Source organism: Microcaecilia unicolor, chromosome 3, assembly GCF_901765095.1.
Source record: "Microcaecilia unicolor chromosome 3, aMicUni1.1, whole genome shotgun sequence".
In the NCBI taxonomy this organism is placed as follows: Eukaryota; Metazoa; Chordata; class Amphibia; order Gymnophiona; family Siphonopidae; genus Microcaecilia; species Microcaecilia unicolor.
This window is the reverse complement of record NC_044033.1, coordinates 390,406,773-390,657,377: the sequence shown is the minus strand read 5'-3', so window position 1 is coordinate 390,657,377 and position 250,605 is coordinate 390,406,773. Positions and strand designations below refer to the sequence as shown.

The window sequence follows — 250,605 nt, the reverse complement described above, 5'->3', positions numbered from 1 at the left end:
TAGACCGGGTGGCAAAGCATCCCGGCGGGGTAATCCTGGTGGGTCCGGATTGGCCCAGACGTCCCTGGTATGCGGACTTGATCAGGCTCTCAGTCGACGATCCTCTGCGGCTGTCAGTGGAGCAGGGCCTGTTACATCAGGGTCCCGTGGTGATGGAGGATCCCTCTCCCTTTGGTCTTACGGCCTGGCTATTGAGCGGCAGCGTCTGAGGAAGAAGGGCTTCTCAGACAAGGTCATCGCCACTATGCTGAGAGCGAGGAAGCGCTCTACTTCTACTGCTTACGCCAGGGTTTGGCGTATCTTTGCAGCATGGTGTGAAGCAGGCTCACTTTCTCCCTTCACTGCTCCAATTTCTTCAGTGTTGGCGTTCCTGCAAGAAGGTCTGGAGAAAGGCCTGTCGCTCAGTTCCCTTAAAGTCCAGGTAGCGGCTCTGGCTTGCTTCAGGGGCCGCCTGAAGGGTGCTTCCCTGGCTTTGCAGCCAGATGTGGTGCGCTTTCTCAAGGGAGTTAATCACCTGCGCCCTCCTCTGCACTCAGTGGTGCCTGCGTGGAATCTCAACCTGGTGCTAAGAGCATTGCAGAAGCCGCCTTTTGAACCCTTGTCGAGGGCATCTCTGAAAGACCTGACGTTGAAAGCAGTCTTTTTGGTGGCTATCACTTCAGCCAGAAGAGTTTCCGAGCTCCAGGCGCTCTCATGTCGAGAGCCTTTTCTGCAGTTCACTGAGGCAGGAGTGACTATTTGCACAGTGCCTTCCTTCCTGCCCAAGATTGTTTCTCGCTTCCATGTGAATCAGCAGCTCTGTCTCCCTTCCTTTCGTAGGGAGGACTACCCAGAGGAGTACTCCGCTCTTGAATATCTGGATGTGAGACGAGTCATCATCAGATACTTGGAAGTGACCAATGATTTCCGGAAATCGGATCATCTGTTTGTCCTGTTTGCAGGTCCTCGTAAGGGTCTGCAGGCTGCTAAGCCTACAGTGGCAAGATGGGTCAAGGAAGCCATTGCAGCGGCTTATGTGGCCGCGGGGAAGGTGCCGCCTATCCAGCTGAAGGCTCACTCCACGAGAGCTCAGGCGGCCTCGATGGCAGAGGCCGGATCCGTCTCCTTGGAAGAGATATGCAAGGCGGCAACGGGGGCTTCGGCTCATACATTCTCCAAGCATTACCGTTTGACTGTGGCTGCACGGGCGGAGGCCCGGTTTGGAGCTTCAGTGTTGAGGTCAGGGATTTCTATGTCCCGCCCTGGGTGAGTACTGCTTCGGTACATCCCACCAGTCTATGGATTGATCAGCTTGATGATATGGAAGGTAAAATTATGTATAATCATACCTGATAATTTTCTTTCCATTAATCATAGCTGATCAATCCATAGCCCCTCCCAGATATCTGTACTGTTTATATTCTGGTTGAATTTTAGGTTCAAGTTTAGCCTTCAGTTACTTCAGGAGGACTTCGTGTTCAAGTTCTTCTTTCACTTGGATTCTTCAAGAGTTGAGACGAGTTTGTGTTACAGTGAGCTGCTGCATTCCTCTCCCCTCCGTTTTACGGGGCTGGATTGAGACATAAATTCTGCCGGCACTCCCTCCCGCTTCGTGCGGCTGTAGGGCAGCTTTGTACCCCTCCCGCTTCGGCGGTGTTAGGGTCAGTCAGCTCCTCCCGCGGTTGCGGTTGCAGGATAAGCCAGATCCCCCCGCATCGGCGGGTGTGGTGTCCCTCCCCCGCTCCGCGGGGATGAGCTGGACGGATTCCCCTCCCCCACTTGTGTGGGGATGAGCTGGGTTAATTCCCCTCCCCCGTTTCGGCGGTGGTGAGCTGGGCAGAGTGTCCCTTCGTGGGTGTAATTCTCTAAGTGCTGAGTCCTGCGGATGGAGCTTTGATATCGACATACTGGGGAGTTTCCGGCAGCACATGACCACATATAGGGAGGCAAAAGTTTGCTCTCTATCTCCACCTGCTGGTAGATGGACACAACCCACCAGTCTATGGATTGATCAGCTATGATTAATGGAAAGAAAATTATCAGGTATGATTATACATAATTTTACCTTTGCCTTGACATTTATACAGAATAAAGGTTATTATAGTCAATGTATTTAATACAGGCAATCCAAAAACGCACAAGGGGCTCTCAGGTACAAGTGTACTTTATTTGTGACCCGACGTGGGCCGGCGCCTGCCTCAGGGGTTAGTTTGACAAATCAACAGTCAGTTCTAAAATATAATTTAAAAAATACACGTTACGTGTACAAGACAAATAATAAAATCCAATAATGTAAAAACTGTACTGTGACCAGAAACCCAATTGAACAAAATCAAATGAAAAGCTTAAAGTGCACCAAGAAGCACCCTGAACAAAAATGAAATAAAAGCACCATAGTGCAAAGTGACATTCAGAGGCCCTTTTACAAAAGTGCAGGAGGGCTAACGCGTGGGTAGTGTGCGCTCAATCAGCACTACTGCCGGGGTAGCATATGTGCGCCTGGCGGTAATTCCCATTTTGGCTTGCGCCAAATCTTGTGGTAAAAAATAATTTTTTCATTTTCTACTACGTGGGGTGTTGTTCCCGGCGGTAACTGGCAAAGCACCCACGTTGGCACATGCTGCATGGTTACCGCGTGAGCCCTTGCTGCTAGGTCAGTGGGTGGCGGTAAGGGCTCAGGCTGTAAATAGGTGCGCTAGTTTTAATATTAGCGCAGGCTCATTTCCTGGCCCATTAAAAAAATAGCCTTTTTCCCAGCTGCGGTAAAAAAAAATGGCCCAGCGCACGCCTAAAAGATGCACCCACACTACTGCAGGCCACTTTTTACCGCAGCTTTGTAAAAGGACCCCTCAATATTTAAAAAAAAAAAAAAAAGGTAAAATTATGTATCATACCTGATAATTTTCTTTCCATTAATCATAGCTGATCAATCCATAGACTGGTGGGTTGTGTCCATCTACCAGCAGGTGGAGATAGAGAGCAAACTTTTGCCTCCCTATATGTGGTCATGTGCTGCCGGAAACTCCTCAGTATGTCGATATCAAAGCTCCATCCGCAGGACTCAGCACTTAGAGAATTACACCCACGAAGGGACACTCTGCCCAGCTCACCACCGCCGAAACGGGGGAGGGGAATTAACCCAGCTCATCCCCACACAAGTGGGGGAGGGGAATCCGTCCAGCTCATCCCCGCGGAGCGGGGGAGGGACACCACACCCGCCGATGCGGGGGGATCTGGCTTATCCTGCAACCGCAACCGCGGGAGGAGCTGACTGACCCTAACACCGCCGAAGCGGGAGGGGTACAAAGCTGCCCTACAGCCGCACGAAGCGGGAGGGAGTGCCGGCAGAATTTAAATCTCAATCCAGCCCCGTAAAACGGAGGGGAGAGGAATGCAGCAGCTCACTGTAACACAAACTCGTCTCAACTCTTCAAGAATCCAAGTGAAAGAAGAACTTGAACACGAAGTCCTCCTGAAGTAACTGAAGGCTAAACTTGAACCTAAAATTCAACCAGAATATAAACAGTACAGATATCTGGGAGGGGCTATGGATTGATCAGCTATGATTAATGGAAAGAAAATGATCAGGTATGATACATAATTTTACCTTCCATATTATCAAGCTGATCAATCCATAGACTGGTGGGATGTACCGAAGCAGTACTCACCCAGGGCGGGACATAGAAATCCCTGACCTCAACACTGAAGCTCCAAACCGGGCCTCCGCCCGAGCAGCCACAGTCAAGCGGTAATGCCTGGCAAAGGTATGGGCCGAAGCCCAAGTTGCAGCCTTGCAAATCTCTTCCAAGGAGACGGACCCTAAGCCGCTGCAATGGCTTCCTTGCCCATCTTGCCACTGTAGGCTTAGAAGCCTGCAGACCCTTACGAGGACCTGTAAACAGGACAAACAGATGATCCGATTTCCGGAAATCATTGGTCACTTCCAAGTATCTGATGATGACTCGTCTCACATCCAGAAATTGAGAGCAGAGTATTCCTCTGGGTAGACCTCCCTACGAAAGGAAGGGAGACAGAGCTGCTGAATCACATGGAAGCGAAAAACAATCTTGGGCAGGAAGGAAGGCACTGTGCGAATAGTCACTCCTGCCTCAGTGAACTGCAGAAAAAGCTCTCGACATGAGAGTGCCTGGAGCTCGGAAACTCTTCTGGCTGAGGTGATAGCCACCAAAAAGACTGCTTTCAACGTCAGGTCTTTTCAGAGATGCCCTCGACAAGGGTTCAAAAGGCGGCTTCTGCAATGCTCTTAGCACCAGGTTGAGATTCCACGCAGGCACCACTGAGTGCAGAGGAGGGCGCAGGTGATTAACTCCCTTGAGAAAGCGCACCACATCTGGCTGCGAAGCCAGGGAAGCACCCTTCAGGCGGCCCCTGAAGCAAGCCAGAGCCGCTACCTGAACTTTCAGGGAACTGAGCGACAGGCCTTTGTCCAGACCTTCTTGCAGGAACGCCAACACTGAAGAAATTGGAGCAGTGAAGGGAGAAAGTGAGCCTGCTTCACACCACGCTGCAAAGATACGCCAAACCCTGGCGTAAGCAGTAGAAGTAGAGCGCTTCCTCGCTCTCAGCATAGTGGCGATGACCTTGTCTGAGAAGCCCTTCTTTCTCAGACGCTGCCGCTCAATAGCCAGGCCGTAAGACCAAAGGGGGAGGGATCCTCCATCACCACGGGACCCTGATGTAACAGGCCCTGCTCCACTGGCAGCCGCAGAGGATCGCCGACTGAGAGCCTGATCAAGTCCGCATACCAGGGACGTCTGGGCCAATCCGGACCCACCAGGATTACCCTGCCGGGATGCTTTGCCACCCGGTCTAGCACCCTGCCCAACATGGGCCAGGGCGGGAACACATAGAGAAGCTCTTGTGTCGGCCACTGTTGGAGAAGAGCATCTACTCCCAGAGATCGAGGGTCCCGTCCTCTGCTGAAAAAGCGCGGCACTTGGCAATTGGCCGATGACGCCATCAGATCTAGGCTCGGCTGGCCCCAGCGCTTCGTGATGTCCAAGAACGCCTGAGCAGATAGCTGCCACTCTCCGGGATCCAAGGTATGGCGACTGAGAAAGTCCGCCTTGACATTCATGACTCCGGCAATGTGGGCCGCTGAAAGCTGCTCCAGGTTCGCTTCCGCCCACTGGCATAGATTCATAGCCTCCTTGGCTAGAGGGGCGCTCTTGGTACCTCCCTGGCGGTTGACATAGGCCACAGCCGTGGCATTGTCCGACAGGCTTCAACACCAGTACCGGGATGAACTCCAACAACACCAACCGAATGGCTCTGAGTTCCAGGAGGTTGATAGACCACTTGCCTCTGCAGAAGACCAGAGCCCCTGCGCTGTCCTTCCCAAGCAGTGGGCTCCCCAGCCCATCAAAGAGGCGTCTGTCGTGACGACAATCCACTCCGGGGTTACCAGAGGCATTCCTGCAGACTTGTCTGTCTGCGTCCACCAGCTCAGCGCCTTGCGCACTGCTGGGTCCAAGGGAAGGCGCACAGCATAATCCTCCGACATCGGAGTCCAGCGCAGCAGCAGAGATTGTTGTAGTGGTCTCATATGAGCCCTGGCCCAGGGCACTACTTCCATCGTGGCCGTCATAGAGCCCAACAGCTGCACGTAGTCCCAAGCCCGAATAGGAGAGGCTACTAGGAACTAGTCCACCTGAGCCTGAAGCTTGACAATCCGATTGTCTGGCAGGAACACTCTGCCCACTTGGGTGTCGAATCGAACTCCCAGATACTCCAGGGACTGAGTCGGGCGCAGCTGGCTTTACTCCCAGTTGATGATCCACCCCAGGAAGCTCAAAAGAGCAACCACCCGGTTCACAGCTTTGCCGCACTCTGCATAAGAGGGGGCTTGGATCAACCAGTCGTCCAGATAAGGATGGACTTGAACTCCTTCCTTCCTCAGGAAGGCCGCGATGACCACCATTACTTTGGAGAAGGTCCGCGGAGCAGTAGCCAACCCGAACGGGAGGGCTCTGAACTGGAAGTGTCGGCCCAGTACTGCAAAACGCAGAAAGCGTTGATGAGGAGGCCAGATGGGAATATGCAAGTACGCTTCCTTGATGTCCAAGGATGCCAGGAACTCTCCTGCCTTCACTGCCGCTATAACAGAGCGGAGGGTCTCCATGCGAAAGTGCCGAACTTTCAAGGCCCAATTGACCCCTTTGAGGTCGAGGATAGGCCGTACAGAACCTCCTTTCTTTGGTATCACAAAGAAAAAGGAGTAACGTCCCTTGCCAAGCTGATTTTCTGGCACCGGAACGACCGCCCCCAGGCGGATCAGATTGTCCAAGGTCTGCTGCCCTGCCACAGCTTGACCGGAGACTTGCAGGGAGAGAGTACAAACCCGTCTTTTAAGGGTCGGCAGAACTCTAGCTTGTAGCCGTCTCTGATGACTTCCAGCACCCAAGCGTCTGAAGTTATTGTGGTCCACTCGCCCAGAAACGAGGACAGCCGTCCTCCAATCTGCACTGAGGCGTGGACCAAGGCCCCGTCATTGGGTACGAGACCCTGGGGGAGAACCGGAGGGAGCACCTCCGGGACGGCGGTCTCTGCGAAAGGAATGCTGCTTGGGGGAGAAGTTCCTCTTAAAGGAAGAGGGGGCAGAGGAGCCCGACCTGCCCGGGCGGTACCGACGGGCTTCCTGAAACCGTCCTCTGGAGGTACCAGGGCGAGTACTAGCCCGAGCCCTGACCTCTGGTAACTTCTTGCCCTTAGACGTGCCGAGATCGGTCACGATTTTGTCCAGCTCGACCCCAAAGAGCAGCTTGCCTTTAAAAGGCAATCTAGCCAGGCGGGATTTAGAGGCGTGGTCAGCAGACCAATGCTTCAGCCAAAGCCACCGCCGCGCAGAGATTGTCTGAGCCATGCCTTTAGCTGAGGCTCTCAAGACATCATACAGCAAGTCTGCCAAATAGGCTAAGCCCGATTCCAGGGCCGGCCAATCAGCCCTCAAGGAATGATCCAAGGGGGAAGCCCGCTGCACTATAGTCAGGCACGCCCTGGCCACATAGGAGCCGCAAACTGAGGCCTGCAAACTTAAAGCAGCCGCCTCAAAGGACGACCTTAAGGCCGCATCCAATCTTCTGTCTTGGGCGTCCTTTAGGGCCGTGCCACCTTCCACCGGCAACGCCGTTTTCTTAGTCACCGCAGTGATTAAAGAATCCACGGTAGGCCACAGAAAGGCCTCACGTTCACTTACAGGCAAAGGATAGAGGCGGGACATAGCCCTAGCCACTTTAAGGCTCGCTTCCGGGACATCCCATTGAGCCGAAATTAAGGTGTGCATGGCATCATGCACGTGGAAGGTTCTAGGCGGGCGTTTCGTCCCCAGCATAATGGCAGAGCCAACAGGGGCTGAGGGAGAGACGTCCTCCGGAGAGGAAATCTTCAAAATGCCCATGGCCTGCACAAACAGGTTGGGCAAATCCTCTGAGCTAAAAAGTCGCGCTGCAGAGGGGTCATCCGCTCCATCCGAGCGGGGATCCGTCTCCTCCAGGGAATCCGCAAAGGACCGTTGGGAGAACTCAGATACGCTGCCCTCATCTACATCGGAGGAGACGAAGTCCTCCAAGGCCTGGGAATCAACCCGAGGGCGTTTACCTCCGGGGGCCTCAACCTCTTTACCTGACGAGGGAGCAGGGGCAGCGTTCTGCACAAGGAAGGCCTGATGCAGCAGCAAAATAAACTCGGGGGAGAAACCCCCCAGACTGTGCACTTCCGCAGCCTGGGCAACAGCCCTAGACGCACCCTCAACCGGCGCTCGCAAGAGCGGGGGAGAGACATGCTGCGCATCCAAGATGGCGTCCGGCGCGACACTCCGCGAAGGAGCCGCGCGGGAACAACGGCGCTTAATTTTAGCCTCCTTTGTGCCGTCGCCCAAATTAAGGGCGTTCATGGCATTGTCTCCTACCTCAAGGGCGGCCCAAGAAGAAGCTGTCCGAGCCGCGTGGCCGGCCAAGATGGCGGAGGCGAGGAGCGGGGGATGGGCGTTTATGGCGGGAAAAACCGCCACACCGGAGGAAGGACCGGGACACTCATCGGTCACAAAACTGTCACCCAACAAGGGCGAATCAGACTTTAAGACCCCCGCATCCCCTCTAGAAGCGCCCAAGCGATCCGGGGAGCGACTCTTTACGCCCTCGCCCTCCGACGCCATATGCCACGTGGAGATAAATCGGGGAACCCCCTGCCCGCTATAAAAAGGTAAAAATTACCTGCTTTCCGCTCCGAGCTGTAACGACCTGGTGTCCCAGTGAGTAGCTGCAATGAACGTTTAAATAAACGTCGAAATAAACGCCTTTAAGGACGTTCAAAATTTTTTTTTTTTTTAACGGAGCCAGCGGGAGGGGGGAGAAAAGGAGGGACCTGGTACCACCAGGTTTGCACTTGCTCAAAAGAGCCCTCAACCCCAGGCACTCAACAAAACCTAAAAATTAGGCTTGGAGGCCTAGCCAGAGCTGCTGCTGTGTGTGACCACCACCTGCTGAGATAGAGAACATACTGAGGAGTTTCCGGCAGCACATGACCACATATAGGGAGGCAAAAGTTTGCTCTCTATCTCCACCTGCTGGTAGATGGACACAACCCACCAGTCTATGGATTGATCAGCTTGATGATATGGAAGTAAGCATTTCAGATGGACATGTGTAAAGGTCCACTAGCATACAATATAGTGAACAAATGTTGTGAAGTGTATAATGAATGTATAGTAAATAAAATTAAGTAACAAAAATATGAAGGTCCATTAGCATTTAATATGGTGAAGAAAGTGATAAATATATGGTGAATAAAATTGAATAAGAAACTAAAGAACAACCTTGCTCTAATAGATAGAGAATTGTCTATGCTGTATGTTAAGGAATATATCTTTATTAATTTAAATAAAAGGCCTCATCAGCCAAGGGTACCAACTCAGTGGACACACCTATAGAGGCTTCAATCACGGTCCAGCCACCTCCTCCGGAAAACCCACAGAGTGGAATAACCAAACCAGTCTGTAGTAAAAAAAACAGAGTAGGGCTAGAAATTTACTTAACTACAGGCATAGACGATGTCAAATAAACCTAAGTAGTAGTAATGCCAAATATCGGAAGAATGAAAAAATAGCATTCAAAAAGGGAAAAAAAAACAAAATGTGAAATACCATATGGCAAAAAAGTACCTCTAAACCCGGAAGGATCCACATCCGAGAGGTGCCTCCGTCAAATCTTTGGCAAAATGGTATAACATGTATAAAGTCTTTTCAAATCCCTTGAGAATAAATCTTTGTCACTCTCTCGACAGTTATAGAATTCTCACTGTTTCGTTACTTCTTCAGGAGAGGATATGGATAAAAGTCGAACATCTTCCACATTGTTTTCCGGAGGAGGTGGCTGGCCCGTGATTGAAGTCTCTATAGGTGTGTCCACTGAGTTGGTACCCTTGGCTGATGAGGCCTTTTATTTAAATTAATAAAGATATAATCCTTAACATACAGCATAGACAACTCTCTACCTATTAGAGCAAGTTGTTCTTTAGTTTCTTATTTATTATTGCTCTAAGCAGGTATGTTAATTTTTTGTGAATAAAATTAAATGACACAATATATAACACTGCATCCACATATGTGAAAACATAAGAAAGTGAAAAAAATGACAAACTTAGGGCTTACCGACAGATCAACATTAATCACATGAGCTGTTGCTCAAAATGTAATGATCAAAATACTGACAATCCGCTCTTTCAAGAGAATAAATAAGTAAACAGTCCATGATTCTTACTATTTGAATGGGAATAGTGCAGCTGTACACACTATATCATCATTAAGTCATAAAAATGTCTCATTGGGGAAAAACGTAAACAAAGTAGGAAAAAGGCTTTCTTTTCAACAAACGTATTGAGCGGTGGATAAACTATATAGAGCACCGTGCAAAACACCGCGCTATGTATACTAGCACTTCAGGTGAAACCTTAACTGTGTGGTGGGAAAAATGCTGCCGACTAGGAAACATTAGTACATAAACATTGCCAAGATAAAACTGTCCCCTCTCACCATAACTTATTGTGGAATTGTACGGGCCGATGGACGGCCATTGCAACTCAGCGTTTTTTGACCCATTGCGGATACTTTAGAGACTGTACAGCCAGAACGCTGACAACACTCTTCTTTGTTGTTAAACATCACCACCATAACATCTGAGATCTACTTGACCCCTGAGGCAGGCCTTTGTGCTGAAACATGGCCGTGTCAGGTCATCTTTCAGCTGTTTCCAATAAAGACTACTTCACATCCTCCTTGGTTCTACCTCACTTTTTTGTCACTCCATTTGGAGTGGTGCTAGCATTGCGTAGAAAACCCCACAAAAAAACCCACAATCCAGAATACATAGGAGAAACAACTGATAGCCTTACCCAAGAATGGAGAATCACAGATTTAATGTGGTACAAACTATCATAGAAATGCACCAAAAAAAACGACGCGCTCATGCGCACTGTGCCTTTTGAAGCTGTGACTGAAAATGAGGTGTGAATGATAATGTGAACTAACTACACTTCGTGGACAGGAGCAGCATATGCCAGTGTTGTGAGCAGACATTAAACCATCACAGAGGTTTTAAGATAATTAGCTTTTAGCGTTTATTATTTTTCAGTTCTAAAAAAAAAAAAAAAAAGCATTAATCTGTGGAGTTTAAAAGATAATTAAGTCCTAAAAATAGCATTAACCTGTGTGGTGCACTGCAAAACCTATAATCATTTGTTAAAAACGACAGGTGTGTTAAATGTGAATGAATAATGAAAACAAACTAGAGCATAATGCTAGAAAGAGTAATATATCCTTGAGTATACTAAATATACTTGATTGTTATTGAAATAAAATGTGATGGGTAAGAATAAATGCTTTAAACCATTAAACATTTGCACATACCCAAAGTATTAACAAATGTAACCTAAATCTTGAAACACATATATTGTATGTTATAGATTATAAAACTTGCATGCTCATTACAAAATACTGGTTAATATATGTAAAAACAGAAATAGTATAGCATATAAAAGGTCAAGTACAGTATACATGAAATACAGTGAAACTGAATAATAATAAAGCATACTCCATGGAGGACCTAGTAAAAAGAGAACATGTCTATGGATCATCAGATGATTAAAAACTATCACTGTTCAAAAACATTAAATGCAAATAGGTAATAAATCATAATAAAAAGGCATATGTGTGAACTAATATGTATATTCATGTTGTTAGAACTTAAGGGGTCCTTTTACTAAGCTGCGGGATAAAGGGCCCTGCACTAACGGTGGAGGCCGTTTTTACCACAGCAGATAAAAAAAAGCCCCCAGCACACATGGTCATGCGGTGAAAGAACTGTTACAGCATGGCCATGCAGCAGGGAGCCCTTACCTGGCGATAAGGGCTCCTGCACTAATCCAGCTGTAACCGCGCGCTGCCCAATTACCGCCACGCAAGTCATTTCTGGGGGTTTCCAGAAATGGCGTGCGCTCGGGGCAGGACTACAGCCGGTGGCTGCATTGGGCTGACGGTAGTCCTGGAAGAGTGAGTGGTAAGCCTGCGTTGTGCTTACCGCCACTCTGTAAAAGGGCCCCTATGTGTTTCATAAAATATCTCAAGCTACATGTAATAGTAACATCAATTCTTATACCATAGAAGGAGGCTGTTAAAATTTGATGTGCAAAATGCAGTCAGAGAATTGTAAACACAATAAATAGGCATAGTGACAAACAGAAACCTCATACGAATACTGAATAGTCAATTTCTACATTCAAACCAATGTCTTCAAAAATGTTACGTTGTTCTTGTCGTAGCAGATGTCGGTCTATATCCCCTCCATGCCATGGTATATTGATGACCTTCACAATATGAAGAATCTCATAAAAAGTATGTGAGAATTCCAGACAGTGTTCAACAATAGGCGCAGTGATGTTCTTTCTGTGCACAATTATGGAAATGGGACTTGATATACCACCTTTCTTTGGTATTTTGCAACTACATTCAAAGTGGTCTACATATATACAGGTACTTATTTTGTACCTGGGGAAATGGAGGGTTAAGTGACTTGCCCACAGTCACAAGGAGCTGCAGTGGGAATTGATCCCAGTTCCCCAGGCTCAAAGTCCGCTGCACTAACCACTAGGCTACTCCTCCACTCACATAGCTTTGTTTTCACTTTTCTAATGGTTTTTCCCTCATAAATGAAGGAGCGGGAACAGTTGATCACATTGTAGGCAGAGCTGTGTTTCAAGTGGTAAGTTTGTCCTTGCATGAACGTGTGAAAGTGTCCAGAGTCAAGGACAGGGTACAGACTGAGCAGGTTCCACAAGGGTGGTGACCAGAAAAGTTAACTGGCAAAGCTGATGGTTCTATTATTTCTTTAATATTTCTTCCCCGTGTATAAGCTACTGTCAGTTTTTTGTGTTTAAAACAAGAATGTCCTAGGAAATGAATATAAAATAAAACAAAGATTATTATAATACCTGTATCACTCCATGGTGCAAACTAACCTTGAATATTGTGTGCAATTCTAGCTGCAACATCTCAAAAAATGGTATAATGGAATTAGAAAAAGTACAAAGTAGGGCAATAAAAGTAAGGAAATGTAACTCCACTCATAAGAGGAAAGGTTAAAGAGGTTAAGACTCTCTAGCTTGGAGAAGAGACAGTAGGGGTGAGCTGACCATTGCGACACTAGACTGGCACTCTCTCCTAGCTTCCATCTAGTTTAATCATTTCTTATAGATGGTTAAGGGCCCATGACCCTTAGTGCCTGGGGGATCAGATCACTGTCAGTCTGCCCCTGAATGGAGGTCTATACAATCCTGAGTGGAGTGCAATGGGTAAACGCAAGTCAATTGTTTACTCTTACAGAAAGTACAAAGACTAGGGGAAACACACCATGAAGCTGCATAGCAATACTTTTAAAACAAATAGGAGAAAATACCCTAACCACTAGGCCACTCCTCCACTCCACTGCCTTTCTATTTCCTCCTTTCTTCTTCATTTCTTGCCCTACATCCAATAGGTAAAAGCTGGGTCCTCCGCAGACTTGACTGGAGGAGGTATAGAGTGGATCCAGCTTTTGCCTATTTTCTTCAGCCATGTGCAGTTTTTCTCCTCTTTTCCCTTTCCCTCATCTCCGTCAGTATGCATCTCCTTCTCTCCCCTCCACCCATATGCATCTCCTTCCTCTCTCTTCCCTCTCCTCCATCCATGTCCAGCATTTCTCCTGTCTCTCCTCCCCTCCATCCATGTTCATCTCACATCCTCTCTTCCCTCCCCTCCATCCATATCCAGTATTCCCTCTCCTCCATCCGTGTCCAGAATTTCTCCTCTCCCCTCCATCCATGTGCATCTCCTTCCTGTCTTTCCCTCCCCTCCATCCATGTCCAGCAATTCTCCTCTCTCCCCTGCCCTCCCCTCCATTCATGTCAAGCAATTCTCCTCTGTCCTCCCCTCCCATCCATGTCCAGCGCTTCTTCTTTGCCCCATCCTCCCCTCTAATCCACATCCAGTGATTCTCCTCTGTCCCCTGCCCTCCCATCCCATCCATGTCCAGCAATTCTCCTCTGCCCTCCCCTCCATGTCCAGTGACTCGCCCGTCCCAGCCCCCAACTTAACTTACCCCCTTTTCAGCCCCCGAGTTTCACCTGTGCCCTCAGTATTCCACAGCCCTTCTTTCCTTCCAGCCGCCCTGCATTTAAAAAGTTGCAGCAGCGAAAAAGCAGGCTCGCCTCTAGCCTTTAAGCCTTCCCTTCTCTCTCAGCGTGCACTGTGCTGCCTTCATGGAAACAGGAAATTGCATCAGAGAAAGGCGGCACAGTGCTCGCTGAGAGAGAAGGAAAGGCTAGAGGCGAGCCTGCTTTTTCGTTCCCACTGCCACCGCTACGACATTTTAAACGCAGGGTGGCTGAAATGAAAGCTGATGATCAAATGGCAGGGAGCGAAAGGAAGCGCTGCAGGGCCCCTGGAGGCGCAAGGCCCTGTGCAACTGCTCCTGTCACCCCTGCCTAAGACCAGCCCTGAACATTTAAATTTACAAGTTCAGGTATATAATCAGAAGCCCTAGTTATAAATTGACTCCAGATAAGAGATTCTAATGCATTTTAAAATGTAATGCAAATATATGTCTTTACTAACTACATATTGCTCTTGCTTGTAGATTTAATATGCATTTGAAATGTTCTGAGTGGATATACAACCATTTTATTGTACAACTCCTAAAGTACGTTTTATTTAGCTTTTCACACATCACAATTCATGTCTTGACAAAACTATGAACAAGTCCATCACATCATCTTAATGTCATTTTATTTTATGTAGCAGCATGAGGAATTCAGCAGTAAGAAGTGTTCCCCTGAATCCTCAAACGTTCCAATCAAAATCTACCAATAAAATAAAACTCTCTGACTGACCTCACATGTAGGCAGACAGACTGGGTGTCCCTTAGGTAATGTTTTTAATTACCTCTTCTTATAGACCTCTTTCTGACTCTGTCATACGGGGGACTAAAGGTACTTATTTCATATAACAGATTCTGTATAGTTTCTCTGACCTCCATTGTCACCCACTCACAAGGTCTATTCTGGGGTGGCATTAGGAGCCGTAATTGAAAACTAATTCCCATAATTACTGCTTTCTGTTTGTTTTCTGGATCTAGATATACTCTGGGCCATTTATGTTCCCACATAAATCTTATTAAACATCTGTCTAAGTTTCTGCAAAGACTGAGTGTCACTTGTATATGATCTACCTTGTAGGCTAAATGTAAGGTAAAGAGAAGATAGAATCAATAAAAATAAAGACAGAGATAGGTTTAGATAGATAGATACATTTTATTTCTTACCCAAACACAGGTCTTCAAGTTGATACAAATACAGACATCAGATTCTGGTTTCAGCCGCACAGGGCTTCGCCGTCTGACAGAAGCTTCGGAGAAGACTCTCAAACTAAGCCAAAATCTCCCCTCTTTTATACTCTATCTTCTCCATAGAAGTGAATGGTGAGATACCTAGCTCCTAATATTTCGCAATTTCTGAGAGCATACTTTCCCATGCGGTCTGCTGTCTGATGTGCCCACCTCCTTCCGTTCTCAGCTACTGCTAATTATCAACATGTTTTGGGAAGCGTTGAGATAACAGTTTCACATCTTCCGGCTGCAATACTTTTCACACCATCTTATGAACTCTGTATGACCTCTGTTGTATTACAATTGGTTAAGTTTCCTAAAAACCGTGTCTTTTTCACCCCATATCGTTCCAGACATGTATGATATTTGGTAGCAGGATTTGGAATCCTGAATGCAGGAGGGACCCTCATCCGAGGGGGTAAGTAGGGGTGGTGCTCGTCAAGATGTTGACAAGACTGATTTATGTCCTCTTTAACCTGCAATAACTGCAACATACACCAAAATCCATCTGGATCATTTTGGAGATCTAAGGGGAAAGGAACAACTGTTGGTTCTGCTCTTGCATGGGAACAAAAATAACAATTAGAGATATTCAGACTCTTTGTTGTATAATGTGCCCAATCGAGCCATAGGTTTGTCTCTCCAAATCCTGTTTCTAGCGCCACCAAATCTTTAGAATCATTAATTGGTACAATCTGGTAGGGAAATTTTATTTCTGGGATCGTTGTTGGCATTAAGGGATTAGTTTCATTCTTTTCTGGTACAGCGGGGGGTGGAACAATCTTGAATTTTCCAATGGGGTCTCTACCTGTGGCATCAATTCCTATGGAATAAGTTCTGTATGTAACATCGGTTACTCCTCTGAAAGTGATAGCCACTTGATTACATTTGGTCATTTGGCAGGGGCCAGTGACTCGCAATTTCATTAAGGAAATGCTCCTTTTTAGACCTGGAATCTCACTACCTGAGTAGGGAACCCATGAACCTGTATACCACCATACTTGTGCCCAACTTCCACAATTGGGGAAGGGACACAGGTATACTTCAAAAGCTGACAAATATTGCTGCACAGGATGTTCCCCACACATTGTGTAAGCACACACATCAAGGGTGATAGTGGTTGTGTCCTTGGTAGTGGGTAATGTTATTTCATAAGTGGTTGTAATTGTTCTAGAAAATTTGCTAGGTACTGTGTTCCATGTATCATGGGTGTGGTGAGCACACACAACAGAAGGGCTAAGCACTTCATGTAGGTAGGTTTCATAATGAGGCACTGTATCACAATTGTACGAAAGGTAAGTAACGGCTACTGATTAAGGAGAGCGACAAATGTATCCCAAGGGTTTTAGCAACAGGTATTTAGGTATGGGGGGTAAATTCTAATAGCCCCTATTTCAGTGGGATCTGGGATTTGGAAAATACCATATACTTCCAAAGGTCTCGATCCAACCTCTCTGATAAACAGGAAGGGAATCCAGTCAGTGCCCAGTACAGCGTATGTAATTACCCAAAAATCTACAGTCTGCCACTCTCCAAAAAGAGCTAGAAGATGCAGGAAACTTCTAGAACAAAAGGATCAGTAGTAGGCTCTGGGGGCAGCAGAAATTCTCTTTTGACTATAAAACAAAGACCTCTCCTTGTAACAGTGTCTTGGGTTTGAATCTCCCGCCTTCGACTATTCCCAAACAAGGGAGAACCTCCAAAGCTGCCTGAGAAATGTAAGACTCAATTATTATTCTTTGTCACCATGACTGATACAAATAAAGGTATTAAAGTGATAGGGAAGTGCAAGAAGTAGAACCTTGAAAGTTGCTGACCTGTGCCTTGGCTGGGGGTTTGGGGGCCCTCTGCCACCCTGCAAATCACAAGAAAGGAGAAGGTGAGTCTGAATTGCTTTGTAGTCTACATCAAGGCACCTGAACCACAAACTTGGGGGTCCTTTTACTAAGGTACGCCAAAAAGTGTCCTGTGCTGATGTAGACACGTCTATTGGATGCGTGCAGGTTCGTTTTTCAGTCCACCTGTAAAAGCCTCTTTTTTTGGGGGGCCGAAAATGGATGTGTGGCAAAATGAAAATTGGCACATGTCCCTTTTGGGCCTGAGACCTTACCGCCACCTACTGACTTAGCATAAGGTCTCACGCGGTAATCGTTAGCACACGTACAATGCCGATTACCGCCCGGTTAGCGTCACATGCTGGAACATTTCTGGCGCACCTACTGGATGCACGTACAATGTGAAATTACCACCTGGGCTTCATGGTAGCTGGGCGGTAGTTCCAAATTTGCGCACATAGGCGCCTACGCGGCTTAGTAAAAGGGCCCCTTGGTGATTTACATGTAAAACATCTTAAGACTGAACTACTACAGTGATTATCACCTCTGCAGAACAGCCTGTAGGTTACAGCTCATCCAGAAGAATCCTAATCAGAGTCATCATTTGGAGCCCAGTTTCCCTGGAGCTTTTTTTTTTGTTGTTGTTGTTCCATCCAGAATGCCAGCTAACTAGCTGATAACAGCAAAATCTTAAGGATTCTGTAGACCTCAATCATATCCCCCCTTAACCGTCTCTTTTCTAAGCTAAAGAGCCCTAACCTCTTTAGCCTTTCCTTGTATGGGAGCAGTTCCATCCCCTTTATCATTTTGGTCTTCTTCGAACCTTTTCTAATTCCACTATATCTTTTCATCTCAGAGGCAAGTTTTTCTTCATATTCTCTTCTAGCCTTCTTTATTAATGCTTTGCATCTTGCTTGACACTGCTTATGTTGCTTCTTATTTTTTGAAGGATGTTCTTTTGGCTCTAATAGTCTTTCACCTCACCTTTTAATCACGCTGGCTTTCATTTGCTCTTTTTTCCACCTTTGTTAATACATGGACTACATCTAATCTAGGCTTCCATGATGGTATTAAGAATCTCCCTGCCTGATTTAAAGTCCTAACCTTTGCAGCCAATACTTTCAGCTTCTTTTTAACCATTTTCCTCATTTTGTCATTGTCACCGACCTGGTAGCACATGCCAAATCAGCCCTACCGCTTGGGTAGTACAGGCATCCGGCAGTAGTTCCAAAGTTAGCGCTCACTGTTTCCTGTGGTAGAAAATAATTTTCTATTTTCTACTGTGCGGAGTGTTCCCGGTTGTAATCAGCAGCGCGGCCATAATGCTTCTTGCTGCCTGATTATTGCATGAGTAGCACGTGAGCCCTTACTGCCAAGTAAATAGGTGGCCAAGTACTAATTTAAATATTAGCACACGGCCATTTACTGCCCCATTTAAAAAGTATTTTTACCCGCCAAGCTAAAAAATGGACCAGCGCGTGCTAATTTCACACGTCCAAACTAGCACAGGCCACTTTTTTACTGAGGCAGCCTGGGCAGAGAAATCATATTAATTTGTTAATTCTGTTTAAGTTTGGGTCAGTCCTGTAAAGTGGTAGAATGCCATCTGGTTTTAATTACTCAAATGTCTAGCTTTTGCTAGACTAGAAGTTAGAAAGGTCAGTGAGAAATGAAACTTTGTCCCTTTTTGAGTGATGGATTGTTAATGCTAGTTCAAAGGTATTATTTACCACATCTGGATGCCATTCTAGCAAGGCATACTGGACAATCTCGAGGGGATCAGCAAGCAGGCAGTTTTTAAAAGATTAGGCTGAATGCTGTTTAGAGAGAGAAGGAAATAGGTGATAATTTAGATTTTGTCTTATAAGGAATTCTGATTTTTGCTTATTTTAAAATATGTTTTATTCTGTTTAATTAATAAGTTTTATTTCTCTATGTAAAATATCTTTTCAATTCAGTGTCTGACTTTCAAGTGAGATTTGTCTGCAGTTTAAGAGGTCATCATCTGGTTTGAATTATCCACAGTCCTAGCTAGGTGAAAGAGGTCAGGAAAAGTCAACTCTTCTCCTTGATGGATTATAGCTAAGTGTAGGACTGGTCTCCTGAAAGTAATAACAAACCATGTCTGTGTGCCATTAAGTAAGATTGGCCCCTTAATGAATGCCAGAGTCCAGTTAGCAGTTAGTATGAAGTTAGCTGGGAATCTGAGAATTTAATAATAATAAAATGCAGGAGATAGGTGCCACATTGTCTAGTTTGAGAGGCCCCAGGTCATAGGTCAGTTTAGGAAATATCTCAAACCTATGTAACTGATATTTTTGAGTAAATGTGTAGAGATAATTAGTTCAAGACAGGGTAATCAATCTATTCTTTACCATCTGGTGAGAAAGGGGGGCTAGAGGGGTTTAGGACCCTATATAAAGGAGAACAGAAGCAGCTTATGTTAGAAGAGACAGGATCCAGACACAGAGACAGAGACACAAGACACAGAGAGCTGAAGAGAAGGAGAGGTCTATCGCTGATGTCTTACTTTGTTTGCTGGCAAATAAAGAAGATTCCTCTCTCATTCTGGTGTGTGGTGTTTGACTCCTGAAGTACCACAGATTCTGCTAACAATAGTGGTAATTCCTGCATCATTACCACAGCTTAGTAAAAAGACCCTTTAGTGACTTCACACAAGATAGCTCAAATTTGATCATGTTATGATCAATGTTTCCCAGCGGATCCAACACCATTTCCTCTCATACTATGCTCGATTATATCCAAAATATCTCCCACTCCTAAATCAGCAACGAATGTAATATTATATACTTGAATCATGGTCTTTCTTTGGTATTTCTGGGACATAGACCATAGACGTCTGCCCGGCTCTGTCCTTATGTTTCAACTACTGGAGTTGCCATCAAAACCCATTCAAGCCTCTCCAAATCCATCTTGTCATTTGCAGGACAAAGACCATAAAAGCCTGCCCAGCACTGTCCTCGTGTTCCAAATTACTGGAATTTCCATCTAAGTTCTCTCCCGTCTATCCTAAACTGCGGGACTCAGACCATACAAGCTAACAGCATCAGCCTTAGTTGATGCAGCCAGAGTCACCATCTAAGCACCATTTGGACATGCAAACACATATGCAACCCTTTAAGTTTTGTTTTTTATATCATTCATTTTCTAATTAGAGATTCCCTGCGTTCATCGCATGCCTTTTTGAATTCCGCCACAGTATTTTTTTCCCACCATCTCCCTTAGGAGGTCATTCCAGGCATCCACCACCCTCTCCATGAAAAATAATTTTCTGACATTACTCCTAAGTCTACCACCCCACACCTCAATTAATTTCCTCTAGTTTTACCAATTTCCCTTCTCTGGAAAATATTAATACCTTTCTAGTATTTAAATGTCTGTATCATATATTCCCTGTCCGTACTCTCCTCTTGGGTGTACATATTCTGGTCTCCCAGTCTCTTCTCATATGTCCTTTGGCACAAGCCCCATATCATTCTTGTCGCCTTCCTCTGGACCACTTCAAGCTTTCTTACATCTTTAGCAACATATGGCCTCCAAAACTGAACACAGTACTCCAGGTGGGGCCGCACCAAAACTTGTACAGGGGCATCAACACCTCTCTCTATACAGCCTAGCATCCTTCTGGGTACCGCCACCGCCTTGTCTCAATGTTTCATTGCCTTCAGATTCTCAGATACTGCCATAACAAATGTTGCCCAATTTGCCAGCTTTCCTAATTTCTGGAAACATATTTTCATCTGTTCATTCTGTCCTGGAGGCCCTATGAAGAAGAGTAAACGTCTCAAGGCAAGGTGCTAGGGGCAATTGTTTTCTTTTCCAGTTCACATGCTGCATAAAGAATGATTTAGAGGGGCATAATCGAATGGTGTCGGCCATCTCCGCAAATGGGCGGAGCCAACCTTATTTTCGAAAAAGATGGCCAGCCATCTTTTTTTTCCAACAATACGGTTGGGGCCGCCCAAATCTTGACAAAAATGTTGAGATCGCTGGGTTTAAGATAGCCGGCATCGTTTTTCATCGATAATGGATACCGAGGCCGGCCATCTCAAAACCGGCCAAATCCAAGACATTTGGTCGTGGGAGGAGCCAGCATTTGTAGTGCACTGGTCCCACTAACTGAATGTAAAAAGCCCTTCCCTTACCAATCTGGAAAGGAATGGGCATGCATGAAGGAAATTGCATGCAAATGAGCTGCTCACTATTAGCTCATTTGCACACGATTTCCTTCCTAAGGAGGGGAAGTGATAGCAATTGAGGACGTCCAAAATGTTTCTGTAAGAAGGACAAGTAGCAGCAGTGGGATCTGAACCAGCCACCTCTAGATTGCAAGACCAGTACTGTAACCACTAGGCCACTCTGCCATTCCTCCACGCTACTATACTCCATTGAAATTTGGCCATCCCTCTCATTGGCCAAATTTCAACAGAGTGGCCTAGTGGTTAGAGCACTGGTCTTGCAAGCTAGAGGTGGCCAGTTCAAATCCCACTGCTGCTACTTGTGATCCAAAATCCAAATAAATAAAAAGGGTGTCAGAGGCATAGCTGTCCTCACAGAAACATTTTGGACGTCCTCAACTGCTGTCACAGAGAAGGACGTCTTCCACTGCCATCGCAGGGTCGGAGGCATAGCAAAGGATATATTCTTAAAAAAAAAAAAGAGAAAAGTTTTTGAAGTTGTTTTTTTCGGGGTGAGAGGTGGTTAGTAACCACTGGAGAAGTCAGGAGTGGTCATCTGGTCAGTTCGGGCACCTGTTTGATGCTTGGTCATGAAAAAAAATGGACCAAGTCGGCCAAATGCTCGACAGGGCCGCCCTTCATTTTTCCATTATCGGCTGAGGGCGGCTATCTCTTAACCACGCCCCGTCCCGCCTTCAGTACCCTGCCGACACGCCTCCTTGAACTTTTGCCGTCCCCACGACGGAAAGCAGTTGAAGCCGGCCAAAATCAGCTTTCGATTATGCCGATTTGGCCGGCCATCTCCCAATTTGGGTCAGAAGATGGCCGCCCTTCTCTTTCGAAAATAAGCAGGATAGTTAGCTAAGAAGACATCAATAATTCTCTTTCTCTTATCAATGGTTGAAAAAACATTAAGACATGTTTTTTTGTCCTCAAAACCATCTGCTTTTTAGCTAATGGTCAAAGTCTCTTTTCTTTCGTTATTTTGCTGACCTATTGAATTCCTTGACTAGAACTGAATGTTAGCTGACCCTCTGATGTAAGCTTTTTTTTAATGTCTCTATAATCTTTGTACATTCTTTTAGTCAGACAAGAAGCGTATGAGAGGAAAACTGACATAATTGTTGGTGGTCGGTCTCATGAACTTTCTTCTTGCTAGCAATTTATTTCTCTAAAGAAATTTAAATGACCAATCTGCTTTGAAAGGTTAATGAAGCAGCCTGATTCTACAGTGCCAAATGAGTGCATGCTAGCTACACGCTAAAAACTTTTATGTCTATTTTTTTTTAGAGGGGGGGGGGGGGGTCTGTGTGAGGGCATAGTGTGAGCGTTCCTGCACTAATCAGTTCGTACAGCTATATCACCACATACTGATTAGCACAGGAACAGCCCATGAGACCTTACCATCTACAAAATAGGTGGTAGTGCATGGCTATTAATGTAAGAAATAGAAAAAGGCCATTTTATAGCTGCAAAGAAATGGCCTTAGCGTGTGGGAAAAACCCATGCCAGTTTTTACCACAGCTTACCTTTCACTGCATGGGTCGCATATATCTTTGCTATAGTCCTATTTGTTACATATTCAATACCTTGTCAATCTGACTATAAATTATTTTAAAACATACTTTACTAATACTAATTATGGTTTAGAGCAACATCCTTGAAATCTGAGTTTTAAAAGTCTGAACTGCTTATTCACCCTCTCAGATGTTTATCTACTCCCTGCGTCCCAAAATCAATAAATTTGGTTGTAAGCCTAGTTCCCTAGGCAGCTGCCTAAGCAAAGACTGACACTGAGATTACTCTTAATTCACAGGTGCATAATGTAATTTAGAAACTGTAAGAACTGGCTGGAAATGGATAGATTGCTGTCCCAAGGCTGAAAAACCATATCAAGGGCTTAGCCGGAAAGTCACATCCTTTGAAGTCATTGGGATGATATCAATGACCTGGTCTTGGTTTGATGGAAGCTGTCACACCTCATATGGTTGCTGGGAGGGTGAGCAGCCCTCATTTCTGAGGTGCTTTGAAGTATCAATTCTCTCAATGCTACGCTTTGAGGGAGATCAGTGCCAGTGCTTCTTGGCCTTTTAGTCTTGAGATCATCAGACTTGACTTGTTGATGAATAGACCAGTGGCTGTTGGGGAGGGGGTTAAGTTCTGTTTGTTTTGTGTATTATGCTTTATCACGTTTAATTTAGTTTATTAAAATTTGATATACCACTTAGCTGGTAAGATCTCATGGCGCACAAACGAAAGACTACATAATTAAATAGGAAGGATGAGAAATTAATTATAACACACCTCTACATCCATACAAAAAGAAAGAAAAAAACTTCAGTCAAACAGTGATTTGTACTCTGACTTGGATAAAGGTGGGTTATAAATAAACTACAAAGCCTGATGCTTGGTTTTGGAATCCTTTGGTATCACAACAAGGACAATGACAAATACTTCCTCAGCCTCAGGATGGGAGCGGTGATGCCCAATCTTGGTGGTCGCTATCGACACTGAGGAAGATGGAAGTTCTCTTGCTGCCAATGCATTCCCAGTGTCTGATGCAGCGCCTGGAGCCACAGAGACAGATGCCTCTAATGCTAAAGTTTATGGACTGGACTTTTCCGAACCATATATCCATTTGTGCTGCTTTTCATGACATCTCTTCTTGACATCTGTGAACAGAGTTTACAAGAAAAGGGATTATAGTTGGGCCCCAGGCATTGCAGGTGTCAATAATGGGTGTATGTAAGGGACATGGTTCTGCTGCACCAGGTGCATTTAAAATCAGGATATGGTAAGAAACCTAGTCAAGGTGAAATCAAAGAGCTCAATGGGGGGAAAGTCCCGGCTGGGAGCTAGAAGTCTATGGGGACCTAGCGGGCTGCAGAAAAACAAAGAATACTTCGAAATGCCGAAAAACATGACTACGAAAGAGGGAACTCTGGTCCCTTATGAACACCGCAACCACAATGACAGACATAAGATGCAAGCTATATGGGAGGAAGCCTGCTTGTGGAAAAGACAAGGCAAGACCGCTCTAGTTTCATTTGGTAATGGCAGGTGGGAAAGAGGTCTGCAAAATAATGAGTGGGGTAGAGCGGACAGATGTGAAGCGTTTGTTTACACTTTCTAACAATAATAGAACCAGGGGACACAAGATGAAATTAGAATGTGGTAGGTTTAAAACAAATTGGAGAAAGTTTTTCTTTACTCAGCGCGTGGTTAGACTCTGGAACTCACTGTCAGAGAAGGTAGTGACGGCAGCTGGCCTTGCTGAGTTTAAAGGGGGTCTGGACAGATTCCTGAAGGAAAAGTCCATTGATCGCTATTAAATTTTGGGGTTTTGCCAGGTTCTTGGGGCCTGGATTGGCTGCTGTCAGAGACAGAGTGCTGGGGCTTGATAGACCTTTGGTCTTTTCCCAGCATGGCAGTGCTTATGTACTTATGTGTGGTGAGTTACTCTCAAGGGCTTATAGATTGCAAACTGGGGAGCAATTCCCATGCTGTGCTCCATTGGTAATGCCACCCATCAGTCAGAATATCACATCCTGTTTGTCCTCCTAGAATGTAGGAACTTAGGAGTCAGTTCTGAATAACTCATGTACTTTTCAAAATAAAACTGCCTGCACAAGCTCTCTCTGAAAATTGCTTTGAGTACATAAGAACGTAAGAGTAGCCATACTTGGTTAGCCCAATGGTCCATCTAGCCCAGTATCCTGCTTCCAACATTAGCCAATCCAGATCACAAGTACCTGGCAGAAACTCAGTAGCAACATCCCATGCTACCAATCCCAGGACAAGCAGTGGCTTTCCCCATGTATATCTCAACAGCAGTTAGTGTATCTGGGTTTAAAAAAGGTTAGGACAAGTTCCTGAAGGAAAGTCCATAGTCTGTTGTTACCACATCCTCTGGCAATGAGTTCCAGATCTTAACTATTCTTTGAGTGAAAAAATATTTCCTCCTATTTGTTTTAAACATATTTCCATATAATTGCATTGAGTGTCCCCTGGTCTTTGTACTTTTTGAAAAAGAGTAAAAACTCGATTCACTTTTACACACCACTCAGGATTTTGTAGACCTCCATCATATCACCATCTTTTCCAAGCTGAACAGCCCTAACCTCTTTAGCCTTTTCTCATATGAAAGGCGTTCCATCCCCTTTAAGTGGGTGCAGAATTCCCAAGTCCATTTGCATCTTATTTTTCTATGAGCGGAAAAACAGGTACAAAACACTACACATACAGTACTTTTAGGTTTAATCTATTTCAAAAATACCAAACAGTAACATGCACATACAGAAAACAAATCAGAGTCCTCCCAATATGACCAGCATATCACCGCAAAGCTGTCAAAAAATATACAAACATATTTTTCAACCCCTACATACAGTACTTTTAAAAATTCAATCTAGGTGTATTTTCCTCTACAACAGAGGATTTCAACCCAGTCGCCAGGGCACACCCTGCCAGTCAGGGTTTTCAGGATATCCCCTTTCAATAAAAATAGGAACATCCTGAAAACCCCAGCTGGTTGGGTGTGTGCCCTGAGGGCTAGTTTGAAAACCTCTGCCCTACAATCTAAGTATACTCCCAGAAATGTTTCCTCTCAATGCTGCTTAAAGTACGAGAACATGGATGTTTTTTAGGACTGACGGAGATGATTTTCAGCTAGGCCAATTTACATTGGGAAATCACGGTAGCAGGCAACTAGCTTTGAAAATGCCCCCCCCCCCTTATAAATACTACTACCTGACAATGTTAAACCTAAACTTGCCTTCCGAGATCAAACCTTGTGACCGTTAATTGTTCATTTACTAATCATGTAAACATTTCTTACTCCATTTCTCTTTTGTACTATCTTCCTGAGGTAAATTACAACAATATTGTACATATTCTAGCACAGAACAAGAAAAGCCCTATAATCCATTCCATCAATAAAGCACCAGAGTGGGGGGAAAATGAAACATTTAAACTGCTGCCAAATGTCAAGATTGTTATTCATTTAAAAAGCACTAGAGCATAGAGTCTCATTTTACAGAGGTTGCAAGTTTGACAGATTTCTATTAGATCTCTCACAGATTTGAGTTTCTCTTATCAGAGACAATCTGTTGCAAAGTAACACATTCAGATGCACTTTACATGCGTATCTAGTGTGTTCTATATATCACTTTGAGATAATGGCATTGCTGCATACTTATTAGTAAATATTTAGGAATCATCAAAAGTGCCAATTTCCAAGGAAATCTGACTTTTGAAATGATGTATTCAATGGAAAGTAGCTATGACCTTCATTCACCACTGAAGATGGGGCCAAACTCTGGCCTTTCACAAGTACAGTGCACTCCATTTAAGTGCACATCGGATAAGCGTATGCTCTGTTTAACTGCATGCCGTACTTCGGTCCCATTTTTGGCGCCATCAATTTCTATGGGGACAAACTTCGGTTTAGCACACCACTGATAAGCATGGTTTAAGACCGCTCCTCTGCAGGAAAGGCTCCGCATAAGCGCACGCACAAAATATGGAAGTCGATTGGCGCGTGACAAAGGGGCGGTAAATTTGAAATCTCATTAGTTAACTGCCACAGGCAGAAGAAGCGAAAGAATGTTGTTAGAGTGTACACTGGAGTCGTCGTCGTGCAACTGTAAGACTAACACTGGCTGAACGAATAGAAGTTCTTAAAAAATTAGAAAACAAAGTCAAGCATCTATTGCTAAAGAATATGGCGTCAATCCCAATGAAATTTCACATATCTTGAAGCAGAAAGACCAGCTTCTGGAAGACTGGCAAAATACAAATCCACACCGGAAATGAAAACGGGCGGCAAAAACTGAGGGAAAGGGAAGGGGAAATGGGACTTGATATACCGCCTTTCTGAGGTTTTTGCAACTACATTCAAAGTGGTTTACATATATTCAGGTACTTATTTTGTACCAGGGGCAATGGAGGGTTAAGTGACTTGCCCAGAGTCACAAGGAGCTGCAGTGGGATTTGAACTCAGTTCCCCAGGATCAAAATCCACTGCACTAACCACTAGGCTACTTCTCCAGGAGGAGGTAGCAAATGCTCTTCTTCAGTGGTTTTCTCAAGTCAGGAGCAGACAGTTTCCTGTCAGTGGTCTACTGCTTATGGAGAAAGCTAATCAGCTAACTGCTAGCTGAAAGTCTTGAGCTAACTAAATTCAAAGCCACTATTGGATGGTTGGAAAGATGGAAGGAGAGGAACAACATAAAATTCAAGAATCAGCATGATCCTCATTTTGTACAGGCAGGATGGTGTTCTGACCTGACTAAGCTGTAAAACAGAGCAAGTTCTAATAATGACAAGTCATCGCCCCTGACGACGCTTAGAGCGAGACACAGTTGTGTTGGGCTTGATCATAGAAATCGCAGAGTGAAGCATATAAACAGAGGAAGTTACCTTGGATTCATCCTCGGCTTTTGATTTCCAAGTAATACATAAAGATCCATTGCTGTTTATTCTGTTATATGCACATACAAGCGGTGTTGATGCTGCTTACTGTTGCATAATTTACAGAAATTGCAGTTCTCCATACATTTTTTTGTGACCCCTGAGGAAGGCACACTGCCGAAACACTACCTCTTGAACAAGGCATACCACAATGAACAATAATTGTAAATGTAACACATCTCCACTTTACCTATATTCGGAACTGTTTTCTTCCTATATCTGTTTGCTTAATTTTATTATGTCATCAATGTTATCTATGTAACACCAATTGTTATCCTCTAGCCTGGAATGGCGAATGCCATAAAGGTACATTGTAAGCCACATTGAGCCTGCAAAAAGGTGGGAAAATGTGGGATACAAATGCAACAAATAAATAAAATAAATAAAACATGGCCCATGTTGGGTCCAAATTGTTTAGGCTACTTTTATTGGAGAATAAACTTTTTAATTGTTAAGATATTGAACTTCTGGTAGCTCTTGGAACTGTTTTCTTCCACTCTGTGCCTTTTTGTTTTATTGCTGTGGAAGTATTCTACCCCCCTTTTTGTTTGATTTGTGATTCCTGCGGGATTCGACTTGTCACTTTTCAGTTCATTCCTTTTCTAGATGCCAGTACAACCCTCCAATCATAAATGCAGATTTGAAATACATATTGCAGTTCTGATCAACACTTCAAACTGATTAACAAACATATTTAAGATTTGGAATATAGACATTTGTTTTATGCCACTCTTCCATCAATATAAACACTCAGGGAGCCTTTTGCTAAGGCACGTAGGTGACTATGCATGTCCAACGCGTGTCAAATTGGAGCTACCGCATGTCCTGGGCGGTAATTCCATTTTTGAAGCGTGTCCACAAGGTAGAAAATATTTTCTAATTTCTACCGCATGACGCTTACCCGGCAGTAATCGTCAGTTTACGCAGGCTGACGCTTACTGCCTGGTTAGCGCATGAGACCTTACTGCCAAGTCAACGGGTGGCGATAAGGTCTCAGACCGAAAATGGACGCACGTGGGTTTTAATGTTGCCGCACGTCCATTTTTGGCCACAAGAAAAAAGGGCCCTTTTTCCAGGAGCGCTGAAAAATGGACCTGTGCACGTCCAAAACATGTGCATACATCAGAGCAGGCCATTTTTCAGTGTGACCCCTGTATGCATATGCAGGGGACCCCCTTCCTTTTTTTTTTTAAGAGTTTGTTTTGGGACAGCTGCAAGTAAAAGCATAGAGGGGTCTTGCATACTGGAAAAAAGCAGCTAATGTTTAATTCATTTTTCTGTCTTAATAATTAATCTTACACTAAGGTGTTCTATTTTTAGCTATTTTATTAGACAGTAGACAATATTTAAAATGAAAAAAAATTTTAAACCATTTAAAATCAGCAGTATGCACCATCTTTATTAAAATCTAAAGTAATATCTTAAATACCAAATTTCCCACACAAATGAAAACACGGAGTTTCTTCTTACCCCATTAAACAGTAATGCTGGATTAAATCACAGGCAAACATCTCCAGTTCCAATGTAGAAAAAAAAAGCATGTTTTCTTTTATGAGGCAGCTACTCTAGTACCCAATTTTTCAATAAATGGGAATGCAAGCCTGTCTTATGCACCGAGCTCTGTTCAATTCTGCATATACACAGGAAGATGAGCCAAATTCAAGGTATATTGACTGTGAAGCATGCTGTATAAGACCCTACAATACTCAGCAGACTAAAATCTTAAATATGTGGGTATAATGCATACAGCAAAATATGATTTTACATAAAGAAAATATACAGTATTCAACAATCTGCACAGTAATCTGGTACACAGGACCCCTGAAATAATCACACATGTAAATATATATAGTACCATTAAACACATATGGGGGCTCATTTTCATTGCACTTAGACTTACAAAGTTCCATAGGTTGCTATGTAACTTTGTAAGTCTAAGTGCTTTGAAAATATGCCCTGTAGCTTTTAGGTAGAGGAAGGGTGTTCTATTTTTACAGATAACCTCTATCACTACTTTCATGTAGTATTCAAGTTTTTGCGTTTCACCATTATAGCTGCACTGGGAAGCGAGAGGCATGTAACTCTGATCACTTATGAATAAAATCAGGTAATGTTACCATAGGCTACAGAGTTTTAAAAAAATAGTGGTCTTATAGTATATTATTAAATGAAGGCAAATGTGCATAAAACTCACATTAAAATACACCAACTACATTTGTATCTTACTGTCCCATTATAACTGCAAGGCACAAATATATTTGCATTGAGTTTTTATTTCTGATCCAAGCACTTTCTCTCCGGCCAAGATATCCATCCAAAGATCTTGGATAAGCAGTTCAGCACAGCCTGCCTTGATTTCTGCAACCGTGGAACACACATTACCTGTTGAGGAAGCAAACCCAGATAGAAATATAAATTGTAGAACTCTCGATTCCAAAAGTAGCCAGGAATACCATCTTGGCCAAAGAGGAAGATCTACTGGAAAAAAAATACTCCTTTACTAAGAGATATGGAATTTTGACACTTGGGATATATCAAGCTATACCTTTTCTATCAGCCACATACTGCTTAAAGATGTAACTACTACAGATAATTCTACATGCTAGAGAGTAGCAAAGGTACAAAGAGTGAACTGGAAAGAGGAATAACGGATAGGAGAGGTTATCTTCCCACCTAACTGCAGGATGATCCAAATGCAAAATTTTCCAAATATACTTTTGGCAAATTTAGGGTCAAACAGATAGTGTAGTCTTTTTAAATGACTCATGAAAGCTGTTGCAGTAATTGTGGAGTAACAGCCTGGAAACAAGAAGTATCTTGCTCCAACAAACATTGAGAGGTGAGTGACTTGAGTGGGTGGAAGGAAAAATTGTGTCTTACCTGATCATTTTCTTTCCTTTAGTCCTATCAGACCGGTCCAGGCTAATGGGTTAGGTCCATCTACCAGCGGAAGGAGACAGAAAAATAGTTCCAATTAACCCCTTAAAGGTATTGTGCAATCTGGCATGCTCAGTATTTAAACTAGTCAAACAATGGTGCTCCTGACCAAGAAGCCCATCAAATAAGGAGGCATATGCTATACTAACATACAGACATTTCAGTGACATAGGAGACATGTCAGATGAAGTCCAGACCATTTGAAAAGAAAACAGACAAAATCCAACATGAAATAACACGCTAATAGGGTAGGCTTCTGGACTGGTCTGGTGGGACTAAAGGAAAGAACAAAAATCAGGTAAGACTATTTTTACTTCCATGTTGCCACACCAGATCAGGCCAGACTAATGGGATGCAGCAAAACAGTACCCAAAAGGGAGGGCTTGCAAAGAGTAAACAATTGAAATGCACTGAAGATCACGCGCAGAAGTCACTCGCTAAGCTGAAAGATGTTCCATTGTGCGAGAATAATCAAGTGTATGAAACTGCTGAAAAAAAGGAAAGGCAAAGGCCAGAAGAATATTAAGGGGTCCTTTTACTAAGGTGTGTTGAAAAATGGCCTGTGCTGGTGTAGACACGCGCAGGTCCATTTTTCAGCACACCTGCAAAAAAGGCCTTTTTGTTTTTAACGAAAATGGACATGCAGCAAAATAAAAATTGGCAAGCATCCATTTTGGGCCTGAAACCTTACCACCACCCATTGACTTAGCAGTAAGATCTCATGCGTTAACAGGGCAGTAATGGTCTACGCGTGTAGAATAAATTATAACAATTACTGCCCATTTTCCGCCATGCGCTGGAAAATAAACATCTATTTTAAGTTGCCAGGCGGTAATTCCAAATTGACATGCGTTGGGCGTGCATAGGCACCTACGCAGCTTAGTAAAAGGGCCCCTAACAGACCTAAGACAATTCCTTTCCCTGTGGCATCATACTCAGAAGTGGTCTAGGAGAAGCACACGACTCCGAAGTGAGTAAGGAAATCCAGGTCGCACACAACCACAGCAAGGAAAAAGAATGAGGAGATTGAGCTCCCACACAACACCCCATGGAACAGCCAAGATGAACAGAGCTCCTCTGAAACACCCTGAGAGAAGGTGGAAGGGAGTATCCCGAGATGAGGGCAGGGAAATTTAGGGAACCACATGCCAATATCAATAAAGGCCAAGACAAACACGGGACCTCAATGATAAACAGAACAAAGATATGTCCCAAACCATGGATAATTGCAAGAAGGCGCCAGCCACTGGAAACTAGGTACAGACATACGAGGAACCTGAAAAAGTCAAACGTTGGAAGATAGGCAAGGCTTGAGACTACTCAAGGACTAAGACCTCCATAGAGCAAAAGCTCAGCTACAGAAGAATCCAGCAAGCTAGGCTGCCCCCGTCCCCCCCCCCCCCTGTGACTACTCAAGGACTAAGACCTCCATAGAGCAAAAGCTCAGCTACAGAAGAATCCAGCAAGCTAGGCTCTCCCCCCCCCCCCCCCCCCCCGTGAAGGCCTGCCTATCCACCCTGACAATTGAGGAGGGGTAAGATAAGCAGCCCAAGAAAAAGGACTCAAAACTGCTCATAGGCAAGGATAGAGCTGAATTGAGAAATGGAGTAGAGATCTCTTCCAGAGATTTAGCTGTGCTTAACCTTAAGAGATGGAGCCATGCACAACAGCTCTAAACAAAGAATATACAGAGCTGTCCTGCCGCTGCCTAGATAGAGCCGAGGCCCCCAAGAAAAGATGCAGTAGAGCTCCATGTGCAGGAAACAGTTGGTTCCCAATTCTGAGATGAAGCAGCAGACAAAATTCAGCACTGTAATACCACCTCAGACACAAAGAAGGCAATGAAAAGCAGACACAAAGATGGAACTGTGCCCCTGAGGGGATGTCGGAGCAGAGAAACATAACCAGAGTGGGGAACACGTTCCACCTACAAAAGTGGCTCCATGACCTAGACTCAGAAACAGAGCGGAGCTCCACAGCTGACAATGGAGCTAATAGACATGCCCTGAGAAAGAATAAAACAGTGCTCTAAGTCAAAGATAGAGTTGCAAACCATACACAGGAATGTAAATGGACTCCAGGAATGCAAAGGGAAAAAGAGAGCTCCACAGACGAGCTGCGTCCTGAAAGGAGAGAAAGAGCTGTGAGCCAAATGATGAGAAGGAGCTATATGTCCAAACTGAAGGGAGGAGATGTGTTCCTCATATAAGCCATGGAGCCCATATGTCGAGGAGGAGCTGTGCTCCAAACTCCAAGAAGGAACTGTGCTCCATATTAGAAACAAAGCTGTGTTGCAAACTTAGAAAAGGAGCTGTTTTCCATACTGAGAGAAGGAGCTGTGTTCTATAATGAGAGACGAAACCACGCTTCATACCTAAAAAAAGGAGCTGTGCACCATAGACAGAGAAGGAGGAATGCTGCAAACAGAAGGAGCTGGGCTTCAAAAATACAGGAGTTGTGCTCCATAGGTAGAGGAGGAGCTGAGCTCCATGTGTCCCATACATAGTGAAGAAGCTGTCTGGCACTCAGAAGAAACTGCACTCCATATGTGGAGGAGGAGTTGAAGTGCATATTAGAGAAGGCGCATTGCTCCAAAGTGCGAGAAGGAGCCAGGCTCCATATGTAGAGAAGGAGATCTGTTCCAAATGTAATGCAGAGTAGTGTGCCATACAAAGAGGAGGAGCTGCATTCCATACATAGAGATGGAACCTACTTTCATTTGCAGAGGAGTACAGCTCCATAACGAGATAAGATGGAGCACTCCTCACTGAATAAGAAACTGTGTCCCCAACCTTAAGAGCAAGCCAAGGTCTATACATGAAAGAGAGGAATGTTCTTTTACTATAAAAGAAACCATGTACCATACCTAGCAAAGGAGCAGTGATGGATCCTCACTCTACACCCAGTGCAGGAAGATAAACCAACATCCTGTGATGGAGAAGTACATGCCATGCAGTGATGGAGCCATCTGAAACATTCCAGATCAGAGCTGCATTCCAGAGTGAGTCGAAGCTGCACTCTACATTCAGTGACGATGCTGCATTGTACAAAGACCCCAGAAACTGCACGCCACATTGAACACCGGTGCTATGTTTCCAAGTCTGTGATGGAGCAGCATCAAACAGTGAGTGGTTGGATTGTGAAGCATAGGCAGCGAAGAATCTGTGCGCCCACTGAAAGAAATGCGACTGCTTCAGCTGTGCTCCCTATCTGACAAAAAGAGGGCCACAGCTGGAGATAGGCGCAGAATGCACATGCGGTAATGGAGTAACCCCTTATATCTAATGTCATGCATCCAACAGCCATGAAGGTGCGAAACTCCACTGAAAGAAAGAGACAGGCCTTACAGCTAGAATCTAAGCCCAACAAGCTGGCATGGGGCCGAACCAAGGTCGGCTTCCTTAGAGGCTCGTTTCCATGTTGAAGGGCTAAGACTACCCTTGCAGCCAGAAACAGAGAAATTCCATTGAGCAGCACAGGCTAAGCCTGCAGGAGATGCAGCATACTTGCCACGACAACCCTGAGAAGGGAACCACAGCTTCAGGATTGAAGAAAACCTACCAGTCAAAGGCGTGCACAGCTGGTAGCCGATCCAGCTCATATTGCAATGCAGCAACCACAAAAAAACTGACACTTGTGCGGACACTTTAGAAATACAAGCAGCGGTATGGAAGCCTACCAGGTTTCCTGACTAGTTGTCAAACAGCCCATGGACTGCAAGAGACCCATCAGCAGATACAGAAGACAGGGAAGCACGCCCAGTTAACACATTGACTGATAATTGTGCAAGCAACAATATCGCCCAAAGATAGCAGTCATACTCAGGAGCAATGTGTAGAGGAGAATGAAGGAAGCTTGGCCACAGAGCCAGTGAAGCTAAAAAAGCAGATTTCATAGCTAGGGAGAACTCTAACCTGGCCCAGGAATCCCAAAACACAGTGTTCTAGGACAAGGCCAGAGGCAATAATGAGCTGAACCTCGTCTAGCAGCAAGGCAGCTCCAGACTGGAAAGAGGAATACCACTGGCCAAACGCAATAAAAAAACGAGACAGATACCACATATCGTCTAGGTAGTCAGACCCAGGCCTGAACCTCCACAACCAGGAAAAAAGAACAATGCCACATGCAAAGGAGACTGTCAGGAACCTGAAAGAGCTACAGCCGCCACAGTTGCAGCCTGACCTAGAGAAGGTTGACCGGAAATTCCAGAGAAATAACAGAAGCTACCCACAGGGTTGAAATTTCTGTGGAACAAAGCCTCCACAACTAGAGTCCTAGAGAACACGAATGCAAAACGAATTGGTGCCCTTTGCCGCAACCATTGGAAACCTAATGGTAAGAGAGGTAAGCGAAGTACTTACCGGTAGGGAAGCTTCCCGAAATAAGATACATTGTGATACCATAGTAATCTATCTCACAAACAGAACAGCATAACTGGTTTATAGGCTGTTGAAACACCTCAGAAACTGCTGAAGCGTGGCGAAGTGAGGCAGCTCAATTGATAGCTGCAGTAAACTACAGGAGCTAAAATCCTCAAAGAGGAAATTCCCTGCTCAACTGACCCTCAGAGGGAACTGAGGCAGGAGCTGGCTAAAAGGCATCACACAAAAGCTGCACAGTCCAACCACCATCTGCTTGGAGACAAAGAAAAATACTGAGCATTCCAGGCTCTACGATACCCTTAAGGGGTGAATTACTTGGAACTATTTTTCTCTCTTTTTCTGCTAGTAGATTCACATAAACCATTAGTCTGGGCTGGGCTGGTATGACAAGGAACAGTGTTTTACGTGCTTAAGGAGGTACTCATAAAATTGCCTTGAGGCATGCATACATAAAAATAAGCACTTAGAAAATGTGTCTACTTTTATGTGGTATATAAATAGATGCAAACAAAGAGGAAAGTGGGAATGAGAAGCAGGATTTCCAAAGACAGAACAAAATAGATGCTCCTGGAGACATAAAAAGGGTGAAACAAAGTGAAATTTGCACATGTGCGTTTTCTCAAACACGCAAACTTAGGGGTCCTTTTACAAGGTACGATGGGCGCTGATGGATGCCTAACATATCTGGGATATGTTCAGGCATCCTGCGGTAAATCTGCAATCTGCATGCACTACAAAAAAATGTTTTTTGAGGGGGGAGGGGGGGAGTGTCAAAGGCAGAGAGTGGGCATTCCTGTACTAACCAGTTATTGCAGCTACATTACTGCACAGTGCTTAGCACACAGCTAATGCAGGCGCTCTTACTGCCTACAAAACAGGTGGTGGTAAGTGCTCCCGTGACAATTTGAAACATGGCCGCGCTCTAATGGCAATGTTAGCGCATATATCTCATTCAAAGTTGGGTCTGGTGATTAGTACTATTGAAGCAAAGATCTTCACACTATTTTGGAGTTTTCTACTATTCAGACATATAGAAAAACAGTGTTAACCATTCTCATATTTTACAAAGGCAACCTCAGCGGCGCTCATTACCAGAAATTTAGATTTGGCAATGTGAATAGCGCCCACTTCTTCATTGGTTCAGCCAATTTATTTACTTATAAATTTCAAACTCTTTTTATATTTTTATCAGTTTAGTTACTTATCTTTAATGATCAGACCAAAGGGTTCAACTGCCCGACATGCATGTTTCGCTCTGCATCGAGCTGTGTCAAGGGCTATCCCCTACAGTCTCTCCCAGCGTCAGCTCTACTTTATTATAGCGGGTTCACCCCTTCTCAAGATCTTAGCGCATAGCCATTAATGTAAAAAAATAAATAGAAAATCGGGGTTTGTATGACTGTGTTATATAATGGCCTTAACATGTGGGAAAGACCCACATAAGGGCATGCTAAAGCTATTTTTACCACAGCTTAGTAAAAGGACTCCTTAGTACTGCTTCAGATGTGCAAATTTGCGAGGGAGCTGTTCAGTAGGCTATTTTATAAAAGCCTATACGTTGCTTTGTAAAATAGGGGCAACATATCTACTTTCTCCACCTAGGTGCCTTTAATAGTTCTTAACGAGCACTTTCAAAGCCACTCCTGTGGGTATGTTTTATCAGTGGAAATGCACTTTTTGAAAAAAAAAAAAAAAACCTGTTCACCCTCTATCTGGGTAAATTATGCCCACTGCTGAATTCTACAAGTAGGTAATTTCAACTGCATTGTTTGGAAGTGTTCTAATAGGCACATTTAGGTCAAGGAGATAAAAAATGCAGGTAACATTGGATTTTCAAAAATTGTGATTTTTTTTTGGCCAAAAATAAATTGCATGCATAAAAAACAAGTGTAAATCGCTGTGGATACTTTTCCCAAGAGTAGTAATTAAATCTGAGCTACACATCAAGTTTTGCTTGGATATTGCTGCACACACCATTAATACAAAATTTGCATGTATTTTTATCTATGTGAAAAGTTTGATTACCTCCTCACACTACTACAACAAGAAGGCTTCATGCTACTATGGCAAAGACTGCAGGAATGAGAAGTGAGGATAGGGTTACCGTATGTCCAGTTTTACCCAGACATGTTCTCTTTTTGAGGACACTGTGAGACATCTGAGTGGATTTTTCCAATCTGCCCGTTTGTCTGGGTTTGTGGACAAATGGGCAGGCTGGAATCTTCCGCCCGGATATCCCCCAGTGTCCTCAAAAAGAGGACAAGTAAGTCTCCCCGCTTACCACTGGCGCCACTTCAAAATGGCTGCCGAGACTTCAAGTGGTGGCCATACAAGACTTCCAGAAGTCTTGTGAGGTCACAGCTTGAAGTGTTGGCAACCATTTTGAAGCAGTGCTGACAGCAGTATTGCCAGGCAGGAAAACAGCGAGGTCCTTTCCTGCCCCAAAGAGGCCACAAAGACCAGGACATGATGAGGGAAGGGGAGGGGATGTGGAATATGGGTAGAGGGTAGGGGGGTGAGGGGGCTTAAAAAAAAAAAAAGGTGGGTGGAGGGAGGCTGGAAAAAGATTTGGGGGGGGGAGGGAAATATATAGAAGAGGATGGCTTTCTCTGGGGGTGTCAAGCCAAGGTGACTGTGTGGCATGGGAGAGGGCGTGACAGAGGGTGTGTGGGTGTGCTGGGTAGGGAAGGGGCATGGTGAGGTGGGGAGGGGACATGTCTGTGTCCTCTTTTTTCCTCAGGGTAAATATGATAACCCTAGGTGAGGAGAGGTTTCTGGGGAAAAAAAAGGTAAAAGGAAGCTGAAGGAGTGGGGATGACAGGGTGTGCAGGGGATTGGAAGTGGGAAATAAGGGAGAGTGCAAGGAAGAAGGGGGAAAGGGGAAGTAGTAAGAACATCCAAAAAATATACACCTTTTTTACATCTCCAGGCCCTGACGCCTTGACATTTTTAAAACCTACCATACAACTCCAACCCTCAAACAATTCAATACACCAACATATGACAATGGCTTCCTTTTCAGGGGCCTGTCCAGGGTCCTGACGTTTGTTTTCAAGCCAGCCCGTTTGTCCAGGTTTATGGGCTGGCGGGTTGACGGATGGATGGGCTGGCCTTCTCCCCCCCCCCCGAATCTACTGTAGTGCACTCTGGTGGTCCAATGGCCTCTTTGGGACAGGAAACCCCCCCCCCCCCCTCTTTCCTGCCTGCTGCCACTGACCTCCCCCGCTGCTGCTGCTGCTGCTTCTTGAAAATGCAAGCAGCTGCCTCATGCCTCATGAGACTCCGTGGAAGTCTTGCGAGGCCACCGCTTGAAGTCTCAGCAGCCATTTTCAAGAAGCAGCATCAGCAGTCAGGGAGAGTGGGGTTCTTTTCTGCCCTGAAGAGGCCACTAGACCACCAGGGCTGCAAGGTAGGCCTGGAAGGGGAGAAGCTATTCATGGATGGGAGGAAGAGGGCAAGGTGCTCATGGATAGGAGGGAAGGGACAAGAGAGGGGGGGGACATGCTGTACATGTTGGGGAGGGGAGGGAAAAGGAGGAAATGCAGTACATGGATAGAAGGGGATGGAGAAGGGGGCATGCTGCTCATGGATGGAAGGGAAAGGAAAGGGATTACATGCTGCTCATGGATGTTTGCTTTTTTGGAAATGTACATCTTTTCTAATTTTACATTTAGACTACGGAAGAAAATGCATTTCTCTTATTTTTACCAGTATTTTCACTGCTTATAGAACTTGGCTTTCTTGATCAAGGTGACTGTGCAGTGGGGGCTGGACCAGGGTCTGGCTGGGGCGAGGTGGCACTTTAGTTTTTGTCCCCACAAATATGGTAACCCTATTCTACACCACCCCTATCCCACCACTAAGCCATTAGGATGGAATAGAGGAGTGGCCTAATGGTTAGTGCAGTGGGCTTTGATCCTGGGTTTGGTTCCCACTGCAGCTTCTTGTGACCCTGGGCAAGTCACTCAAGCCTCCATTGCCACTAGAGTTCAAGCAGGGACCATGCAAGACTTCTGCAGAAGTCTTGCGAGGCCGCAGCTTGAACTCTCGGCAGCCATTTTGAATCGGGGCTGGGAGAAAGGCTCTTTCCTGCCCCGAAGAGGTCTCTAGGCCACCAGGGCACCATACTAAGGTAAAGGAGGAGAGGATAGGGCACCCCGAGGCCAGCCTGCCCATTCATCCGCAAATCTGGACAAATGGGCAGGCAGGCAAAACCCACCTGGTTGCCCGGCCATGTCCCCAAAAAGAGCACATATCCGTGAAAAAACGGATGTATGGTAACCCTATCTCCCCTCCCCTTCTCTGCTAGTTCTGCCCCTCTCGCATCACCAAGGCATATTGACCTTGCTCTATTCCCACCCACAACCCCTATGGCATAGTCACTTTGCCCTGTGCTCTCCCCCCCCCCCCCCCCTTCCAATAGCCAGAATTGAGTCTCTTTGCTGGCTCTCCCCAACGACCACAGAACAGGAAGTAAACAATAAACCCTTGCACACTGGGTCACTTCCTTCTCCTCTGCCAGCTCAGACTCAACTGCTCATTTCCTCCTCTGCCAGCTTAGACCCAATGCAGTTCCTGCTTCTCTTGCTACATGAGCTCTGCTGTTTGGGGGGAGAGATAGCTAGAATAGACCTGATGCTGGTGCCTTTGCAGAATTCTGCATGTTCTGCAGATGTAAGAAATTCTGCACAAATTCCCCCAAGAGTAGATACTCCAGTACTCAGCCCACACTGAACTTATGCAAGACTGCAGACTGTTTATTTCTCTCTTCCTTAAAAACAGGCAGAGTGATAAACTGGTTTAAATGAAAAGTGAAAAACACTTTAGGAAGAAAGGATAGTACCGATCAAATAACTAACTTTCACAGTGGAAAAACCTAAGAAACGTTCCCTATAGGACAAGATTTACAACTCTGAAATGAGTTGAGCAGAGCAAATGGCAATGAGAAAAACTTTTAAGAGTAAGATCCTTCATGAAAGTTCCCCTTAGAAGTTCAAAGACCACTAGAATGAGGGTAAACAAGACTAGGTTCAAATCCCAAGGAGGGCTTAATCAATTTTACTACCCTAAAAAAAAAAAAAGAATCACATCTTGGTGGGAGGATAAACTAATGCTGCCACTTCTACTTTCATGGAAGAGCTATAATCCCTTATCCAGGCAATCCTTCAAAACATCCAAAATGTCAGAAACAGAGACAGGAAAGGAACCAGGCCCTTTTATTCAGACCAATCTTCAAAGATCCTACATATTCTAACAAACCATAGAAGTACATTTTTTTTCTTTAACTGTGCCTTCTGAAGATCATAAGACAAAATGGAGATATATTCTGCATGCTGACTAGACCTTATACCAAGAAGGCAGTCTTGATGGAGAATATCAGACACTCATCCACCTTCATCTTCACCAAATTTCTGTACCAAGGCCTCCTGAGCCAGTCTAGAGACACAAGAACTACCAGTCCTGTATGCACCTGTAACTGCTGTAATACCCTGCCTATCAAGGGCCACTGGTGAAAGATATACAGAAGGACCCAGCTGTGGCCAGGGTTGAATCAACACGTTTATCCCTGCTGACTTTGGATTCTTCTTGGGAAAAGGCCTCCTCCAGGAGACTCCAGAATCCACTGCATTTTTAAAATTGTTTTTGAAAAAATAAGAAATAACTTGTGAAGCACTATGGTTTCTTCAATACTCAAAAAACAAGTGCAATACATAGAACAGAAAAAATATATAAATTTGTTTAAACCCCTTCCTTTCCCTCCCCACCCCTTCTTTACTAAACAGCTACAAGATTATACAACAAAACACCCACAAAAACAGTAGAAACATAGCAAGCACAGTACCATTTATATTATCATACACAGAGGTTTCCAACACAGTCACCAATCAACTTGACATGTCATAGTACAAATATGTTTGACAACCGTCAGCTTCCAACAACTAATAAGTTTGCCATGTCTTTTAAAATTTCTATTCTTTTTTTCATACTTAATAGCTGTAAGCTTCAACATAGTAGCACAACACAGAGAAGAGCAAAGAGTGTAGAAGTATGCAGTTTAATTAAATCAACACACCAAAAAGTGGTAAACAAAGGAAGGCTGGACAGACCACAGGGTCAACAGGTAAAATTTATTGCTGTGATGTATAAAAAACAATGCACGAGATACTACTACTACTAACAGCATTTGTATAGTGCTACCAGACGCACGCAGCACTGAACACTTGACATAGAGAGACAGTCCCTGCTCAAAGAGCTTACAATCTAGGTAGAACAGATAGACAAGACATAGAACGGGCAAGGGAATTAATGAGTAAAGAGGAGGAGGGCAACTGAGTAGTGGTTAGGAGCCAAAGGCAGTAGTGAAAAGATGGGCTTTCAGCATAGATTTAAAAACAGGAAGAGATGGAGCTAGACGTATGGGTTCGGGAAGATGGTTCCAGGCATAAGATGCTGCGAGGCAAAGGGAACGAAGTCTGGAGTTAGCAGTGGAGGAGAAGGGGGAGACAAGAGAGATTTGTTCAGAGAGCGGAGTTCACGGGGAGGAATGTGGGGAGAAACAAGAGAGGAGAGGTAAGGAGGGGTCATAGAGTGGATGCATTTAAAGGTCATTAAGAGGAGTTTGAACTGTATACGGAAGCGGACAGGGAGCCAGTGAAGTGATTTGAGGAGTGGGCTAGTGTGGGCATAACGATTCTGGCGGAAAATAAGTCGTACTGCAGAATTCTGGACAGATTGGAGAGGAGAGAGATGGTTGAGTGGAAGACCAGTGAGAAGTAAATTACAATAGTCCAAGCGAGAAGTAACAAGGGTGTGGATAAGGGTTTTGGTGGCGTGCTGAGAAAGGAAGGGGCGAATTTTGCTAATGTTGAAGATAAAGAAGCGACAGGTTTTGGCGATTTGTTGAATATGATCAGAGAAGGAGAGAGAGGAATCGAAGATGACTCCAAGGTTGCGAGCCGAGGAGACAGGGAGGATATGAGAGCCATTAACAGAGACAGAGAAAGGGGGAATAGGGGAGGTGGGTTTAGGGGGGAAAATGAGAAGTTCGGTTTTAGCCATGTTTAATTTGAGATGGCATTGAGACATCCAGGCAGCAATGTCAGACACGCAGGCAGAGATTTTGTCCTGGATTAAGGTTGAGATTTCAGGGGTGGAGATGTAGATTTGAGAGTCATCAGGGTAAAGATGGTAGTGAAAGCCATGGGAAGAGATTAGGGCACCGAGAGAAGAGGTATAGATGGAGAAAAGGAGTGGGCCAAGGACAGAAGAACCCTGAGGCACACCAACTGAAAGTGGGAGGGAAGTTGAAGAGGATCTACCATAGTGAACACTGAAAGTACGGAGTAAGAGGTAGGAAGAGAACCAGGAAATAACAGGGCCCTGGAATCCAAGCGAGGACAGCGTATCGAGGAGTAAGGTGTGGTCAACAGTGTTGAAAGCAGCAAATAAGTCAAGAAGGATGAGGATGGCATAGAGACCTCTGGATTTAGCCAGAAGCAGATCATTAGAGACTTTAGTAAGTGCAGTTTCAGTAGAGTGAAGAGGGCGAAAACCAGATTGAAGTGGGTCAAGAATAGGTTGAGAAGAGAGAAAGTCAAGACAACGGCGGTGAACGACGCGCTCAAGTAATTTGGAGAGGAAAGGGAGAAGGGAGATGGAGCGATAATTGGAGGGACATGTAGGGTCGAGGGTTTTTTAAGGTGTGGAGTGACAACAGAATGTTTGAAGGCCGTAGGAACAGTTGCAGTGGAGAGTGAAAGATTTAGGATGTGACAGATGACAGGGATGATAGTAGGAGAGATAGTGGTAAGTAGGTAAGTAAGGATGGGATCAGAGGAACAGGTAGTACATTTAGAGGAGGAAAGAAGAAGGGCAGTTTCTTCAGTGGAAACTTCTGAGAAGGAGGAGAAAGAAGGAGAGGAAGCAGAGTAGGGGGTGAGGACTAAGGGAGAGAGAGGTGGGGAGGGTTTGGATGAAAATTCAAGGTTAATCTTACGGATTTTAATGCGTTCCACAACTGTGTACTCAGGTAAGAGAAGTTAGACGCATGCGTTAGTTTGTATTTTAGGCCTTTACAACTGGGGAAGTGCAGATTAAGGAATTCGAGATGACCTTTTAGCGTTCCTGGGTGGCAGGTCTACCAGATCTGACATGTAGGCTGGGGCATTTCCGTGAATGATTTTATGAACTAGAGAACATATCTTGAACGTGATGCGTTCTTTAAGTGGAAGCCAGTGTAGTTTCTCCCTCAGGGGTTTAGCATTCATATTTTGTTTAAAATCCAGATACACAATATCGACTGGCTCACCTTTATCCACATATTTATTCACCCCTTTCAAAGAAATGTAAAAAGATCGGTGAGGCAAGATTTCCTTTGACTAAATCCACATTGGCTTTCTCTCATTAATCTATGCCTTTGTATATACTCTAATTTTGTTCTTTATAATAGTCTCAACTATTTACCTGCCACCAACATCAGGCACATAATTTCCCAGATCATCTCTGCAGTTCTTTTTAGAAACTGGCGTTACATTGTCCACCTTCCAATCTCCTGGTAGCATGCTTGATTTTAAAGATAAATTACATATTACTAATAGTTCTGTAAGTTCATTTTTTCCTTGTATTAGTACTCTAAGATGTATACCATCAGTTCCAGGTGATTTGCTACTCTTCAATTTGTTAAATTGTCCCATTACATCTTCCAGATTTACAGAGATTTGTTTCAGTTTCTCCGACTCATCAGCATTAAATATCATTTCTGGCACTGGTATCTCTCCCATATATCCCTCAGTAAAGACTGAAGCAAAGAATTAATTTACTCTCTCTGCAACGGCCTCGTCTTCCCTAAGTGCCTCTTGTACCCCTCAGTCATCTAGCAGCCCAACCGATTGCTTTACCAGTTTCTTGCTTCTAACAAACCTTAAAACAAGTTTTTACTATATATTTTTGCATTCAACGCAATCTTCTTTTCAAAGTCTCTCTTTGCCATCCTTACCAGTGCTTTCCATGAGACTTGCCATTCCTTATGCTGTTTCCTATAATTTTCAGTCAAATTCTTCTTCCATTTTCAGGACTATTTTCTCTCTCTTTTTTTTTTTTTTTTTAAAGCTCTAACAGCTTCCTTCACCTCACTTATTAAGCATGACGTCTGCCTTTTGGCCTTCCTTGTACATTTTTAATACATAGAATATATCTGGTCTGGGCTTTCAGGATGATATTTTTGAATAACATCAATGCCTGATGTAAATGTTTTACCTTTGCAGCTGATTCTCTAAGGTTTTTTGTGGGTTTTTTTAAACCATTTTCCTAATTTTATCATAGTCTACTTTTTGAAAGTTAAATGCCAATGTATTGGATTTCCTGTCTGTACTTACTCCAGAGATTATATCAAATCTGATCATGTTATGATCACTATTAGCAGGTGGTCCCCAGCACCATTACATAGGGTTACCATATTTGCCAAGACAAAAAATGAAGACAAAAAAATAAAATGCTACCCTACCCCCAAGAAAGCCAGATTCCATAAACTCTGAAAATACTGGTAAAAGTAACAGAAATGCATTTTCTTTCATACTCTGCTAAATAGAAAACTAGAAAATATGTACATTTCCAAAAAAGCAAACATCCATGAGCAGAATATCTCCCTTTCCTTTCCCTTCCCATCCATGAGCAGTATGAACCCCTCTCCTCCCCCTTCTATCCATGTGCTGCATTTACCCCTTTTCCCTTCCCCCTCTCCCTGTACAGCATGTCCCCCTCTCCCCTTCCATTGATGTGCAGCTTGTCCCCTTCTCTCCCTCTCATCCATATGCAGCATATAAACTCTCACCTTTCCCCCTCCCATCCATGTGCAGCATATCAACCCCCATCCCATCACCTGGCCTACCTTACAGCGTTTGAAGTTTCAGCAGCCATTTTAAATAAACGGTAGCAGCAGGCCACTAGACCACTAAGGCTTGTTACGGCAGGGTCAGGTGGGGGCGAGAGAAGGCCCATCCATCTGTCCGCCAGCCAGCCTGTCTGCCCAGAAACCAGGACAAATGGGCAGGCTAGTAAAAACCACCTGTCCGGAGATCATGGTGCAGGATATAGTGGTAGGGTTACGATACATGTGGACTCCTCCGGACAGGTGGTTTTTACTAGCCTGCACATTTGTCCTGGTTTCTGGGCAGACAGGCTGGCTGGCGGACAGATGGATGGGCCTTCTCTCGCCCCCACCTGACCCTACCGTAACTCCACCAAGGATTACATCTAGAATTAATTGTTCTCCCTGTTGTTGGTTCCTAAACCAGCTGCTCCATAAAGCAGGTCTTGATTTCATCAAGGAACTTTACCTCCCTAGCATGCCAGTCAATATTAGAGTAACTGAATCACCCATTATTATTGTGTTACACAGTTTGTTAGCCTCCCTAATTTCGGATAACATTTCTGCATCCAGGCTAGTAGTACACACCTATCACTATCCTTTTCCCCTTTACACATGGATTTTCTATCCTTAGGGATTCCAAGATATGTTTCGTGTCCTGCAGAAGTCTATTTGATTCAAGGACCTCTAATGTATAATGTTATCCCCTCCACCAATTCAGCCCACCCTATCACTGCAATATAATTTGTACCCTGGTAGGTCAAGTGTTCCATTGGTTATCTTCCTTCCACCAGGTCTGAGATGCCTATTATATCTATCTTTTCATTTAGCGCAATATAGTCTACTCTCCCATCTTATTTCTTAGTCTTCTGGCATTTAAATGCAGATATTTCAAATAATTTTTGATATTGCTATTTATAACTTACTCAGTGGTTGACAATGATAACTTGCAATCTTTAAAATCTAACTGCTCTGTATTTAAGGAAACCTGGTTTACTATAGTGTATCTAGATTTTCAGAAAGCTGTTGATGAACTTCCTGAGAGACTCCTGAGAAAATTAAAGAGTCATGGGATAGGAGGCAAGGTTCTGGTATGGATTAGGAATTGGTTACTGTACAGAAAACAGAAGGTAGGGTTAAATGGTCATTTCTCTCAATGAAGGAGGGTGAACAGTGGAGTGCCGCAGAGATCTGTATTGGGACCAGTGCTATTTAACATATTTATAAACGATATGGAAATCAGAATGATGAGTGAGGTGATAAAATTTGCAGATGATACAAAACTATTCAAGGTTGTTAAAACACGTGCGGACTGTGAAATATTGCAGGAAAACCTTAGGAAATTGGAAGGCCTGGCATCCAAATTGTAATTTAATGTGGACAAATGCAAGGTGATGCACATTGGAAAGAATAATCCGAATCATAGTTACCTGATGCTAGGATCCACCTTGGGGGTTGGAACTCAAGAAAAAGATCAGAGTGTCATTGTAGATAATACGCTGAAATCTTCTGCTCAGTTTGCGGCAGTGGCCAAAAAAGCAAACAGGATGCTAGGAATTATTAGAAAAAGGGATGGTGAATAAGACCGAAAATACTATAATGCCTTTATATTGCTCCATGATGTGTCCCGCACCTTGAGTACTGCGTTCAGTTCTGGTCACTGTATTTCAAAAAAAGATATAGCAGAATTAGAAAAGGTTCAAAGAAGAGTGATCAAAATGATAAAGGGGATGGAACTCTATGTCATTCCATGTCAAGTGGTCTGGTGGTCCCTGCGCTACCATCACGGATTTCGATGAAATTTTCTGTGAACATTCATACATATCCCCAATGAACATTGGTAAAGTTTTATGTTCGCCGATGCAATACTTGCTGAGATATAGTAATCTGTTTGACCCCATACTGCAGCCTTCGCACAGGGACCACCAGACCACTTGACATGGAGGTTAGGGCTCTTCAGCTTGGAAAAGAGACGGACGAAGGGAGATATGATTGAAATCTACAAAATCCTGAGTGGTGTAGAACGAGTAGAAGTAAATCAATTTTTTTACTTGTTCCAAAAGTACAAAGACTAGGGGACACTCAAGGAAGTTACATGGAAATACTTTTAAAACAAACAGGAGGAAATATTTTTTCACTCCAATAATATTTAAGCTCTGGAACTCTTTGTCAGAGGATGTGGTAACAGCGGTTAGCATATCTGGGTTAAAAAAAAAGTTTAGACAATTTCCTGGAGGAAAAGTCCATAGTCTGCCATTGAGACAGGCATGGGGAAGCTACTGCATGCCCTGGGATTTCTAGCATGGAATGTTGCCATGATTTGGGTTTCTGCCAGGTACTTGTGACCTGGCTTGGCCACTGTTGGAAACAGGATGCTGGGCTAGATGGACCATTGGTCTGAACCAGTATGGCTTCTCTTATGTTATGTCATGGTCTTTTCTGGAAACTCACAAAGTTCAGGAGCTGCTGTAAGTCCCAAGACAGTGGAGGGCGTCCCCTGTATAAAATGGAAAGACTGAACAAAATCTAACCCAGAAGACATACTTGACACCCCTGGGCTGAAAAATCTGACATGACAAAATTCCAACTGTGCAAAAAATTCACAAGTGTACACAGTAACAGTATTTCCACACAAGGCTAAACTTCCTTCTGCCCAGCTGTGGCTAATGTTAACAAGCACCCTGTTTAACAAAGAAAGAAACAAACTGTCTGTTGAACTGTATAATTAGTGCGGACTCTTGAGGAAGTCCTGTACGAGTTACTCCAAGGCATAAAATATCTCCCCTGAAAAGAGGAGACTGGGAACAGAGGGAGGAGGGACCTAGAACCTCCACGTACGACACCCCAAACAAGAGAAAAATGTGGTAGTTTTTTTTTTTGTAATGTCTTTCAGCTTAAACCCCCAACCCCCCTCCCCCTTTTTGCTTGACAGACCAAAAACTTGCTTGCAAGAAGAGAAGGCAAATATTCCTACTGGACCACTACTGACTGCACAGGATTGCCAGACCTAACACCAGTTAGAGACTGAGAAATACTGGCTGGCGAAGCTGCTGCATATGGTTCCAAGTTTATGAAAACTTAATATACCACTCAAAAAATACCTAAGCAGTTTACAATACTAAAATCAAACCAAATAAAATATCAAAAGAACACCAATCGATAATTGAATTCTTATGAAAAAATTTTGGGATCTTTATTGGTCAAGCATGGGCTTTGGTCCTTTTTTTCGGGACTGGTTTTTCTCATATTGACATTGTAATGCAGCATACTATGCCATACTTTGTATTGTTTGAATACTTTTACTGCTGTAATAATTTATTGCTTACGTTTTACACTTTTGCTGTACACTGCTTTGAGTGAATTCCTTCAAAAAGGTGGTATATAAATCCTAATAAATAAATAGGAAAGGAAAGCTAAAAGCTTACAGATGATCCTCACATCACAATCATAAACATATACACACACAAAGCAAATCCCAGGACTCGAAGACAGCAAACTGGGGTAAGAAGCCATATGCACCATATGCCTGGAATAGACTTCCTGAGCCGGTACGTCAAGCTCCATCTCTGGCCATCTTCAAATCTAAGCTAAAAGCCCACCTTTAATATTCCCTTATCTCTTGTTTGTCCTGTTTGTCTGTCCTAATTAGATTGTAAGCTCTGTCGAGCAGGGACTGTCTCTTCATGTTCAAGTGTACAGCGCTGCGTACGTCTAGTAGCGCTATAGAAATGATAAATAGTAGTAGTATTAAGATCACAATCAAAGGCCAAAAGCTGCTAAAAATAGAAAAGCATTCAATTTTCCTTTAAACAGGGATAAGAACTCTTCTTGCTTGATAAATATAGGCAGGGTATTACTTAACCTAGGTTCCAGAACAGTGAACAATCTATTTCTAAGCAACAGTTGAGCTACCTCTTGCACTGCCCGTACCACTAAAAGATTTGAAGAACATCTCTAAGATCCAAAAGATATTTTGGGCTACTGGTAATCAGAACCTTATAGATCAAAAAAAGATTTTAAAAGCTATATGGGAACTAATCAGGAGTCAATGATTCTTGCAAAAGTAGAGGGATCACATGATCAAATTTTTGAGAACCGGTTAAAAAAGTTTGATGCCTAGATTTTCAACTATCTGCAAACACCGAAGATCTAATGGATGCAAACCACTGTATAAAACATTGCAGTAGTTCAATCATCTAATTACATGAGAATGGATCAGGACTCGCAGAGCAGAAACAGTGAAAAGACAACGGACAGAATACAACATCCGAAGTTTAAAAAAAACAAAACCAACTACGAGAGATCTATGCCCGAGAGTTCAGGTTCTGATCTAAAAGAACTCCCAGAATTTTTACCATAGGTTGAAAAGAGATATGTTAAAGGTACCTGAAGCTGGGGCGTTCCCTGCCAGAAAACAAAACCCCTAATGTCTTACCTTGATAATTTCAGCCCATGGAAATTCAGCCAGGCCGCAGGAAATCTAGTGTAAATGAAAAAGAAGCAATATCTTGGGATGCAGTATGATCAAGAGGGTATAAGACCTAAATATCATCTGCATACACAAAGTGAAAGATCTAGAGACGGATCCAGCTAAAGAAGTGGAGACAGAAAGACATTAAACAAAATAGGTGCTAGTAATGATCCTCGAGGGACCTCTGAAGGGAAAGAATATGAAGACGATAAAGAACCCTGCCAAAAAACTGTATTTAAGCAACTGGTCAAATATAAAATTAAACTAGGTTAAAACTATACCATCAAGGCCAATAGCTTTCAGAAGCGATAGAAGCTGATCATGAAGAATTGTATCAAAGGCTGAGAAAAGATCCAATGAAATGAGAGCTACAGATTTATTATGAGGAAAGTGCTGTAAGAGAAAAGTAATCAACCCAGAAGGGACCCTTTCCTGAACCCCGTTTGATTGGGGTGCAAAACATGTCTCAGTCAAAAAATCTTGTAATTGTAGGAAAACAAATTCTGTTATTTTCCCAAAAAGGTAAGTTATCAATTGGCCAATTCAGGAAGTTTATGATCCTTAGAGCAAACAGATGTTTGTTTCCACAGTTGAGGAACATGTCCAGATTCCAGACTCTTAATCACCACAGCATGAATAAAAGGTTCTAAAGCTATGATATCACAACTCATTCACAGTCTCCCCCCGCTGTTAGGATGGCACAAACCCAAGTGTCTGGACTAGTCTGGTGGCATGAAAAGGAATTAAATGCTGTTCGAAGTACCTCAGCAGTGCCTGAAAGCTTCAGATTCTGCATTTGGCATAGAATAAAGATTGCACTTAGTTGCATTTACTATGAAGGCAGTTTTATAAACAAGACATAGAATTTGCACAGCAAACATGCACACCAGTTATACCAATTATCAAAGGGCAAGCATGTACATACTTTCTCTTTGAAAGTTACCTCACAAGAAGTTCACACATATCTATTTAGTATCACAAATTTCTTGTGTTATTTTATGTGCCTATGCTCATACTCTACAGAAGTATGTGCATAATGCTAACCCCTCTCCAATTCCACCCCAGAATATCTTTGCATGGTTCAGGTAAACTTATACACGTACAATGTGCATGTACATATTTTTACCATCATATATCCCTGGCAATTTTATAATGAGCTATTTCTGTGTATAACCCTGTTTATACATGCAAATGAATTTTATTGCCCCTACATTTTAAACAATATCAAGTTCTGAATCTCAACTGAAACTTTAGGCCATCTCCATTGTGTGTTCATGGCTTACCTTTTCTGCATTTTATTCTTCACGTGGAAATTTAGGTTATATGGTTTGTATGTATGTCCCATCTTCCCTCATCACTAGAAAGAGAGATGATCATTAAGGGCATCAGAGAATTACATTTAAAGCTGCACTACAAGTCCAGTTCTTCAAAATATTAATTTGACTGTTTCTTTGTTCTGTTCTGGTTTAAAACTTCAAAAGAAAAAAAATATGTGTTACAGCAAGGCTTGACAAATCCTCAGTACCGATGTGTACAAATTTCACTACAGCACCCAAAACATTTGTGCCCCCATTTTTATTCCTCCAGCAGAGACCACTAACACCTGAAAAGGGGCTCCAGATAAGTTCTAAGTTGTGCAATACACAAACTCCCAATGCTGGTCTCACATTCTTGCCAGCAAGATTACGATATCATTACAGGTGTGCACAGTGGCGTAGCTACGTGGGGCCTGAGGGGGCCTGGGCCCCCGTAGATTCCAGCCTGGACCCCCCCTCCTGGCGAACCCGCCCCCGCCTACCTTCACTTTTGCTGGTGGGGGACCCCACTCCCCACCAGCCGACGTCCTCTCCATCCTGCTGTTGCATGCATTGCTGACGTCCTGCACGTTGTACGTGCGACGTCAGACTCAGAGAACAGAACTCTGTTCTCTGAGTCTGACGTCCTGCACATTGTCAGCAATGCATGCAATAAGAGCAGGAGCAGGACGGAGAGGACGTCGGCTGGCGGGGAGTGGGGTCCCCTGCCAGCAAAAGTGAAGGTAGGCGGCGGCGGGGGAGGGTCGGAAAAGACGTGGGGGGGGGGGCAATTGCGGCGGGGGGGGGGTGGCGCCGGGGGAGGGCTAAAATGTGCCCCCTCCCCTCGAGCTTTGGACCCCCCTCCCAAGGAAGTCTGGCTACACCCCTGGGTGTGCAGCTGCTGTGCAGTTCAAGCCAAATAAGATGCCTGGTGCCAATCAGGAGAAACCGTTCTGATGGGGAAGAGGGGGCAATAGTAAACAGCAAGATAAAGGGGGAGGGGGAAGTACTGAATAGCTGGGAGTAGGAAGTACATGGTATGCACTATGCACAGTGGACAGGGATAGGAGTGACTAGGTAAGGATTGGTTGGGGAATATTGAGAGACAGACTGGATGGGGGTGGGTGGAGGCTAGGGAACAGAGAGGGAGATTGGTGGGAACCAAGTGAATAGGCACTCATTTCAGGTGCAATTATCGCTTGTTGACAGCATACTTTAGAAAACAGTTGGGAAGGGGAGGGTAAGGGAAGGAAGGAATGGCTGCTTGTTACATGATTTTGCTAGCACCACACAATAAGATTCTTATTTATCCCCATTATAGTGGGGAAAGAGGCTTAATAAATAAGGCCCTCAAGGGAATGCAGTCAATTTTGGATGGATATCTCCACAACTCTTGATTCAGAGAAAATTTAATCTCACCTCTCATGCCTTAGTTCCATTGTTCATAATATAATTATGACTATAATTTGTGATGCCTGCATAGAGTTCTAATGAAGGATCACCACAACAGCAACTTGGCCTATGCAGATTGATGGTGGCATTGGGTACCTAGAAGAGAATTTCATGAACGATTTCCCCAGGAATTTAAAAAAAAAAAAAAAAAAGGAGGATCTTACTACTACTACTACTACTGCTACTATTTAGCATTTCTATAGCGCTTCAAGGCATACGCAGCGCTGCACAAACATAGAAGAAAGACAGTCCCTTGCTCATGTTTTTTTTTCCAACTACAAATTCCACAAATTTACTCCTAGTACTTTTGTTTTAATTATAAAATAATAAAGAAAGGTCTGTAAAATAAATAAATAACCTACAGATAGCTAAATGACAATTTTAGCCACTGGAATTGCATCAATTCCTTATTTATTATCTCCTACTGCAGTAAGGACTGGAGAATACTAACGGTCATTATCAGGCTTATTTTCAAAAGAGAAGGACACCCATCTTTCGACACAAATCTCAAGATGGGCGTCCTTCTCACAGGGTCGCCCAAATCGGCATAATCGAAAGCCAATTTTGGGCGTCAACTGCTTTTTGTCGCGGGAACGACCAAAGTTCACGGGGGCATGTCGGAAGGGTACTGAAGGCGGGACTGGGGCATGCTTAACACATAGGCATCCTCGACCGAGAATATAAAGAAAAGAAGGGCATCCCTGACGAACACTTGGACGACTTTACTTGATCCTTTTTTTTTTATGACCAAGCCCTTTGCCCTAAATGACCACCGGAGGGAATCGGAGATCACCTCCCCTTACTCCCCCAGTGGTCACTAACCCCCTCCCACCCTCAAAAATAATTATTTAAATATTTTTCCAGCCTCTATGCCAGCCTCAAATATCATACCCTGCTCCATGACAGCAGTATGCAGGTCCCTGGAGCAGTTTTAGTAGGTGCAGTGCACTTCAGGCAGGTGGACCCAGGCCCATCCCCCCCATACCTGTTACACTTGTGGTGGTAAATGTGAGCCCTCCAAAACCCACCAGAAACCCACTGTACCCACATGTAGGTGCCCCCCTTCACCCCTAAGGGCTATGGTAGTGGTGTACAGTTGTGGTGAGTGAGTTTTTTGAGGGGGGGGGGTTGAGGGGCTCAGCACACAAGATAAGGGAGCTATGCACCTGGGAGCAATTTCTGAAGTCCACTGCAGTGCCCCCTAGGGTGCCCGGTTGGTGTCCTGGCATGTCAGGGGGACCAGTGCAATACGAATGCTAGCTCCTCCCACGACCAAATGGCTTGGATTTGGTTGTTTCTGAGATGGTCGTCTTCGGTTTCCATTATCGCCGAAAATCGGGGACGACCATCTCTAAGGTCGACCTAAACATTAAGATTTGGGCGTCCCTGACTGTATTATTGAAAAGAAAGATGACGCCCATCTTGTTCGATAATACAGGTTTCCCCGCCCCTTCGCCGAGACGTCCTGAGAGGACGTCCTCAGAAAAACTTGGGCGCCCCTTTCGATTATGCCCCTCCACGTGTAACAAGACCAGCCATTTCAAACTGCTAGCTGCCATTATAGCACATCTTGTCCCCCTTCCTCGTCCTGCAGTGGTGCTCATCTGTTAAATAGGCTAATGCATAGTGCTAAAGAAAGTTTGCTTAGATGGAGTACCTAACACACACACACACAGTAAGATAAGACCTGACTGCTGTAGAACTGAACAAGAATTAACAGCAAAGAAAATTCCAATTCTAATAACCACCCCAGCAATAGGGAGCATTCACAATAACATGCAGACAATTGATACAAATTTGTCTATTCTGTAGTGCTAGTTTAGGCTCTCAGACCAAAGCTGTTTACAAAGCAAACAAAGAAAAACAGGAAAGAACTGCAATATGTCATAGGAGCAAGCATGCCAAGAAAGTCGAAATACTCACAACCACCATTTTCATTATCCCACCTGAAGTAAGCTTTCAATAAGAATTGTTACCAAGAGAATCCTCAAGGGAATCCATCAAAAATGACAGAGTAGGAAAATGCACTGCAAACTACTGTCTCCTCTTCCCTGCCTCATACATTGATTCATGCATATCCCGACTGGTCAAGCACCAACTTTTCCTTTGCCTTGTCTGGTAAGGCTTGGCCTTCCAACAAGCCATGCCACTGAATTCCCATTGCCTGTGTGTCAGCTGACAACTGATCTGTTCAGGATCCTCAAAAGAACTTCATGTTTAGCTGGTATGGGTGGTCTCTTCACAGCTCAGATTCCTTCCTCAACAGCCACTCCCCTTTTCAACTTGCAAGGCCCAGCCCCCCCCCCCCTCCCCGCCCGGTAAGTTACACAGTTCAATGTTTCTGCCATGTACTGAGCTACAGACAGGAAGTTGTTATGCATTATCTGCAAGCCACATATGCACAGGTCACTTCATCATTGACAAACACCAATTTTTTTTTGTTTTGAAACTATTAGTGGTGAGGTTTTGTGGCAATGATTTAATCTCATTCCTTTACAGAACATTTTATTCTACCTTGCTAAATTAATATCTTCCCGAGATCCAGATATGAATTCTCAATTCCTTATGTTTCTCGAATCTCATATTTTTGGAACATTTCTTCATATTGTTCTACTTAGGGTGGGGGTGGGGGGAAGAGTAGAAAAAAAAAAGGACAAAGCTTTCAATTTGCGCACTCATGTGGATGAGCTAAGTACAACCAAAATGATCTCGAAATAAAAGGGAACTTAAACAGACTTCCAAATGATGGCTCCAAGAAATAATTTGAACACAAGATTCGAACTGAACGAAGAAAGCAGCCTACCTCTGAAAAAGTCTAATTCTGTATGGGTGAAAAGATATGTGGGGGGGGAGGGGGGGGGGGGGAGAACATAATGATAAGAACATAAGTGTTGCCATACTGGGCCAGACCGAAGGTCCAACAAGCCCAGTATTCTACTTCCAACAGTGGCCAATCCAGGTCACAAGTACCTGGTAAAATCCCAGAATAGTAAAACAAATTGTATGTTGCTTATCCTAAAAATAAGATGTGGATTTTCCAAAGTCCAACTTAATAATAGCTTACGGCCTTTTCTTTTAGGAAATTATCCATCTTTTATAAACCGTGCAGTTTTTACCACTTTCTCTTAGTAGCTTCATTGCGTGCCCAATAGTCCTAATATTTTTGAAAAGCTATTAACGTCTACCTGTTCCACTCCACACAGTATTTTATAGATCTCTATCATATCTCCCCTCAGCCATGTCTTCTCCAAGTTGAAGAACCCTAGCCGTGTTAGCCTTTCCTCATAGGGAAGTGTTCCCATCCTCTTCATGATTCTTGTGGTCCTTCCCTGTACATTTTCTAATTCTACTGTATCTTTATCAGATGTAGTGACCAACACACTATTCCATGTGCAGTTGCACCACGGAGCAATACAATGCACTATAACATTCTAAGTTTTGTTTTCCATTCCTTTCCTAATAACTACATTCAGAAAGTGTAAGTGGGCCTTCTAGCCTGTTCAGTTTCTGTAACCTTTGAATGAGCCAAAATTCTCAAAATTTCCATGGGACTAGAAAGCAGCTGGAATAAATGTGTACCTCTGCATCACAGTGACGGATATCATAGACTTCGTACTGCACTTGGGGACTAATGACCTGGAAAGAAAAAAAGTCAGTATACAAAAATGTTAAGGGGGTTGAAGGGCTTAGGCACCTAGCAAATATTATAGCATCTTTTAAAATATATGTCCTTTGTGTAAGGGTAAGCATTAGCTTTAATACATAGCTCAAAATGTAGCATAGAGAGGACACTGGGCATGTGGCTAGGATTATAATAGAGGGCTAAACTGTGGAGATCATTCACTGCGTTACTAGATGTAAAGTATTACAAACGCAAATATGGCCTATCCAATCTGCCCAAAAATGTGTCTACTTTGGGTAGATGCATGCGTAAGTTCCCTTAAGAAACAGGACACTAACTTCCCTTTCCCTATGTCTGTCATACAACCTTTCAAAGTAGAATCGCAGCCTTTTTAAGGTTACAACTGCTATTCAATGTACGTTACCAAGCCTTTAAAGCATCACAATGCCGTCATATCACCGAAGTCTTGGGCTCCATGCACAATATCCCAAGTGTTTAATTTCCATCGTCTTGCCACTAACAATCCTAAGTATTTTAGGATCCACTGAAAAAATATTTTCTGATGCTCATACTGGAACCTCTAGTTTTTGAACTTTCCGCAGGACAAAATTTGTTTCTTGTGCAGCATTAATACTCTCCAGAGCATGATTTTTAGAGGTAGGTCGTCAGACAAATCTGATCAATTTCTTTTATTGGGTGACCTAAAAGCAGAATCAGAGAGGAGTGCTAGATGTAGTGTACACGGATTTCAGCAAGACCTTTCACACAGTTTTGCTAAAATCGAAATCCAAAACAAGGCGCAAAAGTGGCAACAAAACCACAGTGAGGTTTTTCACAAAGCAATAAAGGACCCAACAACATATTAATAAATAAATACACACACACACACCTACTTTAAGTAAAAAAATGTATATATAAACTAGCAAACAGTGGAACGATTTTAATATAAATATTCTATTATGTTAATGTAAATACATTTCAAAGATTTAATTTGTTTAAAAATGTTATAATTTATACATTGGGTATAGGTATCATATACAGATGAAATGTTGAAACTGCAATGAGTACCAAGAGGGGCATAATCGAACGGGACGACCAAGTTTTCCTGAGGGTGTCCTCCCAGGACGTCCCCGCTAAGGGGCGGGGAAACCTGTATTATCGAAACAAAACGGGCGGCCATCTTTCATTTCGATAATATGGTCGGGGACACCCAAATCTCAACATTTAGAGATGGTCGTCCCTGGTTTTCAGCGATAATGGAAACCAAGGATGCCCATTTCAAAAACGATCAAATACAACTCATTTGGTCATGGGAGGAGCCAGCATTCGTAGTGCACTGGTCCCCCTGACATGCCAGGACACCAACCGGGCACCCTAGGGAGCACTGCAGTGGACTAACATGCACTAACTGAACAGGAAAAAGCCCTTCCCTTACCGATCCCTTAGCGATTCGGAAAGGAACGGGCATGCATGAAGGAAATCGCATGCAAATGAACTGCTTGCTGTTAGCTCATTTGTACACGATTTCCTTCCTAAGGAGAGGAAGCCAGTGCAGAACAGCCAAGCGTTATGCGTGGCTGCTCTGCGCATGCCAAAGACGGCTTCATACATGCAGACAAGCTGCGTGTATAATAGCCATCTACAACCTTAAATAAATTGCTGTCTACAGCCTTAAAAAAAACACAAGTCCAGGTGAAAATGTCCAAGTGCTCATCAGGGACGTTTTTTTTTTTTTTGAGTATGGGTGAAGGACGTCCAAGTGTTAGGCGCCTTCGCTATGCCTCTGGATTTTGGATCACAATTAGCAGCAGTGAGATTTGAACCGGCCACCTCTGGATTGCAAGACCAGTGTTCTAACCACTAGGCCACTCCTCCACTCCATTCTGCTCCACTCCCTTGAAATTTGGCCGTCCCTGTGGGGGGGGGGGGGGGGGGGGGGCAGTTCAGGACATCCAAAATGTTTGAAAGGACGTCCACGCCTTCGCTATGCTTCCGCTGACACACACACCTCTTCCCCCCCCCCCCCCCCCCCCCCCCGGGGACCTGCATACTGCTGCGATGGACCAGAGTATGATATTTGAGGCTGGCAAAAAAAGTTTTTAAAGTTGTTTTTTTCAGGGTGGGAGGGGGTTAGTCACCACTGGGGGAGTCAGAGGAGGTCATCCCTGATTCCCTCCGGTGGTCATCTGGTCAGTTCGGGCACCTTTTTGAGGCTTGGTCGTAAGAAAAAGATGGACCAAGTAAAGTCGCCCAAGTGCTCATCAGGGTCGCCCTTCTTTTTTCTATTATCGCTAGAGGACGCCCATCTGTTAGGCACGCCCCAGCCCCGCCTTTGCTACACCTCAGACGCCCCCGCGACGGAAAGCAGTTGGGGACACCCAAAATCGGCTTTCGATTATGCAGATTTGGGTAACCCTGAGAGAAGGACACCCATTTCCCGCTTTGTGTCGAAAGATGGGCACCCTTCTCTTTCGAAAATAAGCCTGCAAATGTCTTGTGAAAAACACACGGCAAAATAAATATGTGAAAGATTGTTTAACTGTGTAAGCTCAGCATCTGAATGGTAGTGCTCATGGATCTTTGGACTCTTCCCTAAGGTATGCTCTTTGACAGCCAATGTCAAAATAAGGAAACACATGCAATCTCAGTTTGCATAAATATGATGCTACTAATGACTGAACCTCAACCCTTTAAAAAAGTTCTTATTCTTCTTGGTAAATTAGTACTTTCCTGAGATCCAGAAGTGAATACCCAGCGGAGCTGAAGTGGGGCCCAAAGAGCAGAATGTGATACTGGTAGTGATGTTTTCCTATGATGAATCTTCTGGTGACTTGGCTGTATCTATGTGGGTGTATGAACAGCTCAGAGAGCCAACTAGTTTTCCTTCTGAAGGTGCATAGAAAAACCACCTTGAACTTTTCCAGATATAATAGTCAAACCTGCAGAAAATCTCAAGGCAGGGAGAGAAGAGAAGATGCTGAACCCTGGGGGACAGCAAGAAAGATGCCAGACCATGGTGCCAGGAGGGAGGGGAGGCAGGGAAGGAGCCACTGAAGATCTTTCCACTTCCTAATCGTAAACCATTACTGTTAGTTGATTCCTAATCATTAGTTGCTTTCACCAGAAAGCAAACGGTAAACAATCATTGTAATGTCAACCAGAATGTAAATTGTAAACCACTTTGAACCGAAACTTGTTTAGGATAACAGTGGGATACAAAAATGCATAATGAGAAGTTCTGAGAGAAGAGGACATTTCTCTGGTAAGTAAACAATATTTTGCTTTGTGCTTTGGGAACTTAAGATTGGGGTTTAAAGGAGGAATTGTAGGTTAGTGATAGGCAGAATAAAAATAGAAAAAAGCAAATTTTATCAACTAATCTCCATAGTCTTTTCCCCTTAGTTTTAAAATTTGAACCACAGCATTAACAGATAGCCTCTAGCAGGCACTGCAGGACCTAGTTTAATTAATTAAGGGGGAAAAGAGAGAGAAAGAGGGCAAAACAAGCAGGACCTAGTTTAGTATTAAGGGGGGGGGGGGAGAGAGAGAGAGAGAGAGAGAGAGAGAGAGAGAGAGAGAAGCAAGCATTATTAACTAGTTGCCATGTACAACCTTTTTCCCATAGTTTTAAACTGAACTTTTCTCTAGAAATAGGCATTTTCCCCATAATTATAAACTGAAACCTTTTCTAGAGGTAGAAACTTCACAGTCAAAAAAGGTAAAATTATGTATCATACCTGATAATTTTCTTTCCATTAATCATAGTTGATCAATCCATAGACTGGTGGGTTGTGTCCATCTACCAGCAGGTGGAGATAGAGAGCAATCCTTTTGCCTCCCTATATGTGGTCATGTGCTGCCGGAAACTCCTCAGTATGTCGATATCCAAGCTCCATCCGCAGGACTCAGCACTTAGAGAATTACACCCACAAAGGGACACTCTGCCCAGCTCACCACCGCCGAAACGGGGGAGGGGAATTAACCCAGCTCATCCCCACACAAGTGGGGGAGGGGAATCCGTCCAGCTCATCCCCGCGGAGCGGGGGAGGGACACCTCCCCGCCGATGCGGGGGGATCTGGCTTATCCTGCAACCGCGGGAGAAGCTGACTGACCCTAACACCGCCGAAGCGGGAGGGGTACAAAGCTGCCCTACAGTCGCACGAAGCGGGAGGGAGTGCCGGCAGAATTTAGGTCTCAATCCAGCCCCGTAAAACGGAGGGGAGAGGAATGCAGCAGCTCACTGTAACACAAAATCGTCTCAACTCCTGAAGAATCCAATTGAAAAAACTTGAACACGAAGTCCTCCTGAACAGGAACTGAAGACTAAACTTGAACCTGAAATGCAACCAGAATAAAAACAGTACAGATATCTGGGAGGGGCTATGGATTGATCAGCTATGATTAATGGAAAGAATATTATCAGGTATGATACATAATTTTACCTTCCATATCATCATGCTGATCAATCCATAGACTGGTGGGATGTACCGAAGCAGTACTCACCCAGGGCGGGACATAGAAATCCATGACCGCAACACTGAAGCTCCAAACCGGGCCTCCGCCCGAGCAGCCACAGTCAAGCGGTAATGCCTGGGGAAGGTATGAGCCGATGCCCAAGTTGCCGCCTTGCAAATCTCTTCCAAGGAGACGGACCCGGCCTCTGCCATCGAGGCCGCCTGAGCTCTAGTGGAGTGAGCCTTCAGCCAGATAGGCGGCACCTTCCCTGCAGCCACATAAGCCGCTGCAATGGCTTCCTTGACCCATCTTGCAACTGTAGGCTTAGCAGCCTGCAGACCCTTACGAGGACCTGCAAACAGGACAAACAGATGATCCGACTTCCGGAAATCATTGGTCACTTCCAAGTATCTGATGATGACTCGTCTCACATCTAGATATTTGAGAGCAGAGTACTCCTCTGGGTAGTCCTCCCTACGAAAGGATGGGAGACAGAGCTGCTGATTCACACGGAAGTGAGAAACAATCTTGGGCAGGAAGGAAGGCACTGTGCGAATAGACACTCCAGCCTCAGTGAACTGCAGAAAGGGCTCCCGACATGATAGCGCCTGGAGCTCGGAAACTCTTCTGGCTGAAGTGATAGCCACCAAAAAGACTGCTTTCAACGTCAGGTCTTTCAGAGATGCCCTCGACAAGGGTTCAAAAGGCGGCTTCTGCAAGGCTCTTAGCACCAGATTGAGATTCCACGCAGGTACCACTGAGTGCAGAGGAGGGCGCAGGTGATTAACTCCCTTGAGAAAGCGCACCACATCTGGCTGCGAAGCCAGGGAAGCACCCTTCAGGCGGCCCCTGAAGCAAGCCAGAGCCGTTACCTGGACTTTAAGGGAACTGAGCGACAGGCCTTTCTCCAGACCTTCTTGCAGGAACGCCAACACTGAAGAAATTGGAGCAGTGAAGGGAGAAAGTGAGCCTGCCTCACACCACGATGCAAAGGTACGCCAAACCCTGGCATAAGCAGTAGAAGTAGAGTGCTTCCTCGCTCTCAGCATAGTGGCGATGACCTTGTCTGAGAAGCCCTACTTCCTCAGACGCTGCCGCTCAATAGCCAGGCCGTAAGACCAAAGGGGGAGGGATCCTCCATCACCACGGGACCCTGATGCAACAGGCCCTGCTCCGCTGGCAGCCGCAGAGGGCCGTCCACTGAGAGCCTGATCAAGTCCGCATACCAGGGATGTCTGGGCCAGTCTGGACCCACCAGGATTACCCGACCCGGATGCTTTGCCACCCGGTCTAGCACCCTGCCCAACATGGGCCAGGGCGGGAACACATAGAGAAGCTCCTGTGTCGGCCACTGTTGGAGAAGAGCATCTACTCCCAGAGATCAAGGGTCCCGTCCTCTGCTGAAAAAGCGCGGCACTTGGCAATTGGCCGATGACGCCATCAGATCTAGGCTCGGCTGGCCCCAGCGCTTCGTGATGTCCAAGAACGCCAGAGCCGATAACTGCCACTCTCCGGGATCCAAGGTATGGCGACTGAGAAAGTCCGCCTTGACATTCATGACTCCGGCAATATGGGCCGCCGACAGCTGTTCCAGGTTCGCTTCCGCCCACTGGCATAGATTCATGGCTAGAGGGGCGCTCTTGGTACCTCCCTGGCGATTGACATAGGCCACAGCCGTGGCATTGTCCAACAGGACCCGTACTGGCTTCAACGCCAGTACCGGGAGAAACTCCAAAAGCGCCAACCGAATGGCTCTGAGTTCCAGGAGGTTGATAGACCACTTTGCCTCTGCAGGAGACCAGAGCCCCTGCGCTGTCCTTCCCAAGCAGTGGGCTCCCCAGCCCGTCAAAGAGGCGTCCGTCGTGACGACAACCCACTCCGGGGTCAAAAGAGGCATCCCTGCGGACAACTTGTCTGTCCTCAGCCACCAGCTCAGCGCCTTGCGCACCGCTAGGTCCAAGGGAAGGCGCACAGCGCAATCCTCCGACACTGGAGTCCAGTGCTGCAGCAGAGAGAGTTGTAGTGGTCTCATATGAGCCCTGGCCCAGGGCACTACTTCCATCGTGGCCGTCATAGAGCCCAACAGCTGCACATAGTCCCAAGCCCGAAGAGGAGAGGCTACTAGGAACTGGTCCACCTGAGCCTGAAGCTTGACAATCCGATTGTCCGGCAGGAACACTCTGTCCACTTGGGTGTCGAAACGAACTCCCAGATACTCCAGGGACTGAGTCGGGCGCAGCTGGCTTTTCTCCCAGTTGATGATCCACCCCAGGGAGCTCAAAAGAGCAATCACCCGGTCTACAGCTCTGCCGCACTCTGCATAAAAGAGGGGGCTCGGATCAACCAGTCGTCCAGATAAGGATGGACTTGTACTCCTTCCTTTCGTAGGAAGGCCGCGATGACCACCATTACTTTGGAGAAGGACCGCGGAGCAGTAGCCAACCCGAACGGGAGGGCTCTGAACTGGAAGTGTCGGCCCAGGACTGCAAAACGCAGAAAGCGTTGATGAGGAGGCCAGATGGGAATATGCAAGTAAGCTTCCTTGATGTCCAAGGATGCCAGGAACTCCCCTGCCTTCACTGCCGCTATAACAGAGCGGAGAGTCTCCATTCGGAAGTGCCGAACTTTCAAGGACCGATTGACCCCTTTGAGGTCGAGGATAGGCCGTACAGAACCTCCTTTCTTTGGTACCACAAAGTAAATGGAGTAACGTCCCTTGCCAAGCTGATCTTCTGGCACCGGAACGACCGCACCCAGGCGGATCAGATTGTCCAAAGTCTGCTGCACTGACACAGCTTTGACTGGAGACTTGCAGAGAGAGAGCACAAACCCGTCTCTTAAGGGTCAGCAGAACTCTAGCTTGTAGCCGTCTCTGATGACTTCCAGCACCCAAGCGTCTGAAGTTACCCTGGTCCACTCGCCCAGAAACGAGGACAGGCGTCCTCCAATCTGCACTGGGCCATGGACCAGGGCCCCGTCATTGGGTACGAGACCCTGGGAGAGGACCGGAGGATGCACCTCCGGGACGGCGGTCTCTGCGAAAGGAATGCTGCTTGGGGGAGAAGTTCCTCTTGAAGGAAGAGGGGGCAGAGGAGCCCGACTTGCCAGGGCGATACCAACAGGCTTCCTGAAACCGTCCTTTGGAGGAACCGGGGCGAGCACCACTGGCCCGAGCCCTGACCTCTGGTAACCTCTTGCCCTTAGACGTGCCGAGATCGGTCACAATTTTGTCCAGCTCGACCCCAAAGAGCAGCTTGCCTTTAAAAGGCAACTTAGCCAGGCGAGACTTAGAGACGTGGTCAGCAGACCAATGCTTCAGCCAAAGCCGCGCAGAGACTGTCTGAGCCATACGTTTAGCTGAGGCTCTCAAGACATCATACAGCAAGTCTGCCAAATAAGCCAAGCCCGATTCCAGGGCCAGCCAATCAGCCCTCAAGGAAGGATCCGAGGGGGAAGCCCGCTGCACAATCGTCAGGCACACCCTGGCCACATAGGAGCCGCAAACTGAGGCCTGCAAACTTAAAGCAGCCGCCTCGAAGGACGACCTTAAGGCCGCCTCCAATCTTCTGTCTTGAGCATCCTTTAGGGCCGTGCCACCTTCCACCGGCAACGCCGTTTTCTTAGTCACCGCAGTGATTAAAGAATCCACGGTAGGCCAATGAAAGGCCTCCCGTTCACCTTCAGGCAGAGGATAGAGCGGGACATAGCCCTAGCCACTTTAAGGCTCGCTTCTGGGATATCCCATTGAGCCGAAATCAAGGTGCGCATGGCCTCATGCACGTGGAAGGTTCTAGGCGGGCGCTTCGTCCCCAGCATAATGGCGGAGCCAACAGAGGCTGAGGGAGAGACGTCCTCCGGAAAGGAAATCTTCAAAATGCTCATGGCCTGCACTAACAGGTTGGGCAAATCCTTTGAGCGAAAGATCCGCGCTGCAGAGGGGTCATCCGCTCCATCCAAGCGGGAATCCGTCTCCTCCAAGAAATCCCCAATGGACCATTGGGAGAACTCAGATATGCTGCCCTCATCTACATCAGAGGAGACAGAGTCCTCTAGGGCCTGGAAATCCACCCGAGGACGTTTGCTTCCGGAGGCCTCAACCCCTTTATCAGACAGGGGGGCAGGGGCAGCGTTTTGCATAAGAAAAGCCTGATGCAGCAGCAAAATGAACTCAGGGGTGAAACCCCCCGAACTGTGCACTTCTGCAGCTTGGGCCACAGCCCTAGACGCACCCTCAACCGGCGCTCGCAAGAGCGGGGGGAGAAACGTGCTGCGCATCCAAAATGGCGTCCGGTGCGAAACTCCGAGAAGGAGCCGCGCGGGAAGAACGGCGCTTAACTTTGGCCGCTTTCTTACCGTCGCCCGAATCAAGGGCGACCATAGTATTAACGTCTCCCAGCTCGAGGGCGACCCAAGAAGAAGCCGTCCGAGCAGAGTGGCCGGCCAACATGGAGTGGGCGAGCAGCGGGGGATGGGCGCTTATGGCGGGAAAAACTGCCGCACCGGAGGAAGAACCGGGACACTGACCGGACTCCAAACTGATGCTGAACAAAGGCGATTCAGGCTTTGAAGCCCCCGCATCCTCGCTAGACGCGCACACGCGGACCGAATCTTCGCACCCTCGCCCTCCGACGCCATAGGCCAAGTGGAGACCGAACGGGGAACCCCCTGCCCGCTATAAAAAGGTAAAATTACCTGCTTCTCGCTCCGAGCTGTAAAGAACTGGTGTCCCAGTGAGCAGCTGCAATAAACGCCCTTAAAGGACATCCAATTTTTTTTTTTTTTTTTAAACGGTGTTAGCGGGAGGGGGAAGAAAAGGAGGGACCTGGTTTGCACTTACTCAAGAACAGCCCTCAACCCCAGGTACTCAACAAAACCTAAAAATTAGGCTTGGAGACCTAGCCAGAGCTGCTGCTGTGTGTGACCACCACCTGCTGAGATAGAGAACATACTAAGGAATTTCCGGCAGCACATGACCACATATAGGGAGGCAAAAGGATTGCTCTCTATCTCCACCTGCTGGTAGATGGACACAACCCACCAGTCTATGGATTGATCAGCATGATGATATGGAATCTTGTTCTAAAAGGCAGTTATTTTCTGTTCTTTGGTTGCTGGAGAGGTAGCACATCCAGTGACCTCAATTCGGTGTTAACTAAGGTGTGGGGAAGTAGAATATTTGCATAGGTTGCAGTATGGCAATACTTATGCACCAGTCAGATCATAAAGTAGGGGTAAACAAAATAAGACACTTGCAGCCAGCTAAAAGTGTCTATTTGGTTCACTCCTACTTTGTGATTTGACTTAAAAAAAAAAAAAGCAGACAGATTTTAAAGATTGCAAATTATCACTGTCAACTGCTAAGCAAGCTTCACATCCTGTATTGCACCTCAACGGTCTTTTTAAAGAGTAGCACGTTACTCACCAGCGACTCTATTCTACACGCTTTGTCCACAAACTCCTTTAGACAAAGCATTCAGACTCCTGAGGAAGGCACTTGTCCTGTCAAAACAGGGTACCTTGCAGTCTTCAGTTATTAAATAGTACTTCCATTCTGAACGCCTTCGGTCTGTTCATTGAAGAGCCTGGTTCCATTCCCACTTCTCTAATACAAATTTGTTACATCCTAGGCAATCGGGTTTTAGGAAAAACCACAGCACTGAGACCATCTTAGCTGATGTACTTAGTGGTAAGGTAATGCTGGCAGGGTCCCTAGATCTAGTGGCAGTGTTTGACCTGGTGGACCATACACTGATCCTGCAGCGGTTGAAGGCAGCAGGGATAGCCAATACGGCCCTGGCTTGGTTTCAGTCATTTCTTACTGACAGATCTTATACAGTGAGAGTAGGTGAGAATAATTTGTCACTGCTGCCATTGGCATGCGGTGTGCCTCAGAGTTTGGCACTATCCCCATTGCTATTTAACATCTTTCTGAGTCCCCTGTTGGTGCTGATATAGGACTGTGGGCTTAGTGCTCACTGCTATGCTGATGATATCCTTATTTTAGCAATTTCTGACACTCTGGATTTGACATATCTCCAGTTGGGGACTGGTAGCTGTAGCAGACTGGCTTAAACAGTATCGCCTGGTGTTGAATGGTAGCAAACCAATTGTATGTTGGATAATGGGAGGAAGAATGGTATGTCCTCCATTTTATTTGGGAAACCTATTCCACCAGAGTCAAGTTTTAGGTATCGTAGCATGATACTAGATAGTACTTTATCTTTTGGGGCACATATTTCTTCTGTTGTAAAGAAGACATTTTATGCATTACGCCAGTTGCGCTCAGTTAAGGGGTATTTTGATGTGAAAGCTTTGCATACACTTAACCATGCATTAGTTGGCACTAGAATGTATTATAGCAATACAGTCTCTATGGGCTTACCTAAAATTCAAATCAAACGCTTACAAACTCTCCAGAATGTTTTAATTTGGGTGCTTGGGAATCTTCAGTTGTTTGAGCATGTCACTCCCTTATTTATTAAATATCACTTGTTGCCGATGCTGTACAGGAGATCACTGTAGGAACATAGGCACTTAGTACCTTTCTTGCAAAGGGCACACTGGGTGGGAATGCTGGGCATCCTATATAATAATTCTCACCTCCAACGTTCTAATGTGCCTGGTACCGTGGCTCCCTTGGAGGTGGTCTGCTAGGCAGTTTAGAATGCACTGACGTCAGTGATGTCACTGACAGCTGATTCCAAGGCAAGGGAAGGAGTAGGTCTGCTAGGCAGTTTAGAATGCACTGACGTCAGTGATGTCACTGACAGCTGATTCCAAGGCAAGGGGAGGTCCTCCCCCTGCCTGGGAAACAGCTGTCAGTGCCCCCCCCCCCTCGGCGCAACACCCAAGCCCCTGCCCTGCAAAACCGTGAGCCAGGCAGGGGGAGGAGTAGGGAAACACGCTCCCCTGTTGTTCCCTACTCCTCTCCCTGCTTACCTATCAGCTCTCAGTGCCCCCCCTCAGCGCAACACCCAAACCCCTCCACCCCGGTGCAGCACCCAAGCCCCTACCCCCCCCCCCCCTCGACGCATCACCCAAGCCCCTACCCCCCCTCTCGGCACATCAACCCCCTCGCCACCCGCAGCCACAAATACTAACGCTGTCCGGCCGCTGCTGCTTCTCCTGTGGAGCAGCAGCGGCCGGTACAAAAAGAAAAAAGCCAAAAAAAGATTTTTTACCTGAAACGCGGCTCCGTAGACTAGACAGCCATCTGGCATTGGCTGTCGTCACTGAAGCCGCTCCTCCTCTACCATCAACGCCACTGCCCCTGCAGGAAGACCCCGGAGGAGCGCAGCAACGTCAGAGGGGAGAGGAGGAGCAGCTGCAGAGATGACAGCCAATGCCAGATGGCTGTCTAAGGAGCCATGTTTCAGGTTTAAAATCTTTTTTTGGCTTTTTTCTTTTTGTACCGGCCACTGCTGCTCAACAGGAGACGCAGCAGCGGCCGGACAGCGTTAGTATTGGCAGCTGCGGGTGGCGAGGGGGTTGATGTGCCCGAGGAGGAGGGGTAGGGGTTTGGGTGATGCGCCATGGGGGGAGGGGAGGGTGGCTGGAAGGGGGCAGGGGGAAGGGAAGGTCGCTGGACATGGATGGCTGCGGGGGGGGGGGGGGGGCAGGGAAGAGGGAGGTGGGGAGAGGGTCCTGAGACCAGATGGGTGGCTGCAGGGGAGGGCAGAGGAGACAGAAGGGACGCTGCAGGGGGAGCAGGGGAGAGAGGTGGGTCGCTGGACATGGGTGGCTGCAAGGGAAGAGGAGAGTCGCTGGACATGGGTGGCTGCAGGGGGAGCAGGGGAGAGAGGAGGGCCGCTGCAGGGGCAGAGGAGGGTTGGTTTCCACTGCGACCGTTCCTGATGCCTTCAAACATGCCGTGGTCACACCTTAAGAAGCCTTCACTTGACCCTACCTGTCCTTCCAACTATCAACCCATCTCCCTCCTCCTCTTCCTCTCCAAGATACTTCACCGCCGCTGTCTTGACTTTCTTTCATATCAAGCTATTCTTGACCCACTCCAGTCTGGCTTTCGCCCTCTTCATTCAACTGAAACTGCACTTACTAAAGTTTCCAACGACCTGTTACCGGTCAAATCCAAAGGTCTCTATTCTATCCTCATCCTTCTCGATCTATCCGCCGCTTTTGACACTGTTGATCACAGCTTACTCCTTGATATGTTGTCTTCACTTGGATTCCAGGGCTCTGTTCTTTCCTGGTTCTCCTCCTACCTCTCGCTTCGCACCTTTAGTGTACACTCTGGTGGATCCTCTTCCACCTCTATCCCGCTACCAATCGGTGTACCTCAGGGTTCTGTTCTCGGTCCTCTCCTGTTCTCAATCTACACTTCTTCCCTTGGCTCTCTGATATCATCCCATGGTTTTCAATACCATCTCTATGCTGATGGCTCCCAGATTTACCTCTCTACCCCCGAAATCTCAATCAGCATCCAGACCAATGTTTCAGCCTGCCTGTCTGATATCGCTGCCTGGATGTCTCAACGTCATCTGAAACTTAACATGGCCAAGACCGAGCTTCTCATCTTTCCCCCTAAACCCACCTTTCCTCTTCCCCCTTTCTCTATTTCTGTGGATGGCACTCTCATTCTCCCTGTCTCATCAGCTCGTAACCTTGGGGTCATCTTCGATTCCTCTCTCTCCTTCTCTGCTCACATTCAGCAGATTGCCAAAACCTGTCGTTTCTTTCTCTATAACATCAGCAAAATCCGTCCCGTCATCTCTAAGCACTCTACCAGAACCCTCATCCACACTCTTATCACCTCTCGCCTAGACTATTGCAACCTGCTTCTCACCGGCCTCCCACTTAGCCATCTGTCTCCTCTTCAAGCAGTCCAAAACTCTGCTGAATGACTCATTTTCCGTCAAAATCGCTATGCTCACACTAGCCCTCACTTCACTGGCTCCATATCCGTTTCCACATTCAATTCAAACTTCTCTTACTGACCTATAAGTGTATTCACTCTGCTGCTCCCACTCTGGTCTCTCCCTACACCCCCCCTCGGGCACTCCATTCTGTTGACAAATAGACTTCCCGAGCATGTACTTCTAGCCCCGTCTTTGGCCATTTTCAAGTCCAAGCTAAAAGCCCACCTCTTTGACGCCACTTTTGAGTCCTAACCACTGCTCACTTGCCTGTACCTTTTATCCCCTCCTCTTTAATTCCCCTTACCCCTTAGTTGTTCTGTCTGTTACCTGTCTTATTTAGATTGTGAGCGCTTTGAGCAGGGACTGTCTTAATGTGTATGGTGTACAGCGCTGCGTATGCCTTGTAGCGCTATAGAAGTGTTAAGTAGTAGTAGTAGTATGGGGTCCTGAGACCAGATAGGTGGCTGCAGGGGGGGGGGGGGGGGATTACCTTGCTAGCGCCAGTTTCATTGCCTACCGAAATGGGCCTTTTACACTAGTTGTTATAGAAAGACCCAGCACTCTGGAATGGCCTGCCAAGGGATGTATGTGCTGAGCTTAGCTCTAAAAAAAATTTAAAGTTCTACTGAAAATAGCTTAAGTTGGCCTTCGAACTATAGCCTGACTTTTTTTTGGGGAGGGGGGGGGGGGGGAGGGGGGGAGGGGGGTGGTCCTTGTCTGCCTATTCTGAATTTTGTATATTTAGCTATGTCAGTGTCTAGTATTTTTAGGTAGTATGTTGAAATGCTTGAGTGTGTATCTGTTGATTGTGGGTAGGTCTTTCCTTTTAGAGTTCCTTTCTTTTTCTAACATTTTGTTGTGAATTATGTAAACCGCTCTGACCTGAAAAGGAAGAGTGGTATACCGAGCTTCTAATAAAGATCCCATATACTGGGGTGGAAAGATCCATCCTGCTTTAAGGGGGGGGGGAGGAAAGGAGTGTTAGGGAATTTAATGTTGGCCACCCTATAGGTCCATGGAGACTGCTATTAGCTTATGGACCTTGCATTAAAGAACACTGCACTATGATCTCTTTCGAAAGAGGCGACTAAATCTAAAGAAATGGCAAATGACCACTTCAATAAATCACAAAAAAAGTCAATATTCTCAAATTCTAGATGCATGCACTAAAAAACCCTGGAATAATCTACTCATGCACTGCTAGACCTCACTGGCACACATGGGCACCTGTTATTAGGTTATCACTACTTACAAAAGTGTTAAAATATTTGCCAACATATATATCTTGTATAAATCTGTTTGGTTTTTCAGGTCAGTCACCTTTGTATAACATTCCTTTTTCTGATGTAGTAGGGCAATTAGCTAGCTTGTGTCTTGGTTTTCTCACTGTTTGTTTACTTCAAACAGGTTCTGAATTAACACAGGGACATTTTCAGTGAAGGAAATATGAGTGTTAAGATATTCAGGGAGATCTGGAGTTACAAAGGGCAAATGATGAATATTTGAGAAAAATACCAAAGAAACAGAATTATTTGAAGGTGACCTTAGAGGTCAGAGTTGAAGAATACCAGATAAGTAAGAGAGAAAATATAAGGCATTAAGTGATTGGACAAAAAGAGAGAGAGATTTTTCTCCCCACTGTACACAACCCCTACAGAACCACAAACTTGATGGGGGGGAGGGGGGGGGGAAGAGAGGCAATGAGACCACAGGAGATAAGTAAAAATATTTTATCAAAAATAAAAATGCATTATACAAGGTATATCTATTACATTTAGAAAATCCAACATGGCCATATTTGGCAAATTTTATATCAGAGTATACTTAACACACTTTTAAAATCCAGTTGACTCAAATTATTTGCAAATTACAGATTGTAAGTGTAAAATTCAGTAGGCAAAAATGTAAGCTCTCATTATATATTAAATGTGTATGATGGCATTTCAGAAAATCATGATAAAAACCTTTGTTTTGTCCACAAAGCTTTTATTTCTAAAATTATATACAAATCATTTACTGAATTTTAGGTTTCATATTTAAGACCAAAATTTGATTCTGATGCAATGCTGCTTATGATGTTGGTCAATCTCTTGACTTAAACTGATAAGCAGTTAAACTGCACAGATAAAAATATTCAAGAATGTGCGTGCAATACAGTGTCTGAAAAACAGTAACAGATGCATCAAGTCTGATATTTATATATTCAATTCTAAGAACATTCAGAAAACTCAAAATCTCTCTCTGTATATCAGGGGTTCTCAACCCAGTCCTCGGGGACACACTCTGCCAGTCTGGTTTTTAAGATAACCCATAATGAATAAGAATGAGATAAATTAGAATGCATTGCCTCCATTATATGCAAATCTCTCATGCATATTCATTGTGGGTATTCTGAAAACCTGACTGCTGGTGTGTCCCAAGGACTGGGTTGAGAACTCTACATATACATACCTCTTTGAAAGCTACAGAACAAAATTACCACTGTATATAATACCTAATAGTTCTCTTGCTGCCAGACATACAAAATCACCATCCAGGGTGCATAATTTATCAAGACTGACACCTGATAGACACCAAATAGGAAGAAGAATTCATGACAACACTGGCCATTTTAAACTCAACATCCCAAATGCTTGAAGACAGAGACGGCAGGCTATTCTGGAACAGTGCCCTCTATATTTGACAGAAGGGTACCTATTTATATTATTAGTTATACATAAGGTGAAATTTACCATTACCTGAATTTCCTTTCCTTGAGTCTTGTTAGACCAGTCAAGACTGATGGGTTATGTCCCCTTATCAGCAGATGGAGGCAAAAACCTGAAGATTCGAATAACATCAGTATAAACACAAAAACATAAGCATTACCATACTGCGACAGACTGAAGGTCCATCAAGCCCAGTAGCCTGTTTCCAACAGTGGCCAATCCAAGTAATAAATACCCGGCAAGATCTCAAGAGAGTAAAACAGATTTTATGCTGCTTATCCTAGAAATCCTTGTTAAACCCTGCTAAGCTAACTCCTTTTACCACATTCTCAGGCAACAAATTTGAGTTTAAATTTACTACTTAGTAGCTTCATTGCATGCCCCCCAGTCCTAATATTTTTGGAAGAGTAAACAAGTGATTCACGTCTATCCATTTTACTCCAATCAGTTATCTATTGAGCAAGCTGAAGAGCCCTAGCCGCCTTAGCCTTTCCTCATAGGTAAGTTGTCCCATCCTCTATTATTTTCATTGTCCTTCTCTGTACCTTTTTTTAATTCCGCTATATATTTTTTGAGACAGAGACCAGAATTGCGCACAGCATTCCAAGGTGTGGTCACATCATGGAGCGATAAAAAGGCATATTATTCTCATTTTTAGATTGTTTATATTTCTTTGCTAATAATTCCTAACATTCTATTTGCTTTCTTAGCAACTGCAGCACACCGAGCAAAGGGTTTCGATGTATCAAAGATGACACCTAAGATCCTTTCCTGGGCAGGGACTCCTAATGTGGAAACTTGCATCACTGAGCTACAGTTTGGGCTCCTGTTTCCTACATGAATCACTTTGCACTTAAATTAAACATCATCTGTCATTTCGATGCCCAGTCTCTCAGGGTCCTCTTGCAATTTTTCACAATCCTCTTGTGATTTAACAACTTTGAATAACTTTGTGTCATCATCAAATTTAATTACCTCACTAGTTATTCTCATCTCTAGATCATTTATAAATGTTAAAAAGCAGCAGTCCCAGCACAGAACCCTGGGGAACCCCACTATCTACTCTTCTCCATTGAGAATCCTGACCATTTAATCCTACTCTGTGTTTTCTATCTTTTAATTAGTTTTTAATCCACAATAAGACAATACCTCCTATCCCATGGCTTTCCAATTTCCTCAGGAGTCGTTCATGATGTATTTTGTCAAATGCCTTTTGAAAATCCGGATACACAATATCGACTGGCTCGCCTTTACCCAGGTTAATACACCCCTTCAAAGAAATGTACATTGGCAAGGCAAGATTTTCCTTGACTAAATCCGTGTTGGTTTTGTCTCATTGATCCATGCCTATGTATATCCTCAGTAATTTTGCTCTTTATAATAGTCTCTACCCCATTATGCTCAGCACCATCGTCAGGCTAATCAGTCAAGAATTTCTCGGATCACCTCTGGAACCCTATTTATACATTGGCCATCCTCCAATCTTCTGGTACCATGCTTGATTTTAAAGATAAACCCCTCAATACTCAGCCAGCCACAGTCAGTTTATGTGGGTGGGCAGAATGCCAGAGCTTATGCAGACACAGCCAAAATTCAGCCGAGGCCCCCATAAGAAAGTTATGCGGGGTCTGGCTGAACATCGGCCAGGACACAACTTATTTTGTGTTTTAAGGTTCCCTCCCAGAGCCCCTTTCAAAGCCCCCTCCTTCTCTCCCCCCCTGAGGTTTATCCCCTCATGGTAAGCCTTTTCTTGGTTGAGAGGTGCCCAGCTCTCCCACCGGTTGCCTTCTCAGGTGCCGTGGAGGACTTGCAGCTCATCTGCATATCCTCGGAGCCTTCGCCGGAGTGACTCCCAGGTCCGTTCCGATCCACTCGGGGCCTCTGCTCAAGGTGCCGCGCGCCATTAGGCGCGCGAAAGCTTTCCTTCTAATAAGTTCTGGGAGAAGAGGATATTTCTCTGGTAAGTGAACAAATTTTGCTTGTGCTTTCGGAACTTGAAGATTGGGGTTTAAAGGAGGAACTGTAAGTTAGTGATAGGCTGATATCCTTAATACTTTAGCAAGTTTTAAATTACGGAAAAACTCAAAAAACACTAAGATGGAGTCAGCAGTCCAGCAGCGAGAGGGGTGCTATCCAGTCTTTTGCATTGAGTGTCACATGTATGATTATCTCCCAATTGGTGAGGTGTCATATGTGTGTGCCCGATGCAAAGAGCTCCTAGCTCTCAGAGAACGTGTCCGTTCTCTTGAGGCTAGAGTAGCAGACTTGATGGAGCTGAGGGAGACAGAGAGGTACATAGAGGAGACCTACAGGGATGTTGTAGAGAAGTCCCACCTCCAGTCAGGTAGCCCCTGTGCTACCTTGGAGGAGGGAGGTCTCCTAGAAGGAGAGCATCACCCTGGTGAAGTAGGAAGTACTCCTGTAGCCAGGACCTGCCCACCAGGGGATGTATTATCCTTTCGCACCGAGGATATATCTCCAAATGTTGCCCGGGAGGGAAAGGTTAGGACAGCTGTTGTACTTGGTGATTCGATCATTAGGCATATAGATAGCTGGGTGGCTGGTGGACGTGAGGATCGCCTGGTGACTTGCCTGCCTGGTGCGAAGGTGGCGGACCTCACGCGTCACCTAGATAGGATTTTATATAGTGCTGGGAAGGAGACGGCTGTCTTGGTACATGTGGGTACTAATGACATAGGAAAATGTGGGAGAGAGGTTCTGGAAGCAAAATTTAGGCTCTTAGGTAGAAAGCTGAAATCCAGATCCTCCAGGGTAGCATTTTCTGAAATGCTACCTGTGCCACGCGCAGGGCCCAAGAGACAGGCAGAGCTCCAGAGTCTCAATGCGTGGATGAGACGATGGTGCAGGGAGGAGGGCTTTAGATTTGTTAGGAACTGGGCAACATTCTGGGGAAGAGGGAGCCTATTCCGAAAGGATGGGCTCCATCTTAACCAGAGTGGGACCAGGCTGCTGGCATCGGCGTTTAAGAAGGAGATAGAGCAGCTTTTAAACTAGAAATGGGGGGAAGGCCGACAGTCGCTCAAAAGAGCATGGTTCGGGATAAGGTATCTTTCAAAGATATCACCATAACAGGGAAGATAGAGTATCCTGATAGTGAGGTTGCAAAAGAGATTGTAGTAGATCGGGTATCTTTAAATAACAATAAAAATCAGACAAAACATTGCCAATTAATACTGTCAAGTACTAAGCATGATGTACTTAGGAACAACAAACATAGTTTGAAATGTCTATATGCGAATGCCAGGAGCCTAAGAAATAAGATGGATGAGTTGGAATATATTGCACTAAATGAAAAATTAGATATAATAGGCATCTCTGAGACCTGGTGGAAGGAGGATAACCAGTGGGACACTGTCATACCGGGGTACAAATTATATCGTAGTGATAGGGTGAATCGGATTGGTGGAGGGGTAGCATTGTATATTAACGAGAGCCTTGAATCAAATAGATTGAAAATTCTGCAGGAAACAAAACACTCCTTGGAATCACTGTGGATTGAAATTCCATGTGCAAAGGGGAAAAGGATAGTGATAGGAGTGTACTACCGTCCGCCTGGCCAGGACGAACAGACGGATGCGGAAATGTTAAAGGAAATCAGGGACGCAAACAAACTGGGCAACACAATAATAATGGGGGATTTCAATTACCCGCATATAGACTGGGTTAATGTAACATCTGTACACGCAAGGGACATAAGATTTCTTGATGAAATCAAGGACAGCTTCATGGAACAGCTAGTTCAGGAGCCAACAAGAGAAGGAAAAATACTAGACTTAGTCCTTAGTGGTGCTCATGATCTAGTGCAGGGGGTAACGATACGAGGGCCGCTTGATAACAGTGATCATAATATGATCGGTTTTGATATTGGCATTGAAGGAAGTGAAACTAGGAAATCAAGTACGCTAGCGTTTAACTATAGAAAAGGTGATTACGACAAAATGAGAAAAATGGTGAAAAAAAGACTGAAAGGAGCAGCTCGCAGAGTAAAAAACTTGCATCAGGCGTGGATGCTGTTTAAAAACACCATCCTGGAGGTTCAGGACAAATATATTCCACGTATTAGAAAAAAGGGAAAAAAGACTAAACGTCAGCCGGCGTGGCTAAACAGTAAGATAAAGGAAATCATTAGAGCCAAAAAACAATCCTTCAGAAAGTGGAGAAGAGAACCAACTGAAAGTAACAGGATAGATCATAAGGAATGCCAAGCCAAATGCAAAGCGGAGATAAGGAGGGCAAAAAAGGACTTTGAGAAGAAATTAGCGTTGGAAGCAAAAATACATAGTAAAAAATTTTTTTAGATACATTAAAAGCAGGAAACCGGCCAAAGAGTCGGTTGGGCCGCTGGACGAAAATGGTGTTAAAGGGGCGATCTAGGAGGACAAAGCCGTAGCGGAGAAATTAAATGAATTCTTTGCTTCGGTCTTCACCGAGGAGGATTTGGGGGGGACACCGGTGCCGGAAAGAATATTTGAAGCGGGGGAGTCGGAGAAACTAAACAAATTCTCTGTAACCTTGGAGGATGTAATGGGTCAGTTCAGCAAGCTGAAGAGTAGTAAATCACCGGGACCTGATGGTATTCATCCCAGAGTATTAATAGAACTAAAAAATGAACTTGCGGAGCTACTGTTAGAAATATGCAATCTGTCCCTAAAATCGAGTGTAGTACCGGAAGACTGGAGGGTAGCCAATGTTACTCCGATTTTTAAGAAGGGTTCCAGAGGAGATCCGGGAAATTATAGACCGGTGAGTCTGACGTCGGTGCCGGGCAAGATGGTGGAGGCTATTATTAAGAATAAAATTGCAGAGCATATACAAAAACATGGACTGATGAGACAAAGTCAGCACGGATTTAGTGAAGGGAAGTCTTGCCTCACCAATCTAATGCATTTTTTTGAGGGGGTAAGCAAACATGTGGACAATGGGGAGCCGGTTGATATTGTATATCTGGATTTTCAGAAGGCGTTTGACAAAGTGCCGCACGAAAGACTCCTGAAGAAATTGCAGAGTCATGGAATCGGAGGTAGGGTATTATTATGGATTAAGAACTGGTTGAAAGATAGGAAGCAGAGAGTAGGATTGCGTGGCCAGTATTCTCAGTGGAGGAGGGTAGTTAGTGGGGTCCCGCAGGGGTCTGTGCTGGGTCCGTTGCTTTTTAATGAATTTATAAATGACCTAGAGATGGGAATAACTAGTGAGGTAATTAAATTCGCCGATGACACAAAATTATTCAGGGTCGTCAAGTCGCAGGAGGAATGTGAACGATTACAGGAGGACCTTGCGAGACTGGGAGAATGGGCGTGCAAGTGGCAGATGAAGTTCAATGTTGACAAGTGCAAAGTGATGCATGTGGGTAAGAGGAACCCGAATTATAGCTACGTCTTGCAAGGTTCCGCGTTAGGAGTTACGGATCAAGAAAGGGATCTGGGTGTCGTCGTCGATGATACGCTGAAACCTTCTGCTCAGTGTGCTGCTGCGGCTAGGAAAGCGAATAGAATGTTGGGTGTTATTAGGAAGGGTATGGAATCCAGGTGTGCGGATGTTATAATGCCGTTGTATCGCTCCATGGTGCGACCGCACCTGGAGTATTGTGTTCAGTACTGGTCTCCGTATCTCAAAAAAGATATAGTAGAATTGGAAAAGGTACAGCGAAGGGCGACAAAAATGATAGTGGGGATGGGACGACTTTCCTACGAAGAGAGGCTGAGAAGGCTAGGGCTTTTCAGCTTGGAGAAGAGACGGCTGAGGGGAGATATGATAGAAGTGTATAAAATAATGAGTGGAATGGATCGGGTGGATGTGAAGCGACTGTTCACGCTATCCAAAAATACTAGGACTAGAGGGCATGAGTTGAAGCTACAGTGTGGTAAATTTAAAACGAATCGGAGAAAATTTTTCTTCACCCAACGTGTAATTAGACTCTGGAATTCGTTGCCGGAGAACGTGGTACGGGCGGTTAGCTTGACGGAGTTTAAAAAGGGGTTAGATAGATTCCTAAAGGACAAGTCCATAGACCGCTATTAAATGGACTTGGAAAAATTCCGCATTTTTAGGTATAACTTGTCTGGAATGTTTTTACGTTTGGGGAGCGTGCCAGGTGCCCTTGACCTGGATTGGCCACTGTCGGTGACAGGATGCTGGGCTAGATGGACCTTTGGTCTTTCCCAGTATGGCACTACTTATGTACTTATGTATAACAGCCCCCTCCTCCCCCAGGCCTACCTTATGCTCCTGGTGGTTGTATAATTATGGTACAGCCAGAGACCCCCCCACTGGAATGGTGGCGGGCCCAGTCATAGAGCTCAGGCCATTACAGACCTTGGCTGAGTCAGAAATCTGATGGCTGACATAACTGGGAGCTTACTGGAAAAGTATGGCCTAGTTTGTAGCCTGGATTGAGGCCTAAATAAGCTAAATTAGGAAAAGTTAGGTCAATAGATATGGAAACAAAATGGAGGATTTCAGCACAAAATGGAAGCCGTATCTGTTGCAGAGTGGAATTTTCTCTAATGTAAGTTAGAAAAACAAGTTGAGAAATGAGACTTTCCTGTGAGCAGGATTGTGGTCAGCCATGGTGTGAGAAAGGAAAGGTGTAGCTGGATGCAGGGTCTTGCTTAAGATTTGTGGTCAAGCGAGCTAAAGACAAAACCATGTTAGCAAGATAGAAGCTACTCATTAGCATGAGCCAATCAGTGACAACCATGACATTAGCATAGATCCAATCAGGTATATCTACTGTCATATTATCCATATCCTGAGGGCACCTATAAAAATCAGGGTATTTCCTGGTTTAAGTTAGAGAGAAGGGTTGCCACTCTCTCTCTCCAAGGGAAACCAATGTGTCCAGCAGAATTGACAAATTACCTAATTGCTTTCCCTTGTAAAACCTCTAATTGGTAAGAGAAATTATAAAAGATTAGGAACTAATTAACACCTGTTTGCAGCTGGATTATTATATTCCTATAACTAATTGATTGTACGTGCCTGTTGTCAATCACTGATTTGACTTGTACCTTGGCAAATAAACTCCTCATTCCAAATGATGATTTGTGGACTTCACTTAATGATCAGAGGCTGTAAGTATAAATGCTTTTGCTGTATCAGGCTATCTTTCGCTGCATTGTATAACTTGTAACCTAAATCCAGTTTGTCATAAGGCTGGTATCTTTTCCTTAGACCTAACATCTCTCTTAGTGGCAATTCCTTTTAGAACTTCACAACTCCTTGATTACCCCAGTACTAGTGCTATTTAGAGATGGAGTCAGATTTAAGGTCACTCCAGCCTTCTTGGGGGGCTCTGGACCCCTAAATTTACAACATGGTCCACAGGGCCACTGGGGGCAGGAGCAAAAGCCATTCACTCCTGCCCTGTGGCCGCAAGAATAAAATGGATGCCGTGACCTCTCACTGCACCTTCACAGTACTACACAAAATTCCACGACATGCCAAGAGAGGTTGCAGCATACATATTCGTCTTGTGGCTGCAAGGGACAGGAACAAATGGCCTTTGCTCCTGCCCCCCAACGATCCCATGGACCACTAAGGACATAAGGTAGGTCCAGGGGGAGGGGGTGGATCTCCCGGGGGGTGGGAAGTCAGTTGTTGTGGCTGGGGGGAGGGAAGGAGGGGGTTTTGTTAAGAGGCTTGGGGGGAGGGGCTTGAAACAAACAAAAAAAAAAAAAGAAGTTATGCGGGTGTGGCCGATATTCAGTGCCAGCACCCGCATAGTTAAGTCCGGGGAACTCTCTTGAGGAGATGGTTTGAGATTCCCACCATGCTAGATGTAGCTTCAAGCTTCAGCTGGCCAGGAGCTGAACCTTGAATTGTTGGGACTTGGGAGACAAACATGACAATATTACCAAATAAAGGGGGTTTCATGTAGGTTCTCACCCAGGCTACTACTTTGAGCACTGCTGCCATGCTGCCCAGGAGCTGCAGATAGTCCCAAAACACAGGGCACCTGCTGAGCACAGAAGGTATTTTCCTGTACCTGGAGCATGCAATCCTGGGCTAGAACATACCATGCCACACTTGGTGTTGAAAAGAACTCTGCGATACTCTATGAGAGGGTACTAGCTGACTATTAGAATAGTTCATTATCCAGCCCAGGCGCTTGAGTGCCCTCAGTATGGAACTCAGAGTAACTGATTGGGTTAAAAATTGGTTGAATGGAAGGAGACAGAGTGTAGTGGTAAACTGAGCTTGCTCTGAAGAAAGGGATGTTGTCAGTAAAGAACTGCAAGGATCGATCCTTGGTCTGGCTCTTAACGTCTTTGTGAGCGATACTGCAAAAGGGCTGTCTGGTAAGGTTGGTCTCTTTGCAGACACACCCTGGAGGGTGTGAATGACATGAGGAAGGACCTAGCAAAGCTGGAGGAATGGTTTGATATTTGGCAACTAAGATTTAATGCTAAAAAATGCAGGGTCATGCACTTGGGTCACAAGAATCCGAGGGAACGGTACAATGTAGTGGGCGAAGTGCTTCAGTGTACGAAGGAAGAGCGGGATTTGGGGGTGATTATATCTGATGACCTTAAAGCTTCCAAACAGGTAGAAAAAGCGACAGTCAAAGCCAGAGGGATGCTTGGGTGCATAAAGAGAGGGATGACCAGCAGGAAAAAGGAGCTGATAGTGCCCTTGTATAAGTCTCTGGTGAGGCCCCATTTAGAGTACTGTGTGCAGTTCTGGAGACCGCACCTACGGAAAGATATAAACAGGATGGAGTCGGTCAAGAGGACAGCTACAAAATTAGTAAGCAGTCTTGAACACAAAAAATATAGGGACAGGCTTATGAACCTCAACATGGAGTGGAGGAGTGGCCTAGTGGTTAGGGTGGTGGACTTTGGTCCTGGGGAACTGAGTTCGATTCTCACCTCAGGCACAGGCAGCTCCTTGTGACTCTGGGCAAGTCACTTAACCCTCCATTGCCCCATGTAAGCCGCATTGAGCCTGCCATGAGTGGGAAAGTGCGGGGTACAAATGTAACAAAAAAATAAAATGTATACGCTGAAAGAGAGGAGGAAGAATGATAGAAACGTTTAAATATCTCAAGGGCATTAATGTACAGGAAGTGAGCCTTTTTCAACTGAAGGAAAACTCTGGAACAAGGGGGCATACGATAAAGTTGAGTGAACAGGCTTAAAAGTAATCTAAGAAAGTATTATTTCACAGAAAGGGTGGTGGAAGCATGGAATGGCCTCCCGGTGGAGGTTGTGGAGTACAGGACTGTGTCAGAATTCAAGAAGGCATGGGATAAGCACTTAGGAAGAGTTAGGAGTTTCAGAGGACGGGCAGACTGGATGGGCCATTTATCCTTTATCTGCCGTCATGTTTCTATGTTTTCCCAGCGATGCACAGAAATTATCACCTACTGCAAAATTTTCCAACAGGTCTAGAGCTGTCTGTGCAGGAGGATTTGTAACAGAAACGGTCATTCCCAGCTGCTCCTTACTTACCTTGGGCAGCTCAGGTTGCTGGATTCCCTCCTCTTGTGCTATGGCAGGGGGTTTCTGGGCTGGTACTGCATGTTAGGGCTGACCAGTAACACAGCGATCCCTCCATCCAGCCTGACTTCAGCAGTCCCTGGTCACCACCACTGCTGCGCCTGAGACAGAGGGAAGGAGTGCATCAAAAGCGGTCCCCGGCATTGACAGCTGGAGGAGGAGGAGTGTCCCGCAGTGCATATCTGTTATATGGCTTTCATACACGTCGACTATGGTAGCAAAAGAGATCACTTGTCTGTTTCTGACATGTAAAGCTGGCGTGCATGGAAGCCATGTAGCAGTGGAGGGTGTTCGGTTGTTCTCGGCATGCGCATAGCATAGCAAGTGGTTGCTGTACGCATGCGCTGATGCTTTTCCCTACCGAGCTGCTGACTGTTTTGCGAGCAGCTCATTTGCATGCAATTTCCTTTGGGAATCACTTGTTATTTCCACCTCGGTTACTTTTACCAAGGTGGAAATAGTGAGCGGTTGTCTCCAGGGACGTTATAAGTGCATCGGCCCCTTACTCAGACTACCAACAGAAAAGGACCAAAATATAAGTATTTCTTAGAACCAAAATTACTTGCAAACAATTTCCACTAATAAAAGATAAAACCAGTATAGCTAAGAGAGAAAAAAAGAATCTTAATCTTAAAACCTTAAGAAAAGCAAACCTGCTCTAACAAGTCAATATAGTGTTGAAGGAAGAATTCCACCGACAGTGTCTGGGTCTCAGTCAGAATTTCCCATGTGTTAAGGATGATTAACTGAGTCTAGGCAGATTTCCAAAATTAAAGTCAAAAGTAGAAAACCCCAGCCTTGACCAGGTGTGGTAATGTATATTTTAAACTATTCTATATTTATATGGATTGTTTTCATAGGAGGCCATTTTGACCTGCTATGGTTATTTTCTCTCCCCTTTTTTGTTTTGGTTACCTACCTTTGCTTTTCGCCCCAGGATTCCCTTGTGCCCACTTTTTAACTCTTTCATCCTCCCAAGGTTATCAATAGAAATCAAATAAAACATGGAAAAGAAAATAAGATGATACCTTTTTTTATTGGACATAACTTAATACATTTCTTGATTAGCTTTCGAAGGTTGCCCTTCTTCGTCAGATCGGAAAAAGGGCAACCTTTGAAAGCTAATCAAGAAATGTATTAAGTTATGTCCAATAAAAAAAGGTATCATCTTATTTTCTTTTCCATGTTTTATTTTGTTTGATTTATATTGATAACCTTTAAGAGTGGACTAACACAGCTACCACACCTCTCTATCCTCCCAAGGTAATGTACCATGTTAACTATAACTCATGCAGATGTCATGCTGAATCATGGTTGGCATTTGTCACATGTCTGATTTGCTAATGGATGTTAGCAACCTTTAAAAATCTACATATATATTGGATTTTAATTCATTTATGCTACTTTTTAAAATATAATTGTATCGATTTAGATCTAGCCTGTTTGCTTTTTATTTTCTCTTGGGGGTCCTTCGTTTTTTTCATAAATCCTTTTGTGTGATTTTTTAGATATTTTATTCTGCTTATCTCCTACTTGCTATTTGTCACTATGCATTTTTTTTTTTTTTTGTTACATTTGTACCCCGCGCTTTCCCACTCATGGCAGGCTCAATGCGGCGTGCAATGGAGGGTTAAGTGACTTGCCCAGAGTCACAAGGAGCTGCCTGTGCTATGCCGGGAATCGAACTCAGTTCCTCAGGACCAAAGTCCACCACCCTAACCACTAGGCCACTCCTCCTACATGCATGAGACATGTACCAAAACTTAAATGGCTCTGTAATATCTATGCACTGGTAGCTAAGAAAGTTATGGTGTATGTTAAAGGATAGAAATATAAATATATATTTTCTAAATTTAAATGTTATCAGAATTGTTTTATATATATTTTTTAAAAACTCCTATTTAATGACAACTATACCTTAAAACCCACTGTCAGATTTCAGGCTTTAAGACAATACCTACTATGTTTGATTCAGATTTATTAATAAGCAGTTTTGTTAATTTATTTACCTTGATGATTCTGTATGCAACTAGCAGAAGGAGATCTTTTAGATATGTATATATACAGCATGAAGTTTACCTTTACTCTTCAGCCCCAGCTGTAATTTTAAAATAACTGATGAAAAGTCTTAGTACCAATGCAATAAAAACAAGTTTGACAGCTTGAGGTTATAGACACCAGACTGAACGTGTCTGCAAGCTGTTTTTAAGACTCAGTGGATTGCACATAAATGGTATTTAAGTAAAATATCAATTATAAATCAATACTATGATTTTCAATTGCAAATCAAGCACTCACCTCAGTTATTTATATTTGTTAAAAAAAATAGCCTCAAAAGTCCAGGGTACCTTTAAATTAGGACACCAACTGTAATGGCTAACATCATAGGCTCCTCCGCCTTCCGAAAACAACTACAGAGTAAAAACTTCCAAAAATATTTAATAATGGAAGAAAGTCTGTAGTAAAAAAACGGAAAGAGGGGTGATAACTATAACAAAAAAAATTTTCATGTGATTTGAGTACTTAGAAAGCAATACTATGTTCCAATTCAAAGATTGAAAAACTTCTATTAATAGTAGAATATTGAAAGTATCACAGGTCTGTAACGCCGATTTTTAAAAAAGGTTCCAGGGGAGATCCGGGAAATTATAGACCGGTGAGTCTGACGTCGGTGCTGGGGAAAATGGTAGAGGCTATTATCAAAAACAAAATTACAGAGCACATCCAAGGACATGGATTACTGAGACCAAGTCAGCATGGCTTTTGTGTGGGGAAATCTTGCCTAACCAATTTACTTCAATTCTTTGAAGGAGTAAATAAACATGTGGACAAAGGGGAGCCAGTTGATATTGTGTATCTGGATTTTCAAAAGGCGTTTGACAACGTACCCTCATGAAAGGCTACAGAGAAAATTGGAGGGTCATGGGATAGGAGGAAATGTCCCTTCTGTGGATTAAAAACTGGTTGAAGGATAGGAAACAGACAGTGGGGTTAAATGAGCAGTATTCGCAAAGGAGAAGGGTAGTTAGTGGGGTTCCTCAGGGGTCGGTGCTAGGACCGCTGCTTTTTAATATATTTATAAATGATTTAGAGATGGGAGTAACTAGCGAGGTAATTAAATTTGCTGATGACACAAAATTATTCAAAGTCGTCAACTCGCGACAGGATTGTGAAAAATTACAGAAGGACCTTACGAGACTGGGCGGCTAAATGGCAGATGACATTTAATGTGAGCTAGTGCAATGTGATGCTTGTGGGAAAAAAGAACCCGAATTATAGGTACGTCATACAAGGTTCCACATTAGGAGTTACAGACCAAGAAAGGGATCTGGGTGTCGTCGTCAATAATACACTGAAACCTTCTGCTCAGTGTGCTGCTGCGGCTCGGAAAGCGAATAGAATGTTGGGTATTATTAGGAAAGGTATGGAAAACAGGTGTGAGGATGTTATAATGCCATTGTGCGACCGCACCTTGAGTATTGTGTTCAATTCTGGTCGCCGCATCTCAAGAAAGATATAGTAGAATTGGAAAAAGTGCAGCGAAGGGCAATTAAAATGATAGCGGGGATGGGATGACTTCCCTAGGAAGAAAGACTAAAGAGGCTAGGCAGGGGTGTGCTGGTAAATTTTTAACAACGGGCTCTCTCTCCGGGCACAGCCGGCATGCTAGGCATACCTTTGTCGAGCCCCACCAGCCAAGAAATGGAATGCCACCATTCTCTGCTGCTTGTTTCTGGCTCTGAGCAGCATGATGGAACCTTCTTGCGCTTGCATGAAAAGTCTCAGCCTGATGCTCAGAGTCAGAAACAAGGAGCAGGGAGCAGCAGCAGCAGTCTATTTACTTGGCTGGTGGGGCCAGCATTACTGCCAGCAAAGTAAAAATGAATTCAGGAGGGGGCCCAAGCCCACATTTTGGGAGTCAGTTGTTAAAGTAGTCATGGGGAGGCTTACTTTATCAACCGGCTCCCAAAATTCTTAAAAACTTAAACGGCTCTCATGAGCCCTTGAGAGCCTGCTCCAGCACACCACTGAGGCTAGGGCTTTTCAGCTTGGAGAAGAAACGCTGAAGGGAGACATGATAGAGGTATATAAAATAATGAGTGGAGTGAAACAGGTGGATGTGAAGCGTCTGTTCATGGTTTCCAAAAATACTAGGACTAGGGGGCATGCGACGAAACTACAGTGTAGTAAATTTAAAACAAATAGGAGAAAGGTTTTCTTCACTCAATGCATAATTAAACTCGAATTCGTTGCCAGAGAACGTGGTGAAGGCGGTTAGCTTGGCAGAGTTTAAAAAGGGGTTAGACGGTTTCCTAAAGGACAAGTCCATAAACTACTACTAAATGGACTTGGGAAAAATCCACGATTCCAGGAATAACATGTATAGAATGTTTGTACGTTTGGGAAGCTTGCCAGGTGCCCTTGGCCTGGATTGGCCGCTGTCGTGGACAGGATGCTGGGCTCGATGGACCCTTGGTCTTTTCCCAGTGTGGCATTACTTATGTACTTATATATGATAGAGGTCTATAAAATAATGACTGGAGTGGAAAGGGTACACGTCAATTGCTTGTTTACTCTTTTCAAAAATACTAGATCTAGGGGGCACACAATAAAGCTACTAGGTAGTAAATTTAAAATGAATCAGAGAAAATATTTCTTCACTCAACGTGTAATTAAACTCTGGAATTCTTTGCCAGAGAATGTAGTAAAAGCGGTAAGCTTAGTGGGGTATAAAAAGGATTTGGGTGGTTTCCTAAAGGAAAAGTACATAGACCATTATTAAAATGGACATGGGGGAAATCCACTGCTTATTTCTAGCATAAGCAGCATAAAATGAATTGTACTGTTTTGGGATCTTGCCAGGTACTTGTAACCTGGATTGGCCACAGGATCCTGGGCTTGATGAACCTTCTGTCTGTCTGTGGCAATACTTATGTACTTACAACTACTAATCATTTCTATAGCACTACTAGATGTATGCAGCGCTGTACACATTATATGCAGGTACTTTCTCTGTCCCTAGAGGGCTCACAATCTAAGTTTTTTTTTGTAACTGGGGCAATGGAGGGTTGGGTGACTTGCCCAAGTCACAAGGAGCTGCAGTGGGAATCAAACCCAGGTTGCCAGGATCAAAGCCCGTTGCACTAACCATTAGGCCACTCCTCCACTCCTTGTAAGACCGAAGCCCTTAATCTTACCATTTCATTGGTTTCCTAAGAAGCATAAATATTTGGGTGTCTGGATTAGATCAGATTTTTCTCAATTATACCAAGCTAATTATCCTAACCTTTTTACAACTATACACTCTGATCTGGACCGTTGGAAGACACAAATATTATCCTGGTTTGATAGAAACGTCACTATTAGAATGAATGTGTTACGAAGTCTTCTTTATTTGTACCAGGTACTGCTTTTAGCATTCCCACAGAAGACTCTACAGAATCTTCAGAATAGTGTTTTTCAGTTCATTTGGAGTAACAGAAAGCCTAAGTTACCCTGATGAATCCTATTCCGGGATCCTCAGTGTGGGGGGTTGGGTGTACCAGATTTGTGGAATTATCACTGAGCTGCCCACGCTCGGGTGGCTGTGGAATGGTTCCAAAACCATGCTCATAACTTGTGGGTACATACTGAGCAAACTCAAGTGAGCCTTGTTCCTTTGGGCTACTTGTTGTGGCTGCCCAGGGGGGCTCGCTCGCTTCCTGATGTCTTTTTCTCATGCATTTTCTGCATGGGATAGGTTGAGTCCACAACCAGATTTTCAACTTTCACGCTATATTCCTATTTGTCATAATCCTTTGTTTCCTCCTGCATTGGTGCCTTTGCTTTATAGGGAGTGGCATCATAAGGGTTTGGCAAAATAGGGTCAGCTTTATGATGACAAATTGATTTGTTTTTCTGTTTTGGCCAGAAATTATAGTCTCCCAAAGGCTCACAACTATGCATATTTACAGTTGGTCCATTTTTTATCTAACAAGAAGTATAGATCTTGATTAATTGGGGAATTTTCTTTTTTTTGGAGGATGTCTGTGAGGATTTTAGATCCACAAAAGTTTTGATGAGTATACTCTATGCTTGCCTCAGGGACCTTGGATCTCCAGGACCTCTCCCATAGGCACAAATGGGAGGTGGACCTTGGGGTGATTTACACTCCGAAGGAATGGGACTTCAACAGACAAACACTATGGCTATTGCATCTAAAAGAAAATAATGTAAAATTTTTATACAGATGGTATCTAACTCCGGTAAGACTTAGTCACTAGTTTGCCACAGTAATCCTCTTTGCTGGAGATGTGGTGGCTCTCCTGGGATTATAAATCATATTTGGTGGTCATGTCTGAAGGCTGTTGTATTTTGGAAGAGTATTTGCTTTCAGATCTACTGGATTTCAGACTGAAGATCCCCGGGACCCTTTTAAGCCCAGATTAGTTTGGTTTGTCATTTTTTACATGTGGCAAAGTTGACTTTCACTGCTGCACTGAAGGCCTCTGGGACACCATTTGTGGCATCTTAAAATTGTGTCATATTTATAAAATGGAAAAGTTGACTGCTGAAAGACATAACTGTGTTTGGAAATGGAAGAGGATCTGGAACAAAGTGCATAATCCAATTTTTCTGCGATGATTGGGGACTTTCATTTTGTATAGATATGATAGAAGTGTATAAAATAATGAGTGGAATGGATCGGGTGGATGTGAAGCGACTGTTCACGCTATCCAAAAATACTAGGACTAGAGGGCATGAGTTGAAGCTACAGTGTGGTAAATTTAAAACGAATCGGAGAAAATTTTTCTTCACCCAACGTGTAATTAGACTCTGGAATTCGTTGCCGGAGAACGTGGTACGGGCGGTTAGCTTGACGGAGTTTAAAAAGGGGTTAGATAGATTCCTAAAGGACAAGTCCATAGACCGCTATTAAATGGACTTGGAAAAATTCCGCATTTTTAGGTATAACTTGTCTGGAATGTTTTTACGTTTGGGGAGCGTGCCAGGTGCCCTTGACCTGGATTGGCCACTGTCGGTGACAGGATGCTGGGCTAGATGGACCTTTGGTCTTTCCCAGTATGGCACTACTTATGTACTTACGTACTTATGTACTATGGGCTGATATGGTCTTCTGTCCCCACTTCTGTTATGGACAGATGGGAATTTGTTGTTGGGTAATGTGAGATAGGTTGTGTTTTCTTTTCAGAGGGGAATCTGGAAAATTGTTAAAATCAGAAATCTTTAACAATTTTTTTTCTTTACTGTTTGCTTCTGTATCGTATGTAGTATTTTTGACTTGCAGTTTCATTGAATAAAGATTTCTTTAAAATGAAAAAAAAAAAAAAAAGAATGGAGGGTACCACAGTCATTCCATGCTTTTGCAGATCACTGCAAAGGAAAAAGTGCATGCTATGCCCACATGGTTTCAGCTTCTGCACTTTGGCACGAAACAAGTAACAAAAGTGAGCTGCATCTTGACATGGCTGAAACAGTAGTAAAAGTAGCCCAAAGAAGAACCACCACTGGTCTGTGTCAAGTGGGGTAGTACTGGTATAAGTGTGTGCTGTGGCACGACCTGGCCCAGAATGCCTTCAGTAATAGGAGCTGGATCAGAACAAATGTATCTGCTGTAAATATACATCCCAGAGAATTAGGCAACAGTAATAAAATAAAAGCATACCCTTTTTGCATTTAACATAATGCATGTTTCTAAGAATATGCAAATGCTAGTATTCCAAACGAGCAACTTACACTTTTGGGACCAAGCACCTCAGCCACATGCACATGTTGTGGAAACTCCGCACCTAAGTGTCATTCACTGTATAACAATTCCAAACTGACAACCACAACCGCTTTAAGGCGAACAACGGACAAGAATTAAAAGCACATTAACCGAGACCGTGCCAGCAGTTTGCCCCAAGGCTGAGAAAACGTGGTGAGAGAAAACAGACTGCAGAACAAAGGAATGCTGCTACTTACGAATCCAATAAAAGCAAAACAAAGAAATTCAAAGAAGTTGAAAAGTGAAAGAAGATTTCTGCAACAAAGTTGCCATGGACATGGAAGCTGATGCTGGACAGGGTGATCAAACGCTTTTTTTCAGTGCTAAAAGCTCTCACAAGCAAGTGCACCCATCATCTATGAATGTCCTAGATACATCAAGAAGAGTTACCAAAACCACTGCTAAGGCACTCCAGTGCTGAAAGGTGCACTTCAAATCACTGCTAAATTACACTCGACCAGGATCTAGAAAATAAGGAAGCAATGAAGAGCCAACTAAAACTCACATTGTTCAAGCCAAATGACAAAAATGGCAAGGCAATTAGGCCATATCAGGTCATAACTTAAGAACATAAGAATAGCCACACTGGGTCAGATCAATAGTCCATCTAGCCCAGTATCCTGCTTCCAATAAGTGGCCTATCCAGGTCACAAGTACCTGGCACAATTCCATGTTACCAATCCCACGGCAAGCAGTGGCTTCCCTCATGTCCATCAATAGCACACAATGGACTTTTCCTCCAGGAACTTGTCCAAACCTTTTTTAAAACCGGATACACTAACCACTGTTAGCAAATCCTCCAGCAAAGATTTACACAGCTTAACTATTCTTTGAGTGAAAAGATATTTCTTCCCAATTGTTTTAAAAGTATCTCCATGTAACTTCACCCTGTTCTTTATACTTTTTGAAAGAGTGAAAAAATCGATTCACTTCTACCCATTCTACACCACTCAGTATTTTATAGACAACAATCCTATTTCCCCCCCCCCCAAAGCCATCTCTTTTCCAAGCTGAAGAGTCCTAACCTCTTCAGCGTTTCCTCATATGGGAGGAGTTCCATCCACTTTAAATTTGGTTGCTCTTCTTTGAACCTTTTCTAATTCTGCTATATCTTTGATGAGCTACGGTGACCAGAATTAGTCAATAGTCAAGGTGAGGTTGCACCATGGAGCGATAGAGGCATTATAATATTCTTGGTCTTATTTTGCATCCCTTTCCTAATAATTCCTAGCATCCTGTTTGCTTTTTTGGCCACCATTGCACACTAGGCAGAAGATTCCAGCATACTGCCTACAATGACACTAGATCTTTTTCTTGAGTGCCGATTCCTAAAGGTGAACCCTAGCATCAGATTAACTGTGATTCGGATTAATCTTCCAAATGTGCATCACCTTGCATTTGTCCATATTAAATTTCATCTGCCATTTGTTAGACCATTCTTCCAGTTTCCTAAGGTCTTCCTGCAATTTTTTACAAGCCGCATGTGTTTTGAAACTTTGAATAGTTTTGTGTCATTTGCAAATTTAATCACCTCACTTGTCATTCCGTTTTCCAGATCATTTATAAATATGTTAAATAACACCAGTCCAAGTACATATTCCTGCAGCACTCTATTATTCACCCTCCTCCATTGAAAAAATGACCATTTAACCCTACCCTCTGTTTTCTGTCCAATAACTTATTCTTTATAATGGTTTCCACTATTTTGCCTGGCACTGAAGTCAGGTTTACCGATCTGTAATTTCCATACTACGGATGATTTTAAAGATAGGTTTCAGTACATCTTCCAGGTTCACCAAGATTTTTCAGCTCCTCCGCATTTTCAGTATAGATAGATCTCTTACATCTTCTTCTATAAAGACTGAAGCATAAATACATAAGTATTGCCATACTGGGAAAAACCAAAGGTCCATCAAGCCCAGAATCCTGTTTGCAACAGTGGCCAATCCAGGTCACAAATACCTGGAAAGATCCCCCAAAAAAGTACAACACATTTTATGCTGCTGATCCCAAAAACAAGCAATGGGTTTTCCCCAAGTCCATTTGAATAATGTTCTATGGACTTTTCCTTTAGGAAGCCATCCAAACCTTTTTTAAACCCTGTTAAGCTAACCGCCTTTACCACATTCTCTGGCAATGAATTCCAGAGTTTAATTACACATTGAGTGAAGAAAACTTTTCTCCAATTCATTTTAAATTTATTACTTTGTAGCTTCACTGAATGCCCCCTAGTCCTAGTATTTTTGGAAACAGTAAACAGACACTTCAAGTCTACCCTTTCCACTCCACTCATTATTTTATAGACCTCTATCATATCTCCTCTCAGCCACTTTTTCTACAAGCTGAAAAGCCCTCGCCACTTTAGCCTTTCCTCATAGGGAAGTCATCCCATCCCCCTTATCATTTTTGTCGCCCTTCTCTGCACTTTTTCTAATTCTATATCTTTTTTGAAATGCAGTGACCAGAACTGAAAACAACGTTTGAGGTGCGGTCGCATCATGGAATGATACAAAGGCCTTATAGCGTTCTAATTTTTGTTTTACATTCCTTTCCTAATAATACCTAACATTCTATTTGCTTTCTTAGCTTCAGCAGCACACTGAGCAGAAGGTTTCAACATATCATCGACGACGACACCTAGATCCTTTTCTTGGTCTGTGACGCCTAACGTGGAACCTTGCATTATGTAGCTATAATTCAGGTTCCTCTTTCCCACATGCATCACTTTGCACTTGCTCACATTAAACATCATCTGCCATTTAGACGCCCCATTCTCGTAAGGTCCGCTTGCAATTTTTCACAATCCTACTGTGATTTAACAAATTTGAATAACTTTGTGTCATTAGCAAATTTAATTACCTCACTAGTTACTCCCATCTCTAGGTCATTTATTAATATGTTAAAAAGCTGTGGTCCCAGCACAGACCCCTGGGGAACCCCACTAACTACCCTTCCCCATTAAGAATACTGACCAATTAACCCTACTCTGTTTTCTATATTTTAACCATACTGGGAAAAACCAAAGGTCCATCAAGCCCAGAATCCTGTTTGCAACAGTGGCCAATCCAGGTCACAAATACCTGGAAAGATCCCCCAAAAAAGTACAACACATTTTATGCTGCTGATCCCAAAAACAAGCAATGGGTTTTCCCCAAGTCCATTTGAATAATGTTCTATGGACTTTTCCTTTAGGAAGCCATCCAAACCTTTTTTAAACCCTGTTAAGCTAACCGCCTTTACCACATTCTCTGGCAATGAATTCCAGAGTTTAATTACACATTGAGTGAAGAAAACTTTTCTCCAATTCATTTTAAATTTATTACTTTGTAGCTTCACTGAATGCCCCCTAGTCCTAGTATTTTTGGAAACAGTAAACAGACACTTCAAGTCTACCCTTTCCACTCCACTCATTATTTTATAGACCTCTATCATATCTCCTCTCAGCCACTTTTTCTACAAGCTGAAAAGCCCTAGCCACTTTAGCCTTTCCTCATAGGGAAGTCGTCCCATCCCCCTTATCATTTTTGTCGCCCTTCTCTGCACTTTTTCTAATTCTATATCTTTTTTGAGATGCAGTGACCAGAACTGAAAACAACGTTTGAGGTGCGGTCGCATCATGGAATGATACAAAGGCCTTATAGCGTTCTAATTTTTGTTTTACATTCCTTTCCTAATAATACCTAACATTCTATTTGCTTTCTTAGCTTCAGCAGCACACTGAGCAGAAGGTTTCAACATATCATCGACGACGACACCTAGATCCTTTTCTTGGTCTGTGACGCCTAACGTGGAACCTTGCATTATGTAGCTATAATTCAGGTTCCTCTTTCCCACATGCATCACTTTGCACTTGCTCACATTAAACATCATCTGCCATTTAGACGCCCCATTCTCGTAAGGTCCGCTTGCAATTTTTCACAATCCTACTGTGATTTAACAAATTTGAATAACTTTGTGTCATTAGCAAATTTAATTACCTCACTAGTTACTCCCATCTCTAGGTCATTTATTAATATGTTAAAAAGCTGTGGTCCCAGCACAGACCCCTGGGGAACCCCACTAACTACCCTTCCCCATTAAGAATACTGACCAATTAACCCTACTCTGTTTTCTATATTTTAACCAGTTTTTAAGCCACAATAGAACACTACCTCCTATCCTATGACTCTCCAATTTCCTCTGGAGTCTTTCATGAGATACTTTGTCAAACACTACTACTACTACTACTATTTAGCATTTCTATAGCGCTACAAGGCACCTTCTGAAAATCCAGATACACAATATCAACTGGCTCACCTCTAGCCACATGTTTGTTCACCCCTTCAAAGAAATGTAATAGATTGGTGAGGCACGATTTCCCCTCACTAAATCCTTGCTGGCTTTCTCATATTAATCCATGCTCTGTAATTTTGTTCTTTATAATAGTCTCTACCATTTTGTCCGGCACAGATGTCAGGCTCACCGGTCTATAATTTCCCGGATCTCCTCTGGAACCTTTTTTAAAAATCGGCGTTACATTGGCCACTCTCCAATCTGGTACTAAGCTCGATTTTAAAGATAAATTACATATTACTAATAATAGTTCCGCAAGTTCATTTTTCAATTCTATCGGAACTCTGGGATGGATACAATCTGGTCCGGGAGATTTGCTACTCCTCAATTTGTCAAATTGCTCCATTACATCCTCCGGGTTTACAGAGATTTCATTCAATTTCTCTGACTCGTCAACTTTGAATACCATTTCTGGAAACGGTATCTCTCCCAAATCTTCCTCGGTGAAGACTGAAGCAAAGAATTCATTTAACCTCTCCGCTATGGCTTTGTCCTCCCTGATTGCCCTTTTTACCCCTCGGTCATCTAGCGATCCAAATGATTCTTGTGCCAGCTTCCTGCTTTTAATATACCTAAAAAATTTTACTATGTGTTTTTGCCTCCAACGCAATCTTTCTTTCAAAGTCCCTCTTTGTCTTATCAGTGCTTTGCATTTGACTTGACATTCCTTATGCCATTTCTTATTATTTTCAGTTGGTGCCTTCTTCCATTTTCTGAAGGATTTTTTTTTTAGCTCTAATAGCTTCCTTCTCCTCCTTTTTTAATACACGAAATATATTTGGCCTGGGCATCCAGGATGGTATTTTTGAACATAATCCACGGCTGAAGCAAAGAATTCATTCAAGCTCTCTGCTATGGCCTTCTCTTCTCTGAGTGTCCCTTTTGCTCCTTCGTGATCTAACAGTCCCATGGATTACCTCACAGGTTTTTACTATGAGTTTTTGTTTCCAAAGCAAGATTTTCATCATATTCTTTTAGCCTTCTTGATCAGTGCTTTGCATCTAGCTTGACACTGCTTATGTTGCTTCTTATTTTCTTCATTCAGATCCTTTTTTCATTCTTTGAAGGATGCTCTTTTGGCTCTAATACCCTCTTTCACTTCACCTTTTAACCATACTGGCTGTTTGCTCTTCTTTCCACCTTTCCTAATACATGGAATACATCTGGTCTGGGCTTCCACAATGGTATTTTTTAACAATGTCCAGGCCTTATTTAAAGTCCTAATCTTTGCGGCTGCCCCTTTTGGCTTCTTTTGAAGCGTTTTCCTCATTTTATCGTAGTCACCCTTTTGAAAATTGAATGCTGCTACAGTACGATTTCTTTACTGACTTTACTCCAGATATCAGCTCAAATTTGATCATGTTAAGATCACTGTTTCCCAGTGGATCCAACACTGTTACCTCTTCTACAATGCCCTGCATTCCACTAAGGACTAGATCTAAAATAGTTCCCATTCTTGTCAGTTCTTGGACCAGTTGCTCCAAGAAGCTGTCATGTATTACATTTAAGAATTTTACCTCCCTAGCGCTCCCTGATGTAGCATTTATCCAGTCAATATTGGGGTAATTGAAATCTATGTGGAAGCATTAAAAAGAGGAGAAATTATTGTGGGCATGTCTGATCTTCAAGGACCTTAAAGGAAATGGCCCTGAGTACTTGAACCAGGATCTTCCTCTACACACATCCAAGGTCACTAAGGTCCTTCCCAAGGAGTATCCCTAACCACACCCTCTCCGAAAGGAAATCATGCAATATACCCGCCAGCAAGCCTTCTCCGGCTCTGGAATGCACACCCTGAAAGCCTTCACTTAACACAAGACTATCTCTACTTCAGGAAGCAGAAGAAAGCTTGGCTCTTCAACCAGGATTTGAATGGAAGTAGTACCTTGCTAGTGACACCAGCTGCTTAAACAGGACATGTTTATCCACTCGTACCCTAGCTGATTCAAGCACCTTTCTGACCTCATGTGCAACTTGCTTTAAATTTAGTCCCCTTATTTTCTAACTCCTGTTACTCTATCTCAGGGATTTTCAACCTTTTTCATCTCATGGCACACTTACATTGTGCTAAAATTGTAAAGGCGCACACCCCCCCCCCCCCCCCCCACATGGCCCAGCATTTTATCTTCTCCCCCCCTTCCTACCCCCATCCATGGTCCAGCCTTTTACCTTCTCTTCCCCCATACAAATAGTCCAGCATTTACCATCTCTCCCCACGACCTTCAGTCTACCATTTATATTCTCTTCCCCCCATGACCCTCAGTCCAGCATTTACCTTCTTTTACCCCCACAACCACAAATGCTTCCCGCCTCTGTGGAAACAGGAAGTTAAGTCAGAATGAAGGCTCTGTGGTTGGCGCAAGCATGCTGTACGAATCACTGCTCCCTGCCACTGACCGCTCGAGACAAGAAAACTTACTCCATTCTGGCACAACTCCTACGGCACACCTGGGGAGAAGCCACGGCACACTGGTTGAAAAACGCTGCTCTACATATATGTTTTATCTTTGCTAATATCTTATGCTATCTATTAAAAAGTCTTATTGCGTACTGTGTTAACATTTTAACGTAGCATACTATGCCATACTTTGTATTATTTGAATATTTTTACTGCTGTAATTGTCTATTGCCTATGTTTGACTTATTCTTGCTGTACACCATCTTGAGTGAATTCCTTCAAAAAGGTGGTAAATAAATCATAAATAAACCCAACAGACTATTTTCTACTGTATGAAGACAATGTTCTTACGGACTGGAAGCTCGCTGACATAGTACTCAACATTATAAAAAAAAAAGGAGGTAAGATCAAATGTGAGAACTACTTGGGATTCAGCCTCCTATCAGAGGTGTTGGAAAAGTGGTTGCTGAAAAAATCAGAACCCACCCACAGCCAATGCAGAAGTCATTATCTGAGAGGATCAATGTGACTTCAGACAGGTCTGGGGCTGTACAGATCAAAAATCTTTACTCTCTGTTAGGCAAATATTTGAAGAAGGAAAAGATGTAGAAAAGAGATCACAGTATTGATGGACCTCAAATGCGACTGTGCATAGGGAATTTATATGGAAAGCACTTTGGGCGACTGGAATCCCACAGAAATTAGTCTGAATTATTTTTTTCTACGATAGTACACCCTGCAGAGTAAAGATTCATGATGAAAACTCGAACAGCTTCATTGTCCAAACATGGGTAAGTCAAGGATATGTATTATCACCACTGCTATTCAATGTGGTCAACTGGGTCACGAAGCAAAGCTTGGATGGGTGGGTGTGAAATGTGGTATGGAATGGCACGACATTCACTGATGCAGGAAAACTCAGAATCCAAGGCCCAAAAGCTGCAAGATATAATCATAGGAAGAACAGGAAAAAACTGGAGCTACAGATCATAAAGTCAACAAAGCACATAACATCACAAAATTTGAAAGTGGGCCTACTAGTCTACAGCAAGCCAATAGACCAGGTGAAGGAATTTAAATAGCAAATATCAGTGATCTCAGAATTGAAAATTGCTGCAATTAATATTGCAGCCAGAATTGATAATGCCCAAGTTAGCATTCACTAGTCTAAAACAGTACCCGTGGAGCAGTAGAATGCCGCAGTCATTCCTCCTCTATGCATCAGCACTATGGAAATTGCTAGCTCAAATGCTCGGGCATGATTCTCAGCATATCACTGCTCAACCACTAGCACAATGAAACCATCTGAGAAATTTGCAACAAAGTACAGGGGAAGAAAAGATAAAGAATCATGCCTCTGCTCTAATCTGGCCATGTCTGCAGAATGAAGGCAACATGACTATCAAGAAGGTTCCTCCAACAAAAAAGTGCTCCAAGAAAGACTTAGCTTAGTAAAATTGAAGCAAAAGCAGCTCAACCTCTGCTTGGATGATTTTATTGAAGATGCTCAGGAGCAACTGCACTGGAAGAGACTCACTATGGACACCCCTGTGTTTACAAGAAAACATGTTTATTAAGTAGCATAAAATAAACATGTTTTCTTGTATATTGTGTCTGATATTTCCTTAATTTCTCTGCAGTTAACCCTCACTCTTTTCCCCTTCACCCTGCTGTCTCTTAGCCTCCTCTGTATTACTCTTTCCAAACTCTTTATGTTTCTATTATTTATAGATTCCTACAATGCTACCAAGTCTTAACACAATTCTTCTGGGCATTAAATTAACTCAGCAAAAAGATTACAAAACACTCTACCACCATTAACCTATGTTCCTCCCTCTCCCTCCTCACAACCCCCTGAACTCTGCTCAACTTCTAAAACTCCATCATTCATGCCCTCAGAATCTCCCCCTAAAGCACAATCTACTTCATCTACAGGCAAGGTAAAATTATGTATCATACATGATAATTTTCTTTCCATTAATCATAGCTGATCAATCCATAGACTGGTGGGTTGTGTCCATCTACCAGCAGGTGGAGATAGAGAGCAAAGCTTTTGCCTCCCTATATGTGGTCATGTGCTGCCAGAAACTCCTCAGTATGTCGATATCAAAGCTCCATCCGCAGGACTCAGCACTTAGAGAATTACACCCACAAAGGGACACTCTGCCCTGCTCACCACCGCCGAAACGGGGGAGGGGAATTAACCCAGCTCATCCCCACACAAGTGGGGGAGGGGAATCCGTCCAGCTCATCCCCGTGGAGCGGGGGAGGGACACCACCCCGCCGATGCGGGGGGATCTGGCTTATCCTGCAACCGCAACCGCGGGAGGAGCTGACTGACCCTAACACCGCCGAAGCGGGAGGGGTACAAAGCTGCCCTACAGCCGCACGAAGCGGGAGGGAGCGCCGGCAGAATTTAGGTCTCAATCCAGCCCCGTAAAACGGAGGGGAGAGGAATGCAGCAGCTCACTGTAACACAAACTCGTCTCAACTCTTGAAGAATCCAATTGAAAAAACTTGAACACGAAGTCCTCCTGAACAGGAACTGAAGACTAAACTTGAACCTGAAATGCAACCAGAATATAAACAGTACAGATATCTGGGAGGGGCTATGGATTGATCAGCTATGATTAATGGAAAGAAAATTATCAGGTATGATACATAATTTTACCTTCCATATCATCATGCTGATCAATCCATAGACTGGTGGGATGTACCGAAGCAGTACTCACCCAGGGCGGGACATTGAAATCCCTGACCGCAACACTGAAGCTCCAAACCGGGCCTCCGCCCGAGCAGCCACAGTCAAGCGGTAATGCTTGGAGAAGGTATGGGCCGATGCCCAAGTTGCCGCCTTGCATATCTCTTCCAAGGAGACGGACCCGGCCTCTGCCATCGAGGCCGCCTGAGCTCTAGTGGAGTGAGCCTTCAGCTGAATAGGCGGCACCTTCCCCGCGGTCACATAAGCCGCTGCAATGGCTTCCTTGACCCATCTTGCCACTGTAGGCTTAGCAGCCTGCAGACCCTTACGAGGACCTGCAAACAGGACAAACAGATGATCCGATTTCCGGAAATCATTGGTCACTTCCAAGTATCTGATGATGACTCGTCTCACATCCAGATATTTGAGAGCAGAGTATTCCTCTGGGTAGTCCTCCCTACGAAAGGAAGGGAGACAGAGCTGCTGATTCACATGGAAGCGAGAAACAATCTTGGGCAGGAAGGAAGGCACTGTGCGAATAGTCACTCCTGCCTCCGTGAACTGCAGAAAAGGCTCTCGACATGAGAGTGCCTGGAGCTCGGAAACTCTTCTGGCTGAAGTGATAGCCACCAAAAAGACTGCTTTCAACGTCAGGTCTTTCAGAGATGCCCTCGACAAGGGTTCAAAAGGCGACTTCTGCAAGGCTCTTAGCACCAGGTTGAGATTCCACGCAGGCACCACTGAGTGCAGAGGAGGGCGCAGGTGATTAACTCCCTTGAGAAAACGTACCACATCTGGCTGCGAAGCCAGGGAAGCACCCTTCAGGCGGCCCCTGAAGCAAGCCAAAGCCGCCACCTGGACTTTAAGGGAACTGAGCGACAGGCCCTTCTCCAGACCTTCTTGCAGGAACGCCAGCACTGAAGAAATTGGAGCAGTGAAGGGAGAAAGTGAGCCTGCTTCACACCACGCTGCAAAGGTACGCCAAACCCTGGCGTAAGCAGTAGAAGTAGAGCGCTTCCTCGCTCTCAGCATAGTGGCGATGACCTTGTCTGAGAAGCCCTTCTTCCTCAGACGCTGCCGCTCAATAGCCAGGCCGTAAGACCAAAGGGGGAGGGATCCTCCATCACCACGGGACCCTGATGCAACAGGCCCTGCTCCACTGGCAGCCGCAGAGGGTCGTCCACTGATAGCCTTATCAAGTCCGCATACCAGGGACGTCTGGGCCAGTCCGGACCCACCAGGATTATTCGGCCCGGATGCTTTGCCACCCGGTCTAGTACCCTGCCCAACATGGGCCAGGGCGGGAACACATAGAGAAGCTCTTGTGTCGGCCACTGTTGGAGAAGAGCATCTACTCCCAGAGATCGAGGGTCCCGTCCTCTGCTGAAAAAGCACGGCACTTGGCAATTGGCCGATGACGCCATCAGATCTAGGCTCGGCTGGCCCCAGCGCTTCGTGATGTCCAAGAACGCCTGAGCCGATAGCTGCCACTCTCCGGGATCCAAGGTATGGCGACTGAGAAAGTCCGCCTTGACATTCATGACTCCGGCAATGTGGGCCGCTGACAGCTGTTCCAGATTCGCTTCCGCCCATTGGCATAGATTCATGGCTTCCTTGGCTAGAGGGGCGCTCTTGGTACCTCCCTGGCGGTTGACATAGGCCACAGCCGTGGCATTGTCCGACAGGACCCGTACTGGCTTCAACGCCAGTACCGGGAGGAACTCCAAAAGCGCCAACCGAATGGCTCCGAGTTCCAGGAGGTTGATAGACCACTTTGCCTCTGCAGACCAGAGCCCCTGCGCTGTCCTTCCCAAGCAGTGGGCTCCCCAGCCCGTCAAAGAGGCGTCCGTCGTGACGACAATCCACTCCGGGGTCACAAGAGGCATCCCTGCAGACAACTTGTCTGTCTTCAGCCACCAGCTCAGCGCCTTGCGCACTGCTGGGTCCAAGGGAAGGCGCACAGCATAATCCTCCGACACCGAGTCCAGCGCTGCAGCAGAGAGTGTTGTAGTGGTCTCATATGAGCCCTGGCCCAGGGCACTACTTCCATCGTGGCCGTCATAGAGCCCAACAGCTGCACATAGTCCCAAGCCCGAAGAGGAGAGGCTACTAGGAACTGGTCCACCTGAGCCTGAAGTTTGACAATCCGATTGTCCGGCAGGAACACTCTGCCCACTTGGGTGTCGAATCGAACTCCCAGATACTCCAGGGACTGAGTCGGGCGCAGCTGGCTTTTCTCCCAGTTGATGATCCACCCCAGGGAGCTCAAAAGAGCAATCACCCAGTCCACAGCTTTGCCGCACTCTGCATAAGAGGGGGCTCGGATCAACCAGTCGTCCAGATAAGGATGGACTTGTACTCCTTCCTTTCGCAGGAAGGCCGCGATGACCACCATTACTTTGGAGAAGGTCCGCGGAGCAGTAGCCAACCCGAACGGGAGGGCTCTGAACTGGAAGTGTCGGCCCAGAACTGCAAAACGCAGAAAGCGTTGATGAGGAGGCCAGATGGAAATATGCAAGTACGCTTCCTTGATGTCCAAGGATGCCAGGAACTCCCCTGCCTTCACTGCCGCTATAACAGAGCGGAGAGTCTCCATGCGAAAGTGCCGAACTTTCAAGGCCCGACTGACCCCTTTGAGGTCGAGGATAGGCCGTACAGAACCTCCTTTCTTTGGTACCACAAAGTAAATGGAGTAACGTCCCTTGCCAAGCTGATCTTCTGGCACCGGAACGACCGCACCCAGGCGGATCAGATTGTCCAAGGTCTGCTGCACTGCCACAGCTTTGACCGGAGACTTGCCGGGAGAGAGTACAAACCCGTCTCTTAAGGGTCGGCAGAACTCTAGCTTGTAGCCGTCTCTGATGACTTCCAGCACCCAAGCGTCTGAAGTTACCCTGGTCCACTCGCCCAGAAACGAGGACAGGCGTCCTCCAATCTGCACTGGGCCATGGACCAGGACCCCGTCATTGGGTACGAGACCCTGGGGGAGGACCGGAGGGCGCACCTCCGGGACGGTGGTCTCTGCGAAAGGAATGCTGCTTGGGGGAGAAGGTCCTCTTGAAGGAAGAGGGGGCAGAGGAGCCCAACTTGCCCGGGCGGTACCGACGGGCTTCCTGAAACTGTCCTCTGGAGATACCGGGGCGAGCACTGGCCCGAGCCCTGACCTCTGGTAACCTCTTGCCCTTAGACGTGCCGAGATCGGTCACAATTTTGTCCAGCTCGACCCCACAGAGCAGCTTGCCTTTAAAAGGCAACTTAGCCAGGCGGGACTTAGAGGCGTGGTCCGCAGACCAGTGTTTCAGCCAAAGCCACCGCCGCGCAGAGACTGTCTGAGCCATACGTTTAGCCGAGGCTCTCAAGACATCATACAGTAAGTCTGCCAAATAAGCCAAGCCCGATTCCAGGGCCGGCCAATCAGCCCTCAAGGAAGGATCCGAGGGGGAAGCCCGCTGCACAATCGTCAGGCACGCCCTGGCCACATAGGAGCCGCAAACTGAGGCCTGCAAACTTAAAGCAGCCGCCTCGAAGGACGACCTTAAGGCCGCCTCCAATCTTCTGTCTTGGGCGTCCTTTAGGGCCGTGCCACCTTCCACCGGCAACGCCGTTTTCTTAGTCACCGCAGTGATTAAAGAATCCACGGTAGGCCAAAGAAAGGCCTCCTGTTCATTTTCAGGCAAAGGATAGAGGCGGGACATAGCCCTAGCCACTTTGAGGCTCGCTTCCGGGACATCCCATTGAGCCAAAATTAAGGTGTGCGTGGCATCATGCACGTGGAAGGTTCTAGGCGGGCGCTTCGTCCCCAGCATAATGGCGGAGCCAACAGGGGCTGAGGGAGAGACGTCCTCCGGAGAGGAAATCTTCAAAATGCTCATGGCCTGCACTAACAGGTTGGGCAAATCCTCTGAGTGAAAGATCCGCGCTGCAGAGGGGTCATCCGCTCCATCCGAGCGGGAATCCGTCTCCTCCAAGGAATCCCCAAAGGACCGTTGGGAGAACTCAGATACGCTACCCTCATCTACATCAGAGGAAACAGAGTCCTCTAAGGCCTGGGAATCCACCCGAGGGCGTTTACTTCCGGGGGCCTCAACCCCTTTATCGGACAAGGGAGAAGGGGCAGCGTTTTGCATAAGGAAGGCCTGATGCAGCAGCAAAATAAACTCGGGGGAGAAACCCCCCAGACTGTGCACTTCAGCAGCCTGGGCCACAGCCCTAGACGCACCCTCAACCGGCGCTCGCAAGAGCGGGGGAGAAACATGCTGTGCATCCAAGATGGCGTCCGGCGCGACACTCCGCGAAGGAGCCGCGCGGGAAGAAAGGCGCTTAACTTTAGCCGCTTTATTGCCGTCGCCCAAATCAAGGGCGGCCATGGCATTAACTTCTCCCAGCTCAAGGGCGGCCCAAGAAGAAGCCGTCCGAGCAGAGTGGCCGGCCAAGATGGCGGAGGCGAGCAGCGGGGGATGGGCGTTTATGGCGGGAAAAATCGCCGCACCAGAGGAAGACCCGGGACACTGACCGGCCTCCGAACTGACACCCAACAAGGGCGAATCAGACTTTAAGACCCCCGCGTCCCCGCTAGAAGCGCACACGCGGTCCGGGGAGCGATTCTTCGCGCCCTCGCCCTCCGACGCCATAGGCCACGTGGAGATCGATCGGGGAACCCCCTGCCCGCTATAAAAAGGTAAAAATTACATGCTTCTCGCTCCGAGCTGTAACGACCTGGTGTCCCAGTGAGTAGCTGCAATAAACGTTTAAATAAACGTCGAAATAAACGCCTTTAAGGACGTCCAAAATTTTTTTTTTTTTTAACGGAGCCAGCGGGAGGGGGGAGAAAAGGAGGGACCTGGCGCCACCAGGTTTGCACTTGCTCAAGAAGAGCCCTCAACCCTAGGTACTCAACAAAACCTAAAAATTAGGCTTGTAGACCTAGCCAGAGCTGCTGCTGTGTGTGACCACCACCTGCTGAGATAGAGAACATACTGAGGAGTTTCCGGCAGCACATAACCACATATAGGGAGGCAAAAGCTTTGCTCTCTATCTCCACCTGCTGGTAGATGGACACAACCCACCAGTCTATGGATTGATCAGCATGATGATATGGAAGAAACTGTTGCAGTTTGCTCCAGAAAGCTAGAAGTGATTATACTGAACACCCCCCCCCCCCCCCCCCAATGTACCTCTTTTTCCCATTAATCCAATCCTAGCTAATCTGATTCACCACTGCTGCAATGGTGGCAGCTCCAATTTCTTTCAATTAGCTGCAAGTTCGTACCTGGGTGCACCCAATCCCATTCTAACCAATTTCCACTATTAATCCTGCCCCTCTTCTGGATTCCAGCCCAACACAAAAGACTTGCTTGTTTAACAAATATCTTGAATGATCTTTAACATGTTTTAGATTTTTTGTGGCCCGCTTTGATTCTTTTGCAGATATAGGCTGGATATAAATACATGTATGGTATGGTATGGTCCTCTCCCCACACCACCCTCAATTTTAATCACGTTAACAGGCTCAACTGTCTTTACTTCCTCCCAGTACACCATTACTTTAGGACATGTCTACCAGATATGCAAAAATGAGACTCTCCAGCAAAAGTCAACTGATCCTGGGACCACTCATCTTAGGTGTTGGGGTATTATGATTATACCTGTAAATTATCTTATATACAAGTTCCTTAAGCAGGGTGGATACTAACACTTTATAGGCCTCTGCAAGTACACCCACCTACATTGCCTTTCACTTAATTCCTAATCCTGTATCTCTTCTCACGTACTCACAAACCCAAAGGAACTGTAGAAGTTTGTTTTCATCCCTTTTATCCTATTTTGCAACAGACAAACCTGTTCCAAAAGCGTTAAATCCATTTTCTCTCCCAAACCAATACAGCTCATTCTAACAAAGTGCTGCACTTGTAGAGCATGAAAGCCTGTAGACTGCAAATCAAATTTACTCTAAGCTCTTAACCCTTCCCATCTATCAAAAATACCGTACTTTTTTCCCCCTGGTTGAAGTCCACATTACATTTAATGGGTGCTAGCAGAAAAATCACTTGCTGTCTACCCTTTATATTCTTTACCATCTCCCACATTTTCATAACATGCCTCATTGCTGTCAACCATCCCTATGGAGAATCTGACTCCAAGTGAGGACCTTATTTCCCTTAACCTCTTACTGCCCCTAATAATGTAGAACCCAGTCTCTCTTCCCTTCATCTTATAATCTATGTCCACCTTGGCTATGTCTCCCTTTATCCAAGCCTCAACCCAACATGTAAGTACAGAATCCCCAATCTCCATCACCACACAACACACTCAGATTTTAATTTTCATCTCTTTCTCCTTCCTCAGCAGCTTTCCCAAAATCTCCAGCTTTACTTGTGTTCTTAGAGACTGCAGGGTCCACCAATTTAATAACATGTTCTTCTGCTGCCCTCCCCCCAAGGGTCTTCTCCACAAATTCTCCCATCACACATCTCCATTTTTCCATCACCTTAATCCTATCAATGATCCTTCCTCAAAGCAGAACCTTCAACCTTGCCAACTCCTTCCCCATCCTTATTACTATCAAGACAACCCCTTTACTCCCTCTCTCAAACAAGCCTTTTCCCATAAAGGTAACCCTTTCCCTCTGTAGAGTACCCTCCCCCTGTAAACATCTGCTTTTCTCATCCTTACACCCTTCCATTGACATCTTCCCTTGTCAAGCCTCCATTCACTCATTAAGATCCCCTTCTCTCCTCTCAAAAGATATCCCCTCCATTAGAGCACAGATGAGGATCTTACCTTTAGATAGTTAGCCTCGGGGCCAATACAAGAGCAAGGAAGAGGGAGTCAAGGCAGTACGCTACACCCTGAGTTACTGTAAGGAATGTGCACCTTGAGGACTTTTGCAGTAAAAAAAAAAAAAAAAACAACCCAAAACAGTAGATAAGGGGGCTCCCGAGCTGGAAACCTGAGGTATGTCCAGAAGCCATCCATGGCTGCTCTGAAGATCTATGAAACAGTGATGGCTGCTGAGAGTGCCATATAGCCAAGCTTCGAGTAGGCCAAGCATTCTTACCCAGCAGAAACTGAGGGAGAAAACAAGCATTCACAACCAGTCAAGAGTGTGAATGCCTCTGGAAAGAGGTAAGAGCAGTGAACAGGCGATTGGCCTTAAGAGACCGCCAATCACTTTCCCACCTGCATCTTACTCTGCCAAGTGCGCTCTCTCAGCTGACATCTATAATTGGCCCACATATGCAGGGAAGTTCTGCAAGAAATTCTGATTAGGTATAAATTCCCTGTGATATATTAAGAACTAGTAGAAAAGGCCCGTTTCAGGCAAAAATGAAACAGGCGCTAGCAAGGTTTTCCTCCCCCACCCCAGTTCCAGACCCCTCCATCACTCCCCCCCCCCCAGTTCCAGACCCCCTCCCTCCCTCCATCCATCCATCCGAATTCCACACCCTTCCTCCGAGTTCCAGACCCCTCCCTCCCGCTCTCCAAGTTCCAGACCCCACCTCCCTGCCTCCCTCCCTCCGATTTGCAGAGCCCACCTCCCTGCCTTTCTCCTTCCGATTTCCAGACCCCCACACCTCCTTGGAGTTCCTGACCCCTAGACCCCCCTGTCGCGACCCTCTCGAGCCCCCCTTCCCGCCGCCAAACTTCCCCAGCCGCCGTCGCGTATGTGTGCTGGCGGGGGACCCCAACCCCGCCAGCCGAAAGTCTCCTTTTCTCGGCCGCGCGGCATGGAGGAATGACGTGATCAAGTTGGAATCCATTTGTGCTCGTGCGTCTGACGTATGCACACAGATTCCAACTTGATCACGTCCCCTGGGTTTTCGGCGTAATGCGTCGTGACGTCAGCTGGGGCTTCGGAGCCCAAAGTTACGGACAGAGGCAGCCAGGCTCAGAACGTTGGCGGTGAGTATTATTATATAGGATGAGCTTTGTACTCCAGATCAGTTTTGTTTCATAGTCATAAAAAACCTCCTACTATACGTTATCTGTGGGCCCCTCACCCCCAATAGGCAGTGGGTAAAAGCTGCTCTGTACACAAGCAGAATTACCTTAGAAGTTATGTTTCTGTCATGAAGACAGGATACTCTAGTTCAGTGTGTATCACTTTTCTGGTAGTTTTCCACACAAAAACAAAGGTTTATGATCATGATTTGCTGAAATTCCACCATAACACCTCTAATATTTTATGAGAATTTACATTTTTGTTTGTTGAAATGTACTTACAATCTATATTTTATTATTTTAATGATACCTTGAGCCAACTGGCTTTAGAATTGTGTTGATTTTATGTATAGCTCTGGAGCAGGTTTTGCCAAAGCACAGCCATAGGAATGAATATCCCTTATTTTATAATTTGTAGGTTTTTGTTTTGTTTTTAATATAATGGTGTTTGTTTCCTGTGGCCTCACCACATTTTTCTCCTGGTGGTGTATGTGAACACCATTAGCCAGTTTGTTTTTTGCTACTTAAACTTGAAGCAATAAATATTTTCATGGTTTTAAAACTTTCTACTAATAGAATACCTGAGAGGATATGATTAAGCTCCACATCTCTGATGCTTCTCGCCATAAGAGAGCGCCTCAATACGGAGCTCCAGCGTGAAAGCATCTGGCCTCTCTTTCGGGTTCCAAGCTAACATACTACGCAGAAGATTGCAGACTTCCTCGGGTACAGCCCTCTTGTTCTTCCAAGGGATATGTAGCTGTAAACTGGGGTTTTCTAGAAGAGCCTCACCCACAGGAACTAGTACCTTGCCTCGACAGACATATGTTCCTGAGTGGAGATCACAGAAATGGAAGATAGGTATTAGTTTTGAAACCCAGATGATGGGAAGGATTGGGGGGACAGGGGGGGAGAAACCCTATAGGATTTAAAGACAGCCCGAAGGGATAAATGGGCAATATCTAAGTAAGATGCAGATACAAAACCATTAATGAGACACTTATGATGAGAAGTTCTAGTTTACTAGAATACACAGTTTCTGGAATTGGCTTCTACAGTAATGTAACTCAGTGTGTATGCTTTCAAGTGTTGTAGGTAAGAACCACTAAAACATTTAAGTACTTAGGGGTCTATTTACTAAGTGGCAATATTCCACTACGATGTATTGAAGGCCACGTAACATAAGTTGCGGCCCTAATACGTGTTATACTGCAAAAACACAGCTTAAATGCATGGACAAATCAGATCAGGAATGGGACCATTCACTTTAGAATACCACCACTATAAAAAATACTTTAAAAATACAGTAACTGAATACAAAAGTGAACATAACCACACTTAAGCTGTACATCACACGTTTTGAAGACATTTTTTTTTTAACTCTCTTAGAAATATTGAAAATTCCATCAGAATCCATACATATTATAATGAAAAATAAATTTATACCCCATCATCAACTCCCTTAGAGTTTACAGTGGCTTATATCAACAGGAATCAAGCTCCAAAAAAAAATGCCAATACAATAAATTTAAAACACACGACAGATTTCTAAAGCTTTCTATTTGCCTCTATCAGACTTTGGACTCGATAGCCCTTTGGAAATCTACGTTTCAAAGTTCCAGGTTTATTAAAGGCTTCCTATTCCGCTCACTGGACAAGTCACCTGAGGGGAGATATTCAAATTGTTCCAGTGACAAGTTAACTTTGGATCCAGCATAAATAGACAGGAATTTGCAGATCATTTTGTAGACAGAGATGAGCTGTCTGTCAACTTAGACCTTTTCATAATATAATTAAAAAGAAAGACTCTGCAAAATCAAGCTCTATAAATTCTCTCAACACATCCTTCTAAAACTACAGTTAAATTTAATTATTTTAAATACATTTTCTATGAACCAGCCCAACTGATTATTTCTAAGGTGAAACCAGCGCAGGTAACTGCACCATCCTCTACGGCAGAGGCAGCATCAGAGTGTAAGGATTAAATGTAATTTAGTATCTTGATTTATATTCCACATCCTTCAGTAATACACTGCAGTGTAGATTACAAAAAATATCAAATACATCTAAGATGCAATCCATCAAAACATTCCAAAACAACCATACTTAAATCCAGGGGCATATCTGCGTGGGGCCACAGGGGCCTGGGCCCCCGCAGATTTCACCCTGGACCCCCCCCCTACCGCCGTCAACCCTCCCCCGCCGTCACCTACCCCCGCCGAGGTACAACGTGCTGCGACATCAGACTCCGTCCGAAACTGGAAGGGAAGGGATGCAGCTTTTAAAAGCACAGCTCGAGGAAGAAAACTTAAACAAGACCTCGGCTGGGCTGGCGGGGGTTGGGTCCCCCGCCAGCTGAAGTAAAAGGCATCGGCAGGCAGGAGGAAGCGGACCTCGGTGGGGGTAGGTGACGGCAGGTTGACGGCGGTGGGGGGGGGGGGGGGGGCTATAATGTGCCCCCTCACTCTAGCCCCTGCCCCCCCCCTACCGCTGAACCTCAGATACGCCCCTGCTTAAATCACATTTTCCCATCTCTCCCACCATTATCTAAAACTAATCAACAAACACTTTATAAAGCAACTACACTTAAAATCCTCCTGTATTTCCTATAATTCTTATTATTCTTGTTCTACATAAAATATTTATTAAAAGCTAAGTTTTCAATAATTTTTGAAAAGATACATAATCTTCACATTGAAAAAAAAATCTCCTTCATTAATTCATTCCAGGAGCACAACAACACAAGAATAAGCTCAAGTCCTAACCAGACTATGGGGTCCAGTAGTTCCCAAACCTGGTCCTGGAGGCACCCCAGCCACTCAGGTTTTCAGAATACCCACAATGAGAGAGATCTGAATGCACCGTCACCAATGCATGCAAATCCATCATGAATATTCATTGTGGATAATCTGAAAATGTGACTGGTTGGGGTGTCTCCAGCACCAGGTTTGGAACCCACTGGCATACAGTAAAGCTAGACTTAGTGAAGAACTAGAACAAAGAGATCCAGCTGAATATATATAATTTTGGTCCACCATAGTCTTGAATGCTAGACGTAGCATTTTAAATTTTATTCAATGTAACAAAAATGATAGAGGCAGTAGTAGCTGCTCAATTTCAAAATTACTTAGAACGTTATCAGTTATTGGATGCAATGCACTTGGGATTCCATCCATCTTTTAGTGTGGAAACAATGTTGGAAGGCTCTTTTTCAGAACTTCCTCTTTTCCTGGAAAAGGGATAATCAAGTCTATGTGATGCAGCTAGATTTATCTACTGTATTTGATCTGGTGAGCCATGAGACTCTGCTGCCAACGATCTCTGAGGTGGGCATTGCTGGAGGTGTTTTGACGTGGTTCAATGGATTTTTAAAACACATGTCTGTCCAGATGCTCTGGCAGAAGTGTCTTTTGTATCCATCGTCTATGAAGCACGGGATCCCACAAGGCTCACCATTCTCCCTCATAATTTTTAATTTTTACCTTAGGGACATAAGGAAGGTTTTAGAATCTTTTGGAATTAGATATTTTTCTTACAAAGTTTATATTGTTCTTTTGTTCCCTTGGAATAATTTAATGTCAGTTTATTCTCTTATGTAAGAGGTTTTTAAGGTTTTACTTGCCTGATTTTGCTCCTTGGATTTGAAAACAAATCCGGCTAAAACAAATTTTTCTCCCTAAACCCACCTCTTCTCTTCCCCCATTATCTCTCTCTGTGGAAAACACTCATCCTCCCCGTCTCATCAACTCGTAACCTTGGGCTCATCTTTGACTCCTCTGTCTCTTAGATGGCTTTCCTGGTACTCAGCATCTTCAGGTTGACCGTACAGGCAGTATGCCTCAAGGTCCACAATATTCAGCGCATCCAAGGCACTAGAAATGAGGGCTGACAGCTCGTCACGGTAAAAAAATGCAGACGGCCGTGGGGGTCATCCTGTTCTTCCTGGAGAAGCTTACCCTCCTCTACCATCTCAAGCTTAGATGGCTGAGACGACACCCCCAAACCCACATCAATCAAAGGGAGAGAGGAATGGGGCCCCAACGACCCCACATCAGAGACCATCTGCCAATGCTACTGCGCAGCAGGTGACCAAAATCCCCAAAGGACACTTCCTGGATCCCTAGCACCTGTGCAGACAGTAACTGGGGGAGGGCTCGCTTCAACAAATATGACTGATGCATGAGCAGAACAAAATCCAGGGAGAAAAACATTCCCAGCCAGGTCTGCCCCACAGCCGAGGAGCTCCATTTCTGTTAGCAATCCCATCAGACAGGTTGGCAGCGCACAAGTGCTCCAGAAACATCAGCTGAAGCGAGTCTAGGACTGCCTCAGTGGAGGCTGACAAAATTGCACACGCGCCAAAAGCCTCCACACAGGAAACCACTCCGTCGGGTGAAACTGAAGCGCCATCTGCCACCAAACTTTCCACGCAACCAGCAATGCAGAATCCCCGCTGCGGAATAGCTCTTCCCACAGTGGGAACAGCGCTTTACTGTCTCCGCCTCCATACTGGCACGCGCTAAGCCCCAACCGAGCGGACTACAAAAAAAAAAAGAGAGAGGACCACTCACCACAATTATGGGGCACCAGTCCGCTGATATTCCAAAAGATGCCAGCGACCGAGCTGAGTTATCCGAGAGGTAAGATATGTAAGAAAGCAAGAAAGAAATACCAAGTCACTGCACTACCCAGTTCTCCCATGAAAAAAAAAAAACAGGCTTATACCCCGATCTGCCCAAAAACGCCTGGAACCCAGCCAAAACAGCTTACCCGCTAGAACATTGTGGATGCGGAAGCCTCCTCGAGCCAGCGAACTAGTATAGCAGTGGAAGCCATAGCACTTAAGATTCCAAGCAAGTCAGTAATCAGAGAGTCAACCAACGGAGCTAGTTGAACACTGTTCAATAGCACAGACATACACAGCAAACATCCAACAAGCTGTAAATTTAAGGGGCAAGAGAGATGAAAGGGTACCTGCACCCTAGTATTGAAATCCGAGAAATCTCGACAGGCCTAAGCCCCGGGATTCCGAACCCCTGCTTGGACCGAGAACTGGAGCAATGACTAAACTAGGGTGTCCCGAATGATATCACCTGGTATCGACAAGACAAAGGTGAGGGTAAACCAAACATAAGGAACGTGCAGACCTGCTCCCAGGAAGACACCGTGTTCTTGTGTCACCGGGGGCTTACATCACATACGCAAGTCCCCTCCCCCCCCCCCAAACCCCAGCTCCCCGAAATAGTGAGCTTAACCAACTACTGTGCTATGGTGGACTAGCCACCCAGTATTGCAAACCTAGGACATGCCAGGCCGTGTCTGCCAAAGACATCAATTCAGGAGATGTCTGAATCTAGACAAACCAGGAACTCACCAAATATGCCACAATCAAGTCCACAACTGACCATTCAGGAAAATCCTGGAATAAACTGAAATCTGCTGCACCCAGCCAAGACCCAGCACAGCAGCTGCCTAGATTTATATGTCAAGAGAGAACATCCGAGAAGTCCTAGGAAAATGGTACTGGAACCATCAGCTATGGCTGAGAGGACCTAGAGGATCAACAAGGAACCTCTGAGTCTGATGCGGAACCTGACACCAGGAAGATCGTCCAAGATTGCACCCAGAGTGTGAACAAATGACCAGACTCAAGGACTAGATAGGAAAGGCTGCCCTGAATTGGGGTGTGATGCTTGCTGATTAGTCCCCAGAAAAAAAAAAATGGCTTCCTCAAGGCCATGTCGAGTATTACTCCAAGATCCCTCATGTTGGAAACAATTAATTCTTGGTGAAATTAAATATCAATCCTGACGACAGAAAAAGGGTAGCTACTGAAGATGAAATGTGCAAACTACCTTGATGAAAGAGTATCAAATCAGCCAATCGCAAAATAAGGATAAATGTTTCCACAGAATGCAATCACAGAAAACTCCTGCAGTAACGTAAAATGGGCATAAAACAGCACGATTCCACAAACTGCAGGAAGGGCAGAAATTCCACCTGCAGGACTGAAATTGCAACCAAATGCAATGGGGCCAAAGGAAAGGATGACCCTACTAACTCCATGGTAGGTGGAAGAACTCTCCTTTCATGGAACTACCAAAGAAACAGAATAACGTCCTGGTCCTCCCCAGAGATATAGGGGACAGCCTCCACCGTAGCACCAAGAAGAAAGTCTCCCAGGAGACAAAACTGCCTGAGAGATTAACTAGAGCCTGCATAGCTAGTCCAAGCGAAAATCTGCAGTGGAATGGGAGAACTCCAACATGCAACCTTGCTAAGGTAATATGGAGACATTCCTCAAGCACAGGAAGAGGTGTATTGCTACTGCGGAATCCGAGGGGATACCCAATATCCCTTCCTCAAATGGCATGGAAGCCCATGGTAGCACTGGAGCTTGAAGCCGAGTCCTTCCAGACAGCATGAACACTGGTAGTGGCACTTGCAAAAAAAAGTATATATATATATTTTTTTTTAATGAACCTTGCAAAAGGTGACCTAGGCAGTGGACAGTTAAACAGGCTTCTAAGACAGAGCTCACTGCATGTTAAGAGTGGCAAGAATCAGTCAGCGAGGCTGAGCCCCAGAAAGGCTGACAGGTCTACACATAGTACCAAACTAGGATGTCCGACCGCCTAGATGGTGCAACAGAATCTGGATGTGTGAACCATAGTGCAGTAATGAGATCAAGCTGCAGTAGTTGTAGACCCACAACCTGTGAATCCTGGTGTTCACCTCCAGCTGGTGATCAACACCAATAAGCCATTCTGCAAGTCTGAAGACGCTCTAATAAACCATAGCTGTCCAATGCCATGAACAAGGTATCCCAGTTCCATAGAAGTTCCAGGGCAGCCCATCTGCAGGTTACCTGTAGTCTCAGCCCTCGCTCTCAGCTGGTTATTGCAACCAGGAAGGTCCCAAAAAACAAGGCAAGCAATCTGCAAGATCCAACGTGGAAAATAAACAAGCAGATCAAAGTGACATCCAAAGGATTTTATTAGAGATATCATATATAAGAAAGTTGCCCAACTTTCTTATATATGATATCTCTAATAAAATCCTTTGGATGTCACTTTGATCTGCTTGTTTATTGCAACCAGGAAACTAGGCTGCTACCTTGAAGCCACTCTGCAAGTTGCTATTTACCCAAAGTCCGGCAAAGGACTCCAAAAGGCAAAGGCAGCATAGGTCAACCCTGCAGTAGGGTACTGTACCCAAGAGCTGAGCAGCTTTGGAAAACCAACAATGGAAGAAGAAATGAAGTGCCAACTGCTCCACCAAGGGAAGAACCGCTTGCACTAACAGGCGGAGAGTGGTACCAACCAAAAGGTTCCCTGAAAAAAAAAACGGAATAATGAACCAAGAATCCTAGAACATACACCCCGCAAATGGCAAGCTCCGACTGGTCCCGACACTATCACCAAACCAATTGTGGACACATCCGAGGACCTTAAAACTGACAGTGACCTTCCATGAAATGAAAAGGGATGCATGCGACACTACCATAGTGTCACCTACATGCCACCACTGTCCTCCGTACCCCTCGAGACGAAGTACTACACAGAAAGTAGAGACTGCAGGGTCCCAATATATAGCCCAAGAGCAGGTACCGAACAAGGTATCCTTGGAGGAGCTGGAAGAGAGCAACTCACGGAGTCCCACCGAAGAGACACCGCATTGCAGCAAAATCCATCCACCAGAGGATAACCAGAGTCCTGGAGACTAATGTAAGAGCCATAAGCAAAATCCAACCACTCTACTACAGGAGTGCTGACCAGTCTGCTGTCAGCTAGCTGCAGAAGCAGCACCTCGGAGTTAACACAATCAGATTTCCCCCCAGAATAACTCTCATCCTCTGAGCATGCGAATATCAGCCGCAGAATATCAGCCCTGTGCTGCTATGCTTTGCTCGCATGCCCTAAAATGGCCGCCAAAGCCCGTTAGGCAGTTGCAAAAGACCTCGTGTGGGCAGCTACAAACAGTAGCAAGGCCCACATAAGCAGTGTTGCAGAACTCAGCTGTTGCCCCAACAGCCAATAAAAGAATTCCCGCCACACACCACAGCCACAGTGGGTACACACTCCTGCAGCAACCACCGTCAAAAACGCGAAACACTGGGAATAAGCCATACCCACAACAAAGTGTTGACTCACCCAGAGCACCAACAGCAGCCTTGTAACAGCACAGGCAGACATCCATCCTCTCCTTCCATAGCCTTGATACTGGCATCATCAGTATCTCTCCCAAACCCAGGTTTTTCGAAAGTCCAAGTCAACAGACTAACCATCTGACTCTAAATGGGTGGGTTTTTTTGTAGCTGGATAGCCACCTCTTGGAGAAGGAGAATGGAGAAGGGCAGGAGAAGGCAGAAGGGTGGGGGAGGGACCTGGGGTGACCAGGTGTAGCCCCTAAACACGGCACCACTCACCCATACACTCCAGAGCTCTACTAAACCAGGAGGACCAGATTAGAAGCTGCACCAGATGAGACCAGGAGCTGGTGGAGAGACCATCCATCTGCCTGCTGGAGATAGAGAATACTGACTGACCAAGGAGCATTCCATCCTATAAGGAGATGCAATTCAGCTCTCTATGTCCACCTGCTAGTAGATGGATACAACCCACAAATCTCTGGATTCATCTGCCGCTGACACTAAGGAAACTTATTTTAGATCCAGCTATGCTCAGCTTTTAAATGTTCAGCAATTAACCGGCTTAACCAGAAATTTCACTAAAGATATCTGTGGTAAATTATTCACTAGTACAGGTAGTAGTCACTAAAAGGAAACACACACTTGTCAAGTTCCTGCTTCTTTTGACAGCAAATTTTAGATTCAAGTAGATAATGGCCAGCTTACCTTGAAGGTTTCTTGTTGCAAGACATTCATATAGCGCTACCAGCAGCAGAGCAACCAGCAATGTCAGAATTTCACCTACTGCCTCAGCAAAACAGGCCATCAAGACAATTCCTCTTTCTGCAGCATAAATGAATGCCCTCCAATAGCAGCAGCATGGAAGACTGGCTTAGAAAACTATTAGAAAGATGTTGCACTAGAAAGAATACTTTACCTGACTACTTAATAGTTCAATTATAAACATTAGAACCCTCCTTTAAAGTCACAAGATTGAACAAAATGGGCTCATCCAATAAAAATTCATTGATTCTCACCAAGAAGTTCTTTCTGTGAACTGGCATCCTTAAAAGTAATCCTTTCAATCATGGCCCAGAAGATGATACCCAGGGCAAAGATATCAGCTTTGGCAGTGTAGCTCCCTTCCCACATTTCAGGTGCCATGTAAAAATCCGACCCACAGGCTGAAAAAAAGCGGTGCTGGTTCACATTCACTTTTCCCAGGCACAACTTGCTCAGACCAAAATCTGCCACCTAAGAACACAAGCAAAAGTTAACAGTGCACTATGTCTTCTTCATTGACAACTAGGAAGCAAGTGCAAAATATTAAAATACCAGTTTCAACAATTACAGTTTCTATTGAATTAAAGCATTACCAGGTACGTGGAAAGCTGTACAGACATTTAAGAGACAGCAAGGCTTAATTTGCAAACAAAAAAAAGTGGAGGATCTGTGAAGATGGGAGAAAAGAAGCAGACCAGGGTCAAAAGCAGCAGAAGGTATAGATGAGAGAGCACATTCTGTTCCAGGCTCACCTCCCCCCTCCTTTGAACCTGAAGGCTACCTGGTATAGAGAGGCTGGAGCAGAAAGCATTCCTGTTGCTCTGGAGTCTGAAAAAGAAGTAATGAACTGTGTTCTAGCACAAAGGAGAACCACCAAATCCCTAAGTACGTAAAAGCAAACATACACAAGGACTGAATCATCTCAGATTTTATGGTCACCTGATGCAGGCAGCAGTGCCGAAACATGGCCTGTGTCAAGTCCTTGTGGACTTGGTGCAAGATCCTTGACTTTTACCTCAATAAAGGACATTTTTAGAGACCCAGGTATCCTATTTGTTTGTCATCCCTGCTGTGTTTGTTTGCTAAACTGTGCTCCAGGCCATTTCCCTAGAAATTAAGCCCCGAGAGATTGTAAATTCAGTAGAGCAGAGACTTATCTAGCCAAGTCAAAAACCATTATATAGAAGATGGGGTTTTTTTTGTTTTGTTTTTTGGGTTGCTTTGTTTTTTGTCTTTATTTTTTAACAGAAGTGGACAAGATGTAAAAGCAACCTCAAAAGGTAAGAGTTTAATCTGAATTTTAAAATGGGAAAACAAAGAAACAGACTCAGAAAATCTGTTCCAATACAGACATGGAGAACATTTACATAGTTATAACATTGAAGGAAAGCAAGTCAAATTGCATTTTGAACAGACTGCATAAAATAAAGACAGACCCACGGGAGAACAGAAAGAAGTGATAATGACAGAGCAGACAAGTGTTTCGATAGCATGATCAAAAGAGAAAAAGGTGAATTTGTTCTTACCTGCTAATATCCTTTTCCTGAGTCTTGCTAGACCAGTCAAGATGAGCAAGTTATATCTGCCTACCAGCAGATGGAGACTGACAACTTAGTGGCATCACCAGTATAAGAGGTGCAGCTCTGAACGTGCAGATTTGCTTTGTCTATAGTATATTGCCAATACTTGAACAGCATTATATAATCAAGCTTATAGAACATCACAGATAACATAAAAGGACCAAGATTATAGCACAACATACGACTGCGTCGTCATAGAGTAGCAATATAAAGCAGTATTATAGAACCCCCAATCTTGACAAGAATGGAAACTGCCACCAGGAAAAACCTGTGAGATCCCTTCAGATGCTAGATGATATCAAAAGGTAAAATTAGTCCTTACCTGATAATTTTCTTTCCATTAGTCCAAACTGATCAATCCAGAGACTTCTGGGTTGGTTATGTACCTCTGCCAGCAGGCGAAGATAGAGAGAACTTCAAAGGTTCAGCATATATGGTCATGTGCAGCCATACCTCAGTATGGTCGATACCAAAGCAGTGGAAGAACAGAAATCCAAACAACACTCTCCTGCCTCCAGGAATCCAAGTGAACGGCTCAACCGTTTCCGTGGGAGATAAGAAGTATATCCAAACTTGGAGATCTCTTGGGGGGGGGGGGGTTGTGAAAAACAGACCAAATGAAGGAACCTGTCCAAAATCAGGAACCAAAAACCCCAAACCGTAAGCAGGAATCAAAAACCCCAAACCGTAATCAACTCCTAACAATAAAACAGAATATGCACAGAACGAAGGGTGGGCCTCTGGATTGATCTGTTGGGACTAATGGAAGGAAACTTATCAGGTAAGGACTAATTTTACCTTCCAAAGCGTCCCACAGATCAATCCAGAGACTTGTGGGACAGTAGGACAGTACTGTGCCACCCCTAAAGTGAGGACCGAGGCTCCAAATGCTGCGTCCTGACACACCACCACGTCCAACCTGTAGCATTTGGTAAAAGTATGAACCGAAGCTCACGTGGCTGCTCTGCAAATGTCCTCCAACGACATCAAGAGACACCCAGCAGCAGAAGTAGCTTGTGCTTGCGTAGAATGTGCCCGCACCCGCAAGGGAGGCGACCAACCCATGGCGATGTAAGACGAACTAACTGCCTCCCAAAGCCACCATGGCCTTCGGTGCCATCTCACCCATCTTTCAGCCCGCAAGGAGAACAAAAAGGTGATGAGAACGACGGAAGTCATTGGTGACCTCTAAGTAAGAAAGGAGAACTCATCAGACGTCCAGACATCGCAGTGCCCAGAAGTCGGAAGGATAGTTTTTCCAGCAAAACACCAGTAGAACCAGAGACTGATTGAGAAGAAAACGCGACACCACCTAGGGTAAGAAAGACATAACCGTCCTAACACCCACCTCCATAAAGCGGAGAAAAGGATCTCTGCAAGATAAAGCCTGCAACTCAAACACCCACCTGACGGACGCGAATGCCACCAAGAAAACCGCCTTCCACGTAAGATCATTTAGGGGCAAACGACTCAAAGGCTCAAAAGGAGGCCTTTGCAGCGCCCGCAATACCAGGTTCAGGTTCCAGGACGAGACGACAAGCAACCACTGGAGCCTCAGATGGTTCACCCTCGAAGAAAACGCACAATATCTGGGTGCGCAGCAATCGAAAAGCCCTGAAGGTGGCCCCAAAAACAGGCCAAGGTCACCACCTGGACTTTCGAGGAACTCAAAGAAAGAGACTTATCAAGGCTATCCTCTAAAAAGGCAAGGATAGATGTCGCGGAGGCAGAAACCACCAAAATGCCTGCCAAGGAACACCAAGATTCAAAGGTGCGCCAAACTCGAGCGTACGCAGCTGAAGTAGAGCACTTCCATGCCTTCAGCATAGTAGTAATAACTCCGTCAGGGTACCCCTTCCTCCTTAAATATGCCCTCTCAAGGGCCAAGCCATAAAACCAAAGCGGGAGGGATCCTCCATTATGATGTGTCCCTGACTCAGAAGACCACAATGCAGAAACAGACACAGGGGACAATCGTCCAGAAGCCTGACGAGATCCACATACCACGGACTCCAGGGCCAGTCTGGAGCCATCAGAGTCACCGGACCCGGATGCTTGACAATCCGTCCCACTACTCTCCCTATCACGCGGAGGAAACACGTACAGGAGACCCAGGAGCCTGGACATCGATCCCGGCTGACCCGTACTCCTGCCTCTACTGAAAAACAAAGGAACATTCGCGTTGGCCCTCTGGGCCATCAAATTGAACACCGGAACTCCCCAGCGTTCCGTGATCTGAGTGAATGCCTGCGGAGAGCTCCCACTCTCCCGGATCCAGCTGGGTCTGACTGAGGAAATCCGCTTGTAGACTGGATGCTCCTGCAATGTGAGCCACTAAGAGCAGGTACAATTGTTTCCCTGCCCAAAGACGGAGCAGAGCTGCCTCCTTCACCAGAGGAGCAATCCATGTGCCTTCCTGTCTGTTGACATAAGCTACCACCATCACGTTGTCTGAAAGGGCTCACACAGGACAAGCTGCCATGGAGCCCAATACTCGCACAAAATCCCATGTCCGGGGAGCTGGAACCGCTTGGAGTTACGAGCAATGTGCTCCCCAACCGGAGAGGCTGGCATCCGTGGTAACAACCATCCAATCCTGCGCCGCAGGGGAAGCACCCCTTGTCAGGTTCTCCGAGATCAGCCACAAGCACATAGCCAAATAGGCACGCGAAGTTCACGGAATCTGAAACAGGAAATCCTCCAACAGCTGAGTAGACACGCCTGCAGGGGCCACATATGGGGCCTGGCCCAGAGCACCACGTCCAAAAGTGGCTGCCATGGAGCCCAATACTCGCACAAAATCCCATGTCCGGGGAGCTGGAACTCGAAAGAGTTCCTCCAGCTGTCTTTGAAGCCACAGCCGACATGCTGCTAGAAGGGACAACGTCCCTGTGTGTCGAAATACACGCCCAGGTATTCCAAAGACTGTGAGAGAGACAGGTGACATTTGAGCAGGTTGATCACCCAAACGAGAGAGCGCAACAGCTCAATCATTCTGTCGCCCATCGACTCTCCTCGTAAGATGGCACCCGAATGAGCAAATTGTTGAGATAAAGATGGACATGAACTGCCTCCTTTCTGAGGAAGGCTGCCACGACCACCATGACCTTGGAGATCGTCCAGTGTGCAGTAGCCAGTCCGAAGGGCATAGCCTGGAACTGGAAGTGCCGACTGAGCAGTGCAAAATGAAGGAAACGCTGATGAGAAGGCCAAATAGGAATGTGCAAATATGTCTCCTTGAAATCAAGAGTGGTCAAGAACTATCCCGTCTGTACCGCTGAAAAGACCGACCACAAAGTTTCCATCTGAAATTAGTAAACCTGCAAGGCTTTGTTTACGCCTTTGAGATTGAGACTCGGACGAGAGGAGCTGTCCTTCCTGGGCACCACAAAGTAGATGGAGTAACGGCAAAGGCCTAACTCCAACTGCAGCACAGGCCAAACTGCTCCTAGCCGCAGCAAGTTGGCAAGGGTCTCTCAGACCACTGCCCCTTTGGCGGCAGTCTTGCAGGGCGACTCCAAGAAAAAATCCACCAGAGGACGGGCAAACTTGAGTTTGTAACCATCTCAGATGACCTCCAAGACCCAGTCATCTGAAGTTACCCTGGTCCATTCCCAAATTATCAACTGGAGATGGACCAGGGCCCCATCACTGGGAAGCTCTAGAACAGGCTGTGTTCTAGATCTGGAGGTAGCCTAATGACGCTCCCCTCGAAAGGGCTGTGACTTCTACGCAAAACGAGGCCTCTGGAAGGCTCCAAAACGACCAGGCCGGTAACGCTTTGCATTTCTGAAGTGGGAGCGAGAGGATCCAGTATGAAAAACTTGCCCAGGCCCTATCCTCAGGGAGACGCTGACCCTTGGAGTCACCAAGAGCCTTAATCTTTTTCTGAACAGCAGCTTCCCCCAAAAAGGCAATCTCGCAAGGCGCGATTTAGAAGCCACATCAGCCGCCTAAGGTCTCAACCAGATCCAGCGGCGAACTGTGACCGCAAAGGAGACTCCCTTGGCTGACACTCGAAGCACATCATAAAGAAGATACGCTAAGCAAACCAAGCCTAACTCCACTGCCAGCAAGAAACTGACGAGCTCATCGGCTGAAGAAGCCTTTTGAACCCATGAAAGGCAGGCATGTGCTGCATACGACCCACACGATGGAGACTGAGCATCGCCACCTCAAAAAAGGACATGCGGGAAGACTCCAAGTTACGGTTCTGCGGGTCTTTTAAGAGGTGTGACCCCTCCACTGGAAGCATGGTCTTTTTAGTGAATGCAGTGATAAGGAAATCCACTGTGGGGAGTCTCAAGGACTCCAAATCTGATTCAGGAACAGTGTAAAGGTGCATCATCGCTCGTGCCACCCTCAGGCCAGACTCCGGCATGTCCCATTGTGCAGAAATGCAAGCTTTCATAGCTTCATGAATGTGGAAGGGGGGTTTTGGTCCCCGACATAATAGAAGAGGTGCACAGACAATAAGGGTGGGAAGTTAGTCTTTCCGAAAAAGATGCACTGCTGTGGGGTCATCCCCCTCCTCTGGCAGCAATTCCCCTTCTTCCAAGGCATGAGGCCCCAGTAGGGGAATCCTCAGCAAAACTGTCATCTGCAACTTAGACAACAGAGACCACCACATCCAAATCAGAAAGAGACCCAAACCGAGGTCACTTTAGCAAAGGCGGCTGCTGACAAGGCAGTGCTTTAGGCTCAGGAGAAAAATCAGAAAGCTGGGGAGCCCCTGAGTGCTTCAACAAAAAGCATTTGTACATTAGAAGCACAAATGCTGGGGAAAATGGGACCATCTCCCCCTGCACACCCAGACGGCTCCCCCCACACCCTGGACTCTTCCAGGGCAGTGCTCACCCTGCGGCTGCTCTGATGCCATGTGCAAAGTCCACAGTGGAATGGAAAAATGGGTGCTCACAGGCTCAAACAATGAAGCAAGGCCCAAGGTTCCTGCCAACACGGGACCCAACACCGCCAACTAATCACCCGAACTTGGGCTGCCCCCCCCAGCCGACAAATGTGGCGAATCCAGCGCAGCTTGGTAAAAACAAGTCTTGCACCCTCCCGACACTGCTTCTCGCTTCACAGCTTGGGAGCAACATTATTAAAACTGGGACGACATTACCCCAAGTATAGCAATCTAAAGAAGAGGCTCCAAACTTCAAAGACCTCTTGACCAAGCAATCTGAAACCAAAACAGACCATAACCAACTAGAAGACCTCACCAATCACGAAGTGAACTTGTTAGCGTCACTTAAACCTAGTTGTGGACCTGCCATGTGGTCAAAGGGGAGGGGTAGGGACAAACCAGGAATCCAAAAGTCCTAGTAGGGCAGCTAGATCTCTCACCTGAATTGAGATCTGTGAGCAAGAAACAAAAAAGGAGAAACACACTGGCCGGAAAAAAGCAAGCTTTCTCTAGAACCAATTCTCCTTGCTACAGCAACTTCTATGGGGCCAGAGCCTTTGGCTATCCCCAAGGCTTGAACAGACCTTAGGTTCAATCTATGACCTACAAAATAAAATACAGAATTAATGGTCATCAGACAAAGACTGTACAAGTTGTATTCCAGCATCAGGCTGGTCATGGACCCTCCAAAGCATGCAACCAACACAGGTAGACTCACTGTCACCAAGGCCCAGATGGATCCTCACAATACTGCCAGAGCTGCTCATTCTCCTCCACCAGAAGTTCAGCTGTCAAACAGGCATCTGACTCTTCAACTCAACCAGGGACACAAATGTGCACAACATATAGAACCAAACGCCTGGAGGTCAGAAGATGAATAGAAACCTCTCAAGGGAGGGCACAGAAACAGAATATTCAAGCACCAGGAAAGTGAAGCCATACCTCCGAAGTCCAAGGCCACAAGATGTAAGTCCCCAATGCTGAGGAATACTTACCTTTAGCGATAATAGCACAGAGTTTCCACACCTGTAAAACTGAAGCATATGGAATTCTCCTGAACAGATCTGGACCTAAGCCTCAGACAGAACTTACTTCTGAAAGACTAGGCCTCCCGAGTAGGCCAACAGAGGTGAAGGCATTTATTTGAGTGCAATCCAGGATACTTACACTAGGAGTATCTGGTGAAACCCTGGAAGCAGGCTGTCACATACTTGGGAAAACTCAGGAGCCAAACACCAAACTAACATCGTCTGCGAAATCTGCAGATATGTTGAAGGCAGGTCCCATGATCCCTGCCTCAACAGCCATCATATTCTCAGTCTTTATAATACACAATGTACACCATTGTGCATCAGGGGGAAATCTGTGGAATAGTCATTTACTAGGCAACTTGAGTAGATCCACTGGTGAATCCAGTAATTAACCCCTAATTACCACAACTCTACCACAAGTCCCACAGCATATCCCACTATGGTCAATATTAGATCATGGTTTTTCAACTACATGATACTATGGATAACGGGGTTACAAGCCGCCTCAATCAAAAAATGGAACAAAATCCCCGTACTTATTACAGCAAGACGATGCCCCCCCCTCACCAACTGGAAAGACCAAACTATAAAAACCAAAACAAACCAGAGATCAACACCCTAACCAATACAAAAAGATGAACACAAACAACAACTGAAATGGCTATAACATCAAAAAAAGACAGAACGCACAGACATTTACAGACTGTTAAGTACACCAACATTGATACTTATGTACCCATTCCTATAGGTTACATAAATGCGAGATCAGCGTTAACAAATCAACCATAATTAGAGACTGGATTGAAACTGAGCAATTAGGTATACTATTCGTAACAGAAACGTGGCTGCAAATGCGGCACGACCCAGTACTGCTTGACTTATGCCTGTCGGGATATAAAATAACACACATCAACAGAACTTAAGAAAAGGAGGCAGGGTCGCCTTAATATACAAATCCTTCTTTACAGTAGAAATCACAGATGAACATATATCCCCTGCGATTGAAATCATGGCATGCAAAATCACAGACTCAACAATAACTGATCAATTATGCTGTATACTTTTTTACCGTTGCCTGGAAGATGGTCCTACACCCATGGACTTAATATCAAACATATGCACAAACTTCCTGAATGTCCTGCTACTAAGTTGATATCAATCTACACCTTGACAAGCATCATGACCAACACCAGGATTCTAACAAATTTCCTGAACCAATGGAACTTCAAAACGGCACCAGCCACCTCATCTCATGTAAAAGGTCACCAATTAGACATATTGGCTAAGAGTCTGTAAGCTAGTAACAACCATATAATAGAGAATCATAACTGGGCAGAGGTGTCATGGTCAGACCATAACAAACTCACCTTCACACTTCAATGGAAAAAGAACATCAAAAACAGAGGACACCACACACTGCTCTAACCAGAGGAAAAGTGGACAACAGCAATGAAAGACCAAACATAATACCCACTAACATTCACTTGATGAGAAACTGGGACGAACTAAGTGGAAATACACTAAACGAAACAGCACCACTCAAAATGAAAACTAAGAGGAAACGACAACTGTGTCCCTGGTTCAATGAGGAACTATTAGAGATGAAAAAACTGTGCAGGAAACTGGATATAAAATGATCTAAAAACAAATCAGACATGAACAAAACCACATAGAGGAAAACAATAAGCAAGTCCAAACACTCCATAAAAAGAGCCAAAGCGGAATACTATAGCACATACATGCGCCCAGAAGAGAAAAACAATAGTTAAAAGAAAAAAAATAAAAATAAGATCGAACCTAGCTGCAACACAAACAACACGCACAGATTTCCTACACAAATGTGAAATCAACAAGGACCACATCAAAGCAGAAAGAATCTGTTCCTCCTTTTAAGATACCAACAACCAGCTCAGTTAAAGCACTACTGACAAAATATGCACACACCAATTGCCTACTAGACAGCTGCCCAAACTACATTTATTTTATTTATTAGGATTTACCGCCTTTTTGAAGGAATTCACTCAAGGCGGTGTACAGTAAGAACAGATGAAACATGAGCAGGAGGCAATTAGAGCAGTAAAAATATTCGAACACAATACAAAGTATGGCATGGCATTCTACTTGCAATGACAACACAATATGTACTAAAACATTATAATTGGTAGTGAAGAGTAAGGCAAAGTTGTAACATATAGATCAGTAAGAAAGTAGGAAGAACTAGAAAGTAAGGTGATTGATTTGAAGAAAGTTGCACATGAGGTCAGAGAGATGGTTAAATATTATCTCAGTTAGGGTAGGAGTGGATAAACATGTCCCGCTGCAGTATGTGCAGCCCGAGTCAATCCTTGTGTGTGTGTGTGAGTGAGAGACTAACAAGTTAGCTACTTCGTCCGTTAAAGGCTTGGTTGAAAAGACAAGCTTTCACCTGCTTCCTGAAGTAGAGGTAGTCTTGTGTTAAGCGGAGCCTTTAAGGCAATGCATTCCAGAGTGTGGGGGCTACTCCGGTGAAGGCTCGCTTGCGGGTATCACATCGTGTAATTAGTGTAGTTACATGATGGAAAACCCACCATATTGAACCAAACACACTTAACTGAACACATAGAATACGTGTTCTCGAAAGGCCATTTCCCTTCTGACAAGAAAACCATCATCCTCACTCCAATCCCTAAAGACGTCACCAGAAAGACCAGTGAACTCACTAATTACAGACTAGTGGCATCAATACAACTGCTGACAAAAACAATGGAGGAACTACTAGCACAACAATTAATGGAACATCTAACAGACTACTTGGTCCTTCACAGCTCTGAATCAGGCTTCTGACCATGCTATACCACAGAAAATCATAACCACCCTGATCACAAAATTCATAATAATAATAAGCCAAGGCCAGTCAATACTACTACTACAATTCGATATGTCAAGTGCATTCGACCTAGTAGATCACACAATACTAATGACCCTACTCAGTAGGAATAACTGTAGCAGTAGCAGCCTGGTTCAACGCTTTTCTATGAACTAGATTCTACCTTGTCAAGATATCCGATGAATTTTCAACCTCCAGGATCCCTGAAGGAGGGGGGTCCCTCAGGTTCCCTGATATCACCAATATTATTCAATGTCCTGATGGCTCTACTTGGCAAGAAACTGGAAAAAAAATGGGTTTAAACCCATTCATATACGCAATGTCACCAGCTACATACCTTTCAACAACAGCATCACAGAGATACTGGATAAGGCCAAAAAAAGACTTTACCTCGCCACAACTGTTAAACAAACTGAACCGAGACAAAACCAAACTCCTGGTTTTATCCAGCCAGCATAATCCCACTACTTACCAAAACCTTGTAACAGATTAACAATTTTACACAATCGAAACACAAATAAAAATACTAGGAATCATTCTTGACAAACATCTGACCCTTGAAGACCAAGTTGCTGCAATCACGTCAAAAAACTTCAAAGCACTATGGAAACTGAGAAGAATCAGAGACTATTTCCCTAGACAGTCATTCCGTCTTATAGTACAGATGTTGATATTGTCCCAAACTAGAATACTGTAAAGCAGCATATGTAGGCTGCAAAGAAAACTTATTACGATCATTGCAGACAATCCAAAACACAGCAGCGAGATTGATATTCAAAAAGTCAAAATATGATAGAACAATCCCTCTACTCATAAGGCTACATTGGCCTTGAGGCCAGGCTATTTTTCAAAACGAGCACAATTATCTTCAAATCACTGTCTGGCACATCACCGGAATACATGCTAAACATGATCAAACTATCACCAAGAAATGCAAACCCAAGAACCAGTGGTTACCTACTACTTCACCTGCCCAACTGCAAAATCGTAAGTTCACCTACACGGCGGGATTTAGCTACATGGGCTCAAAATGGTGGAACTCAATTCCCATAGTCATAAGGAACATAACAAACTACCTCCAGTTCAGAAAATACCTACCTCTTCAGGAAATTCTATGAGTAAAATATGCACTAATCATTCTGGAACAACAATACACAACCTCTAACTGTAACATATCTTTTCATTTAAGAAATAAACTAAGACATATCTTCTCAAGAAGCCCAATTACTATTGCATATGCACTAATAGTTATCTTGCCAACCACTGTAAAACACAGCATCATACAACCTTGTAAATGTAATTGAATCAATTTAATCTCTAACAACTATTAAATGTAAGCCACATTGGACCAAAACTCATTTGGGGATAATTGTGAAGTACAAGAATGCATAAAATAAATAAAAATAAACTCCAAGTACTTCCGAGAAGGGAACAGCTAGACACCTCAGCATGCCACAAAGAGTCAACCCTCCACAGAAAACTATCTCCCTGAGGAAGGAGGAGATGGTTTGAATAGCACTATTCAAAATTTCAAAGTCTGGATCTACCCTGCCCAGGAATAGGAAAGGAGAGAGAGAGGGGCCCTAAGGAAAGGAAGAAAGTCACAACTCCAAAGCCTCTGTATTTTTTTTTTTTTAAGTACGAAGGTAAAATTATGTATCATACCTGATAATTTTCTTTCCATTAATCATAGCCAATCAATCCATAGACTGGTGGGTTGTGTCCATCTACCAGCAGGTGGAGATAGAGAGCAATCCTTTTGCCTCCCTATATGTGGTCATGTGCTGCCGGAAACTCCTCAGTATGTCGATATCAAAGCTCCATCCGCAGGACTCAGCACTTAGAGAATTACACCCACAAAGGGACACTCTGCCCAGCTCACCACCGCCGAAACGGGGGAGGGGAATTAACCCAGCTCATCCCCACACAAGTGGGGGAGGGGAATCCGTCCAGCTCATCCCCGCGGAGCGGGGGATGGACACCACCCCGCCGATGCCCTACAGCCGCACAAAGCGGGAGGGAGCGCCGGCAGAATTTAGGTCTCAATCCAGCCCCGTAAAACGGAGGGGAGAGGAATGCAGCAGCTCACTGTAACACAAAATCGTCTCAACTCCTGAAGAATCCAATTGAAAAAACTTGAACACGCAGTCCTCCTGAACAGGAACTGAAGACTAAACTTGAACCTGAAATGCAACCAGAATAAAAACAGTACCGATATCTGGGAGGGGCTATGGATTGATCAGCTATGATTAATGGAAAGAAAATTATCAGGTATGATACATAATTTTACCTTCCATATCATCATGCTGATCAATCCATAGACTGGTGGGATATACCGAAGCAGTACTCACCCAGGGCGGGACATAGAAATCCCTGACCGCAACACTGAAGCTCCAAACCGGGCCTCCGCCCGAGCAGCCACAGTCAAGCGGTAATGCCTGGAGAAGGTATGAGCCGATGCCCAAGTTGCCGCCTTGCAAATCTCTTCCAAGGAGACGGACCCGGCCTCCGCCATCGAGGTAGCCTGAGCTCTAGTGGAGTGAGCCTACAGCCGGATAGGCAGCACCTTCCCTGCGGCCACATAAGCCGCTGCAATGGCTTCCTTGACCCATCTTGCCACTGTAGGCTTAGCAGCCTGCAGACCCTTACGAGGACCTGCAAACAGGACAAACAGATCTGACTTCCGGAAATCATTGGTCACTTCCAAGTATCTGATGATGACTCGTCTCACATCTAGATATTTGAGAGCAGAGTACTCCTCTGGGTAGTCCTCCCTACGAAAGGATGGGAGACAGAGCTGCTGAGTCACATGGATGCGAGAAACAATCTTGGGCAGGAAGGAAGGCACTGTGCGAATAGACACTCCTGCCTCAGTGAACTGCAGAAAGGGCTCCCGACATGATAGCGCCTGGAGCTCGGAAACTCTTCTGGCTGAAGTGATAGCCACCAAAAAGACTGCTTTCAACGTCAGGTCTTTCAGAGATGCCCTCGACAAGGGTTCAAAAGGCGGCTTCTGCAAGGCTCTTAGCACTAGATTGAGATTCCACGCAGGTACCACTGAGTGCAGAGGAGGGCGCAGGTGATTAACTCCCTTGAGAAAGCGCACCACATCTGGCTGCGAAGCCAGGGAAGCACCCTTCAGGCGGCCCCTGAAGCAAGCCAGAGCCGCTACCTGGACTTTAAGGGAACAGAGCGACAGGCCTTTCTCCAGACCTTCTTGCAGGAACGCCAACACTGAAGAAATTGGAGCAGTGAAGGGAGAAAGGGAGCCTGCCTCACACCACGATGCAAAGGTACGCCAAACCCTGGCGTAAGCAGTAGAAGTAGAGCGCTTCCTCGCTCTCAGCATAGTGGCGATGACCTTGTCTGAGAAGCCCTTCTTCCTCAGACGCTGCCGCTCAATAGCCAGGCCGTAAGACCAAAGGGGGAGGGATCCTCCAACACCATGGGACCCTGATGCAACAGGCCCTGCTCCGCTGGCAGTCACAGAGGTCCGTCCACTGAGAGCCTGATCAAGTCCGCATACCAGGGACGTCTGGGCCAGTCCGGACCCACCAGGATTACCCGGCCCGGATGCTTTGCCACCCGGTGTAGTACCCTGCCCATCATGGGCCAGGGCGGGAACACAGAGAAGCTCCTGTGTCGGCCACTGTTGGAGAAGAGCATCTACTCCCAGAGATCGAGGGTCCCGTCCTCTGCTGAAAAAGTGCGGCACTTGGTAATTGGCCGATGACGCCATCAGATCTAGGCTCGGCTGGCCCCAGTGCTTCGTTATGTCCAAGAACGCCTGAGCCGATAGCTGCCACTCTTCAGGATCCAAGGTATGGCGACTGAGAAAGTCCGCCTTGACATTCATGACTCCAGCAATGTGGGCCGCCGACAGCTGTTCCAGGTTCGCTTCCGCCCACTGGCATAGATTCATGGCCTCCTTGGCTAGAGGGGCGCTCTTGGTACCTCCCTGGCGATTGACATAGGCTACAGCCGTGGCACTGTCCGACAGGACCTGTACTGGATTCAACACCAGTACCGGGAGAAACTCCAAAAGCGCCAACCGAATGGCTCCGAGTTCCAGGAGGTTGATAGACCACTTTGCCTCTGCAGGAGACCAGAGCCCCTGCGCTGTCCTTCCCAAGCAATGGGCTCCCCAGCTCGTCAAAGAGGCGTCCGTCGTGACGACAACCCACTCCGGGGTCAAAAGAGGCATCCCTGCGGACAACTTGTCTGTCCTCAGCCACCAGCTCAGCGCCTTGCGCACCGCTAGATCCAAGGGAAGGCGCACAGCGTAATCCTCCGACACTGGAGTCCAGCACTGCAGCAGAGAGAGTTGTAGTGGTCTCATATGAGCCCTGGCCCAGGGCAGTACTTCCATCGTGGCCGTCATAGAGCCCAACAGCTGCACATAGTCCCAAGCCCGAAGAGGAGAGGCTACTAGGAACTGGTCCACCTGAGCCTGAAGCTTGACAATTCGATTGTCCGGCAGGAACACTCTGCCCACTTGGGTGTCGAAACGAACTCCCAGATATTCCAGGGACTGAGTCGGGCGCAGCTGGCTTTTCTCCCAGTTGATGATCCATCCCAGGGAGCTCAGAAGAGCAATCACCCGGTCTACAGCTCTGCCGCACTCCGCATAAGAGGGGGCTCGGATCAACCAGTCGTCCAGATAAGGATGGACTTGTACTCCTTCCTTTCGTAGGAAGGCCGCGATGACCACCATTAGTTTGGAGAAGGTCCGCGGAGCAGTAGCCAACCCGATCGGGAGGGCTCTGAACTGGAAGTGTCGGCGCAGGACTGCAAAACGCAGAAAGCGTTGATGAGGAGGCCAGATGGGAATATGCAGGTAAGCTTCCTTGATGTCCAAGGATGCCAGGAACTCCCCTGCCTTCACTGCCGCTATAACAGAGCGGAGAGTCTCCATTCGGAAGTGCCGAACTTTCAAGGCCCGATTGACCCCCTTGAGGTCGAGGATAGGCCATACAGAACCTCCTTTCTTTGGTACCACAAAGTAAATGGAGTAACGTCCCTTGCCAAGCTGACCTTCTGGTACCGGAACGACCGCACCCAGGCGGATCAGATTGTCCAAAGTCTGCTGCACTGCCACAGCTCTGACCGGAGACTTGCAGGGAGAGTATACAAACCCGTCTCTTAAGGGTCGGCAGAACTCTAGCTTGTAGCCGTCTCTGATGACTTCCAGCACCCAAGCGTCTGAAGTTACCCTGGTCCACTCGCCCAGAAACAAGGACAGGCGTCCTCCAATCTGCACTGGGCCATGGACCAGGGCCCCGTCATTGGGTACGAGACCCTGGGGGAGGACCGGAGGAAGCACCTCCGGGACGGCGGTCTCTGCGAAAGGAATGCTGCTTGGGGGAGAAGTTCCTCTTGAAGGAAGAGGGGACAGAGGAGCCCGACTTGCCCGGGCGATACCAAGAGGCTTCCTGAAACCGTCCTTTGGAGTTACCGGGGCAAGCACTGGCCCGAGCCCTGACCTCTGGTAACCTCTTGCCGTGCCGAGATCGGTCACAATTTTGTCCAGCTCGACCCCAAAAAGCAGCTTGCCTTTAACAGGCAACTTAGCCAGGCGAGACTTAGAGGCGTGGTCTGCAGACCAATGTTTCAGCCAAAGCCACCGCCACGCAGAGACTGTCTGAGCCATACCTTTAGCTGAGGCTCTCAAGACATCATACAGCAAGTCAGCCAAATAAGCCAAGCCCGATTCCAGGGCCGGCCAATCAGCCCTCAAGGAAGGATCCGAGGGGGAAGCCCGCTGCACAATCGTCAGGCACGCCCTGGCCACATAGGAGCCGCAAACTGAGGCCTGCAAACTTAAAGCAGCCGCCTCGAAGGACGACCTTAAGGCCGCCTCCAATCTTCTGTCTTGGGCGTCCTTTAGGGCCGTGCCACCTTCCACCGGCAACGCCGTTTTCTTAGTCACCGCAGTGATTAAAGAATCCACGGTAGGCCAAAGAAAGGCCTCCCGTTCACCTTCAGGCAGAGGATAGAGGCGGGACATAGCCCTAGCCACTTTGAGGCTCGCTTCTGGGACATCCCATTGAGCCGAAATCAAGGTGCGCATGGCCTCATGCAAGTGGAAGGTTCTAGGAGGGCGCTTCGTCCCCAGCATAATGGCGGAGCCAACAGAGGCTGCGGGAGAGACGTCCTCCGGAGAGGAAATCTTCAAAATGCTCATGGCTTGCACTAACAGGTTGGGCAAATCCTCTGAGCGAAAGATCCGCGCTGCAGAGGGGTCATCCGCTCCATCCGAGCGGGAATCCGTCTCCTCCAAGGAATCCCCAAAGGACCGTTGGGAGAACTCAGATACCCTGCCCTCATCTACATCAGAGGAGACAGAGTCCTCTAGGGCCTGGAAATCCACCCGAGGGCGTTTGCTTCCGGAGGCCTCAACCCCTTTATCAGCCAGGGGGGCAGGGGCAGCGTTTTGCATAAGAAAGGCCTGATGCAGCCGCAAAATGAACTCAGGGGCGAAACCCCCCGAACAGTGCACTTCTGCAGCTTGGGCCACGGCCCTAGCCGCACCCTCAACCGGCGCTCTCAAGAGTGGGGGAGAAACGTGCTGCGCATCCAAAATGGCATCCCAGCTCGAGGGTGGCCCAAAAAGAAGCCGTCCGAGCAGAGTGGCCGGCCAACATGGAGTGGGCGAGCAGCGGGGGATGGGCGCTTATAGCGGGAAAAACCGCTGCACCGGAGGAAGAACCGGGACACTGACCGGCCTCCAAACTGATGCTTAACAAAGGCGATTCAGGTTTTGAAATCCCCGCATCCCCGCTAGACGCACCCACGCGGTCCGGGGAGCGAATCCTCGCGCCCTCGCCCTCCGACGCCATAAGCCACATGGAGACCGAACGGGGAACCCCCTGCCCGCTATAAAAAGGTAAAATTACCTGCTTCTCGCTCCGAGCTGTAACGAACTGGTGTCCCAGTGAGCAGCTGCAATAAACGTTGAAATAAACGCCCTTAAAGACGTCCAAATTTTTTTTTTTTTTTTTTAACGGAGCCAGCGGGAGGGGGGAGAAAAGGAGGGACCTGGCACCACCAGGTTTGCACTTGCTCAAGAAGAGCCCTCAACCCCAGGTACTCAACAAAACCTAAAAATTAGGCTTGGAGACCTAGCCAGAGCTGCTGCTGTGTGTGACCACCACCTACTGAGATAGAGAACATACTGGGGAGTTTCCGGGAGCACATGACCACATATAGGGAGGCAAAAGGATTGCTCTCTATCTCCATCTGCTGGTAGATGGACACAACCCACCAGTCTTTGGATTGATCAGCATGATGATATGGAACAAACTATTGACTAACCATTTTGAGAATACCAGAGCCACCCTTGAGCAAGAGGTCCCAACAAAAAAAGGTGACAGAACATTGTGATCCTGTCCTGCACAAACTTAGCCCAGGCAAACTGGAGGATCCAAAGGAACTCAAAGCGGCACTTACCTCATCATGCAACTAACCAGCCAAAACAATGTGTAGGAGGTGAAAAGTCCCACTGGAGAGCATAGTAGACCCCTCTCTTCTGTGTACTGTTAAATGCCAGAAGGTCACCGAGTCAATCAATCAAGGGACACTGGACCCGAATGAAAAAGTTAAGGCATGGAGTCACTAACTACAACTACCTGTAAAAAGAGAATATACTGTAGAAGATTGGTGAAAAACATCAACCCTCAAAGAGAAGCTCTTGAAGGCTGTGCTACCTTCTAACTGTGGATTATCAGAGAGGGACACCCTGCCCAGGAGCCCTGGAAACTGTACCATGCCATGTGCCAAGGAGAGAGCCTTAAATAATTGGCTTTGGTCATTTTGAGGACAGATCATTATTGTGTGTTTTTTCATTTATCCATGTCCAAAATATTCCATTCTCCAACTTCCAAAGAATCTCAGATTAGATTCTTATATCATATTAATCCTACATCTTTACCGTGCTTAGGAGTCTCTTTCCCACACGATTTTGACTCTCTTATAAGAGATCCACAAGTTGGAATTTGGAATTCTCAATTACAACATTCTCTTGATGCCATAGTTCCTCTAAAAACAATTTGTAAGAAAACTTTTCAACCTTGGTTTAATAAAGGTCTTATACTCTTGTCAACAGGCCCAAAAAGCAGAATGCTGGTGGTGAAAACTTAAAACAGTGGAAGCAGCAAGATCCTGCTGCTTAGCACGATATTATACTTCACAATTGAATGTGGTTTTCTCAACAAATACATTCAGCATTAGATACATCTGATGCAACAAAACAGCTTTTTAATATATTTAAGATATTTACAGTTCCCGTCAATTCTGTTAAACAGAATCCTCAACTCACATCCAAGACCTCAGCAGCATATTTCTCCTCTAAAATTATGTATTTACAGGCTACTTTTTCCCCCGCTGCCTGATTCTACCAGGCATCATTTTCTGTATCCTATATCATCTGTGATCATCCTTTAATATTCCATCTTTCTAATCATTTTGAAAAATTCTTCCACTACATGTCACATTTTGTCAGTTTGAGCCAATTCCTTCTACCTGGTTACTGCAGCCTTCTAAAGGTTTTTGTCCCTTAATACACTGGTTGGTATCCAATAGCCTTTCCATCTGGTATTGTTCATGTTAGTATTGCCATACTGGAACACATCAAAGGTCCATCAATCCTGTTTCCAACAGTGGCCAATCCAGGTCACAAATGCATGGCAAGATTCCAAAAAAGTACAAAACATTCTATACTGCTTATCCCAGAAATAGTGGATTTTCCCAAGTCCAAATTAATAATGGTCTATGGACTTTTTCTTTAGGAAGCCAGCCAAACCTTTTTTAAACTCTGCTAAGCTAACCACCTTTACCACATTCTCCGGCAACGAATTCCAGAGTTTAATTACACGTCGAGTGAAGAAAACATTTTCTCCGATTCATTTTAAATTTACTACTTTGTAGCTTCATCGCATGCCCCCTAGTCCTAGTATTTTTGGAAAGCATAAACATATGCTTCACATCTACCCGTTTAACTCCACTCATTATTTTATAGACCTCTATATCTCCCCTCAGTCATCTTTTCTCCAAGCTGAAGAGCCCTAGCTGTTTTAGCCTTTCCTCATAGGAAAGTCGTCCCATCCCCTTTATCATTTTCGTCGCCCTTCTCTGCACCTTTTCTAATTCCACTATATCTTTTTTGAAATGCAGAGACCAGAATTGAACACAATATTCGAGGTGTGGTCACACCATGGAGTGATACAAAGGCATTATAACGTCCTCATTTTTGTTTTCCATTCCTTTCCTTATAATACCTAACATTCTATTTGCTTTCATAGGAGCAGCAGCACACAGAACAGAAGGTTTCAACGTATCATCGACAACACCTAGATCCCTTTCTTGGTCTGTGACTCCTAACGTGGAACCTTGCATGACGTAGCTATAATTCGGGTTCCTCTTCACTTTGCACTTGCTCACATTAAATGTCATCTGCCATTTAGATGCCCAGTCTCCCAGTCTCATAAGGTCCTCTTGTAGTTTTTCACAATCCTCCCACAATTTAATGACTTTGAATAACTTTGTGTCATCAACAAATTTAATTATCTCACCAGTTACTCCCATCTCTAGGTCTTTTATAAATGTGATAAAAAGGAGGGGTCCCAGCACAGACCCCTGGGGAACCCCACTAACTACCCTTCTCCACTAACAATACTGACCATTTAATCCTACTCTCTGTTTTCTTTTAACCAGTTTTTAATCCACAATAGAACATTATCTCCTATCCCATGACTCTCCAATTTCCTCTGGAGTCTTTCATGAGGTACTTTGTCAAACGCCTTCTCAAAATCCAGATACACAATATCAACCAACTGGCTCACCTTTATCCACGGTTTGTTCAGCCCTTCAAAGAAAAGAAATGTAGATTGGTGAGGCAACATTTCCCTTCACTAAATCCATGTTGACTGTCTCATTAGGCCATGCTTTTGAATATGCTCTGTAATTTTGTTCTTTATAATAGTCTCTACCATTTTGCCTGCCACTGACGTCAGACTCACCGATCTATAATTTCCCGGGTCTCCTCTGGAACCTTTTTTAAAAATCGGCGTTACATTGGCCACCCTCCAATCTTCCAGTACCATGCTCAATTTTAAGGATAAATTACATATTACTAACAATAGCTCCGCAAGTTCATTTTTCAGTTCTATCAGTACTCTGGGATGAATATCATCAGGTCCAGGAGATTTGCTACTCTTCATTTTGTAGAACTGCCCCATTACATCCTCCAGGTTTACAGAGAATTCATTCAGTTTCTCCAACTCGTCAGCTTCGAATACCATTTCTGGCAACAGTATACCACCCAAATCTTCCTCGGTGAAGACCGAAGCAAAGAATTAATTTAATCTCTCCGCTACGGCTTTGTCTTCCCTGATCGCCCCTTTTACCCCTCACTCATCTAGCAGTCCAAGCGATTCTTTTGCCGGCTTCCTGCTTTTAATATACCTAAAAAAAATTTTACTATGTGTTTTGGCCTCCAACGCAATCTTTTTTTCGAAGTCCCTCTTAGCCTTCCTTATCAGAGCTTTGCATTTGACTTGACATTCCTTATGCTGTTTCTTATTATTTTCAGTCGGTTCCTTCTTCCATTTTCTGAAGGATTTTCTTTTACCTCTAATAGCTTCCTCTCTAATAGCTTCCTTCACCTCACTTTTTAACCATGGCGTTTGGTCTTCCGTCCTCCTTTTTTAATACGAGGAATATATTTGGCCTGGGCTTCCAGGATGGTGTTTTTGAACAGCAACCATGCCTGATGTAAATTTTGACCCTCACAGTCGGTCCTCTAAGTTTTTTTTCACTGTTCTTCTCATTTTATCATAGTCTCCTTTTTTAAAGTTAAACGCTATCGTATTTGATTTCCTATGTATACTTACTTCAAAGCTAATATCAAATTTGATCATATTATGATCACTGTTATCAAGCGGCCCCAGCATCATTACCTCCCGCACCAGATCATGTGCTCCACTAAGGACTAGGTCTAGAATTTTTCCTTCTCTCGTCGGCTCCTGTACCAGCTGCTCCATAAAGCAATCCTCAATTTTGTCAAGGAATTTTACCTCCCTAGCGTGCCCTGATGTTACATTTACCCAGTCAATATCGGGGTAATTGAAATCACCCATTATTATTGTGTTGCCCAGTTTGTTTGCATTCCTAATTTCCTTTAACATTTCTTTTAACTGATCTTAAGGCTATTAGGTCAGTTCTTAAGAAGGCTGACTTAGATCCATTACAAGCAAAGAACTACAATCTGGTTTCTAATCTACATTTTCTTTCTAAAATTATTGAATCTGTCAAGACCACCATGCCTGGCAGTAAGAAGCACAATAGCCCAAAATGGCACAGAGTATCCCAGGGCAAGGGCCAACTTCTGAGACAACTATCTGGGAAGCAGCTATCAACTCCACAACAATCAGCATGAGGCACTTGTTTCAAGGAAATCTAGCATTATGGACTCTTTGAACAGCTGGATACCATTTACCAGCACTATTCCTGGATAACTAGAGGCTGGACCTGCAGAGGCCATTACTTTGTGAAGACTGGCTGACGGCTGGGAGACTCACTTCCTTCTCCTAGGGGCATGACATGGTCAGAAATGTTGCCATGCCTTACTTGGTTTTGGGGAGGGATTTGGGGGTTTTGGTCTGGGAATCGGTGGTTGCTGCTTAGGCCTGTTAGCTGGTATCAGTTTCATGTCCAAGTTTAAATATGTAACTCTTAATGTTCACGGCCTCAACTCTCTCATGAAGCATAAACTGACGTTTAAAGAAATGCAACGCCTGCGGGCTGATATAATGTTTATTCAGGAGACACACTTGAAGCAGCAACACGAAAAATTGATCAGGCATAAACACTACCCCACTCTATGTTTGCTTCCAATCGTTCCAATACGAAATCCAGAGGGGTTCTTATAGCCCTATCCTCTGCCCTCCCATGGCAAGTGCATCAGGTCATCCCGGATAAGGATGGCAGATACTTGTTAAAGTGACTTTGGGATATGTTCTCTATACCCTACTATCAATCTATGGTCCTAATGAAGGCAGGCATTGCAGCGCTATGGTGAGGGGCGCCTAGTGGTGGACGGGGATTTTAATCTTACCATAGACCCCCTTTTAGATAATTCCACACCACAGGTGCAATATGCAAAATGGGATAGAACTCTGTTTAAAAGTTTTACGGCAAGGTGGGGTTTAGTGGACCTATGGCACGAGACTCATGGTCGGGAGAGGGACTACACTTGCTTCTCTCCCAAGCATAATACATTCTCCAGGATAGACTTGTGGTTGGGGGATGTGGTGACACTATTGAAAGTGGTCTTTAAAATGAGAGTAAACCATGTTTTATTTTTAATATGTTACTTTAGATCCTGACTATTTTAAAATATTTTCTCAAAGCAAAGAACCTCTAAACTCCATAACTTCTATGACAGTTTCCCTTTCAGTGTAAAGTAACTCATATTTTGGGTGCGATTCTGGCTATGTTAAGAAATTGGGTTGGTTTTCTTTTTTTTGTTCTAGGGTAATCTTCTGTTTTCCTTAGATTTCAATCAACCCGTTTCTCTTATTGATTACAGGGGTTGCTCTTTCTTGCTTATTTTTAAATTTTTGAAGTGTATTTCTTTTCTTTTATCTTAAACAAGGAATATCTTTCTTTCAAGATATGCATGAAATATTGTAAACTTGTTTAAAAAACGTTTTAAGTAGAGTGATGTGGTAGCCGTGTTAGTCCACTAATAAATAGAAATAAAACAAAAAGAAAAGAAAATAAGATGGTACCTTTTTTATTAGGCTAACAATACATTTTTGATTAGCTTTTGAAGGTAACCCTTCTTCAGATCAGACACTAGCAAATGTTGATAAATAACAGTATATATAAGTGAAACCGCAAAGCATTCCAATGACAGTCTTACAGGAAAAGGGTAAAGTGAGAAATAGGGGGAGCTGGGTGGATGAAAGAGAGAGAGAGATGCATGGTAGAGAGACAGTAAAGTCACTTTAGGGGAGGGAGAATGGAATGATTTTCCTAAGTTGTAGGCAGTGTTGCCAGGTGGGCGGTTTTACCGCCCAATTGGGCGGTTTTCCGCGACCCGCCGCGGGAAATTTTTGCCCGCGGCGGGTCGCGGTTTTTTGGGCTTCTTGTTTTTCTTTTCCGCGGTTTTTCGGGCGGTTTTTTCGGCCGCGGGGGGCGGGGTTAGTGACGTTTTGGGCAGGGTAGTGACGGCGGGGTTGATGACGGCGGGGACGGGGGTGTCAGGGGCGGGGTTTGAGTTTGGGCGGGTTTTGGGCTGGATTTGGGCTCGTTTGGGTGGGAAAAAAATTTTCCACCTGGAAACACTGGTTGTAGGGTTCTCGGTCCACACAACTCTAACATACTACTTACTGCTGTACACTTCATGTAGCCTTGTGAGTTGCACCTTAAGTTTTTTTTTTTTAAATCGGGTCAAATAACAGGTCAAACACATGAAACGAGTGGTGTTATTTCAACGAACTCTTCTCACTACATAAGTGATATTAAGCCTTAAACAATAACTTCAGCAACATCTATTTTTTTTTTTAATTAAAATCGAGTCACACATCAGATGTGAAACTCTGACTAGTACATTCCACGTAAAACACTTAAAAGTGAGAATCAAGAAAGGGCTAATTTCCCTCGCAACTGCCTGGAAGATCATATGCAAACTGAAGTGGGGATAGGGACTGATAATTACTATGTGTAAACTAAACCGATCTTCTGGTGCTCACTACTTCCTAACAAATATCTAACTTACTTTAAGCACAGGCCCCCGAGGTCCAGTGCAAACCAAGATGTTATCGGGCTTCAGATCCCTATGCACAATCTGATTAGTGTGCAAGAAAGTTATGGCGCTGGACAGTTGTACCATGAACCGCTTGTTGAGCGCGCTGTTGGTGCTCCGGGATAGAACGTAATCGTTCATGGTGCCCCCGTCGCAGAACTCCATGACGAACCAAAGGTAACAGGCCGTCCTAGGCGGCAGGCAGACGCGACCCTTGAAGCAGCTTTCTATAAGCATGAGCTGGCTGTCAGGCTTCCGGAGTCCTCGCTGTAAGGGCTGGAAGTCGCAGCCACACTGCAAGACGCACTCCTCGAGCCGCACCACGTGGCGGTGCTGGCTTTGCACGCTCTGCAGCGCCCAGAACTCCTGCAACGCGAGCTCGACGTGCTCGGGCGCTATACAGCTCATGCGCTTCACGGCCACGCGCGTCTGATTAGACTTCTGCACGGCCTCGTACACCACCCCATAGTTCCCCCGTCCCAGCTCTTGTAAAAGCGTGTACTTCGCGCCCACCTCCATCCCGTGGAGTTCTTAACGCGGACAGCCAGATAACGACAGCTAGCGTAGCGGGGCCGTCGACGGATACTGGTAGAACTTCTTGACGGCGCTGGCAGATGGTTCGAACCGTCATCGCAACACCGCCGCAGCAAGGAAAAACCAAGCCGCCAGATGACACACGGCTTTAAACTTTTTGCCAGACTTTTCACTTTGCCCTGGTGGTTTATTGGCCTGGGACGTCACGTGCAAGGATATTGTCCAATGGTGAAATGCGTAGTTGATTGTTTTGGGCGCGTGCGTCTGCCTTACTCTCTTTCTTTAGCACTACAGAAGGGCTCAGTAGGTTTAATATAGGATGACTTGGTATGGAAAAGTGATTTCCTTTCTTCTTTTCTCCCCTTGTTTTGTTTATAATTTAAAATATCAAATGCAGATTATTTCCTTTACGTTAAAAATATTGCTGCTTTGGTTTGGTTGTATAAAAAACAACTGGTTGTCAGTTGTCACCTGATGGGGGTAAGTGTCGGGGGGGGGACACGTTATAAATAAAATTCGAGTCTTCATAAATTTGTGATAAGAGCAAGCAGAAGTTGTGTAGTTAGTATGTTAAACTTGGAGGTACCTCCAGAAGAAGATGACTAATGTAGCTTGTTTTCTGGTCAAACCCATGTACTGCATTCTTGTTTTTGCATATAATGTGTAAACTGCTTTCGTTGTACCACAGGAAGGCAATATATCAAATCCACGACCCTGTTACCTTGTTCTGTTTTTTTGTTTTCTTTTATGTGCCTATCTCTGGCCTGGGAGGACGTAATTTGGGCATTACAGAAGTTCCTGCACAGTTCTAATCTCCTGAAGGCATTTTAGAGAGTCGTCAGCAGTGGTTAGTGCAGTGCAGTGTTGCCAGGTGGAAAATTTTTTTCCCACCCAAACCAGCCTAAATCCAGCCCAAAACCCGCCCAAACTCAAACCCTGCCCCTGACACCCCCACCCCGCGTCATCACACCGCCCCCGCCATCATCGGCCCCGCCCAGAACTTCACTAACCCCGCCCAAAACGTCACTAACCCCCGCGGCCGAAAAAACCGCCCGAAAACCGCCCAAAAGAAAAAAAAGAAGCCCAAAAAACCGCAACCCGCCGCGGGCAAAAATTTCTCGCGGCGGGTCGCGGAAAACCGCCCACCTGGCAACACTGGTGCAGTGGACTTTGATCCTGGGGAACTGAGTTCGATTCCCACTGCAGCTCATTGTGCCTCTTGGCAAGTCACTTAACCCTCCATTGCCCCTGGTACAAAAATAAGTACCTGAATATATGTAAACCGCTTTGAATGTAGTTGCAAAAAACCTCAGGCGGTATATCAAGTCCCATTTCCCTTTCCCTCCTCCTCTTAAGGGTTTTTTATGCTGTTAGCTAAACACCATCTAAGTTGGAAAAGTCTGTTGTCCTCCCTACAATGGATCTCTGGTTACTCAGAAACATAGCAGTAAGAGAAAAATGATGACTGGAGATAAGTATATGTCCCTTAAAAGAAGGAAAAGCCTCAAGGCACTCCAGACCCGAAGGTCTAATGAGTCAATAGCAATCAAATCAGACCTAAGTATTGGTCAAATGATCTGTTCCTCATCATTGGCAAAAACCTTCTATTTTTTGGACGCTATATCCATAAACGTGTGTTCCTAGCTACAAGCTACACATGTCAATACCCCTCTTCAGTTCACTCATACATTCACTTAAAGCCAGAGAGTCGTTAAGTCCAACACTTATTGTACTTAGCTGTATAAGGTCATCTCAACCACTCACGCTGCTCCTTTCATTCAGAACTGCGTTGCTCCAAATATCTGCGGTCCTGTGCTCCACCCCGAACTAGACCGGTGATCAGCGTTTCGCTAAAGCTGACGAAAGTTGATGTATGAGTGAACCGAAGAGGGGTGTAATCCGTTGGGTTGGTCGTGAGCCCTTGGGCCCTGGCCGAGGCCAAGGGGAGACCGACCCACCACCACACACCCCAGCTATCCAATACCCCTAAGCTACCCCTCCCCGCAGTCCCTCAGGAAGAAGGGAAATAGGCATACAGGCGGGCCTCACGGCCGAACCGGAACCCACGCATTTGGAGCCACTCGTGCGAGCCTCACGGCTGAACTGGAACCCAATCATACACAGGGAGGGGTGAAAGAACCCAGAGAGCCCCCCGGGCCCCAAGATGTCAGACACACGCTGAACACCAGCAATAGGGCAGAGGGAGAAACAAAGGACCAGAGCGGCCACACCCACCCAGGGGACTAGCGCAGGACAGGGGAACTAACACAGCAACCCCCCCCCCCCCCACCAGGGTAGGAAGCCCCAGGCAGAAGCCAGAGGAACCAGACACAAAAGGAAGGCAGAAAGCCTTTGCCTCAAACCCACTGTAGACAGAGGCAAACAGAACACAAAGGGTTAAGCTTGTAGAGCCAGCGGAGGGAGAGTTCCATAAATCAACAAACAATCAGAGAGAACGCTTCCCTTCCCCGAGAGGGAGCAGGGCCAATAGAACAAACACACTGGCAAAGGCAGGAACACCATACACACAGTACACAAAGGGTTAAACTCACTGAGCCAGCAGGCCGGGACACTGGGAAGAGAAATCCTTAAAACAAACAAACAAAGGGGAAGGCTGTCACAGCCCAGAGCCCCGGAGGCGGAGCAATGCCCAGCCCCCACTAAACAAACGAGCAGCTGACCCTGATTACAGAGCTACGCACACACACACAGCAGCAGCTAACCCAGAGGGAAGGAAAAGAATACTGTAACACAACACAGATCCCTGTCAGAACCTAGAGCACATTCTGAGAGAAAACTATCAGGCTTTCCAGTTACCACCAAGCGATAACGCAAAAGCAGAGAAACTCTTCAGCTGCAGGCTAAAGTACTATCCCCTGATGTCAGCACAACCCCTGGCAGCCAATCAGAAGAGACGTCCCCCCTGCAGAATCATAACAAGGGGTATTGAAGTGTGTAGCTGGTAGCTAGTGTGATTTCCATCCCTTCACCCTCACAGGGAGGGAAAGCACAAATAAGAAAGAGAACTTGGACTCAGGCGTAATCAGTTATTACCTTTATTGATATCTCACAGAGCCAAATGCAAAAAATAGTTCTCCCTGGAGCAGGTTGTCAGCAGCGCGCATCCTGAAAAACAAACTCTGCTCAGCTCATACCTCTCTCCCTGCTATCACATAAATACTGTCATACGTTTCGCTTCTCCCAAATCATGTGATTTCTCCTAAACTAGAAATCAGAAACTAGTCTATGCCATATATGGATATTCCTGTATTATATCACTCTCTTCTGATGTGTTTGCACGTGAACAGTCGGTGACCATTGGCTGATTAGCTTATGAGTACTGCGTGCACAGCCAGAACAATACCCTTGTGTCCTCTCTCTCTGTCTATCTCCCCAAATGAAACATTCTGGACATGTTAGGCTCACACTGTGTCCTCAGCCTGTCAGCAACTGCCAAGGTTACATCCACCTTATATGAAAAACATACTCAGCTGCAAACAAATGTTATGAAGTGTCAGTTCCCAGCTCCTGAGAAAGCAATGATTGTTACACAAGATGCTGAGTTAGTAGGCTAAAGTGAGAACCAAACTGACAGTACAGGCTTAGGCCTAGCTCGTAGTAACTGGCCAAGCATAGGAAGGCATATACACTAGGAACACAGGTTTATGGATATAGCATCCAAAAAAATAGAAGGTTTTTGCCAATGATGAGGAACAGATCATTTGACCAATACTTAGGTCAGATTTGATTGCTATTGGCTCATTAGACCTTCGGGTCTGGAGTGTCTTGAGGCTGAGGGAAATGTTTCTGGTTATTGAATAACAGTAGTGGAATTAATAAAAAGTTAATGTTCTGGATAGCACAAGGTCTTTGGTTGCCTCTGCCCCCCGCCAGGACTCACGCATAGAGGGGGGTGTCCTGGATGGGTTCAATAAACTAAGGCTGAACTAAGTGGAGGTTTCTGCCAGTACAAGCGTTAAATGTGAAGTGGTGGAAAGCAGTGAAGCCCAGCCTGGGATAGGAACAATGAAGGAACCTGTTTGGAGCCAAAGGCAGTAGTCCTGAGAAGCACACCTTTGGAAGAGAGTGGACAGACAGGGAGGTCTAATCTGTAGTGAAGATAGTTTGCTGCACCAGTGCTGCAGGCACAGCCTTGGATTTTTCACCTAGAAAGGGTGGGTAATGGACAGGAGGAGTTGTAAATACATACAAACTTTAGGATATACAAATGGGCTATTGAACTGACACCAAAGTCTTGAAACTGGCACTTAACCTCAGTTTGATCAAGTTATTTGTTCGGAGTACAAATTGATTTGTTTATATTAAAAAAGATTGCATGCCTCCAGAATGTAAATGAAGTCTGGATGAACCGCCTGTTGCAGAGTTTAAGTAAAGTTCGTGTTTGGTTTATAAAACGTGGACTGGAGTCCTTTAAGTGAGTGAAGTTTATTTACTCCCGGACTAGCAACGAAAAGAGAATAACGAGTAAAAGCCCGGCTTAGCACCCTACAGCCTACTGGAGTAAGTCTGGTCCATGCCTGCGCCCAGCTCAGTGAGTAAGAAACTTTAAAAACTTTGTTTTCTGGCCCTGGTCTCTGGTGCTGACCCGCAAAGAGGTAGCTGGTGCCCAAACTGTGAGGTGAGACCAGGGTTATATAAATACATACATATATACACACACTGTTTGGATAGTTATTAATTAAAAAAAATTGTAAACCTAGATCTTTTCATCTCTGTGTGGTTGCTTTACATGATAATATTTCACCTGTCCTCTGTATGTAAAACTTTAAAATTCAGAAAAAGAGTTATATAAATACAATTTGTAATGAAAGAATGCAAATCTGTTATACAGTAGAAGTCCAAAAATCTGGACCTTAAAAAATTGCGGTTTCCGGACTACACATTCTCCCTGCTGCTCCCACCACCACCACCACGGTTCAGCATGTCCCCCTCTGTTCCTGGCCCTGCCCACTTGCTCTCACTCTCACCTGTTCTGAAGTCTTTGCTGCTGCCACACTAGTGGTAGCCTTACTCAAAGGCTGCCTTGAACATGCACTGGGCCTTTCCCTCTAACCCTTCCTGTCCATCCGAAAACAAGTAATTGCATCAGAAGGGGCAGGACGGGTCAGAGGGAAGAGGCCCAGTGAGTGCCAGAGGCAGCCTATGAGTAAGGCTGCAACTGGTGCTACCGAAGACTTCAGAACAGGTGAGAGTGAGACAGAGCCATGGGCAGGGCCAGGAGTGGGGGGAAAGGCACTGAACCGTGCGGGGAATTGAGAGGAAGGGGAAAGTGTAGCTACAGGGGTGCCTGGACCCCTCTTGGGGCTCAGGTCTCTGGGACCCCTCTTATGGTTAGGAGATACGCTGAATGGGGAAGAGAAACACTGGAAGCCTGTTCAGCTCTTTATTCTTTCTTAAATTTGAATTTTAAAAGTACTGCTTGAGAATCCGTCTGGATTTTTGGACTTGTACTGTATAATACACATGCCATCTTTTCCTTGCCACACAGTACATGATGAAATGCATCATGTTGAAGAAGTTGGTGAATCTTAAGGACCCACAAAGACATTTTCCTTTATCTTAGCTTCACTTAAAGTGGGAAATTTTCCATGCGGGTACTTCAAAGCTGCTTTTGTCTTGACCATGGCCTTGATAAAAGTTCTTCATTAGACCCAGCTTTGATGTGTAAGGGTAGTAACAAAATAGTGGTACCAAAGGTACTCAGCAGCTGTACAGTGTTAGTTTACTGCTTTCTGGGTGTTTTATATGTTGACATTCCACTGCTGTTTAAGGGACGTGCTTTCCTTGGGAGGGGAGGGGGGAACAGCAATACAATAAAATGAAGAGCTGTATTAAGGGGAGATGCTATCAGGCAGCCTAATTAAAAGACAAAATCAAGTGATGATGTTTCCATCTGCCCCCCTCTAGTACACAATTGACTCGGTCTTTATTATCCTCCTTGACACAAGCCAAGAATGGTCTGAAATGTAATACTTTGATGTTTAGGCAGCTACAATGCTGATAAGACACTGCAAGTGAAACAGCAGCAGGCTCATTAACTGAATCAAAAATGTACTGCCAAATGATTAAGAAATAAGGAGAAATAGGATTATAGTGCAAGAGCAGGTGGTAGTCTACCTTCTCATCTGTACCCCGTGGTCTATATATTCTTTGGTGGCTCTTAAACTGTACTGTTAGCTGTCGATTTAGTGCTTTGGGATGTAACATGCTGGCTTGATTATGCAAAAACTGGAAAAAAAAGTTAACACTTTAAACCAAATTACTGTAAGATTTAGCACAGCATTTTTTTAAATTGCAACTATCATAAAATACATACAACAATAGTACAAGTAAAATTTATAAAGGCACTTGGTATGAATGAAAACAAAATATGGCATGAAATGACTGGTTCTCTTAGAGACTGTATTTCTCACCCACTGTGAGGGGAAGTAAAAACAGACACCCGAGAGGTATTAATGTGCAAACTTACCTATTCCAAAGGCAAGAAAGTGGTAGAACTAGGGGTCCAAGGAGGTAGACTAAGGAACTATATCAGGAGAATATTTTTCCACAGAAAGGATAGTGGATGCATGGAATGGACTCCCGACTATAGCTGTGTGATGCAGGGTTTCACATTAGGAGTCACTGACCAGGAAAGGGATCTAGGTGTCATCATTGATGATAACATTGAAACCCTCTGCTTAGTGTGTGACGGCAGCTAAGAAAGCAAATAGAATGTTAGGTATTATTAGGAAAGGAAAACAAAAATTAGGAATTTGTAATGCCTTTTTATTGCTCTATGGTGTGACCGCACCTCGAATACTGTGTGCAATTCTGGTCACCGCATCACTGCACATACCGCAGCAGGACATTTTTATGCACTTCTACCCTAGCTGAGATAACATTTTATCATCTCTCTGACTTCATGTGCACCATAGGAATGGAAATGAGGACATTATAATACCTTTATATCGCTCTGTGGTGTAATTTCACCTCGAATGCTGTGTGCAATACTGGTCACCGCATCTCAAAAAAGATATAGTGGAATTAGAAAAGGTACAGAGAAGGTTGATGAAAATGATAAAGGGGATGGGACGACTTCCCTATGCAGAAAGACTAAAGCGGCCGGGGCTCCTCAGTTTGGAGAAAATACAACTGAGGAGAAATATAATAGAGGTCTATAAAATAATGAGTGGAATGGAATGGATAGATGTGAATCGCTTGTTTACTCTTTCCAAAAATACTAGGACTAGAGGACATGCAATGAAAGTACAAAGTAGTAAACTTATAACAAATCAGAGAAAATATTTCTTCACTCAGTGTGTAATTAAAGTCTGGAATTTGTTGCCAGAGAATGTGGTAAAAGCAGTTAGCTTAGCAGGGTTTTAAAAAAAGGTTTGGATAATTTCCTAAAAGAAAAGTCCATAAGCCATTATTAAGATGGACTTGGGGAAAATCCACAGCTGATTTCTATAATAAGCAGCATAAAGGGGCCCTTTGACTAAGGTGCACCCAAGAGTGGCTTACGCTGGTGTAGGTGCGTGTTTTGGACGCGCGCTGGTCCATTTCCTACGCACGACTGGCAAGCTGTCTCCCACCTCGGGGATTCCCCGAGCACCCGGAAAAAGACGGCGCTGATTCTTGCTGCGCATAAATGTTCCAGCATTCCCCTGCAGCCGGCCTGAAATGGACCAAACATACCGTATAACCCCCCGACGGCCCGAGACCGTGCTCTTCTCCCTTCCGCCAACTTAAAACAACCATCCCCGTCCTCAGGCAAGCCGTCACCCACCTCCAGGATGCCCAGAACCCCAGCCCAATGGAAAAAGATGGCGCTGCTTCCAACAGCACATTTCTCTTCCAGCGTTCCCCTACAGCAGCCCTGAAACGGCAAAAAAATACCAACAGACAAAGAACGTGCTCCTCTACCTTCCGCCCATCTAAAATAACACTGCTGCCTCAGCACAACACAAAAAAAAAAAACCTGGAAAAAAAAACACCACTCAGCAAAGGCCGACCCCCCTACAACCACATTTACATTTCACCAACAGAAAGACCCCCCTCCACAAACCTCCATGACAGACAAAACCACACACGCACAATACAACAGAAACACACCCTCAAAGCCACACACCAATCCAACCCACTTTGCCAGCACAGCACAGTACATCCCACAACCCCCAAGCAAAAAACAAAACAAAAAAAGACACACATCAACAACCTGCACACACACCGCACCCTCACACACACACACAAAATAACTCTGTGACACATACACACACACACAAAAAAAAGCCACATGCTAGCGCCCGTTTCATTGGTTTTGGAAACGGGCCTTTTTTACTAGTATTCTATAATTGACGCCTACATCTAGGTGTTGATTATAGAATGCGCTTAGTTGGCACTGATTTCAGCACCGTTTTTTTTTATTCACCATTTCCATATCATCATGCTGATCAATCCATAGACTGGTGGGTTGTGTCCATCTACCAGCAGGTGGAGATAGAGAGCAATCCTTTTGCCTCCCTATATGTGGTTATGTGCTGCCAGAAACTCCTCAGTATGTTCTCTATCTCAGCAGGTGGTGGTCACACACAGCAGCACCTCTGGCTAGGTCTCTAAGCCTAATTTTTAGGTTTTGTTGAGTACCTGGGGTTGAGGGCTCTTCTTGAGCAAGTGCAAACCTGGTGGTGCCAGGTCCCTCCTTTTCTCCCCCCTCCTGCTCGCTCCGTTAAAAAAAAAAAAAATTTGGACGTCCTTTAGGGCGTTTATTTCAACGTTTATTTCAATGTTTATTGCAGCTGCTCACTGGGACACCAGTTCGTTACAGCTCGGAGCGAAAAGCAGGTAATTTTACCTTTTTATAGCGGGCAGAGGGTTCCCCGCTCGGTCTCCACGTGGCTTATGGCCTCAGAGGGCGAGGGCGCGAGGATTCGCTCCCCGGACCGCGTGGGTGCGTCTAGCGGGGATGCGGGGATTTCAAAACCTGAATCGCCTTTGTTAAGCATCAGTTTGGAGTCCGGTCAGTGTCCCGGTTCTTCCTCCGGTGCGACGGTTTTTCCCGCCATAAGCGCCCATCCCCCGCTGCTCGCCCACTCCATGTTGGCCGGCCACTCTGCTCGGACGGCTTCTTTTTGGGCCGCCCTCGAGCTGGGAGACGTTAATACTATGGTCGCCCTTGATTTGGGCGACGGTAAGAAAGCGGCCAAAGTTAAGCGCCGTTCTTCCCGCGCGGCTCCTTCTCGGAGTTTTGCGCCGGACACCATTTTGGATGCGCAGCACGTTTCTCCCCCGCTCTTGCGAGCGCCGGTTGAGGGTGCGGCTAGGGCCGTGGCCCAAGCTGCAGAAGTGCACAGTTCGGGGGGATTCTCCCCTGAGTTCATTTTGCTGCTGCATCAGGCTTTTCTTATGCAAAACGCTGCCCCTGCCCCCCTGTCTGATAAAGGGGTTGAGGCCTCCGGAAGCAAACGCCCTCAGGTGGATTCCTAGGCCCTAGAGGACTCTGTCTCCTCTGATGTAGATGAGGGCAGCGTATCTGAGTTCTCCCAACAGTCCTTTGGGGATTCCTTGGAGGAGACGGATTCCCGCTCGGATGGAGCGGATGACCCCTCTGCAGCGCGGATCTTTCGCTCAGAGGATTTGCCCAACCTGTTAGTGCAGGCCATGAGCATTTTGAAGATTTCCTCTCCGGAGGACGTCTCTCCCTCAGCCTCTGTTGGCTCCGCCATTATGCTGGGGACGAAGCGCCCTCCTAGAACCTTCCACGTGCATGAGGCCTTGTGCACCTTGATTTCGGCTCAATGGGATGTCCCAGAAGCGAACCTCAAAGTGGCTAGGGCTATGTCCCGCCTCTATCCTCTGCCTGAAGGTGAACGGGAGGCCTTTCTTTGGCCTACCGTGGATTCTTTAATCACTGCAGTGACTAAGAAAACGGCGTTGCCGGTGGAAGGTGGCACAGCCCTAAAGGACGTCCAAGACAGAAGATTGGAGGCGGCCTTAAGGTCGTCCTTCGAGGCGGCTGCTTTAAGTTTGCAGGCCTCAGTTTGCGGCTCCTATGTGGCCAGGGCGTGCCTGACGATTGTGCAGCGGGCTTCCCCCTCGGATCCTTCCTTGAGGGCTGATTGGCCGGCCCTGGAATCGGGCTTGGCTTATTTGGCTGACTTGCTGTATGATGTCTTGAGAGCCTCGGCTAAAGGTATGGCTCAGACAGTCTCTGCGCGGCGGTGGCTTTGGCTGAAGCATTGGTCTGCGGACCACGCCTCTAAGTCTCGCCTGGCTAAGTTGCCTTTTAAAGGCAAGCTGCTTTTTGCGGTCGAGCTGGACAAAATTGTGACCGATCTCGGCACGTCTAAGGGCAAGAGGTTACCAGAGGTCAGGGCTCGGGCCAGTGGTGCTCGCCCTGGTTCCTCCAAAGGACGGTTTCAGGAAGCCCGTCGGTATCGCCCGGGCAAGACGGGCTCCTCTGCCCCCTCTTCCTTCAAGAGGAACTTCTCCCCCAAGCAGCATTCCTTTCGCAGAGACCGCCGTCCCGGAGGTGCTTCCTCCGGTCCTCCCCCAGGGTCTCGTACCCAATGACGGGGTCCTGGTCCATGGCCCAGTGCAGATTGGAGGACGCCTGTCCTCGTTTCTGGGCGAGTGGACCAGGGTAACTTCAGACGCTTGGGTGCTGGAAGTTATCAGAGACGGCTACAAGCTAGAGTTCTGCCGACCCTTAAGAGACGGGTTTGTACACTCTCCCTGCAAGTCTCCGGTCAAAGCTGTGGCAGTGCAGCAGACTTTGGACAATCTGATCCGCCTGGGTGCGGTCGTTCCGGTGCCAGAAGATCAGCTTGGCAAGGGACGTTACTCCATTTACTTTGTGGTACCAAAGAAAGGAGGTTCTGTACGGCCTATCCTCGACCTCAAAGGGGTCAATCGGGCCTTGAAAGTTCGGCACTTCCGAATGGAGACTCTCCGCTCTGTTATAGCGGCAGTGAAGGCAGGGGAGTTCCTGGCATCCTTGGACATCAAGGAAGCTTACCTGCGTATTCCCATCTGGCATCCTCATCATCGCTTTCTGCGTTTTGCAGTCCTGGGCCGACACTTCCAGTTCAGAGCCCTCCTGTTCGGGTTGGCTACTGCTCCGCGGACCTTCTCCAAAGTAATGGTGGTCATCGCGGCCTTCCTGCGAAAGGAAGGAGTACAAGTCCATCCTTATCTGGACGACTGGTTGATCCGAGCCCCCTCTTATGCAGAGTGCGGCAAAGCTGTGGACCGGGTGATTGCTCTTTTGAGCTCCCTGGGGTGGATCATCAACTGGGAGAAAAGCCAGCTGCGCCCGACTCAGTCCCTGGAATATCTGGGAGTTCGTTTCGACACCCAAGTGGGCAGAGTGTTCCTGCCGGACAATCGAATTGTCAAGCTTCAGGCTCAGGTGGACCTGTTCCTAGTAGCCTCTCCTCTTCGGGCTTGGGACTATGTGCAGCTGTTGGGCTCTATGACGGCCACGATGGAAGTAGTGCCCTGGGCCAAGGCTCATATGAGACCACTACAACTCTCTCTGCTGCAGCGCTGGACTCCAGTGTCGGAGGATTACGCTGTATGCCTTCCCTTGGACCTAGCGGTGCACAAGGCGCTGAGCTGGTGGCTGAGGACAGACAAGTTGTCCGCAGGGATGCCTCTTTTGACCCCGGAGTGGGTTGTCGTCACGACGGACGCCTCTTTGACGGGCTGGGGAGCCCATTGCTTGGGAAGGACAGCGCAGGGGCTCTGGTCTCCTGCAGAGGCAAAGTGGTCTATCAACCTCCTGGAACTCAGAGCCATTCGGTTGGCGCTTTTGGAGTTTCTCCTGGTACTGGCGTTGAATCCAGTACGAGTCCTGTCGGACAATGCCACGGCTGTGGCCTATGTCAATCGCCAGGGAGGTACCAAGAGCGCCCCTCTAGCCAAGGAGGCCATGAATCTATGCCAGTGGGCGGAAGCGAACCTGGAACAGCTGTCGGTGGCCCACATTGCTGGAGTCATGAATGTCAAGGCGGACTTTCTCAGTCGCCATACCTTGGATCCCGGAGAGTGGCAGCTATCGGCTCAGGCGTTCTTGGACATCACGAAGCACTGGGGCCAGCCGAACCTAGATCTGATGGCGTCATCGGCCAGTTGCCAAGTGCCGCGCTTTTTCAGCAGAGGACGGGACCCTCGATCTCTGGGAGTAGATGCTCTTCTCTAACAGTGGACGACACAGGAGCTTCTCTATGTGTTCCCGCCCTGGCCCATGTTGGGCAGGGTGCTAGACCGGGTGGCAAAGCATCCTGGCCGGGTAATCCTGGTGGGTCCGGACTGGCCCAGACATCCTTGGTATGCGGACTTGATCAGGCTCTCAGTGGATGGACCTCTGCGACTGCCAGAGGAGCAGGGCCTGTTGCATCAGGGTCCCATGGTGTTGGAGGATCCCTCCCCCTTTGGTCTTACGGACTGGCTATTGAGCAGCAGCGTCTGAGGAAGAAGGGCTTCTCAGACAAGGTCATCGCCACTATGCTGAGAGCGAGGAAGCGCTCTACTTCTACTGCTTACGCCAGTGTTTGGCGTACCTTTGCATCGTGGTGTGAGGCAGGCTCCCTTTCTCCCTTCACTGCTCCAATTTCTTCAGTGTTGGCATTCCTGCAAGAAGGTCTGGAGAAAGGCCTGTCGCTCAGTTCCCTTAAAGTCCAGGTAGCGGCTCTGGCTTGCTTCAGGGGCCGCCTGAAGGGTGCTTCCCTGGCTTCGCAGCCAGATGTGGTGCGCTTTCTCAAGGGAGTTAATCACCTGCGCCCTCCTCTGCACTCAGTGGTACCTGCGTGGAATCTCAATCTGGTGCTACGAGCCTTGCAGAAGCCGCCTTTTGAACCCTTGTCGAGGGCATCTCTGAAAGACCTGACATTGAAAGCAGTCTTTTTGGTGGCTATCACTTCAGCCAGAAGAGTTTCCGAGCTCCAGGCGCTATCATGTCGAGAGCCCTTTCTGCAGTTCACTGAGGCAGGAGTGTCTATTCGCACAGTGCCTTCCTTCCTGCCCAAGATTGTTTCTCGCATCCATGTGACTCAGCAGCTCTGTCTCCCATCCTTTCGTAGGGAGGACTACCCAGAGGAGTACTCTGCTCTCAAATATCTAGATGTGAGGCGAGTCATCATCAGATACTTGGAAGTGACCAATGATTTCCGGAAGTCAGATCATCTGTTTGTCCTGTTTGCAGGTCCTCATAAGGGTCTGCAGGCTGCTAAGCCTACAGTGGCAAGATGGGTCAAGGAAGCCATTGCAGCGGCTTATGTGGCCGCGAAGAAGGTGCCGCCTATCCGGCTGAAGGCTCACTCCACTAGAGCTCAGGCGGCCTCGATGGCGGAGGCCGGGTCCATCTCCTTGGAAGAGATTTGCAAGGCGGCAACTTGGGCATCGGCTCATACCTTCTCCAGGCATTACCGCTTGACTGTGGCTGCTCGGGCGGAGGCCCAGTTTGGAGCTTCAGTGTTGCGGTCAGGGATTTCTATGTCCCGCCCTGGGTGAGTACTGCTTCGGTACATCCCACTAGTCTATGGATTGATCAACATGATGATATGGAAGGTAAAATTATGTATCATACCTGATAATTTTCTTTCCATTAATCATAGCTGATCAATCCATAGCCCCTCCCAGATATCTGTACTATTTTTATTCTGGTTGCATTTCAGGTTCAAGTTTAGTCTTCAGTTCCTGTTCAGGAGGACTTCGTGTTCAAGTTTTTTCAATTGGATTCTTCAGGAGTTGAGACGATTTTGTGTTACAGTGAGCTGCTGCATTCCTCTCCCCTCCGTTTTACGGGGCTGGATTGAGACCTAAATTCTGCCGGCGCTCCCTCCCGCTTCGTGCGGCTGTAGGGCAGCTTTGTACCCCTCCCGCTTCGGCGGTGTTAGGGTCAGTCAGCTCCTCCCGCGGTTGCGGTTGCAGGATAAGCCAGATCCCCCCGCATCGGCGGGTGTGGTGTCCCTCTCCCGCTCCGCGGGGATGAGCTGGACGGATTCCCCTCCCCCACTTGTGTGGGGATGAGCTGGGTTAATTCCCCTCCCCCGTTTCGGCGGTGGTGAGCTGGGCAGAGTGTCCCTTTGTGGGTGTAATTCTCTAAGTGCTGAGTCCTGCGGATGGAGCTTGGATATCGACATACTAAGGAGTTTCCGGCAGCACATGACCACATATAGGGAGGCAAAAGGATTGCTCTCTATCTCCACCTGCTGGTAGATCGACACAACCCACCAGTCTATGGATTGATCAGCTATGATTAATGGAAAGAAAATTATCAGGTATGATACATAATTTTACCATATAGAATCTCCTCCTCAGCGCTCAATATTTGTCAGGCACTTTTTTGGCAGTAAGTAGGTGTCTTGTCAGAAATGAGTGTGCGTGCCAGATCATACAGATGTGTATAAAACAAATTTTGCAAATTGACAATTTGTCATTGGTCAATCAGGTTAAATATTTAAGGTAATTATCAGTCAATAGAAAGTACCACAAAAGGTATACATAGAAAATATAGGTAAAAATAATACTTCAAGATGTATAGTAACATGGTAACATAGTAGATGACGGCAGAGAAAGATCTGTACGGTCCATCCAGTCTGCCCAACAAGATAAACTCATATGTGCTACTTTATGTGTATACCTGACCTTGATTTGTATCTGCCATTTTCAGGGCACAGACCGTAGAAGTATGCCCAGCACTAGCCCCGCCTCCCACCACTGGCGCTGCCACCAAATCTCCGCTAAGCTTCTGAGGATCCGTTCCTTCTGAACAGGATTCCTTTATGTTTATCACATGAATTTTTTTATTCCGTTTCCGTTTTCATCTCCACCACCTCCCGCGGTAGGGCATTCCAAGTATCCACCACTCTCTCCGTGAAAAAATACTTCCTGACATTTTTCTTGAGTCTGCCCCCCTTCAATCTCATTTCATGTCCTCTAGTTCTACCGCCTTCCCATCTCCGGAAAAGGTTTGTTTGCGGATTAATACCATTCAAATATTTGAACATTTGCATTATATCACCCCTGTTTCTCCTTTCCTCCAGGGTATACATGTTCAGGTCAGCAAGTCTCTCCTCATACATTTTGTAATGCAAATCCCATACCATTTTTGTAGCTTTTCTTTGCACCCCTTCAATTTTTTTTTTTACATCTTTAGCAAGATATGGCCTCCAAAACTGAACACAATACTCCAGGTGGGGCCTCACTAACGACTTGTACAGGGCCATCAACACCTCCTTTCTTCTGCTGGTCACACCTCGCTCTATACAGCCTAGCAACCTTCTGGCTACGACCACCACCTTGTCACACTGTTTCGTCGCCTTCAGATCCTCAGATACTATCACCCAAAATCCCTCTCCCCGTGTGTACATATCAGACTCTCACCGCCTAACATATACGTCTCCCATGGATTTCTACTCCCTAAGTGCATTTCTTCGCATTGAATTTTAATTGCCAAACCTTAAACCATTCTTCTAGCTTCTGCAGATCCATTTTCATGTTTGCCACTCCCTCCTGGGTGTCCGCTTTGTTACAAATCTTGGTATCATCCGCAAAAAGGCAAACTTTACCTTCTAACCCTTCGGCAATATCACTCACAAACATATTAAACAGAATCGGCCACAACACTGATCCCTGAGGCACTCCACTACTCACCTTTCCTTTATCTGAGCGAATTCCATTAACCACCACCCTCTGGCGTCTGTCCGTCAACCAGTTCCTAATCTTGTTCACCACATCGGATCCTATCTTCAGCCTGTCAAGTTTATTCAAGAGCCTCCTGTGGGGAACCGTGTCAAAAGCTTTGCTCAAATGTAAGTAGATTACGTCTATAGCACGTCCATGATTCAGTTCTCCGGTCACCCAGTCAAAGAATTCAATGAGATTCGTTTGGCACAATTTACCTTTGTTAAAACCATGTTGTCTCGGATCTTCCCTATCACCACTTTGTGAAGAGGGACCACATCCACTGTTCTCCAATCCCACGGAACCTCTCCCGTCTCCAGGATTTATTAAACAAATCTTTAAGAGGACTCGCCAGAACCTCTCTGTGCTCCCTCAATATCCTGGGGTGGATCCCATCCGGTCCCATGGCTTTGTCCACCTTTAGATTATCAAGTTGTTCATACACACTCTCTTCCGTGAACAGTGCTATATCCACTCCATTCTCATATGTACTTTTGCCAGTCAATTGTGGTCCTTCTCCAGGATTTTCTTCTGTGAAAACAGAACAATTGCTTTTTCTTCATCATTATCCACATAGCGGTTCGCAGCATCTTTCAGTCACACAATTTTTATTTACTGCATTTGTATCCCACATTTTCCCACCTATTTGCAGGCTCAATGTGGCTTACATTGTTCCATCATGGTGATCGCCATTCCGGAGTGAGAAATATAAGAGCTATTACATAAAGATCATGAATAACAAAGTAGATTAAGCAATCAGGTATAAAGAGTTCATGTTTGGAATAAGAGGTAGAGTGGTATTCCAATAAGAATAACAATTCCCTTTTTAGTCTTTCTCCTTTCACTAATATACCTGAAGACATTTTTGTCGCCCCTCCTTACATTTCTAACCATTTGTTCTTCTGCTTGCGCTTTCGCCAGACGTGTCTCTCTCTTGGCTTCTTTCAGTTTCATCCGGTATTCCTCTCCGTGTTCCTCTTCTTGAGTTTTTCTGTATTTTAGGAACGCCAACTCTTTAGCCTTTATTTTCTCAGCCACTTGCTTGGAGAACCATATCAGTTTCCTTTTTCTCTTGCTTTTATTTACTCTCCTTACATAAAGGTTTGTGGCCATATTTATAGCTTCTTTTAGCCTGGACCACTGTCCTTCCACTTCTCGTATGTCCTCCCAGCCCATCAGCTCCTTCCTCACTTATTCCCCCATTTTACTAAAGTCAGCATGCTTGAAATCCAGGATTTGAGTTTTGAGTGGCCGCCCTCCACTTCAGCTGTTATATCAAACCAAACTGTTTGATAGTCACTGCTGCCCAGGTGGGCACCCACTTGGACATGTGACACACTATCCCCATTTGTGAGCACCAGATCCAGCGTCGCTCCAAAATCATATTAACAATAATTATTTTTTGAAAAGATACCAGTTTCCCCTACTGATCCAAATTACCTCACCTTTTAATCTGTTTAAAGTGTTCTGGGATAGCCATTGACTTACAGACATTATACAAGTTAAGGCACATGCCCATTCTGCTCCCCAGGGGACATAAGTGCAGGATATTGACATAGAACAAGGACTGTATCTTACCCCAGATGGCTGAATGATCTTATTAAATGGAATCAGAAGCAGGGTTGATATAAAAGTTTTAGGCACTCTAGGCAAATCTTCAGTCTTGTTCTCCCCCTCAATTAGCCTTCAGCAAGATTCTGCCACCAAAACTGAACACAAAATCCTATCCCCACCTGGAGTATTGTGTTCAGTTTTGGAGGCTGTATCTTGCTAAAGATGTAAGAAGTCTTGAAACAGTCCAGAGGAAAGCAACAAAAATGATATGGGGCTTGTGCCAAAAGACATATGAGAAGAGACTGGAAGACCTGAATATGTATACATTAGAGGAGAGGAGAGGCAGGGGAAATATGATACAGATGTTTAAATACTTGAAAGGTATTAATATAGAAACAAATATTTTCCACAGAAGGGAAAATGGTAAAACTAGGGGACATGATTTGAGGTTGCGGGGTGGTAGACTCAGAAGAAATGCCAGAAAATTATTTTTTCATGGAGAGGGTGGTTGATTCCTGGAATGCCCTCTGAGGGAAGTGGTGGAGAAGGTGGCGAAATTCAAAAAGGCGTAGGATAACACAAAAGATCTCTAATTAGAAAATGAATGGTTTAAAAAACAAAACTTAAAGGGTTGCATATGTGTTGCATGTCAAGTGGTGCTTAGACGTTAACTCTGGCTGTATCAACTAAGGTTGGTACTGGGCTGGCTTGTATGGTTTGAGTCCCACATATAGCAATCTGGTTTAGGATGGGCTAGAGAAAACTTTGACGTAATCTCCAGTAATTTGGAAAGTGAGGACAGTGCCGGGCAGACTTTTATGGTCTGTGTCCTGCAAATGACAAGATGGATTCGGATAGGCTGGAGTGGGCTTTGATGCCAACTCCAGTAGTTAGAACATAAGGACAGAGTCGGGCAGGCTTCTGTGGTCTGTGTCCCAGAAACACCAAAGAAGGACCATGATCAAGTATATAATATCATGTTCATTGTTCATTTAATCTTGAATTGATAATGAATGTGACTGTTGGGCAGACTGGATGGACCATTCAGGTCTTTAACTGCCGTCACTTACTATGTTACTATGTTATGGCTGGATATTCAATGCCTTGAATACCTGGGTTTATGTGGCCGGCTATCATTTATCTAGTTAAGTGCACTATTTGGCACTTAACCGCCTAAGAGAAACCACATAAAGATAGGACTGTGTTTTATGTGGTCCAGTTTACCCAGTTAAGTTAGGTGGTGTGAAGGGGTGTTTTTGATATGACATCTAAATCTGATTTTGGAAGTTTTGCTGAAAATGTCCAAAAATCAAATGGAGAACATAGTGATTATTGAACCAGAAAAACATCTATTTTTTTGTTTTGAAAATGGCCATTTGCTAGATGTTCTTGTGCTCAGTGCATCTATCTTCTTGAACTGTTTTAGAAAAAAAAGTCCAAGAGAAAAATGCACAAAAACAAGCCATTGGGATGTATGAGGGGGCTAGCATTCTTAGTACACTAGCCACACAGACATCCCAGCAGATCAGTGGGGCTCCCTATGGGGGCACTGCAATGGATTTCACATAAAAAAGGTCTCAGGCACACATCTCACCGTTAACCCCTTATATTGTATGTTGAGCCCCCCCAAACCCAACAAAAACCTACTGTACTCAACTGTATACCACTACAATAGCCCTTATGGCTGCAGGTGTCACCTATATGTGGGTACAGTAGGGTTTTGGAGGGCTCACACTTTCTACTACAAGTGTAACAGAGTGGGATATAGGGCTGGATCCCCTTCTCTACTGTGCACTGCACTGATCACTAGGCTACTCCAGGGAATGCCTGCTGCTCTAATGGGCATCGTCATAACATCTGAAGCTGTCATAGAGGCTGGTATGTGGAGGGGGTCAATGACCACTGGGGGAGTAAGGCGAGAGGGTCATGCCTTAATCCCTCCAGTAGTCATTTGGTCATTTAGGGCACCTTTTGGTGACTTAGTCATGATTGAAACAGGTCTAGGCCAAAATGTCTAACTTTTAGCCCTGGATGTTTTAGCTTTATTCCATTAGGACAGGAAAAATGTCCAGTTTTGGGAATGCCCCTGACATGCCCCCTTGTGATTTGGACGCACTGCATAGAAAAATATCTTAAAAATGGATTTCAAAAATAGTGATTTGGACATTTTGGCAAAAAAGGTCCATCTGCCACTTTGCACTGCTTTTTGGACATTTTTCTGTTTCAAGAACATAAGCGTTGCTATACTGGGACAGACTGAAGGTCCATCAAACCCAGTATCCTGTTTCCAACAGTTGCAAATCCAGGACACAAGTACCTGGCAAGATTCCAGAGCAGTAAAACAGATTTTAAACTGCTTATCCTAGAAATTAGCAGTGAATTTTCCCAAGTCCATCTTAATAATGGCTTATGGATTTTTCTTTTACGAAATTATCCAAACCTTTTTTAACCCCTGCTAAGCTAACTGCTTTCATCACATTCTCTGGCAACAAATTCCAGAGTTTAATTACTCATTGAGTGAAGAAATATTTCCTTTGATTTTGTTTTAAATTAACAATTTAGTAGCTTCATTGTTTGCCCCCTAGTCCTAGTATTTTTGGAAAGAGTAAACAAACGATTCACATCCACCCATTCTACTCCACTTAGAGGCATATTTTCAAAGCACTTTGGGAGGCTAAGTTCCATAGGTTTCTATGGAACTTTGGGAGGCTAAGTGCTTTGAAAATGAGCCTCAGAGTGTTATAACTCCCCTCAGCCGTCTCCTCTCCAAGTTGAAAAGCCCTAGCCACTTTAGCCTTTCCTCATCCCATCCTCTTTATAATTTTTGTCGCCCTTCTCACTACCTTTTCTAATTCCCCTATATATTTTTTGAGATGCGATGACCAGAATTGCACATATTTGAGGTGCAGTCGCACCATGAAATGATACAAAGGCATGTTTGTTCACCCCTTCAAAGAAAGTTATTCAAAGTCGTTAAATCGCGGGAGGATTGTGAAAAATTACAAGCGGACCTTACGAGACTGGGAGACTGGGCATCTAAATGGCAGATGATGTTTAATGTGAGCAAGTGCAAAGTGATGCATGTGGGAAAGAGGAACCCGAATTATAGCTATGTCATGCAAGGTTCCACGTTAGGAGTCACGGACCAAGAAAGGGATCTAGGTGTCGTCATTGATGATACATTGAAATCTGCTCAGTGTGCTGCTGCGGCTAAGAAAGCAAATAGAATGTTAGGTATTATTAGGAAAGGAATGGAAAACAAAAATGAGGATGTTATAATGCCTTTGTATCACTCCATGGTGCAACCGCACCTCAATTCTGGTTGCCGCATCTCAAAAAAGATATAGTGGAATTAGAAAAGGTGCAGAGAAGGACAACGAAAATGATAAAGGGGATGGGACAACTTCCCTATGAGGAAAGGCTAAAGCGGCTATGGCTCTTCAGCTTGGAGAAAAGGCGGCTGAGGGGAAATATGATAGAGGTCTGTAAAATAATGAGTGGAGTTGAACGGGTAGAAGTGAAGCGTCTGTTCACACCCAAAAATACTAGGACTAGGGGGCATGCGATGAAACTATGATGTAGTAAATTTAAAACGAATTGGAGAAAATATTTCTTCACTCAACATGTAATTAAACTCTGGAATTTGTTGCCGGAGAATGTGATAAAGGCAGTTAGCTCAGCGGAGTTTAAAAAAGCTTTGCACGGCTTCCTAAAGGAAAAGTCCATAGACCGCTATTAAATGGACTTGGGGAAAATCCACTATTTCTGGGATAAGCAGTATAAAATGTTTTGTACATTTTTGGGATCTTGCCGGGTATTTGTGACCTGGATTGGCCACTGTTGGAAACAGGATGCTGAGCTCGATGGACCTTTGGTCTTTCCCAGTATGGCAATACTTATGTAAATGTAGTAGATTGGTGAGGCAAGATTTCCCATCACAAAATCCATGTTGACTTTGTCTCATTAATCCATGCTTTTGAATATGCTCTTTAATTTTGTTCTTAATAATAGTCTCTACCATTTTGCCTGGCACCGATGTCAGACTCACCTGTCTATAATTTCCCGGATCTCCTCTGGAACGTTTTTAAAAAATCGGCGTTACATTGGCCACCCTCCAATCTTCCGGTACCACGCTCGATTTTAAGGATAAATGACATATTACTAACAATAGCTCCGGAAGCTTATTTTTCAGTTCTATCAGTACTCTGGGAGGAATACCATCCGGTCCAGGAGATTTGCTACTCTTCAGTTTGTAGAACTGCCCCATTACATTCTCCAGGCTTACAGAGAATTCATTAAGTTTCTCCGACTCGTCATTTCTCTCACCGGTATCCAACCTAAATCTTCCTCGGTGAAGACCGAAGCAAAAAATTCATTTAATCTCTCCGCTACGGCTTTGTCTTCCCTGATCGCCCCTTTTACTCCTTGGTCATCTAGCGGTCCAACCAATTCTTTTGCTGGCTTCCTGATTTTAATATACCTAATCAATTTTACTATGTGTTGTTGCCTCCGACGCAATCTTTTTTTCGAAGTCCCTCTTAGCCTTCCTTATCAGCGCTTTGCATTTGACTTGACATTCCTTTTGCTGTTCCTTATTATTTTCAGTTGGTTCCTTCTTCCATTTTCTGAAGGATTTTCTTTTAGCTCTAATAGCTTCCTTCACCTCACCTCACTTTTTAACCACGCCGGCTGTCGTTTGGTCTTCCATCCTCCTTTTTTAATACGCAGAATATATTTGGCCTGGGCTTCCAGAATAGTGTTTTTGAACAGCATCCACGCCTGATGTAAATTTTTGACCCTCGCAGTCGCTCCTCTAAGTTTTTTTTCACTGTTCTTCTCATGTTATCATAGTCTCCTTTTTTAAAGTTAAACGCTAACGTATTTGATTTCCTATGTATACTTACTTCAAAGCTAATATCAAATCCGATCATATTATGATCACTTATCAAGCGGCCCCAGCACCATTACCTCCCGCACCAGATCATGCACTCCACTAAGGACTAGGTCTAGAATTTTTCCTTCTCTCATTGGCTCCTGTACCAACTGCTCCCTAAAGCTGTCCTTGATTTCATCAAGGAATTTTACCTCCCTAGCGTGCCCCGATTTTACACTTACCCAGTCAATATCGGAGTAATTGAAATTATTGTGTTGCCCAGTTTGTTTGTGTCCCTAATTTCCTTTAACATTTCTGCATCTGTCTGTTCATCCTGGCCAGGTGGACGGTTGTACACTCCTATCACTATCCTTTTCCCCTTTACACATGGAATTTCCATCCACAGTGATTCCAAGAAGCGTTTTGTTTCCTGCAGAATTTTGAATCTATTTGATTCAAGGTTTTCGTTAATATACAATGCTACCCCTCCACCAATTCGATCCACCCTATCACTACGATATAATTTGTACCCCGGTATGACAGTGTCCCACTGGTTATCCTCCTTCCACCAGGTCTCAGAGATGCCTATTATATCTAATTTTTCATTTAGTGCAATATATTCTAACTCTCCCATCTTATTTCTTAGGCTCCTGGTATTCGCATGTAGACATTTCAAAGTATGTTTGTTGTTCCTATTTACATGATGCTTAGTACTTGACAGTATTAATTTGCGATCTTTTGTCTGATTTTTATTTTTATTTAAGGACACCTGATCTACTACGGTCTCTTTTGCAACCTCAGTATCAGGATACCCTATCTTCCCTGTTTTGGTGATATCTTTGAAAGATACCTTATCCCGAACCATGCGCTTTTGAGCGACTGTCAGCCTTCCCCCCCCCCCCCCCCCCCCCCCATTTTGAGTTTAAAAGCTGTTCTATCTCCTTTTTAAATGCCGATGCCAGCAGCCTGGTCCCACCCTGGTTAAGGTGGAGCCCATCCTTTCGGAATAGGCTCCCCCTTCCCTTGAATCTTGCCCGATTCCTAACAAATCTAAAACCCTCCTCCCTGCACCATCATCTCATCCACGCATTGAGACTCTGGAGCTCTGCCTGTCTCTTGGGCGCTGTGCGTGGAATGGGTAGCATTTCAGAAAATGCTACCCTAGAGGATCTGGATTTGAGCTTTCTACCTAAGAGCCTAAATTTGGCTTCCAGAACCTCTCTCCCACATTTTCCTATGTCATTGTTACCCACATATACCAAGACAGCCGGCTCCTCCCCATGACTATCTAAAATCCAATCTAGGTGACGCATGAGGTCCGCCACCTTCGCACCAGGCAGGCAAGTCACCAGGCGATCCTCACATCCACCAGCCATCCAGCTATCTATATGCCTAATGATCGAAACATTTCATCATTAACATTAAACAAATGCCACTGTGCACACTCATCCAGTCATAAAGGCTTGCATAAAAAAATGTGTCTTCAGAAGTTAACTGTTGTATTCCACCATTCAACCTTAAAGGTACTAACAGATGGGTCCAGTGATGTGGAACAGTCACCGAAATTGTGGTTCTGGTTTCAGCATACCATATCTGTGTCAGTTTATTAACTGAAAACGCATATCCGTTTCAGAAATCACTGATGAGGTTGATATAAAAAACAATACCTGAGACAAATACCAAGGAATGTTCTCATAAACTGCTTGATAAATGAGTTTCAAAACTTTATAGCAAATGCGAAATTTAACTGGCAACTAATGTAGCTGCTTCAATGATGTCCCAATGTGATCAAATTATATATACAGTTGAATGAGATATGAGGATCTGGTCTATGTTACAAGTGTGCAGCAAGCTAGTCCAGGTGGAAAGTGAATAGTCAGTCACTGCATGTATTAAAGGCTTGGAAGAAGAAGCAGACTTTCACAATTTGTAAATAAACAAGCACCTAATATTCCCTTCTGATGATCTTCCCTTAATTAATCCAATTTGGTTAGGTTTGATCAAGATGGGCAGAACATTTCCTAATCTGAGCTGGAACATTTTTACATAAATTTGAATGTCATCATTAAGGAGAAGAGTCTGATAATTACCATATCTGGCAGCAAATGGGTAGTCTGCCTCTACAAAACTGCTCTCAATGCACAGTTGATTCCAATTTCAAATAATAATAAATCACTCCCCCCCCCCCCCCCCCAGTTTCCCCCTCCACGCCTGTGTTTATGACAGGTTGAATCATTTTGTTGTTATGTTTATTTTCTTCTCTGTCAGTGCAATCAGGGTGTGCTTTTTATTAGAATGAGGGCGGTGCTGGGCTTATACCCCATAATTCTATAAAACTAGGTGCCCAACTTTACGCTTAGGGCTAGATTCTATACATAGTGCCAAAACTATTGGAGGGGAGGTTAGGGGAGTCCATAACCCTTATTGCCTGAGGGCACAGATCACTGTTAGTCCACCCCTACTTGGTAACATAATTTACAGGCAATTCTACTGCTTCAAACCAAACTGTTTAGACAACAAATCCCTTTAAACCAAAAGGTGCTGCCTTTCTTCTTTCCCTTCTGCCTGTTAAAGGCCTGGCCTAGCTTGGCTTCTTCAGTACCCTGGGTAAAAGTCTCTACTCTCATTCCTTGCATCCTTCAACAGGTTTCAAGTATCTGGCAAGTGGCTTCATGTGCAGGTGTCACTTTTCAAAGCTGGAAACTGGGTTTGTGAGCCCTTGGGCCACTGCCGAGGAGCAGCAGTGGCAGGCAAAACCACCCCACACTAGACACAGGGCAGATCTCTGACAAACAGTTAGGCTTCACCTGCACCTGGCCACTTTTCACCAAGAGTTGAGCTCCAGGTGGCCGGCAGGACTTACTGGACAGGGCAGGACTGGATAACAGCTAGGCAGCACAGGGACAGCAAGGCAAGGAATGGATAGGACAGGACTGAAAGCTGCGAGCAGCCACTGAAACAGGGAGCAAACACAGATAAACCCAGAACTAGACAAAGACATACAAACAAGACACAAGACTGGGAAACAAGCAATACCCTAAACTAAACATAGACTAACTAGAACAGGCAAGACTGAGCCCATACACATACATAAGTACATAAGTACATAAGTAGTGCCATACTGGGAAAGACCAAAGGTCCATCTAGCCCAGCATCCTGTCACCGACAGTGGCCAATCCAGGTCAAGGGCACCTGGCACGCTCCCCAAACGTAAAAACATTCCAGACAAGTTATACCTAAAAATGCGGAATTTTTCCAAGTCCATTTAATAGCGGTCTATGGACTTGTCCTTTAGGAATCTATCTAACCCCTTTTTAAACTCCGTCAAGCTAACCGCCCGTACCACGTTCTCCGGCAACGAATTCCAGAGTCTAATTACACGTTGGGTGAAGAAATATTTTCTCCGATTCGTTTTAAATTTACCACACTGTAGCTTCAACTCATGCCCTCTAGTCCTAGTATTTTTGGATAGCGTGAACAGTCGCTTCACATCCACCCGATCCATTCCACTCATTATTTTATACACTTCTATCATATCTCCCCTCAGCCGTCTCTTCTCCAAGCTGAAAAGCCCTAGCCTTCTCAGCCTCTCTTCATAGGAAAGTCGTCCCATCCCCACTATCATTTTCGTCGCCCTTCGCTGTACCTTTTCCAATTCTACTATATCTTTTTTGAGATACGGAGACCAGTACTGAACACAATACTCCAGGTGCGGTCGCACCATGGAGCGATACAACGGCATTATAACATCCGCACACCTGGACTCCATACCCTTCCTAATAACACCCAACATTCTATTCGCTTTCCTAGCCGCAGCAGCACACTGAGCAGAAGGTTTCAGCGTATCATCGACGACGACACCCAGATCCCTTTCTTGATCCGTAACTCCTAACGCGGAACCTTGCAAGACGTAGCTATAATTCGGGTTCCTCTTACCCACATGCATCACTTTGCACTTGTCAACATTGAACTTCATCTGCCACTTGCACGCCCATTCTCCCAGTCTCGCAAGGTCCTCCTGTAATCGTTCACATTCCTCCTGCGACTTGACGACCCTGAATAATTTTGTGTCATGCGCCCTCCCTGCCCATTTTCAAGTCCTTACTCAAGGCCCATCTCTTCTCCCTTGCTTTTGGTGCCTAACCACCTTCCCATTCCTGATACCTACACTGACTACATAGTTTTTACCTTTAGAGTGTAAGCTCTCTTGAGCAGGGACTGTCCTTCCCCATGTTTAAACTTGTACAGCGCTGCGTAACCCTGGCAGCGCTATAGAAATGCTAAGTAGTAGTAGTAAGAACTAGAGCAAGGAAGCAAACTCAGACTGAAGTGCAAAAGCACCAACATACCAGGGCCTTAGACGCAATGCAAAGGCAAGCAGAGAGATTTCAGAATGGCTAATAACCCCAGCAGCAGCTGAGGCTTCAGCTGCAGCAATCACCAGGAAGCTACGGGTGATGATCAGGGACAAACAAGAAGAGTAAGTCTGGCAGCCTGGAAGATCCGGACTGGACTGGACTAAAGTCTGGAACGGGCAGGAACAGCAAGACAGTCTATAGCAGTTCGTAGCAGCCACCGGTTCTGGCCACCAGAGGGCGAGGTGAGCACAGACGTAACAGTATCTCCCCCTCAAGGCCCCCCCGAGCTCCACGGGGAATTCAGGTCTCCACGGGAAACAATGGTGAAATCTACGGAGGAGCCTCAAAATATGACCAGGGGTAGCTTGGCTGGAACTTGAACAAGGCTCAAGGCTGGAACCCGGACTGGGATCAGCACCGGACTTCGCCTCTTGGCTGGAGCTGGAATTCGGCTCGGACTCCACATCTCGTCTGGAGCTGGAACTCGGCTCGGACTCCGCATCTCAGCTGGAACTGGAACTCGGCTCAGACTCCGCATCTCGGCTGGAACTTGGCTCGGACTCCGCATCTCGGCTGGAGCTGGAGCTTGGCTCGGACTCCACATCTCAGCTGGAGCGGGAACTCAGCTTGGATTCAGCATCTGGGCTAGAACTGGAACTCCTCATGGACTCAGCAACTAGGCTGGAACTAGAACTCTGCTCAGACTCAGCCTCTTGACTGAAACTGGAACTCAGCGTGCACTCAGCGGCTTGGCTGGGACTGGACCTCAGCATGGACTCAGCAGCTTGGCTGGAACGGGAACTCAGCATAGACTCAGCAGCTTGGCTGGAACTGTATTATCCTAGCTTTGTTTTCGGTGAGCCTGGTAGCTAGGGAGTTTCAGCATGAGAATACAAAAGCCTGCTTGTCCTTAGAGAAAGCAAAGTTGCTTACATGTATTGGTTATCCTCCAAAGACAGCAGGCTAAGTATTCTCACATACGCTCCCACCTCCCCTAGGAGTTGTATTCCTTTGCAGTTTTATCTGACTGAGGTACCTGTTCTCATGTTGTGGGCAGAAAGGCATCAGTGCATGTGTGATGGGATGCTTCTAGAAGCTTCTACATTACTCGCTAGTCAGTGTCTATTCTGGGGGTCTGTCAGATGATGTCACCCATCTGTGAAAATACTTGGCCTACAGTCCTTGGAGAACACCTGATATAGGTAAGTAACTTTGCTATCCTGTATCACTTAAAAACTGGTACTTTGAAGTTAGTTTTGAAATTATCTCCCTGCCTAGCTTTGATATTTCCCCTTTGCACTATTAGGGGTCGGGGTGCAATAAAGGCAGTCGTAGCCCTTTGTCTTTTGAAGGATAGAAATCCTAGTCAGCGCACAAGTGAAATATTGACTAGATAGGCTCAGGGTACACAATACAGAATTCCCTGGTCTATAGACTTCACAGCAATGGCTGGGCTATAGATGAGGGTATAATGATTTTATGTTAAATTAATGTTAAAAACATGACACAAAAGCAGAAAATGCTGTGTAAAATTACCTCCTAACTGGCTAATTTCATGTAAAAAAATTGTTTCCTCTGTTCTGTTCTTTTCTCATCTTTAATAATATACCTCCCATCCAACCTCTTCCCTCCCTTCCTTCCAGATCTCTAAAATAATAAACTTGGCCCACCACTGGCTTTTCCCATTCCCCATTCCTCCTGCCCACATAAAAAAAACCCCAAAACATTGTGAGCTGAGGGGATCGCTGTTTTCTCTACCTTCCAGCCCACCAAAGGAAATTAGTAGAGGGCCAGGTTTCAGCCCTCCATCTCCAATCTCACAAAAAGAAAATGGCGTACATCCTCAAGCTACACAAACTGATCCTAAAGCCAAATGGAAAATGGAGAGGCTCTTATCTATTCCTGATCTGTTTAATGCTAAGCGCTGGTATCTGACAGCTACTGGTACTTAATATTCATGTGTTCACAGCACTCTAGGGCGAATAGACCAATCTCTATTCAGAATTCAGGTGGGGTTATGGCAGACCACCAGCAATACCTTTGGGCCTTCGAGCTATGCTACATAAATCTCATCAGAGTAACATTATACAATAAACATTTTGCAGTTTTTAGTATCGTAGCTATAATGGTGTCACTGAAATGCTCCCCAGGTAAAGTTCCTGGCTCCCACTCTCTTTCAGAACCCATACAAAATTGTACTATTTTGTACTATTATTTCTGGGATCCTGCTCCTGCATCTCTCTTCAGCCTTGTCACTTTCCACGCCTGTTTCCATTTCCTCAAACTTCTTCCTTCACTATACATACCATCCTTCTACCTGGACAGGGAACAGCTATCTTCCTTTCTGCCATTAAAATCTGGAGCAGCCCCTCCCCCCTCCTTACAATCACTGCACAGTCTGGTTTTTAGGCTCTTAGTGGTTTCAGGCTCTTAGTGAACCCCACTGTGCCTTCTCTCATTCTTCGTACCTATTCTTTTATATTTTTTTGCATTTATCATATTTCCTACAGTGAATAAAGTGTTATGGATTCAATCGTGTGAAAGATGCTAACATAAAATAAAATAAAGCTTTTATAGTGTAAATACCTTGGAGCAATGCAAGTTTTCTATGACTCCCTTTCTTGCAGCAATTCCTATTATCCTTCATGTTCCTGTTTTTCTGTAATAATGGATAATGGTCCATTACATTGCTATACATTAATTCAACTAAGTAGATGCAGCTCAGATAATACAATTATTTGTGAATGTATAGGACAGGAGGGAGAGAAAAGTTGTGTTATTATTCCATATATCACCTGTTTTTTTAATAAGCTATAATATTATGTTCCCTCTGCACATTCAAAACAATGTTAAACAACTGGGAGAACAACACAGAAAATCAGAAATAGCATGCCAAAATTATCCTACTATATGTCTGAGGGTACTATTTATGTCTTTTTAAGTAATGTGGTATGGTACTTATGTTAGTCTACTTTAAAAGGTAATAAATAGAAAGCACCTTGTTTATTAAGGTGTGCTAGCATTTTTAACGTGTGCTAAAATTAGCACATGCTTAACGCTAGAGTCGCCCATATGTTTCTATGGGCAACTTTAGCGATTAGTGTGCACTGAAAACGCTAGCGCGCCCTTAGCGCTGCTCAGTAATCAGGGCCCATAGTAAAGAAAATAAGATGATACATTTTGAATGTTTTGATTACCTTTTGATATTCTGATATTTGTCAACATTTGCTCATTTCTGATCTGAAGAAAAAGGGTTACCTTCAAAAGCTAATAAAAAAATGTATTGTTAATCCAATTAAAAAGGTATTATCTTATTTTCTTTTCTGTGTTTTGTTTTATTTCTATTTATTACCTTTAATGTCTTTTTAATAAATTATTCAGTTTGGATTTCAGGGCTTTCTTTCTTTGACTGAGGATATTATAGGCAATCCATTGACTGTTTCATATGCTTATGTGCTCATTAGGCCCTTACCAAGATAATTTTAATATAATCTCATGGCAACCCACACTAATTGGTTCATCACAACACAGAATACTGTAGATTTATTAAGAATTTTTAGGGCAATATTTAGAGCTCTTATGCAGTCTGTGGCAGTACCAACCACATAGAAGTTTTTTTGTTTGTTTTTTTAATTTATGGAAACTGCATATAATTTTGGATGCTTGAATTTGCAAAACAGCCAAATTTATAAGTTTTAAAAAGGGGCCTCATTTTGGGATCTTTTACCATGCTGCAGTAAAAAGGGTCCTGTGGTTGCATCGGCACATGGATTTGCCACGTGCCAACCTTTTCTACTGCAGCGGGTAAAAGGCAAAAAAAAAAGGAAATGGCTCTGAGGTAAGTGCACACTTACTGCGTGGTCATTTCCTGGAGGATTTATTCATACTTCTAAATCCTGCATCCTCACAATATCCCAACAGGGAGATCCTGTTTCGCCTGCAATCGGCTGCATCAGGGGGAAAAAACGAGGAAACAAACACATCCAAGAATTGAGCTCGCTCCGTCTCCTTCTTAGACACGGAGGAAAGGTGATATTAGATGGTTCCTTCGGCAAAGGGAGGAACGGTGGATTTTTACTTTACAAACAGTAATGCCTAAGGGCTTGAATATCTCCATCGAATGGAAAGCCTTTCTTTAGTTGATTGGTTCACGGAACAGTGACATCAGACGCCAAGTATAAATAATTTGCTTGTGGCGAAAGAAGCCAGCCGCCATTGTAATGCTGTGAAGCCTAAGAAGGACACGGAGCGAGCTCAATTCTTGGATGTGTTTGTTTCCTCATTTTTTTCCCCTGATGCAGCCGGTTGGGCCCGGCCAAATGTCAGAGTTCGCTGGGTTTGAGATGGCCGGCATCGGTTTTCGGCCATAATGGAAAATAATGCCGGCGATCTCAAACCCGGCGAAATCGAAGGCATTTGGTCATGGGAGGAGCCAGCATTTGTAGTGCACTGGCCCCCCCCCCCCCCTCACATGCCAGGACACCAACCGGGCACCCTAGGGGGCACTTCTAAAAATTTAGAAAAAAAATAAAAATAGCTCCCAGGTGCATAGCTCCCTTCCCTTGGTTGTTTAGCCCCCCAAAACCCACTCCCCACAACTCTACACCATTACCATAGCCCTAAGGGGTGAAGGGGGCACCTAGATGTGGGTACAGTGGGTTTTGGGTGGGTTTTGAAGGGTTCCCATTTACCACCACAAGTGTAGCAGGTAGGTGGGGTGGGCCTGGGTCCACCTGTCTGAAGTGCACTGCACCCACTAAAAACTGCTCCAGGGACTTGCATACTGCTATCAGGGAGCTGGGTATGACATTTGAGGCTGGCAAAAAAGTTTTGTTTTTTTTTTGGTTGGGAGGGGGTTGGTGACCACTGGGGGAGTAAGGAGAGGTCATCCCCGATTCCCTCCGGTGATCATTTGGTCAGTTGGGGCTCCTTTTTGAAGCTTGGTCGTGAAAAAAAAGGGACCAAATAAAGACGGCGAAATGCTTGTCAAGCCTGGCTTTTTTTTTCCATTATCAGGCGAAGCCGGCCATCTCGTAAGCACGCCCCTGTCCCGCCTTCACTACCTTACCAACACGCCCCCTTGATGTTTCGCCAGCTCTGCGATGGAATGCAGTTGAACCCGGCCAAAATCAGCTTTCGATTATACCGATTTGGCCGGGTTCAGGAGATCGCCAGCCATCTCCCGAATTGTGTCAGAAGATGGCCGGTGATCACTTTTGAAAATGAGCTGGTAAGTTATCCAGTTAATACAATGTATTGAGCAGTGCTGACTTTGTTTATAGTTTATTAAAATTTGTTATATTGCCTAGCTATAAACTAGGTTATAGCAGTTTACAATACCAATAAAAACATAATTTTTAGGAAAAAAGAAAAGACCTAGAAAATTAAAAGTAAAATGCACGCACAAAAGTATTCACACAAGTCCTCACGCACTAAAAAGCACCACAAAACAAGAAAATAGCAAGTAACAAACAACAAATAACATATCTTAACTAATCCCCAGAGAGAGTGACACCAAAAGCAGAAACCAAAGCACACAAAAAAACAAAGGCAGAAACAAAATAATAAGCCTTCAAAAGGTGTTTAAACTGTGACAATGAAGTAACCTCTCGCAAAGTTTGAGGAAGGGCATTCCACAAAGATGGTGCAAGGCAAAAAAAAAAAAAATACCCCCTTCCTGGTAGCCATCAGATGAGCATCTTTCACTGAGGGTACTGCCAATGTAAGCACACTCTGTGATTGTAAATTCTGTGCTGGCACATACAAACTCACTAAGCCAGCCAATGCTACGGCATTTTTTCATAGATCACTCTATGAATAAGAACCATTAACTTAAATCTAATCCTATAATAAATAAGTAACCAATGATAATACAAATAAAGAGGGGTAACATGATCAAACTTAGCTGCCCTACCCAAAATCCAAATGGCTGTATTCTGAAGCATTTGTAATTTCCTAAGGTTCTCTTGAGAGACCCCCCGCCAGTATAGCAAAACGTAAGCAAATAAGTTTTCTAATATCCAGTTACAATTAGTCAGATAGCTTGTCTAGTCAACTTTAACCAGATATGGCATGGTGAATTCTTACGTTGATTAATAAAAGGTATCACTATCTGTGAAGAATTCATTTTTCTTCAGGGCCTATATAGCTACTGGAAGTTACCCCACTTACAAATCCACCACAAAATAAAAAACTCTTTGTAACCCTAATTTTTAAAATAAAGTCAGGGCGATCTGAGATATACAGTAACTTGACACTTTTATAATGTTATACTGTCATTTCTCCAGTCCCAATGCACTTTTCTTCATCTCTAATGTGCTGTCACTCCATCATCTGTCACTAGTTTTACTTTAGCAAGTAGAGGTCATAAGCATTTTCCCATTGATACAAAATGGGGGAAAAGCTTTAGCTTGTAGTTCCCAGAGAGATATTATATAGCATATATAACAGGAATTGGATGTTTTCTACTAACAAGCAGGATGAAGCAACCATATAACTGGAGTAATTTTATCTAATGGTGTCAACATGTACCAACCAGCTCTTAGCTTCGAATATCCTAGGAGGTCTTTCTGCGCATATGTGGGTATTCTGTTGTATTAGGGGGAATGGAGACATTTGATGGGTGGGTTGGGTGATTTTATGAAGAATATATTTTTGAATACTGCTATGACCGTTTTTGGAATAACAGTTATCAAATGATGATGATAAACTAAAATAAATAAATAAGTGCAGAACAAGAAAAAGATTTTCCCATGCCAAAATCTCCATGCTAGATGCACAGGCTTACTTTTACAGACAGAAACATTTTTCCTCTGGGCAGAATACCTCATCTCCTCCATTTGTTTCTTCATCTGGGCCTCTGAGAGTTCCATCATTCAAAAATACTTATTGAGCACATACTCAAAGGTTGCTTCAACCTAGGCGAGACAGAGGGAAGTAATTACATCTCTTAAGAGATTAGAAACATAATTCTTCAGCATAGCAGGCAAAATTTATTTGTTTCATCAGTGAAATTAAAATGTAATGATCCAGATCCTGCTAGCCTTGGTAAAAGTCAAGATCAAACTTGCATTCCCCTAAAGGAAGAATTTCCCCATTCTGAAGATTATGAGTACTCTAGCCTCTCAAAAGCTAAATTCTCTGAGCATTCATGGGGACTGTCAGACCATGAAGAATCCATTGGCTAAACATAGGATCTGTTTCCACCTCTTGGTGTTCTGCAGCTAATCCAGGACATTTTTATACAGTAGGTGCTTGTTAACCTTTCATTAGACATACACAGGCTTTAAAGTGGACAGTTTTCTATCTGGTATTTTCCTAACGGTCACAACCCTAACATTTTTCTTCTACTATTATATACTAGGAGAAAAGGCCCATTTCTGAAACCAATGAAATGGGCGCTAGCAAGGTATTGCCTTTCTGCAATTAATGTTTTGAAAGGGATTGTTAGGATAAATGTATTCTCACCCTCCCTCTCTCCGAGTTCCAGGGCCCTTCCCTCCCCCCCTCCCTCCGAGTTGCAGGGCCGTCTCCCCCCTCCCTCTCTCCCTCCGAGTTCAAGGGTTGTCCCCTCCCTCCCAGTTCCAGGGTCCCCCCTCTCTCCAAGTTCCAGGGTCCCCCTTCCCTCCAAGTTCCAGGGTCCCCCCTCCCTCCCAGTTCCAGGGTCTCCCCTCCCAGTTTCAGGGTCCCCCCTCCCAGTTCTAGGGCCCCCTCCCTCAGAGTTGCAGGGTCCTCCCCGCTTCCCTCCGAGTTTCAGGGTCCTTTCCCCCCCCTCCCGAGTTCCAGATTCCTGCCCCCCTCCCTCTGAGTTCCAGGGTGCTCCCCCCTCCCTCCCTAGTTGTGTGTTGGAGGACGTTTGTTAGGGAGGCTGCAAGTTGATTTCTGGGTGTGTGTTTGCAGCAGCATTATGAGACAGTACTTTCGTGGGTGTGTGTAACTTGGAGGGAGAGAGGTTGGTTGAGGTGCCGGGGACGTTGGGATAGTGGGTAGTTTTGTCTCGGAGGGTGTTTGTTAGGGAGGCTGCAACTGTGTTTCTGGGTGTCTGTTTGCGCTGTCACATACCGAGAGCAGGAGCATGGGCATCCAAATAGTATTCTCCTTCCAGTGATGTTTCTCATCTCCGTGCTGCAGAGAAAGTGAGTGGTTCTGCTGCTCATTGTCCTCCCTTGTTCCCATGTAGTTGCTCGTGATTGGTCCGTCATGCGTCTGAGGTCTCTTTCCGTTGCCTGGCAAAGGTTCGGAAATTCCTTCATTGTCAGCTGGTGATACTCCTTCCTTTTTTCTTGCAGGTCGTTCTAATAGATCCGTGATGCATCTGACGTCACGTTTTGTGGCGTAGCAACGGGTAAGCGATGTGATTCGGTGAGTGTCAGTGCTCTGACCTCAACGTGTGTGACATAAGGGTGGGGCAGACACTTATGGGCAAACAGCGATCTACACAACTACAAACTGAACTTGGAGGCTTCAGGCTTCCGGCTTCATTAGAACGTTGGAGGTATGTTTTATATAGAGAGATTTCTATCGCTTATATCACCTTGGCTTTCAGAACTCCTCTGTTAGAGTACACCTCTGAATGATCTGCTTATCATGCTTCATTGGATAGCCTTCCAGCATTACAATTGCATATGGTTTCTTGTTCCATGCTACATGTAAAGGCCCCATTACGAAAACTCCCTGTTCTGTGAGTTTTAGTGCTGGATTCACTTATGAAATCTTCCTTTGAAATTCTGGAATTTGCATTTCTTAAGTTCCTAACCTGAAAAATACTTTTCCTATTAGCAATTACTTCAGCTAGAAGAGAAGTATTGGTAACACATGAACCCCTATATGCAATTCCATCATCATTAGATTGTTCTTTGGCCATATCCCAAGTTATTTCCTCAAATGCTAACACCTTTTCACCTAAATGAAGATATAGTGCTTCCCATTTTCTGTCCGAAGTCCCATTCAAATACTTGTGAGAAAGTCCTCTATACTCTAGACTGTACATGGGGTCTTGCCTGATACTTGAAAAGAAGTGAATCATTTAGAAAACCTACCCATCTTTTTATTTTATTTAATCCTAATAGACCTGGAATGCCATCTACAAAAGGGACTTTAGCACAGTGGTGTAGCCACAGGTGGGCCGGAGCCCATACAATTTGGATTTAGATCCACCTAAAATTGTGGCACTCTTTCTGTGGCTGGCAGGGATCCCTAGTCAAAAGAATGTTCTCATTAGATAATAATAATCATTTGATTCTTTGTGTAAAATGCTTTTCCTCTTCTTTTGTTTTTCAGGTTCAACCATTTTTCTTATTAATTCTACAAGATCAGTTCAGATATCAGTGTTTCATAGCAAGTGTATGGCTGTTTTACATTCACGAAATGCAACATTTCTGTCTGGAAATTAAAATAAAAATTCCCATCTTAAATTTGTAGTATTTCTTGGGTACATAGAGTACTTCTTCTTTCTTCCTTTGGATTCTCTCTTTGGGCTCTTCCAGATCCTTTCTGAACCTACTACTCTGCACTTTGAAAAATCTACTTTCTCCCATCTGTCTTTCACAATGCTATGCCTGAGCAAGCCTTAATTATAAAAACATGAGTATGCCTCTATCACATAAATACAGAAATGATGACAGATAAAAACCATACAGGCTATATATTCTGCTCATTCAACTACTAAGCTCTAAAAATCCCTTCTCTCAGAGATCGTCCATGCTTCACCCAAATCCTCTGTGTTTGTCCTATTTTTGACCTGTGTACTAGCTAAGAAAGTAAAATTAAAAAGAAGTGTGTCCTTCTCTATTATTTAATTTCTCTGTATGATCCCAGTGTATAGTCTAAATTGATTACCTAACACTGCCCCTATCTAAATTCATACATAAGTACATAAGTATTGCCATACTGGGAAAGACCAAAGGTCCATCTAGCCCAGCATCCTGTTTCCAACAGTGGCCAATCCAGGTTACAAATACCCGTCAAGATCCCAAAAATGTACAAAACATTTTATACTGCTTATCCCAGAAATAGTGGATTTTCTCCAAGTCCATCTAATAATGGTCTATGGACTTTTCCTTTAGGAAGCCGTCCAACCCTTTTTTAAACTCCGCTAAGCTAACTGCCTTTACCACATTCTCTGGCAACGAATTCCAGAGTTTAATTACACATTGAGTGAAGAAAAAATTTCTGTGATTCGTTTTAAATTTACTACATTGTAGCTTCATTGCATGCCCCCTAGTCCTAGTATTTTTGGAAAGTGTGAACAGACGCTTCACATCTACCCGTTCAACTCCACTCATTATTTTATAGACCTCTATCATATCTCCCCTCAGCCGCCTTTTCTCATGCATGCATTCACACGCTTATTCTGTCCCTTCAATATTTTACTATGGGAATTCAATTTCTTATTGGGCTTCAATTAAACTTTCCTTCAACAACTTGTCAGTTTTGTTTTAAATGCATTCTATAAGTTTTTTCTTTTTCTGCAATTTTCCAAGGCTGTCAATGAACTTGCCAACGCTATGCAGCCAGAGTCAGTCAAGCTCTTAAAGAGCTTTCACAATTTCTGTAAACAGTCCGTTTCTAAGCAGGGATCTTTCGTATGTCTTTCTTTTTTAACTTTTTCTCAGATGGTGCCAGCACTCAGGGCTGTGACAAGCTCACCAGAGATTCACTTTTCTGACAGCTGACAAAATCTAGGACAGCTAATACATCTCTCCTTTTAATTTTTTTATTTAATCACGGGGTTTAAAAACTTTTTTATTTTTCTATATTCACTTCTCTTGTGCACACCTAGATAGAACATTTTCATGTATTTATTTACTTATTGCATTTGTATCCTTCATTTTCCCATCCATTGGTAGGTTCAGTGGTCTACTTTTCATGGTTCTACTCTTCAATTAAAATTAACACATCTGCTCCCTCTCATTCTCACTCTCACCTACCTTGGAAAAAATTTTTTTTTAGTTGCAGAATAACCACTTCAGTATCCTGCCCAGACCAGATCCAAGGATAAATCAGGTTTTATCCTCAATTGCACTGCTATAATTTAAACTATTATTTTATTCAACCTTATATTTTCCTCTTGGGCAGCAGCTCCTCACGCTGCTTCCTACCCTCATGGTGTCCAGCCTTCAACTGCCCAGCTGTCACTATTAGAATCCTTTCTACTGCCTTTCAGCATAAGCCTTTGCTCAGCTGTTTCTCACTAAGTAGAGGGCGTGCTTTGTGTGTAGGGAGTGTTTATTTCCCCTCTGTTCACACTTATCATAGCACCGGTCGCCAAGTGAAGGGCTTGCCACAACCACTTCTCTGGTACGGTACCGACTATTGCAGCATAAGTGCCATACTGGCTCTGCTTTCTTCTCTGGCAATCCCTGCCACTGCTATGTCTTTATCCTGTGGCCCCAGACCATGAGTCCAAAAGTGCTGTGGCCTCTTCTATGTCAGGTCGCACACTGATTCATCCATGGCCTTTGTGGCTCTATCTAGGGGCCTGAACTGACTCTCCCAGGACTGCCTCTCCAATCCAATCCTGCCTCCAAAGCAGGTATTTACATTAATTCCAAAGAAATCAGGAGATTTATGAACACAGTAAACGATGGTAGATCAAGATTTGCACAGTCCATCCAGTTTGCCCAAGAAGGCGGCCAGAGCCACATCCGCCACTTTGTGCAGGTTATAGTCATTATGCTTAAACACTGTTTGGCAATTTGCCATCAGCTAAATATGGAGTCTTGGCACAATATATGTTATAACTAAAGTATTGCTAACAGTATTTAGCTTGGAGTTTAAGATGTCTTCCCCTCCCCCTTAAGTTGTACAGCACTCTCACTCACATCATATGATAATAAAGTGATATACAATACTGGAGTTGCCAAATCTTCATCTGTCTTTTGCCATTTGTGGGATGCAGACCGTAGAAATCTGTACGGAATTGGTCAGTTCCCCAACACTGGTGTTCTGCCCCCATTTTAAATGTGAGCAGATTAGATTGCCTGTCTGTATTAAGCACTGTAGTATTGTGGACTACAAGTTCCTATGTTTTTGTAGTTCTTAGTTGTTTGACACTGTGTGTGTTGTTCCTAGTGCCTTATGGGCTTTCTTTATTAATTTGTCTTGCTTTCAAGTTTTGCTGGGTAAGGATCTCCCCTCCCCCCAATTGGATTTTGAAAAAACAACATGTTCACCTAGAGAGACTGAATCTGGCATTCTGTGATCCTGGTGCTTGCCTTTCAAATCCCTGTGAATTCATTGTGTTTTTATCAATATAGTATTTACAATATTGCCAGCCAGCTTGTATAGCTAAATCTCTAGCCTCTCTTGCTTGAGAGGGCTGGTTAAGAATGGACTCTTATCTGTAGTGGTGGTAACTCTTCTTTCCAGTACATCTCACTAGTAAGCACTTGTTTTTTCCTTTTCCTTTGATTAACTGCTTTAAAGAATAATTAGATTAAGAGTTTGAGTCTACCTGGTGATGTCAATATTGGTTAAACTCCTTGTCAAAGCATTGTGTATGAGTCACTCTGCCGGGACAGAAGAACTGCTTTCTAAGTCATTGTGCTGCTGCAGTTCTTTGAAGTTTATGGATTTCTCTGACACATTTACAATTATTTCTGCATTGAAAGGTAGCTATTTGAACACTGCTTATGTACATATGCTGTCTTTTTTTATACCAGCTGCTTATATGATAAATGCTTTTAAACTTTGAAGAACACAATACCTGACAAATTTTCTTGTTCATATCCTCTGAAGACTCCTGATACAGGCCTATTAGGCCAAAACATGGCTCATTTCGAGTATTGGATGCTAATAAATGTCTGACATTGTCACGTCATCTGGGTATTTTTTAGTCATTTTTGCTCTGTTTATGTCTATGAGACACTCTGCCAGGACAGAAGAACTGTAGTTGCCAAATCTTCATCTGTCTTTTGTCATTTGTGGGACTCAGACCGTAGAAGTCTGTCTGGCATTGACCTAGTTCCCACTACTCTTGCCCAGCATAACTCCTCAACAACCATGTTGTGTTTCCCTCCTCTTTCTATTTAGGCATTCCCTGTGTTTATCCCAGCATTTTTGAATTCATTGACTGTTTTTGACACCACCACCCCCTCTGTGAAAAACTATTTCCTGACGTTACTCATGCAGCATCAATTCATGTGCTCTAGTTATACCATTCCTATGTATTTGTATTTGTATATGTACTGTATTTGTATGTCTGCATCATATCTCCTCTCTCTCTCTCTCTCTCTCTCCTTTCCTCTAGCATATACATATTAGATCTCTCACTCTTTTCTTATACATCTTTTGCCTTCCTCTGGACTGCCTCAAGTCTTTTATGTCCTTGGAGAAATACAGCCTCCAAAATTAGACACGATGCTCCAAGTGGGACCTCACCAATGACTTGTATAAGGGAATCAACACTTCCTTTCTTCTGATTGTTATACCTCTTTCTATGCAGCCTAGCATTCTTCTGGCAGCAGCCACCATCTTGCCACAATCTTAGATCTTCCAGACCTGAATAAAGATTTGGTTTGAGAAAAATTCAAGACGAACTCATGGTTGACTGTATTTACAGAAAAGAGAGGAGGCCTGTACACACGATGATCCATTCTATACACAGAAGATTCCTATTTCTCAGGTCAAGAGAAACACTATCAGTACCAAATATGTACTTCCATTCAGCCTATCGGCGTGTCCAGGAATATTTACCAAATGCCTTAGGGTGTCTTTCTATTCCCTTATTTCAGTGATCGGCTGGTGAAAGATTTACCAGCTCAAGTAGAACCAAATTTTGTTTTAATTTAGGACCTGTTATTCACAGGCTTTATGCTCCTAATGAGGGTTATCCCCCAGATTCTATATAGTGTGACTTAAGTTGCACACACAAATCCAGTCATAGTTAACAAGTTAATCAGCGCTGATTATTGCCAGTTAAACAATTATTGACACTAATTGGCATTAACTAGAATTTACGTGCACAACTATCTAAGCGTATTCTATAATGCAATGCGCATAAATTCTAAGTCACATATATAGTTGAAAAGGGGGCATGACCATGGGTGTGGAATGGGCGGGTCATGGGCATTTCTAAAATCTATGTGTATTGTTATAGAATATACCTGGTCATTGCCTAATTTAGGCATTGGGATTTATACCAAGTTTTACTTGGCATAACTGCCCAAGACTAAACTTAGTTATGCGGATGGGTGCTCGATAGATTCTATAAACCATGTAGAACTGTAGGCTTTATAGAATATTTCATTTCGGTGTGGATTTTTTAGGCGTGATATACAGAATCTAGTCCTGTGCGCATAAATTGGCCTCTTTGAAAAATTACTGGGGCTGAAGACATAAAGTTTTGCTCAAAATTTTACTATACTGTTAAATTTAAGGAGCATAAAAATAAGGTGGCAACGGGTGGATTTAGGGTGGGGAAAAGCTTAGCACTGATTTTTATCACTAGGCTCATAAATCTAGACAAACAAATGGCAGGCCTAAATTTATGAGAATAACTTTTAAACTCCTAACTTAAGAAAAAATTTCAACTGAAAAATTATGAAGATGCTGTTCAAAGCAATGTGAATGGCATAATATACATTTCTCACTTGAAAGGTGCTTTTCTGGGACAAAGATGGCATCGTGAGCAGACATTCGAGCAGGAGCTCTTGGTTTTACCTTTTGAAGTCACTATAGCTGGCATCCCTGATGGGGACGAGAAGGGGAAAAGTCCAGCAGTTACCTCCAGCTCTGGCCTCGACCCTAGGTATGAAACAGACCACATTAGAGTGCTATAAAGCCCTGGTTCATTTGGGGACTGTAGTCTCTTTAGCTCAGCCAAAGGAGGATTCCGCTACCAGCAGTTTTGATGGGGTTTCCTTAAGCATTGCTCCCATGTTGGCCCCACTGCAACCCAGAAGCTCTGCAAGTGCTGGTTAGAGTGGTAAACTACTTGGGGAAACAGTTTTGCCTGAGCCTCTATTGGAGGATCTCCCAGCTTTGGAATACTTCCCTGAAGTTATCATGAGTAGGGAGAAGAGCTGAGAGCACAGATACAACCAACAGTGAGTACTCTCCAACCCTCAGGGGAAGGAGCTTTTTCAGATGTGGTGGCTGTGCTTGTGAAGCCGGCTGTAGTGAGTTTAGACTCACTATAGGATATCATGCAAACCTTAAACTCTTCTCTGACTAGAGTGGCTTTTAATGTTACTTCAGAAATGATTAATGTGACTTGAACACTGAATGCCCGAGTCCAAGTAGTAAATCAGCAAGGTCTTAAGATGACACTAAGGTTTATGAGCTACAAGAAATTTGTGATGCTCTAGTAAAAGATACAACCTTTATAGTAAGGAAAATGGAGTATTTAGAAAATCAATCAAGAAAAAATACTTTGAGATTTTTGAACTCCCCCAAATCACCATTAATAACACCTACAGATATGGTTAGAAAATTTTTGAGGGAAATGTTGTTAATGTCTTCTGAAACATTATCACCTGTTGTGAGAACTCAGTTTTTATCCTTATCAAGAGCAAAGGAAGGTAATGATCTGCATGGGGAAGTAGAGAATGACACCAGTGAGACCCAGCCATTGGGAAAAATATCAAGAATATCCTTTATTCAAAGCACCAACGATGAAAACCTGACACGGGCCATGTTTCAGTGGACGAAGCCACCTGCCTCAGGAGTCATGAAAGAGACTCTGAATGAAAGGATAATAAATACAACTGGTGCCCAAGAACAAATATACATTCACTATACTGTAATCCCTTCCTTCCCCTTCTTTCTTCCTCCTCTCCCTTTTTCCCCTTTTTCCCCTTCTCCCTCCTCTTCCCCCTCCTTTGACCCCCACAGATCCCCATACCATTCCCCACCCCTTACCTCTATTCCCCCTCCCTCGCTCCCTTTTTCTCCTTCCCCCTTCCTCACCCCTTTTTCCCTTCCCTCCTTCGCCTCCTTCTCCTCCCCCTTTCTTATTTTTCTTTTTCCCCTTCTTCCCCTTCACCCTCCCTTTCCTTTTCTCCTTGTCTCCCCTCTTCTTCCTTCCCTTTTCCCTGTTCTTCTTCTTGCTTTTAGTTTTAAAGTATAGTGAGTGTAAGTGTGCATAACGTAGAGGACAATAACAGCTTTGTTTCCTCAGAAATGTTTTGTGACTGTGACATAACATTCACAGTATGCTACCACCCTCTTCACCCTCTCTCTTAAGATCTTCCACTTGCTAATAGAGAGTGTGCTGGTTTTTATCCTTTTGGTGTCATGTTCTGCTGATTGCCAACTGTATTTGGTTGAAATCATCTTACACCATTCAGAGTGCTTGCTATTATAGTTCGCAAAATAGCCTCTGACGCAGCCCCTTTGGGCGAAACACAGCCTGTCTCGGGCATTTTATTTGACTGAGACTCTGCAATAAAGAATATTTTGGACTTTTCATTGATCTGCTTTGTTCTTTTTCACCCCTGTTATTTGACAGATATGGAGGCGTATTTTCAAAGCACTTAGACTTACAAAGTTCCATATGTTATTATAGAACTTTGTAAGTCTAAGTGCTTTGAAAATGAGCCCCATGGTACACTGAAATATGAAAAGTATGTAACCAAACTAATCTTAGGAGACAGTAAAAAACTACTATTAATAGCTTAACAGAAAACGTGAAGCATGAATGTAGTAAAGAAAAAAAGAAAAGTACCATCCCACTAATGGCTACACATAGTTATAAAAAAGAAATCTATTGAAGTGCTGAATATAAAACATAACATGGAGTGGAGGAGTGGCCTAGTGGTTACAGCAACGGTCTTGCAATCCAGAGGTGTCTGGTTCAAATCCCACTGCTGCTCCTTGTGATCTTGGGCAAGTCACTTAACCCTCCATTGCGTCAGGTACAAACTTAGATTTTGAGCCCTCCTGGGACAGAGAAATCCAGTGTACCTGAATGTAACTCACCTTGAGCTACTACTGAAAAAGGTATGAGCAAAATCTAAATAAATAAATAAACATGAGCAGGGAAAATCTGCTACAGTACAAAGAAAAGAAAGCCACAGACAGAATCCCCCTTACAGTGACATATAACCCAGAGCTGGAAAAATTAAGAAAAATCATAAAAGACCTTCAGCCTCTAGGAGGATGAATTACTGAAAGAGATATTCCCATCCCCACCAGTGCTGGCTTTCCGACAGCCACCCAACTTAAAACAGAAGCTAATCAGAAGTAAGCTCCCAACACAGACTCAAAAAGAAGAGAATGGTACACATCCTTGCAATATATCCAGCTGCAAGCTATGCCAAAACATTTCACAGGACCCCACAGTCATTCACAAAGGAAAAATATTCAACATAAAGGAATCCTTTACAAGCTCATCTTCCAATGTGGATACATCATTCAGTGTAAAAAATGTGACAAAGGATGCTATTGGAGAAACAAGCCAGATGCTAAAGACAAGATTTAATTTACATAGACATCATATGAAAAATGCCATTGTCAGCCAGGATGCCACGCCTGTGGGGCAGCACTTTAGAAAACCACAACACTGTACCAGTGATTTCATAGTAAGAATCCTGAAAGGTAACTTTAAAACAATACAGGAACGTAAGACCTTTGAAGTCAGAATGATTAAATATTTTGACACCCACCAGACAGGACTTAACAAAGATCTGAGTTTTCTAGCCCATTATAAACCATAAAGTTGTATTGCTCTGTTTGTCACCCTCCTGTCTCCATGCATATCTCACCTATCCATCTCCATCCTGTTAGACTGTCACTGAAATGCTTTGATGTTTCACTTATATATACTGTCATCTACCAACATTTGCTTATTTCCGATCTGACGAAGAAGGGCAACCTTCGAAAGCTAATCAAGAAATGTATTAAGTTATGTCCAATAAAAAAGGTATCATCTTATTTTCTTTTCCATGTTTTATTTTGTTTTATTTCTATTGATTATCACTTGCGACAACTTACATTGAGAAGGCAAGCCTGTCTCAGTTGTGCATGCCATGATAACATCAAGACTGGATTACTGTAATGCATTCTACACTGGTCTGAGTACAAAGGGTTTGCACCAGCTCCAATTGATTCAGAATGCTGTAGCAGGACTAACAGAAGGCTGTAAGCGATATGACCACATCATATCATTTTTGCAAAAACTTCACTAGCTACCAGTACAGTACAGGGCCAAATTTAAAACTGTATGTTTGACCTTCAAGGCCCTTAAAGGTAATGGCCCAGAGTACTTGAAAAACAGGATCTCCCTCTGAACACCTCCAAGGTCACTAAGGTCCTCCCAAGGAGTATCCCTAGCCACACCCTCTCCAAAAGACATCACATGATGTGATAACCGCAAGTGAGCATTCTCCGGCATAGCCCCCACTCTGGAATGTACTCCCTGAAAGGCTTTGCTTAACAAAAGACTATTGGGCTCATTTTTGAAAGAAAAGGGCGTCCAAAAAGCGACACAAAAAGCACATGGACGTCTCTGTGAAAGAATCCAATAATCGAAACAGGGCCATAAAGACGTCCTCAGCGCGAGGACACCCATCTATGGGCGTCCCCACAGGGAGTGTGTTAGAGGCATGTTATGGGCGGCATTACGAGATGGGCGCCTCCAACGTATAACGGATAGCGAAATGGTTTTGCACGGGCGGGAACATGGGCATCCTTAGTTAGACCTGAAATAAAAGCGACCAAGGTAAGGGGAAAGTTGTCTTTAGACCCATTAGCGATTTTGTGGAGTTGGAGAGTGGCAAGATCGTTGTTGGGAGAGAAAGTTGAGAGTTGTGTGTGTGATTGGTTTGCTGCTCTATATGCCCTTCAGTATGCTGGGGCTGGTGGCCACTAAGACTAGCTTCTGTGTCTGACTGGTGTCATCACCTGCACAGCTAAAGGGGCGGAAGTGTGTTGGTCAAAATAACCCAGTTTTGTTTTGCAGCATTCATATACATAGACCCACATGTGAAGACCCAGGAAACAGATGGTGAAGAATGGCATTAGCAGGCAATCAGAAATCTGATTGTAGATGGTACAGAGCTGGAGACGAGGAGTATAGTGCACTTTAGAGACTGATGTGCAAGAGAGCCACACAGGCAGGTGGGTAGACAGAGAACTGTGGAAGGAGTGCAGAGGACACAGTGAAATTACCTTTGCAGGTGGGTGCCTGTTTTGGTGCCATTCTGACAATGGTATGCAAAACTTCGAAAATACTGACAAGGACGTCCCAAGGACGCCCATGTAAAAGCGGGATGGGCGTCCCCAAGATGGATGTCCTAATTTCGATTATGGGCAAAATCCCTAAACGTCCCCAGCTGCTCCCTCCGATTTGGGCGTCCTCATTTCCATTATGGGTGGGAACTATGGACGTTCCCAGCTGCTCTGTGTTTTGGACGCCCCAATTTCGATTATGGGTGAAAATGATAAACGTTCCCAGCTGCTCTTACGGTTTGGAAGTTTGTATTCCCTTTATTGGCGCCTCTTCAAAACGTCTTTCTCTGTGCTTGCACTTTAGAGGTTTTTCTTTAGATTATGGGGTGGTATTTTTAAGCATTTTAGCTTCAGTTATAGTAAACCTTGTTTTTGCCACTGTATGCTTTTGTACACCTGTTTGTTTGTTTTTTGTGTGTGTGGGGGGAGACACCTTTTGGCCAATTCTTGAAATATAACTGGTGTATGGGCTGTGTACCTTTCCTTTCAAAAGTTTCTGACTGGGTGTTAGCTGGCAGCTTAGCATATACTCTGCATTTTCTGCATCTGACCAACTCTCCATCCTCTACCCTCCAGGAGCTGCGTGCTGTGTTTGATGCGGTCCCTCACAGACCCCCATTCTCTCTCCTTAGTTGAAGCAGCCAGCCTCTGGCCCCTTGAAGCAAACAGATTGGTGTTCTTTTTGGCAATTTCTGGCACCACAAGTTCAAGGTAAGCTCATACCTCTCAGCCACCTCTTCTCTTTCTGCTATGTAGGTGCTAAACAAACCCTTGTTGCATCTTGCACTGCAGCTGGTCAACAGGATTGCAAGGGACAGCAGTGGACTCTAATACATTGGACTCTGATAGTGATGATTGTTTCTACCCAATTCATTGTACAGATGTCTTGTTCTCTATTGGACACATTCAGTTGTGGCTGCCTGGGGGGTGGGGGTGGGGGAGGGGAAGAGGCCCTGAGAATGGATGTGTGCATCCCTCATGGTCAAGGGCTCCCCATTCTCTGTATGTTCTCTGCATTCAAATCTTACCTCTATTTTCACCAGGCTTGCATGTGGTTGCTGTGCAGTGGTGGAAGGAGACGCCACTTGTTGCTGCATCAGGGCTGTACTGTGTGCTTTCAGGTCACGCCGTAGGCCCTCAATGCTGTGCTCCAGCCATTGGAGCTGCTGTACCGCTTCCCGTTGGGCCTGTACCGCTCCCCGGTAGGTTCCATCCTTCTTTATGTGCTGAACCCCATAAAGAAATAGTGCTTCCACCCCCCCCCCCTTTTATGAAGTGCCCACCGATTCTTAAGGTTGTTGGGGAAGGGGAGGGGGGAAGCATATATGCACTGAATGTTTTTTCCACATTATTGAACACAGTCCTACAATCCTCCATAGTTTTGGAACAACAACATTTCTAAATTCTATCCTGCAAACCATTTTCTAGGTGGCCACAGGTGCGTGCCTACCACGGCATTCAGCCCTTAAGTCATGGTGAGGGAGAGGGGTTCTGGTCACAGTTCCTATTCTTAATTACCTGCAGGTGGCTACAGCCTGGTGCCTATATACTTCCCCTAGCCTATGCCCTTCTGTACCTGATGTAATATATTGCAATTGTGATGAAGTAAACATCCATTTAATGCTTTTACTGTTGTTTTCCCTTTTCTCCTTAGCACTATATACCATTGCTGATACATTCAATGTGAAAAAGATGACCTAGCTGTTTGTAGCTCTTTCATGGCCCTCACCAATGTGGTTGTTGTGGGTAAGGGTGTCTGCTGATCAGAAAGCAAACATAGTCTAGGCGGTACCTATGGTTATCTGCAAGTTTGTACTTGGCAGATCACTAGTGCTAGACAACATAACTATTATTTACACAACTGTGCTGTGGGGCTCTATGGTAAGGGGGGAGAGGCTGGATGGGCATTTCTATTCCTCAACAGAAATGCTCACCCAGCCTCTCCCCCCTTACCATATAGCCATGCAGTTTGGAAGGAACAGGTGGCCTTCTACCTGGCCACACTTATGACACATAGAGGGGCATAATCGAATGTCGCCGGCAATCTATTTTGGCGGCGGTGCAACAGCTGGCCGGAACCGTATTTTCAAAAAAGATGGCCGGCCATCTTTTTTTTCAATTAATACGGTTTAGCCCGGCCAAATGCCAGAGTTCGCCGGGTTTGAGATCGCCGGTTTTGTTTTTCAGCGATAATGGAAAAAACTGCCGGCCTTCTCAAACCCGGCAAAATCCAAGGCATTTGGTCTTGGGAGGAGCCAGCATTTGTAGTGCACTGGTCCCCCTGACATGCCAGGACACCAACCGGGCACTGTAAGAGGCACATCTAAAAATGAAAAAAAATATATAGAAATAGCTCCCAGGTCCATAGCTCCCTTACCTTGGGTGCTGAGCCCCCCAAATCCCCCCCCCAAACCCACTCCCCACAACTCTACACCATAGCCCTTATGGGTGAAGGGGGGCACCTACATGTGGGTACAGTGGGCTTTGGGGGGGGGGGGGTCGGACGGCTCAACACTTAGCACCACATGTGTAACAGGTGGGGGGGGGGGGGGTGGACCTGGGCCTGGGCCTGGGCCTGCCTGCCTGAAGTGCACTGCACCCATTAAAAACTGCTCCAGGGACTTGCGTACTGCTGTCAGGGAGCTGGGTATGACATTTGAGGCTGGCATAGAGGCTGTCAAAAAAGTGTTTTATTTTAATTTTTTGAGTGTGGGAGGGGATTGGTGGCCACTGGGGGAGTATGTGGAGGTCATCCCTCATTCCTTCCAGTTGTCATCTGGTCAATTGGGGCACCTTTTTGAGGCTTGGTCGTGAAAATTAAAGGACCAAGTAAACCCGGCGAAATACTGATGAATGCCGCTTTTTTGTTTTCCATTATCCGCAAAAGCCGGCCATCTGGTAGCCACGGCCATGCCCGCCCATGTCTCGCCTTCGCTTTGTTGTTGCTGTTGTTACATTTGTACCCTGCACTTTCCCACTCATGGCAGGCTCAATGCGGCTTACATGGGGCAATGGAGGGTTAAGTGACTTGCCCAGAGTCACAAGGAGCTGCCTGTGCCTGAAGTGGGAATCAAACTCAGTTCCTCAGTTCCCCAGGACCAAAGTCCACCACCCTAACCACTAGGCCACTCCTCCACTCCACTCCGCCGACACGCCCCCTTGAACTTTCGCTGGCGCGGCGACGGGAAAGCGGCAATGGTATAAAAAATGCCGCTTTCGATTATACCGATTTATGTTGGAAGATGGCCGGCGATCGCTTTCGAAAATAAGCCTGATAGGTACCAAAGTTTCTCTGATACAGTTGACCTGTCATGCAACCCTGATTGCTGCCTCCTCTCACATCAATCCCAGCATTTGATAATACCACATATGTAGTGCACAAAGTACAGACACATACCCTGGTAGTAGAAAAAGTGTAACATTATAATATATTTTCAAACACATAAACTATGTACCAAAAAAATGTTTAAGTCCCATCAATGAGGCTACTGTCCCTCCAAGACCCTTCTTCTCAGTTCAATGAGTAGCAGCATGAGCTGGCTGTGTGTGTCCTGCCTTTGCTCGACAGAGTGCCGCAGTGCTGCCACCTCCAGCAGCAACTGGTTGACTACAGCAAACAGTTGCTGCAGGAGTTGCAGTACTGTGGTACTGTTGTCCAGTGGTGCTGCTGGGGCTGGTGGTGGTGGTGGTGTTGCTGGTGCTGGTGGTGTTGCTTGGGCTGGTGGGTGCTCCTCCTCCTCCACCTCCAGAGGAGGCCTATCTGCCCATTCACCACCTTCCACAAACACCATTTGTTGTTGTTCGTCCTCCTGGACAGCCTCCTCCTCTGCCACTGGTGATGGCGCCGCCGCCTCCTCCTCCTCCGGCTGCTGCTGCTGCTGCCGCCCTGTGTATGTAAATGGATTGTCCTTGAGATCAGCGCATCCAACATGTCTTGCATAGTGCAGGAGCTGGCTGGCATGAGGCGGGGGATGGGGAAAGGTATGGTCAGTGCTGAGCCATGGGCTATACACCCGGGGTGTGAGATGCATGAGATGACATGACAGGGAACCCTGGAAGCTGGTCTGACACAGAGTACACAGGATGTGTTGGCAGGGCACACTCATTCCTCAGCAGCATGTTAGCATTTTGAGTTGTGACTATGGTTGGATGACCAGTTGTTTTTTTTTTTTTTTTTTTGGGGGGGGGGGGGGAGGAGGGTGTGGACGCACTATTTCTTTACATTACTTTAAAATCATGCTATGACATCCACTAATTGCAGGACCTCAGGTAGGAATACCATGAAACAGTATCTACCCCAGAAAGGGGGATACAGAAGTGAGGTACCCTTCCCTGCCGTAGCTGTTGCAATGTTAGCCATTCCTTTGCATGTCATCTCATTATCTCATAGGAGGTTAGTTTGAAGTTGCACCCACACTCATGGGAGGGTAGCTGCAACCTCAGGCCTTGATGCGGGACAGAGGTGTTATGACTTACTAGTTGCCTATAAGCCACGTGGAAACTAATATTGTACATGAAATTTGCATTATGAATAAATAAATTTACAAAGGACTACAGGTGCCCTGTTTATAATACTTACGTCGAGCCCTGAGGCGCTGTCGCACTGTCCTTATGAGTTCAGGGCTCTCCCTCCTGATTCTCCTGAACCTGCGCCTAAGTGATTCAAGGGCCCTCCTAATGCCAAAACGTCTGCAAGATACAAGTTTGTACACCAGGAGTCAGGGGATGGCCCTTCTTGCCTTCACAACACAAATTCCTTTGGCAGCCAAATTGGAGAGACACACAAAACTGATGATTGGGGGGGGGGGGGGGGTACAGGTGATGTCATTGAGGTGGACATGAGGACAGAGAGTACCGTTTGTGTGCAGTATTGTAGGGCAGTAGGAATGTTTTTCCTTTCTAGTATATTGATTCTATTAATGAATGTGCATGTGCACATACTGATTACCCTTGAACTCAGACTACAGTTAGTGCTTACATTGCTGAGGAAGTTCTTATATGTGTAGCTACAGGAGGGGGACCTGATAGCCCAAGACCAGGGGGGGTGGGGAAAACAAACAGTTACCTTTCCAACCTGTCTCTTATTTGAGTCCAGGCTCGAATATAGACAATCCTGGGGAGCATAAAGGTGGTGGTGCATAAAGAGACAGCGACGGTGCCTCAGGCACAGCTTGAGAAGAACCAGGTTTTCGGCCTCATTGAAGTTGGGCTCTCGTCGGAGCGCAATATTTCTCAGTGAATAACCGTTGGAAAACGTGCATCGCCTTATATGGATGTCCATGCGTGATGGACGTCCTTACATGCACAGACGTCCTTACATGCACAGTTCCATATATGGACGACCATCATCCATATATGGACAGGTTAGCACATGGACATCCTGGCCCATATATGATGGGTCCGCACATGGACGACCATCACACATGGAGATCCATGACGTGCATGGACCGTTGTCACGCGTGCAGGGCCTTATATGGATGAGTACGTGTTCAGACATGCGGAGCCTTCCTTATATGGATCATTATCAAGTGTGCGAACCTCTTCATATATACAATAAAATATGAATGTTCCTTATATTTCTAGTACCTGAATGTACTAGTGACTGTAGTTGCTGTAGTGACTGTAGTGACTGTAGTTGCGGAACATCCAGGTACGGGAAATATAAATAACATTCATAGTGCAAAGTACAGTAAAGGACGTGTTTCTTGCATATCTGCCAAAGGACGGCGGTTCTGTAAGATGGACATCCTTCTACAGTTCTGCGAGAAACACGTCCTTTTTACTATACTTTGGACGTCCCTGATTTGGATGTTTCGCACTGTGATTTTGGAATGTCTAAATATGTCCATACTATTTTTCGATTATACCTGCCGGATTTTGGATGACTTTGTGAGGACGTTCAAATTCAGACTTGGACGACCTTTCGAAAATGCCCCTCTGTGTACTCAGAAAGCAGGTGAAAGTTTGGCTTTTCAAACAGGCACTTTAAAGGAAGAAGTAAATGACACTGGCTGCATCTACTATAGCAGGACATGCTTACCCACGCCTACCCTAGCTAAGATAATGACCAAGCACCTTTCTGACTTCATTTGCAACTTTCTTTAAATTAATCCCTTTATTTTCTTACTCCTGTTACTCTATCTTATCTATCTATATGTTCCATCTTGCTTACCCTATGCTGTCTATGAAAATGTTCTATTACGTATTGTGTTGACATTGTAAGTAGTATACTATGCCATACTTTGCATTGTTGTTTGAATATTTTTACTGCTGTAATTGTCTGTTGTTTATGTTTGACTTATTCTTGCTGTACACTGCCTTGAATGAATTTCTTCAAAAAGGCAGTAAATAAATCCTAATAAATAAATGAGTAACTTTGCAAAATGGGCCTGTTTAGAAGAGTAGCCTAGTGATTAGGGTTGTGGACTTTGGTCTTGAGGAACTGAGTTCAATTCCCACTTCAGGCATAGGCAGCTCCTTGTGACTCTGGGCAAGTCACTTAACCCTCCATTGCTCCATGTAAGCCGCATTGAGTCTGCCATAAGTGGGAAAGTGCGGGGTACAAATGTAAAAACAACATAATAATAATATTCTATAAAGAAATGTAGGTGTCTTCTTTTCTTTATAGAATACTGGTGTAACATGTTAGATATGTGCCTGTATTTTAGGTATGAGTACTTATACCAGCCATAGAGCTGGTATATATGCTAGCATCTAGACCAGTATTTTACCATCTATAAACTAATGGGAGAAAACCCTTGTATACTAAAATTACCACTATTACCGAAGTAATAGTTAACTATTCAATAGTATTGTTAACTATCACATTTATTTTACTGTGGCCCATTTGTTGATTTTATAATCTATTGCATAAATGTGCATCCAAACCCCACTTGTGTCAGCGCCCACCTGCAAAGTACGTATCATTGAATACGGGAACATACTTACAAAATAGCCCTAATGCAGGCTTAACGCAGGAAAAATGGCCTAATGCAGGACACGCTAAAGTGTTCAGCATTAGTTTTGCCATCTATGTGTGCTAAGTGCACGGTATTTATTTTTATTTTTGGAGGGGATGTGCCAGGGGCAGAGAATGGACGTGAAAGCACTATTCAGCTAGTGCGCTGACATTACTGCTATGCTAACTGGTTAGTGTGTTCATGACATATGGGTCCTTAGCGCTTCCTAAATTGGAGGCAGTCAGTGCTCCCACATTAATTTTTTTTTCTATATCACTATAACTACTTTCACTGGTGCACTATTGTGGTTCTCCCTGGATTATTATTCCTGTGCAATGTCATGTTGTTAAATGTGTGTGTTATTCTGTTTAATTTCAATAAAATTATATGAACTTAATTTTTTTTTTTAATGGCCATGCACGAATCCTAACAGAGCCGGAAATTCAACTAATAGAAAAATGCCTATTTTATGAACCTAATAGATCTACAGATATAGTTCCAGTCTTTCCCGATCCTATTTGATGTTACATTATCCAGATTGCAATGGCCTTAAATACAAATCTACCTATGCATTAAGCTTCTCCTTCATAGGAACTCAACTATGGAATGCACTGCCTAAATTCTTAAAATCAACTCAGAATCACTTATTCTTCAGGAAATTATTGAAGACCGCCCTGTTCAAGAAGGCGTACCATCCAGACGTTACTTAGTTTATTTCTTATTTGTTCAACAAAATTTATGGACCCTTAATGTTTCTCCATTATCTTTGTTGTTTTAGACGTTACGTTTATGATTAATTTTTTGTTTTACTATGACATTGTTTAATGATATTATATTGAACTATAGCCTACCCATGTTATTGTGTAAGCCACATTGAACCTGCAACTAGTGGGAAAATGTGGGGTATAAATGTGTTAAATAAATAAAAATTAAATAAACCATGCTAGAAATGGGCTTAGCATACGGGAAAGTCCTGTGTTAAGGTGTGGTAAGTCCATTTACTAGCACAGCTTAGTTAAAGGGCCCTTTAAGCACATATGTTTTCACTTGCTCATGATAATGAACTAGAATGCTGGCATGTGAATACTGGCTGCCTAAATCTAGAATTACCCCATAGTGCTGGTCTTGATGGACCTTTGTTCTAAACCAGGATGGTATTTCTTATGGTCTTATGTTTTCAAGATTTAGTATTGTATGTCATGAAATATGTGACCCAAAAGCCAAAATTCAAAACAAATTTGTCAAAGCAACTGGAACACTGCTGATATTGCCCATGGTCACAATTTTGTAATTCTGAACTGTAACCTATACACAACATTTCTAAAGATTTAGGCTTTTGTTTATTCAACTTGTTTGCTTTACACACCAAACTAAATCCAAAATGCTTTCAGCAAAATAATATTGGCGTACTGTAAATACAGAAGAGAAATGTTTTTCAAAATAGGAACCCACATGCATTTTCTATTGTTATAAGAGTATTGTCCTTATCATGGTATCATTAAGATTGATCAAAGAACTTGCTAAATGTTGTGATCAAATTGTAATCAATTGCCTCTCGTAGCAGGAGGTAATAATGACTGGTGAGGAAACACAACAGAGCCCCTGTGCAGTTGACATAACCAGTAGTAAATTTGAGAGGTTGAGATCAATATAGTATGGCATAGAAGTAAGATTCATTCCTGTCACACAATGCACAAAACTAACCCATTTGGAGACAATACCCTGAGACTGACCTCCTTTTGGTTGATTGATAGAGCTGTTGCCTCTAGCCAGAAAGTTTCTGTTTCTGATTCCATCTCACAAAGTTAGAAGGTGACATGCACATAATTAAAGGGAAGGAACATAAGCAACTTGTCTAATGAGATCAGAGTTTCATTCACAGTTCTCTCAGAGCTACAAAAATGTTACAGTGAATGTTGGATCCTTCTGACTCAAACTTGTGTCACAGAGATAATCTTTGTCATAACCTATGGCAAAGTTGGTTACCTACTTCAACAAGACAGTTTTAAAAAGTTCACATCTTTAAAAATCATAAACACATTTTCTTTTTAGCTGAATTTTGCAACATGTGTCAACTTGTGCTGTTGCTGAAAAAGATGGAAAGGTTGAATGCTGATGCGAGAAAGAGATCAAGTACTTCCATTCTTTTTCTGATTAGTTTTTGAAAGATTGTCATGCTCATGGATTATTAGCAAAAGCAAATCAAATGAAGATGTGCCAGATCTTGGGAAAAATATCAACACAAGTCTTAAGATGTTATAACTTGGAAACCTGGGATGATGATGCTAAAGAAATGCAAGTAGACAAAAAAAGGGATGAAACATTTGTAAGTTCATTATTATTATTGTTATTACTGGTATTAGGATTTATCATACACATGGAGATGAATTTTAGAAAGGGTGTGCAGATCAGAATTGAGCTGTCCAGGCTGGGACATGTCAAGGTCCACTAGTATTTTAGAACAGGCTTTACAGATGTGGAGCCTGTTGTAAAATAAATCTGGAAACGGAGTCATATGTGCCGGTTACATGCAGTGTTTCACGGTGCCTTACCAGAGCAGTGTGAGCCATGGTACCACTCCAGCTGTGAGTAGTGCACTCACGCTTTTCCTCCTGTGTATCAGGCGGCTCCTGATGCTTTGCTTATGTGCATTTCGCACTGGCCTACCCCATGCTGTTTGCTGTGGTACTGGATGGTGTCAGACGCCCTCAACCTTATCTACAGTCTTGGTGCCTTGCCTGAAGTCTCAGCTGCTACTTGTCTCTGTAGTTCCTGGTGCACTGTTCTCCGTCTGCCTTGTTGCCTGCCTCATATCTTGACTGGATACCAACGCTGTCCTGCCTTGCTGCTTGCCTTGACCAGATACTGACGATGTCCTGCCTTGCTACCTGCCTTGAATCTTGACTAAATACCAACGCTGTCCTGCCTTGCTGCCTGCCTTGACCGGATACCGACGCTGACCTGCCTTGCTGCCTGCCTTGAACCTTGACTGGATACCGACACTGTCCTGTTTTGCTGCCTGCCTTGAACCTTGACCGGATACCGATGCTGATCTGCCTTGCTGCCTGCATTGAACCTTGACTGGATATTGATGCTGTCCTGCTTTGCTGCCTGCCTTGAACCTTGACTGGATACCAATGCTGACCTGCCTTGCTGCCTGCATTGAACCTTGACTGAATACCGATTCTCACCTGCCTTGCTGCCTACATTGATTCTTGACTGGATACCGACACTGACCTGCCTTGCTGCCTGCCTTGAACCCTGACCTGATACCGACTCTGTCCTGCCTTACTGCCTGCCTTGAACCTTGACTGGATATCTATATTGACCCATTCTACACTTTGCCTTGGACCCTGCTTGGGCATCGTCCTTGTCCTCCTGGATGGATTGTGTGACTCGCTTCTTCTACTTCTGGGTCAGCTCCGCTTCCCGTATCTCAGCTCTTGCCCACTGGTCTCCACTCCTCCTCCTCCAAAGTCCCACTGGCCACCCGAGCCCGTCAGGCCTCCATAGGAAGCCAAATGCATCTTCTGAAGTAAAGGCCTGGTGCTCTCATACCTAGAAACTCTACATATTAGTCTGGCATCCATATTTTGCAACATCTGCAAATGACAATGTATAGCCCTACTGCAACCCACATATATAATGTTGCAGTAGTCCAAGTGGGACATTACTAGTGTTTGGACTATTGAGCAAAAAATACATTACTTGAAGGCTCACTTTCAAAAGAGAAAAATGTCCAAAAAGTGACATAAGTCTGCATTTGGACGTTTATCTCACAAAGACGTCCAAATCAGTATTTTCAAAACCTATTTTTAGACGCCTTTCTCTGAAGGATGTCTAAATCTCAAGGGGGCATGCCAGGGGTGTGTTCAAGGTGGGACTTGGGCGTTCCTAAGACTTAGTCATCTTTCAGCCATAATAGAACTAAACAAAAATGTCCAAGACTAAAAATTGAACTCAAGGTTAGCTGTGCAGCTACTAGGCTACTCCTGTACTCCACACAAGAGGTGCCTCAAATGGCCAGATGACCACTGGAGGGAATCGGGGATCACTTCCCCTTACTCCCCCAAATCACAAAACATTTTTCCAAACAGCATTTTCAAAAGGAAAAGATAGACTTTTTTTTGTAGAAAATGACCTTTCCTGTTCTGATTTTGGACATTTTACAAAAAACGTCCAAATTCAGACTTAGATGTCATATCCAAAAATGCCCCTTGTGCATTTTACTTGCCCAAAGTCACAAGAAGCAGCAGTGGGCATTGAACCCACGTTGCTGGGATCAAAGCCCACTGCACTAACCATTAAGCCACTCCTCCTCTGTTTTGGATGTTTTGCATTTGGATGTCTTTTGCTTGAAAATGGACAAAAAAAGGACGTCCAAATCACAAAACGTCCATAGCATTTTCGAACACAAAAGATAGACGTGTATCTTTTTCGAAAATGACCTTCTTTCCTGTTGGCGTTTCTCAGGGATATGTCCTTGGACCCCTTCTTTCAATCTACACCTCTTCCCTGGGCTCCCTGATCTCATCTCATGGTTTCCAATATCATCTTTATGCTGATGACACCCAGCTTTATCTCTCCACACTAGACATCACCGCGGATACCTAGGCCAAAGTATCGGCCTGCTTAACCGACATTGCTGCCTGGATGTCCAACCGCCACCTGAAACTGAACATGGCCAAGACCGAGCTTATTGTCTTCCCACCCAAACCCACTTCTCCTCTCCCTCCACTCTCTATCTCAGTTGATAACACACTCATCGTCCCCGTCTCATCTGCCCGCAACCTCGGAGTCATCTTCGACTCCTCCCTCTCCTTCTCTGCGCATATCCAGCAGATAGCCAAGACCTGTCGCTTCTTCCTCTATAACATTAGCAAAATTCGCCCTTTCCTCTCTGAGCACACCACCCGAACTCTCATTCACTGTCTCATTACCTCTCGCCTTGACTACTGCAACCTACTCCTCACTGGCCTCCCACTTTGCCATCTATCCCCCCTTCAGTCCGTTCAGAACTCTGCTGCACGTTTTATCTTCCGCCTGGACCGATATACTCATATCACCCCTCTCCTCAAATCACTTCACTGGCTTCCGATCAGGTACCGCATACAGTTCAAGCTTCTCCTACTAACCTACAAATGCACTCGATCTGCAGCCCTTCCTTACCTCTCTACCCTCATCTCCCCTTACGTTCCTACCCGTAACCTTCACTCTCAAGACAAATCCCACCTTTCAGTACCCTTCTCCACCACCGCCAACTCCAGGCTCCGCCCTTTCTGCCTCGCCTCACCCCATGCTTGGAATAAACTCCCTGAGCCCATACGCCAGGCCCCCTCCCTGCCCATCTTCAAATCCTTGCTCAAAGCCCACCTCTTCAATGTCACCTTCGGCACCTAACCACTATACCTCTATTCAAAAAATCTAGACTGCCCCATCTTGACATTTCGTCCTTTAGATTGTAAGCTCCTTTGAGCAGGGACTGTCCTTTTTTGTTAAACTGTACAGCGCTGCGTAACCCTAGTAGCGCTCTAGAAATGTTAAGTAGTAGTAGTAGTAATAGTAGTAGTAATTAAAAAAGAAATGCTTTAGGTGTATATATAAAGTATTTGGCAACCATTCAATCTGACATGGACATGCTATCCTCATAGTGGATCAGTGAGAATAGAAGACACATGGCTGATGGGGTGGAGTGAGGGCAGGAGGTGGCCTAGTGGTTAGCTCACAAGAGTTATCATTCTGGTGTGGCAGGTTCAAGTTCCATCACTGGTTCATGCTTCCCTCAATCTGCATATCCCTCCTCAGGGATGCAGGCTTTCCCCCTCTAAGAGTCACTACTCCATAGGGACAGAGGTGGCCAAGTGGCAAGAACACTAGACTTGGCACGCTGGGATGGTATCTTCAAATCCCAACACCAGCCTCCATCCACCCACAGCCCCCCCCCCTCAAGCAGGGAAGCAAGTAGCCCTGTGGTCAGAAAATCCTGCACTGTCCCAGGACCAGCTGACCACCCCAATCCTGAACTACACTTGTGCACAGTACTTTGCATACTTTTTATACTTACATCCCTGTGGAAGGAGGCTTAAGAATTGTACCATTCTATAAGTCTCTCCCAGGCCCTCCTATATCTTAGATAGGATCTTCTGTGGCCTGGGAGGACAAAATACCATTTCTCCTTACAGAGAAACAGCCTGGCCAACAAGACAGAGTCAGCATATGGAAAGTTTGGCTGTCACCTTCCCAGAGACATGGTAGCAAATGTCCTTGTGCAGATGACATCATGAAATTTTTCACGCATTGGTGTCAAATCAGCACTGATCTATTTCCCTATAGCATGTAGAAAATTAATCATACTCTATATACAGCACACAGAAAATTAGGCATATTCTATATACAGTGCGGGAATGGCTGCTAGGCATATTCTATAAACTGTACCTAACTTTATGCAACATTTTTTTTTTTGCCCAGATGTTCTAACCACCATATATAAAATCTAGTCCTAAATGCATGTTAAGAGCTTAATGTCCTTTAGCAAAAAGAGCCCCTTAGTCTCTCCACTCTGGCCTTGTCTTCCCTGAGTGTTGCTTTAACCTTTGATGATCTAATAGTCCCATTGACTCACAGGAATTCTGCTTCTAATGCTCTTTTTTTTTTGTTACATTTGTACACCGCACTTTCCCACTCATGGCAGGCTCAATGCAGCTTACATATTATATACAGGTACTTATTTGTACCTGGGGCAATGGAGGGTTAAGTGACTTGCGCAGAGTCACAAGGAGCTCCTGTGCCTGCAGTGGGAATCAAACCCAGTTCCCCAGGACCAAAGTCCACCACACTAACCACTAGGCCACTCCTCCAATCTTGAAGAAGATTGTACTATGGGGCCCTTTTACTAGCTGCAATAGGTTCACCTAATGCAGTTAAAATGGAGTACCTGAGACACGTTTTGGCATCTTGCTGAAACCCAAAATGTGTACACACTGATCGTATGCTAAAAGGTATTTCTAATTTTTTAAAGGGCATGTTATGGGCAGAGAGTGGGTGTTCCTGTGCTATCAAGTTAGTGGCATGCTAACTGGTTAGTGCAGAAATCGTGCAGAAGCCCTTACTGCCTACAAAATGGGTGGCAGTAAATGCTCACATGGTAATGTTTAAAAATGGCCACAAGCTAATGGCAACATTAATGCATGTATAAGCAAACACACTAATGGAAGAGTAAAATTACATATGCAATAACCTTATAGAAATTTGTTTTTGCTCTAAAAATTAAGAGAGTAAGCACCTAATACAATATAGCTTTAATTAAATTATAAAAAAACAAACCTCATTTGCCTAGGGAGAAGCTGTTTAAAACCTCAAAAGGGTTAACTATCACTGGCTTCTGTGGTAAATTGCAAAAACAGCAGTGGGAAACAACTCACCAGGGAGAAAACCCACTGCTGAAAAAAGAAGATACTCATAGATTCCAATACAAAACCAAATTATGTTGCCTACTCAACTTTATTTTATTTATATTCAAAATATGTTCCGCAGGATACATCTCGGCATGCCAAGAAAAAATACTCCACTTATCTTTACAATGAAATCATTCCACTTTGTAATACACCTATAAGGCAGTCCTTCACTTTCAAAGTCTTTATCATTAGCTGCCAGAGGCTCAAATCCACTACCCCAAGGGCCCCCTTGTTTCGCTGAGCTACTTCAGGAGAAGGAACTTTACATCAAAACATTTGACTCAAGATGGTGACCAGCGGTATAAAATGCTGAAAACTAGACCTCCAGTCAGAAGTTTATTAAAAGTTAAAGGGGCCATGCTTCCAAACTTCTACTAGATGAACGCATCCATTCAATTGGTCCATTCAGTCCTGCAGGAGCAACTGTTTATAGTTGATAAATCCAATGTTGTTTATGTTGCCTTAATAACTTGGAAATATATCCTCTGCGTTTGTTATCTGAGATATGGTCAATCCCCATGCATTTCAATTCTGTAAATTAATGTTCCATGTCTACACAGTGTTTAACCATGGGGGCTTCTAGCTTTTTAGCAGTTAAACAATGTTTGTGTTCACTTAATCTGGTTTTCAGCATATGTTTTGTCTGACCTATAAATAATAGATCACAAGGACAACATATCATATGTACCACCCTACTAGTGGTACATGTAGTGGTACTGTGAATTTGAAATGTGCCCTGGCCCTTGGACCACCAGAACTCCCTACCCTCTTCCATGATCCTGAATAAAGAACAATATCCACATTTCTGATGCCCAAGAATTTCCTTATTTTGCTCCACCTACACATCAGAAACTGATAAAATGTCTGCTAAAATTTTTATTGCAAGCAATAGTAACCATACATTGGGACTGACGAAAAGTCTCTGGAACTGATAACACGCCCCAATGTTGTTTTACAATCTTATCTATTTTAGGAGAAAAGTCTGTATATTTTAAAATACACACAGTACTACTGTCCTCCAAAATATGATTGCTCGGCTGTAACAGCAAATCTCTGTTGTTGAAAAGGGCTCTTTTAAAAGCATTTTCACTATCTTTTGAGGATAACCTCTAGTAATAAATTTGTCCTTTAAACCAACCGCTGTTTTTTTGTTGTGGACTCAGAGACACAGGTACACCTAAATCCCTCAAATTGAGAGATCAGTAAACTGTTTTTAATATGTATAGGATGCATACTGTCAAATGTTAGGAGTGAGTTCTGGTCCATAGGTTTGAAGTACACTGTAGTTCTGAACATTCCATGCTCTAATACCACACGAACATCCAAGAATGTAATTTCTGATTGATGACTCTCATGTTGAAATTCCGCAGTAGCGTGTAAGTTATTCAGTTCTCGAACAAAGTCCTCCAAGCGTTCGTCAGTGCCCCTCCAGATTAAAAAAATATCATCAATAAAATGCCACCAGCAAAGCACCAAAGCAAACCCAGCTTGGGTATACAGTGCACTCCATTTAAGTGCACTTCGGATAAGCGCATGCTCTGTTTAACTGCATGCCATACTTCGGTCCTGTTTTTGGCGCCATCAATTTCTATGGGGACAAACTTCGGTTTAGCGCACCACTGATAAGTGCAAGATTCGCTTATATGCATGGTTTAAGACCGCTCCTCTGCAGGAAAGACTCTGCATAAGCGCCCACACGGAATATGGAAGCCAATTGGCACGTGACAAAGGGGTGGTAAATTTGAAATCTCGTTGGTTAACTGCCACAGGCAGAATAAGCGAAAGAGAGTTGTTAGAGTGTACACTGGAGTCGTCGTCGTCGTCATCGCGCAACTGTAAGACTTTAACACTGGCTGAATGAATAGAAGTTCTTAAAAAATTTGAAAACAAAGTCAAGTATCCATTGATAAAGAATATGGTGTCAATCCCAGTCAAATTTCACGTATCTTGAAGCAGGAAGATCAGCTTCTGGAAGACTGACAAAATAATACAAATCCACACAGGAAACGAAAACGGGCGGGAAAAGCTGAGGATGTAGAAGATGCTCTTCTTCGGTGGTTTTCTCAAGTCAGGAGCAGACAGTTTCCTGTCAGTGGTCCACTGCTTATGGAGAAAGCTAATCAGCTAGCTGAAAGTCTTGGTCTAACTGAATTCAAAGCCACTGTTGGATGGTTGGAAAGATGGAAGGTGAGGAACAACATAAAATTCAAGAAACAGCATGGTGAAAAACAAGACGCTGATGACTTTGGTGCTGAAAATTGGGTTGTTTCAGTTCTTCCTACCATCTTGAACGAGTTTGCACCTTGTGACATTTTCAATGCTGACGAAAACTGTCTCTACTGGCGAGCGATTCCTGATGGAACACTTGCATTCAAAAAAGCCGAAACTACAGGAAGTAAAACGTTGAAGGACCGACTGACAATCCTCCTTTGCTGCAATATGGATGGGAGTGAGAAGTTGGAACCCCTCGTCATTGGAAAGAGCAAACAGCCTCGTTGCTTCAAGAATGTTAAGCGACTTCCTGTGTCATACGAGGCTAACGCAAATTCATGGATGACTGGGGAAATTTGGAAGCAGTGGCTAAAGAAGTTAGACACTAGAATGCGGGCACAAAAGCGTTAGATTTTGTTGCTTTGTGATAATTGTGCTGCACACAGTGATGATGTCAGGCTGTCTAACGTCAAGGTGGTCTTCCTGCCACCAAACACTACCTCTCTGATCCAACTTATGGATCAGGGCATAATAGCCAATTTCAAACAACATTATCGGGCTCTTGTGCTACGTTGTCTGATGAGCGTTATGGATGACCAGACTGGCAAGGATAAACGTGTTATTGAACTGGCTCATAATCTATCACTGTTGGATTCCCTACATATGCAGAAAGAAGCCTGGAATCGTGTTACACAGACAACCATTGTGAACTGCTACAAGCGGGCAAGCTTTGTTAAGGATGTGAAGAGGGACAAAACAGATGCAGCTGTTGCAAACGCGTCAGATGAACAGGCTATTGACATCCCAGCCGGTGTTACTGAAGAGGAGTTTCATCACTACGTAGCTGTTGATTACGATCTACAAACAGCTGACGACAGCACTTATGTCGAGATATGCGCCTACACGCAGGCAATGGCTGATGATGAAACAGATGATGAGATGAGCAGCGAGGCACATGCTGATGAAATTGAACAACCTCCTGTCACTTTTGCAAGAACACTGGAGAGTCTCAACACCATGCGGGCCTATCTGGAGGCCACTGGATGTCAGTGCTATGACAGTTTTTATTACATAAGCACTTTTGATTGGATTATCTGTATTTGCCAATTTGAAGACCCCTGAAGAAGGCCTTTCGGCCGAAACACGGACCGTGTAGGGTCTTAATAAATCATTTTTGACTGTTAACATCTGTGACTTCAGTCTGGTCCTTCTGAATATCTTGCACTTGACTTGTTGTTCCCTTGTGTGTTTTTGCGGGAAAATTGGACTCTCTTTGTTGTTCTTCAGTTTTTATTGTCTGGCAGACATAGTCTATGGAACTCACAGACACAAGAGTGTACAGAGGACTATGACTGATTACTTCAAGTAAGCCTAACGCCAGTTAATGGAGACTGTATAACGTCAGTTAACGGAGACTGTATACTGTGGATATAATTAACAGTACTGTACATATGTTTATCAGATGTCAAGCTTCTTTGGGCCACCACGGTTAAGTGCACGCTCCGGTTAACTGCATGTATTTCTTTGGTCCCAGACTTTTGCACTTAAGCGGATTGCACTTTATATCCTGTTGCTTTGTAGATGAGCCATAAAAAGATTAGCCATGAAAGTCACAAACAATGTCCCCATGGTTACTCCTTTAAGCTGTTGTTATAATTTTCCATCAAACAAAAAATAATTATTTTTAATAGCAACAGAGGCCAACTCTATGAGAAAATCAGTGGGAACCATCCAAGGACGAGGACAGGACTCCAACTCTTCTCTAAGCACCTCCAGGGTTTCTTGCTGGGGTATCACCATCTAGAGAGATTGGACATCAAGTGTAATTAACAAAACAGTGTCTGTAATATATTAAAGTTAAGCAAATTTATTCAAAAAATGAGTAATATCTTGTAGGTAAGATGGAATTAATTCTACTAATGGAATCAAGAAACTGTTGACACATTTACATGTTCTTTCTAAGAGAGAATTATGGGCAGAAACTATTGGATGGCCTGGTGGTTGGGTAAGTGTTTTGTGAATTTTTGGTGCCAGATAAAAAAAATAGGGACCCTTGTTTGTTCATAGTTCAAAATTTTAAATTCATTGTCAAAAAACGATCAGTCAACCTTTCATTAGTTAAACTATTGATCTGCTGTAATAAATCCTCAAGCTGTTTATACACTGTAGAATCCAATAACTGGATAGTATCCTCCATATAATCTGCTCTAGCCCACACTACTATGGCTCCTCCCTTGTCAGCCTGTTGAACAATAATATTGTAATTGTTCCTTAGTCGCTCTAATGCTTGAATGGTTCCTGTTCTAAACGGGAAACATCCTGCAGGATCAATTTTTAAAAGGTATCTAGGGCTGAGTCAATAGTCCCTGGGGGAGACCAGGAACTTTTGTTCCAAACACCAAACACCAGAATAGGCTTTTCGGCCTTAAGCTTGATCCGCAAAAAAGATTTTAATTTGTAAAGATTGAAAAAAAACTTAGCCAGATCTACTCTAAGCTGAAGAGGATCATGCTTAGAAGTCAGGACAAAGGAAAGACCTTTCGATAATGCACTAGTTTCATCTTCATCTAATTGATAATTAGAAAGATTGATTACAATGAGTTGTCCCTCTGTCGGCATTGTCTTACTGGTCTGTTGGACCCTCCTGTATTCCTGGTTCTCCCCTGGTTCTTCCAGACCCCTCTGTCTCTGCAGGAACCTCTGCTGGAACTTGCCCCCGACTGTTCACTCCCATTCATCCTCACCATTTGATGAATCTGAGGATAAACTAAATTTGACTTTCTTCTGCTTGGTGGTTTCCTGGTCATCAGGATTTTTCATCCAGCAGTCAATCTGTCCCTTAGTATAATCTTTTTTATCTCACTGCATTTTCTTGTGTTTAGATAATTTCTATTCCTTATGAAATGTCTTCATCTTGTCATTAAACTCTGCTAATGACTTGTCATAGTCCTTCACTGACTGTAACTTACTTCTGCATTCTTCTAGTTTTGGTCCTCTATCTTAACTTGTAAGGTTTGAATTAGCAATAGCATTAAATCCAGCGAACACTGTTTGAGAATGCTGTTCCACATCTTCTGGAAATACCTTGGGACTACATTGCATTCTTAGTCCCCTTGGAATTAGCTTTTGTCTGCAATATTCTACTAGTATAGCGCTATGTAATTCCCACCTTGTTAAAATTTTAGTTTCCTCAAGAAGTTCCAACCATTCGCTGTAATCCACTAATTCCGAAGAAAATTGTGATAAAGCTATGCCTGTAATATAGCTGATCTTTGGTCTGCAGAAAATTGTAACCCACTCTGCCAAACATCCCAAATCCGAATAGCAAATGTAACCATTTTCGAAAAGCAAAATATCTATCTTTTTGTTAAAAAATACCATTTGTAACAAGGTTTTGTACTTTGCACATTTATCTTCTCAGGTCATTTTTGAAAAAAAAAAAAAAGCACAAATAAAAAACGTAGGAAATCAAGCCATTTGGATGTAGGAGGGGCTAGGACTTATAGCAGACTGGTCCCCAAGACATCCTAGGAGAGCAATGGGGCACCCTAGGGGGCACTGCTGTGGACTTCACCTAAAAGCTCCCAAGTACATATCTCACCATTGCTCCCTTATTTTGTCTGCTGAGTCCTCTAAAACCCACCCTAAACCCACTACCCCCAACTGTACACCACTACAATAGCCCTTATGGGTGAAGGGACACCTATATGTGGGTACAGTGGATTTCTGGTGAGTTTTGGAGGGCTCCCAGTTTCCAATACAAGTGTAACAGGTAGGAGGAGGTATGAGCCTTGGTCCACCTGTCTACAGTGCACTGCACACACCACTAGACTACTCCAGGGACCTGCATGCTGCTCTAATGGACTGGAACATTTGAGGCTGTCATAGAGGCTAGTGAGTACTATTTTTATTCACATTTCTTGGAGGTGGGAGGGGGTTAGTAACCACTGGAGGAGTAAGGGTGTCATCCCTGAATCACTCCAGTGGTCATCTGGTCATTTATGGCATCTTTTTATGTCTTATTCGTTAGAAAAACAGGTTTAGACCAAAATGTTAAAGTTTTCACTCTAGACATTTTGTTTTTGTTTTATGGCTGTAAAACATCCAAGTGTTAGGCTAAGCCCACCCTACTCCCGCCTTTGAAATGCCTTCCAACACACCCTCTTGTGATTTGGATGCACTGCAGATGAAATGCATAGATGTCTGCAAAATGGGTTTCAAAAATACTGATTTGGATGTTTTGAGAAGAAATCCGTCCAAATAGTGGTTTATGATGCTTTTTGTACATTTTTCTCTTTTGAAAATGAGCCCCATTGTGTTCCAATCTTCTTATGTATAAACAAACACACTAATGGAAGATCAAAATTACATATGAAACAATCTTATAGAAAAAAAATGTTTGCTCTAAAAATTAAGAGAGGAGGCATCTAACACAATATAGCTTTAATTAAATAAGCCTCAATTGCCCATGGAGAAGTCATAGACTTTTACAGATGGAACATCAATTTACAGAATTGAAATGCATGGGGATTGACCATATCCCAGATAACAAATGCAGAGAAGATATCTCCAAGTTATTAAGGTAACGTAAAAAACGTTGGCTTTATCAACTATAAACAGTAGCTCCTGCAGGACTGAAATGATCAATTGGATGGGTTGCGTTCTTCTAGTGGAGGTTTGGAAGCATGGTCCCTTTAAATTTTAATGAACTTCTGATTGCAGTTCTAATTTTCAGCGTCTTATACTGCAGAGTCAGACATTTTGATGTAAAGTTTCTCCTCCTGAAGCAGCTCAGCGAAACAAGGGGGTCCTTGTGGGGGTAGTGGGTTTGAGTCTCTGGCAGCTCATGATACAGACTTTGAAAGTGAAGGATTGCGTTATTGGCGTCATACAAAGTGGAATGATTTCATTGTAAAGATAAGTGAAGTATTTTTTTTTTGGCATGCCAAGCTGTATCTTGCAGAACGTATTTTTGAATTTAAATAAAATAAAGTTGAGAAGGCATCATAATTTTGTTCTTATTTTGTAAAATGATTTGTTTTCACCAATACCACTATCAAAAAGAAGGTTCATGGCACTGTCATATGCACATCAGCAAATCTTAGTGAAGCCCTCAAAGCTTGAATTGTTTATCCTTTATACTTTTAAAGGATAAACTGTACTTACCTCAGTTTAAAAAGGCTTAGGGGCTGTGAAGAAACAATGTTTTAAGCCTGTTAATGTTTTATGAGGGCCAGCAGGTACTTGTTTTAGTCTCAGTTTGTCAGAATAAACTTCCAGCTAATTGGGTGGGACCTTATAAGGTCATAAGGCGCCTGAATGATACAAACTATCATTGACTCTCTATTGACTCTCAAGACAGAAAGCAGAGAGCCAGTTTGTGGGAAGCGGAACTGGTGGTTGGGAGGCGAGGATAGTGCTGGGCAGACTCATACGGTCTGTGCCAGAGCTGGTGGTTGGGAGGCAGGGCTGGTGGTTGGGAGGCGGGGATAGTGCTGGGCAGACTTATACGGTCTGTGCCCTGAAGAGCACAGGTACAAATCAAAGTAGGGTATACACAAAAAGTAGCAAATATGAGTTATCTTGTTGGGCAGACAAGATGGACCGTGCAGGTCTTTTTCTGCCGTCATCTACTATGTTACTATGTAAATATGTTAAAGGCCCATGCAAATCGTATAGCTATGGTGCTAGCTCTATGCAGCCTACCAGAAGCATGTCAGGATGGTGAACTCATACCTGATGTTACCAGAGGGATCTGACACTAAAGAGAGACCATCTAAATGTACAGACTGTGAAAACACTTTCAGTCAAAAGGGAGAACTAGAACAACAGGAAACATGTATAAAAGAGACACATTTTACATGCTCTGAATAAGAGAAAGATTTCAGTATGAAAAGAAGCTAATGCAACACCTGAAAAATGGTAAAGAAACTGGACTATGAAAAAGTATAGAATATGGGAAAAGCTGTAGCAATAAATTAAACATTACAGAACATCAGAAAAACACTGATAAAAGAATATCTTCATGTCCTGGTTATAACAGTAGCTTCAACCAGGAAGAAAGCTCCACAAGAAATGCTAATTTTCACCCAGGAGAGGGACTAGTTTCATGCATGGAGTGTAAGAAAAGTTTCAGTTGCCGGAAATTGTTGTCAAAGCAGCACAGAATGCCTTCAGGGAAGAAACCGTTTACATGCACTGAATGTAGAAAAAATGTTATTCATAAATCACAGCTAACGAAGCACCAGAGAATACACACAGGAGTAAAACCATTCACATGTGCTGAGTGTGAAAAAGCTTCTGTCAGAAGATACTCCTCACTATTCACAAATTGAAGCATACAGGATTAAAACTGTTAGCATATACGGAGTGTGGTAAAAACTTCTGTTATAAGCACCGGAAGGGCAATGAACATGGTAAAGCTGATGGCCTCTCCAGGAAGGAAAAGCCAGAACCACCCTGACACTGGTCTATCGAGACCTGATCAGCTGTCTGTGGAGACCGCAGTCCGGGGTCTCTCTCATAAGGGGGGGAGGCGTGAAGAAACAGTGTTTTAAGCCTGTAAATGTATTGGATATTTTCATGTCTTAAATATGCCTGAAGTGTATTTCTCCTGTTTGGCCAGCAGATGGTGCATGTTTATGCTTAAAGCTATTACAGAGGACTGACTTTTTTCTTTTATTTGGCACACAGATAATAGGAAGTGCCTTGCAGTGATGTAACCAGTTTTTATTTGAAACTTGACTGTTCTTGGCTCTGATTGGCCTGGAGTTTTGAAATTACCCAGCAGTGGCTGGCTGTTGCTTCAGTCTTAGCCTGGAAGAAGAGGGAGACAGATCTCTTTGCTAAGGCTCTGTGAACAATTATATGTCTTGTTCTTCCCAGGTACTGTTTAGACAGTATATAGATGTTTAGTTCATTTTGTAATTGATCCATTTTTCAGTTACTTGTTAGTGTTTGCTATTTGCACATATTTATCTACTGTTCAATGTTTTTATTTATTTATTTATTTGTTACATTTGTACCCCATATTTTCCCACCTATTTGCAGGCTCAATGTGGCTTACATAACACCGTAAAGGCATTCGCCAGTCATTTTATGGGAATAAACACAATTGTTTGTTTGTTTTGCCTGTCTGGACTGATAAACAATCCTGGTGGTTTGTGTGTTGGGTCTGAGTGCTTTCTAGGAACTGTGGGACCACTGAGAGTGTGGCCTCCAGTAACCTAGAAATCACTGGGAATAATTTGGGAGCGGGAGACTCGCCCAGAGGCAGTTGTGACCCAGTTGGTGGGAGGAGGGTGCTAGTGTAGAACATGAATGGCAGGTGCAGACGGACCTGAGCTGTGCTGGGGATAGACCCTCTAAGTGGCTGCGGGGTAACCCCAGGCGAGTGGCTAGGCGTTTTGTCACAGGGGCCCTTTTACTAAGCTGCATTAAAAATTGCCCTTTGCTAGTGGCAGGGGCCACTTTTGCTGCGTGCTGAGGCTCTTTTTACCGCAGCAGGTAAAAAGACCGAAAAAGACATGGCTATGTGGTAAGATTACTCTAATCCATGTGGCGAGGAGCACTTACCATCACCAATTGAGGTGGTGGTAAGGGCTCCTGTGCTAAGCTGGCAGTATTGCACGCTGGGGGGTGGAAATACCACCAGTGCCCATGTTGGGCCAGCAGTATTATTTATTTATTTAGATTTTGCTCACACCTTTTTCAGTAGTAGCTCAAGGTGAGTTACATTCAGGTACTCTGGATATTTCTTTGTCCCAGGAGGGCTCACAATCTAAGTTTTGTACCTCAGGCAATGGAGGGTTAAGTGACTTGCCCAAGATCACAAGGAGCAGCAGTGGGATTTGAACCAACCACCTCTGGATTGCAAGACCAGTGCTCTAACTACTAGGCCACTCCTCCACTATTTCTGGTTTGCCGAGTGGTACGCCTGCATTGGGCTTCTGCTTAGTAAAAGGGCCCCTTACTGTGGGGCACAGGCATTGAGCTGTAATTTTTGGATCTATGTGCACAAACCACATGCTAAAAAATATTTTATTTTTTAGTGTAGAGCGGGTGTATTTGGGGTGGAGAGTGAGTGCTTCTGAACTAATCAGTGCATTTACATTACTGTGTGCTAACTGTGTATAAGCCCTTACCACCTACAAAATAGGTGGTGGTAAGTGCTCAAGTGGTAATATTTCTTTTATTGGCCACGCACTAATGGCAAAATCAGAGAATGTGGTGGTGGAAGTGACTATATATCACTTATACTGGCCAGTATATGTGATATATAGTCACTTCCACCACCACCTTGTAATAAAATTAGAGAATGGCCATTAATTCAAAAAATAGAAAATCAGCCATTTTCCGGCTGCAGTAAAAATGGCCTTAGCATGCAGGAAAGACCCATGTAAGGGTGCGCTGAGTCACTTTTTACCGCAGCTTAGTAAAGCTTGCAAAACTGGACTAGCTCTGATGGAAATTCGCCATCTCTGATTTAATTTCTGGATTTATTTACTGGTTTCACACAGTTATTCCCTTTCAGCCTATTGCCTCCCTTTGTAGTTGTGCAATGATTGAAAGGTTAAGTTTGTCATAAAGGATAATGAAGATGGGAAAAATGTGTTGTTTTTTTTAAATTGTAAGCTCTTCCAGGCAGGGAACTCCCCTACTTATTTTACCATTCATTGTGTCTCCGTGTTAACACATTTTTCTTTATTGGCCTTGTTCAATGTGGTGTTTGCTGTCAGCAGCACTATTCAAAAATGATAACAAAGTAGCTTCACATCTCTGTTTCACTGTTAGAGGTACTCAGTGAATTAATTGTCTCATTCATTCATTCATTCATCCCTTCATTCATTTTAACCCAATAACTAGTGCTGAATGTTGGTCCTCAACAGAATTTAAAACAGTACTTTTAGTGATGGTGGTCTAATTAAGTGGGGGTATCATTGCAGTTGGGCGACTGATCTCACAATTAATCTGAGCGTGAGTTATGGCTGTCCCCTTTAATAGCCAGTGAGAAAATGAGGCAGTGTTGGACGTAAGAAGCAGGAGACTGAGCTGTCCCCATTAAAGGGTTATGGTAAAGTGAGCTCAAATGTGACATACTCTTTCCGGAATTGTGTTCAATGGGTGAGTGGCTTGCTGTAGGTCCCCTTCTGTTACTCTGTCAGTCAGGGTCCTGGGGGAGGGTGTGGATATGTGCAGATGTGTGTGTGTGTGTGTACGTGCATGAGCTGGAGAGGTGGGGAAAGGGAGGTGTACATGTGTATATATATTACTGTAAAGAGACACAAGAAACAGAGTCACATAGAAGAATCTCTGCTCCTGACAGCACATATCCAGGTAGGACTTTGGGCACATAAAATCACATCTTTTTCTTAATGTCTAGATGTGCTTTAATACTATGCACTACATGCTTAATTGATTCGGCTTTTGGCATTTTTGTTTGGTTTCAGATTAGCAGCTCTCTCTTTATTTTTTGTTTACAAAGTGTTTTCTTGTTGATTCATAAGTCAGAATTGTTATCTTTAAAGGAGTTTCGCCATAGACAACGGAGAAGGATGCTGAGCATCCAGTAGGTTGGATCAGAAGTGTGAAAAAGTTTTCTTTTTCACAGTTCTCACCCTTTTTGGTATTCATTCAGGGATGGAAGAAATATTTGCAAGCCAAATGGGAAAAAGTACAATGTGTGACTTGCTGAATAGAATTTAGAGCATGTATGGTAGCCATCTATTAAACCAGTGCATATTGTCAATCATAATTATAATATTCTGTTTTGGTATGTCATCTTTTAGCTGTAACTTCTACTTAGCACTGCATTTTGTAGCTTTCTAGCTACTACTTACCCTGTGATTAGTTGGACTGTAATACACCTCTTTTTTAACTTAATGTAAGTGAGGAAAATTAAAATAAATAAATAAAATCCATCCTTCCTTTCCCCAGTTCCGGAAGATGTGGGACGTGAAGACTGGTTTGTGCTTTTTTTGTTGCCACCAAGATGATTAAAGTGTGAGATTTTCTTATACGCATTTGCATTTTCTGTTTTTTTCTCTGTCTCTCATGTCATGATCACATTCAATACTAAATACCACTTCATTCTACCTAGAACTTTTCCCCTGTGCTTAGAAAGATAAATATAATTGAACCAGAATCTGTCTTTTAGCAAAGTGTAATGTATTTCCTTAGTTACAGAAAGGGGTGTTGTGTGGAGCGTTACTTGGGCACGCATGAATGGAAAAGAATGAGTGAAAGTCCATCAGTGCACATTCTGATAATTGTTTCTGACCCTGAAATACTGCATCCCTGCTTATACTTAATAGTGCATGAAATTCTTTGAGGCAATGGGGTATATTTCTATAGTTCAGCAGATTAACAAAGAAAATGCCACCTCCTTTGCTGTCACAACGTAGAGTTTGCAAAGGGAAGTGCAAAACATATGTAATAAACGTGAAAACACAATTTATTATGCAGCAATAAAAACTGACTTAAAAAAGAAGGCTATTTTATCTAGACCATTTCTGTTGGTTTTAGCAGTCTGAATATTATTAGCATATATTGTAGCTTCTGTGTTACAGCACCTGCATAACATGTAAGCAGGACAAAAACTAGATTCAGAGGCTTGTGTTTCTATTGAAAATAAGTGAACTAACAGATAAGGAGGCAAAAAGAGATCAAGAGTATAATCTGCCTGCAGTGACAGCAAATAAGGTAATTAATTTTGTAAAGATGATATTTTGGCATCCAGTATATGACAAAATGATGTTTTACTGGGTTTTTGATGAAATTGATTTCTGTAATGGATATATGAGTTTTGTAAGTTTCTATATCTGAAGAATGTGAAAATATCCAAGTAGTATTATGGGTCTGAGCCATTAAATTTCAAATCTCTCCCTTAGAAAGAACATTATGAAAGATAGGAAAAGATGTTTTTTTCCCCCTTGCTGTAGTGCACCGTGTAAGAAATTAGAAACCTTTACTTGTTCATTTCAATTAAATAATTATGTCTAGCATAGCAACTATGAAAGTAGTTTCATGCCTTCACTTCAAAGGAAATAGCTTGGAGAGAAAAAAAAGCAAACCAGTAATTTTGCCTGTGAGGGACACTGACTATCATTTTGTTGAAGTCAATTTCATTCACCACGGATTGGTAGATTATTTGCTCTTGTGGAATACATTTTCTGCAATATATTTGCATTTATCAATGGCTGATTCTATAAACTTTGCAACTTAGAAACACAAGACTTCTGTTGTTCCACTTAGTACTTTTATACTTTCCACATATTTTTGGTACTCATGTGAGTGAAGTTAAAGTAAGAGAATTAGTCTGAAACCGATCACTATGTACAGATTCACAGTATCAGATGAAAGGCACCTCTTTTTATTCATTTATTTAGGATTTATTTACTGCCTTTTTAAAGAAAATGTACCCGAGGAGGTGGTGTATGTCAAGAATAAGCCAGACATAGGCAATAGACAATTAGAGCATATTCAAATAGCATGCTATGCCATAACGTGTATTGTTATTTACACAATGCTGACACATTTAATGGAACATGTAGGCAGATAAGGCAGAATAATAGGAATTAGATAGAAATAAGGGTGACTAACTTTATGGAAAAATTGCACATGGAGTCAGAAAAGGTGTGTGAAAATGATCTCAGCTAGAGTAAGAGTCTTGCTACAGTATGTGCAGTCAGTGTTAGTTTTTGTGTTGCTTAGTTGCTTCTTCCATTAAACACCTGGGAGACAAGCTAGGCTTTCACCTACTTCCTGAAGTAGAGATAGTCTTCTGTTAGGCAAAATCATTTCTGGGAATATGTTAGTGTGGATGCTACTCTGAAGGTGGCTTGCTACATTATGACTTTTAAGACATTAAGGGGTTTTTTTTTACTACTACTACTACTTATCATTTCTATAAGCTCTACTAGACGCATACAGAGCTGTACACTTGAACATGAAGACGCAGTCCCTGCTCAACAGAGCTTACAATCTAATTAGGACAGACAAACAGGACAAATAAGAGATAAAGGAATTACTAAGGTGGGAATGATAAAATATGGGTACTGAACAAGTGAGTAAGGGTTAGGAGTTAAAAGCAGCAGATAACTGTTGCAGATAGGTCGAGCTAATCTTTAGTAAAAGACTCCCTAAGTATCTCTCATCCAAGTATTGCAAAGATTAAAAATGCACATTTTGAGACGACTAAACCTATAGCAAGGCAAGTAGCATTCATTGAAACCTGGCATATGGTATGGCATACTCACATGACATGTCTACGTGTTTGAAGAAACGTTTACATTTCTACAGATTAAAGCTAATAATTGACATTTGGTCATCCAACTGAAAGCTGTACTTATGAAAATAATTTTTCTCTGAAGTAACTATTGTCTTTTACTTGGATTCTCTGTTGGTGGATATGATAAAATCAAACTGAATTATAATTCCTTTCATGTGGAATATGAATGGCTTCCCCTGTCATTTAATTACATACTTACATCTGAAGGTCTGCTCTGCTGATATTGCCTTCCAGCTGGAATATCATACAAAATCTTGTTTTGTCAGTTATCTGTTCCTCAGAAAAGCATTTATATCCTTATATAGACAAGCCTGCAGTCCCAGATTTATCTGCTTTCAAGCAGGCACATGTGGATCTCATTCATATTTTTTCTCACCCATTCCTGCATCCATTTACTCTCTGGTTTCCTGCCTTTCTCTTCCTGTATCTACACTCTATTCTATTTATTCTTGCTCAATATTTTCCATAATAATAATAATAATAATAAAACAGATCTTTCCTTCTATCACAATAATGCAAAAGCAATTTAAAACCAAACCTTGAGAAATCTTTACGTTTGCCTTGACTAGTCTCTCTCTTTTTCTGCTGTAACAGATTTTGTTGGAAGCATATCCTATTGTCATTCTGAAAAACTGCTATTAGTCCTTCCAACTCTGATAAGATCATTCAATTAAGGGAAAGGAAAATATCGATCCTATCTCTGCAGCTGCCTTTCCCAGATTTAATACATGTATCTGCATGGCGCTATCATCCAGGGCAGAAATAAACTTCAGACCTTTTCCTTCACATAATCAATCAACAGTTTGGAAGCATTTTCAAGAAATCTACACTTAAATCTCTATGAAGGAACAGTGCATTTCGCCAAACACGTGGTTAATAAACAGGAACTTTTTTTTTCTTAAACCCTTGTTCCCACTCATGCAATATTATTACAACTATATTTTTATTAAATGACTAGTAAAAAAGGCCCGTTTCTGTAAGAAATGAAACGGGCGCTAGCAAGGTTTTCTTTTGAGTGTGTATGTTTGACAGAGTGTGTTTGACAGTGACTGTGTGTGTGAGAGAGAGAGCGAACGTGTGAGTGTTTGTGTGTGTGTGACAGAGTGTATGTGTGTGTGAGAGAGAGACTGTGTGTGTGTGTGTGGTGGGCGAGTTAGTGTGTGGGAGAGAGAAAGACAGAATGTTGATTGATTGTGTGTGTCACAGACAGAGACACAGCGAGGCTGTGTGAGAGAGAGAGAGAGTGATTCAATGTGGGTGTGAGATACCGTTGTGGGGTAGGGTACGCTTTTTCTGTATGAGTGTATGTGTCTTTTTTTTGGGGAGGGGGGTCTGTGGGTGTGTGTGAGAGAGATGTTGTTTTTTACTGTTTTACTTGGGGGTTGGGGGAGGGAGTGTGTGTCTGTGAGTGTGAAAGAGAGATGCTGTCTGTCCGGCGGATCGTACACTTCCGATGGGAAGATCCAGGACATGTGTAGTGGCTGAAATGGCGCATCCTGTGAAAAGCGGTACTTCTGAGAAGAAGGAATGCGCAAGATACGCCTTTTTCCTAGTCCGTTTCCACCAAAATAAATTAGAATTGCTTAAACCTCAATCCTAGTGAAAAGTAAACATGTGCCTACCATAATTGGCCACACACAGAATACACTCAGCGGGAGAAAAAGCCCAGTGTGTATGAGCGTGAACACAGAGAGCAGGTTACCATTTGTTTTGCCAGGTGAGAGAGTTCTACCAGCCTCAACCACTCAGCCGTTGTGCTTTCTCCCACACTTGGTTCACTTTTAGAGGCCGGAATTCAGTTGGCCGACGCTGCGTCTCTTTTTCATTCACCTCCCGTGAATATTTGTTGTTGCCGCCACCCCCGAGGGCAGTAAGCACCAAACAACCGAACAGCGGTAGCCCGAAAAAGAGGCGAGAAGGCATTGCGATGTGGATTAGCAGGAAAACGTCAAAGCTTACTGTACTGTACACAGGTCTTTAGGATAGCAACACACTGTCCAGGCCGGCACCGCCCCCAGCCACAAAACTCAATCCACGAATCATTTCTTCCCCTGGCAATCATTCAGCCCGCCTACCAGATGCCAATCCACCAATTACATCTCCATCAGTGTTAGGTTGACAACTTGTCACCGCCCCCACGGTCACATTCAACAATCAGTGCTCTCTAATCCATCAGGTATGCCCCTTTACGTTCTTCCACCCACCAATCATCGTTCTATTGCCCAATCTGGCTGCCTCCTAAGGACAGATCCACCAATCAACGCTCCAGCACAGCACTCAGGTGGGCTTTTTGTAGGCAGTTTTAGTTTTGATGAAACCGGAGGGATCCATTGCAGGCAGGCAGTTGTTTAGTTCAGAAGATGGCGTTTTGTGTGTGTGTGGTGGGGGGGGGGGGGAGGTTGGTGTGTCAGTTTGACGGATTCAGGTGTAGATGCGGGTTGGCTTGAGGGTGGACTTTGGGTGGCGTTCTGTTTGATTGGGTGAGTGTCATTGCTTCGCCCTCGATGTTATCACGTTGTGACGCATGGGCGGGGCAGACAGTCATGGAGTCAAATCAATGTTAGCCACTTCACCACTCATTGCGCAGAATCAATCTTTGCCACTTCACTTTTACTCATTGTGCAGAATCGATCTTTGCCACTTCACTTTTACTCATTGCACAGAATCGATCTTTGCCACTCTGAGCTCCCACAAAGGCAAGAAAAATTCACATGAGTGAAAATAGAAAACTGATCTGATCCCAAAACAGTCATATGTCACTCTTAAATTTAATCGGACATTTAGCAGAATATTTAATCATAAAATGCCCTGTTAATAAACTTGAAAATAAAGGTTTTTCAATTACTGTGCATTAATTGCTAGCATTAATGCACAGTAAATGCAAAACCTCTGCGTTAACTATTGGAGTTCTCAATTGTCCTTGAAGAAAACAAAACTACTCTCCTGTAGCAGACTTTCTCTGAGGACAGCAGGCCAACTATTCTCACACCTCCCCTTGGAGTTGTATTCTTTAACTATCGTAATTGAGGGAAAGGCACCAGCACATGCACGATGGGATGCTACTAGAATGTTCTCAGTATCATTAGTCAGCATCCACACGGCTCCGTCAGACGATGTTACCCAGCTGTGAGAATACTTGGCCTGCTGTCCTTGGAGAACATCTGCTACAGGTGAGTAACTGCTTTATTCACATAAAATAACAAGTATTCTTGTGGGTGTATTCAGATCATAGAAAAAAGCTATGTACATCCATTGAATTATCTATCATTAAGGAGCTAATTTTATAAACATTTTTCATATATAAAACATTGACTTACATGTGTGGAAGGCGTTTTTTTTTAATTATCTCATATGTTGGACTACCAGTGGTACAATGTGGTACATACGTATATGCAACTTTAGAGTAAGCATGTTCAGGTCTGTATACCTGTCCTAAGTTTTCTTTAATTGAGGTACAGTTTTCGCCTCTACTATCTTGACCGGAAGGCCATTCCATGAATTCACAACCCTTTCTGTGAAGATGCATTTCCTCAGGTTACTTCTGAGTCTTTCATTTTCATTCTATGCCCTCTCATTCCAGAGCTTCCTTTCAATTGAAAGAGACTCACCTCCTGTGCATTTATGCCACATAGGTATTTAAATGTCTCTATCATTTCTCCCCTCTCCTGCCTTTCTTCCAAAGTATACATATTGAGATCTTTAAGTCTGTCCCCATACACTTTATGACAAAGACCACTGACCATTTTAGTAGCTGTCCTCTACACCCACTCCATCCGTTTATATCTTTTTGAAAGTGTGGTCTCCAGAACTGTACACAATAATCTAAGTGAGGTCTCACCAGAGTGTTATAGAGAGGCATCATCACCTCCATTCCTCTCTCTATGCACCCAAGCATCCTTCTAGCTTTCCCTGTTGCCTCTTCTATCTGTTTGGCCATCACATAAGATCACATTAAAGTCCCACTCCTCTTTCGTGCACAAAAGTCCTAGTCCTTCACCCCCTAAACTGTACCGTTCCTTCAGGTTTTTGCAGCCCAGATGTATGACCCTGCATTTTTTAGCATTAAATCGTAGCTGCCAAATTTGCTAGGTCCTTCCTCATGTTATCCATACCATCAGAGGTGTCTACCCTATTGCAGATTTTGATATCATCTACAGAGAGGCAAACCTTATCATACAGTCCTTCAGAAATATAAAAAAGTATCGAGCCTTGCGGCACACCACTGGTAACATCCTTTTCCTCAGAGTGAGCTCCATTTACCACTACCCTCTGTCAGCTTCTACTCAACCAGTTCTTAATCCATCAGTCACTTTAGGGCCCATACTAGGGCACTAAGTTTATTTATTTATTCATTTTTTTATTGCATTTGTATCCCACATTTTCCCACCTCTTTGCAGGCTCAATGTGGCTTACAATACATCATGAATGGTGGAAATATATAAGAAAATATACATTTAGTATTACATAAGGATCTTGGGTGGCATGATAATGATAAAACATGATAGTAGTGTAGCAGGCAAATATTATGATACAGTTCTGGATATATGTGTAGGAGTTCACATTTGTTGATCTTTGTGGTATGCCTTGTTAAAGAGATGAGTCTTCAGTAGTTTGCGGAAGTTAGTTAGTTCATAGATCGTTTTTAAGCTGCGTGGCAGCGCGTTCCAGAATTGTGTGCTCAAGTAGGAAAAGGTTGACGCATGCGTTAGTTTGTATTTTAGACCTTTACAGTTGGGGAAGTGAAGATTGAGGAATGTGCGGGATGATTTTTTAGCATTCCTGGGTGGTAAGTCTATCAGGTCTGACATGTAGGCTGGGGCATCTCCGTGAATGATTTTGTGAACTAGGGTACATATTTTGAACATGATGTGTTCTTTAAGTGGGAGCTTTTCTCGTAGGGGTTTCGCACTTTCATATTTCGTTTTACTGAATATGAGTCGTCTATGCAGAACCTTGTCAAAGGCTATACTAAAATCTAAATACACCCCAACTAATGCTGTCTCTTGACCCAACTCTCTGGTCACCCAGTCAAAAGTTAATCAGATTTATCTGACAAGACCACCCTCTAATGAACCCATGTTGTCTTGGGTCCTGTAATACATTGGATTCCATAAGCTTTACTATTCTCTGTTTTAAAAGTGTTTCCACTAATTTACTTACCACAGAAGTCAGACTTACTGGTCTATAGTTCCCACCTCTTACTTACTTCTGTTTTTGTGGACTACATCTGCCCTTCTCCAGTCCTCTGGGACCACTGCCTACTCTAGAGAAGCATTGAAAAGGTCAGCCAGTGGAGCCGCTAGAATTTCCCTAAGTTCCTTCAGTACCCTCGGATGTATGCTACCGGCCCCATTGCTTTGTCCATTTTTAGTTTAGCCAGCGCCTCATGTACGCAGTCCTCTGAAAATCATTCAGGGACTACCACACCTCCATTCCTATTTATGTTTATCTTCTGCAGTCCTGCTCTTGGCTCTTCAACTGTGAACGCAGAATAGAAATATTTATTAAGCAATTCTGCCTTATCTTTATCAGCTTCTACGTATTCCTCGCCTTCAACTTTGAGTTTCACATTGCCACTTTTGCAGTTCCTCCTATCACTAACATATCTAAAAAATGTCTTGTCCCCCATTTTACTCTATTGGCTGTTTTTTCTTCTATTTGCATCTTTGCTTTTCTGACTACTCTACCAGCTTCTCTTAGCTTTTCCAGATATTGTTGTCTGTCTTCCTCTTTCTGCGTTCTCTTGTAGTTTATGAAGGCTAACCTCTTTTTTCTTGCCTTTTCAGCTACTACTTTTGAGAACCAAAGTGGCCTCCTTTTCCTCTTATTTTGATTTATTTTCCTTACAAAAAGTTTGTTGCCTTCACAACCGCTCCTTTCAGTTTTGCCCACTGCTTTCCTACTTCTTCCATATGTTCCCATCCAGACAACAGTTCCTTGAGGTAATCCCCCATCTTAACAAAGTTAGTTTTATTTTTTAAAGTCTAGGATCTTTACTTTTAAATAAACCCTCTCCACACCTGTCTAAATATTAAACCACATCATCCAGTGATCACTGGATGCCAGATGATCACCCACTATCCGCCTCATAATCGAAAGTGAAAGACGCCCATATTTTGACCCAAATCGGGAGATGGATGTCCGTTTTCCTTGGGCGCCCAAATCGGTATAATCAAAACCCAATTTTTGGCTTCCTCAACTGCAGTACATCACGGAGACGAACAAAGATCACGGGGGCGGGACTGGGGCGTGGTTATCGGCCAAGGAGAGATGGGCGTCTTTAGCTGATAATCGAAACAAGAAGGGCGTTTTTGACGAGAATTTGATCCGCTTTATTTGGACCCTTTTTTTTCAGGTCCAAGTCCCAAAAAAGTGCCCCAACTGACCAAATGACCACTGGAGGGAATCGGGGATCACCTCCCCTGACTCCCCCAGTGGTCACTAACCCCCTCCCACCAAAAAACCCCCACTTTTCAAACTTTTTTCCCAGCCTGTATGCCAGCCTCAAATGCCGTACCCACCTCCATGACAGCAGAATGTGTTCTATCCTCTGACAGCTTTTCCCTGGTTCTGATGTGGGTCTCAGGTGAGTGTGACACCTTTTCTGTTAAGGGCACTGAAGAGTCACATCAGCAATGCATTGTGGTGGGGGTAGGGTATTGGGCTCCGTGATTCCACTTGCTTGTGTTAAATGCTTACGATGTTGGTTACTTGGTAGGCTCTACTCCCATGGTGCTTTTCCCTCTACTTACAGGGTCAGAGTGTGCCCTGTTTTGTTTCTGATAGTCCATGAGGTAGTGGCCATTTGTATAAGACAGTTTTAGATCCCTTTCATGTGTTAGCCACGTTACAGCACTTAGTTCTTACCTTGAATGTTGCTGAAAGAGGGCATTGTACACCATTCTGCCAGCTCTGACCTACTGCTAATCTCAGTACCAGCGAGACTCGTTGCCAGTGGGGCACAACCTCTGATCTGCAGTTAACTGTGAGTAAATGTGCTTATTCAAATAAAGGACGTTTTCAGAGAGATTAGTCTTCAGGTGTGAACTGCTGTGCCAAGGTTATACAGCAGCAACAAGTCCTGTCCCTGGAGCACTTTTAGTGGGTACTGCAGTGCACTTCAGGCAGGCAGACCCAGGCCCATCCCTCCCACCTGTAACACTTGTGGTGGTAAATGGGAGGCCTCTAAAACCCACTGTACCCACATGTAGTTGCCCCCTTCACCCCTAAGAGCTATGGTAGTGTTGTACATTTATCCCTCCCATGACCAAATGGCTTGGATTGGGACGTTTCTGAGCTGGGTGTTTTTAGTTTCCATTATCGCTTAAAAAAATGCCCATCTCGGAAAGGACCAAATCCATGGCATTTGGTCCGTTCAAACCGTATTTTCGAAACGAAAGATGGACGCCCATCTTTTTCGATAATATGGTTTGTCCCACCTCTTCACATACCCATTTTCGGACATAGACGCCTATGGAGATGGGCGTTCGCGTTCGATTATGCCCCTCCACATCGTTTATTTATTTATTACATTTGTACCCCACGCTTTCCCACAAATAGCAGGTTCAATGTGGCTTACATAGTAAATAGAATTACAGAGTCTTGAAGGAGAATATTACAAGTTGTAGTAAACATAGTAATAGTAGGGTTATGAAGATATGTGAATTGAACATGGAGAGGTTAACAAAAATAGGATAAGCAAAAGGAAAAGAGATTGGGAGGGGTAAGGAGTAGGAAGGATGGCTAGGAAAAGATTGAGGAGTGGCCTAGTGGTTAGGGTGGTGGACTTTGGTCCTGAGGAACTGAGTTTGATTCCCACTTCAAGCACAGGCAGCTCCTTGTGATTCTGGGCAAGTCACTTAACCCTCCATTGCCCCATGTAAGCCGCATTGAGCCTGCCATGAGTAGGAAAGCACGGGGTACAAATGTAATAAAAAATAAATAAGGAGATTGGGAGACAAGGTCTAAGGTAAAATAATTGTCAGAACAGGAATCATATGGGTGGGCTTAAAAGTTAAGTTGGGTTGTTACGGTAAGCTTTCTTGAAGAGATGGATCTTCAACATTTTAATGTTTGACATTTATATATATTCTATGTCTTTATTTGTGCTTTTAATATTCTTAATATTTTGTAACTAGTTTTTAATTGATATAATTTTTAACATTTCTAACCATATTTTATGATACAATATTTATGTTCAGACTTTCATTTATTCATATTCTCTGTATATTGACTCATGTACATGTGTTTTATAGAGTCCTGAGGCAGGCACTGATGCACCAAAACATAGCAGCAGTGTTGAGTCTTTTTGTGGTGTTTTAGAAAATAAATTTCACATACAAGATCCTTCTCATCTTTCCTGTGGTTCTTGGAAGTTCCTATCCCTTCACCATCCCTCTACTTCTTATGGTTCCTCTTCTGTGCACACCTATGGCACACACTACTCAGGGAACAATTTTCAAAATAGTTGAAAACTACTCAAAGAATACTGTACTGGTTAGAGTAACTACGCAAACTAATGCAGGAACATTCACACTCTAGCTCAAAATCATTCACAATAGCTCAAAAGATGTGTAAATATTTTTTTTTAAGAGAAAAGCCCTCAGAAACCTTTGACACTCGGTCTCAGGTTTTAAACACTGTTACTGAGTTAATAACATTGTATACAGTGTTCGGTTTCTATCATGGGGCAAGAACTCTTGCTTTTAAAGATTCAGATGGCAATGTGCTTGATAACCATTTACAGTCAATATCCGAACAATCAAAAAGTTCTGTGATGCTGTAGCATGAGGGCATGAAAACATATGGAAGAGGACCAGCTATAAAAACATAAGCTTGCAATGTAAACAGAAATTGCATAATACATATGGAAATGCAAAAACAAATTAAAAAACAAAAAAACAAACAACAACAACAACAACAACAACAACAACAACAACAAAAGCATATAAATAATGGCAGACACAGCATCCAATGTGTTAAACATCTCATATTAATACTGGCAGAAGTCTCATAGATGCACTTCAAGTGTAGGAGAGTGAAAAACTGACCTTATAATAGGGTGTATAGTAATATGCAGGAACTCTGCACAACATGAGTCAGGGACAAATAGATAAAAACAGTGTTACGAAAACACAGTTTAAAACCAGCTGTGTGGCACTAAATGAATAAGAATGAATGAGTCCTAAAGAGTATGGAGGATTTTTTGGGACTAGCCAAGAGAAGAAAAGGCATGGGAGTAGAAATGGGACTTTGTACATGTAACCCCCTTCTCTCACTTAGCCGGGTTAGGCTCTCTGATTTTCTCTGAGAGCTTACCGTGGGGTTCGGGAGACTAGGTGTAAACAACTTACTTCAGGTTGCCTCCAATTCCAAGTGGAGGAGTGGCCTAGTGGTTAGGGTGCTGGACTTTGGTCTTGAGAAACTGAGTTCGATTCCCAGCACAGGCAGCTCCTTGTGACTCTGGGCAAGTCACTTAACCCTCCATTGCCTGCTGCATTGAGCCTGCCATGAGTGGGAAAGTGTGGGGTACAAATGTAACAAAAAAAAACCGACAACAACCCAGGAACCACATGGTAGTCAGGAGAGTCAAGGAAATCAACTGAACAAATTAGATCCAAGTAATGGTTGACATGATAGTCCTCAACATACAGTTATGATGGCATCTCAGGCTTGATCTTTCAAAGTCACAAGAGCAGATAACTTTTTCCTTCTTGGGTTATGGACGTGTGCAAAATCCTTTCACCTGACTTGTAGCCAGATGACACCCCACAGTCAGTTTCCCCGATTACCATCAGAGATTTGGAGCCAGCATTAACTATCCAAGTCTTTCAGGGATTTACCCCCAAATAAATCAAACAAAAAAGGAAGAACTAGCCTTTGCACACACAAGCAGAAGCAGAAACAGCAAAGGTGACACAAAAGTTCAACAAAATGAATAGTGTGGGGCAACAATTTATTCTAATATCAAAGACAGGTATCAATGACTCGACATGGGCCGTGTTTCGGCCACAAAAAGGCCTGCCTCAGGAGTCAATACCAATAAATGCACTTGGTCAGTATGTTATTACAGGATGGAATAAAGAAAGCACCAATCGAGCACACAGTATATTGTCTACCTAATCGTAGCGCTGACTACCACAGTCATCGATACCTGTCTTTGATATTAGAATAAATTGTTGAACCACACCATTTGTTTTGTCAGACTTTTGTGTCATCCTTGAAAGAAATCATCAGCTGTGGGCAGACAGCGTCCTACCCTTAAGCTCAGTTTGCAGCGAGCCTCCCCAATCTCAGCCCGCAGGTCAGCTCCTCTAGTGGCTAAGGAGATTAACAGCAATGAACCTGATCCTGCTCCAATGTTAGGGTTGGCTCAGCAGGTACCCCCTCTCTCTTTCCACCAGGTCACTTGATGGGGGTATAGAAGTTCTCAAACACAGGCTACCAAGGACAAATTCTACAATATTGTCCTCCCTTATATAATAATTTATCAGTTCCACCCCACACTGAGATTCCACAAATCAGGGCACTCTCAAGTGTTAGATGAACTCATGACTTTTGCTTACTCGGCTTCTCCCACCCAGGGCCCCCATTCATAGCTCCCAATATAGCAACGGGGTTACATATGCAATGTGTATTCACATAATGATCGGTGATAAAGTATGAGAAATGTGTAAATTCAATTAAATGTGCAGGGAAGGTGTAGAAGTTTTGGTTAAATTATATTTATTGTAGGTAATTGTGGTTTTTTTTTGGAGTAGTAGATTCTATTAGAAATGTATTTCTTTGTCTTTTTGGGTTGCTGTGCTTTTCTATCAATGATTGGAGTTCTTATTTGTTTGTTTGTATGTATGAGAAGTATTTCTTTTTTAATGCAAACAGTTCTGTTTTGCAATAGCAATAAGAAATGGTATATAAAATGAATAAATGATAAATGATAATCTCTTTCAATGGAAGCAAGTGGCGCGGGTAATTAAAAGCAGTGGTGTTGAACCACTGGCGGCAAAAAGAATGGTATGCAATGTGCAGTCACATGAAAATATATAGAAAATATGTATAAATTCAGTGAGATAAGCGTTAATCTGTTCTGACAAGATTGTTCTGACAAGAAGTAATAACACAAGTGATTCAAAGCGGTTTCCAAGTGACTCAGAACTGGCGGCGGCATAAAGAAATAGTGCTGTGAAAAGTAAGAATATTGCCAGCAAAAATCTTCCAAAATGTTCAAAAGTGTACCTGTTGAATAGATTTGCAATCCAAGACCACGTTGTGTCAGCTTTGCGCGGTGCTGAAAAAGTAAGAGTACACCACAGCATAATGGGACCATATATTGTAAAAATTTGAATTATTAGCGCCAAAATATCTGATCAAAAAGCACACAAGCGCCGAGGCAGCTTTCCGCAAGTATGTGTAAAAAATGCCAATATATTATTAATGAATTAATTTATTTGAATTTTGCTCACACCTTTTTCAGAAGTAGCTCAATGTGAGTTACATTCAGGTACACTATCAGGCTTATTTTCAAAAGAGAAGGGCGCCCATCTTTTGACACAAATCGGGAGATGGGCGTTCTTCTCCCAGGGTCGCCCAAATCAGCATAATCGAAAGCCGATTTTGGGCATCCTCAACTGCTTTCCGTCGCGGGGACAACCAAAGTTCACGGGGGCATGTCGGAAGCATAGCGAAGGCGGGACTGGGGTGTGCCTAACACATGGGCGTCCTCGACCGATAATGGAAAAAAGAAGCACTTAGGCGACTTTACTTGGTCTATTTTTTCTTATGGCCAAGCCTCAAAAAGGTGCCTGAACTGACCAGATGACCACCGGAGGGAATCGAGGATGACCTCCCCTTACTCCCCCAGTGGTCACTAACCCCCTCCCACCCTAAAAAAACTTTAAAAATATTTTTTGCCAGCCTCTATGCCAGCCTCAAATGTCATACCCAGCTCTCTGACAGCAGTATGCAGGTCCCTGGAGCAGTTTTAGTGGGTGCAGTGCACTTCAGGCAGGTGGACCCAGGCCCATCCCTCCCCTACCTGTTACACTTGGTCTATTTTTTCTTACGGCCAAGCCTCAAAAAGTTGCCCGAACTGACCAGCTGACCACCGGAGGGAATCGGGGATGACCTCCCCTTACTCCACCAGTGGTCACTAACCCCCTCCCACCCTGAAAAAAACTTTAAAAATATTTTTTGCCAGCCTCAAATGTCATATCCAGCTCCCTGACAGCAGTATGCAGGTCCCTGGAGCAGTTTTAGTAGGTGCAGTGCACTTCAGGTAGGTGGACCCAGGCCCATCCCCCCTACCTGTTACACTTATGGTGGTAAATGTGAACCCTTCAAAACCCACTGTACCCACATGTAGGTGCCCCCCTTCACCCCTTAGGGCTATGGTAGTGTTGTACAGTTGTGGGGAGTGGGGAGTGGGTTTTTTTTGGGGGGGTTGGGGGACTCAGCTATGCATCTGGGAGCAATTTCTGAAGTCCACTGCAGGGCCCCCTAGGGTGCCCGGTTGGTGTCCTGGCATTTGAGGGGGACCAGTGCATTACGAATGCTGGCTCCTCCCATGACCAAATGGCTTGGATTTGGTCGTTTTTGAGATGGGCGTCCTCGGTTTCCATTATCGTCGAAAATCGGGGACAACCATCTCTAAGGTCGACCTAAATTTCTTGATTTGGGCATCCCCGACCATATTATCGAAACGACAGATGGACGCCCATCTTGTTTTGATAATACAGGTTTCCCCGCCCCTTCACCGGGATGTCCTGTGAGGATGGGCGCCCCTTTCGATTATGCCCCTCTACATGAACGAGTGGCTCAATTTTCGAGAGACTAAACGATAGTCAATCCAAAAATCCTTTTAAGTGAGCTCAGATTCTCTGAGAAGTTCAAACCAATTGAGTGGCAAGTGAAATGGAGAACTTCAGGCTGTACCACATAATGAAAAAATGCCCCACTCCACCAATCTGTAAAGATATAATGAAAGAGAACACAGTAGTATTATCAATCCGTTTAAGAACAAATTGGTGAATATTTAAAAATACAATCAAGAACAGAAGATATCTTTTGAAAATGGTGAACAGACAAACAGGAAGAGGAACATGTCAGAAAATGCAATGTACATTTAACTTCATAATATATAATCAGCCTTGCCAAACTATATAGAAATCTTAATGTTAGGTAATTTTAGTAACTGTAAATGTTTCTGGGAGAGTTTGAATATCAACTGGATAAATCCTTGGATTAAGATCAAAAAACAAAAAAAAAAACCACCCCAAGTTATCCTTTGAGAAGTATCGATCAGGCAAAAAATGCAAGAAAAAGATCGAAGACCTTACAGTATATGCATAACTTTATGATGTGTAATTAACCCTGCAAGACTAGAAAAGACATTTTAGTGCTAAATAATTGCATTAAATATACAGGCTGGATACTCAAAATAGTTTGTTGGTAAACATAAAATGTTCAAACTACATGTTTGTGAGACATTTGCTCAAGATTTTGGAAAATTGTATTCTGTAAGTCAGGACATAATGTTTCTAAAATTATTGGTTTAAAAATGGTGGGAAATGAATGAGGAAGGATATAATTGGGTACAGAGCCTGTTGTGTGGAGCTCTAAAGGTGAATGTACTCAAGGAGAACTTCTAAAGGTAAATCATAGGTGAAAATGCATAAGGAACACACAAACTCCGCTTTCTGATGCTAAAGGAATGGTCTGTAATCTATGTCTATGTTTAAGCCATGAGGTGCCAATGTTTGCAGTTGGAAAATGAGCCTCAAGCAACATTTAGTCCGTGGCTGTCTGCCAATTTCCCTTCAACATCTTGTAAATGAAGAATTTTAGATCGTCTATGGAATGTACAGTTGTACTCCAGTGGGCCACCAGCAGTGCTGATTCAACATTCCTATTAAGACAGCTGCAATGTTCTATGATTCTTGTCTTGATTAATCTCTTTGTTTTTCCAATTTACAAAAGGGAGCATGGATATTGTCTAATGTAGATAACATTGGCAGAATTGTACTCAGATATGTAGTACAGCTTATGTTTATATCCTGTGCTTGGGTTCTTGAAGGTGGATAATTCCAACACCTGTGGACACTTGATACATGAACCACATTATTATGTGCTGTCGGGGTTTCTTCTTGGTGTTGTGATGGAAGGTCAGGGACCCAGGAGGGGACAAGTGTCTCTTAAATTCTTTTCACAGGAGTAGGCAGTGACTAAATGTTTCTATTGAAAGCAGTTATGGCACTCCAGGATATGCCAGTGACATGAGATAGAACGCTGAATGCTTTTTGCTAAATGTGAAAATCTGAGCATGCACATAATATCTTGGGTAGATCTTTCTTTCTGAGTATGAAGTAAAAGTTCTTGATCTTCCGTTATAGCCTTTATATAACCCGTCTTGATGTGCTTCTCAGGAAAACCCCTCAAAATTGGAACATATTCTCCTTAAGCATAGGAACTGGCATGGGGTAAGATTTTTTTTTTTTTTAAGAGTGTAGTGGTGATAACTAGTAAAATGGAGAAAAGCATTGTGGTCAGTGTGTTTCCTATAGAGGGCAGTGGAGAAGTGGTATCTGTCTTTCTTAATGAGTAAATCTAGGAAGTTAATGTCTGCTTCATGATACTGAATTTTGAAGTGAAGATTGTCATTCTGGGTATTGAGTCAAGTAAAAAAGCTGTTCAAGGTGGTTGTATCTCCTCTCCAGATTAGGAAAATATTGTCAATGTATCTTTTGTAAAATAAAACATGTTCTTTATAGAGATGGTCATCGAGAACTTTTTTTTTCCAAAATGGGCGACATATAAATATGCCAGGTCCGGGGCCATGGAGGCCCCCATGGTGGTCCCTTTCACTTGTTGGTAAAAGGTGTTTTGAAAACAGAAGTAGTTATTGTTAAGGGCAATGCTGGTGAGTGTCCATTCCATTCCATTTTCAGCTCTTTTATCCTGCTTAATGCAATTGGAATCAAAGTGGGTCACACTAAAATTCAGATACCAATTTTAGACCCACATATTCAGAAATTATTTCAAACAGTAAAGTTTCAGAGACTGTCTACACTGATAATATGAATCAATGCTCCAAACATGTACAGGAATACTGTTTATTTATTTTATTTATTTGTAGCATTTGTATCCCATATTTTCCCACCAATTTGCAGGCTCAATGTGGCTTACATTTGCCATAATGGTGGTTGCCATTTCCGGTTAACTTAATTACAGATGGTATTTTTAATGTTAAGTAGTAGTAGTAGTAGTATTGCGTTAAGGTGCATACATACATGGTAACATACATGGAACATCACATATAGGGAGTATATGTCATGTGATAAGATTTCGGTCTTGTATAGATCATGTGTAGTGTTCCATTATTTAGCTGCAATTTAACTAAAAGAACTATCAAGGAAACATTTTAAGCAAATCCTATTAACAGGTAGAAAGCCCAAATTTAATTGATAATTGGATTGAGTTGATGAATGAACTGTTGGAAAGGTTAACAAAGATATATGATCCAAAGGGCAGTATCCATGAAAGATATTGTACATTAGGCAGGCCACCTTAAAGTCAATTCTGGCCCTTACAGGCAACCAATGTAGATCACTCAACAGTGGGGTAACATGATCATACTTCTTCTAATAAAAAATCAGCCTAGCTGCACAATTCTGTAAAAGCTGAAGCTGAACCTGAAGAGTCTGGTGAATACCAGCATATAATGAACTACAATAATCTATTTGGGGCAAAATAATCGCTTGAACCAAAATTCTAAATTGATCAGGAAACAAAGATGCTCTTATTGCCCTGAGATGCCGTAATTTACAAAATAATCCTTCTACTCAAACAGTTCCCTGTCTTGAGCATAAAGCTCTTTAGAACATTTGCTAGAGATGTACCAAAATACAACAATTTAGTTTTTGCAGCATTAAGTTTCAGCAAATTCTGTGAAGCCCAGTTAAATGTTTATTTCTATACAATTTGTAATTAAGCATTCTCTGGCAACACCTTCCGATTATAGTGGGACTCAAATAAAAATGTCATCTGTATATGAACAAACAGAGAACAATGATGATATTAAAGTAGCTCCCTAATAGCTTATAAAGATGTTAAACAATATAGATGAGAATGGAGAGCCCTGAGGAACTCCATAAGTTGGACGCCAACTTTTGGATTAATGTCCAATTTTTTATTGCCTATTTTTAAGAAATTCCTCAAACCACCTCAGGACTACCCCAGAAAGCCCAAACTCACTTAATTTATTTAGCAAGAGAATATGATCTATTGTATGAAATGCTCCTGATACATCAAATTACAGTAGCACTGACTAGATATTTTGACTCAGCAATTTCTTAACCTTAGTTACTAATGTAACAAGTAAGTCCTCTGTACTATGCAAAGACCAGAAACCATATTGAGAGCTATGCAATCCTTGATAATTATCCCAGAATAACATAACTTGAGACGCTACAATATACTCCAGTATGTTCGCTAACCATAGTATGCTAGCCACAGGATAGAAGTTAGCTGTTTTAGACAAATCCATTCCAATTGATTTAGGAATTGGTGTCAATATAATTTTCCCTATTTCCAAAGGAAAATGACCCTCATTAAGCATTTTGTTCACTAGAGAAGTTAACCAGTATAACAAGTGGCAGGAGACTTTTCCCCTGCAATGGGCAGACACTCAAATTAAATATTTTGGGGTTAATATTCCTTCAGACCTTAAGCGATTGTACAGATGCAATATGTTTCCCTTATTGATAGATACAAAACGCTTGTTACAACTCTGGGGTGCCTATTCTCTTTCATTACTGGACCGCTTATGTCTGTTCAATATGATGTTAGCTCCTCATTGGTTATACATTTCTCAGATGTTGCTCTTACATTTGAGGAGACAGGAGGAGCACCTGCTGAACAAAGAGATACAATGATTTCCTTTGAGGGGGAGGAACCCCAGACTCCCACTTTCAACTTTATGTAAACCAAAAGCCCACAGGGGGTTTGGACTTCTTAATATTAGATACTTGTCCACAGTTTGCTCCATGCGTCATATAAATGATTGGCTGACTGGGATGAGGACATTTTCTGTAACCCATTTGGAGGCTTCCCTCTCTCCAACAACACATATTAGTTGGCTTTTGCACACCATCCCCGGCAGAATGAATCCTGTGTTATGCCATAATCCATTGTTTATTTCTGCACGGGCTGCTTGGAGGTGGCTGTAGAGACGTCATCACCTGTCTGCAGCCACAATGCCTTATCTAGCACTTTTCCATAATCCTGATTTTCCACCTGGCTCAGATTCTCCTGTATTCGCCCACTGGCGCTCATTGGGAATACAATACCCAGCACAAACTGATCTGGCATTAAAATAACGACATGGCATCAGCTGCAGTTCTAGACTTTTATCCTTACTACAAAGTATTTTCTTCAAACAAGGAATCCTATAATCCTCTCTTCTTATATAATACGGTCTCCTTCCTAAAATCATTTCAATTGGGTATTCATTAAAACCATCCACAGCACCCCCTGCCTTAGGGACCTCCACAAAATCATTCCAATTAAAAGAAGCATAATTAGGATCATATATCTTACCATATCTGCAAGTAAGACCTCACCCCCCACCCCAACAGAGAAAGACCAATACCATTACCACCAATAGCCTTGTTGTTCAAATATTTAAACTACTCTTAATAAAATTCAAACTACAATTAACCTAACCGCTACTCATGTTGCTGCGCAAAGGCGCGTGATAAGGTGTGTATCTTTGGCTTGCATAAATTACCCGGGTGTCTGACAGAGATAGGTGGGTGGAGTTTACTTCCACATTCTAGTGACAACATCCCTGGGAGTGAATAGATGATTAGCAAGCAGCAAAGATGTCAATCACTGTAGAAACAGCCCAGCCCAGCAAGAACAGTCAATATTAGATGGCAAAATTTGTTGGCCTCGGGGTTTAAATCACCCAGGCATCTGACGGATATAGATGATTGAGCAATGTAAAAAGTGCATTTGCTCTCCCATTGGAGGGCCCGGGAGATTATACCCCTTCCTTATAGGCAAGAATCACTGTCTCCTTCCCTTGCTATAGAGTAAGCCAGAGCTACATATGAACGGAATGCTATTTTAAATCAAAAAGGAAAATGAACTTTAGCAGGAATAGAAGTGCCTTTGTGATGTCATTGGTCACTCTAAATATAGCTTTAAGATACTGACCTTGTGGTATTGATCACAGCTAATGGTTCAGAGATGGTGAGTCACATCAATGTGTTCTAATTTAAGCACTGCTTAGGTTGTAAAACCAAATACATTATATAAAGCACCTGCAATAGGTCACTTGTAATTTAAGACTATTAGTATAGTCACTCAGGAAATTCCAGAGATTTCTGTCTTTTTCCTCACACTGTGACCCTGCAAGCTATGCTGTCCCTGTCAAATCCCAGTAAAAAAAACTGAATATGATTGCTTAAACTGATCTTTCTGTCTGCTATTTTACAATGTATATGCAGTAGTAGCACTCAAACCTTTATTAATTTTCATTTCACAGGAAATCATGTCATATGCTTCTCTTTGAGGCATAAGAGCCAATTTTTCAAAATGACTGGGGTACTAATCCCAATGGAAATTACCCCTCCCTGGACACAGTCAAAGTGTTTACACAATATTGGGGGTATTCACGCACCCACAGCACTCACAGAGCTGGCTCCTATGCTTTGAGGGAGCTGATACTGTCTGGTTTTATCACATTTAGATTATTGTAACGTTCTTTATTCAGGTTTGTCAGCTAAGGGCCTCTTTTATCAGGCCGCGCTAGCGGTTTCCACGCAGCAATGCTGACAGAGCCAATTCAAAGTGAATAGACTTTGTCGGCATTACCATAGCAGAAGCCTTAAAAGAGGCTCTAAATTATTACAGAAATTGCAACTTATTCAGAAAACAGAACATCTCAATTAGGATGATTTTTTAAACTTATAAAATTTGATAGTATATCATCTTAGGATAGCACTGCACCGGCTCTGTGGAGGATTTTGCTTAAATCAGTTTGTGTAACTTTTCAGGCCATTTATGGTTTAACATCTATTTTAGTTACTAATCTGGTCTATAAGTCTATGCCTAGATTTTTCTGCGTGATTACAGAATCTGCAGAATTTACACCCCCCAATTTTGAAGGCAGTTAGATTTTCTAGGAGAGACAATTCCATTATTTTCTGCTTTTGCAATCTTTCACTGGAATTCTCTTTCCGTTGAGGTTAGAATGGATTCTAATTATTTGGCTTTTCTCAAAAAGCAATATTTTTTCTATTTGCTTAAAGCCATTCACAGGATTAATCTGTTTGGAATATAGTGATTTGTGTTGTATTATGTAATTTTACTTTGACTGTATTAAACTGAGAATTGTAAATTTTATATGTTGTAGACCGCATTGGACCCCTTTGGGGGAATATTGCATTATATAAGAAATGTATTGATATTGATACAGTCATCTCTGAAATATATTACTGTAGCTGCTTAGAGAGTCATTTTATATAAGGTGCATAAGTCATCACAGGCATGACTAACTGGGGTCAAAGAAAATGGCACCAGTAAAAGGTATGGCAAAATCCACACAGTTTACAAAATGTTTTTCTGCCCCTCTTTCCAGGTATGCATGTAATAGCAAAACTATGTGCATAATGCACATGCATGTTGTGAGCACTCTGGAGTGCTGGTGCGGGGAAAAGGGGGATAGTGGTTCTTTCAGCCGTCAGCATCCCTGGTCATTCAGCCCAGCTAGGAGAGCAGTGCGCCCTCTAGGGGCCAAACTGCTGGAGAAAGCTTTAGTTAAGAAGGAAAACTACTCTCCCCAGAAGCCAGTGCAGGGTCAGCTGGACTCCCAGGAGAGGGAGGGGGGAATAACTGATTGGGAGATGAGGTCTGATCCGGGAAATGAGGAACAGCTGGTGGAGCTTAGGGAGGTGGAGGATATGGTTTGTGATAAAGAGGAGGTGAGAAAAGAAGGAGAGGAGGAGTGTATGGAGGTGGCTGGTTTTGCTCTAACCCAGGCAGACAAGGTGAAAGCTTTTGTGGCCTCAGCTGTGGAGTTGGGGAAAGCTGGGAGTAAAGCAGTGGAGAAGAGACTGGAGAGCACAACTTGCTACAGTACTGTCCTGTTCACAAAAGGTAGTGCTGTTGAAAGATTGTTTCTGAGCAGGATTGTGCACTGGAAAACTCAGACTGTATTGTGTAAGAGATGATGTGGCATCACCTAATCACCAAAACTGTCTGCTGATAAGATAGTGCTGCTGGAGGTTTGGTTGGATTTAAAGCAGAAAACTGCAATTGGCAAGGGGAAATGACTGCAATATGTAAAGATGGGAGGACAACCCATTGGGAGATAAAGTCTACTGATTGAAGGAGGTGTTTAAACCAGATTAATCTGATGTTAAGAGAGTTGAAACAATAAAGAACTTTGATTGTTTTCTAATGACTGGGAGTGTGCAAGAGTTTCTTAAAATCTACAGGAAGGAGGGCAAGCGGAACAGTAAAGTGTCTGGCTAGCAAAGCTCACAGAAGGTAGTGGAAGCTAAGCAGGGTTGACCTTGGCCCCATCTGGAAGGGTGACCTGGTTACAATGTATGTTCTGTGCTTAACTCATACAGAGAAATCAACAAAATGCCTCCATGTACTTAGAAGCCCAAATTTTTGTAGAAGGATATCTAGCTCCTGGAGGGACTGATGATCACCCAGGAGGAGCGTCTCTTCCCAATCCCCAGCATACGGAGGAGGCGGGGCCGAATGAGTTGGGCCATGCAAGGCCTCCTTTACTAAGCTGTTAGCTTTTCTCCATTGGCATTCAGCTTTGTGTGTCTGCTGTTTCAGTAAAGTTAGGCTCTGATGATGTTAGATAGTTAGGTGTTGTTAGTGTGGCAACAAAGTGGTGCTAGCAGCAAGAAAAGCACCAATGGCCTTCAGGATAGGGATAGCAGAGCTTTATTAAAAGACCCGACACAGGCCATGTTTCTACATAAACACCTGTGTCAGGGGTCTGTAAAATAATACAAAACAAACTTAACATAGAAACACAACATAAAATACATTTTGTAATTAAACATGCAAAAATACCAAAAATGTGTTCAAAGTGAGAAACTGTGGGGTCTTTTTACAAAGCCACACGAGTGGCATTGCCGAGACAGTCCATTCAAAGTGAATGGGTTGTGTGGGCACTAGCGGCTTAGTAAACCCCAGCATATATATAAAATAAGATTAAACATAGTGCAATCGAGCGTTAAGCATTTAAAAATAAGAGAAAACAATTGTTTCCATGAAAAGATTGTAAAAGGGAACATTTATGCACTTAGATTAATTCTCACCAATGTAGTACAATCCATACAATACCAGAATACTATTCAAAAGCAAGGTCACAGCGATCCTGAAAATCATCATAAAAATTTCTAATTCATTCACTATACAAAATGTTACACATTAATATGGATGCATGTTAAATCATGCTAATTACCGCAATGGCAAATTGCATACGGTTCACACGTGAATTATGTTATCGCTATGCCAACAAAACATGTCTAAAATGAATAAAAAATTTCTAATAAGCTGACCTTAACACAGTTTGTCACATTATAATATCAGTGTATACAGAAATATGCAAATCACCCCATATAACAGATTGCCTCAAAGCTGCTTCTAAATGAATGATCAATATTTCTAACATACTTCACACTTTAAATTGTGGCACAAGTTTATGCGGAAAATCCACAGGTGTTAAAATCAGCGCATATAATTTAAAATTGCCATTGTCCTGGGTCCACCTTTTTATACATTAGAGCCTCACTCCTAAGCCAAATTTACTCCTAAGGCTCATTGTAGTACTTGCATTGAGCCAAAGAGAGCTTTCCTCTGGTTTTCATATCTTATATAGGCAGTGTGTTTTTTCTAGCGAAAAAGGTGCCGGTATTCAAATGCCAGGCCACCCTTCAGGGGTGGGATGATCACTGAGGGACCCACCCTACAATACCCAGGCCCCCTGCAATCGGTCACAGAATCTATGACAAGGCAGAATTGGTGTGTAGAGCCTGAGCTCTTTCATTAAAATTTGGAGACCATGGGTCAATTTTAGCAGACAATGGAAAAGGTGCCAGTACTCAGTACCCCCAAGTACCCCCTCAAAAAAAGCCCTGTATATAGGCAGTCTTTTTTAATCCAGTCTGTGGCACCCGGTACACTGGGAAATATTTCTGCCATTATATAACATTACAGCTCATGGAGAAACATTGACTCCCTGTTTCATACAGCATCAGATTTCAGATTCTGACTCTACTACTAATCATTTCTATAGCATTACTAGATGTACACATTATATGCAGTTACTTTGTCCTTAGAGGGCTCACAATCAAAATTTTTGTACCTGGGACAACGGAGGTTTGAGTGACTTGCCCACGGTCACAAGGAACTACAGTGGGAATCAGGCCCAGCCACTTTTGCTCCAGGCCCGCCCAGCCTCTTCTGCCCGCTCTCCCCGTCCGCGTGGTCTGCTCACTTTTACTGCCCTGAAGTGCTGTTCTCCCTCCAGCACTAGTGATTCCCATAGCCAGCCTTCTGCCAGTGCGCATCGTCGGGGCCTCTTCTCAGGCACGTCCCGCCTACTCTGCAACTTCCTGCATCCCACCTTTGCGGAAAACAGGAAATTGCAGAGTAGGCGGGACGCACCTGAGAAGAGGCTCCGACGACGCACGCTGGCAGAAGGCTGGCTATGGGAATCGCCGGTGCTAGAGGGAGAACGGCTCTTCAGGTCAGTAAAAATGACCAGAACTGACCATGTGCAGGGGGCTGTCGTGGGGGGGGGGGGGGGTGTAGCGGGTGGAGAGGAAATGTGGCGGTGGGCGGATGGAGAGGAAATGTGGTGGCGGCGGGCGGGCGGTAGTGGGTGGAGAGGAAATGCGAGGCCTGTGCCCACCCAGTCCACCTCCAGGCCCATCTAAAAATTAAACTCTGGCTACGCTACTGGTGGGAATTGAACCCAGGTTAACCCATCACTCTTTAATGCTGCTTTTGACTCCTAATCACTGCTCACTTGCCTGTACCTTTTATCCCCACCTCTTTAATTCCCTTACCTCTTAATTGTTCTGTTTGTCTGTCCTATTTAGATTGTAAGCTCTTTGAGCAGGGACTGTCTTTACGTGTATGGTGGAACAGAGGAGGGGTGAGGAAGATAGGCTCTATCTTTCCTCTTACTTGTTTCTTGGGGATTAAGTGCACCTCCACACTCTGTGTGTTTTTTTTTTCTGGCCTTTACGTGTATGGTGTACAGCGCTGCGTATGCCTTGTAGCGCTATAGAAGTGTTAAGTAGTAGTAGTAACCATTAGGCTACTCCTCCACTAGTCTAACTCATAAAGCTTTTTGCACTGGTCTGCCTCAATTCTTATACTCCTTGCTAATTCCACATATATGAAGGCAAATCCTTTGGTTATTCTTTCAGTAACCTGTTCCTAGTTGGAATCCGCTAGGCATTCACGTTTTTCTTTTTAGCTCCATGTTTATGGAATCCTCTTCCTCTCTTGCATTGCAGTGAAAATCAAACAAGGTTTAAAAACTTTAATCTTTAAATCTGATTTTGGCTGTTCAGACACTCCCAGTGCAGTGACAGATGTGCATTAGAGATCTAAGGCCAGTGCCAGATGGACTTTTACAGTCTGTGTCCTGCAAATGACAAAAGAGAAGTGTGGATTAGGGAAGTAAAGCCAGTGCAGAACAAACTTTTACAGTCTGTGACCTGTAAATGACAAAAGACAGATGTGGTTTAAGGAACCTAGGGGTCCTTTTACAAAGGCACGCTGAAAAAAGGCTTGTGGCAGTGTAGGCACGGGTTTTGGGCGCGCGGCGATCCATTTTTTTGCGTGCCTGTAAAAAAAGGCCTTTTTAAAAATTTTTGTTGAAAATGGACGCGCGGCAAAATGAAAATTGCCACGCATCCATTTTCGTCTGAGACCTTACTGCCCGCCATTGACCTAGCAGTGAAGACTCATGCGGTAACAGGGTGGTAATGGCCTACGTGCGCCATATGCCACTTGGCACGCATCCGTTACATGAGCCCAAAGATAAAAAATATTTTTCAGATGCATGTATTGGACATGAAATTACCACAAGAGCCACATGGTAGTCAGGCTGTAACTCTATTTTGGCACGCATTGGGCATGCATAGATGCTTACATGGCTTAGTAAAAGGATCCCTAAGACCAGTGCTGGACAGGCTTTTATGGTCTGTGCCCCTCAAATAGCAAAAGGGAGATGAAGATCAAGTGTGTGTACTGTATATCACTTTGTTATCAAATGCTAGGAGTGAGGGTGTTGTGCATCTCAAGAGAGAGGGGAAAACATCTTAATGTTGAGATTAGCAAGTTAATTACTGTTAGAAATAATTCTGGTTATAAAATATTATCCCAAGATTACATCATATTTAACTACATATATGTGGTTGGCATGATGGCAGATTGCCAACCAGTGTTTAAGCATGAAAGACTATAACCTACACAGAGTGGCAGGTGCAGCTTTGCTTTTGTTGGGCAGACTGGATGGACCGTGCTGGTCTTTATCTGCCATCATTTACTGTGTTATTTTACGGTTTGGATGCCATCAAGAGATAATATCTGATATTGAACCATTGGGTCCAGATGATTGTTTACCAGTAGAAAGACCAGCTAAAATGTTAAGAATCATACTAGACTCCTCCATGACATAGGAACTTCACATGAATAACCTGAATAAAAAATTATTCTTCAAACTTAAACAACTTATCTCAATTGGATTATTGAAATGCTATCTATGTTGGACTGCAGCATGCACAGGATCTGTTGCTAAATGTTTACTGACATCCCCCTCTACCTGAGATGTAACCAGCCCCTATAGATGGTACAGGCCAGGGGAACCTGGATGGTATAACACAGTTTAAAATATCTCCCTCTCTTTCACCTGAATTTTTCTTTGCTGGGGTGCAGTGGTTCCCCATACTACCATACAAAGCCAGGGAGCAACTTTTACCAGTTCTGGTTCTGATCCCAAAAATCCTGAATCCTTGTCTGAAACAAGTGCATGTGATGGCTTTCCATGGGGATATAGGCAGGCTGATTCTTTTCATTCTGAATACAGTTTCAGGCATGGCAGGAAATATAGGGGCTCTCCCTCATGAGATGAATGGTCAAAGTCGGGAGATGACCAAAGACAAATTTGGCGGGCAAAGCAGGAGCTTAAATTACTTTGGGGAGAGTTCACTGCTGCCACTAGGAACATCCCTTCAAACTTCTCCTTCACTTCCATCCAGGGTTGCCAAATAAAAAAAAAAAAAATCCCACACAAAACAGCCCAAAACCCGCCCATAAACCGCACACACCCCACCCCTGCCGTCATCAACCCCGCCCCTTCCATCATCACCCCACCCCCGCTATCATCACCCCCGCCCCTTCCGTCATCACCCCCGCCGTCATCAGCCCCACCCCTTCCGTCATCACCCCGCCCCCGCCGTCATCAGCCCCGTCCCCACCGTCATCGCCCCGCCCAATACATCACCAAACCCCGCCCAAAATGTCACAAACCCCGCCTCTGTCGCCATTAGCCCCACCCCCGCCGGCCGAAAAACCGCCCCAAAATCCGCACAAAAAACACAAAAGGAGCCCAAAAAAACGCAACCTGCCACAGGCAAAAGTTTCCCACGGCGGGTTGCGGAAAACCGCCCCCCATCTGGCAACCATGCTTCCATCCCTTCCAGAGATTTCCCAAGTCTCTAGAAGGTTCTGGTGCCAGAAGGTCTGAGTTCCTAAGTAGGTAAAGGAAATAAAAGTTCAGCAAAAGGGCAACCTAGGATTTCTAGTGCTGCTAAAAATAAAAAATAATTTAAAAAAATGCTGGAATAAAATGCTGCAGAAATTTGCAAGCAGCCTGCTGTCATTGGCTAGAACTCATAAGCACTCAAGAAGAAAACTAATATGAGAACAGCATGGATAAATTCATACAGCTAATCTGCTGAATTTCTCCCAATGTTACATCAATATATCAAATTATATATTAGTATAAACTGATCTCAACTGATCTGGACTATTTCTTTTGTATTAAGTAGTCTATAAAAAGCTTTAGATTAGAACTGATTATACTTTTTGACATGCTTCATCAGTGGCATCTTAGTAGGCTTTAATTCCTTTTAAAGGATTTGCAAAAAAAGGAGATTAGAGCACATACATGTATAAACATCACACGGTAGATGATGGCAGCTAAAGACCAGATGGCTTATCCACTGGGGCAGGTTGTTGTCCTTTTTAGTTCACTGTCTCTTTGCAGATGAGTAAATTTCTTCCCAGTTAAACCTAACACCAGCTCCTTCCCTACATTTCCTTTATACAGCCTCTCAGCTCTCTTCCACCCACTGCCCTCTAAAATGATTCTAAATCTGATAAATATTCCTTTGCAGTTCTAGCCTCTACCACCTCCCGTGCTGGATTTCCTAGCCTTGTCATCTTCCTCTTAGAAATCCCATACTTAACCCAGCAGTCAGGGCTCCTCTAAGATCTTTAGCTAGTGGTGTCCTGATTATTTTTGTATATTAAATTTATGTGTCTGTATAATCCAACAGATGTCCTTGATAGAGAACAGAATCAACATTCATAAATAAAAACAAGTTACATAAAATACATAAAAATTGTATCATATATAGAAAGAGCATGAGGAACATATCAATCAGGACCAAAAGCCTGTATAAACATTTTTCTCACAGAAACAGGCAAGTTATTCCCTAATAATAGTAATTAAAAACTTGGAAAATGATAATAGCAAAGTTACAGGAGACAAGAAGGCTTGGGTACCCATCTGGGCCCAAAAGTATGTCTGCAAGTGTGTTTGCCACCCCAACTCTATCCTGGGGAACATCTTTCCCATATGCACATATTCACATATGTATTAGCTAATTTTCAAAAGCCATATTTCTGCGCATCATAGTTTTATGTGTCAAAATTCCATTGAAATTCACCCTCAAAATCAGTCCAGCAAAAGTCAATGTCCATCACATCTTTACGTAAGAACTCCACAAAATGATAATGTTTGAATTTTTGAAGTGGGGGCTCATAATCTGCCTGGTCATCAGTGAAATATCTTAGTTTAAAATCTGCACACCAGGTAACTTCACTGAGTCCTTAGCACTCAGTTGAATGTTATTATTTGCAGGGTGAATTTCCACATCTTGTCCTTTCACTAAAGAACTGATTTTAGTATTCGATATTTTATCCTCTCTCATTCTTTTTTCAAGTTCAAGTTTGCAAGTGACTGATGACATGTGGTCAGTTATCACTATTCCCACACACAAATTCTCATGGGCAAAATGTTTTAATGGCCAGATGCTGAAGAACAATAATGTAATTGTACTCAAAGATGTATTACTGTAAGTAACATGCTGCTTATACTTTTAGTACCAAACAGCACTGTTTTCTATTTTTAAGAAAAATACAGTATTTTTCCTTCCTGTGGGAAAATAAGACAAGAAGCATGGCCCAACTTACACTGTAATTCAAGTGTCTGCATTAGATTACTTTGTGCCCTACTTACAAGGCTGATGATATTTTCACAGTAGTTTATTAGTCAGATTTCTTTACATTGTCCTCAGGACAGTGACTGAAATGATGATCTACTTTACCTCTGCTAAGATAGTAGATGTCTTAAAACTCAAAAGATATTTCAATTGTTGTGAGGTTATAAACTATCATTCTGGTAGTTAATGCTGTCTCGGTTCCCCTGTCCATTTATTTAGACAGCTTATTTCATTTAATTTTAGTTTTAGGTGTACTGTGTTACAAAGTACAGCAAAAACCATAACTTTACCTGCTATTGATCCCCCTGTAGCTAAGGAATGCAGCAGGCGGGGAAGGAGGGGAAGAAAAGAGCAGAACAGTGTTCCATTCCCCCTCAACTCAATCCTTGACCACAGTCCCTCTTGTGAAAGCAATTTATGAAAGGGAAACTTGCAACATCACATGCATCACATTACATTACACTATAGTACGTTTATATACTGCTAACACCGAATGGTTCTAAGTGGTTCACAATAATATAAAACCAAGAAAATCTCTGTGGAATTACATAACATGGCTAATATTACTTATAAGGGGAAAAATCACGGAAGCAGAAGACTACATGTAGCTCACGATGTATAAAAGTGCTCACAGGAGGAGTAGTGTGGCCAGCAGGGCTCTTCCAAAAACAACAGGAGGATTAACATAGCTTAAAGAATCTTTTAAAAAGGAAGGTCTTTAAATTTTTCCTGAAAGTAGATACTAATTTCCAGATCTTCATAGCTTGTACAGCAAGAAGATTATCACAATAGCTAACTCGCTTTATACCCTTAATTGATGGAGAAGTGAAAAAAAAGTAATTGCAGAAATAAGGTAAATCCACTATAGCCTCCTTTCCTTTCCTCATCCTTTTAGTAAAATACCATACTTATGCCAGTGACTGAAGGGCTGGAAGACAAGGTCTGTCATGAAACACCTAGCACCCACCTGGGGTTAACCCTGCAGCCACCTAAAGGGTCAGTCCCAGCACTGCTTAGGCCTGCCTGCTCCTGTGCATGTGCTCTACACTGGCATACCCTCCACCACACCGCACTGGGTTTTCTCTTGCGTCTGGGTGAGTCTCTCATCTGCAAGTTATCCCCCCAGTGGTTTCCAAGGACACTGGGGTCACAATCCCAGAGGTACCACAGCTCTTAGAAAACACCCACAGACCCAAAACACATACCACTAGGATTCTTAGTCAGTACAGGAAAAAGAGCTAATAAACTAATTGGTTTATTATCAGAAAAATGGAACAGTGACTGGTGGAAAAAAGTAGATGAAATTAGCAACCAATAACAGGTAAAATAACTGGTAACAGCAGTAAAATTAAACATTCTATTACTACCTGAGTAGCACCTGGGGAATTCAGGAATATAACTGCTCACAGGTTTTGAACAGGGTCTCAGTGTAGAGATCTTTACCCTCCACACTGCCTCTGTGAGACTAAAGATTCCCAGCATATTCTGGCTGGATTTTGCACTTCACGGCCAATTATGGCCCAGAGCATTAACACTGAGGGTATTTGGCCAATAGCATTGCAGGGTACTTTCTCTCAGGGCTTTCCTCTCTTCCTGTTGAAGATAAGCTGAAAGGAAAACAGTTGCAGCTTTAAAGCACAGGACAGGTACCACCTGTTGGCCAATTAAGAGAAATACACTGACGGGAAAAAGATAACACACAGTAACATAATAAATAACAGATATAAGTCCCTCTTTCGCCACAAGGTCCAATTATTCCTACAACTAACCCAACACAATTACATTAAATTATATTTCCTAGCTAATGCTAATTGGTCTGAATCAGTTGTGTTGATTAGAGAGAGGCAAGGAGGAGTTGGTCAACAATTTTTAAATTTTTGTATTCATAGTTTGAATCTATCCTCACTCTCTGCTCGATCTTGACTTTCTCTTAGTTTCCTGTCTGTTTCTTCATGCCCATGGGTGTAGTTTGCATTTTGAACATTAGCATATTCATTTGCATACATATATCTGATACATATTCATTATGGTTATTCAAAACACACACACATCAGACTAAAAGAGGAGTGGTCTAGTGGTTAGGGTGGTGGACTTTGGTCCTGAGAAACTGAGTTCAATTCCCACTTCAGGTACAGACAGCTCCTTGTGACTCTGGGCAAGTCACTTAACCCTCCATTGTCCCATGTAAGCTGCATTGAGCCTGCCATGAGTGGGAAAGCACAGGGTACAAATGTAACAAAAAAAATATGAAGCCAGCATATCAGAACAGTGGTTATATATATAATTTATTTATTTATTTATTTTTAACTGACATGAGCCATGGGAAATTTCTGTCATTATGCCCCCTCTCACATTCACATAAAGTAGCAAGGGAAGAGTGGAATTTCCCTTTCCTCTTAACAAGGCCTGATACCATCACCCACCCATTTTCTCTTCTCCAAATCCCAGTTCTTTCTCCCTTCCTCCCTCCATAGCAGCACTTCCCTATACCATGTATATGGATAGAAAAACATAGCCCCCTCCCACCCTATCCCAAACATAAGTACATAAGTATTGCCATACTGGGAAAGACCAAATGTCCATCAAGCCCAGCATCCTGTTTCCAACAGTGGCCAATCCAGGTCAAAAAAAGTACAAAACATTTATACTGCTTATCCCAGAAATAACTGTTAAGTAATTGTAGACCGTCACTCTGTCCCATATAATGAAATATCAAAAAAATGTTCACAGAGTGTATGAATGCAAATATTTTTTTGATATCCCAGAAATAAGCAGTGGATTTTCCCCAAGTCCATTTAATAACAGTCTATGGACTTTTCCTTTAGGAAGCCGTCCAAACCTTTTTAAAACTCCGCTAAGCTAACCGCCTTTACCACATTCTCTGGCAACGAATTCCAGAGCTTAATTACACGTTGAGTGAAGAAAATGTTTCTCCAATTCGTTTTAAATTTACTACGTTGTAGCTTCATCACATGCCCCCTAGTCCTAGTATTTTTGGAAAGCGTGAACAGGCAGAAGGTTTTTCCTCAGGCCATGATATTCAATGCTGCGCTATGTCCAGGCACCGGAATTGAATATCTGTGACCGGATAAAGCATATTTATTTATTTATTAGAATTTATTTACTGCCTTTTTGAAGGAATTCATTCAAGGCGGTGTATAGTAAGAATAAATCAAACATGAGCATTAGACAATTAGAGCAGTAAAAATATTCAAATAACAATACAAAGTATGGCATAGTGTACTACTTACAATGTCAACACAATACATAATAGAATATTTTAATTGATAGTGTCCTTTTTATGTGGTTATCCTAGCTGGTTAAGTGCTTTATCCCCCTTACAACTCACCAGACAAAAATATTCAAATTGTGATCATCACCTCAGGAACAGCACACACTCCTTCGACTGCCAGACACTTTTTTTTTAAGCAGATGGGCTGTTTGCATGATGACTTACAAGATGTTTAGACCACTGGTGTTAGGCACTTTTATTTTGAGTGATGGGAGGCCCTTGCCCCAGAGCCTGCTTTCAAATAAGGCCAGACACTGTATGAAATAACACAAAATCTTGCAAAAAGACACTCAAAACCTATACAGAAAACTTAACACACCATAACAGCCCTAACCCACATATGTAAAGACAGTGCAATAAATATTACACTGGGCTCTAGAGCACTGGGAAACTGGAACAAGCTGGACTGTTACACATTCTGACATAGACACTACATACCAGCAGAATTCTTCATCTCAGTTGCGCGTGCAGAACATGAAAAGACCCTCAACTGATACAAAATAAGGAACTGCAAAAAACATGCAAAGACTGAAATGGAGACCCCCCCTTCCCCTCCACCTAAGAAAGCCAGACTCTATAAGCAGGGCAATACTAATAAGAGAGAACCAGAAATGTTTTTTTTCTCCTGTACTCTGCAAAATACAAAACTAGAAAAAAATGTAAATTTCACAAAGTAGGTAAATCTTAGTCCTTAAAAATTATTAAATAATTTTTTTTTGTTCTCTACCTTTGTTGTCTGAGCACTTTATTTTTCTGATTAGGCTGGTCCCAGTCTCTTCCACTTTCCACTTAATTTCTAGGTTGGCTTTTCCAATTCTTTTCCTGGTTGGTTTTTCCATTTCTTCTCTCTCCTCTTGTCTTCCTTTCCTTCTCTACATCTGTCTGGTGCTGATCTTTTATGTTTCTTCCCTCCATGTTTCTCTTCTCTGTGTTTATTGCCCTTTCTCTCACCTTCTAGTCCTTGTCTTCATTTCATTTCTTATCTTCCTCTCAGCTTTTTCCATCTCTCCAGCACTCCCATTGCCCATTCTGCCTCTCCCTTCCCCAGTCTCCTACCCCCCAAGCCCCCATCTTTGACCCGCTTCCTTAGTCCCCCTTTCCCATCCTCTGTAGCAGGGCTGTGGAGTTGGAGTCAGATAGTAGAAAAATAGAGGAGTCGGAGTTGAAGGTTTGGTGTACCGACTCCACAGCCCTGCTCTGTACTCCCCTCTTAGTCCTCATCTACCCTTCACTACATCCCACCACCCTATCAATCCTAGTTCCAACCCTGTTTCTCCTTTCAAGGCCATTCTTTTCAACCCCATTTCCACCCTCACTCAACCCCTTCAGAGACCCATCCTCTTTCTCCCATACCTCTCCCTAGTAACCCCCATTCCTTTTCAATATCTCATCCTCTTTCCAGTATTCCAGGTCATTCACATTGTTTCAACTGTCAACTCCTTTTTCTCTTATCTCTCATTTAACACCCTCACTCATTCTCCCAACCCACCAATATACCCCCACGCATACTTAAAATTGCTAGATGACCGAGGGGTAAAAGGGGTGATCAGGTAAGACAAAGCCATAGCGGAGAGATTAAATGAATTCTTTGCTTTGGTCTTCACCGAGGAAGATTAGGGAGAAATACCGGTGCCAGAAATGGTATTCGAAGCTGACGAGTCGGAGAAACTGAATGAAATCTCTATAAACCTGGAGGGTGAAATGGGGCAGTTCTACAAACTAAAGAGTAGCAAATCTCCTGGACCAGATGGTATTCATCCCAGAGTACTGATAGAACTGAAAAATGAACTTGCGGACCTATTGTTAGTAATATGTAACTTATCCTTAAAATCAAGCATAGTACCAGAAGATTGGAGGGTGGTCAATGTAACGCCGATTTGTAAAAAAAGGTTCCAGAGGAGATCTGGGAAATTATAGACTGGTGAGTCTGACGTCGGTGTCGGGCAAAATGGTACAGACTATTATAAAGAACAAAATTACAGAGTATTTTCAAAAGCATGGATTAATGAGACAAAGCCAACATGGATTTAGTGAAGGGAAATCTTGCCTCACCAATCTATTATATTTCTTTGAAAGGGTGAACAAACATGTGGATAAAGGTGAGCCAGTTGATATTGTGTATCTGGATTTTCAGACGGTGTTTGACAAAGTACCTCATGAAAGACTCCAGAGGAAATTGGAGAGTCATGGGATAGGAGGTAGTGTTCTATTGTAGATTAAAAGATAGAAAACAGAGAGTAGGGTTAAATGGTCAGTATTCTCAATGGAGAAGGGTAGTTAGTGGGGTTCCCCAGGGGTCTGTGCTGGGACCGCTGCTTTTTAACATATTTATAAATGACCTAGAGATGGGAGTAACTAGTGAGGTAATTAAATTTGAAGATGACACAAAGTTATTTAAAGTAGTTAAATCACGGGAGGATTGTGAAAAATTACAAGAGGACCTTACAAGACTGGGAGACTGAGCGTCTAAATGGCAGATGACGTTTAATGTGAGCAATTGCAAAGTGATGCATGTGGGAAAGAGGAACCCGAATTATAGCTACGTCATGCAAGGTTCCATGTTAGGAGTCACGGACCAAGAAAGGGATCTAGGTGTCGTCGTTGATGATACGTTGAAACCTTCTGCTCAGTGTGCTGCTGCGGCTAAGAAAGCAAATAGAATGTTAGGTATTATTAAGAAAGGAATGGAAAACAAAAATGAGGACGTTATAATGCCTTTGTATCGCTCCATGGTGCGACTGCACCTCGAATATTGTGTTCAATTCTAGACACCGCATCTCAAAAAAGATATAGTGGAATTAGAAAAGGTGCAGAGAAGGGCGACGAAAATGATAAAGGGGATGGGACGACTTCCCTATGAGGAAAGGCTGACGTGGCTAGGGCTCTTCAGCTTGGAGAAAAGGCAGCTGAGGGGAGATATGATAGAGGTCTATAAAATGATGAGTGGAGTTGAACGGGTTGACATGAAGCATCTGTTTATGCTTTCCAAAAATACTAAGACTAGGGGGCATGCGATGAAGCTACAAAGTAGTAAATTTAAAATGAATCGGCGAAAATTTTTCTTCACTCAACGTGTAATTAAACTCTAGAATTCGTTGCCAGATAATGTGGTAAAGGCGGTAAGCTTAGCAGAGTTTTAAAAAGGTTTGGATGACTTCCTAAAGAAAAAGTCCATAGACCATTATTAAATTGGACTTGGGGAAAATCCACTATTTCTGGGATAAGCAGTATAAAATGTTTTGTACTTTTTTGGGATCTTGACAGGTATTTTTGACCTGGATTGACCACTGTTGGAAACAGGATGCTGGCCTTGATGGACCTTTGGTCTGTCCCAGTATGGCAATATTTATGTACTTATATGTGCTCACTATCCCCTTATCTCCTACTCCATCTGTCCTATCCACAAGTCTCTTCTCTGCTACCCAACACTCTCCCATTCAGTCACCAAGTGTGAGTCATCTTCTGCTTTGTTCCCCTTCCCACTAGTCATATCCATCTTCTGATCTGTTCCCTTCTCCTTCCCTTTGTCATCTTCTGTTCTATTCCCTTTCTCCCTCCCAAATCCAAAGACACAGTCCCATCCATTTACTGCTCTGTTTCTCCACCTCCAGCCCCATCCATCTTCAGCTCCATACCTCCTTTCCTCCATCCATACCCCCTAATCTCATCCATCTTTTGCTCCTTCCCCTTCCTTTCCCCCACTCACAACCCCTATTCTCATCCATCTTCTGCTACTTCCCCCTCCCCCACCCACTAGTCCCATCCATCTGCTCCTTCCCCCCTTCCCACAGTCACAGTCCCACCCATCTTCTGCCTTCAGTATATCCTGTCCATTCTCCTTGCTTCATGTCCACCATTATTCCTTCTATGTCCCTGATCTGTCCTGTCTAGCACGTCCCCTCTGTGCCCTGTCCCTATTCCCCCCATGTTCAGTATCGGCCCTCTATATCCCCATCCTTCTGTCCATTTCCTCCCTCTTCTTTCCCCTTTTCTGCTGCACCCCAACCCCCACTCCAGGGCCAGCATCTCTCCCTCTTTTTCTCCCTTGCCTCCTCCCCATGGTATTGCATCTCTCTCTCTGGATCCTGCGTCTTTCCCAATCTCCCCCCCCCCCCCCCCCACCTCCCATCGTTCTCTGCCCTCATTCTAGCATCTGTCTTTCTCTCTACCCCCATAGATATCCCCATCATTCTCTGCCCCCATTCCAGCATCTGTCTCTCTCCTGCCCCCCCCCCCCCCCCGATGGGTCCAGCTTCTCTATCCCTCTCTTCCCCATCTCCTCATTGGAGCTCTCGCTTCCCCCTTCCTCTCCCCTCTGGTATATCATCTCTCTCGCTTACCCCCCTCCCCTGGTGATGTTTCATCTTGTTTACCCTTCCCTGTCTCCCAAATCCATGGGTACTCATCTGTGTGTGTGTGTGTGTGTGTGTCTATCCCTTTCCAGCCCCATGGTTCCCGGTATTGCCCTGCTGCCGCTGCACTTGAGTCTGGCAACCTCCTGGGCCACCGGCAGCTTCAGCAGTGAAAGCAGTAAGCATGCTGCTTTAGGCCTGCCCTGGAAGCCCTTCTCTCTCCTACAGCTTCCGGACAGGAAGCTGTAGGAGAGAGAAGGGCTTCCAGGGCAGGCCTAAAGCAGCATGCTTACTGCTTTCACTGCTGAAGAAAAACGTCTGTCACTTTTGAGACATTTTTCTCTTTTGAAAATGAATGCCATACTGTTTGAAAATATAACCAGGATGCCATGGATGCTATTAGTGTATAAATGCAGTAGCCTACATATAATCAATGCAGTTCTTCTTTCCCCTTTATTGTTTGCATTAATTATGGAACCTTTGGCAGCTCAGATAAGGGGTAATGGGCGAATTCAGGGTATTACCTTGGGAGATATGGAAATAAAAGTTGCACTCTTTGCAAACAATGTGTTACTAACCTTGAAAAATCCACTGTGCTCACTACCGGCTCTCTGTCACAAGATTGAGTGCTATGGTTGTATGTCTGGTTGTAAGATTAATTTGACAAAGATGGAAGCTATGGTATTCCACCTTTTGCCTCGTGATTCTCAAGCACTTCAGCAGCTTATCTATGTAACTGGGAAGTGAAAGACTTGCGGTATTTGGGGATTTGTCTGACTCATAAGCTTGAGGATTTTGTTACATCTAATTATTCTCCACCTCTCCATTGGGAGTCTTTCATACTCTCCTGGTTTGGAAGAATAGCTATGGTTAAAATGAATGTGTTGCCATGTTTATTTTATGTTTCAGGCATTGCCATCACCTTTTCCTGCATGATCTATTGTTCAGTTTCAGTCTCGGATCTTGCGTTTTAATTGGCAAAATAGGTGCCTTCAGATTTCAAAAGCTGTTTTGAATTGAGCTTGGAAGAAAAGGGTTGGGGGGGGGGGGGTTCTCCATTTAGCTT

General features: G+C 44.1%; 1 protein-coding gene across 4 annotated transcripts; it reads right to left on the bottom strand.

Annotated features, from left to right (window-relative positions):
* Positions 1–28,785: 28,785 nt before the first annotated feature.
* On the bottom strand, positions 28,786–139,912 carry LOC115465152 (serine/threonine-protein kinase PDIK1L-like). 4 transcript variants are annotated; one of them, XM_030195560.1, is made up of 4 exons: positions 139,220–139,912; positions 115,308–115,524; positions 50,353–50,426; positions 29,713–29,796 (listed from the first exon to the last, which is right to left on the bottom strand). In XM_030195560.1, exons 1-3 carry the CDS (start codon positions 139,763–139,765, stop codon positions 50,389–50,391), a joined length of 801 nt encoding a protein of 266 aa, XP_030051420.1. In that variant the 5' UTR covers positions 139,766–139,912; the 3' UTR covers positions 29,713–29,796; positions 50,353–50,388. The 4 variants fall into 4 exon arrangements, with proteins under 4 accessions (XP_030051419.1, XP_030051420.1, XP_030051418.1 ...); XM_030195558.1 differs by lacking the exon at positions 50,353–50,426 and adding an exon at positions 106,721–106,970 and having other exon boundaries at positions 29,740–29,796; XM_030195557.1 differs by lacking the exon at positions 29,713–29,796 and adding an exon at positions 106,721–106,970 and having other exon boundaries at positions 50,357–50,426.
* Positions 139,913–250,605: the final 110,693 nt, after the last annotated feature.

Bases quoted from the DNA above. Each gene is read 5' to 3' on its own strand.
- LOC115465152 (XM_030195558.1), bottom strand. From the start codon at position 139,765: ATGGAGGTGGGCGCGAAGTACACGCTTTTACAAGAGCTGGGACGGGGG. The intron at 115,525-139,219 runs GTAAGTTAGATA...TTGTGTTCTTAG, and splicing joins CTCGGGGGCCTGTGCTTAAA to GTGGCAGATTTTGGTCTGAG. The intron at 106,971-115,307 runs GTGAGAATCAAT...ATCTCCACTCAG, and splicing joins TTCACAGAAAGAACTTCTTG to GAACATATGTCTGTCGAGGC.